This window comes from Nematostella vectensis, chromosome 5 (assembly GCF_932526225.1).
Source record: "Nematostella vectensis chromosome 5, jaNemVect1.1, whole genome shotgun sequence".
Classification (NCBI taxonomy): domain Eukaryota; kingdom Metazoa; phylum Cnidaria; class Anthozoa; order Actiniaria; family Edwardsiidae; genus Nematostella; species Nematostella vectensis.
Genome location: NC_064038.1, coordinates 6,948,185 through 7,233,840, shown reverse-complemented (window position 1 = coordinate 7,233,840; position 285,656 = coordinate 6,948,185). Strand labels below are relative to the sequence as shown.

At 40.8% G+C, this 285,656-nt stretch overlaps 20 protein-coding genes and 6 long non-coding RNA genes across 33 annotated transcripts in view; 11 read left to right on the top strand and 15 right to left on the bottom strand.

Moving 5' to 3' along the window:
• Positions 1-959: 959 nt before the first annotated feature.
• Positions 960-5,100, bottom strand: LOC5501967 (neuronal pentraxin-2). The gene is made up of 2 exons (XM_032370242.2): positions 4,862-5,100; positions 960-4,201 (listed from the first exon to the last, which is right to left on the bottom strand). The coding sequence occupies exons 1-2, from the start codon at positions 4,987-4,989 to the stop codon at positions 3,811-3,813; spliced, it is 519 nt and encodes a 172-aa protein (XP_032226133.1). The 5' UTR covers positions 4,990-5,100; the 3' UTR covers positions 960-3,810.
• A 7,739-nt stretch (positions 5,101-12,839) lies between these two features.
• Positions 12,840-13,571, top strand: LOC125563118 (keratin, type I cytoskeletal 9-like). The gene has a single exon (XM_048727946.1). It carries the CDS (start codon positions 12,840-12,842, stop codon positions 13,569-13,571), a length of 732 nt encoding a protein of 243 aa, XP_048583903.1.
• Positions 13,572-23,452: 9,881 nt separating this feature from the next.
• LOC125563074 lies at positions 23,453-24,893 on the top strand. Its single transcript, XR_007308105.1, has 2 exons — positions 23,453-23,872; positions 24,776-24,893. It is a non-coding gene; the product is annotated as an uncharacterized LOC125563074 (long non-coding RNA).
• Positions 24,894-41,107: 16,214 nt separating this feature from the next.
• LOC5501964 (sushi, von Willebrand factor type A, EGF and pentraxin domain-containing protein 1) lies at positions 41,108-65,701 on the bottom strand. The gene is made up of 7 exons (XM_048728130.1): positions 65,651-65,701; positions 51,727-51,941; positions 51,456-51,634; positions 49,199-49,324; positions 44,414-44,527; positions 43,357-43,600; positions 41,108-41,660 (listed from the first exon to the last, which is right to left on the bottom strand). The coding sequence occupies exons 1-7, from the start codon at positions 65,690-65,692 to the stop codon at positions 41,267-41,269; spliced, it is 1,314 nt and encodes a 437-aa protein (XP_048584087.1). The 5' UTR covers positions 65,693-65,701; the 3' UTR covers positions 41,108-41,266.
• A 13,196-nt stretch (positions 65,702-78,897) lies between these two features.
• On the bottom strand, positions 78,898-97,162 carry LOC5503427 (sushi, von Willebrand factor type A, EGF and pentraxin domain-containing protein 1). The gene is made up of 6 exons (XM_001624458.3): positions 96,997-97,162; positions 90,103-90,317; positions 89,833-90,011; positions 89,089-89,208; positions 83,014-83,248; positions 78,898-82,339 (listed from the first exon to the last, which is right to left on the bottom strand). The coding sequence occupies exons 1-6, from the start codon at positions 97,054-97,056 to the stop codon at positions 81,949-81,951; spliced, it is 1,200 nt and encodes a 399-aa protein (XP_001624508.2). The 5' UTR covers positions 97,057-97,162; the 3' UTR covers positions 78,898-81,948.
• A 1,518-nt stretch (positions 97,163-98,680) lies between these two features.
• Positions 98,681-102,355, bottom strand: LOC5503424 (alpha-endosulfine). Its single transcript, XM_032371785.2, has 4 exons — positions 102,200-102,355; positions 102,041-102,127; positions 101,815-101,959; positions 98,681-99,542 (listed from the first exon to the last, which is right to left on the bottom strand). The coding sequence occupies exons 1-4, from the start codon at positions 102,233-102,235 to the stop codon at positions 99,463-99,465; spliced, it is 348 nt and encodes a 115-aa protein (XP_032227676.1). The 5' UTR covers positions 102,236-102,355; the 3' UTR covers positions 98,681-99,462.
• A 2,858-nt stretch (positions 102,356-105,213) lies between these two features.
• LOC5503429 (polyubiquitin-C) lies at positions 105,214-107,004 on the top strand. The gene has a single exon (XM_001624453.3). The coding sequence runs from the start codon at positions 105,292-105,294 to the stop codon at positions 106,891-106,893; it is 1,602 nt and encodes a 533-aa protein (XP_001624503.2). The 5' UTR covers positions 105,214-105,291; the 3' UTR covers positions 106,894-107,004.
• Positions 107,005-108,252: 1,248 nt separating this feature from the next.
• On the bottom strand, positions 108,253-117,752 carry LOC5503430 (very-long-chain (3R)-3-hydroxyacyl-CoA dehydratase). Of its 2 annotated transcripts, none has more exons than XM_001624460.3 (11): positions 117,642-117,752; positions 117,515-117,557; positions 116,612-116,685; positions 116,313-116,513; positions 115,138-115,204; positions 113,899-114,009; positions 113,309-113,436; positions 112,994-113,106; positions 110,092-110,198; positions 109,258-109,389; positions 108,253-108,460 (listed from the first exon to the last, which is right to left on the bottom strand). In XM_001624460.3, exons 1-11 carry the CDS (start codon positions 117,723-117,725, stop codon positions 108,387-108,389), a joined length of 1,134 nt encoding a protein of 377 aa, XP_001624510.2. In that variant the 5' UTR covers positions 117,726-117,752; the 3' UTR covers positions 108,253-108,386. The 2 variants fall into 2 exon arrangements, with proteins under 2 accessions (XP_001624510.2, XP_048584215.1); XM_048728258.1 differs by having other exon boundaries at positions 108,409-108,703.
• Positions 117,753-118,220: 468 nt separating this feature from the next.
• On the top strand, positions 118,221-122,853 carry LOC116611450. The gene is made up of 3 exons (XR_004293491.2): positions 118,221-118,311; positions 119,188-119,262; positions 122,695-122,853. It is a non-coding gene; the product is annotated as an uncharacterized LOC116611450 (long non-coding RNA).
• LOC116611449 (G-protein coupled receptor 176) lies at positions 120,270-122,494 on the top strand. The gene has a single exon (XM_032371786.2). The coding sequence runs from the start codon at positions 120,512-120,514 to the stop codon at positions 121,781-121,783; it is 1,272 nt and encodes a 423-aa protein (XP_032227677.1). The 5' UTR covers positions 120,270-120,511; the 3' UTR covers positions 121,784-122,494.
• Positions 122,854-125,392: 2,539 nt separating the features above from the next.
• On the bottom strand, positions 125,393-144,757 carry LOC5503431 (ATP-dependent Clp protease ATP-binding subunit clpX-like, mitochondrial). 2 transcript variants are annotated; one of them, XM_032371787.2, is made up of 12 exons: positions 144,429-144,757; positions 142,369-142,626; positions 140,811-140,974; positions 139,580-139,760; positions 138,818-138,991; positions 138,342-138,472; positions 137,494-137,527; positions 136,829-136,917; positions 136,392-136,556; positions 133,262-133,561; positions 132,559-132,651; positions 125,393-126,556 (listed from the first exon to the last, which is right to left on the bottom strand). In XM_032371787.2, exons 1-12 carry the CDS (start codon positions 144,493-144,495, stop codon positions 126,350-126,352), a joined length of 1,863 nt encoding a protein of 620 aa, XP_032227678.2. In that variant the 5' UTR covers positions 144,496-144,757; the 3' UTR covers positions 125,393-126,349. The 2 variants fall into 2 exon arrangements, with proteins under 2 accessions (XP_032227678.2, XP_048583766.1); XM_048727809.1 differs by lacking the exon at positions 144,429-144,757 and adding an exon at positions 143,013-143,031.
• LOC125563075 lies at positions 135,527-136,713 on the top strand. Its single transcript, XR_007308106.1, has 2 exons — positions 135,527-136,107; positions 136,260-136,713. It is a non-coding gene; the product is annotated as an uncharacterized LOC125563075 (long non-coding RNA).
• A 626-nt stretch (positions 144,758-145,383) lies between the features above and the next one.
• Positions 145,384-148,738, top strand: LOC125563166. The gene is made up of 2 exons (XR_007308178.1): positions 145,384-145,530; positions 148,133-148,738. It is a non-coding gene; the product is annotated as an uncharacterized LOC125563166 (long non-coding RNA).
• A 9,198-nt stretch (positions 148,739-157,936) lies between these two features.
• Positions 157,937-161,092, bottom strand: LOC5503436 (RNA-binding protein MEX3B). The gene is made up of 2 exons (XM_001624464.3): positions 160,406-161,092; positions 157,937-160,283 (listed from the first exon to the last, which is right to left on the bottom strand). Exons 1-2 carry the CDS (start codon positions 160,629-160,631, stop codon positions 159,001-159,003), a joined length of 1,509 nt encoding a protein of 502 aa, XP_001624514.2. The 5' UTR covers positions 160,632-161,092; the 3' UTR covers positions 157,937-159,000.
• A 159-nt stretch (positions 161,093-161,251) lies between these two features.
• On the top strand, positions 161,252-169,915 carry LOC116611448. Its single transcript, XR_004293488.2, has 3 exons — positions 161,252-163,183; positions 165,532-165,736; positions 166,316-169,915. It is a non-coding gene; the product is annotated as an uncharacterized LOC116611448 (long non-coding RNA).
• A 275-nt stretch (positions 169,916-170,190) lies between these two features.
• Positions 170,191-195,283, bottom strand: LOC5503426 (conserved oligomeric Golgi complex subunit 1). Of its 4 annotated transcripts, none has more exons than XM_048727422.1 (28): positions 195,125-195,283; positions 194,961-195,045; positions 194,711-194,755; positions 194,524-194,590; positions 193,530-193,627; positions 193,212-193,284; positions 191,163-191,282; positions 190,843-190,908; positions 190,565-190,606; positions 190,335-190,458; positions 188,622-188,741; positions 188,476-188,553; positions 187,752-187,823; positions 187,085-187,166; positions 186,325-186,430; positions 185,876-185,998; positions 185,142-185,398; positions 184,673-184,921; positions 184,066-184,158; positions 183,687-183,837; positions 182,456-182,523; positions 176,970-177,063; positions 176,250-176,327; positions 174,776-174,852; positions 173,923-174,097; positions 173,397-173,531; positions 171,379-171,585; positions 170,191-170,572 (listed from the first exon to the last, which is right to left on the bottom strand). In XM_048727422.1, the coding sequence occupies exons 1-28, from the start codon at positions 195,195-195,197 to the stop codon at positions 170,459-170,461; spliced, it is 3,072 nt and encodes a 1,023-aa protein (XP_048583379.1). In that variant the 5' UTR covers positions 195,198-195,283; the 3' UTR covers positions 170,191-170,458. The 4 variants fall into 4 exon arrangements, with proteins under 4 accessions (XP_048583379.1, XP_048583380.1, XP_048583381.1 ...); XM_048727423.1 differs by having other exon boundaries at positions 173,397-173,528; XM_048727424.1 differs by having other exon boundaries at positions 173,397-173,528; positions 173,929-174,097.
• Positions 195,284-195,426: 143 nt separating this feature from the next.
• On the top strand, positions 195,427-201,703 carry LOC5503433. Of its 2 annotated transcripts, none has more exons than XM_048727426.1 (10): positions 195,427-195,633; positions 196,366-196,619; positions 196,966-197,108; positions 197,263-197,322; positions 197,494-197,557; positions 197,810-197,943; positions 198,365-198,412; positions 199,678-199,783; positions 200,633-200,677; positions 201,107-201,703. In XM_048727426.1, exons 1-10 carry the CDS (start codon positions 195,557-195,559, stop codon positions 201,202-201,204), a joined length of 1,029 nt encoding a protein of 342 aa, XP_048583383.1. In that variant the 5' UTR covers positions 195,427-195,556; the 3' UTR covers positions 201,205-201,703. The 2 variants fall into 2 exon arrangements, with proteins under 2 accessions (XP_048583383.1, XP_048583384.1); XM_048727427.1 differs by having other exon boundaries at positions 195,429-195,633; positions 196,455-196,619.
• LOC5501189 lies at positions 201,648-208,989 on the bottom strand. The gene is made up of 4 exons (XM_032369522.2): positions 208,736-208,989; positions 204,048-204,388; positions 203,498-203,701; positions 201,648-202,650 (listed from the first exon to the last, which is right to left on the bottom strand). Exons 1-4 carry the CDS (start codon positions 208,863-208,865, stop codon positions 202,321-202,323), a joined length of 1,005 nt encoding a protein of 334 aa, XP_032225413.1. The 5' UTR covers positions 208,866-208,989; the 3' UTR covers positions 201,648-202,320.
• Positions 208,990-212,620: 3,631 nt separating this feature from the next.
• LOC5501192 lies at positions 212,621-226,614 on the bottom strand. Its single transcript, XM_032369519.2, has 16 exons — positions 226,543-226,614; positions 226,429-226,476; positions 225,786-225,994; positions 224,190-224,441; positions 222,873-222,985; positions 222,163-222,393; positions 221,613-221,725; positions 220,470-220,774; positions 219,442-219,729; positions 219,133-219,344; positions 218,533-218,995; positions 217,596-217,829; positions 216,930-217,065; positions 216,024-216,146; positions 215,355-215,613; positions 212,621-213,166 (listed from the first exon to the last, which is right to left on the bottom strand). Exons 2-16 carry the CDS (start codon positions 226,469-226,471, stop codon positions 212,758-212,760), a joined length of 3,390 nt encoding a protein of 1,129 aa, XP_032225410.2. The 5' UTR covers positions 226,472-226,476; positions 226,543-226,614; the 3' UTR covers positions 212,621-212,757.
• Positions 226,615-228,919: 2,305 nt separating this feature from the next.
• Positions 228,920-229,743, bottom strand: LOC125562985. The gene is made up of 2 exons (XR_007308038.1): positions 229,217-229,743; positions 228,920-229,053 (listed from the first exon to the last, which is right to left on the bottom strand). It is a non-coding gene; the product is annotated as an uncharacterized LOC125562985 (long non-coding RNA).
• A 5,703-nt stretch (positions 229,744-235,446) lies between these two features.
• LOC5501193 (galanin receptor type 1) lies at positions 235,447-237,461 on the top strand. The gene has a single exon (XM_001622456.3). It carries the CDS (start codon positions 235,830-235,832, stop codon positions 236,946-236,948), a length of 1,119 nt encoding a protein of 372 aa, XP_001622506.3. The 5' UTR covers positions 235,447-235,829; the 3' UTR covers positions 236,949-237,461.
• A 2,067-nt stretch (positions 237,462-239,528) lies between these two features.
• LOC5501190 (NADH-quinone oxidoreductase subunit B 2) lies at positions 239,529-246,309 on the bottom strand. The gene is made up of 10 exons (XM_048727421.1): positions 246,255-246,309; positions 245,720-245,798; positions 244,847-244,917; positions 244,491-244,537; positions 243,895-243,965; positions 243,455-243,497; positions 242,708-242,773; positions 242,388-242,434; positions 241,148-241,342; positions 239,529-239,718 (listed from the first exon to the last, which is right to left on the bottom strand). Exons 1-9 carry the CDS (start codon positions 246,274-246,276, stop codon positions 241,153-241,155), a joined length of 636 nt encoding a protein of 211 aa, XP_048583378.1. The 5' UTR covers positions 246,277-246,309; the 3' UTR covers positions 239,529-239,718; positions 241,148-241,152.
• Positions 246,310-248,699: 2,390 nt separating this feature from the next.
• LOC116608286 (antileukoproteinase-like) lies at positions 248,700-253,151 on the top strand. Of its 2 annotated transcripts, XR_004292599.2 has the most exons (4): positions 248,700-249,006; positions 250,578-250,742; positions 251,189-251,820; positions 252,485-253,151. XR_004292599.2 is itself a non-coding variant. In XM_048727420.1 (3 exons), exons 1-3 carry the CDS (start codon positions 248,958-248,960, stop codon positions 251,263-251,265), a joined length of 291 nt encoding a protein of 96 aa, XP_048583377.1. In that variant the 5' UTR covers positions 248,719-248,957; the 3' UTR covers positions 251,266-251,733. The 2 variants fall into 2 exon arrangements, 1 of the variants encoding a protein (XP_048583377.1); XM_048727420.1 differs by lacking the exon at positions 252,485-253,151 and having other exon boundaries at positions 248,719-249,006; positions 251,189-251,733.
• Positions 253,152-253,363: 212 nt separating this feature from the next.
• Positions 253,364-270,109, bottom strand: LOC116608285 (protein sidekick-1). Its single transcript, XM_048727419.1, has 15 exons — positions 269,885-270,109; positions 269,482-269,557; positions 268,043-268,345; positions 267,026-267,364; positions 262,620-263,699; positions 261,347-261,634; positions 260,395-260,700; positions 259,902-260,043; positions 258,775-259,108; positions 257,919-258,013; positions 257,556-257,712; positions 256,274-256,340; positions 255,820-256,091; positions 254,978-255,143; positions 253,364-254,081 (listed from the first exon to the last, which is right to left on the bottom strand). Exons 3-15 carry the CDS (start codon positions 268,119-268,121, stop codon positions 253,891-253,893), a joined length of 3,516 nt encoding a protein of 1,171 aa, XP_048583376.1. The 5' UTR covers positions 268,122-268,345; positions 269,482-269,557; positions 269,885-270,109; the 3' UTR covers positions 253,364-253,890.
• A 425-nt stretch (positions 270,110-270,534) lies between these two features.
• On the bottom strand, positions 270,535-279,760 carry LOC125563117 (neogenin-like). The gene is made up of 5 exons (XM_048727944.1): positions 279,286-279,760; positions 278,185-278,502; positions 273,480-273,767; positions 271,821-272,132; positions 270,535-270,863 (listed from the first exon to the last, which is right to left on the bottom strand). Exons 2-5 carry the CDS (start codon positions 278,474-278,476, stop codon positions 270,535-270,537), a joined length of 1,221 nt encoding a protein of 406 aa, XP_048583901.1. The 5' UTR covers positions 278,477-278,502; positions 279,286-279,760.
• A 2,021-nt stretch (positions 279,761-281,781) lies between these two features.
• The window catches only part of LOC125556778, a 19,942-nt gene continuing 16,067 nt past the window's right edge, over positions 281,782-285,656 (bottom strand). The window contains exons 8-9 of the mRNA XM_048727416.1: positions 284,039-284,181; positions 281,782-282,288 (exon numbers count right to left, since the gene is read on the bottom strand). Coding sequence (XP_048583373.1) covers positions 281,981-282,288; positions 284,039-284,181 — 451 coding nt within the window. The 3' untranslated portion in view covers positions 281,782-281,980. The remainder of the gene's footprint in view (positions 282,289-284,038; positions 284,182-285,656) is intronic.

Sequence of the window (285,656 nt, the reverse complement as noted above, 5' to 3'; positions counted from 1 at the left end):
TGATTAGTGACACTGTTTCTATGACAAAAATGTATAACACCTGTTACGTCATTGATTGGCATGGAACCTTTAACATATCATAAGTTTGCAACTGGACTCTTAATTAAAGTAATAGTTTAAATATCTTTCCCAATAATTTTGTTTCTAATTTTTATTTAAAATAGAGGAATATAAAAAAGATTTTGCCAAATTAAGATGTTAGTTTAAAAAACAACAGCGATTTTCAGCTAATTATGTGACATCAGCATCCGCCATCTTGTATCCGCTATCTTGAATTTAATATATGCGAGTGTGGGTACCCTGTGGTACCCCCAAAACCCTTCCCATGCTCTTTTTTTCTAACAGATTTTTCACTAAATACAATAAAATGGACCTTTAAATGCAAGAATGTAATGTTTGGTTTACTTTTTTCTAAATATTGGTTCAGTTAAACCGACGTGGGTACCCTGTGTTTTTACTGGAATAAACAACCACGCCGTACGGCTACACCCAGAACTTTTTGAAGCGTAAACATTTATTTTTGGAATCACTATGGAAAAGGCTTTCAGAAGATATATGTCTCACAAAATCTCTGAGCTCTGAGGGGGGGGGAGGGTTTCATTTTCTGGCCCACGGACTAAACGATGTTGATTTCCCATTTGATAACATGTCAAACGGGTCCAGGGTCACACTTCACGAAACGGGGCGGGGAGTAGGGTTAGGGGCGCAGTTTTATGTTGTTAGAAGGGGCTTTTTTTAGAAAAATTTCAACGATTTGCAATAATTACTTAACTATTTTTTTTAAGTTTATAAAAACAAGAATGGCCATGTTGCATTGTTGTACTCAGGGATTTTTATTGTTATATCTTTTTAAGGGGGATACTTCTATTTCTAGCTACACCCTATCAAATGGGGTAAATAAGGCCCTCCACCCCCCTTTCCCCAAACCTTTTCATTTCAGTTATTACTCAACACAAAGACACTTTGCTTCTTCCTCTCCTTTATTTACACATTTACGCATAGGTACCAAGCTGATATTTATAGGCCTACATGTAAGTGAACTTGATTTTAAACTTACTGTTTAAGAAGTTTTTATGTTATTTATTTCCCTGATCTTTTCATATTACATTTGGCCAACTTGCTATGTGCCTAGCATAGTCCAGTACTTGGTCGTATTCCCAGGTATATACGGCCATGTACTCTTTACATCAAAGCGTTTTTTTTCTGTGCAAATGATAAATTGTATAGATATAGTAGATAAAACCAGGGCCTCATAAGTAGGAGGAATCAACTTCGCCACATTTTGGTATCAGTTAGGAACCACGGCGTTTCTCTGGATCAAACTATTTTTAGACGTGCGGATTAGCCAGTCAGATGACAGATACTGAAAATTTGACTTTTTCTAAAGGGATCCAAAATGTTGGCCTATAGAAGGGGGAAAACGATTTATTTTTATCTTTTAATTTATTAATCCTGGAGAAAAAAACATTTTCTTAATAGCTTTGAATTATTTTTTCTCCACAAGCGTTGTTACTAGGACATTTTTTCATGTCTTGCAAACGAAAATAGGTAATAATTGTTTCGATGTCGAATTTTTTTTTTCGCTTAGAGTCTAAATTATTATTAGGTTTTTTATATGGCCAGTAACTAACAGTAAGTTTAGTATTCGCTTAATCTCGCTATCTGATTGGTTAATTAACAGTAAGGTAAGAAGCAGCATATCGAATGTTGATGCTTTATTTTAAGTTATTTTATTAAAGAATTTAAAGTTCGAAAATTAATAAGATTTATAATCTGTCTGTGTACAGTATATATTTGACACTTTTAAGATACAGATGATTGCCCCAACTTATGAGCCCTGATATAACGGTACAAGTAGTATATACTATGATGATGCTTTAAATACAAAAAGCCCAAATAGTCGTGTTCGTGAACCAGAAGAATGAATACAATACATCAAAAACTAGAATTCGACTCTGCCAAAATTTCGTCTTTAACAAGACTTCTTCTGGCCCTGAAGAAGTCTTATTAAAGACGAAAATTTGGCAGAGTCCAGGAGGGAGGAGGTATCTCCAAGGGTTCTTTTGTCCCGTGATGATCGCTGCCAGTGACGTCATAGCTCGTTTGCAAAAGCATAGTCGAATAATGGCGGCCATCACAACCGCCTATCTTGAAATTCAACCTCTGCTTTCTTCGCAAAAAAACACGGTCCAAGGCACGAAAAAATGACTAAAAAGCTAGTGAATTATCTAAACATTGTTCTGCAACTGATTAATTTGTTTACCTTTTTATTTGATGCAGAGAGGTTTAGTCTAGATGTAAAAGAATTGTCTGATTCTAATTGTTAATAATATGCTAAAATTGTAAACAATATGCTAAAAAAACGCAAGAAATCTCTTTGAAATCCCAACATGGTAAAATAGATTCAAATGCGACGTCATCGCTCGGAGCCTTTTCACAGTTGAATTTTCTCCATAAGAATTTCGTTTGTGCACCCCGGTCCTTTAACCCCAAAGGCAAGTGATAAGATAAGTATCCTTACTAAATTGTGCTGAAAACTGCGCACGCGACAATCCACGTAAAAACCAGCACAAATGTAAAGTATTGCATGAATGTAAAACTATGGAAAGTTGACCTGTTGACATTTGTCACTGATTTCGCTTTGTGTACAGCCTTAAACCAGGAAAAAAACGCCTGCTCGTTTTCTAACAAAAAAGGCATGCAGAAAATGATACTACTATGCCTCTCCACTGGTTATAGTTATCCAAATTTTTTTCCCGAAAAAATACCGTCATTTTAAAACAAAAGAGCTGGTTTAATCGCATGGTATCGGATGAAATAGTGTTTTCCATCGTTGTCTACTAAATAATCTTGCCTAGTAGCAGCACATTCGAATTTCTCCTTTTATGACACTGTTCTTTACTCTGTATTATTCGGTTAATACTACGATAACGAGTGTAATAATAATGATAATAATCATGATTATGATGACGAATAGAATAAAACTACAAAACGAGAGATAACGTTTTCAGTGTATGAATACAACATGTATGATAAAAAAAATATGCACATTAGATGATACATGTTGGTCATATGTATACGAATGGCCGTGATGATGAAGTTGTCACGCAACTCAAGTCACGCAACTAGAGTTAGGGACACGTAATTCCACGAATACAAAAAATTTCCAAAGCATCAAAACCATTGCCGCGAACCATTTCCAACACCTTGTGATGAATGTGTGATTCTAATGAGTCTTGGAAAACCAGGTGCTCTTTTCTCATTTAAACTTTTTCCCTTTCTCACACCTAGCTAAGTAACGCTCAAAACGTATGAATAACTAAAGAGTCACGATAGTATATAAAGAGGCGATAACAATGTGATCAAGAAGAGGGAATAAGATTTCAGTTCAGAAGAGATCGGAGGAGAGAGAGAAGAGAGGAAAATAAGATTTCAGTTTAGAAGAGATCAGAAGAGAGAGAGAATCAGAGGCGATGTAAAGGGGTCAGAGTCACACTGAAGATGGCCTGACCGAGGTTTAGTCAGAGACAGAGAGCAGACGAACCGGAGGGAGTTCTACGAGGAAATAAAGCAAGCATCAAATCTATGCTGTCCTATCTTGTCCTATCTACGTTGTTATAAAACTCCTGCGACAAAGTTGATTATCACGTTCATGGTTGTGATGATGGCGATATGCGATGATTATGACGATGATGTTGGTGATGATGATGATGTTGACGAGTTGTTAAGCCTAATAAATATAATAATTAAGGCATAGATGTGGTGTCTTAAAAAGTAATAAGGCCTATCAAATTAATGGCTTGATATGTTTTAAGGGCATGTCATCGCGCATTGTGGTTGTATGTCGCCTGAGAGCGTTTCACCGGTAATAGTCTCCCATGACAAATCCGGGGAGCCTTGTACTGAGCCTTTACATCCTTGTTGGTGAGCTTTGCCCCTAGTATCATCATTAATTGCGTATAACCAGATATTCAGGTTCGCCATGTAGCCGTAGAACAGCTTTGAAGAGTCAAAATTTCCCCCAACTGACCCCTGGTATTGGCCAATTACCACGATACCGTTTGTGCTGGGTGCAGAGGTTCCTGAAACTGTTTTCTCCCCTTGTAAGACATTGTTCTTGTAAACTTGGAATTTCCCATTTATATGCATAAATGTTAGATGCTGCCATGTGTTGTTATGAGTGAAACCAGATGCGAGTGTACTGAAAATAACGACATAAGATAAGTCGACGCACAAACGCTCACAGACAAAGGGGAGTTTTGGCTTTGATCTAATGTTTCTAATAAATAGGGGCTAAATCAGCATACAATTTTCACTTCAGCAAGGACAACGAGAAAAAGCGATTGTGTGTGAGTGTTTGGGGGGGGAGGGGGGTGCCGTGACGCGAAACAAGCAATCCTAGAAGGAAAGAAAATGCCATGAATTCCTAATCAGTTGATAGTTCATAGTGCATGCTCCGTTCATTGTTTACTGGCCACTATCTGAGCCACTATTTGAACCCACAATGACTAGCGCATGCGTGAAGCCTATATCCGCTGCGGGATAATAAGCCAGCATTCAAAACGGCGTCCTCCGTAGAAATATCGTAGAAATATCACATTTCGAAGAGGAGAACTAACCGGAGTTTGATTCATAATTTACGGCAAAACCCATGTAAAGCATATTGACAGATTTGGCGCGATGGTACGGGTTTTGGCACGCTTTTAATGGAGGGGTCTGACAGCTGTCATGGGATCGCTTAGAAACGCTCACGCATGCGCAACGTTTCGACCCATGGCAGAGAGGTCTCTTTTCCTCGCAAACGCCAGCCAAGCGAAATACAGAGAAAAGAGGCCTCTGTGAACTGGGAAGGAAAACTCACACTTTTGATCCATCAAACGTAATCTCTGCGCTACCATTCCTGCTGATACCAATGGTCAGTGCATCCACTTTCGTGGGCGTTGCGTACGTCAGTATCATAGCGGGGTCTCCGTTGTCAACTGCGCCCATTTTCAGCCACACTGTTACTGTAAAGCTATAAAACCATGCAAGCGGCTGGCTGAGTTGGATAAAGTTGGATGTACTGTTTGTTGCAAAATGCAGCACGCATCCAACAACTGGAAGACAAAAAGATCATAGAGGTGGGTTCAAATATACAGACGTCAGTTTGTTTTTACACTTTATATCTAAGCTTAACGAATAAAATACAGTGTATCACCCATCAGTTAGGGGACTGTAAGGAGGTAAAACATTTCATAATGTTCAGAACTTTGTGACTTAGTAGACATTGTAAAATATGTTGCATTATAAGATGTATCTAAATATATGTAGAGTACTTGCATTATACGACTTGGTTTATAATAAACAGTGACTTTATTAAAGTAAATCATGTACAAATACGAAAAAGTGAAGCTTCAATAACGACGAATACGATATTCCCAGTGCATAACGAGTTACCTGCTGTACTGTCGAGTTGCCTGCTATATGTTTTTATTAAAGTAAATCACGTACAAATTCCAAAAAAGTAAAGCTTGAATGACGACGAATACGATATTCCCAGCGCATAACGAGTTAGCTGCTGTACTGTCGAGTTGCCTGCTATATGTTTTTTATTAAAGTAAATCACGTATAAATGCCAAAAAGTGAAGCTGTAACAACAACGAATACAATATTCCCAGTGTATAACGAGTTACCTGCTTGTCGAGTTGCCTGCTATATGTTTTTATTAAAGTAAATCACGTATAAATACCAAAAAGTGAACATTTAACAACGACGAATACGATATTCCCAGCGCATAACGAGTTACCTGCTGTACTGTCGAGTTGCCTGCTATATGTTTTTATTAAAGTAAATCACGTAAAAATTCCAAAAAAGTGAAGCTTTAATGACGACGAATACGATATTCCCAGCGCATAACGAGTTACCTGCTGTACTGTAGAGTTGCCTGCTATATGTTTTTATTAAAGTAAATCACGTATAAATACTAAAAAGTGAAGCTTAAACAACGGAGAATACAATATTACCAGTGCACAACGAGTTACCTGCTGTACTGTCAAGTTGCCTGCTATATGTTTTTATTAAAGTAAATCACGTACAAATTCCAAAAAAGTGAAGCTTGAATGACGACGAATACGATATTCCCAGCGCACAACGAGTTACCTGCTGTACTGTCAAGTTGCCTGCTATATGTTTTTATTAAAGTAAATCACGTACAAATTCCAAAAAAGTGAAGCTTGAATGACGACGAATACGATATTCCCAGCGCACAACGAGTTACCTGCTGTACTGTCGAGTTGCCTGCTATATGTTTTTATTAAAGTAAATCACGTACAAATACGAAAAAGTAAAGCTCCAATAACGACGGATACGAAATTCAAAGCGCATAACGAGTTACCTGCTGTACTGTCGAGTTGCCTGCTATATGTTTTTATTAAAGTAAATCACGTACAAATTCCAAAAAAAGTGAAGCTTGAATGACGACGAATACGATATTCCCAGTGCATAACGAGTTACCTGCTGTACTGTCGAGTTGCCTGCTATATGTTTTTATTAAAGTAAATCACGTACAAATTCCAAAAAAGTGAAGCTTGAATGACGACGAATACGATATTCCCAGCGCATAACGAGTTAGCTGCTGTACTATTGAGTTGCCTGCTATATGTTTTTTTATTAAAGTAAATCACGTATAAATGCCAAAAAGTGAAGCTGTAACAACAACGAATACAATATTCCCAGTGTATAACGAGTTACCTGCTGTACTGCTGAGTTGCCTGTTATATGTTTTTGTTCGAGTAAATTACGTACAAATGCCAAAAAGTGAACATTTAAATATGGTATTCGTACCGAGGCGGCTGTGTGGGGTTATAAAATGTATGGTGATAGACGTTAGTGCGTGGGTTAAAGTGTGCAATTATGGCTATTATATATGGTGTATTGTATTGGGGATGTTAGTTAAGAGTTGTGGCTATAAATGAAATGTAGAAAACGGGCTTGGAGTTAGGGCAGAACAGTGTATTTGACCTTGGAACGAGGGTGATAATTACCTGTTGATAATTTCCTGTGAGTGTTATGTGAGCTTGTGAAAAATCAAGTCAACAACAAGACCGGTGAGGAATAATATCTGAAAGCGTGCAGATAGGGGACAAATCAATGATGGCAAATAGAAGATAGATAGTGGTTATATAATTATTGGACAGTTGGCTTCTTGAGTATGGGTTTTTATATTGTGTCGTGTAGAGAGAGAGTTTGTTAGGATTCGCGCTCTAGGTTAGTGACTGATAATAGATGAGCTTAAGCGATGGCCCATATCGAGCGAAAATAATACGCGTAGATACGGCAGAGAAACGGTAGGAATTACAGTGCAGGTTAAGATGTGTAAATCACGTGCAAGTGCCAAAAGTGAACATTTAACAACGACGATTACGATATTTCCAGTATATGTTTCTATTCGAGTTAATCACTTACAAATGCCAAAAAAGTGAAGCTTTAATAACGACGAATACGATATTCCCAGTGCATCACGAGTTACCTGCTGTACTGTCAAGTTGTCTGCTAAAAGTTTTTATAAAAGTAAATCACGAAAACTTTCCAAAAAAGTTAGGCTTTAATAACGACATACATAATTTGTCGTATTTCGAAAGTTTTGCACTGTTATTTCAGTCAGAAGTCTTGATATCGACTTTTTTTCCCACGGTCACCTGATTGATGACGTCATATTTTAAAAGTTCATGATTGTAAAATCCCATGTACTATTTGTCATATTTCGAAAGTTTCGTAATGTTTTCTCAATAGGAACTCGAGAAAATGTTTTTCCCACGGTCACGTGATTGATGACGTCATGAGAATAACTAATACGGCGTTGTCTTCGTTATTACATTTGTACACTTAGGTTAAAGTTTGATGACTATCGGTAAAAAGGGGACGTAGATATCGCGACAATTGTGATGTAACGACTTGCCTGCTGGAACGTTCAACGTCACACAGTCACGTGATTAATAATATTTGATATCATACATGCATGAATATGTTTGTTGTACTTTTTGTACAATCGTGTCAAAATTTCGTGACAATCGGCCATATACCTGCCGAGATATTACACAAATCATCACATTTGAGTTGCCTGCTAACTTCACCGAGTTGCCTGCTGAGTTGCCTGCCAGCTTTACTATGGTAATATCAAGGACATTCTTTCAAACTTTAAGAGCGTTCTTCCGAATTTCTAGAGACGATCTGCCTCCCGAGCTTCAAGAGAACGATCTTCCGAATTTTAAGAGAGCGATCTTTCGAACTTTCCGAATTTTAGAGAACGATCTTCCGAACTTTAGAGCGTTTTTTTTTTTCCAATTTGAAGGGAACGAACTTTCGAATTTAAAAAACATTCTTTCGATTCTGCCCCGGGAACAAGATCGTTTATGAACGATATAACGAAGCAAGATCGTTCCCTCATTATTAACAAAATCGTTCCCTCATTATAGAAAAAACGTTCGTTGATCTTCCAGATTTGCCCTAAAACGTTTTTCGCTAGTGTACGTTTTCCCTTACCGGGTCACATTGTTAACAAACTTACGAAACGCCACTGGTAAGCCATTTCCACTTCCCCTCTACTACTTCTGGCTGTGCACCAAATTCTTTGTTTATTTCTTGCATGTATGCTTGCTGAATTAGCTCCAACACATTCTTGCTCTTATAATTGATGCTTTGGAATTTATCCGTACATAGCTACGAGTAGCATTGTTTCCAATGACTCCATGAATAACATTTCTAGACTGAACATTTCGTTTGCCAAGAGCAGGAATAAGTTTTTTAAATGACTGTAAGCAACATCAGCCAATGAGGGCTAGAGGGCCCCTTTCTATCAATGGTATCTGGGTCGACTGGTTGTCCCCAGGGAATCAATCAGATGGGCATAGACTTACCTGAAGCAGTTATTCCAACATCACAGTAGTACCATTTTTTACACTTGTCTAAGACAAAATACCCTATGTATCAATAAAACCACATAAAGCCAAGAAATTTATTGGTTTGGTCCATACTCTACATACCATTTTAACCTAAAGTGTTGTTAAAATGCACCAAAACAAAGCTTATGTCCCAAATTACCATTTTATTATCCACGAATCGGCAAAGGCCTTGCCTTTTGATTGCATAAAACGATTACTTACCTAATGTGTCAACGATCTTTCCTGCTCCATTTTCGCCTCAGACTGTTGAATCTAACGTTCACTGCGAATGAGCAAATAGACGAGGATTTCATTTCATTAATAACAAAGACCTATAAAGTTTTCCTAATAGAGGCAATTAATACCACCTTGACAAATAAACGCAAACACACCACATTTTACAGTCTGCTACAACTTACATACATTTGATTAATCGGATTGCTTCGAGTAGACAACTATTAAACTAAGCACTGCGTGAATTATTTTTTATATCAAAGTGTACACCATTTTCAACATCCCTATTTCGACCAATATGGCATAAATTGATGAGTTGCTCATATCGGAGGGGATTCGCACCATCTGGAAATGGGATACAATGGATTCTAATCATTGCTCCGTTGGATTTGAGCATCGCCTGAGGAGGTTGGACACGCAATTACATACAAATTCAATAGGATCGCTATTCGCGTGGGTTGTGTAATTCAAGTAACTCATCCACGGATGAAATTGTTTAGTTCCCTGTACTTCACTTTCGGCTAGCTTTGTTTACTTATAAACTGCTAGGTATTCATTTATGTTGTTCTCTTTTCCTTTTTGGTTTTTTTTTTTGGTAGTTGGTGTCTTTTTAAGTAAATCGAGATTTGACCTGAAAATTTTACTTTTTACTCATGTTTCGTGCGAAAGGGATAGATTATAGATGACTAACAAATGGATTTTTTTGTCACATCCGTGAGCAATGTTGAATCTAACGTTCACTGCGAATGAGCAAATAGACTAGGATTTCATTTCATTAATAACAAAGACCTATAAAGTTTTCCTAATAGAGGCAATTAATACCACCTTGACAAATAAATGCAAACACACCACATCTTACAGTCTGCTACAACAGACAACTATTAAACTAAGCACTGCGTGAATTATTTTTATATCAAAGTGTGCACCATTTTCAACATCCCTATTTCGACCAATATGGCATAAATTGATGAGTTGCTCATATTGGAGGGGATTCGCACCATCTGGAAATGGGATACAATGGATTCTAATCATTGCTCCGTTGGATTTGAGCATCGCCTGAGGAGGCTGGACACGCAATTACATATACAATTCAATACACGCAATTCAATAGGATCGCTATTCGCGTGGGTTGTGTAATTCAAGTAACTCATCCACGGATGAAATTGTTTAGTTTCCTGTACTTCACTTTCGGTTGGAACTAGACGGCTAGCTTTGTTAACTTATAAACTGCTAGGTATTCATTTATGTTGTTCTCTTTTCATTTTCGCTTTTTTTTTTTTGGTAGTTGGTGTCTTTTTAAGTAAATCGAGATTTGACCTGAATATTTTACTTTTTACTCATGTTTCGTGCGAAAGGGATAGATTATAGATGACTTACAAATGGATTTTTTTGTCACATCCGTGAGCAATGGACCATATTTTGATCACATTGCAATAAATAATATAATTCGTAAAACGCCTTAAACTCTTCTGCAATAAAACTGAGGTTTCTGTATGGATACTTCAAAAAGCACTCGTTAAGCTGTGCTAGTATATTCTGAAACGCTTGAATTATCACACATTTCTGTTTGCTTGTTTGTTCAAAAAGCCTTTTTTTACCTGACAAGGCCACCTATTCACTTTTTTCAAAACTAAATTTACTCAAAAGCAAGTCGTGTTTATCTAGCAGCCCGAAAGTTGTTATTGGGGGTGTGTTCATAACGTCTTAGGAAATTTATGCTAATTTTGTACTTACGCGAAAAGAAATTTTGTAAAGCAATAGAATCTGATGAAAAATTAGCAAACTTACATTAAAAACATGTTGCGCGAATAGTGGTAGCCTATCGATTCGAAATCGGTTGCAATCAATTTCTGTAAAACGATTACTTACCTAATGTGTCAACGATCTTTTCTGCTCCATTTTTTCCTCATACTGTTGAATCTAAAGTTCCCTGCGTTCACTGCAAATAGACAAGGATTTTATTTCATTAATTTTACCGAAGACCAATAACGTTTTCCTAATAAAGGCAATTAATATCACCTTGACGAATAAACGCAAACACACCACATTTTGCAGTCTGCTAGAACTTAGATACAATTGATTTATCGGATTGTTACGTGTTCCTCATTTTAAACTTTAGCACTGCGTGAATTTATTTTTTATTTTTATTGTTATTATTTTTGTTGTCAACATTTGGAAATGGGATACAATGGATTTCAATCATTGCTCAGTTGGATTTGGGCATCGCCTCATGAGGTTGGAAACGCAATTACAAACAAAATCGCTTAATGTCACGCAGGAATAAGTCACACATGTAGTGAGTGATATTTAGCATCTAGAAATTATACACTGATCGGCTGTCAGCTTATTGAAGTCCACGGAACAACTAAAAGCATTTTGTTTAGCTAACCTATTGCGTTTGACAGGAAAATCTAAAACGTTCACATAGAAATTGCTTAGCCAAGCAGTTCATATTTTTAGCAGATTGACCTTTTGCTCGGGAAACTTATGGGCGTACCGCGTCCCTTTTCAAGTGGTACTGGAGAACAGAGTTTTGAGCATTTGTTTTAGTCCTGTATCCGTTAACTACATAAGGAAAGTTAGGTCTGAGTTCACACAAGGTTTACCCTAAGTAAGCTCCAGACCTAGCCGTCGATGAAATTATGTTTCAGTACATTTTAAGATTTTGAGTGCAAAAATGATTGGAATCTTGTCAATCATTATATTCATGTGTGTATCTTGCCATGCGCACTAGCAGTGTGACAAGTTAGTGTGTGACAACCGTAGTCAGTAGCAACATGTAAACATTACGTAAGTCACGGTAGCCCAAGGGTAACAAACCGACACACCCATGGGGGGGTAGTTCGTTCCTCGGACGCCCATTGGCTGAAACCTTGTTAAAACAGAGCTAAAAGCTTTCCATGGCTGTCAGTGTCGGATTACTTAAGGGACGCCGTGGTAGGACCGTATAAAAAGGGGTGCGGTAGAAGCCGCAGTCAGATCTTGTAAAACTCCAGTTGGTAACAGCGAAGTAAAGCCCGGTACTGTACCGCCCCCAACTACAGTCTAATCTCGTTGTTACAAGTGGTGTTAGAACCCGGGCTTCGACCAAGCACAACAGGTCGGGGGAAGATCTAGAAGAAAGACCGCTATGACTCCCGTAAAAGTGAATTGAGAACACGGTCTCCGATCATCGCAAAAAGGATCATCGGAGGAAAATTTGAAAACCGCTTTGACTAGAACACTCGTCTAGTTGTTTGGAATACTACAGGGCAAGGAAGAAAAGCCGCCCTCTCTAAAGAAACCAAAACAATATTTGAAGGTTAGTGAGACACAAGCCATTGAACATTATAGATTAGCTAGGCAAGTTTCCTTGTTGGGCTAATTTTACCTTTTTTCCTTTACTCGTTATAGCGGAGCCAAGCGCGGACGCAGGCCGCGCGCGTAGCTCCATAGGCATAGAAATATGGTATAGGTATGCGACTTGGTTTTTGTGGTCATCACTCGCCAGCCAGCCAGCCAGCCAGTCAGTCAGCAGCGCGACTCCCAGGCCTCACTCGGCCCCGTAATGGCGACTAAATACAAGCACGGAGCAAGGGAAAAAGTTCTTGTCGATTGTGCGATGATTATTTATTTTGCCTCAAATTTTGTGACTTAAGGATAAAGTCAACTAGAGGAGATCTACTAACATTCATGGGGGGATCATGGATGGGGGATCATGGATGGAGGGGACCATGGATGGAGGGGATCATGGATGGAGGGATCATGGATGGGGGGATCATGGATGGAGGGGATCATGAATGGAGGGATCATGGATGGAGGGGATCATGGATGGGGGATCATGGGTGGGGGATCATGGATATTGGGGATCATGGATGGGGGGATCATGGATGTTGGGGATCATGGATGGGGGGATCATGGATAGAGGGGATCATGGATGGAGGGGATCATGGATGGAGGGATCATGGATGGAGGGATCATGGATGGAGGGGATCATGGATGGAGGGGATCATGGATGGGGGATCATGGAATGGGGGATCATGGATGGAGGGGATCATGGATGTAGGGGATCATGGATGGGGGGATCATGGATGGAGGGGATCATGGATGGAGGGGATCATGGATGGAGGGGATCATGGATGGAGGGATCATGGATGGATGGGTCATGAATGGAGGGGATCATGGATGGAGGGGATGATGGATGGAGGGATCATGGATGGAGGGGATCACGGATGGGGGGATCATGGATGGAGGGGATCATGGATGGGGGGATCATGGATGGAGGGGATCATGGATGGAGGGGATCATGGATGGAGGGGATCATGGATGGAGGGGATCATGGATGGAGGGATCATGGATGGAGGGGATCATGGATGGAGGGGATCATGGATGGAGGGGATCATGGATGGGGGGATCATGGATGGAGGGGTTCATGGATGAAGGGGATCATGGATGGAGGGGATCATGGATGGAGGGATCATGGATGGAGGGGCTCAATTACCAAAAAAAGAACATCGTGTTGATTTTGGTGAGTTTTAATATCTTCATGCGTTCTTGTGCTAGGATTGGCATTTATGATAAATATAATAAAAATACAACCTACGTATCGTTATTCCAACACCTTTGTTTTTACAAATCCTGCATTTATGGTATGCATCCATGTCATTCGATAATAACTTTAGAGTTGATCGCCTTTCTACAGCACAAAATAAGACATAAGTCGAAGCATGCACATAATTTACATGTATTCGGCATTCTATGTTGTTTTTCCTTAAAGCCCCCCTCTCCTTAAAGCACGTGGACCTGACTTGCTCGACACGTGGCTTGCGTGGCACGTGGCTTGCGTGACACGTGGCTTGCGTGACACGTGACTTGCGTGACACGTGGTTACGTAGGCAATGAATCCCGAAATGAATGAGATGTTCATTTCAGTTAGGAAATAAATCGGCTTGAATTATGGTAAAAATCAAAACCCGCTACCATGAAAATGCCTGGAGTCTATTTAATAAATAAAACAATGAAAACTTAAAGCCATGAGAGAATTCAAAGCAAAATTTAAACAACATTGTCACGCAAGTCTGATTAACTAATGCCTGGTGCACACTAGTGACATAATGACATAGGCGCGCGCACTCCTATGTTTATATGTTCAAGTGTGAATGGTTCGACATTTTGAAATAAGCCCAACATATAACGACATATGCCATTATGTCCATGTCGTTATGTCGGGCTTAAAAGAGTGCGCGCTCCTATGTGTGCACTAGGCGTAACTTTATGCTTGCTATTATTTAATGAACTTATCAAGCATGCTTACAAATTTTCTTCTCCAAAGAAATCATACAGTTTTGAGCTGCAACTTTACCAGGCTGGTAAGCCTCCGTCAATCCTTGTATTGACATAGGGGGGTGGGCTGAGGTGGCGCCAATTCCCCCCCCCCCCCCCCCCGCCACACACACACCCCGTGCTAGCTACCTCCCTGATTAGTGAGTCAGTAATGCTGGCGAAATGTTTGCCAACAGCTTCAACAAATGGCCAACATTTTTGCCTCAATTTTTTATTGCCAGCAATGCTGGTGCTGTTTTGAGTTCGTGTAATATATTGGAGCGAGATAATATACAATTGACGGTACCTTGTTACTATTATAATCGACTAAAACCCTTTTATATAGGGAATACATCCTATTAACACGAGTACGGGACCGGGATTAACCTGAGTTTTTTTACTGAGAATAACGAGCGAGCCAAATTCCCTAACCAGACAAACAAGCTGATACCGTGAATTCACGAAGACAGATGATGGATAATATTTTCACAAAAAGAACCAGCTTCCCCGTCAGATAATCAAATGTTTGGTGCCTAGAGGAGGAAATCGTGAACGCCAATTTCTCGTATGAGAACAGTGCATTGTCAATCAAACCGTTTTGACGTTTAAGGGCATGTTATCGCGCATTGTGGTTGTATGTTGCCCAAAAGAGTTTTACCGGTAATTGTCTCCCATTTCAAGTTTGCTGAAGATAGAGACCCTGCACATCCCTGTGTGTGCGCTTGCCCCCTTGCCCAGTCATCAATTGCGTATCCCCAGTAATTAAGGTTCGCCATGTAGCCGTAGAACAACTTCGAAGAGTCAAAGCTTCCTCCAAGAGATCCTTGATGTTGACCAATCACTAAGATACTACCTGCCGGGTCTGAGGCAGCGACACCTGAAACTACTTTCTCCTCTTGTAAGACATTGTTCTTGTAAACTTGGAACCTTCTATTTCCATACAAAAACACTAGATGCTGCCAAGTATTGTCATGGGTAAAGCCAGTTTCTAGTGTACTGAAAACAACAAAAATGAAGATAGAGAGATGTAGTAGATTATATCTACTAAACACACACAGCGCGATCTTGTAGCACGTTTTCCGTATTTTTACCATCGGGAGAGGATACTTAAAGTGATACAATAATCACCTCGGATTCTATTGTTTTTATGATGTAAGACCACTAGAAAAATTCCAAAACAAAAGGTGGTTCTCCTCTAAAACAAAAATGATCCTTTGTCCTTTTCGAAATTTCCAGTTAGAGAAAATCATGCGGGAAACTAAGAATCAAAATACTTGTCTTCTAGTTTCTGATAAGAAAATAATTAAATTTAGTGCATTCTCAGCACCGGAATTCAAACTGAATTTAACAACGTTAGACTAGATCCAATCTCGTCCCCAGAGCCACTGGCACAAAGTCACGTGGGCTCTGGGAACGGGATTGGAATAGATCCGTGTGGGTTATGTTTAATTTCTGTACTGTATGTTCTGGTTATTGGGAGATTTTTTAGTCACTGCACGTTGTAAGAAAGCGCCTGTCCAATAAGCGCCTTGACTGGGACATGTAATATTAAATAAATGCTGCGGCGCTTACTCGAAAAATTAAGGTATAAAGTAGATCATTTCTTTTACTCCGTTTATCTGCGTGCCCTCACGAAGCGTAGCGGCATTTGATACATCCTTTTCGGAATACAATGCCTCCCCTTTGACTTACTTGTCTTACGCATCTACCGTACTATTCCGTTAATCAAAGGTGCGATTGGCTTAGTTATCGAGGATATAGCAATTGTGTGAGCAAAAGTGTCATACAAAATAGGCGTCCGTTTGTCGCATTTGAAAACTGGCCGAGACAACTGCGAGACAACTCTTGCTTAACTTAAAAATATTTGTTGTTTGATCGTCGATACTTTATCTGGGGTGACCGTGTAGATGGTATAAACATGGCAATCCCCCTCCCCCCCCCCCCCTCCCCCCCTCGGACACAGAGCGAACCATTGGTGTATGTACTTACGCTCCTGCCCCACCAAACGCGATCTCCGCAGAACCATCCTTCTTTATTCCAATGGACAGTGCATCCAAGTTCGAGGCCGTTGAGTAAGAGAGTATTGTTGCGGGGTTTATATCGTCATCTGCGACCATTTTCAGCCAAACTGATACTGAAAAGACTTCTGTCCAACCAAACGGCTGGTCGAGTTGGATATAGTTGGATGTACTTTTGGTAGCGAAGTGCAATACGCATCCAACAGCAGACGGGACTGAAAAACAAAAGGAATAATATAGAGATATTTATAGAAACCTGCGTGATCCAAGAACCTTTTCAATGATTCTCAGGAGACACCGGGCTGACAATGGACAACGGAGCTGACAGGGAACAAGGGAACACTGCTTTTTCTACATATTGTTTTTCCTGGCAATTTTTCTATGAGCTGTTTTGGGGAACTTTCCGATTCATCAACAGAGAACAAAGGGCACTTTCCCCCTCCCCTCCAAACAGCCACGTCCGAGGAACGAACTACCCTGTCTGTTTGTTCCCCTTGGGCTACCGTGACCTACGTAATGTTTACAATGCTGCTACGGCTACCAATGTCACACACTAACTTGTTATACTGCTAGTGCGCATGACAAGCTACACGCGTGATTATAATGATTGACATGCTTTCAGTCGTTCCGTGGACTTCAATATGCTGACAGCCGAACAGTATATAATTTCTCACTGCATGTGTGACTTATTCCTGTGTGGCATAAACATTTACTGCCCCTTATCTAATGAACAAGGGACTTTTCAGCAAACGCATTTCACTGCGCGCTATGACGATCAAAATGGCGGATGTGGAATGTTATGACAAAAACTCGCACGGTTTCTCGACTTTAGATATATCTTCTTTGACCAGCAAATTCCCACAGAAGGCAAACAGAATGTTTGTATTTTGTTCGGCTCGAATCAGCGATCGCCGGATACCGTTGTGCGTTCAAAATATCACAACAAAGATGCCAAACAGTTAACCATTCACGGGAATCGATGGTGGCGTGTAATGATTCATCATGAAATTCGAGAATGATATCGCCATTATTTGAGGGCGACTGTACTGGAGCTATACTTGCACTATAGTTTATTGATTGGATATTATGATATTATGTGGCAGAAATTTCACTCAGCCCGTTGAACTCAGTCAAGGAACATATTCCTCAGAAAACTACATCGAAGCGTTGCCATTTACCATATATCACCAAAGAAATCAAATCACTTATCAGGTCAAAGAAAAAGCTCTATGACAAGGCTAAAAAGTCTAAAAATGAAAGTGACTGGTACAGGTTTAAGCAAACAAGGAAGCATGTAAAGGAAAAGGTGCAGGAAGCTCATGATAACTATATTAGAGACATCCTTGACATGACAATCTTGAAAGAACATGAACAACCAAAAGCTCCCATAGGCAAGAAATGCTGGTCATATATCAAAGCCCAAAAATGAGACACTGTGGGCATACCAGTACTAAAGGAAGATGCCAAGCAAATTAGAGACAGCTTGTCTAAGGCTGAAGCATTGAGTCGCCAGTACCAATCAGTGTTCACAAATGAAAACCTGGAAATAATGCCACCTATGGGAGGTCCCCCATGTCAGAGTATAGAACATCTCTATATTACAAATAATGGAGTCCAAGAGCTACTTACTTAAAACACTGAACATCAAGAAAGCAAGTGGTCCAGACCTAAACCCCTTAAGAGTTCTCAAAGAAGCAGCAGCCGAAATAGCGCCCATATCACATGTCATCTTCAACACTTCCCTACGACAAAGGTGTGTGCCATCGGATTGGCGCAAGGCAAACGTCGTCCCAGTATTTAAGAAGGGGGATCGCCATTGCCCTGCGAACTATCGCCCAGTCTCTGTGACTGCGGTTCCATGTAAGCTACATGAACATGTGATCTATAAGCACATTATCATGCACTGTGAGCAGTATGACATTCTGGTAGATATAAAATATGGTTTTAGGCAAGGGCGATCATGTGAGACCCAGATTATCACCGCACGCTAGAAAATCATAAGTTGGAGAGATACAGGCCATAATGTTGACATTTTAATTATGGACCTGAGTAAAGCATTTGACAGTGTTCCTCACCAGCGTCTCCCAATGAAACTCAAATATTATGGGGTGGGTGGGAACTTGTATAAATGTATAGATAACTGGCTCTCTTGCAGAACTCAATCAGTAACTGTTGATGTAAAGACCACACAACCGGTTCATGTAAATCAGGCGTTCCTCAGAGTACGGTCCTAGGGTCCTTAATGTTCCTACTCTACATTAATGACATTGCAAGTAACATCAAGCATTCAAGTGTTCGCCTTTTCGCAGATAATTGTATAGGGTTGTTGACAACAAGACCGAAGAAGCAAATCTCCAATTAGATCTGAATGAGTTGGGCTTATTGTCTGACAACTAGCAGCTTCATTTCAATGTTAAGAAGTGTCATCTATTTTGTGCCCGTAAAAAGGGCCAAGCCATTACTAGCGAGTATAGGCAAGGAGAGCATTGCACAGATTGGAACTATTTCATGACTGTATCAATGATAGATAAGCACTACATCTCCATGACTATCTTAACAACAAGGTTACTAGGCCGACACGTTCACTGGACTCCAGCTGCTTATTCAACCAAGCGTGAAAGGAAACTGCTACTTTTATAGCTTTTTCCCACGAACAATACGGGCTTGGAACGCTCTTCAAGTTGCCATCAGGAATGAAGCAAATTTTAATGACTTATTAAGGCAGCACCTTGCTGCCTAACATTTTTATTTAATGTTTACTATTTGTTGTTAATAATGTTTTGATGACAAGTGATGGTGTATACCCTTTGTCTGACAAATGATAGAAAATTTACCAGAAATCGGACACAAATTTTTTTGAGATATTGTCGCTAAATAAGTACTTAGATATCACTTCTCATGTATATTGAATATCTCATTATTATAGAAAATGTGTTGCACACTTATTGTTTTAGCTTTCGACCGCGTTTGTTATGAATACGGCCCGATAAAAATTTTTACGAATAGATTTACTTTGCTTAGCGAGCTAAATTTGGTCGACTTACGCTAGCAAAACACAGATGAAAACACGCAACAACAATTAACTTTGGTACCTCAGGTAAAAACAAAACGATTTTCGTCCGCGAAATTCAATTAATATTTTTGCTAATTATCTAAGAAGAATATTGATTTGAATTTAACGGCATAAAAAAATTGAAACGGCACTTTCTACCGATGCATTTTATACTCCGATTCGGAGTTCGCAGATAAACTTTTACAGTATTTCAGTGAAGGAATGACTCAGGGTGCTCAGAAAATCGCTCCGTAGAAATACCTTTTGCGCCTAATTCATCCCAAATTTCCCTCTATACGAAGTGTAATCAAGTCCTCACGTGTGGAAATGAATGATTTCACCATATCTTTTAGCTGTTTTGTAAAAAGGATTTTTCTCCAAGACGGCAATACAAACTCTCTTGTGAAATCGCTCTTTTGGCCCGAATGAGCCCAGTCTCTCACGGCATTTCTTAAACTCTGAACTGGCTTATCTTGTTATGCTCTGAGACACAGAGACATACTGACTCTTAATCGTAAGTTTATCACGTTATATTATTAGCCGATTGCATGTACTAGCCACTCATAGGTTCACATATCGATTTATATTCTAGAATCGTATCATCGTTTGTTATTAAAGACCATATACAATCTACAATCGAGGAGTTTTCTTCATGACACGATTGAGTCACCGCTATGGTTGTCTTCGAATGCACTTTACCCGACTGTGAGTCCAAGACCAACGACGCGTCTGAGGCTGTGGCGATTGCCCTATTGACAAACCACAACCTAGTCCACAGGAATGTTAGTCCTGGGCATTGACAGTATCCTGGAAAAGCCGATAAATCAAGTCACGGCGTAGTAGAGAGTAAGGAAATGACACGCAACGCCCTACCCTCCTCCTCTTCATTATCCGCCGTCTCATCCTTCCAGAGACAGAAAACAAACCCACCGCACCCAGCCCCAAGACCCCCTCAAGCGGATCACTCAAAGGAAGCAACATGCCCCGGATGTCAAAAGACATTCAAGCTATTTTCCGAAGGAGCTCGCGGATGGAACAAAAAACCGCACCAGCTGTGCATCGACTGTCATAGGGTGAACCGGCGATCAAGACGCCCACAGCGACAGCCTCAACAACGCTCGCCCCAGGCTCCGACGGTCCATGCCACTCAAGCAGAGCCGATCGCTCATATATCATCCCTCCACGGTGAGACGAAACAAGATACCCGCCCCACCACACACGCTACCACGGCCAAGCGGCCCGTACGTCTAAACCACCACATCTTCTCCAAGGGAGAGTGAAAGCGAGCCCGCTTCAGGGATCAGGAATCACAATCTCGCTCGGGGGAAAGGGCAGACATCGGAAGGAAACCGCCGACACCACGCCGCCGTGTCCGCCATAGCAGACACCGGAGCACAATCCGACCTATGGTCTCTGGCGGACTTCCTAGCATGTGGCTTCTCGAGAGAAGAGCTCCAACCCATCAGCCTTGGCCTAACGGCGGCTAATAACTCGCCCATATCCATAGAAGGGGCGTTCTTCGCCAAACTGAGCGCAACATCCCTAAGTAGACAATCCACGACGTCATTCTCCATGGTATACGTGAGCAGCTCGGTACGAGATATGTACCTGTCCTACGACTCGCTTCTGAACCCAGACCTCCTGTCGCACTGTTTCCCACGCCCTGATGACGTCACAGAGGCCCACAACGAGAGACTACCCGCCCCACAAAACGAAATCTGCCCCAATTACAACTTGCCAACCACCAATGCCGCTCGCATCGTCAACGAAGGGTGTACCGAACCTGCCGCTGAACATGTTCGTGCCCCCAGCGCGAGACAACCCCACCACGCCCTTCAGAGCTGCCGTTCCCCGGCATACCAGCAAACAACGCCAAGAGGAAAGCCTGGCTCCTCAACATTTAATACCTGCCCTCATCGAGCACTCCCTTGCATGGAGGGCCTCCTATAGAGATCCACGTGGACCCCACCGCCAAGCCTGCTGCCTGCCACACACCAACCAACATACCCCTCCATTGGCAGAAACGCGTGTAAGAAGGCCTACTCCGTGATGAAGCCCTTGGCGTGGTGGAGCGAGTCCCTTATGGCGAACCAGTCACGTGGTGCCACAGAATGGTAGCCACACGAAAGCACGATGGATCACCTCGCCGCACAGTGTACCTCTCGCCACTCAACAAGCACTGTCAACGCAAGACGTATGCGATGGAATCAATGTTTCAACTCGCTCGCCGCATTCCCAACGACACGTGGAAGACCGTGAACGACACATGGAACGGGTACCACAGGGTACCCTTACGCTCGTCAGACCGCTACCTGACCACCTTTATGACTCCATTTGGCCGCTGGCGCTACACACGGGTCGGTGCTATCCTAGCTGAATTCGAGCGTTCAGTGCACTATGTCCACGACCTGGAACAACACTGGTGAAAAACAATCAAATTCCTCACTCGCGACGGACAGGCTTCTCAATCCCGACAAATTTCAGTTCGCCGGGAGGAGCGTGAACTTTGCGGGATTCCACGTCTCAGACAACACCATCGAGCCACTACCCAAATACCTCGACGCTATCAAAGAATTCCCCACCCCAAATAGCACAATAGACATCAGAAGCTGGTTCGGCCTGGTGAACCAAGTGCCCAATTACGCGCAACTGCGCAATCTGATGGCACCCTTTAAGCCATTCCTTAGTCCCTGCTACAGGTTCTCATGGTCAACCGAGCTCGAAGAAGCATTTCAAGCCTCTAAAGAAGAAATTGTCAAAGCCATCCGCGAGGGAGTGGAGATTTTTGACATACAGAAGCGCACCAGCCTACGCCCCGACTGGTCCAAGCGAGGTATCGGATACTCCCGCTTCCTGTCGCCCCCCGAGCAACGCTACGCTGCCATCGAGGGAGAGGCCCTCGCCGTTGCTTGGGGCCTGGAACAGACTTGCTACTTTACACAAGGGTGCGACAACCTTGTGATCGTCACCGACCACAAACCGCTGGTAAAGACCTTCGGCGATCGTACGCTGGATCAGATCTCGAACTCGCGACTCTTCCTCCTTAAGCAGCGCACCTGGAAAGAGCAACTACGCAGCAGATGCCTCACATGGTCGAAAACAAAGGAACACCTATGCCAACAAAAGACTAAATGCACATGGTCTAGAACAAAGGAACCTCTAACAAAAGATGGTCGAGAAAAAAGACATACACAATGCGTGGCTTTCCAAATAAAGACACGATGCCTTTAAATAGAATGTAACAGGCAAACAGTAAATGTTAAACTGTTGATAGATAAATGCCAGATATTACACGAGTATAAAATATGCACTGCGAAGGCTAACCTTTGCCCTCAAGCACACTCTGCAGCGGCGCTATTGAAAACCAAGTACATTTCTGTTTACAACTTGATATAAGGTGTACCTAAAATCTAACAATAAATCATAAGAAAACCCTTTTCAATCTCAGCATCACATTACATGCCACATGATCTTGAAACACGAGTACGCTAACTAAAAGACAAAAAAATTCAGAGCTGAAGAATTTCAAAAATTCGCTTGGTTACAAATGACGAAAATTTTCATGACGTCATCAGGTGATGACGTCAAAACACGACGTCACATCACAAAAAAAATCTATAATCTTGGCTTACTGAAGTATCTGCAATGAAAGTTGTAGTTTTATAACATTATTTGTGACCGTGCCTACAAAGTTGCGTGTGCGCTTTGGATTCGGCCAAATAATAAAATTTTCACAGATTTTTAGCGGATCCAGCGGGGCCGCAGGCCGCGCGCGGAGCTCCATAGGTATAGAAATATGGTATAGCTATGCGACTTGGTTTTTGGTCATCGCGCGGGTACCCTGTGGTGTCACAATCAATCCAGTCAATCGTGCAACTTCCAGGCCCCCTCGGTCTTACGCTTTTACGTATTTTTATTCTTTTACCGCCTTCAAAGTTCGTATGTTCACAGCGAAAAAAAGGCAGATTGAAAATAGCATTTAATGAGAAAATATGCGGATTCAAATGGGCTGAAATCTTTGAGGAACAGTTTTGTCTGAAGTACGAGCCGATAGTAAAATCTACCCGAGTGTTCGTGAATCCCGTCCGTTGCAGCAGCAAAAAGAGGACTACTTAGAGGCTCTACACTACCATTCTAATAACATTCATTCACGTCTATATCTGTGGAGATCTATAAGGAGATCCTGAGAAAAAGGGCCTTGGATTGATGTATGTTTTCAGCTATAAAAATAATTCACTTGTGTCGACGAGTTTCTTGCTAGCAGAAAGTCGACAAGTTCACAGTTTACAACAAAAATCGAACACAACCACACAAGCGACAAACAGAAAGCGACAAAAAACACTGCCAAGGTGAGTTTTGAACGACGGTTAGTATTGAGAATATCACAGTTATTTTTCTTCTATTGTGGTGCTTTTATAATGCTCGTTTCTTCGTGTTTTTTTTCCAAAACCAATCGCTCAAGCTAAAACACCGTACCAGTTTGACGTCAAGATGTCATATCAAAGTCATCTATCCCTATTTTGATTGGCTAAAATACCATCTACTTGAATTCCGGTTGGCTTATAATTTTAGGGTGCACTTGAGTGGTTTCCATTACACTGGCAATCGCCATGAAAATGTTAAATTTGTAAATTCTTACACGTTCTATAAATTCAGGCATATATTCCTCACGGTAAGTAAGAATCTAACGACAGAAATACGTAGTAGTCTAGTTACTGTTTCAATGTCATTTAGCTTGTTCGATTTATACATTTGTTTATAGAGTTTGCTTTGAGAATTCGTGGTCTAAATCAAACAATTTGAGCATAACAACATCCTTTGATATTCTTCGTTCTCTTTATACTTTATTGACTGCGTTGAGATATTTAATAAAGGCTGACAAATATCATCCTGTCATTTATTGCTAAAGAAGACCTTTCTTGTCTTTATATTCTGTGTATTTAGTCTTCTCGAAGATACAGCAACTTTTTCAACATTATCATAACTAGAAATAACTTATATATACTATATATACTATTATATATTAACTTTACAGTTACAAGAGAATTTTCTTATCGAAAATAAAAACACAAAATGCAACCCCTATTACCTATATTCTTTTTGCTTAGCTTATTTTGTCTTCATCTTGCATACTATCTATTGTGTTTATTTATTTATTAATTTTGTGGAAAGTTAATAAGGTTATAAATGGCGTGATGAAAATGTTGTTTTGAAAGAAAAAAATACTTATAATTGTTTTCACTTTTCTTTAGGTAAAACCAACCAAGGACTACCCGAAGGTTATGATTTATGCTGAAGGCTGGGAGGCATGAGAATAGGCAAATGTCTTAAAGATAATAAAGTAGGGGATTTCTTACTTTGATACAGCAGTAAATGTGAAATAGGCTTTTTAAATTTTAAATTTTAAATTTTAAATTTTAAATCTGAAAACATTTTTTCTATCAACCTAAAGATAATGAGGAAAGGGGAAATGTTAGGAGAGTGCTCAACCAAGTTGTTTCATTACTGATGAGTTTTTTTTATCAAAGCTATAGTCCAATTTCTTCCTTTTCTCTCTCTTTCTTTCTCTCTCTTGACTATTGATATTATTTGCTGTTTCCTCTCTGCACCCTAAATAAATTAAAATAGGTAATAGGTTTGAAATTAGACATTTTCAATCAATTTGTTCTCCTCTATTGCATTTAATTTTGGAGTAGCATTAGCATATGTGGGTCCATGGTTTCTATAAAAAAAAAAAAAACAGCAGGCCGCCATCCTACAGGGGGTGCACCAATGTCTAATACATGACTGGAGGTATATTTGTGGATTTTAATTTTTTTGGTGATGGAGTATCACCAGTAATAAGTGATATATTAATCTTCCATATGGCACCTGAAGTGTATCATTATATCTTTGGAATGCTGTTGCATCAATCATTTGTTTCTTTGCAAGGGCAAAGCTGGTCAGAATGTAGCTTTGATACAAGTGTACATTAATGAAACTTCTATCAAGAGAAGGGGTTTTTATTAGAGCAAGGTCTGGAGGGGGGGGGAAAGGCTCTCCAGAAAGATAGACGGGGGTGCTCGACCTATCTTTTACGGTATAAAATTCTAACCAATTTCTATCTCTTAGGGTGTGTTTTAGGATTTTTCCGATTCTGCTATCTTTTAGGGGTTTTACGCATGGGGAGGAGGATTTTTCCGATTCTGTTATCTTTTAGGGTGTCTCACACTAAGTTGTGGCCCAATCGCTTGAAATTTTTTTTTTACAATAAACCACAAGTCAACTGATCAGTTAATACTTTCGACTTTATTGTCGGTAACATAACAATATAGGATCTGTCAGTAAATTAAAACCAGCATTGTTTTTTTTTAATAGAACAATAAAGAAAACTGTAAAGAAAACGGTTTTATATCAAACCCATAGGTATAGAGAAAAGGGAAAATGTTAGGAATATGCTCATTTAAGCTATTCAAATAGAGTCATTCATTTCTCCCTTTTTCTTCTCCCCATTGACTTTTTGTTATATTTATTTCTCTCTAACCCTAACATAGGTCATTGAACATAGTTTGGTTTGAAATTAGAAATTGGAATTATGCACTTTCAGTAATAATTTAGGATTTGCCTCTATTGCATTCATTTTTGATTAGCCAGTATGGGGGTTTCAAGGGTTGCTAAAACCAACAGGCCAATGGATGGGTGCACCAATATGTAATGCATGGCAGGAGGTATATTTGTGGAGTTTAGTTTCAACACATTCTTCTGAATAATCAGTTGTGGTACATGAAAACTACAGTAGTGGGTCTATGGGGGGGGGGGGGGGGGGGTAGGGGGTTTTAACCTCCCCTTGGTTTTTTTTTATTATTTTCAGTGTATCTTTTCATTCCAAAATCGTTATGAAGGTAAAATAATGACGAAAATTTTTGGGCCAAATCCCCCCTTGACAAAAAGCTAGATCCGCCCCTGATCTACAGTATGGCATCTAAATCTTTGGAATGCTGTTGCTTTCTTGATATATTATTCACAAGGTCAAAGCTTGTTAGAATGGTGTTTTGATAAAAATATACATAGTGGAACTTCTATAAAGGTAAATAATAATTGACCATTAGACTCTTGAAAAAAACATTCTCGTCAACTCAGATACCTTGAAATTTGACAGCCTTTTTCACACCAAGTTTTAGTATTTTGTTAACTTCCATACTGCATATTTAATATTATTGGATGATCGTTGCTTGGTCCATTTGGAGGGGCCAATACAATTCATAATTACATGGCAGTTAAATTTGACACATTTTTAATCTCATTAAAAATAAACATTCTAGAGACACCAAGATCCCCCCTAAAACTTCCCCTATCAGTCAGCACAAAATGGTGTTAAATGCTGGCTCCGCTTTTAGGCAGTGCCTAAATCTATATATTAATTTTTATTTGTTCAGTCTTATTTGATTTATTTCTTAAATCTTAAAATATCGGAAAATCGATACGTAGTTTTGTAGAGGGCTATTAGGTGAATATTTTCTGCCTAAAAAATCGCAACCCGTCTGTTCTTCGCAACGATTATAAATTTTGAAACGCAAACCGGAAGTAGAATTATTTACGCATGCGTAATTGAATACTGTGATAAAGCCTGGTTACTAATGCGAATGTTTCGATAGAATTTGGATATCAATATATCGACTTTTCTCTCGCTGTTTAACAGTGAAATACGTTTAGAAACAACTCTTTTCTTGCTCAACTCAGCACTTCAAGTCGCTAAGTAGGTGGAAAATCATGCTTGCCCATTTTTATTTTACGTTATTTGCTGTTTAATACTTGTTTCTCGCCAGTTTCGGGCGTTTGTTTTTTAAGCTAAAATGTCGCACGCGTATAAATTGTTTTCCCGCCTGAAAGTGTCGAGTTCCCGGATGATCACGCGCGCGCCTAACAAACGAATCGCCAAGTAACGAGACCCAACACCCTGATTATTGTCGTGACTGAATTCGATGCCAATTCACTCAGTCAACATATAGTTAACACGCAAATATAAGGTCATTTCTATTCGAAGGTATAATGATTCAGAAATTACATCTACATACATCCTTTTACAGCTTCGAAGGATCACCAGCACATTCGTGAATGTCTTTTAATGTAGAATCTTTTTCAAACATACTTTTTTTCAAGAATAATAATGACAATTTATCAAAAATATTGCTTACTAACCCGTCTCGCAGTTTGTGCCGGTGAACCCAGGATTGCATGAGCACGTGTAACTGTTAACGCCGTCATTGCACGCGGCTCCGTTCTGACAAGGATTGCTTGCGCACTCATCAATATCTGAACCACACATAAATGTAAGAGATAGGCCGCCAAAGTAGCCAAAATAGGTGATTATTATGTTCAATATGCTATTATTTGTGAAGCTCAGTATAACTAATGCTTACCAGTTTCGCACGTGCTTCCATTATAACCAGCGGGACATTTGCACGTGAAGCCATTGATTCCATCGGCACAAGTCCCTCCGTTTGCGCAAGGATCACCAGCGCATCCGTCAATGTCTGTTAAGTATTAGCAGATTTGATAGTTTTGAACGACATTCTATATACCATTACATTACATAAAAAGTTACTCTAAGTTAGCGTATCTCTTTGAAATCTAATCTAAACCGCGTAGTATTCATTACAACTCTACTCTCTATCTACAAAAAAAACCGTCGAAATTCTTACGATACATCCCCGGAACATGTTTAGCGGTCTTGTCCAACACCATAAAATTATATGGCTCGCTGGTCGCCTCTCGGTATATGCTCTCGGACCTTTTGTTGCTGATATTCTTACAATGGTCACTAGCAAGATTCTTAACATATTTATTGTCTAGCCCACCAGATAAGATGAAACATTTAGTATTCCTACGTATGTATTTTGGAACGTCATAGTAGCTACAGATACAATTACACTTTTTGTTTCTCGACAATGAGAAGTACTCCTTAATATTGTTCATATTCTTGTTATCGATCTTGATGTCATCGAAAACGACTATCTTGGTCTTATCATCATCTAAACCCTCAACAGGCGTAATATCTTCCGGATCACATAATTTAAAATTACATATCTCGTCCTCCTCTTATACCTCATTTTTGAGAATATCGTGAAACTCCTGGATCAGTTGATATTTGTCCTGCTGTGGGTTTAGCGAATATTTTTTGCAAGAATCATAATTCAACAATATCAATAGCATATTTGTGAGCATATATTGGCAGTCTGGTAGAAGGAAATGGTTTCGGCTCCTTGTCCACCCTCTCAACATCGTCGAAGTTAGCTATCTCCATATGTTTTATATAGATGTATTATATAAATGAGCTATTAAATGTTTGGCACAATAAGAGAGGGGGGCCTCACACCCACACCCGGACTATCAAGTACGGACGGCAAGGGCGGTAATGACGGCGGAGACGGCTTAGACGGTCAGAACTTCACAACTAAGATGTTCCACCAGACACAAGATCTAAACCTTTCAACCAACAGCACAGGTCAAACTCTCATAATCGATATAAGCAAAGCCCATCTAATCATTATAAGCTTCAGCATCAAAAGTAAAGGTATGAGCAAGCCATAACACAGCCAAAGTTGGAGTCACATATAGTGTCGACTTCTCTGACTCTATAGGAATAACTGTGATATGCCTAGACGACGGCATAACAAGAACCATTAACATTATCAAAAATAAAAACCTCAACCTACACCTCATCAAAATAAGCTCCTATCGCATACTAGGTCTCAAGGGGGCACAAGGCACTAGAGGCCCTAAGGGAGACACTGGAGCCGTCGGCCCTAAAGAGACCAAGGCGATAGTGGCCCTAAAGGGTACATAGGTGCCCAAGGCGCCAGAGGCCCCAAGGGAGACACTGGAGCCGTCGGCCCTAAAAGAGACCAAGGCGCCAGTGGCCCTAAGGGAGACCCTGGAACCGCCGGACCAGCAGGGCAAACAGGACCACGAACAGTGTCAGCCATAGCGACGCCAATCATCACAGGGAAAGCCGCTTTCTCCCTTTGGTGTGTTGGCGATTACGTTGACACTGCCTTGGATATGACCGCTTGCGACATGGTGAAATTCGAGTTTGAGTAAATCGCCAACAGGAAGACAAGCACATTCATACGCCTCGCCGCAGTAAAAACCATGGGACAAATACTCTCCTTCTACTCCAACATCAAGAAAGCTATCGGTTCGACCTCAAAGTGTTATCGAACTCCTACCTCGAAATTACCATGAACAACAGGGCTAGTGACAATAAACTTGTTGTTATCCAGGGGCTAAAGTTTGGCGGCTCCCATGTACCTCTCACTAGTCAACTCCTCGGATCACATGACTCCGACCCATGCCCGAACGCAGCAACTGAGTGCCTATGAGTGTGGTGCAGAGAGAATGGGATAAAGGCAAGACCAGCTAGGATTGACACCATCCCCTACCAGAAAAACATCAACTTCGTGGGGTATTTTGGTGAGTTCCGCTTGATAGACGCTGGCATTGAGATCGTATGGCTTCCAAGTGAGGGATTATGGAAGGTGTACAGAATCGACCAAATGACGTTTAAACAAGGTCTGAAAGGCGACCCTGGTAGAGACGGTAAGGATGGTAAAGTCGGCCCGCGAGGACCACAAGGCCTGAGGGGTGAGCCATTCACATATGGAGACTCTACCCCCGAACAAATAGATACCATCAAACCTAAGCAAAGATCGTACATCACACACAACGCACTATGGTTCCTAAACAACCAAAGCCTTTGGAGCTCATATAACAAAAGGGCTCTACCCTAAACACCAGGGCTTCTACCTAGTAGACGATATCCCAAATGGGGCACAAGAAACAATAGCCATCTCTCTACCTATCGATAGCACTACCTGACTGACAGCATCTAGAGGCTACACCATTTGAATTGAGTGCTACTGCATAGAACCAAATGTGATCCTTACGATGGGAACCATCAACATCCAAACGGCTGGGTGGGGCTTTCGTGAGGATAGCATTAAGAGAGGCGCCATAGATGGGAAGCCAGGCTCCCAATTCACTGAGGCTGTAATCGTGTAATCGACACAGGTAACCTCATTGGTTACCTATATCATATCACTTTCGCCGTCTCACATAACTCACCAAGCCCAAAAAATCCAAGTGTATGCCTTCGGCATCGAAGGCGAAACAGCCTTACCAAGTGAGTGAGTCAGTCGATGACGACACAGGAAATAGTGCCCGTTTAGCCTCATACAGAGCAAAACACATACACAAACCCCTTAGAGTGTTTGGCGATGGGGGTTGGAGGGAGGTGATTGGTCTTAGCATCAGTTTGGGGTTGAAGAATAGCCAAAACATAACTGCGAATTTAGTCCTATACTGCACGGAGATCGGTGGTGTGCCTATCGTCCAGAGGTTCTACTTCGCTTGGAAGCGGAGCGTGGGAGGTGGCCCCAAGCATTTATTAGGCAAAACATTCTAGCGTCTAGTAACCAAGTAGGTGCCTCTTGGGGTGTGATCATGCCGAAAAAACCACCTACACACAAGCACTGGTGTAGTATTTGACAACCCTAGACACTTTCATCTGTGGCATACCAGTTGTACGTATGGGGGCCAAACCTTACCATTCTCCACAACAACACCGAGACGGGCGCTAACTCAACGCTTTTCACTAGCAATGTAATGTGTGAGGAGCTATCCGGCGATGTTGAGTACATGTACGATAGCCAAAAACAAGAAACGTACATCGAGATAATCTAACCATATAATATAATGGACAACATGTACGAAGCAAAACCAAATGAGAGAGGCCAAATTTACCTAAACATCCCAACCGAGGAAGACATTGGTAAAAGTTTTAGACTACAAAAAATCTGTTCTATCAAGAACTCTATTAGCGCGAACCTCGAACACCACCAAAGAGTTAAGAAAAAGTACGCGAAGTCCCGGTCGATTATAAATAAAATAGCTATCGGGTCAGGTTCTCTCTAAGTACTGGGGACAGGGCTGACCGGGGTTGGTATCCCTGTGGTTGTACCTTTAGGAGTTCTGTTAGGTGTTAGTGCTATTTTTTCAACAGTGAAGGCATCAGTTTCTAAGAGACTATCAAAAAATGTACAGAAACACGCAGACATCGTGATGCTAGCCAAATCTAAGTTGAGTTCAATCGGTGATCTTATTAGTAAAGCTTTGACCGACAAACAAATATCCTCAGACGGATTCAATCTCATTATAAAAGAGGCTGAAAAATATAACGAAATGAGAGAGTCGATATTGGAATAGGTATATAAACGCTCACCTCAGTTGAGAGAAACAAAAAGCGAGGACCACTTCCGAGAACAGATCATGGTAGAAATGAGAGACAAACTAAACGAAACTTTAGCATAAGGTTTTATTATGATAAGACCCCATATGGGAAGCATATACATATCTCGGATCAATTGGACTTTAGGGCCACCAGGTATAAATAAAAGGTATCTGGTAAAGGTTATCAATACCCGATGAATTTGGAGTAGATTAAAAGCATAATAGAGTCCAGCTAAACGCAGACAAGTGTAAAGAACTCCGAATTTCTTTCGCCAGACAAGAGAGAGTTTTCACTCCGATAAGTATAGAAGGTAAAGAGATAGAGGTGGTCACCAGTGTAAAACTGCCGGGTCTTACGTTAACTTAACATGGAACGACCATGTTACTGAGGTCACGAAAAGGGCTAGTAAAAGGCTCTATTTTCTAACACAACTAAAAGAGCTGGAGTTCCCCAACATGAGCTAGTACTATTTTACACGTCATGCGTTAGATCCCTTATGGACTACGCCGCGCCATTATTCGGGTATTTATATTTTGTTTTACCCGATAACCTGATAACGCTTTACCGGGTATTTGTATTTTGTTTTACCCGATAACGCTTCATCGGGTATTTATATTTTGTTTTACCCGATAACGCTACATCGGGTATTTATATTTTCTTTTACCCGATAACGCTTCATCAGGTATTTATATTTTCTGTTACCCGACATCTATTACTTTTGCCCGATGAAATGTAACTGTTTTAATCTACACCAAATTCATCGGGTATACCAGATACCTTTTATTTATAATGCCAATACCTGGTGGCCCTAAAGTCCAATTGATCCCCTTTTATTTATAATGCCAATACCTGGTGGCCCTAAAGTCCAATTGATCCCATGTCTGTGTAACGATTACTTACCTTATGTTTCAACGATCTTTTCTGCTCCTTTTCGCCTCAGACTGCTAAATCTAACGTTCACTGCGAATGACCAAACAAGAGGATTTCATTTCATTAATACCGAAGACCAATAACGTTTTCCTAATACACACCACATTTTGCACTGCTACACCAACACACATTTGATTTATCGGATTGTTTCGTGTAGACAACTATACCTTATTTTAAACTAAGCGCTGTGAATAATTTGTATTTCAAAGTGTACACCGTTTTCACAATTCCTTATTTTGACCAATATGGCATAAATTGATGAGTTGCTCATATAGGAGGGGATTCGCACCATCTGAAAATGGGATACAATGAATTTTAATAATTGCTCCGTTGGATCATCGACTGATGAGGCTGGAAACGCAACACAAACAAAATTAAGGTTCGCACTTAATTCGGATGGATTGTGCAACTCAAGTAACTCATCCACAGATGAAATCGTTTAGGTCTCCCTACTTCACCTTCGGTTGGAACTAAACGGCTAGCTTTGTTAATTGGAATTGCAGAATTTGTTAACTACCCGCTATTTCGATTTTCCGATGTAGCATTTAAATCGCGCCCATCTTTCTTAGGAGCTCGTCAACCACGCAATTCTAGATTTAAAAATAAAGCTTTTATTGATCAAAATGTTATTGTGCAAATAGGATTTACCAGACTGTAAAGGCACATTTACTGCTACGAATACATTAATGTTGTTATCTTTTCGTTTTCGCTTTTTTGTAGAAGTTGATGTCTTTTTAATCGAGAATTGATCTGAAATTTTACACGATCCCTAACTATTTTGTTTTCCTTTTTCGCGAAAGGGATGGATTATAGATTACTTACAAATGGAATTTTTTGTCACATCCGTGAGCAATTGACCATATTCTGATCACATTGCAAAAAAATATAATACGTAGAATGCCTTAAATTCTTCTTCAATAAAACTGAGGTTTCTGTATGGATACTTTATAAAGCACTTGTTTAACTGTGCTAGGAGAATCTGAAATGCTTGAATTATCACACATTTTTGTTTGCTTGTTTGTTCAAAAAGCTTTTTTGCCTGCAAAGGCCACCTATTCACTTTTTTTAAAACTAAATTTACTCAAAAGCATGTCGTGTTTATCTAGCAGCCCGAAAGTTGTTATTGGGGGTGTGTTCATAACGTCTTAGGAAATTTACGCTAATTTTATACTTACACTAAAAGAACTTTGAGAATTGATATTTCCTCATAAAGCAATAGAATCTGATTAAAAATTAGCAAACTTACTTCAAAAATATGTTTCGCGAATAGTGGTAGCCTATCGACTCGAAATCGGGTTGCAATCCATTTTTGTAAAACGATAACTTACCTATAAATGTGTCAACGATCTTTCCTTCTCATTTTCGCCTCTGACTTTTTAATCTAATGTTCACTGCGAATGAGCAAGTTGACGACGATTTCATTTCATTAATACCGAAGGCCAATGACGTTTTCCTAATAGAGGCAATTAATACCACTTTGACGAATAAACGCAAACACACCACATTTTGCAGTCTTCTACAACTTAGATACATTTGATTTATCGGATTGTTTCGTGTAGAAAACTGTACCTTATTTTTAACGAAGCACTGTTTTTTTTTTTTATTCCGAATTGTGCACTGTTTTTCAACATCCCTTAAATTTCGACCAATATAGCATAAAATGAGTTCCCCATATCGAGAGGAGACGGTGATCGTCACCATCTGGAAATGGGATACAATGAATTTCAATCATTGCTCAGTTGGATTCGGACTTCGCCTCGTGAGGCTGGAAACGCAATTACAAACAAAATCAAGGTTCGCACTTAATTCGGATGGATTGTGCAACTCAAGTAACTCATCCACGTATAAAATCGTTTAGGTACCCCCTACTTCACCTTCGGTTGGAACTAAACGGCTAGCTTTGTTTATTGGAATTGCAGAATTTGTTAACTACCCGCTATTTCGCTTTTCCGATGTAGCATTTAAATCGCGCCCATCTTTCTTAGGAGCTCGTCAACCACGCAATTCTAGATTTAAAGATAAAGCTTTTATTGATCAAAATGTTATTGTCTAAATAGGATTTACCAGACTGTCAAGGCACATTTACTGCTACGAATACATTAATGTTGTTATCTTTTCGTTTTCGCTTTTTTGTAAAAGTTGATGTCTTTTTAAGTCAATCGAGAATTGACCTGAAATTTTACTCAATCACTAACTTTTATGTTTCCTTTTTCGCGAAAGGGATGGATTATAGATGACATACAAATGGAATTTTTTGTCACATCCGTGAGCAATTGACCATATTCTGATCACATTGCCATAAATATAATTAGTAAAATGCCTCAAACTCTTCTGCAATAAAACTGAGGTTTCTGTATGGATACTTCAAAAAGCACTTGTTTAGTTGTGCTAGGAGAATCTGAAATGCTTGAATTATCACAGATTTTTGTTTGCTTGTTTGTTCAAAAAGCTTTTTTGCCTGCAAAGGCCACCAATTCACTTTTTTTAAAACTAAATTTACTCAAAAGCAATGTGTGTTTATCTAGCAGCCCGAAAGTTGTTATTCGGGGGTGTGTTCATAACTTCTTAGTAAATTTACGCTAATTTTATACTTACACGAAAATAACTTTGAGAATTGAGATTTCCTCATAAAGCAATAGAATCTGATTAAAAATTAGCAAACTTACTTTAAAAATATGTTTAGCGAATAGTGGTAGCCTATCGATTCAAAATCGGGTTGCAATCCATTTCTGTAAAACGATAACTTACCTAATAAGTCAACGATCTTTCCTTCTCATTTTCGCCTCTGACTTTTTAATCTAATGTTCACTGCGAATGAGCAAATTGACGACGATTTCATTTCATTAATACCGAAGACCAATGACGTTTTCCTAATTGAGGCAATTAATACCACCTTGACGAATAAACGCAAACACACCACATTATTCGGACAATAATTCGGATGGATTGTGCAACTCAAGTTACTCATCCATGTATGAAATCGTTTAGGTACCCCCTATTTCACCTTCGATTGGAACTAGTCGGCTAGCTAAGTTTGAAAATAAGTGCTAAACTTTTTGATTTTGTTGCAGTCCTTAAGAAACTGCCATCGAGCACATCCATATTGTAATAGGATGATCCATTGTGTGAAATCCCCTAAAAAACAGCAGAATTGGAAGAATCGTTTAACTAAAGATAACATATAGATTTTGGCACTGCCTGAAGGCGGAGCCAGCATACATTCAATTTGAGCCATATTTTTTTTGCTTAATCGGGAAAAGAATTTTGGGTGTTTCAGAAAGTATAATCGAAGAATTGAAATTAAATGATAGATTCTTACAGAAAATGTGTGCTTTTTTATTTTCTTCAACATTTAAACCATTTGTGAATAAATTGCATGAGAGGAAAAAAGGTACATACTATATACTCATTTAATATGTGGGACTAATAATGAGAGTACAGCTAGATGTTGATATTTGAAAATATCATGGGAAGTGTGGCAAGGGGTGGGGGATTGAACAGTTAAACTGTTTCAAAACAGAACAAAGATCGTTTCGCTAAATAGTAGCTTATATCATTTTGTATATCATTTTCACATTTTAAAGCAAAGAAGAAACAAAATTATTTTTGATTGAGAAAACGGACAATCAATCGGACACTATTAACACATGCTTTTTCTATCCTTTTTTATGGGATAAAGGATGATTACCTAGCTGAATTACTACTGAGGTAGGTCGGTAAAGCATCCCCTCATGGCTTTAAATGTTTGAAGTTCATAAAAATTAGCTTACTTGAGGTCTAGAAAAATATCAACACAAGGAGTAGTTTTCAGACCAGCTCCGACGAAAAGCTAATGAAATTAAAGTCCTACTTACCTTCTTTTTTCAAACCCATCGTTTGTCCTCTTCCGTCAATCGTTTGAACCTCTTTATATTATTAAAAAGTGTATCGATTTTCTTTCTTGATTTTAAAAATGATGCAAAACACGGCCAACAATATATTCTCTGTGTCGGCCGCGAGTTGGAAGAGCGAAAACGCGCGAAAAATTAGACGCGCGTGTCCCGTGCTGTTTTGACAACTAAGAAGTTGAGGCTGTGCTATCATATCGCATGGATGATGGGAGTGACCGGGTCATTGCTTTTGTTTCCAGGACGCTAAACACAGCTGTAATGAAGTATTTACAGCTAGATAAAGAAGACTCAAGGAGTAAGTACGCAGCTGTTTTGTCTCCTATTATCTTTGTTCTTCGAAGGAGTTCTTTTGTCTCTATTCTTCTCGTTCTTTGTGTCGAGGTGCGGATATTGTTCATTTGCCCAGTCAAATTGCAGCTTGTAAGAGCTGCGTACCGACCCGACTCAAGTGTGATGTTCGTCTTAAAGAAGGTCCATAAGTACCTGAATAGACGTCACCTCACTCACAATTTTGACCATAAACCACTTTTTTTAGCGAAATAAAAAAGTGCCGAACACTGCATTACCAAGTGTACTTAGTTGGCCAGTGACCTTATTAGGTTATGGATATGACAACGTATACAAGTCAGGTAGTAGCCATGGTAATTCTGGCACATTAAGCCGGCTCTTCTACCCGTGCTTACCAAGGTGTCTGCAGAAGAAATCGTGTTTCTGCTGGACAAAGTCGATTCTTCGCCTGTTACCACAGCTGAGGTTCGTACTGGACACATGAAGACCCGGTCCTTACAAATGGTAATGAATATTTGCTGCGAGCGCGGGTGGTCAACAAGCTTAAAGACACTGAAGTCCTGAAGTGTACAAACCAAGGTAAGAAGAACGAAGTGTTCAAGATGGCCGCATACTTAAGTGCGCGGGTGATCAATAAGCTTAAAAACACTGAATACCTTCAGTGTACAAATCAAGGTAAGAAGAGCTAAATTGTTCAAGATGGCTGCATACTACGAGGAGCTAAAAGTGTTACCCCCATCTTCCCCGCCCCTACCAGGTTCGGCAACGCGTACTGGAAGAGTCTCATGAAACACACATCCTGTAAAACGTCGCATGAAGGCGCCAGCGATGTCTGGTTGCCCTCTATCGACAAAGAGAGTTCATGGTGAAAAGCCAGATCAAGCAGAAAGCCCCTGCATCAGCCACCTACCACCCCTGGGAGTGGCCGCACAAGCCCTGGGTGAGAGTCCACATAGATTACTGTGGGCCTTTCATGTGAAAGATACTACCAAAGGGATTGAATCTCACATAATGGCAAGTATCACCACGGGCAGTACTATCGAGTTTTTAATCTTTATGAGACAAAATGATATACACAAAACCACTGCTTCTTATCATCCTGCTTCCGATGGTCTAACTAAGGCAAGCAGTTGATCGGAAGTTGTTAATTGAAGGTGGCTAGACATACAATGGAAACTTTTTGCTTCCGTTATCGAGTGACACCCCACACAACCACAGGGAAGTCAAAAGAGGGAATGTTTAAGCGGCGCAAATCGAGCCCTCATTTTGATTTGCTACACCCCAAATTACAAAGGTTAATAAAAGAGCAACACAATGCTCTTTCCAATGTTGGACTTTTTAAGGTGATGATCCTGATCATTTTAGGAACTTTTGGTATGGTCCCAAGAGGTTGGCTTGAATAATCGAAATTATTACCAGCACAGAATCATGGATGGAGGGGATAATAGATAAAGAAAACCTTGGATGGAGGGCATAATAGATGGAGGGATAATGGATTAAGAAGACCTTGGATGGAGAGAATCATGGATCCTGAAATAAAAAATCATGACTGAGTTTACACAGTCAATACTATAGCAGATAGTGGATAATTTAAGGTATTTAAGCAAGGGGGAATGTTAGGCTATAGTGGTATGGGCCGAGGTGTGCTATGGGTGGCTGGTTGTACTTGGTAATAGACGAAGTAGTATGGTTGGTTGTCGGGTTGCTGGCTGGTAATAGACGAAGTAGTATAGCTGGTTGGCTGGTTGCTAGCAGGTAATAGATAGTAAGTAGTATGACTATAGATTTACAAAGAGTGGGATATTATAGACAACTTCATATTCTTTTTTGCACTCGTTACAAATCTATAATCAAACTAAAGGGCCCAAATCTATAATCAAACTAGAGAGCCCAAAACTACATACCCCATAACACCAAGGTTGAAAACTTTCAAACTATACCTGATCCTCAATTCCTAATCCTTTTTATACATTTTTACCAATTAACTCATTAGATACTAAAAACGAATTTTTGATAAATGAAATCCTTTTTCTTTTATCCATCTTTCATCTCTAGCAAACGTGCATATATTTTGATATCCTTTTCATACATTTTACCAATTAACTCATTATATACTAAAAACAAATTTTTAATAAATGAAATCCTTTTTCTCTTAATCCATATTTCATCTCTAGCAAACATCCATATAATTTTGAAATACAATATTCCAACCCCTTTCCCCTCTGTCATTACTACATATGAGTAGCTCTCTTGAACCATGCTCATGAATAAGTAAAGGCTAATCAGCCATGAATAGGGCCAAGCCATTGAACAAATGCATAGAACAATTTACAAGAAAAAAAAAACATCCTTTTATTTACCCCTAAGCTTACATGCATTTTTTTGTTTAAAGATACAGAATGAATATTTAAAAGGGTACTGGAACCTGAAAAAAGTTAAGGGAAAACGAGGACAGATGCCAGAAAAATAGGTACAATGTGCAGTAGGTCAGGACACACACACACACTAAGACTATCTACATTTGCTGATGACAGTTCATGCCAGCAATGTGTTGTTACCTATGCAAATCAATGCACATGAGAATAATACAATCAGTTTACTGGTTGGATTGGAAATTATGAGGGGGTGGGGGTTCAAACGCCCAGGAATTTCCAGGGTGGAGAGGGATAAAATGCCCTTTTTCCTTAACAGTTACTGTATTTAGTTTTTTCCAGGGGGTTGGAAATTCCACAGGGGTAGGGGGTCATACCTCCGCCCCCCTCAATAGGGGGTATGGATATTATCTGGAACTACACAATATGAATTTTTAATCTAATCTTTAATCTAATAATAAATCCTAGAGCTAATATAGCAGGGATGGCTGCATAATTGGTATACGGCTGCTTCTTACTATGGGAAAATACGATAAAATAAGGTTGTATCTTCTCTATGTTCTTTTGTCTGTATATATGTATTTTTGATAATTTGAATGGCTTATCATGTTAAATATATTGGATTCACACTAATGTAAAAGTCTTCAAATGGTAACAATAAACTAATCTGTCTGTCTGTCAATAATTTTGTTGACAGTTAAGGCTTTTATTCATTCAGATTTTAGGGGAATTATCAACACCGCAAGAGAATATTATGTTGGCTATAGGAAAGGAATGCGGGTTGATTGAATATAATTATACTAAACAATAAAAGAATATGAAAAACATTAATTTACATTTGCTTTCAGCTAGCCTACATAATGAATCTGGCTTAATTTCTTGCTCTATTTACCTGAGGAAAAAAAGATATCCTTGTCATTTCATATCTATACCTCAGCTATAAAGATATCCTTGCATTTCATAGCTATACCAGCTATATTATGTCATGTACCTAGTCAACCTTTTATCTAATAACAGCTTGGTATAAAAGAGACAAGAAAACAAAAACGAATTAACTTAATAGGTACCAAAGTATATTTCTATGCCTATGGGGCTCCGCGCGCGGCCGCGCTGGCTTCGCTAAAAAAAAAAAAAAAAAACGAGCACATCGTGTTGAGTTTGGTGAGTTTTAATATCTTCATGCCTTTCTGTGCTAGTATTGGCAATTATAATAAAAAATACAACATAAAGCGTTAAATACAACCCACGTGTCGTTATTCCAACACCTTTTTTTTTTACAAATCCTTCATTTTTCGCATGCATCCATGTCATTCGATGATGAGTTTAGAATTGATTCCCTTTCTACAGCACGAAAAAAGACATACGTCGAAGCATGCACATTATTTACATGTATTCGGCATTCTACGTTGTTTGTCCTTAAAGCCTCCCCGTCTTCTTAAAGACCGTCGACCTGACTTGCGTGACACGTGGCTTGCGTGACACGTGGTTACGTAGGCTATGAATCCCATGCAAATGTGATGTTCCTTTTTGTTATGAAATAAATCGGCTTGAATTATGGTGAAAATAAAAACTTGTTACGATAAAATGCCTGGATTCTATTTAATAAATAAAACAATGCAATCTTAAAGTCATAAAAGTATTCAAAGCAAAATTTAAACAACATTGTCACGCAAGTCGGATCAACTAATGCCTGGTGCACACTAGTGACATAATGACATAATGACATAAGCGCGTGCACCCTTATGTTCATATGTTCAAGTGTGAATGGTTCGACATTTTGCCAAAAGCCCAACATAACGACATGAAAATAACGACATAAGAAAAAAAAATGTTTTTTCTTTTATGTCATAATGTCCATGTCGTTATGTCGGGCTTAAAAGAGTGCGCGCGCCTATGTTGTTATGTCACTAGTGTGCACTAGGCAGGAGGAGGAAATCGTGAACGCCCATTTCTCGTATTGAGAACAGTGCATTGTCAATCAAACCGTTTTGACGTTTAAGGGCATGTTAGTGCGCATTGTGGTTGTATGTTGCCCAATAGCGTTTTACCGGTAATTGTCCCCCATGACAAGGCTGGGTTGCCGTCAACTGAGCCTGTACACCCTTGCTCGTACACTTTGCCCCTATTAAAATCATTTAGTACATTTGCCCAGATATTTAGGTTCGCCATGTAGCCGTAGAACAGCTTTGAAGGGTCAAAGTTTGCTCCAAGAGATCCCTGATGTTGGCCAATCACTAAGATACTACCTGCCGGGTCTAAGGAAGCCACACCTGAAACTTCTTTCTCCTCTTGTAAGACATTATTCTTGTAAACTTGGAACTTGCCATCTCTATAATAAAACACTAGATGCTGCCAAGTGTTGTCACGGGTAAAGCCCGATGCGAGTAACCTGAAAACAATTAAAAGAATATGGACATTCAACTGGTGGGCAGGCATGGGTTGGTAGTAAAAAGCGGAAATGTATTAGGCAGAACGTATTCCAAAAATTACATCCTGCACTTTTATCGCCATCCTAGTTGCAAAATGATTAATTACCAACTAATTAATCATTATTTCTAGCGAGTCATCACAAAGCGCAGCCGGTAGTTGTTTTGGTGATACATACTGTTCCGCGCTGCAAGTTGACAAAATAGCTTAGAAAACACATAGTACCTACTGAGCAGAGCACTGCTATCTGCCGGGTTTAAGGAAGCGATAACTGAAGCTGCTTTCCCCCCATGTAAGACATTGTTCTTGTAAACTTGGAACTTTTTATTTCCATACAAAAACACTAGATGCTGCCAAGTGTTGTCTAGGGTAAAGCCCGATGCGAGTGACCTGAAAGTAGCTTTTTTTACTTTATTGCTAATATAATTATCTGTATGCCCTAATGAAGAGAAGCGACCAGTTGGTATGCACAAGTTTCTTTTTTAGGGTAGCAATTTTTGGTCGTGCGGGGAGTATGAACAATGGACACGGAGATGTATGGAGGAATTGGAACAATAAGCTCGGAGGTGTATGGAGGAGTAAGAACAATAAGCTCGGAGGTGTATGGAGGAGTAAGAACAATAGACTCGGAGTTGTATGGAGGAGTAAGAACAATAGACTCGGAGTTGTATGGAGGAGTAAGAACAATAGACTCGGAGGTGTATGGAGGAGTAAGAACAATAGACTCGGAGGTGTATGGAGGAGTAAGAACAATAAACTCGGAGGTGTATGGAGGAGTGAGAACAATAGACTCGGAGGTGTATGGAGGAATAAGAACAATAGACTCGGAGGTGTATGGAGGAGTAAGAACAATAGACTCGGAGGTGTATGGAGGAGTAAGAACAATAAACTCGGAGGTGTATGGAGGAATAAGAACAATAGACTCGGAGGTGTATGGAGGAGTTAGAACAATAGACTCGGAGGTGTATGGAGGAGTGAGAACAATAGACTCGGAGGTGTATGGAGGAGTAAGAACAATAGACTCGGAGGTGTATGGAGGAGTAAGAACAATAAAGACTTGAATTGAGTTCACTCCTGCGAGATCATTCTTCCTACCCCTCCGATCTCCTCTCATTCCTTTGTTCCCCGGGGGTTGCCATGGCTATTGGCTTTTATCGGGATTCAATATTACCGAGGGATAATAGCCCTGGGTCTATTTTATTTTAGCAAAATGTAATCAATTTTCAGTAGCCATTTCGTTCAACCGATGTAAAACAAAAGCCTATTATCTTTATCTCTCGTCACTTTTTCTAAGCATTTCAAGGTATATGCGTTTTTTTTTTCATTTATTGATTACTCGACCATGCAGCGTAACCAAAACCCATTTTTGTAGAATATTTCTTCAACAGAGCCCTGTTAAACTGTGTAGCCAACGGCAGCAAGAAAAGGGAACAAGCGACAGCGTTTTGTTTAAGTGTCGTAAAAATTGGCCTCCGACTAATCAAAGTCCGTTTGCTCCATTTGCAAATCAACCCTTGCATGACGGAAACGTATTTGCAGTTTAAACTTCTCTAGACTTATCTTTGGGGACCGCGTCAACGGTATAAACATATGTTACATTAAACCCCTCCCCTCTATCCCCCTGACACAAAGTGCACCATTGGGGGGTGTGTACTTACGCTCCTGCTCCAGCAAACTTGATCTCCGCGACACCATCCTTCTTAATACCGATTAATAGTGCTTCCACGTTCGAGGCCGTTGCGTACGAGAGTATCATAGCGGGGTCAATATGGTCATCTGCATCCATTTTCAGCCACACTGATACTGAAAATTTACCAAACCAACGAAACGGCTGGTCGAGTTGGATATAGTTGGATGTACTTTTGGTTGTGAAGTGCAATACGCATCCAACACCAGATGTCACTTGAAAACAATAGGAATAATAGTGATTAGTGCAGTAAGAACCTCATTATATAAGAACCTTTTTAATTATTCTCAGGGGAAAGTGGCCCAGTAATGATTTTGTGTAACAAGGGAACAGTGATTGTTCACTTTTTGGCTTTGTTTTGATTGACAATTTTAATAAGGAATGTAAGAGATCCATTATTCAGTATTTTGGGTCCTTCCACCCTAATGTCTATCACCCATTCCTTTGTTATTGTTTATTATTAGCTGCTGTATTATTAATACAGCAGTTTATTCGCAAGGAAACTATGAAATATTAATCTACGAATGAAGTTTGATAAGTTATTGACGATATTTGAATTGAAAATATCTTGGTTATTTGCTTGAATTAGCCGATGGAAATGAATGCTTTGTGTGACTCGGCATTGAGCGGGAACATAAAATGGCGGCGTGATTGGCCTTCTTTAATATGACGATTTTTAAACCACGCTGAACAAAGGTGGCGGTCATGTTGCTTTCCGATTAATCAATGGGGAACAAAGAGTTAAAGTGTATCATTAACTTGGGATCAAGGGAACATACACCCTCCCACCCCCCAACATATGAGACTCGATGTAAATATGACTTCCAAGAAAAGTTCTAAAGGCATTGAACAATGTTTTGCAAAAATAAACAGCTAAGGAACGTTTGAAATCGCTAAAAAATAGCTCTTACTCGATAAAGAGCACCTCCACCGTCGAGTCAAGTCCAATCAATTAATAAAAGTTTTTATCAACATTTTTATCAACGCCCTGATAATCATAAAGACAAAGATAATAATAAAGATCTTACCTGCTGTTTCGCAGTTTGCCCCTGTGTATCCAGAGGCGCAGGTGCACCCGTAAAGACCACTACCCTTTTCAGCACAACTTCCACCATTCTGACAGGGACTTGAAGAACATGCCACTGGAAATAATAGTTGAAATAATGTTAAATTATTGTATTTATATTGAATAATGTTTGATGCTTTTTATATATTAATGGACAGTTTGTCGACAGTCTTACAGATTATGGAGTTGACTTCTTCTGTCACAGTGTTGTTTTGGCTTATTTTAATACTGAGAAATCTTATCAGTTGGAAATTAGTTATTATCCATAGAGCAATTTTTATGTTATATAGGCTGTAGTAGCTCCAGGAATTAATTCTTTCGGACCTGAGTCGTTGAAGGGGCATAAGGAACTCTTAGAAGAGATAGTGCATTAGAGGCTCGATATCCTTGACTGCTGGACGATAGGCTATTAATCAGATTGCAAAAAAAGAAAAAACCTTAAGGAAAGCGAGAATTAGTGAGCTATAACTTTATTTTGAATTGTAGACAAGATCATTAGTAGATCATAGGTCGGTATCAGGCGATTAATTGAACAAGGACCTACGATCTACCTTGTTATAATAAGAGCACCGTTAGGACCTGTCCTAAGAGGAACAGAGGAACCCCGTTGAAATGGACCTATAAAACCCTCCCTCATACAGTGGAATCTCGTTAACAAGGAATCGAAAGGAAACCGCTAAGACATAAGTAACTTCTAATGCCTAGTACACACTAGTGAAATATTGACATAACATAGGCGCGCGCACTCTTTTAAGCCCGACATAACGACATGGACATAATGACATAAAAAACATGTTTTTTTTTTCTCGAATGCCGTTGTGTTCATGTCGTTTTGTTGGACTTATGTCAAAATATCGAACCATTCACACTTGAACATGTGAACGTAAGGGTGCACGCGCTTATGTCATTATGTCGTTATGTCACTAGTGTGTACCAGGCATAAGATTGTCGTTATACAGTGAAACCCCGTAAGAAGCATACAGGTAGGGCAGAGGAACATACAGCAGATCAATTTTTCATATTGAAAACTAACTAGTCGCAAACTAGTTTATATATAAGCTACCTTGAACATTTGACTCCCTCCGCCATTTTAGCCTTTTTTTAATCAAATAAAAATATGAAAAGAGCCCTGCTTAGATTGTCCAAATCTGGTGTACCGGTACGGATATGGAACATGGAAAATGTTCAAACAAGACAAAAAGAGGATCAAGGTGTTCCACAACAAGTGTAGGGGTTGTCCGATCCACCGACACATTTATGCATGGCATCGTCTGAAACAATTACATAATTGTACAACAATTAATAGTTCTACTACAAATTGATTCAAAGTGCATCTCACTAACAGGACCCATAGTGATATTTGTGCCAATGGTCTCATCTCACACCGCCAACCAAACGCGTTCGGGGTAACCGTAGGGGTCCTTGTTCGGTCCACTGCTGTTCATTTCTTACATAAGCGACTTAGCTCGGGCTATAGGATAATTTAACTCCGAAATGAAGTCTAATGTCTTGTTAGTGTTGAATAAGCACGTATTTCTACTTTGACTTGATGTATTTGCCTTGGTTTCGCTCCTGCAGCGAGCTCTGTCCCTTCGCGCTTGCAACCTTCCAAACAACGCGCTGTGTACTGTGTAACATACAGTATCCATAAAAATAAAAATAACATATAGTATCACAAAATATTTATAACATATAGTTTCCACTTATCTATCCATAGGCTTTTTGTGAGTAATATAGACTTGGCTTGGTTCTAGTAGCGGAGCTAAGCGCGGCCGCAGGCCGCGCGCGTAGCCCCATAGGCATAGAAATATGGTATAGGTATGCGACTTGGTTTTTGTGGTCATCGCGCGGGTACCCTGTGGTGTCACTCGCCAGCCAGCCAGCCAGTCAGCCGCGCGACTCCCAGGCCCCACTCGGCCCCGAAATGGCGACTAAATACAAGCACTGAGCAAGGGAAAAAGTTCTTGTCGATTATGCGATGATTATTTATTTTGCCTCAAATTTTGTGACTTAAGGATAAAGTCAACTAGAGGAGATCTACTAACATTCATTCACGCCAAGATTTATCTGGTTTTAGCTAGTAAATTTAAGCAAGTAACAGTTCACATAAAAAAGCGAAAAGAACCACAAGAAAACGATCAAAAAAACAATGCAAGGTGAGTTTCGGACGACGATTTGTATTGTCTATTGAGAATATGACAGTTATTAGGCTTTTTGTTGTCCTTTTTGTATGCTTTGAGAATGCAATACAACAAAAACTGGAATTCGTCTTTAATAAGACTTCTTCAGGGCAGATTGATTGTGTTGAGATATTTCATAAAGGCTAACCAATATTGTGTTGCATTTGTCAAATACTGCTAAAGAAGACCGTTATTGTTTTTATATCCTGTGCTCTTAGTCCTAAGAAGATACATATCCTTAGAAGATACAACAGCTTTTTCAACTTACAAGAGAAATTTTCCTCACCGATGATAAAAAAACCCTATTTTCAATATGTATTGTTGTTATTGTCTGCATCTTGCATCTCATGTGTTTATTTTTTTCAAATAGTTGTGGAAAATTAGTTAGATTATAAATGGCTTGATAAAAAGAATGTTTTGAAAGAAATAATAAATAATTGTTTTCACTCTTTTATAAACCAGGAACTACCTGAGGGCCAAGATGAATTCTAAAGACTGGAAGACATGAGAATTAAAAATCATGTCTTGAGGAGAACAGTAGGATGTTCTTATTCACTAGTCATTTGATACCCCCACACCCATGGTCCCAGGGAAGGGTGGGGGATTAAACTTTAATAAAAGCCTGTTTCCAAGTTAAGAGTCAAAAACAGTCAATACCACCACCCCTCTTGACATATTCTGGTTAAAAAGTGGTCTAAAACCCCACATTAACCCCTGACTTCTGCGGGACCATAAGGGAGGGGGCGCAAATGACTAGTTCATTACTATGTGATTCAGCAGTACACACTCATAGTTTTTTTTTAGAACAAGATACTTATATAATATAAAACTAAAAACAAACTTTTGCTTTTCAAATAATAAATCTGTAAAGAAAACAGTTTTCTATCAACCTAAAGATAATGGGAAAGGGGATAGAAAAGTACTGAATATAATTATCACATTATTGTTATTATATTTTCTTTTCAAACATTTTAGGAAAAGTCATATTTCTTCCTTTTTCTTCTTCCTGTTGACTATTTTTATGCAATTGATGCTCTTTGCTATTTCCCCTCTACACCAAAAATAAATTAATGAACAGATTTGATTTTTAAATTAGAAATTTTCATTTATTACTTTCACTTATATTTTCTTTTTAGGATTTTCTTTCCATCTCTCTTGCCCATTACATTTATTTTAAATGTTTAGATTTATTTCATTGAAATAGTTAGATCCAGGGTTTCTCAAAACACCAAAATATAATGCATTACTGGATGTATATTTGTAGATATTAATACCCATGGGGATGGAAAATCACCACTTAAAATGGTACAATAAATCTTCAGCATTGCATCTTATCTAAAATTGTGTCTGACACTATATTCCATCTTTGAAATCCTGTTTTATCCATTGTTCTTCGCAAGAACAAAGCTTGTCAGAATGTAGCTTTACAAATGTACATTAATTGAACTTTTATTAAGGGGAAGGGTTTTTTAGGGCAAGATACTTAAACTTTATAACACTAGCAACAACCTTGTTCTTTTTCAATAATAGAATTCTGTTCACATAGCTTGGATAGCAAAGACATGGCCTCTTTAGAGGCCTGTGGTGGTGAAAGGGTTAAGATAATGGGAAAGGGGAAATGTCAAGAAATGCTCAATCAAACTATTTTCATTACTGTTATATTTTTTTCACCAAACCTTTCAAGTTGAGTCAATTCACTTTTTCTCTCCTCTCCCATCGATTATTTTTTAGTCATTTGATATTCTTTGATTCCTCTCTACCCCAAACATAGATCAATGAAAGGGTTTGGTTTGAAATTAGAAGTTAGCATTTTCAATCTGTTTTTTCTTCATTGCATTCATTTGGGAGTAGACCACCAACAACAAGGCCACTATATGGTAAAGTGGGTTGCACCAATATGTAATGCATGAAAGGAGATATATTTTTTGGATTTTAATTTCCAGACATTTTTCTGAATATTCGGTCCAATGAAGGAGAGAAACGCCACTAAATCAATACATAAAAATTACAGTATGGCGTCTAAACAGTCTAAACATATTATTTTAAATCTTTGGAATGCTGTTACATCCATGACATTTTCTGCACAAGGGCAAAGCTTGTGGGAGTATTGTTTTGATTAAAAAAAAGATATTCATAATGGAAATTCTATGATGGGACATAAGAATTTACCACTCTTGACAATTTTGACAGCCATATCCACACCAGGAATTGTGTTTGTTAACTTTGATGTACTGCATAATTTGAATTATTGAATAAGGCCTGGATCCATTTGGTTGGTACAATAAATAAATCTCAGTAGAGAGCAGGATCCTAGATCCCCCAATAATACCTTTGATCAGTCAACACAAAAGGTGTTTATGCTGGCTCCGCTTTTAGGCAGTGCCTAAATCTATATTACTATACTACACAAATGACCCCCATTGCCTTTTCCCATTTTACGAGAAATTCTTCTTTATTTTTCCTTACAAGTACCCTTTTCTGGGTTACTGCTTAGCCGCTACGTTGAACGTTTTGTTGTTCCACTATTAGTATGGCAAATATGACTCTTTGCTAGTGTTTTACTGTACCTTTATCGCTACAGGTGAAACCGTCCCCATTGAAACCGGGCTTGCACAAGCATTCGTATGAGCCCATGGTGTTTGTGCACGTGGCGTTCACATGGCAAGGATTTGAGGTCTCGCACTCATTCAAATCTAAAACAAAAGTCACGAGAATAAAGGTTCTCTCAATCACCGGTTTGAGGGCCGATTGAGAGCGCCGATTTTGGGGAGGGCCTCAATTATTAGAAAGAGTTAGGGGAGGGCCGAGCCTTCTAATAGTCTGAAATTTCGTAAACCCCTTAGAGTTAAAAAAACAAACAAGAAGTTAAGTGCTCGAGCTCATAGATTGGTTGGTCATTCAATTGCAAAGGTTAAATCTATTTTTTTTGTTTTTAGATTTGTGTGGGGCAGTTCACACATTTTTCATAAACCAGATTTATGCAAGACACCCTGTTCTTTGCATCCACTGTCTTGGCTGATCACTAACCCTTTGTTTCATAATTTCTCTGTTTGTTTTATAAAAGAAATAGAACAAAAACAAATTGCTTGTAGTCTTATTTTATTAAACAAAAGAGATTATTTTATTGAAGGCATTGTATGTCTAGAAAAGGAAAGGTGAAGTCTGATAACCATAACAAACAATCTGATTACCTGTGGAGGGGATGTGCAGTCATAGATATTATGGAGAGTAATTATATTTTAAAAGACTGCTTTTTTTTGGTGGTTGAGTGGGAGGGGCACAACCCGTGTGCCCACCCCGAGCTGCATGCCTGTACATACCAAGTAAGCCATTTGGGTCAAAGTGATGGCCATGATAATAGTTACTGAAAAGATTACTGCTCATGTTTTAAAATATAGTGCAGGGGCGATCGCAGCCTTTAGGCCTGCAGTCACTGGACTGTAGGATACCGGACCTCACGAGAGCCAATCAGAGCGCGCGATTTGATGGATACCGACCCCGAAGAAAATAAACTGCAGTATTCACTAGAGCCCACAGATTTCTAAAGAATCTCTGTGCAATCAATTTTGTTTTTACTTTTCTTGGGCAATCAATCATAGTAGTTCTGGACTGGACATTGCTGTGGAAAAATAGACTCAAAATATAAAACACTGCAAACCCAGTATAAAAAAAAAATACGTCTGATATTATTTCTTTATTATTATTTTACATTTCCGCTTATACACAAGTCTCATCAAATAACACAGAGATCTGAAATTAGGAATTTGGTTGGTTTGTCTTCCCTTCATTAAGTTATTTCGCTCAGTTGCATTTATAAACAAAGCATTACAGTACAATCGCCAGGCAATAAGATTTGTGCTGTTTGAATACCTTTTGCTTTGCCCTTATTCGGGGTGCTAGTTTGATTATCCGAGTTCTTTAATCATCAAATGACAAACTTCGAAAGCCATGATAAGCAGACCCCGTCATGGGATCATAAGTCGTCACACTTACCAAATAATTCTCTTTTACGCCATCGTATTCGCGGTATAAATCGGAAAAGTAGCTTTCAACATTATCGTAAACACAGGGCAAGTGCGAAAAATCATGGCCGCTTTGTATCGCTGACTGCCAAAGGTAACCCAAATCTTGGTTTCCACAGACAGAGTCCGTTCAAATCTAAGCTGGAAAGGCAACGCATAAACTACTAATTGCGCATCGGGGAAGGGGACGGGAGATTTCGTTTCCAAGATGGCGGTGGTTGTTCCACAGGAAACCCAAATCGATACGATAACCGAAATTAGAGTTGCTCTCGCTCGCTGCGCTCTCTCGAGTAATTATTATGAGGGACCTCTTGCCTTCCCTTTCATGACTTCCGTTTGGCTGGCGCTTCTATTTGTTTAATCTTTTGAAGTTTTTGTTTTTCGAATTACTATTCATGCCCCACTTACTTTTCAGATTGGTAGTACGAAAAGATATACAAATTCTGTTGGAAAGGAGCTCTAAAAATGAAAAACATTTCACGGGGAGTGTGCCCCCGGACCCCAAAACCAAATCTATGAAAAAAAAAAGGGAGACTTGATCAGTTGCCACGATGCGCACTTTTTCCACTAGTGAAATAAAAATAAAGATGCTTAGTTTATTCTTCAACTTTTCTAGACGCCTAGTATTCCTGTGGTTATTTCTGAAATATCTAAAAGTTATGTTACGTCAGATGGCATGCTTCTTCTTTGGAGGGTGGGAGATTTATTTACCAGCTCGTCATGTATCAAAAATTTATTCGACGCCCGGGTAGCTAGGGAACAAAATTATGACAGCATTTCCTTAATAACATGCAGTATTTACCTTCACACTTGTATGTCTCTCCGCCTTCTCGCATCTTGCACGTCATACCACTGCTACAGAACATGTTACTGCACTTGGTCACTGGTTTCACTATAGCGTAGTACGCGCCAGGTGCTCTGCCAGGAATGAAATGTTCAGGGAACGCAAAATGGGTATCGCTATTCAACTCACATTGCGACCTGAAAAAAGGTTAGAATTCAGATCAATTGGCGCGAAAAATGTCAGCATATTTGTCCGCTCGTCCGTCTCTCTGTTTATCAGTATAACTTACGTTTTACGGATGAAGTTGATCGAGTTACAAGCGCTGTTGCGCCTGCATATCGCTCGACAGTCTTTCTCGGTTGCTGTTATTGTCTCAATCACATGACCCTTCAGCATTGAATTCGGCATCTTGAAAAAGCCATCGCAAACATCTGCATTGACGTATCGCCATAGCAGCAGAATGATTGACAGTATAATCTTCGATGTAGCCATTGGTGATTTTAGCTGAAATATAATGATGGTGTTAAAAAGTTTTTATTTGTTACTGAGATGTCAAAAATGGTATTTCGTTAGTTTTTACCTTTGATTCTCTACTCGAACTTTCTAGGTTTTATACCAATTTTTTTGGTTTTTATTAATACATATATACTTTTTCTGATTGATTCTTTTTTAGAAGATGCGCGCTTGCGCTCAGATGTTGAAAAGGAATAATTTATTTAGGTTTTCAAATCATCTAAAAAATTACTCTCGAATTGACTATCTGGAATTTATTCTTGTGCAACACTGGTCCTCTTGTCCCTCTCACAGTTACCTTAGGGTTCGGACTTAGCAGGGGGAGTAAATTCGGGGATGGATCTTTGTAGGCAAGAGTGCATTTATTGTTTTTAAAGATTTCGAGGACAATTTTGGGGTAAAATAAAAATTCATCTATTTTGACAGGTCAGTTTTAAGCCAACAATTCGTGTTCTTCAAGATTGGAGTGTTGTTAGGTGTTACTCTGAATTTAGGAAAAAATAATCGAGCAGATTCAGATATTTTTATTTTGATATAAAAACATTGTTTCCATTTAACTTGAATGAAAAATAATTTAACTTGAATGGAAAATAATTTGATTTTCAAGAAGATTGAATCTAGCGGAATCTGATAAGGTATGGATGTATTGATACGAAAATACGAAAATTGCGCCGAAAATGAGTGTTCTATAGGAAACTTAGTATAAGCTGTCAAGCCAAAACAACCTCGGCGCGCCCCCTTAAACTAAATTCCGTTATATGATGAGACCATCTACGTTTCAATGACTTCCCATGGAATTTTCACTGGCCACGGAAACCTTGATTTAATTTTCGAAAAGATGTTCTTCCTTATAAAGGAAAAAATATTTAAAGGAAAAGATTAAAAAGAAAATTCTGAAAGACCCCAAAAAACATAATCGTGTTAAGTGCCCTAGTGATCTAAACTTTTGTTACTGTCTCATTTAAAATTTCAAACATTTTCTTGGTTCTTTTTACTTTTACTCTCAATTAATTAATTTTGAGCAACGGGGAAAAAAAAGCCAGGTATGCTCCATGGTCTAGTTTTTTACAAAGTTTAACCAAAACTACGTCATGATCAACCTTTATTCGTTTCTCTGATTTCCCTTAAGACAAACTCGTCGAGCTTTCACTGTCTACAAAAAACTTAGCAATTTTTTTAACAGCTCTTCTTCCTAATTAAGGAGAAATATTTAACAGAAAAATTTGAATGTTGGAATACGAACTTCATGTACAGACGCGTTTTTCGCAGGCCTGCTCTAGGATGTAGTTTCCTACATTCTCATTTTGAATATCATATTATCAAAGCACACTAAAAAATGATATGTTTTATACAGGCATGTACCCAGGATTGTCTGGGGGGGGGGGGGGGGGGGGTTACGCAATCATAGCAATCATAGGTATCAAACTTTTAAAACCCTTATTGATGATAAATATGTGAAATCCAAACCTAAAAAAGCTAAGAACCTTCTATTCTCTTGCTTTGTAGACTTTAATAGAGCCTTTGACTGTATTCCTAGAGGCAACCTGTTTAGCAAAGTCAAAAAAGTGGAAGAACATGGCAGTTTCTTGTCCGTTCTACAATCTATGTACTCCAATGATAAATCAGCTGTAAAACTTGATAACCTGAGCACACCCGCCTTCAGTTGTGACTCCGGGGTGAAACAAGGGTGCATGATATCGACTACACTTTTTAATTTGTACTTAAATGACCTACCAGAGGCACTTTTAAGTGAACAAAACTGAACAAAACAAAAACTGAACAAAACTGAACAAAACAACGCCTTAGAATTAAAAGGGGAAACATTAAATGCTTGCTGTACGCCGATGATCTAGTTTTAATCTCCGAATCGGCGCGTGTATTACCGCTTAATGTAACAACTGCAAGACAACCAAACTTAGGGTAAGTCGTCTAAGCGTCAAGGGGGTCTAACTGGGGGTGTCATTTAGCTTTGCGTCATCGATGACGTCATACCAAATACGAATATCAATATCTTGAGCTACGGGAGTTGTTGCACGACCAAACTTAGGCCAAGTTGTCTAGAGGTCAAGGGGGGGAAGGTCCAGCAAAATGGACACGTGACATAACGTCATTGATTACGTCATCATAACTAGGAAAATCATATCTTGAGCTACGAGAGTTGTGGAACGACCAAACTTAGGACAAGTTGTTTTGAGGTCAAGGGGGGTCAACAAATGGGACACGTGACATTACGTCATTAATGACGTCATCATAACTAGGAAAAATCATACCCTGAGCTACGAGAGTTGTGACACGACCAAACTTTGTCTTGAGGTCAATTGGGGTCCAATAAACTAGACACGTGACATGACGTTATTGATTACGGCATCATAACTAGGAAAAGTCATATCTTGAGCTACGGGAGTGGTGACACGACCAAACTTAGGGCACATTTTCTTGAGGTCAAAATATGCCGAAAATCCGTCGTCCCTTAGGGCCTTTAGAAACTGTTTACCGGCAAACTTAAACCCTCTTAAATTGAAAATGAATAACGTGATTGAGGTGTCTTAGAAGTCCTTTCATTTTGATCATCTCTAAAAATAACGCTAAACAGACGGGGTATTACATTCTAAGAACTCTTTGGGTTTTTGTCTTCTGCGAGCCGAGCATTTTGAACGGACATTTGACTACCCGGAAAGAACCAAGCACTCGAAGTAAACTAGCCAAGCATTTACGACCATTGCGAGTACTTGCGAGCAAGTCGATGAACGATTGCGATTCAAAAACTGCTACCCCTAAAATATACGACGAAATTAGATTTTTTTACCGACAAATGTCGCCTTTTTTGTCTTATGTTTAATTACACAGCGCGGGTAGAATAAAAAAAAACTCTTCCGAATCGTTCCTTGCTTGATTGTCATTCAAAACTCATTAATACCTGGGCGGAAACCTAACGATAGTTATCCCGAGATATTAGTATTTTCGTTTTAATGACGTCATAAATGACGTCACGCCTCACATGAATATTTATGCACCGCCCTTGACACCTACATGACATTCTCCAAGTGTCTTTTTCCGACGATGTTTCTATCCCGAGATATGAGTATTTTCGTTTTAATGACGTCATCGATGACGTCACACCTCACATGACTATTTATGCAACCCCGCCTTGACACCTACATGACATTCTCTAATGTGGTTGCCCGACGATGTTTCTATCACGAGATACGAGTATTTTCGTTTTAATGACGTCATCGATGACGTCGCACCTCACATGACTGTTTATGCACCCCGCCTTGACACCTACATGACATTCTCCAATTTTGGTTGTCCGATGATGTTTTAATCATGAGATATGAGTATTTTCGTCCTTAGTTAAATTAATGGTTACATTAAGCGTTTAAAATTTGTTACATTAAGCGTTAACTGTTTTATTACATTAAGCGTCGATTTTTTGTTACATTAAGCGTTAGTGTTACCTTAAGCGGCGATTTTTATTACATTAAGCGTTAGTGTTACATTAAGCGGCGATTTTTGTTACATTAAGCGGCAGTTGTTACACTAAGCGGTGATACAGGGTACGTGTGGAATGAAATCACACCAGTAGAGAAAAAGAAATACTCTATGTTGATGTTTGTAGACAAAGATTTGAGGACATTGACTTGCAACTTTGGCAGAATGAAGTTTTCAACGATAAAAGACATCAAACCACGCAACGCAATAAGCTTAGAACATATAGCGACCATAAGGATAACTATGAACTAGAGAACTACCTTGAGATTTCAAACCAAAACCACCGAAGGTGCCTCACCAAATTTCGCATTAGCAACCATGACCTCGAAATAGAGAAGGGGAGGTAACACAGACCTTATGAGCAAGTTCATGAACGGACGTGCCAATTCTGTCCGGACACGGTAGAGGACGAGTTCCACTGTGTCGTCCACTGCAGTTAAAGAGAACGTGACACGAAATTCTCTTTTGCTTATTTTGACAAATTGACTAGTTAGTATTATAGCGTAATATCCCAACAATAATTCCCCCAATTTTCGATACTTGATTTAAAGAAAAACCTGATTTTTGATCCTTTCAAAATGAGCAATTTTGGCAAATTTTCGCACGAAACCGGCGACATCCGAATATCTAATTTGCATATCACTTGTGACGTCAAGAGTTGGTGATAAACATTAGCCATTCCCATACAAAATAAGACGCTCTCACCCAAATTACACATATAATTGATATCGTTGAGCCCGAATCTTCCCCAGAAAATAGCTGAGTGTAACCTGAGCAAATTATTCAATTTGCAGCAATTGGAGCGGTGATTTTTAATAATATTTTTTATAAGCTTTTGAACACCATTTGCGCGCGAATCACCCAACTTTTCCCGTTTGGCAATTTGTTTTACTTTGAGGCTCAACAGTAAATCAGATTATTACAATTGCATGTGGTTCTTTCTACCTACATTTTCCAACCCGGGGTGCTGTTTGAAGGCGAACTGGTATTTTTGCGAGTTTACTAACTTTAGTGAAGTTGTTCGCCCCATCTTGGTTTTATGGCCGTTCGCATTTGTACGTGGAAGAAATCGTTTATCTACAACTCAGTTTGCGAATAAAAATGCATTGAAATGAAGTCCAATCCAATAGAACATATTCTAATAAAATTAACCATTCATCCTTACCGGTAAAAATGTAGCGTTGAAACTAACCGGTAAAAATGAACCGTTGAAACTCATTTGCTTGAATGAACGGATCGACTCGAACTGGTAAACACTCCAGAGATGTCTTTTCATTCCATTCACTTCAGGTTTCGATTAAACCCCTATCTTATTGATAGGAAAAAGTTATTCTTGGATCCATTGTTTGAACATTGTAATCATCTTTCTTTACCAAATCTTGAAAAGCTATGAAATATAAAAAAATACAAGAGATATGCTCGTTCTTAGACGAGCAAAATCTACAATGGCAAGCAAAGTTCCACTGGAACCCCATCAAGTGTGTACAACTCTTGGCGTCAGCCAATCAAAAAAAAAGTCGCCAAGACAAGACATTTTCAAAACACGATTACAAAATAACTGTTATCAATAAGCGCAGAGGCATTTTTAAAACCAAACATCGATAGCTATATTTTTTTATAAAAGCTTATGTATTTTTCGTGTCATGGTCTCTTTAAGAACTTTTTTTCTCTGATATTTAACCCTCCAACGAAAATAGCAAAGGAGGCGGAAAAGTATGTTTTCTCATGCTTTCAATTAGGAAACGAAAAATAGAAGGATAATGTTATTGGAGTTTACGTTTTTATAATTCGCTTTCAGTCAAAGCAATTTACTAAATATGTATACGGTGAAGTGAATAAATTGTATTGAACCCTGTGCACCCCCTGTTTACGCTCCTGTTATATGCTGTTCTGGCCAAATACTTGTTTTTATCATTGGTTCATTTCAAAATACAGAAAGTTTCAAGTGAAATAAAAATATCCTTTAATTGGCAATCATCAAGGTGATCTAATTTCTGAGTCAAATTAGTTTCTCTATTATCATTATGGCAGAATAACGGAAAGAAGTGTAAAATGGGTAAAACAGGGCCCTATGGTAAAAACAACCTCTTTTAATATAAATTATTGATTGTTATTAAAATAATTTAGTCAAAGTTTTCAACGCTCCCACTACAATGCATTGAAGTGTAGAACAACGCTTAGGAGTTTAACCTAATTCAATAATAGAATCAAACCCTTTACGTTTCTTTTGTTTCTCTAGAGTTTCTCTCTTTCAAATTCGAACTAAATTTACACTGAATGTGAAAAATTGAGCATTTTTTTTTTTAAATAGCTGATTTCGTCAGGGGGTAATCGTGTGAGGGAAAAAATTAAATCTTTCATTGGTTACAAAAACTTCGCGCAAATTTTCAAATAGCTCTTTTTCCAAAATAAAGGAGAAACATTTAAAGGACAGAATGAAAATATTGATTAACACCGAAATTCGTGCTAGTTGTTTTGTGGGTTACAGTGTTGAGATAATGATAAAGTTGTAAAGAGCCCTTGTCAGCCACACATTTGTTATTGTTCTCACTCAAGAATATCCGCTAAGAATTCGTTGTGTACTCTCAGAACCAAAATAGATAACGAAATTTAATACAAATTCTGAATACTAACAAGAAGATAGCCATCGCTCTGTGACAATCTGGCATAGCAAAAAAATAATACAATATAAAAAAGGCTGTTAATCAAAAGAAATTCTCACGAAGTCTTGAGAAAAAGAATGTCTTCAGTTATGCTGCTAAATAAACATGGTTTGGTCTTTTGTCACTTCTAAAACCTCCCTTAAGCTGCTTTTACAAAGTTTAATCAAACTCCGTCATCATCAAATCGTTTCGTTTCTCGGATCTCCCACAAGACTAATTCCAACTTTCATTTAGTTACAAAAACTTTGCGCAAATTTTCAATTATCTCTTCTTCCTGATAAAGGAGGAAGATGTAAAGGATAAAAAGAGATCTTTAAAAATTCCAAAGGTTGTGTTCAAGTCCAGGAATCTTATTGGTTAGTGGATTGAGAAAATTATACATTTTGTAAATGGGCACTTCTCAGCCACACCTATTGTTCTCAATTAATATTGAAAAACAAATAGGTGAAGAAATTTTGAAATAACTATTTAAAATCGAAGGTTACTGTTGATTTAGCAGATTATATCCAAAAAATTGTGAAATAATTTGTAAAATAGCCGATAGAAATGGCCCTTTCTCACACTAGTTATTTTGCTAGGATGATAGAAACTTTAAACAGCAAGAACACTAAAGACCAAAGACCTTTTAGTAGTACTGTAACTCTAGTTCAAACGGTTTTTTCCCCCCAAAAAAAAAGCTAAAGAAAAGCTCAGTTTTCTTTAAAAAATAATGGTTTTTGTGCTGTTCTACCCTCATCAATGTTTAATGTAAATGAATCCCAACCATCAGATAATATTCTAAAATGATAATTCATTGGTATATTTGGATCATTCGAAACACAAGATGTTATTTCATAATGCGTTTTTTTGAAGGTCCGTTAGATTAGCTTTCATTGAAATAAAAATTTCCCTGATTGGCAATCGTCAACTTAACCTTAAATCTAATTTTACGACTCGAACGAAGTGCTTTAAACCACAGCTCAGATCCATGTGGGATCTAGAGCTGCGACCGGGCTAGCGTAATGCCAATTGTGCGGATCACGCATGCGACCTTTGCTAGTCTAAAACTCCGTCGGATAGCCAAACTATCCTTGCGAGTATGTATACATAAATGTGAACTTTAGAAGCACACTAGCATACACACATTGGCACCAGTCGGGCCAAGACGGGACGCTAGCAGAGTCTATTACCCGTGCAGCTTTTAAAGTCCACATCTATGTATACATACTCGCAAGGATAATTTGGCTATCCGGCGGAGTTTTAGACTAGCAAAGGTCGCATGCGTGATCCGCACAATTGGCATCACGCTAGCCCGGTCGCAGCTCTAGATCCCACATGGATCTAAGCTGTGGTTTAAAGCACTTCGTCCGAGTCGAAGTCGCCCTGCAGTTTATTTTTTGCCGATGAAGTTTAACTGAGGCAAACCGGCTATGCCATGCTGACGAGTACTAATAAGGACGAAACAGCTGTCCATGGTTGCCGAACTGCACGGGTAATAGACTGTGCTAGCGTCCCGTCTTGGCCCGACTGGTGCCAATGTGTGTATGCTAGTGTGCTTTTAAAGTCCACATCTACGAACTTTAACCGAATTCCATAATAATCAAACCCTTTTTGTTGATTTTATTTCTCTCGAGACGAATTCGAATTAAATATCGACTGGCTATAAAACTGGAAAAACGTATTGTACGACGGTCAAGTGCTAAGTGACTTTATTATCTCAAAACCATGACGTCATACAACGTCACGCAATCATACATAATACAACATCCCCCTTTCAGTCTGCCCGACCTTCTAACTACTGCCTTAGATGGGCTAGGGGAGGGAGACGCAGCAGGTCCTGGCGATCCTTTTCCCCCTTCGCGTACTGGTAGTCGGTTGGAAGGGCTCGGCAGGGAGCTGGACTCTCCAGATGTCGCCACTGGTTCATGGACTAACGCTCTTCTGTTCCTTCTGATCCCTGAGCCATTTTCTGTTACCAGTTTGTAGGATTCCGGGCTTGCAAGTTTCTTCTCTATCTCTCCGTACCTTTGCTGGTCCCTTATGAACACCTTGTCTCCTTGGTGGAGTGTTGGGAGTTCCACAGCCCTGTGGCGAGAGTTGTAGTTACTGGAGTAGCGCTCTCGATATTCTTGTTCTCTCTTAAGCAGCTGTTCTTGGTCGATCTTTCGGGGTTTTAGGTTCTCGGGGACCGATGGCAAATTGTTACGCAGTTTCCGCCCCATCAGAATTTCACTAGGAGTTAGGCCGTTTGCCAGGGGGGGGGGGGGGGCAAAACGGTATGCTAGGAGACCAAGGTGTGGGTTTCTGTTCTTTCGCAGGATGTTCTTGGCAGGCTAAACCGCTCTCTCGACCTCACCATTTGCTTGTGGGTAGTGTGGAGAGGAGGTGATGTGGGTGTACCCCATGTCCTTGGCAAAGTTGGTAAATTCCTGGCTAACATACTGGGGTCCGTTATCCGAGACATCTTTGTCCGGTATTCCGTGCAGAGCAAAGATCTCGCACATGTGGCGCGTGACTGCAGCTGAGGTAGTTGATCCTAGTTTCCGGATTTCAAACCATCGGCTTGCGTAGTCGACAACGATAAGGTAGTCGGTCTGTTCTAGTTCAAAGAGATCTGTACCGACCCGGCTCCATGGTAGGTTTGGGAAAGACAGGTCTAAGTTTGGCGCAAGTTTGGCATCTGTTGACCATAGCTTCTATCTGCTTGGTTATGAGCGGCCACCACACCGAGGAGCTCGCGCGCCCTTGGCACTTGGTAATGCCAAGATGGCCTTCATGAATGGTCTCCAGCATCTCTAGTTGCATGCTTGAGGGGATAACTATCCTGTGATCATACATCAGGATTCCTCGGTTGACCGTCAAGTGTTGCTTCTTCTCCCAGTATGGCTTTAGGAGTGGTAGGGATGGCATAATGGGAGGCCATCCCTCTAAGCAGTAGGTCTTCTCCTGCTTGCATGTGGCGTCGCAGTCCTGGGCTTCCTGGATGTCTTTGAGGCGCCGTTCCGTTGCAGGTAGGGACTCTAGGACTGATTCGCTGTGTTCTTCTAATTCCTCGATTTGTTTTAAGTCCTGGGGAGTGGGACTGATTGTGGGTGCACGAGACAGGGCGTCCGCTGTGTTTTGGTGCACCCCTTGCACGTAAGTGACCTCTGGTGAATACTTGGCCATTCGGAGGCGAAACCTCAAAACCCTCGGGGGCAGCTTGGAGAGGTCTGTGCTTGAGAGAAGGGGTACCAGTGGGCGGTGGTCCGTTTCTAGGGTGAATGGTGTCCCAAGGATGTAGTCTGAGAACTTTTCACATGCCCACGTGGCGGCCAGCGCCTCCTTCTCGATGACTGCGTATCGCTTCTCCGTGTCGTTTAGAGAGCGTGAAGCGAAGGCGATTGGGCACCGTTTACCACTGCTGTCGCTTTGCAGTAAGACTGCTCCAAGCCCGTCCTGGCATGCATCGGCAGCGACGATGCTTCGTTTGTTTGAATCGTAGTGTGCCAGCACATCTGTAGAGGTCAGTTTCGTCTTGATCGCCCGAAAGGCCCTTTCCTGAGGCTGATCCCAAAGCCACTGCTGCTCTTTCTTAAGTAGCTGGCGTAGGGGCTCATTGATGGTTGCTAGGTCGGGTATAAATTTGGCCAGCTGGTTGACCATACCATTGAAACGCTGGAGCTCTGTCACAGTGGTAGGTCGGGGAAAATCTTGGATTGCTTTGGTTTTCTCCGGGTCTGCTTCTACCCCATCCTCCGAGATTACATGCCCGAGAAACTTCATGCGCTGTTTAGAAAACTCACATTTCTCGTTCAATGTGACTCCAGCGTCCTTGAGCCGCTGTAACACTTTTCGGACACGGCTGTCGTGAAGCTCCTGTGTCGGCCCATGTATGAGGATGTCATCCATGTGACAAACTGTGCCATCGAGGCCCTCTAGGATTCGAGACATGGTACGCTGAAATATCTCAGGGGCTGAGCTGATTCCAAATGGGAGGCGGTTGAAGCAGTACCTGCCAAATGGTGTGACAAAGGTGGTGAGCAACCGAGACTCCTCGTCAAGGGATATTTGCCAAAATCCAGAGTTGGCGTCTAGCTTGGTGAAGACTTTGCTGTCCTTAAGCTTTGCCAAGTTCTCGTCGACACTTGCCATAGGGTGGATCTCTCGTTTTACTGCCTTGTTCAGAGGTGTCAGGTCAACGCAGATCCTTACATCACCATTGCGCTTGGAAGCGATCACCATGCCCGAGCACCAGTCTGTGGGCTCACTTACTGGTGAGATTACCTTCTGACGAACCATGGCCAGTAGCTTCTCTTTGACCTTAGGGAGAAGTGGGTGCGGTACACGTCGGGGTGTGTATAGATAAACTGATACTGCGTCCGGTTTCAGAGGTATCTTGTACTTATTCCCATGAGGCCCCGCCCTTTGAATAACTCGGGGAATTCTGCCTTGAAATTAGGGGCGGTCTCCACATTGTGCACCGCTGCTGACGGTATTAACAGCTGGAGTGCCTGGATTGCTGACTTGGAAAGTAGATTCTTAGGTTGGTTCTCCATGACGTAAACATTTTCGCGGTGTGTCCTCCCTCCGACTGCAAATAAGGCGTCTGTTATCTGTCCTTTTATCAAGTGGGACAAGTTCACTCCACCGGGTCCTCTGAACATGCTTGTCGCCTTGTCCAGTCGCCGGTTTTCCAACCACGGTGCCTTGTCGAAAACCACTGTCACCTTTGACCCACTATCAAGTTTCAAGGTACAGGGGTTGTGGTTTATGAGCACTTCCGCTGACCAGAATTCATCGTTTGTGGTGCTCACTTCGCCCATGAAGTAGCAGTCGTCTAAATAGTAATCTTCCTGGTAGCTTCCTTTCTCTTCTCTATTTACTTCATGCACTTGTTTGTTTGACCGACAGACTACGGCGTAGTGGCCTGTTTTGCCGCAGTTACGGCACTTTGCATCCTTAGCAGGACAATCTTTCTTGACATGGTCTGCCTTTTTTCCACACCAGTGACAGGAGGTGGAGGAGTTATGGCTTTCCGGGGTTGGTGGTCTACGGTCTTGGGTTTGCCTTCTTTTGTTTCCGTTTGTTTTTTGTTGTCCACCGTTGTTACCGTTGTTACCCCGGCCCTTTCTTAGGTTGTTTCTTCTGATCGGCTGCCTCTTATCTGTATGGTGAATGGTTTCTGCCTGGCTCGAGTATGGTTTCCCGCTTATCACTTGTCGGTGAGTTCTTGAGATCTCGGCAGCTCGAAGGCTTTCCACCACCTTATCTAGGCTTGGCACCGGCCGTTCCCTTAAAAGGCGTTCACGTCCACTCTCATCGGTAGTACCTATGACTATCCGATCTCGGATGAGAGAGTCCTTCAAGTCACTGAACTCAAAAGAGTTGGCTAGATGACGCAGGCGGACGATATATTCGTCGACGGACTCGGAGGGCTTCTGTGTTGCAGAGTTGAAAACAAACCGTTCATACAGCACGTTGCGTTGGGGTACAAAGTATTTTTTAAGCTCTTCTATAATCCTCTTCGGGTCTTTCCTGTCGGCTTTGGTAAGGGTGGGTAATGAGTTCATTATCTTCTTGCTTTCAGGGCCCATTACCATGCAAAGTGTTGCGGCTACTATTTCCTTGCCTGGAGGGGATGTCAATTTCGACCTTAGATCGGTAGCAATGGTATAATAGTCCCATGAGGATTCGCGATATGCGCGAAAAACGTCGCAAAATCGCGAAAAAGATCGTACTAGAAAATTATAGCGTGCGCGGTATACCTGTGTTACGGTCCCAGGCCGCGCGCGGTCAAAACGTCGATGGCACGTTTTGTTTTCGTGAATGAAAACTCTCAAACTGAATAAGCCTGCCGAGTCCCCTTTGGAACGGCAAGAAAACCACGTTATGCTTACTTTAAACTGCCCTAACACTACTCTAGTTAAAACCACGTTATGCTTACTTTAAACTGCCCTAACACTACTCTAGTTAAAGTCTGTGCACGTCCGGAGTCGGTATAAATACCCGCTTGAGATGAAAGTCCTCCCAGAGTTGGAATTGATGTGAATCTGCCGGCTTGTCGTAGTTTATTTCTGATAACGGTAAGCTTGTCTTTGTAAGCTTATTTACGGAAAATACTCTTTGAATAAATCAACTCAGCTGTTAAGTCGACGTAGACTGTACTTCCTAGTGTGTGGTAGCTGTCTGTGGTTCTTGTGTTTCTTTCCAGCTCGGTGAATTGAAGTCGGCGGTATGTTGTCCCTTGACTTGAACTATACTCGCTGAGGTTAAGTTTTTGTGCAGAGTGTCGTTCGGATCGTGTCTCCCACAGTTTTTTCCCTGTTTTTCTTCGGTTTGTCCAACGAAATGTCCCAGATAAAACGCTGACTTGTTCACTTGGGTGTTAGGCTGCTAAAAACTGATTTTTAGCGGGTCCTCATGGCTGCCACCATATTGTACGACGGTCAAGTGCTAAGTGACTTTATTATCTCAAAACCATGACGTCATACATCGTCACGCAATCATACATAATACAACAAAACGTTTTAAATAAATTTTAAATGTCGTCAGGGGGCAATCGAGTGAAAAGGAAAGAAAAATATCCTGCAGTTTTGGGACCGTACTGCCTATGGCTAAGAATTTGTTGTAGTATCCAAAAACAAAAATAAATAACGAAATTTCAATACAAATTCTGACTACTAAAAAAAGATAGCCATCGCTCTGTGACAATCTTGCATTGCAAGAGAAAAAAACGATGTGAAAAAAATAATTAAAAGAATTTCTCCCGAAGTCTCGAGAAATAGGAGGTCGTTCTTGAATTATGCTGCTAGATAAATATGGTTTTGTCTTTTGTCGCTTCTAAAAACCTCCCTACATCTGCTTAACTCCGTCATCATCAAACAATTTTCATTTTTGGGATCCCCACATGACTTATTCGAACTTTCATTAATTGAAAAAAAAAACTTGCGCAAATTTTAAAATAGTTTTTCTTTTTGATAAAGAAGAAAAAAAACAAAGCAAAAGATTGGAAAGAGATCTTAAAAGATCCCAAAGGTCGTTTTTAAGTCAAGGAATTTTCTGGTAACTGAATTGAGATAATGATAAAGGTGTCAAGAACCCTTGTCAGCCGCACTCTTGTTATTGTTCTAATTGATACTCGGAAAACAAATAGGTGAACAAATCTTGAAATAACTATTTAAAAACTGAGGTTATTCTTGATTTAGCAAATTCCATCCAAACAATTGTGAAATCCTCTGTAAAATAATCGATTGAAATGGTGCTTTCTCGAACTAGGTATTTTGCTGTGGTGACAGAAACTTTAAACAGCAAGAACTTGAAAAACACTATAGACCGAAGACCCGTAACTTTTCTTTAAAAAAAAATGTTTTCTTGGTATGATCAAGACTAGCCAGCAGTGAACATTCTAAAATAATAATTTATTGGTATATTTGGATCATTCGAAACACAAGAAGTTTAGGCCCCGAATGCATTTTGTTTAAGGTCCGCGTAGATCGGCATTCATTGAGATGAAAAATGTTTCTTGATTGGCAATCGTGTCAACTTAATCTTAAATCTAAATTTACTAAAAACGTTTGCACTCACCGGCAAGGAGATCAATGTTGCTCTTATTTTCTCTATCATCATTATGGGAGAATGTCATTAAGACGTGTCAAATGAGTAAAAACAACCTCTTAATAATTTATGCGATTTTTTGAACGGGTGAAGTTATCCCACTACAATTTATTCAAGTGCAGGGACAACGCTGTGTAGTTTAACCGAATTTCACAATAATTAAACCCTTTCGGTTTTTTTTTCTCTCTCGAGACGAATTCGAACTTAAACATCTACTGGCTAAAAAATTTTGTCATTTTTTTAAAATTCTGATGTCATCGGGGGGCAATCGAGTTACGGAAAGAAGAATATCCTGCAGTTTTGGGACACATACCGCTAATAATTCTTGTGTACTCTTAAAACCAAAAATAGATAACTAAATTTCATACTGGATACTAATAACAAGATAGCCATCGCTCTGTGACAATCTGGCATAGCAATAAATAATACAATATAAAAAAAGGTTGTTAATCAAAAGAAATACTCACGAAGTCTTGAGAAGAAGGATGTCTTCAGTTATGCTGATAGATAAACATGGTTTTGTCTTTTTTCGCTTCTAAGAACCTCCCTAAAGCTGCTTTTACAAAGTTTATCATCAAACCATTTCGTTTCTCGGATCTCCCACAACCACAAGACTAACTCCAACTTTCATTTAGTTACAAAAACTTTGCCCAAATTTTAAAATAGTTATTCCTGATAAAGGAGAAAAGACTTAAAGAAAGAGATTGAAAAGGGATCTTAAAAGATCTCAAAGTTCGTGTTTAAGTCAAGGAATTTTCTGGTAACTGCATTGAGAAAATGATAGAGTTGTTGATTTAGCAGATTCCATCCAAATAATTGTGAAATCCTCTGTAAAATTGGGCTTACTTACACTAGTTTTTTTGCTAGGGTGACAGAAACTTTAAACAATAAGATCACTAGAGGCCAAAGACTTTTGGGTATCCTGCAGTTTTGGGACCGTACTCCCTACCGCTAAGAATTCGTTGTAGTACTCAATACCAAAAATATATAACGAAATCTCATTTAAAAATTCTGAAAACTAAAAAGAAGAAAGCCATCGCTCTGTGACAATCTTGCATTGCAAGAAATAAAACAATTATCAAAGAAATGATAATTAAAATATATTTTCCTGAAGTCTCGAAAAAAGGAGGTTCTTTTTCGAATAATGCTACTAGATAAACATAGCATTCTTTTGCCTTTTTTTTGCTTCTAAAAACATCCCTACAGCTGCTTTTACTGCTCCGTCATCATCAAACCATTTCGTTTCTCAGATCTCCCACAACCACAAGACTAACTCCAACTTTCATTTAGTTACAAAAACTTTGCCCAAATTTTAAAATAGTTATTCCTGATAAAGGAGAAAAGACTTAAAGAAAGAGATTGAAAAGGGATCTTAAAAGATCTCAAAGTTCGTGTTTAAGTCAAGGAATTTTCTGGTAACTGAATTGAGAAAATGATAGAGTTGTTGATTTAGCAGATTCCATCCAAATAATTGTGAAATCCTCTGTAAAATGGGGCTTACTTACACTAGTTTTTTTTTGCTAGGGTGACAGAAACTTTAAACAATAAGATCACTAGAGGCCAAAGACTTTTGGGTACTAACGTAACTCTCGTACAAACGTGTTTCTCGCAAGAAACTAACCCCGTTTCCAAACTTTGTTTTGCCTTTTTAATCTATGCTATCAAAGGAATTAATTTTGCGCAAATAGGTGAAAAAAGACTGGCGTGCTCCAGGATCTAGTTTTCTGCAATCTCATCTTGAATATTTTCTTAGAAAAGCTCAATTTTCTTAAAAATGATGTTCTATATTCTGTTCTGCCCACGTAATAGTCCAGTTTCGAGTTCCGTTGTGCCTGCTGGTCATAGGCACAGAGGACGCATAAACACAGTGCAAGCCTCGGTTTCAATTGAATCGATTGCAAATACCAGCGGGATCATGAAGTATTCACAGGTTTTTGCATTGTTTTATTCCAAGTTCCAGAGGATTCTCGCTGGTATGCGCATGAAATTTGCCTCAAGGCGAGGCTTACAATGTATTTATGCAAACTTAGTCTGTTAGTCCAGCGGTCATAGTGGAACTAGAAATTGGGCTATTATTTTTTTTACCAAGTGGCTATATGCCCTAAAGTCGGGACAGGTTTTGGATGGACTAAATGCCCGACAGTTTTCAATTTATTCAAATAACCCTGTAAATTATCTTCCTACTGAGTTCAAAGTATTCTATGTTTGTTGAGAACGGGTTCGAGCATGGCACGTCATGGCAATGGTTTGCCATACATTGCTATGGTGTTCATTGTGTCATTGCTAGCAATGGTCCACCAAAATATATTACCATACACTGCTATGATGTGTCATGGCTTGCCATACTTTAACTATGGCACGTCATGGCACTGTTTTGGCATACAGTCAGGGGTGGATCCAGACTGATTCAACTGATTCCAGTGAATCACTTAAAATACCAGAAAAAAGTTTTTTTTGTAGATCTGAATTTTAAAACGTTCAATAAAAAAGAAACATCCATCTGTACTGTTATTTAACCACTATTATAACTGCTTCCTGGGTTGTTCGCTGTTATTTCCTTAAGCTCTTAGACAGCATTTCCGGCCCCCCACGGGAAATATTGCTACTGATGGTGAGTGATAAATCTAGTTTGGGGAAGGGGACCCATTTAGAAATTTTGTGCGTGTATAAAAATTTTGCGCGTGTTCTGGAATCACTCAAGCTCTTCACCGATTGCTTACGGCCCACGCGGAATCACTGAAGCTCTGTTTTGATTGGTTGCTATTACGTGTGAATCCGTTTGGAATCAGTTGACAATAAAATCCCGACTCTACCCCTGAGGGAAAAGGCCTCTGTTCGTTGTAGCGTGTGATCTCTTGTACACTTCTTTTGAACCGAAATCTTGAAAATCGAAGCATGGCTTCACAAAATGCAGGCACGGCCAAAAACTATAAAGCATAAGCTAGATCACTCAGGTTTGTCATTAATCTATAAGTCAGACTTTTTTGTAGCCAAATCCGACAATAAACGTCCTGTCGAAATACTACGAAAAGGCATAAGAAAAATCCCTTTTTATTCTTTTGGGGATAGTCAGATTTTTGTCAGAGAACTCACTCCCCCTCCCCCTTCCCCTCGGATTTCGCACCTCACCTTCTGGGAACGGGCCTGAAATACAGACGTTTCACGTGTGCCCAAAGGAGGGCTGTTATCCTTTTGATTATGGTGTAGAATTTGATCGAATTCAGATCCCGAGAAGTTGCAATTAATGTTGAAAGTGTGGCGACCGGACGATAGCTCTTTCAAATTATCTATGACAATGAAAAAAGGTCGCCTTAGTAAGTGAAATACATAAAGTTTTTAGCATCGCCCCTAGGCAGTGTATTCTAAGTATATTAATGGCATTAATTTGTTTACCCTGTGTTTTATTTGGGGAGATTTTCGGCCGTTATTTTAGTAAGGTAAATAGGCTGGTAATATCAACTCTTGTCCTTTCGACATAAGCGTATGATCCCAGTGCCATGGTGTGCGATGATGTGCCGTGTTTTTAGTATACTCCCATGGACTGCCATGACTTGTTATTGACTACAACCCACATTAGTCACTCAAGGATGCGACCCCTATATTCGTGACGATTATCATTGACTTTCTACCGACAAGTTTAGTGGTCTTTCGGTCTCCCCATTCAGCGTCGAAAACAGCACTTCCTATTCGTAGTTCTGTACCAAATGCCACGGTTTTAATGCTTTCGCCATCCGTGCATTTTAACGGTGTTTTTATTATTATAATCTTTGGCTTTGTAACATGATTAGAAAACGACGAAAATGAAGAAAATTTAAAAATATTTTCCTGTACGCTCGCGTTCCCACTTTCGCGCTATTCAATTTTCGAACAATCAGAAAAGCTTTCAGTTTCAGTTTTAATGCTCGGTTAGGCTGAGTTGCATTACACCAAGATACGTGACTGTTCCATTTGAGATCATTTGAGAACTGCACACCGAGGTAGGGATGACTCTATCGCTCCTCCAGCTTGGACCCGTACAGGAAGTAATCTGCGTAGATGGTAGATCTTTTGTTTGTTATGCACAGAACACAGCACTTTGAAGGATTAAAGTCCATCTTCCAAGTTTTGGACCATGCGGCGAGTTTTTTCAAGTCTTGCTGAAGGTGGGAGGGAGATTCATCGGATGTCAGGTGGAGGTAGAGGGCACAGTCATCAGCGAAGAGTCTTATTTTGCCGTTAATTCCATCTGGAAGGTCGTTGATATATAGGAGGAATAACAACGGACCAACCACTGACCCTTGAGACACGCCTGAGGTTACAATGGCAGGCGAAGAGTGCTCCCCGTCAACAACAACTGATTGTGTCCTGTTCTTGAAGAAATCCTCCAGCCAGTAGTACACTTGACCAGAAATCCCATAGTGTTGAAGCTTTATTAAAAGACGCGAGTGTGAGACCGAGTCGAACGCTTTTGAGAAATCCAGAAGTAGAAGATCAGTTTGTTGTTTTTTATCCATAGCAAGGGCCAGATCGTTATAAGTGAGAAGCAGTTGAGTTTCACAGGAATGGCGTTCCCTGAAACCATGTTGGAAGGGAGAGAGAAGGCCGTTGGCTTCCAGATGATTCATCACATGACTTGCTGCAATGTGTTCCAGTAGCTTACAAGATATACATGTCAATGAGATAGGCCTGTAGTTTGCTGGAGCTGACCGAGAGCCCTTTTTATGTATTGGAGCGACATATGCATGTTTCCCGTCACTAGGCACCATGCCAGGGCTCAGAGATTGTTGGAAGATCTCCCTCAAGATTACTGCGGTTTCATCTGGAGCAAGCTTCAGAATTCGTGCAGACACCTGGTCCGGGCCACATGCTTTGTTGGGTTTCAGTCGACTTAAAAGCTTGACAATTCCATTTACAGTCACACAGATTTCGCCAAGAAGTGGTAAGTCCTTAGGAGCCAAGACAGGAAGGGGCTCGTTTGGGGCGTCCGTCTTAAAGACAGATTGAAAGTAACCATTTAAAGCTTCTGCCTTTTCCTTTGGAGCCGTTAGGGTGGTAGTATCATTCGGCCGCAGGGCAGGTATTCCAACAGAGTCTTGCCTCTTTGATTTAATATACTTCCAAAGTTTCTTTGGCTGGGACTTGTAGTTTTTATCTAGGAGGCCGCAAACGAAGTTGTCCCTGGCTGAATTTATGGCGTTGGTGGTAAATTTACGCTGGTGTCGATAGGCTCCCCATGCGGCTGCTGTATTGATTTATTTAGCCCTTTTAAATAAGCTATGTTTTTTACGACATGCACTTCTTTAATGCATTTATTTTTTTTATACCCGAAAGCACATTGGACGTAACCCAGTCTATAGATGGTAAGTTAAAGTCCCCTGTGAGAATGATGTGGCGATTTCCAGCTGATTGTACGACTTTGGACAAAGAAACCTCTAGAGCGTCTAGAGAATCCATGCCTTTAGATTCTTGGCGATAACAGGAGCCAAGTAGGATTGACTCTTTCTCCAAGAGCACTTCACACCATATAATTTCACAGTCCGAGTCTAGGTCTGGGCGAGGTATAGATACCAAGTTGTTGTTGACCGCAATCAGGACTCCACCCTTGGAAAGGGCGATCTTTGCGATAGACAAGAAAATTCTGAGGCAGGATCTCGCAGCTGTTTACATGAGATGATAGGTGAGTTTCGATTGCAAGTAAGATGTCAATTTTGTTCTCCTCCAGAAGACAGGAAAGCTCTGCAGATTTTGACCTTGCTCCCTCAATGCTGGACACCAGAAACTTTGGAGAAAAGCCTTTCTTAGTCTGACTGTCAATAGGGCGCATGGTGCAAGATCTCGACAAGCTCTCGAGTGATGGAGGACGAGGATGGCCTGCCTCGACCTGTAGTGGTGAAGAGATCGCGAGTGGGGTAGGGAAGAAGCTTGGAGAGAGCTCTAAGTTTTCAATAGGCGACTCAGATAATGGGCCAAATGAGTTACTGCATGAGAACATCGGTGATGACTTGAACAGCGAAGATGAGAAGTTTGGAAGCCCACAGGTGCAACATATCCATGACGTGTAAGAGTTGTTTAATCCTTGGTACACCTCAGTAGGCATGTCCATACAGCGAACATGGTACCACTTATCACATGAATCACACTGAACTCGCATTTGATTCGACTTCACTGGCTTGGAGCAGAAACCACAAGGACACTGGTCCAGGATTGAGCTCGACGGACCCACTGATAAACAGCAACAAAAGTGCAAGACAAAATGGTGGCCTACTGTAAATGGCCGATCGGCGAGTTGATGCAGAGAGACCTGGATAAAATGACTCCAGGCTTGCCGAAAATAGTAGTGTTTGCCCAGAAGACACCTTCGCTTGTTTATCCATCTCTCCAGGAGAATTTGGATACCAGAGGCTCAACGACACAGCAAGAAGAAACAAAACTGTGGGAGCTATGAATTTCATGGCCGCCATCTTGGAAGACCGCTGACCGCTCCTATGAATTTCATGGCCGCCATCTTGGAAGACCGCTGACCGAATTCAATATTCGAGCAATAAGAGACGTGAGGGGCAAGTGCACGGGAAGAGCACATACATCACATCTTGACCACGGGAACTTTATCATACAGCTATTTTCACCGATAGAACAGCTACAAGACACGGGGTCTGGACTCAACGCTTCGCCATCTAAGAGATGTTGGCCAAGCCTGCTTCCATTTCGATGCCCATTGTGCCATGGCAGCTCTGGAAAACCTAGTAGATGTGGCCAGAGAAAAATCGGCACCCCAAGCCTCTCGGTACTCGGTCATCTTACGACAAACGCGTCCTTTAGCTGGCAGTTCTTAATTACAGACTTTACTGTTAAAACTCCTTGGGTCTGAGGAAGAAGTGGCCATAGCTATGGAGATTCAGAAAGCGATTAAATCTGCGTCCTCTGCAACTCCTCGGCGCTTAGAGTCTGGCCCGTACTACCGAGACTCTTCTGTAATTTGTTATTTCTGTGGTCGCAGAGGACACATAAGCAGAAACTGTTATGCCAAACGAGGTGGTCGTGGCCAATGTCGCGGCTATTAATATGATCGAGTCATTTCAATTTCATGTTAATGTATTTCTCAATAAAGGGTTAATTACAGGTGTAGTTACTTCCTTCTTCCTGCTTCTCTGTGGAATATTTTTATTATACTTTATATCTTTACAGTTTACATACTCGTGGTTTTTATTATTATTAGTGAATGTATTCAATGGAAGCTATTTTGCATAGTTATACCGCTCTACCCGTAATTTTTCGTTTCCATTAATTTTGGCATATTTCGGCTTTTTATATTCCACTAACTTGTCGCGATCAGAGGGAAAATCTAAATCAACTCCCTATAGCTTGTCTTCGGACGGGCTTCTGGTCCGGCGCAGTTAGTGGAGTCTTTTCCTTCATTCACATCAGGAACTTTTTTATATGTATTTAATCGCGGCAACTAAATATGTATCCATCCCTTATAGATTTCCATTTTCTTTTCGTTTTAGACATTTTCGGAGTTATGTTGCCGTTATATGCAACTACAACCACACGAACCTGTACTCTGGTGTGGAATTGAAGGCAACCCTGCTAGCTGGGCCGGACCACTCCCGTCAGTTGAAAGTGTAGCTCAAGGATTGGTCCTTGCATTCTCGAACATGCTATTGTTTTGACATCCCGACCATTTTCGCGCTGGAAATCTCAGCTCTTGTTTAGATCAGTGGCGTCCAATCCTTCAAGATTTATTGCTTAGTAGTTTTCGTCCTTCCTTTCATTTCCGATGGTGTCAACGTTTATGATTACTTTACGTCCTTCAAGGAAATTTTCAAGGAAAGAGTTATAATAGCAATTTACCACCCCGCACGAGTTTTCCCAACTCTAAGTCATGCTCCTTGTTCGAGAGCTTTGTTACTGACACAATAAAGGAGAGAGTTTGTAATGGCTCTCTGAACGTCATCGGTCGGGTGGGGGACTGTAGATGCACCCCATTTAGTGCTGCCTATTACTATTGAGCCGAACAAGCCAAGGATGTGCCACGGTGAACGTTTTTTGAACTTGTCGATAAAGGACAGTCCTTTCACGTTGGATTACATTACAGATTTGCCTCTGTACGTAGACGCAAACCATTTCCAAACTACATTTGACGACAAGAGTGGCTACGACCACATCCGTCTCCACCCTGCCAGTTCCCCCTTTTTCTGATTGGAATGGGACGGATGGTATTTCACCTATACTACACTTCCTTTTGGGTGGAAAGCCAGCGCGTTTATCTACCACACTGTCGGCATGGCAGCTACCAACCACATAAGATCTCTAGGGGTTCCATGCTCCCAATACATAGATGATCGCCACGTTGGGCAGTTACGATTACCCTCCACCCAAACAAAGTGTCCTTTTTTCTTTTTCCAGCTGGCGGAAATGGCAGCTTTCATTGCGTGCTCAACCTTAATCTCCTTGGGCTACTTTATCGGTTTAAAGAAAAGTACTCTGGCTCCCAACACATCAGTCCGGTTCTTAGGGTACCTTTGTGATTCTGTGAAGCAAGCCTCCCGCAAGACAAACGAGAGAAATTTACCACTCTCAGAGAATCTATCCTGGATAACAAGTCTGTTTCAGCAAAAAGTCTGCAGAAGTTCGCTGGCAAGACTACATCTTTCTCTCTACTTGTCCCTGCGGCGAAGCTATAAACCAACACGGTTTTTCAAGCCATTACTAAGGCCTCTCAGATTCATTTCACTCAGTTTATGTTGTCCTTGGCGCTTCGCAAGGAGATCACCTTTTGGCGATTTTTAGACACGTGGTTGGATGTCTTATTATGGAAACCAGAGTTTCACCTCCAGGTCCGCATTTACTCCGACGCCTCGAACACGGGTTTGGGAGGCCAACTATATCAGCCAGGATAGTCTGCTGTAGAGACTCGGGGATACTGGGACACTAGCGAGAGCAAGAAACCCATCTCGACTAAAGAAGCTCTAGCTCTTCTGCGCACGTTGGAGAATATCCTTAACAACTGCTCCGACACTAGAATAGACTCGTTCATCGACAACCAAGCTCTTCAATTCAGTTGGCACAAACAAGTTTCAAAGTCGTCGGAAATATCTGACATTATGAAGGAAGTTTTCAAGTTCGTATTCGCGAGGAACCTATTACTCAGACTGCAGTATGTGCCATCTAAGAACAATCCAGCGGATTTCCCTTCGCGGGTTCTTAGTGATCTCGATTGTACGCTCAGTGAAGACGCATGGGAGCAAATGGATATTGCGTTTGTCCACACACGATCGATTTGATGGCCCTACCGTGTAACATCATGCACGACCTTTCGGGGCACCCCTTGAGATTTTTCTCGCAGTCGCCTTGCGCTCTAGCTGAGGGAACTAACGTGCTCTCTCAGTACCTCTCAGCCGATGAAAACGCGTACGTTTTCCCGCCATTCGTTCTGGCTGGACCTTTGCTTAAATATTTGTTCAGTCAAGATTGCTCGTTTTCCATCGTAATCCCCGACTTATGCCCTAGAAAGTACTGGTGGCCTCTCTTGCAAAGGAAAGCTGTTGCGGTGTTTAAGTTAGGTAGTCGTGGCTCAAAAACAGTTCTATTGTTTCCTGCAATGTCCGGTTGCTCTACATGGGAACCTCGGCCTCTTCAATGGGACCTGTGGGTGTTCCGCATTGTTGGCAAATTGTACTAAGCTCATGCCACTGCATGTATAAACCGTTTATTAAAATTGGCGAATTGTGTCATTTCTAAACTTACAACACTGTATGCGAAGATGCGCCCAAAACAGTTGAGATCGATTTAACCACTGTAGATAGGCGTTTAGATTCTTTAGCTGCCCGCAAGAATAACAAACCTTATCAGAAACAGAAATCGGGCCTTGCAAAAGAATTCGAAAGCTTTTTATACTCTCTACCTACGCCCAAGACCCTGCTGTCATCATCTCCCCGCGACATTACCAGATTTCTCGCCTGGAAGGACAAAGGGGGTCAAACTAAAATCTAAAAACCTAGTTGTAAGAAATTCGGATCCTCTGGTGCCGCTCACTGCAGTTGTCCAGTTAGACTAGCTGCGGGAACAGTACATAGTGTTATTGGGAAACTGCGGGCTATTTTCACCGATAGAATTGGCGCGAAATTCGAGCGTGCGTTATCAGATGAACTTGCCCCTCACTGGGGATATTAGCATGCAGCTTGTGAGTCGCCACGTCAGCTCACTAGAGTATTTAAGCAGCTCCATATATAAATTCGAGGCCTTTTCAGAAATCTACGCAAGCCGGTAACTCACGAAGGATTTTCGACCCTCCCACCTCCCCTTCGGCGACGTAGCACAGAACACACAGTCTTAGCACCTTTTGCTGCTCATTGCCTCGTTAAAATCGGTTTCCCATAACTTAATAACGCAGAGGCAATAAGCGGCAAGTATATCGGTGAAAATGGTTTACTATACCAATTTTCTATGACTAATGCCTCTCTACAGGGGCTCCTCTAATTTCCTTATAACTAGTCCGTGGGCCAGAAAGTAAAACCCTTCTCTCCTCGGAGATTTTGGGAGATATATATCATCTGAAAGCCCTTTCCATAGTGATTTCAAAAATATATGTTTACGCTTCAAAAAGCTCTGGTTGTGGCCGTACAGCGTGATTGTTTATTCCAGTTAAAAAACACAGGGTACCAACGTCGGATTTTTAATAATCGTTAAACTGAACCAATACCTAGAAAAAGTAAACCAAACATAACATTCTTGCATCCAAAGGTCTATTTTCTTTTATTTAGTGAAAAATCTGCTAAAGAAGGGAATGGTTTGGGGGTAATACAGGGTACCCACAATCTCAAATTTGGAAAATAATTAAAAACGGCTTGGAAATTGAAAGAGACACATGAGATGTTGTATTTTATATTTTTCCATCCATTCGGTTTCAAGGAATTTAAATCTGCAAGCTATTGACGTGGGAAATATCACCATTGAGCTGCATTGAATTCCAAGAAAGGCACAACAGAGCATGGCTTTACTTACCACATCCTATGTAAACACCAGCACTGTGGGTGGTAGCTACCAGAAAGTGCTGTCAAGTATGGTTCCTTTGTGTCCTCTGGTTTTGGATTTCTAAAAGGTAGTGAATGATTGGATCTCTGTTTAGTTTTCCTTATCCGAAAAGACCAAAAGAACACAGACAAAAAGAACATCATAACTGCGTTGGATCTCAGGATCCTTAAATACATGAATTTTGAAAAAACCTGGAGCTCTGAGCCAGGATTTGAGTTTTGATCATAACTGCAGTGGTATAGAGAGGCCAGCGCACTAGGAAACGACCACCTGTCCCGTAATCTGGTCAATAATTTTGTGATACAGCCCAAGCCATTAGTTCCCGTTCTTCTGAACAATGCCCAGAGGCGTTTCTGGGAGGTTTAGGAGTACACGATTGTGGAAAAACCTGTGACAAACTTTCTCGGAAAAAAAGCGCAAAAATTGGTCCTGCTAGCACAATGTTCTGTATGCCAAGAGCTCTACTAAAGTCGAATTATTTTAAAACTGGTATGCCTACAAGGGCGGACACAGGGGGGGGGGGGGGTGAATTGAGATATTCACCCCTCTTTTTAAGTGAAAGATCTGAGGTCTATGAACTACAAAGAGCTACTAGATCAGTTATAAGCTGTCTATCTGGCCATTATTCACCCCCCATTTTGAAATCATGTATCCGCCCCTGGCCAATATAATCCATCTGTTATTGTGGTGATTGCTGGGTTACTTAAACACCCTTAAAAAGAATAGATTGAAAAAGATAAGTACCCAACATTTGATGTGCTTATTTCTAAATCCGAAGCCGTTTTAACCCTATTCAGATCGGTATTTTTGGGGCTTTCTCTGACCGGGGGGGGTGACTCTTTCGGCCCCCCCCATCCGTAACTTTTGAACCATTGGAGCTATTATAACCGAATTTTCAAAGAATCATTATCTGACAAGGATGAACAAAATGATCTATTGTGTTGCCATAGCAAGGCAAGATGACGTCATTATGACGTCATTTAAGGACATGTGGTTATAAATAGCCTATCTTTCGAAACCTTTGCATAGAAGATCCAAAATCCAAATAAGCTATCATAATCAGTTCGTATTCTAAAGCGACCGATATTCTTTAAAAAAATTGTCTTTGTGACGTCACGATGACGTCACTTAAGTGAGCAGAAACGGGCAATATTTCTGTTTTTTTAGATGTGTATTTCTGTATTTTTTTTCGATAATCTTATTATCTTGCAGTAGACATATATGATTAGTGACACTGTTTCTATGACAAAAATGTATAACACCTGTTACGTCATTAATTGGCATGGTACCTTTAACATATCATAAGTTTGCAACTGGACTCTTAATTAAAGTAATAGTTTAAATATCTTTCCCAATAATTTTGTTTCTAATTTTTATTTAAAATAGAGGAATATAAAAAAGATTTTGCCAAATTAAGATGTTAGTTTAAAAAACAACAGCGATTTTCAGCTAATTATGTGACATCAGCATCCGCCATCTTGTATCCGCTATCTTGAATTTAATATATGCGAGTGTGGGTACCCTGTGGTACCCCCAAAACCCTTCCCATGCTCTTTTTTTCTAACAGATTTTTCACTAAATACAATAAAATGGACCTTTAAATGCAAGAATGTAATGTTTGGTTTACTTTTTTCTAAATATTGGTTCAGTTAAACCGACGTGGGTACCCTGTGTTCTTACTGGAATAAACAACCACGCCGTACGGCTACACCCAGAACTTTTTGAAGCGTAAACATTTATTTTTGGAATCACTATGGAAAAGGCTTTCAGAAGATATATGTCTCACAAAATCTCTGAGCTCTGGGGGGGGGGGGGGGGGGGGGGGGGGGGGAGGGTTTCATTTTCTGGCCCACGGACTAAACGATGTTGATTTCCCATTTGATAACATGTCAAACGGGTCCAGGGTCACACTTCTCGAAACGGGGCGGGGAGTAGGGTTAGGGGCGCAGTTTTATGTTGTTAGAAGGGGCTTTTTTTTAGAAAAATTTCAACGATTTGCAATAATTACTTAACTATTTTTTTTTAAGTTTATAAAAACAAGAATGGCCATGTTGCATTGTTGTACTCAGGGATTTTTATTGTTATATCTTTTTAAGGGGGATACTTCTATTTCTAGCTACACCCTATCAAATGGGGTAAATAAGGCCCTCCACCCCCCTTTCCCCAAACCTTTTCATTTCAGTGATTACTCAACACAAAGACACTTTGCTTCTTCCTCTCCTTTATTTACACATTTACGCATAGGTACCAAGCTGATATTTATAGGCCTACTTGTAAGTGAACTTGATTTTTAAAAACTTACTGTTTAAGAAGTTTTTATGTTATTTATTTCCCTGATCTTTTCATATTACATTTGGCCAACTTGCTATGTGCCTAGCATAGTCCAGTACTTGGTCGTATTCCCAGGTATATACGGCCATGTACTCTTTACATCAAAGCGTTTTTTTTCTGTGCAAATGATAAATTATATAGATATAGTAGATAAAACCAGGGCCTCATAAGTAGGAGGAATCAACTTCGCCACATTTTGGTATCAGTTAGGAACCACGGCGTTTCTCTGGATCAAACTATTTTTAGACGTGCGGATTAGCCAGTCAGATGACAGATACTGAAAATTTGACTTTTTCTAAAGGAATCCAAAATGTTGGCCTATAGAAGGGGGAAAACGATTTATTTTTATCTTTTAATTTATTAATCCTGGAGAAAAAAACATTTTCTTAATAGCCTTGAATTATTTTTTCTCCACAAGCGTTGTTACTAGGACATTTTTTCATGTCTTGCAAACGAAAATAGGTAATAATTGTTTCGATGTCGAATTTTTGTTTCGCTTAGAGTCTAAATTATTATAAGGTTTTTTATATGGCCAGTAACTAACAGTAAGTTTAGAATTCGCTTAATCTCGCTATCTGATTGGTTAATTAACAGTAAGGTAAGAAGTAGCACATCGAATGTTGATGCTTTATTTTAAGTTATTTTATTAAAGAATTTAAAGTTCGAAAATTAATACGATTTATAATCTGTCTGTACACAGTATATATTTGACACTTTTACAGTACAGATGATTGCCCCAACTTATGAGTCCCTGATATATAACGGTACAAGTAGTATATACTATGATGATGCTTTAAATACAAAAAGCCCAAATAGTCGTGTTCGTGAACCAGAAGAATGAATACAATACACCAAAAACTGGAATTCGACTCTGCCAAATTTTCGTCTTTAATAAGACTTCTTCTGGGCAGACTCTTTTACGATACAGATGATTCCCTCAACTTATGAGCCCCTGATATATAACGGTACAAGTAGTATATACTATGATGATGCTTTAAATACAAAAAGCCTAAATAGTCGTGTTCGTGAACCAGAAGAATGAATACAATACACCAAAAACTGGAATTCGACTCTGCCAAAATTTCGTCTTTAACAAGACTTCTTCTGGCCCTGAAGAAGTCTTATTAAAGACGAAAATTTGGCAGAGTCCAGGAGGGAGGAGGTATCTCCAAGGGTTCTTTTGTTCCCTGATGATCGCTGCCAGTGACGTCATAGCTCGTTTGCAAAAGCATGGTCGAATAATGGCGGCCATCACAACCGCCTATCTTGAAAATCAACCTCTGCTTTCTTCGCAAAAAAAACACGGTCCAAGGCACGAAAAAATGACTAAAAAGCTAGTGAATTATCTAAACATTGTTCTGCAACTGATTAATTTGTTTACCTTTTTATTTGATGCAGAGAGGTTTAGTCTAGATGTAAAAGAAGTCTGATTCTAATTGTTAATAATATGCTAAAATTGTAAACAATAGGCTAAAAAAACGCGAGAAATCTCTTTGAAATCCCAACATGGTAAAATAGATTCAAATGCGACGTCATCGCTCGGAGCCTTTTCACAGTTGAATTTTCTTCACAAGAATTTCGTTTGTGCACCCCGGTCCTTTAACCCCAAAGGCAAGTGATAAGATAAGTATCCTTACTAAATTGTGCTGAAAACTGCGCACGCGACAACCCACGTAAAAACCAGCACAAATGTAAAGTATTGCTTGAATGTAAAGCTATGGAAAGTTGACCTGTTGACATTTGTCACTGATTTCGCTTTGTGTACAGCCTTAAACCAGGAAAAAAACGCCTACTCGTTTTCTAACAATAAAAGCATGCAGAAAATGATACTACTATGCCTCTCCACTGGTTATAGTTATCCAAATTTTTTTCCCGAAAAAATACCGTCATTTTAAAACAAAAGAGCTGGTTTAATCGCATGGTATCGGATGGAATAGTGTTTTCCATCGCTGTCTACTAAATAATCTTGCCTAGTAGCAGCGCAATCGAATTTCTCATTTTATGACACTGTTCTATACTCTGTATTATTCGGTAAATACTACGATAACGAGTGTAATAATAATGATAATAATCGTGATTATGATGACGAATAGAATAAAACTACAAAACGAGAGATAACGTTTTCAGTGTATGAATACAACATGTATGATAAAAAATATGCACATTAGATGATACATGTTGGTCATATGTATACGAATGGCCGTGATGATGAAGTTGTCACGCAACTCAAGTCACGCAACTAGAGTAAGGGACACGTAATTCCACGAATACAAAAAATTTCCAAAGCATCAAAACCATTGCCGCGAACCATTTCCAACACCTTGTGATGAATGTGTGATTCTAATGAGTCTTGGAAAACCAGGTGCTCTTTTCTCATTTAAACTTTTTCCCTTTCTCACACCTAGCTAAGTAACGCTCAAAACGTATGAATAACTAAAGAGTCACGATAGTATATAAAGAGGCGATAACAATGTGATCAAGAAGAGGGAATAAGATTTCAGTTCAGAAGAGATCGGAGGAGAGAGAGAAGAGAGGAAAATAAGATTTCAGTTTAGAAGAGATCAGAAGAGAGAGAGAATCAGAGGCGATGTAAAGGGGTCAGAGTCACACTGAAGATGGCCTGACCGAGGTTTAGTCAGAGACAGAGAGCAGACGAACCGGAGGGAGTTCTACGAGGAAATAAAGCAAGCATCAAATCGATGCTGTCCTATCTTGTCCTATCTACGTTGTCATAAAACTCCTGTGACAAAGTTGATGATCACGTTCATGGTTGTGATGATGGCGATATGCGATGATTATGACGATGATGGTGGTGATGATGATGATGTTGACGAGTTGTTAAGCCTTATAAATATAATAATTAAGGCATAGATGTGGTGTCTTAAAAAGTAATAAGGCCTATCAAATTAATGGCTTGATATGTTTTAAGGGCATGTCATCGCGCATTGTGGTTGTATGTCGCCTGAGAGCGTTTCACCGGTAATAGTCTCCCATGACAAATTCGGGGAGCCTTGTACTGAGCCTTTACATCCTTGTTGGTGAGCTTTGCCCCTAGTATCATCATTAATTGCGTATAACCAGATATTCAGGTTCGCCATGTAGCCGTAGAACAGCTTGGAAGAGTCAAAATTTCCCCCAACTGACCCCTGGTATTGGCCAATTACCACGATACCGTTTGTGCTGGGTGCAGAGGTCCCTGAAACTGTTTTCTCCCCTTGTAAGACATTGTTCTTGTAAACTTGGAATTTCCCATTTATATGCATAAATGTTAGATGCTGCCATGTGTTGTTATGAGTGAAACCAGATGCGAGTGTACTGAAAATAACGACATAAGATAAGTCGACGCACAAACGCTCACAGACAAAGGGGAGTTTTGGCTTGGATCTAATGTTTCTAATAAATAGGGGCTAAATCAGCATACCATTCACTTCAGCAAGGACAACGAGAAAAAGCGATTGTGTGTGAGTGTGTGTGGGGGGGGGGGGGGGGGGGGGGGAGGGGGTGCCGTGACGCGAAACAAGCAATCCTAGAAGGAAAGAAAATGCTATGAATTCCTAATCAGTTGATAGTTCATAGTGCATGCTCCGTTCATTGTTTACTGGCCACTATCTGAGCCACTATTTGAACCCACAATGACTAGCGCATGCGTGAAGCCTATATTCGCTGCGGGATAATAAGCCAGCATTCAAAATGGCGTCCTCCGTAGAAATATCGTAGAAATATCACATTTCGAAGAGGAGAACTAACCGGAGTTTGATTCAGAATTTACGGCAAAACCCATGTAAAGCATATTGACAGATTTGGCGCGATGGTACGGGTTTTGGCACGCTTTTAATGGAGGGGTCTGACAGCTGTCATGGGATCGCTTAGAAACGCTCACGCATGCGCAACGTTTCGACCCATGGCAGAGAGGTCTCTTTTCCTCGCAAACGCCAGCCAAGCGAAATACAGAGAAAAGAGGCCTCTGTGAACTGGGAAGGAAAACTCACACTTTTGATCCATCAAACGTAATCTCTGCGCTACCATTCCTGCTGATACCAATGGTCAGTGCATCCACTTTCGCGGGCGTTGCGTACGTCAGTATCATAGCGGGGTCTCCGTTGTCAACTGCGCCCATTTTCAGCCACACTGTTACTGTAAAGCTATAAAACCATGCAAGCGGCTGGCTGAGTTGGATAAAGTTGGATGTACTGTTTGTTGCAAAATGCAGCACGCATCCAACAACTGGAAGACAAAAAGATCATAGAGGTGGGTTCAAATATACAGACGTCAGTTTGTTTTTACACTTTATATCTAAGCTTAACGAATAAAATACAGTGTATCACCCATCAGTTATGGGACTGTAAGGAGGTACTTTGTGACTTAGTAGAAAATGTTGCATTATAAGATGTATCTAAATATATGTAGAGTACTTGCATTATACGACTTGGTTTATAATAAACAGTGACTTTACTTTATCCGGGCCTAAATTTAAATTTAGAAAGGAGCGAAATTGGCCTTTTTTGAAAGGGCTAAATTCAAAGTGGGGCTGAATTGAATTGGAAGAGGGCAAAATTAACCTTTTAAAGAGGAGGGCTATATATAAGGAGGCTGAATTTTGACACCAAAATTCAGTTGAGTATTTGATTACAAATTTTGTCATTGTGATGTGGCCACTTGCGGCCTTGCTACCACCCGCAATACGTTTGCTCAACTTCAAACGCGCCGACGGTGTGCATCTCATTCAGTACAAAGGCAGTAAACATCGCAACCAGTGGTTTCACATCCGGGCCTTCGTACTCCCATACAACATCATACCACTGAATCGCATGCTGCGCTGGTTCCCGCGCAAGTAGGTGTGCCCGGAGGTGTGCACAGACGCTATGTACGCAAAAGCAGTCCCGCGAGAGGTAGAACGCCCACTTGTAGAGCAAAAATCGAGACACAACAAATGGCGCCATAAAAAGCCTGGGTTCAAACGCGACGCCGCGAAGCGGCTTATGGCCCGAAGACGTCGGAACGTTCAAGCACTGCTATATAACCCTACCATTGTTACCTCTGCCTACCACACGAAAAGCCGATAGAGGAGTGAAAACCTTCCGATTTGGGGCAGACTCAAACACCTTGCCGATGTGATCATTCTCGACAAGCACCACAGGGAAATTGCCCCGCCCGCTAGCAACCATTCACTTTGAGCCTGACCCTAGTATCGAGCATCGTTATCGGAAGCAAGGGCGGCCAGTAAAAGGTGAGGAAGTTGACGGGAATAAAGGCACGGTGTTCCAGGTTCCTCTCAACGCGGCCATTCACGGGCCGTGTAATACAAAACGTGCTGTCCGGGCTCTATGATCCTCTTTAGCATGGTGTAGGCCTAGCCGTCCACCAGGAATGCGTCGTTCGCCGTCAATCCTTGTACTGGAGACCTCTAAGAGAGCCTTTCTAACGGTGTTTTTCGTGTTTTTTTTTTTTTTTCAGTTTTTGCATGTCTCGCTATACCTATGTCACGTGTCCGGGTACTGTGTGTAATAAACTCAACATGGCGGCATTCACCATGCGGTCGTTTGTCTGACTCGTAAACAACTAAACATTAAATGGTACCAGGAGTGAAAATGAATAGCATACTGCCCCCACAACCTCTAAATCTGACTGGGAATCAGATGAAGCTCACAACAAATCAGACGAGCAGAAAATCGCACTGCTTTTGACGGTCACCGGGCCAGAGGTAATTGAATTTTTTCAATAATCTAACCTTCTCAGAGGAAGAGAAAGGTATAGTTGTTATTAAGAAATTAGAAGAATATTGCACACCTAAGAAGAACGGAACGTACGAAAAATTTTCCGTTCACAAATTCAGAAGGAAAGTAAAAGCTTTGAACAGTTTGTCATAGACCTCAAGACGAAAAATCAGTGCAATTTTGAAAAAACTTGAGAATTGCCTGATAAGAGATCAAATTGTGATTGGCATTTAGATAAGAAAATAAAAGAAAGGTTCCTAAGAGTAAATAATTTTGATCTAGGGAAAGCCATTCTGAAATTTTAAAAATGCAAATGAAAACCCATTACAATCAAGAAGGGGAGGAAGAGGTACATGCGGTAAATAAGCATAACATTAAACCCCAAGGAAAACAGTGAGAATAAGAATTGAAGCCCAGATATAAGTGTCATGACAACAAAAGAGACTCAAACCCATGTCAAAGGTGTGGAAAATTCCATGACCCAGGGAAATGTTTGGCATTCAATAAAACGTGCCAGAAATGCCACAAGGAGAATCACAATGATGAATCACAATCACAAGTATGTGTAACAGTAAACATGTAGGAACTTTGTTTGACGTTGCTCGACAGGAAAACAGAAAAGGACAGATATCTTTTTCTAGGTGCAATACACAACACACATGAAACCAACATGAGTGAGTGATTGGCTAATACAGACACAAGTAGAAGGCACAAAGATTAAATTGGATACAGGTGCCCAAGTAAACGTTTTACCCCTCAGTATAGGAGTTTAATCGGTTGACCGAGCTGGGAATTGTAAAAAAGATCGAAAGCCAATCGAGTGGGTAAATTCCCTTGTAATTGTAGTAAAGCCAAATGGTGACCCAAGGCTTTGCTTGAATCCAAAAGATCTAAACCAGTACATCATTAGAGAGCACTATCACATTTGAACACGAAGTGGAATCACAAACAACATCTCCGGAGCCAAATATTTCTCAAAACTTGAGGCCGTATTCAGGATTCTGGCAAACTCCCTTAGACGAAGAAACTTCTTAGCTCTGCACAATTAAAGCACCCAATGGCAGAAACTGCTTCTTAAATATGCCATTTGGAATTTCAAGCACTCCTGAAGTTTTCCATCGTACGATTGCTCAGTTGTTCGATATATTAGTATGGCGAAACACAGTAAGTGAGCATGATGATTGTGTAAGACCCCATCTAGAAGTTGGATTGAAACTAAATGTAAATAAGTGTCGTTTCAGAGTTAAAGAACTGACGTTCCTTGGTGACAAGATCATTGCAGAAGGAGTCCAACCCGATCCTGATAAGGTAAATGCTATACGAGACATGCCCCGCCCCATATGTATAGTCGAGCTACAGAGGTACTTCGCAATGGTCAACTACTTAGGCAATTTTCTACCAAATTTATTTGCCAAGATAATGAGCGAACTACAGACAGCGAACTACAAGATCAAGCATTTGAACTGTGGTTGGGAACAAGCAAGAGCCATTTTTCAAACAATACTATCACTTCCGTGGTGAGTTAAATGTAGTTGATGGTGTTATACTGAGTGATCGGATTCCCGAATTTGATGCTTTTGTGAAGTCATATGGAATTGTACATACTTTTTCTGATCTATATAACCCCAAATGAAATGGACAAGCAGAGAAAGGAGTTCAGATTGCACAAAACTTACTCAAAAGGTCAGTCAGAAAGCAAGGAGGATACATATTTGGCATTGTTAGCCTACCGAAACACACCCTTAGCTTGTGGAAAGTCTCCTGCTGAACTTATGATGAATCTCAAGTTGAGAACAAAGCTACCAAGTTCTTCACACTTTAAGTCACAAACAAGTCTTCGTGCAACACAAGAAAGACTTTGACAGAAAAGTTCTATGATGTTAAGTCTAAACCATTGAGACCCTTAGATAAAAATGAGACGATTAGAAATCGTATCCTTCTACTACAAATAAGTTTAAAGAGCTTCCAGTTACTGTTGATTGAGATACAAGTGCTCAGATGAGTGCAGAAAGCAAGACACAGGTGGTAAATGCACCACAGAAAGGTACTGTTGTTGATAAAGAACCAGACTCAAAAAAGAAATCTGTTTAATAGAACATGAACATTTCTGAACTATGAGTATTAGTTGTCGTATTAAATCCATTTGACTTCGTTACAGTTGTTGTTTAGTTTATGATATTTTTCTTAAAAGAAAAGAGATGTCAAGCTATACTTATGTCACGCGATTCTCATCCGAGTACTGTGTGTGAATTAAATTCAACGCGGCAGCGTTCACCATGCGGTCGTTTGTCTGACTCGTAAATAACTAAACGTTACAGTTTTCGTGTTTTTTTTTTCTGGCTTTGAGAGGCACGCACCTAAATGATATATCGCCAGTCATGTGCGTCGTCGTCGCGTTCATGTCCGTGATGACGATGGGCAGAGTAGTGACCACTTGGTGTTGCCGGAGGCGAGCTCCTTCGAGCTGCGCAAGAAATAGGTGCTGTGCCAACCAGCGATTGAAAGACTCGGCCAAAGCTTGGCTCCTGTTGTGTTCTAGCTCAGCCCGTCGGACCTCCAGCAGTGATCTGTTAGGAGCTTTGTGGTAGCACCCAGGTGAGGGGGTCTCCGCATAGATGGCAGCGAGCTTGCAGGAGACCACGGTAGCGTTCTTGGATTTTTATGGGCGGGCAGTTTTATATCATGGAGCGACGTCAACGACAGTCAGGCGTACTTGTACCCACGGCCGGCAGGCACGAAAAGTAAGGCGACTGATACATGCGGTTTGGTAACTGCTCCGAGAAATGAGCGAGGGTAGTTAGATGAGAGGGTTGTGTAGCCACTTGCGCACTTGGACTAGGGAGGCTGAGCCGTTGAGAGTTTAGCATGTAGGGCGGTGAACCCTGGAAGCCACATCTGGCGTAATATATAGCAAGAAGGAACGCATCGAGCTCTTCGTCGGACAGGCGTTTCGCCGCCATCATAACTCTATGTGGCGGCAATGTATAGCTTGTCTAACGGTCTCCAGATAGCGGTTATCGTTTGTACGGGTAGCGCCGGAAGTCTTCCTTAGGTCAGAAGCCCCTTGGAGGACAGCTTGGGCGAATCTTTTGACGCCGTGCTTCGCACACTTGTCTTCGGGCCACGACCTTGTGCATAGCACACCACATCTGATCTGCAATCATCTTATCGAAAAAAGTCACTTGGATCTAAATCACAGCAAGTCACCTAGATCTAAATCAGAGCACATTTTGTGGTACGTGTATTGCCCCGACGGCTAAAGCCACCAAACGAATGCAGTGTAGAAAAAGGTTTCCACACAATGTGCGGAGCTCGTTGTTGATATGTAGTTGGGCATGAGGTCTTTGTGGACATCATCCACATTGTGTATTGGCAGAGCTATGCCTACTGGCTTGGTCGTAAGCTTCTGGAAGATGTCTGCCAGGGCTAGCTAAAGCGGTCTCGTATCGCTTCTCGTGTTTCTTCCCTTCCTAGGCGCTCATGCGTTTGATGTCGTCGTGAGTCAGTGCCTAGCCCACAATCTCTTTTGACTTTCCCGAGGTTACGACAACTATGAGTTTTTTCCTCGCATCTGCTTGCTGGCTGCGTCAAGCAGTCCAACGACGCGACGGCGTCTGCAAACCCCCCTTTGATGTCGATGTCGTGTTTAGTTATACCCTACGTCTCGCATTTGTCTAAATGGAGTGAAAGCTGCTGGAAATGCACGGCGTGCTCCTTCCCCTGTGCGTCAAGGCTTCAAGTTTGCCCTACGCTCCCCGCAGGGCAAACACAACCGCGTTACCGACATAGTCCCTTTACCACATGTCTTGCACGGCACGGAAAGATTACTGCCCTGAATGATCTTTTGGAAGTGCACCTTTCTGTAGGTGTCCATGCACCTCTTGCCTCACATGTCCACATCGCCGATTTTCAGCCACCTTCAGTAATCTTTTTCGTACTTCATTCTCGCAGTATAACGTACGCCTCGCATCTGTCTAAGTGGAGTGAGAGTTGGACCCTGGAGGCCAGAGAGGCCTCCCAGTGGTCCCATACTGGTTTCTCGGCAATCCCCCAGCCCCCCCCCTTGACCCTGGGCTAGGCCAGTCAGTCTGCGTAAGCTTCACCAATCTAAAGTGCCTAAACTTTTAATTCTAGAGAAAACACACTTCAATATTATTCCGATTTTTCTTTTCGTAAAATGCAAGAAGAGATGTTGATGTATTTCATTTTGATAATTATTTGAACTTAAATCCCAGCTTCAGTCTCATTGCCGACGGAATTTCCAGGCGCTAATTTTGAATGTTTTATTGTCCCGCTATTGATGGAGCAAAGCAAAGTCTAGTCTTTGCTAGTGTTTTACTGTACACTTACCGGCACACTTAAGACCGTCCCCAACTAAACCGGGCTTGCACGAGCATTCGTATGAGCCCACGGTATTTGTGCACGTGGCGTTCACATGGCAAGGGTTTGAGGTGTCACACTCATTCACATCTACAAACAAAGTGATAATCATAAAGGATTGACATTAACAAATAACAAGTGGGTAAGTGATAACCATAAAGGATTGACAGTAACAAATAACAAGAGGGTAAGTGATAATCATAAAGGATTGACATTAACAAAAAACAAGAGGGTAAGTGATAATCATAAAGGATTGACATTAACAAATAACAAGAGGGCGAGGAAATTTGAAAACAAAAAGGTGCTCGAAACAAGGAGACGAAAATAAAACTATCTATAAATAATCTATAAAAAATGAAGACTTGGCAGTTGCCTTGTTTTATCCCTTTCTTGGCATTTTCCCCAGGCCGTGTTCTCCACCATACGACCTTTTTCCACTAGGGAAATGAAAATGAAGATGCTTAGTTAATTCTTCAATTTTTCCTGGGAAACGTCTAGTATTCTTATTGCATTTCTGCGATTTGCATAAGTAAAGTTACGTTAATAGTAGCTTCTCCTACTTTTTTCAACGTTTTGACTTGCTTATTCTTATTATCTGCTTTCGTGAGTTGGAGATTTATTTACCAGCTCGTGATATATCAAAAATTTATTCGACGCCCGGGTAGCTAGGGAACAAAATCAAGACAGCATTTCCTTATAAGATGTCGTATTTACCTTCACACTTGTATGTCTTTCCGCCTTCTCGCATCTTGCACGTCATACCACTGCTACAGAACATGTTACTGCACTTGGTCACTGGTTTCACAATAGCGTAGTACGCGTCAGGTGCTCTGCCAGGAATGAAATGTTCAGGGAACGCAAAATGGGTATCGCTATTCAACTCACATTGCGACCTGAAAAAAGGTCAGAATTCAGATCAATTGGCGCGAAAATGTCAGCATATTTGTCCGTTCGTCCGTCTCTCTGTTTATCAGTATAACTTACGTTTTACGGATGTAGTTGATTGAGTTACAAGCGCTGTTGCGCCTGCATATCGCTCGACAGTCTTTCTCGGTTGCTGTTATTGTCTCAATCACGTGACCCTTCAGCATGGATTTCGGCATCTTAAAAAAGCCATCGCAAACATCTGCATTGACGTATCGCCATAGCAGCAGAATGATTGACAGTATAATCTTCGATGTAGCCATTGGTGATTTTAGCTGAAATATAATGATGGTGTTTAAAATGTTTTTATTTGTTACTGAGATTTCAAAAATTGTATTTCGTTAGTTTTTACATTTGATATCCTACTCGAACTTAATAGATTTTATACCACGTTCCCTATAGAAGACTCATTTTGGTAATTTTCGTATTTTTTTTAGATTTTAATAATACATATATACTTGTTCAGATTGATTTTTTTTAGAAGATGTGCGGCTTGCGCTCGAATTAACTATCTTTGAATTTATTCTTGTGCAACACTGGTCCTCTTGTCCCTCTCACAGTTACCTTAGGGTTTGGACTTAGCATAGCAGGGGGCGTAAATTCGGGGATGGATCTTTGTAGGCAAGAGTGCATTTATTGTTTTCAAAGATTGCGAGGACAATTTTGGGGTAAAATAAAGATTCATCTATCGCGGATTTTGACTGGTCGGTTTTTAGCCAACAAATCGTGTTCTTCAAGATTGAAGTGTCGTTAGGTGTTACTCTGAATTTAGGAAAAAAATCATCGGGCAGATTCAGACATTTTTATTTTGATATAAAAATATTGCTTCCATTTAACTTGAATGAATGGAAAATAATTTGATTTTCAAGAAGATTGAATCTAGCGGAATCTGAAAAGTGAAAAGGAAAAAAAGAATATCCTGCAGTTTTGGGACCGTACTGCCTATCGCAACAAATTGGTTATAATACTCAAAACCAAAATTTTACAACGAAACTTCATACAAATTCTGACTACTAACAAGAAGATAGACACCGCTTTGTGACAATCTTGCATTGCAAGAAATAAAACAATGTAAAAAAGGTTAATTAAAAGAAATTATCCACGTCTCGCGAGAAAAAGGAAGTCCTTCTTGAATTATGCTGATAGATAAATATGGTTTTGTCTTTTTTCGCTTCAAAAACCTCGCTAAAGATGCTTTTACAAAGTTTATTTAAACTACGTCATTATCAAACCATTTTCGTTCAATCTCGGATCTCCCACAATACTTTCGAATTTTTATTTAATTACAAAAACTTTGCGCAAATTTTCAAATAGCTCTTATCCCTGGAGAAAGGAATAAAAAAGAAAGGAATAAAAAATATCCAACAGTTTTGGGTACGTACCTCCGACCGCTAAGAATTCGATGTAGTACTCAAAACCAAAAATATATAACGAAATCTCATTTACAAATTCTAAATACTAAGAAGAAGATAGCCATGCTCAGTGGCATCTTGCATCGCAAGAAATAAAACAATACAAAAGAAAATGATAATTAAAAGATATTTTTCCGAAGTCACGAAAAAAAGGAGATCCTTCTTGAATTATGCTGATAGATAAATATGGTTTTGTCTTTTGTCGCTTCGAAAACCTCGCTACAGCTGCTTTTACAAAGTTTATTCAAACTACGTAATTATCAAACCATTCTCGTTCAATCCCGGATCTCCCACAATACTATTCGAACTTTCATTTAGTTACAAATTTTTACGCAAATTTTCAAACAGTTCTTATCTCTGGAGAAAGATCTAAAGAAAAAGATTGAAAAAAGATCAAGACCGCAATAGTCATGTTTAAGTCAAGGAATTGTCTGGTATTTGATTTGAGAAAAAAATGAGAAAGATTTTTCCGAAGTCACGAAAAAAGAAGATCCTTATTGCATTATGCTGCTAGAAAAACATGGTTTTTGTCGTGTGTCGCTTCTAACCAACCTACAGCTGCTTTTACAAGAAAAAAACTGCTACAGCTGTTTTTAAGAGAAGAATATCCTGAACAAGATATCCATCGCTCTGTGACATCTTGCATCGCAAGAAATAAGACAACATATAAACGAAAATGATAAATTAAGACAGATTTTTCCTAAGTCACGAAAAAAGGAGATCGTTCTTGAATTATGTTGCTACGTAAACATGGTTTTGTCGTTTGCCGCATCGTTTGCCGCTTCTAAAAACCAACCTGCAGCTGCTTTCACAAAGTTTTTCCAAACTCCGTCATTATCAAACTATTTTGTTCGTTCAATCTCGGATCTCCCACAAGACTATTCGAATTTTCATTTAGTTACAAAAACTGATAAATGAGATCTTTAAAGATCCCAAAAGCCATGTTTAAACCAAGGAATTTTCTGGTAACTAAATTGATGAGATAATGATAAAGTTGTAAAATGCCCTTGTCAGCCACACATTTGTTATTGTTCTCAATTATTGGAAAACAAATAGGTGAAGAAATCTTGAAATAACTATTTAAAAAACAAAGGTTACTCTTGATTTGGCAGATTCCATCCAAACAATTGTACCCTCTGTAAAACAGTCGATGGGAATGGTGCTTTCTCACACTAGATATTTTGCTAGGAAGGGTGACAAAAACTTTAAACAGCAAGAACACTAAAGACCAAAGACCTTTGAGTACTACTTTGAATCTCGTAAAAACGTGTTTTTCGCAAGAAAACTGTTGAAGAAAGTTTAAAATAACTATTTAAAAACAAATGTTACTCTTAATTCAGCAGAGTCATCCAAGCAATTCTGAAGCCCTTTGCAAAACAGCCGATGGCATGGAAATGGTGCTTTCTCACACTAGGTATTTTTTCTGTGGTGACAGAAACTTTAAACAGCAAGATCACTAGAGACCGAAGACCTTTGAATACTACTGTGAATCTCGTACAAACGTGTTTTTCCCAAGAAACTAAAAAAAGCTCGTAAAAATGATGTTATAAGTACTGTTCTACCTTTGTCACCCTCTTTATATAAATCAACCTCAGTCGTCAGTGAATATTCTAAAATAATAATTCATTGGTTTATTTTGATTATTTGAAACACAAGAAGTTTCAGAATGCGTTTTGGTGAATGCCCGTTTAGATTAGCATTTATTGAAATAAAAATGTTCCTTGATTGGCAACAGTTTTAACTCAATCTTAAGTCTAATTTTACTAAAAAATAACGTTTGCACTTACCGGCAAAGAGAAAAATGTTGCTCTCAGATCTCTAATATAATTATGGGAGAATAATGCCATTAAGACGTGTTTAATTGGTAAAAACAACCTCTTAATAATTCATTCGAATTTTCAAATGGGCGAAGTTATCCCACTACAATATATTCAAGTATAAAGAGAATGCTACTAAAGTTTAACCGAATTCCATAATGATCAAAACCTTTTCGTCTCTTTTATTTCTCTCGAGAAAAATTCGAACTAAATTTCGACTTGCTATAAAATCTGGACAATTTTTTGAAAATACTGATGTCTTCAGGGGGTAATAGAGTAAAAAGGAAAGAAGAATATCCTGAGCAAGATATCCATCGCTCTGTGACATTTTGCATCGGAAGAAATAGGACAACATAAACGAAAATGATAAATTAAAACATATTTTTCCGAAGTCACGGAAAAAAGGAGATCCTTCTTGAATTATGCTGATAGATAAACATGGTTTTGTCGTTTGTCGCTTCTAAAAACCAACAGCTGCTTTTACAAAGTTTAACAAAACTCCGTCATTATCAAACTATTTTCGTTCAATCTCGGATCTCCCACAATAACTTTTCAAACTTTCATTTAGTTACAAAAACTTTGCGCAAATCTTCAAAGAGCTCTTCTACCTGATAAAGGAGAAAGGTCTAAAGAAAAATGTTGAAAAGAGATCTTTAAAGATCCCAAAAGTCATGTTTTAGCCAAGCAACTTTCTGGTAAGTGAATTGAGATAATGATAAATTTGTAAAGTGCTCTTGTCAGCCACACACTTGTTATTGTTCTCGATTTTGGAAAAGAAAAAGGTGAAGAAATCTTGAAAAAACACAAAGGTTACTCTTGATTTAGCAGATTCCATCCAAACAATTCTGAAACGCTTTGCAAAACAGCCGATTGAAATGGTGTTTTCTCACACTAGGTATTTTGCTAGCGTGACAGAAACTTTAAACAGCAAGAACACTAGAGACCAAAGACCGTTAAATACTACTATACTGTACCTCCCTTACAAACGTGTTTTTCCCAAGAAACTAGGAAACTTAAGAAAAGCTGACTTTTCTTAAAAAAATTATGTTTTATGTGCTGCTCTACCTTTGTCAATTTTTTTTATATAAATCAACCTCAGCCATCAGTGAATATTCTAAATAATAATTCATTGGTATTTTTTGATTATTTGAAACACAAGAAGTCTCAGAATGCGTTTTGTTGAAGGTCCGTATAGATTAGCATGACTTTTCTTAAAAAAATTATGTTTTATGTGCTGCTCTACCTTTGTCAATTTTTTTTATATAAATCAACCTCAGCCATCAGTGAATATTCTAAATAATAATTCATTGGTATTTTTTGATTATTTGAAACACAAGAAGTCTCAGAATGCGTTTTGTTGAAGGTCCGTATAGATTAGCATTCATTGAAATAAAAATGTTCCTTGAGTGGCAACCAATCGTCAAGCAACTTAATCTTAAATCTAATTTTACTAAAAACAACGCTTGCACTTACCGGCAAGGAGGTGATGTTGCTCTTAGCTTCTCTATCATCATTATGGGAGAATAATCTCATAAGACATGTTAAATGGGTGAAAACAATCTTCTTTTAATAATTCATACTACTTTTTAAACAGGCGAAGTTATCCCACTACAATTTTTCTAGAAACAACACTACTAAGATTAACCTAATTATTCCATAATAATCAAAACGTTTGCATTTGTTTTCTTTTGATTCAAATTCGAACCAAATTTTAACGTTTTAACTCAATCTTAAATCAAATTTTACTAAATATAACGTTTGCACTTACCGGCAAGGAGAAAAATGTTGCTCTCAGATCTCCATTATAATTATGGGAGGATTAATGTCATTAAGACGTGTTAAGAGGGTAAAAACAACCTCTTAATAATTCATTCGAATTTTCAAATAGGCGAAGTTTTCCCACTACAATATATTCAAGTATAAAGAGAATGCTACTAAAGTTTAACCGAATTCCATAATGATCAAAACCTTTTCGTTTCTTTTATTTCTCTCGAGAAAAATTCGAACTAAATTCCGACCTGCTATAAAATCTGGACAAATTTTTAAAATACCGATGTCGTCATGGGGTATTCGCGTAAAAAGGAATAAAAAATATCCGACAGTTTTGGGTACGTACCTCCGACCGCTAAGAATTCGATGTAGTACTCAAAACCGAAAATATATAACGAAATCTCATTTACAAATTCTAAATTCTTAGAAGAAGATAGCCATTCTCAGTGACATCTTGCATCGCAAGAAATAAAACAATACAAAAGAAAATGATAATTAAATGATATTTTTCCGAAGTCACGAAATAAAGGAGATCCTTCTTGAATTATGCTGACAGATAAATATGGTTTTGTCTTTTGTCGCTTCTAAAACCTCGCTACAACTGCTTTTACAAAGTTTATTCAAACTACGTCATTATCAAACCATTTTCGTTCAATCCCGGATCTCCCACAACTATTGGAACTTTGATTTAGTTACAAAAACTTTGCGCAAATTTTCAAATAGTTCTTATACCTGGAGCAAGATCTAAAGAAAAGATTGAAAAGAGATCTTTAAAGACCGCAATAGTCATGTTCAAGTCAAGGAATTGTCTGGTATTTGAATTGAGAAAAAAAAAATGATAAAGATTTTTCCTAAGTGACGAAAAAAAGATATCCTTCTTGAATTATGCTGCTAGAAAAAACATGGTTTTGTCGTTTGTCGATTCTAAAAACCAACCTACAGCTGCTTTTACAAGAAAAAAACAGCTAGAGCTGTTTTTAAGAGAAGAATATCATGAACAAGATATCCATCGCTCTGTGACATCTTGCATCGCAAGAAATAAGACAACATAAACGAAAATGATAAATTAAAACAGATTTTTCCGAAGTCACGGAAAAAAGGAGATCTTTCTTGAATTATGTTGCTACATAAACATGGTTTTGTCGTTTGCCGCTTCTAAAAACCAACCTCAGCTGCTTTTACAAAGTTTATACAAACTACGTCATTATCAAACTATTTTCGATCAATAACGGATCTCCAACAAGACTATTCGAATTTTCATTTAGTTAGAAAGACTTTGCGCAAATTTTTCTTCTCCCTGATGAAAGGATAGATCTAAAAAAGAGATCGAAAAGAGATCTTTAAAGATCCCAAAAGCCTCGTTTAAATCAAGGAATTTTCTGGTAACTGATGAGATAATGATAAAGTTGCAAAGTGCCCTTGTCAGCCACACATTTGTTATTGTTCTCAATTATTGGAAGACAAATAGGTGAAGAAATCTTGAAATAACTATTTAAAAAACAAAGGTTACTCTTGATTTGGCAGGTACCATCCAAGCAATTGTACCCTCTGTAAAACAGTCGATGGAAATGGTGCTTTCTCACACTAGATATTTTGCTAGGAAGGGTGACAAAAACTTTAAACAGCAAGAACACTAAAGACCAAAGACCTTTGAGTACTACTTTGAATCTCGTACAAACGTGTTTTTCGCAAGAAAACTGTTGAAGAAAGTTTAAAATAACTATTTAAAAACAAATGTTACTCTTAATTCAGCAGAGTCATCCAAGCAATTCTGAAGCCCTTTGCAAAACAGCCGATGGCATGGAAATGGTTCTTTCTCACACTAGGTATATTTCTAGGGTGACAGAAACTTTCAGAATGCGTTTTGTTGAGGGTCCGTATAGATTAGCACTCATTGAAATCGTCAAGCAACTTAATCTTAAATCTAATTTTACTAAAAACAACGCTTGCACTACCGGCAAGGAGGTGATGTTGCTCTTAGCTTCTCTATCATCATTATGGGAGAATAATCTCATAAGACATGTTAAATGGGTGAAAACAATCTTCTTTTAATAATTCATACTACTTTTTAAACAGGCGAAGTTATCCCACTACAATTTTTCTAGAAACAACACTACTAAGTTTAACCTAATTTTTCCATAATAATCAAAACGTTTGCATTTGTTTTCTTTTGATACAAATTCGAACGATTTCCCTGGCTATCAAACGTTTAGCCAAGTGTTTTTTTTTTAGAAATAGCTGATGTCATGGGGGGGTTTATTCGAAGGAAAAATTTCGGCTTTACATTGGTTACCCAAAACTCTGCGCAAATCTTCAAATTGCTCTTCTTCTTAATGAAGGAGAAAGATTTAAAGGGAGCAGTGAAATGAAAAACTTGAAAGAACCCAGAAATCGTGTTAGCACTAGCACTAAACACCTTTAGATTTAAGTAAAAAGGTACGTTAAGTAGAATTCATAATAATCTAAACCAGAAAACAGGGCCCGTTTTCGATTAAACTAGCGGATTTTCCACATGATTAGGTCACATTTCTTATTCTTGGCGCGATCGAGTTCTCACATTTTGAAGCGCAAGACCATACGAGCGAACGGACACAAGAAGCGCAGACGGAAATAACATGTTTTTATTACAGTAGAAATCCTAATTTCAGTGATATAGAATCTGAGGATTCTAAATTCAACTACATCCCTGGTATCGGTCTTTCTTACAGCGAGTTTTGCGCTATTTAGCCGATTTAGTCTGAGGACCTGTGCAATAATTATCAGGAAGGGGAGGGGGACGTGAAATATGAGTAATATTTACCTATGGTTTAACACAGGCCCAAAGACCTGTTATACGCCGTGGTTTGTTTCGTTTCATGTTTTTTTTTTTTTTTCCATCTAAAAGATACCTCCCCTTCATGCTTGACAAATCTTATCCTTTTGTCGTCTTGGTGTGGCCGCTAGAATGTGGATGCTTACGGGAGTCCGCTTTCTGAGTTTGATCTTAGGCGACTTGGGAACATCAATAGAAACAATGAGCTCATTTCGCCGATAAGGGTTGAGATATATATATAGAACAGAGCGGTCCTTAGAGACTGAAAAGAGGTTCTCAAAGTTTGCGTCGATTCTTTTTTTAGAAACAGAAAGGTGATATTTTTAGCTATTAGCCAGGATTTAGAACTAAAACGGGCCATGTAGAAGCTATCGGAAGATTTTACCACATTGGATTGGTTTGGATTGATGCAACACAGACAAAGAACGGGAATACAATAGAACAATGAGGGTAATCTAGCCAATCATGTTAGGCCTTACGAGTGTACTTCTACACTTCTCCTCAAAATAACCTTCTCCGAGCTATAGTCTTTTCAATTTCCCTAGTAACGGGCTTAGAGAAATACGTCCATGGGCCCATTACATAAGGAAAGCCCGTAGAAGGGTGGGGGGGCAAGTGCCTCCAATGCCCCACACCCTGCTACGGACCTGGTGTATTTAGCCAATAAATAAACCCCTTCTGGCTGCTGATATTGGCAGATAATGTCCAAGGATGAGAAATGGTACTAAAACTGTGAAACTTTTAGAACCATTTCCCTCCGCGGACAATGATCTAAACAAATAACTTGCTGTTTTTTATCAAGCCATTTAAGAGTAAAAGACATTTTATTCAGACAATCTTGAATAGCTTTTTATTATCGAATAATTTGACAACAGTTTATACATATAAAAATACATTTTAAATTAACGATCTGCCTGACAACAAACTCAAAGCCTGAAAAGTTTACTACATACATCCAACGGTACACTCAGCACTTCTGAAATAACACCACATTCACAGAGCACATACAGTTTTCTGTCACAAATAGCAGATACTGTATTAAACAAAGCAGCATTGACATTGTGATATAACATTTAATTATTACCGTTACAACATTAAAATCTGTAGAAAACATCAACTGTAGCATAGCATCTATTACAAACATGCCTTGTCCCTCCAATAAATACAATTAAAGGCACTACTCTATCTGTTGCACTGATCAAGAAACCTTGTTATCTGCAACAAGTATTTAAACAGTACCCACTTTCTGAGGAAGCTTTATCTCCAAATGATTCCAAATGTGAGGATTTACAGTATTTTTGTATTACAATGATTGAAATCATTGCTTTACGTTTTTCATCCGCACAATTTAGTCATGGCAATGTAATGGAAAGCCTCTACATTCTAATACACCCAAGTAAAGCTGGAATTATGTGAATATTGGTAGAACCAGGTATGATATTATGTATTAAGGGTAATGAAGTGTGTTCTGTGAAGGACAATAATCACTGCTCTGAGAACCAAATAGACAAGCCCACTCGACAGAAAAAAAAAAACTTGAAATACTTAGGTAACTTTGACAAGCAAGTCATCTTTGCTATAATTTACAAATCAGCTATTAAAATTAATATTAGTTCTCAACTTCAACATTGGTGTGGTGTGGCTGGTGGGGATGTGTCGGCACTGTCTGGGTGACGGGGTGCTCTGTCACTGAAAGGAGGAAATAGGGATTAGTATTATATTATTTTAAAGGATTACATAAAATGTAAGCTATTATCTTTCTCACTCTTGTTTGTCACATTACTAGAATTTCTATATTATTTGATTCCTTAAAGAGGCATTCAACATAAATAAACACTTATTTAAAACTTATTTCACACTGTTAAAACAAAAATATACTGTAGTGTATTAAGTTTCCATGCCATCTTGACAAGTAACTAAGCCTTTGGTTGGGGCACTGACCAGCTGTTAAACCATTGTTTATTGTGTAGCAAAAATCTTGGCAAATGTTTGTCTTCCTTCCATAGAAAGAAAATTACTTTTCAAAATTGTGGAGGGAAACATGAAAAGGATGATTATACTTTTTAAAAAAACAGGCTCTTACACTAAAAGAGAAATAAATCATGATAACACAGCCATCAAATCAGGGTTTGTGATGTCTGAATAATGAAACTCATTCAAAGATTCATAGTTGAGGCCAGAATTCTAGCTTGATAATTTTAGACATCACAAAAATCTAACCAAATGCCCAAAGGAGACACTATTTTAATACCACCAAACTATATTGTGATGGAGTATGTGTGTACAGTACATGATCTAGTAGATGCTAGATGTTTAGAGTACAAATGCAGGTTTATTTTCATGTTAATTTAGGATAGCACCATTTAGCAAATGTGTATGCTGGTATTAATAATGATCCTGATTTAACAAAATTAACAGTAGTCGGAGCAGAAGTAGTAAAGTACACAAGAATGGTTATAAATTACAGTAATAGAGACTCAGCCAAACACAAGCACCATAAAATAAACCCAGTTGTGCTCTTTGGCACTGACTACATTGCACTTGCATAATAATATCACCAGACTTTTAGGTTATAGTGAAACATTTTTGCCAAACTACTATTATACCAAGTGTTTCTATAAAATGGTTTATCAAGTTTTCATTGTATTGGTGTGTCAGTGATTGCCCACTTGGAGTATTCAGGGACACCTAAGATTAGACACAAGTTAAGCGTTGATTGAATAGAGATGAGAGTTGTTCAGTCAATGCGAGTTCCACTCTTTCTAGCGCTCATAGGGTTGATGTCAAATGGTCTTTGAGAGTTGATAAGAATAGTCATATTTTCATCCAAGAATCAGCACAGTTAATCATTTGGATTTAGGATTCATTTGAATCTGGAATTTCACTGGAATTTCTGTCAAATTTCACTTTTTGTAAAAACTGGTTGAAATTCTCTTTCCCACAATCAAATTGTGACAAATCTCATTATCTTTTATTTCAAATTTGAACATGTTCAAAGTGAATGAGAGTTGTCGAGAGTCAATGAGAGTGTGTGAGTGCAAGATCAAAAGGTCACAAGGGTTGGAACTCTCATAAACTCGTGTTTTTTATGTACTAAATTTTCTAAAAACAACTGTCCCTGTCTATTATCGGAATTTATTTTCTTCAAACATTAGCTCAGTTTAAAAAAAAAAAACTATACCAAATAAAACCAGAAACAGCCATTCGGTGTTGACAGAACAAGGTGGCAGAGATCAGACATTAAATCAGTACATTCTCCCTAATGCAAAAGCTTGCTGTTTGGTGTTTGTTTTAGTATAGGTCTATTAATACTTATTTTTACTTGAAATAATCAGTGATAAGTCTCTAAAACACACTATGAAAATCTTGTGGGTAGCTCACACCATAAAAATATTCATGCAGCAAAGTCGAACATGATTGGTAGAAATCAACTTTCATTGCGTTGGTCTGGCAGTTTGAACTGGCTACAAAAATATTAGCCCTAGAAAGCAAATATTACTATTGAACATATTACTATCCAGGGAGAAAAAGCAGCTTTGTTCAATTAATACTGAAAAAAAAATCATCAAAACCTTAAAAATAATGATTTCATAGTCTAAAAATAAAGAATACAGCAAAACTCTTTATGACGCTGAATTTGGCTTGTGTACATACAGTGTAAAATCTAAAACTGATCATCTATTTATTCCAATGTAACATTTTCGTTGTGTCGGGTCGGTAGCTGCCTTTTAAGACAAAATTAAGTAAGCATTACAGGACTAATGAGCAAAAATAAACTACGATAGCAACAAAAAACTATCATTTATCGACGTAAACCAGACTTTTGAGCCGAACGTCATCCTTTTAGAAGGAGAAAATGCGACATAATTTATAAACTGCAGAACAACTAGTGTCCTGCGACGTCCAACAATTTACGTAGACACTTCCAAGGAAGGGGAATCTTCATTCACTGCTAACTTACTAGGTACTGATGTTTTTCTGTGAGGGATTTTGTCCGGTGTAGGAATGCCTTTCCCGACTGCGAGGACTGCAGGGTTTACGGGTCCTCTTGGATTTTTGTCTCTACTTTTCGCCATCATATAATCGCCAGAATCGAAATACTTCACCTAGGAATACATCAACGTATACCAAGGACTTTAAATCAGACATATCGTATCAGAAAAATAAGATTTTCTACCAAAACTAACCCCTTTCTGCAGTCTCTTTCGCATGACATCGGTTGTCATCGGTTTTTTGTTGGGAAACTTTCGCTTGAATTTCTCCTCCTCTGAGAGCTGAAAATAAACGACATGAAAACATGAGGTTCTCGAATAACGGCACTTGTAGTGTAGCAGATTTTTATGTACCTCAGTAGCGTTTGTAGCGGGTTCTTCAGCGCTCATTTTGGCTGATTTGCGTTGATTACTCTGTATAATGGCGACTCACTCGTGTCGATTCGATCCGCCAAATTTACACAGCCTCGCTTCAGTGCAGGTGTAATTGACTGGCAGGGGAGGGCTGGGGAGACTTGATGCCTCTTTTTGGGGGGCAGGGGGAGGGCAGGTCTGCCGCAAAGGAAGCCCAAGGAAGGAATTTCTCCACAAATCGATGGCCCCCGGATAGTCTTTGGTGAGCACTTGCTAGCTTGCGAGCACCCCGTTTTTTGTATGCGAGACCGAGCATTTTTAGTTGTTGAATAAATCGAGCAGCGAGCACATCGAAAAATACAATGCGAGCACGGCGGAGAAAACAATTTGCGCGAGCATGCGAGCATTAGCCGAAAATTGCGATCATATAGAAATTTCGGGGGACAATTAGGGGGCCCTAATACACCGAACCACCTTATCTAATAAAAAAGCGGCAAGAAGCGGCAAGAAGGAAAAGGAGCACGCAAAGCATACCCAGGGTGAATATAAAGAGGGTTGCACGTGAGCAAAAGTTGGTTCTGTCTTTTAGATATCCTGGGTACCAGGGGCTCGAGCTCGAGTTGTCGGAGTGAAGCTCGAGCCTCTGGTACCCAGGGTGTCTTTTATAACGCATCAGGAATAAAATAGCTATATTTTTCTGCTATCTGAGCCTCGACTATTACATGTTTTTAAAATTTGGTAAAATCTATATGTAAAATTTATAGGATCTATTTACTAAAGTGCCAGGCATATTTTTCGGATGGGTAGACATAGGGTTAACTTAAATGTGACCTGGTCTTTTCATTTAGAAAGATAGCCATTTAAATAGGTGCTGTGTGGACAAAGAAAGGAAGGGGGGCTGGGGGCAAATAAATGAGACGAAGTTATTGCGAGAATTAAGAGGGTGATAATCCCATGCCCCCTGTACCGCAGCTACTGGACCTTTATGGCGTTAATCCTGATGAAGGCAGCATTGCCGAACGAAACGGCAAAAAAAAAAAAATACAACCCAGTGGCTCAAGAAATTGGTAATTAGCCCCTGGCTTTAAAAAAAAATGTCACCACTGCAAGTTTCTTAGTATACTTAAAGCCGCATTGTCACCAGTTCACTTCCGGAGGTCCGGACGCAAACCTCACCGTTAACTATTAGAATCCGAGATATTTAACATGCCATCCGCTCTAAATTATCAATCACATCCTCGAAGAAATCTGCAAAATACACACTGCTTTCAATATTTTGAAATATTTTTCGCGTTTTCTGTTAAAAAAGATCGGAGATTGTAGGCCAATCACGCCACCATTTTTATGCTCCTGCTCAATGCCGAGTCACACAAGCATCCATCATTTCCATCTTCTAATTCAAGCAAGTAACCGAGATATTTTCAATCAAATATCGTTCGTAAATAACGTATCAGATTGTTATTTTGAAGTTGCGAATATACCACTGCATTTTAAAACGCTTTAAAAGATTCCAGCAGTCCAGAAAAAGAAAAATATTTTGAAACCAGCTCGCTGTTGAATTACAGGTGAATTACCTTACCAGTCTGTCTACCAGGGCCGGATTCCTAGAAAGCAGATTAATGCTAACCCAGGGATGAATGCCCTTTTTATCCAATTAAATGGCTAACCTGCTTTCTGGGAACCGGCCCCAGATGGATAAGTAATCTTGTTCCACTAGCCATTGATCCAGCAGGCCCGTAGCTACGGATGGGTGTTAGCGGGTCGGCCTATCACCGCTGTGGCCCAGGTTCGAATCCTGGCTCAAATTGGGGATTTTTCCGGGTTCCTGCCTTGATTCGAATTTGTGTCACAAGTGAGTTGAAGTTATTCTCCCGTGTTTCCAGTCTTCTCGGATAAGGACACTAAACCAGAGGTCGCATCTCTTCAGGCTGCACTACACTAACCTGAACCGAAGGGACGCAAAAGAACCACTGGGGACGCAATAAACCCTCTGGCAGTGACCACCCCAGTGACAGTGCTTGCTAACCGAGGGCCATATGTTAAAAAACTCTATATTCGGTTAAATATGTTACCCTCGATAAACAAAGATTAAACTGAAACTGAAACCCCACTTGACTTGGAGGTCCGCTCTAATGAAGGAATTGAGTACCACTGCGAGCTAAGGCAAGCTATCTAAGAGAAAATGGTCCGCTAAATGGTAAACAACCCCTCCCGCTCAAAATCCTGGCTACGGGGCTGTCCAGTTGTTCGAGATATATCCTACTAGCAGAATAAGAGTCACGATATCCAATTTGCTTGTAACTTGGCCAACTCGAAATGGGAACCCTCTGCCTTGACAACCGCCGACTTATTATTTTTAGCGATTTCTATTTGAAATATGTGGATTGAAAATAGTCAATTTATTACTCAAGAAGTCATAGAGCAATATATCTGCATGCAAAAAAAATCAGGTTAAAAAAAAACTTCAATACTAAACTTGACCTTAAATAACGGCCATTACGTGCGGTAGATCAAAGGAGATTGTGCGATAACGCGGAAATCCAGCACATTCAGCAAATTGAGCTGTATAGAATTCGTAAACGCACGAGTGAGTTCAAAGTTCGCGGTGTTACTAAAAGAGGAAATCACGTGAACGACATGACACTGCATTTCCGGTTTTTTTTTCAGCCTTTCTGTTGTGTCATCATTCTTACCCACATAGCAGGTTTTATCATCAAAAGACAATTATGAACTGTTTTTAAGTAAAAAGATATTGACTATCTTCATAAGAAAGTAAAAAAAAAATAATTCTAATGCTTGAATAATAAGACAAAACTGCCAACGTTGCTATATTATATACACGCCACACGCGTAAACTGTCAATCAACAAAATCCCGCCTCTGCGGCTTGCTCACTGGAGTTTATTGTTCCGGGCTGTTTCTCATTGGTCAGCCTATTTATAACAGCCAATTAGCGCTTCATTTACGTCACTAAATAGTTGACAACTATGCTGATATAAATAGAGCCAGCGCATCGCTTTTCACAAACCTTTGTCTCTTGCGAAGTTAGACGAACTTTTGACGAAATTTTGCCCGATATTCCGCCTTTTCATAATGCAAATCTTTGTGAAAACACTCACTGGCAAGACTATCACCCTAGAAGTCGAGCCTAGCGATACGATCGAAAATGTGAAAGCTAAAATTCAAGACAAGGAAGGCATTCCCCCAGACCAACAGCGTTTAATTTTCGCTGGTAAACAACTCGAAGATGGCCGAACCCTGAGCGACTACAACATCCAGAAAGAGTCGACCCTTCACCTGGTTCTACGTCTCAGAGGAGGAATGCAAATCTTTGTGAAGACCCTGACCGGGAAAACCATCACTCTAGAAGTTGAACCAAGCGACACAATCGAGAATGTGAAAGCTAAAATTCAAGACAAGGAAGGCATTCCCCCAGACCAACAACGACTCATCTTCGCCGGAAAACAGCTAGAAGATGGCCGAACCCTTAGCGACTACAACATCCAGAAAGAGTCGACTCTTCACTTGGTTCTACGACTCAGAGGAGGAATGCAAATCTTTGTCAAAACCCTGACCGGGAAAACCATCACTCTAGAAGTTGAACCAAGCGACACAATCGAGAATGTGAAAGCTAAAATTCAAGACAAGGAAGGCATTCCCCCAGACCAACAGCGTTTAATTTTCGCTGGTAAACAACTCGAAGATGGCCGAACCCTGAGCGACTACAACATCCAGAAAGAGTCGACCCTTCACCTGGTTCTACGTCTCAGAGGAGGAATGCAAATCTTTGTGAAGACCCTGACCGGGAAAACCATCACTCTAGAAGTTGAACCAAGCGACACAATCGAGAATGTGAAAGCTAAAATTCAAGACAAGGAAGGCATTCCCCCAGACCAACAGCGACTCATCTTCGCCGGAAAACAGCTAGAAGATGGCCGAACCCTTAGCGACTACAACATCCAGAAAGAGTCGACTCTTCACTTGGTTCTACGACTCAGAGGAGGAATGCAAATCTTTGTCAAAACCCTGACCGGGAAAACCATCACTCTAGAAGTTGAACCAAGCGACACAATCGAGAATGTGAAAGCTAAAATTCAAGACAAGGAAGGCATTCCCCCAGACCAACAGCGACTCATCTTCGCCGGAAAACAGCTAGAAGATGGCCGAACCCTTAGCGACTACAACATCCAGAAAGAGTCGACTCTTCACTTGGTTCTACGACTCAGAGGAGGAATGCAAATCTTTGTCAAAACCCTGACCGGGAAAACCATCACTCTAGAAGTTGAACCAAGCGACACAATCGAGAATGTGAAAGCTAAAATTCAAGACAAGGAAGGCATTCCTCCAGACCAACAACGACTCATCTTCGCCGGAAAACAGCTAGAAGATGGCCGAACCCTTAGCGACTACAACATCCAGAAAGAGTCGACTCTTCACTTGGTTCTACGTCTCAGAGGAGGAATGCAAATCTTTGTCAAAACCCTGACCGGGAAAACCATCACTCTAGAAGTTGAACCAAGCGACACAATCGAGAATGTGAAAGCTAAAATTCAAGACAAGGAAGGCATTCCCCCAGACCAACAGCGTTTGATTTTCGCTGGTAAACAACTCGAAGATGGCCGAACCCTGAGCGACTACAACATTCAGAAAGAGTCGACTCTTCACTTGGTTCTACGTCTCAGAGGAGGAAACTAAACTAAAGAACCCTGTAATAATAGACTGGACTGACCGAATTATTGAGCACTCAAATGTATTTTGATTTTGTTTTTGTTACTTTTTCGGATCGAATAAAGCATTATAAATCTACAATGGTTTCTTCCTTGACATTGGAGGTTTAAAAAGGGTAAAGTTGAATGTTGTATCTTATTATAGGGACACAAGCACCCTACTCTTTCACTTTTTCTGGGACTAACCAGATATGTTGAGCTATTTCAGACCTTTTTGCAAAATGCTTGTGTTAAGAGTTTATAAAAAAAGATGAATAACCTTTTCTACCCTGGCTACTAGAGTTTCCTTATTCTCTTGTTTTATTCACTATCACTCAAAGCATCCCTGAACATGACAAGTTGAAGTATATCATGGGAGCTTGTTTTTAAATACAAGCATTGGTGTAAGATGGGTACCAGAGGATCCAGCTTCACTCGTTTACTGTTGCAAGTCTTGGCTGTGAGACCATCGTGACAGTAAACAAGTGAAGCTTGAGCCTCTGGTACCCAGGGCAGTATTTGTAATTTCTTGGAAATATATAAAAAAAAATGATGGCCTTAAGTTAACCATGGGTCAGGAAGCTTGGTCAATTTCCTCTGATGTACCATCATTTTTTTTCGCAATTTGTTAAAACTTTCTTGGTCTACATTACTGTATGTGCTATTTGCTTGGGACTAAAGAACAGCAGGTACAATGAAGTCAGGGTTGTGAATATATATCTTTTAAATTAGGTTGCACTTGGAGAATCCATGAGTCATAATCCGCAGTGCTTTATTGGTATCAAATAAAAACCCGGAACAAACTCAAGTGAGCAAGCTTAAGGGGCGGTTTTGTTGATTGACAGTTAACGCATGATATAAAATAAGCGTGAGTAGACGTTCCGAGACAAGGATTCAGCCATTTATACATTGCCCATGAATCACTAAGGGCTATGATACATTGATACGTGGGTGCAACTAATTGGAATAGATGTATTTTAGGGGGCATGGGTTCCACATTTCACTGTATTTTCCATTTCCAGAAGTCACTAGTCCTCATCCTAGCAGATAGGCAGGGATTCGCGAGAATCGAATTGCTTGCAAGGTGTTTTATTTGAAAGAAATCTGAATCAAATTTCCCTCAGGAAAGATATGAAGCAAGAAGAAGTCAGTGACCACCAGACATTAAAAATGGTTGGGTTCCATATAGTTCATCGAGGTAATTACAGTGATTGGTATCTGACACAGACTTTAAGCATTTGTAAAATAAAATGCCCCCCCCCCCCCCCCACACACACCAAATACTAAAAGGGGATGGGTAAAGCAGACTTCGGCCTCTTGACCAAAGGGTATCACCATAGAGCAGACATTTCATGGCTGGCAGTTTGTATTTCTGATATGTACAGAACAAAACCAAATACCAATTTCAACTTAAACATAGACTTTGCATTGCTTTTCAAAATACGAACAGATATATATATTAGTCCAGTCCATTTGTTCTTCTCACGCAACTTTTTTCTTCTTGCCATATCTCTTGCTCCTCAGCCTGTGCATATGGAGCAACATGTAGCTTCCCCCTGGAATAGAGAATGAACTTGAGCAAAGTTATATCATAACAACTGATTCAGGGGGAGGTGCCAGTATCATGTAGCTTCCCCCTGGAATAGAGAATGAACTTGAGCAAAGTTATATCATAACAACTGATTCAGGGGGAGGTGCCAGTATCATGTAGCTTCCCCCTGGAATAGAGAATGAACTTGAGCAAAGTTATATCATAACAACTGATTCAGGGGGAGGTGCCAGTATCATGTAGCTTCCCCCTGGAATTGGGAATAAACATGAGCAAAGTAATATTGTAAGAAACAGATCCAGGGGGAGGTGTGCCGCAACATGTAGCTTCTCCCTAGAACAGGGAATAAACATAAGAAAAATCAAATAAGAGATTTGAAGGGGGGGGGGGCTATATCAGATTGTACCACAGAAAGGTTTCAGGAAACGCTTATTATAACCATAGTTAGGCTATAGTATAGGCCATAGTTACACTTTATTCTAATCATAGTTAAAGGGGAAACATTAGAACCTAGAAATATCAATATGGGACTGACAAATTGCATCGTTATAAACAGAAAATAAAAAAAATCAAGGTTATTTCTCAAATATTTTACTGGTAGGGAGAATTTCCAACTGGTTGTAAAATTTCTAACTAGTTGAAAAATTTCCAACTGGTTGGTAAAAATTCCAACCAAAATGAATTTCCAACCACAACATTTACCCAGTGCTCAATATCCAAGATTGCTGCTATAAAAAACACTGAGTAAATGCCTTCACTGCAGGCAACCCACAAATAAGAGTCAAGCACTGTGTATTTCCTTACCATATATCATAAAGATGAGGTAAAACCTCAGGAACATTGCAAAACTGAAGCTGAAGTTGAATGCATTGGGAAGGATAATGGAGAACCTCTGAGTCTGGTCCAATAGAGGCAAGGCTTTCCAGATAAGAATGACTACAAAAAAATGTATATCAAGTGAAAAAGCGAACTTCATACACAAGGTCCTTTTCCTATCGTGTTACTTTGGTCAGACCTGGGTAAGAGGTTGTGAGAAGCTACCTACAGTATTTAAAAATGTAGCTGGCTTGCTGATTTTTTTTTTCTTTTATTAGCTGTTTAAATGGATTTCAGGTCTTAAAGCCGCATTGTCACCAGTTTACTTCCGGAGGTCCGACCGAATCCTCAACCGTTAAAAGACAAAAGAATCTATTAAAATCCGAGATATTAAACAGGCCATCCGCTCTTAATTATCAATCACATCCTCAAAGAAACTTCCAATAAATGCACTGTTTTCAATATTTTGAAATATTTTTCGCGTTTTCGGATATTGTTTGTATTGAACTGGTGACAATGCGGCTTAAAGAAACCAAAATTAAAGAAAAACAAAATAGGAAAACATTGAATAATCAAATTGTGTTGCTTGCTCTTACAGCTATTGTTAGGTGCACTACTGAGAGTTTATGCATGAGCTGATCCTTAGGGATTTAACTAAGAAATACAAATAAATTGGTCTTCCCCAGAAACCCCTTTTGTGTTCATACCAACAGGGTAGTGTGGTACCCCTTACCTTATGGGCATACCCCAGACATACCTTCTGTAATCATACCAACAGAGTAGTGTGGTACCCCTTCCCTTATGGGTATACCCCAGACATACCTTCTGTAATCATACCAACAGGGTAGAGTGGTATCCATGCTGTGTACCGCAACCAAATAAGGGGCTCAAATGGTATCCCTATGATCTGGACTATGTAGAAGGGGTATCTAAAACATCATTGCGAGAAGAGAAGTAATTTGTAAATGAAAATAAAAAAAAAAACAAGAAAATCATTGTACAGCAAAAATATTATACATATGATGATAATAAATAATAGAAATATATGATTTGAAAAATGGTAGTGGTGGTTATTATGGTGGTGGTGATAAAAAAAATAATGATGATAATAAATAATCATCGTTACTGTGAAATAGTAAGGTACGTTGAGTGCAGGCGTTCATATAACAGTGCTCAATACTTAAGTGTAGAGCGGGATATATCTTGGTTTGTAGGAAAAAACACGAGAACTACCGTTTCATCTCTACAAGCCTGTTTCGTGGCCCACTCATCAGGAGATTTATTAAGAATATATTACTACCATCACTTATATACTATCTATGTATAAAAAAACACATCAATACATCAACAAAAAACAAGACAGCATCCAACTTTATATGTTTCGACATAGTGGAATCCTACCCATCCATCAGCCAAGAACTCCTAAACAAAGCCCTCGACTTCGCCGCTGACTACGACTGCATCACCGCTGAAGAAAAAAACATCATAACCCACACCAAGAGCTCTATCCTAGTTCACAACCAAACACCCTGGCACAAAAAAGGCAACTCTACATTCGGCGTGACAATGGGAAGCTAAAACGGTGCTGAAACATGCAAACTTGTAGGCAACTTCCTCCTCTCACAACTCCAAGACCTTAACATCAACGTAGGACTCTACCGCAACGACGGACTAGCCATCACAAGCGCCACACCTAAAAACACAGAAAATATCAAGAAAGAACTATGCCGCATCTTCAACAACAACGGACTGCGAATCACCATAGAAGCCAACAAGCGAGAGTCAACTTCCTAGACGTCACATTCGACCTGAACCGCAACACCTACCAGCCTTTCACCAAACCGAACGCCCCACTACAGTACGTCCACCGTGAGAGCAACCACCCACCTACCATCACAAAGAATATCCCTGCCAGTATCAACAAACGCTTATCTACACTATCATCAGACAAAGAAACCTTCGACCAAGCCGCGCCGCCATACCAGAAAGCACTCGACGAAAGTGGATATAACTACACGCTGCACTACGAACCAAACACCACAAGCAAACGCAAGAACAGCCAGCGCAACAACATCATCTGGTACAACCACTTTCAGCAAGAACACAAGCACCAACATCGGCCACAGATTTCTCTCACTCATAGACAAGCACTTCCCTAAAGACCACAAACTCAGAAAAATCTTTAACCAGAACACAATCAAAATCAGTTATAGCTGCATGAGCAACAACAAGCAGATAATTGACAACCACAACAAGCACATAATCGCCTCATCAATAACAACCGAAGACGCCCCTACCTCCCTCGCCACCGCCAATAACAAAACATGCAACTGCAGACAAAAGAACGCGTGCCCCCTTGACGGAAACTGCCTCCAATCATCTGTTATCTACCAAGCTACTGTAACAAGAAAGGACAACAACACCTCCGAAACCTACGTAGGACTAACCGAGAACGAATTCAAGACAAGATATAGAAACCACACCGCCTTATTCCGACACGCTAAACACAGAAACTCAACCGAACTAAGCAAGTACATATGGAGCCTTAAAGACAACGACATAGAACACTTTATTTCATGGAAAATCCTGTCATCTCACTCCGCCTACAACAGCTATATATATATATATATATACTAGTGGTCAATTGTGATAATGAATTAGAATTATTTTAGTAATCTTTCATATAATATTTTAATTTATTTTGTTTTAACTCCAACACAAACTTCAACACAAAAGGCGTGGAAGGCTCACACAACACAGCATTGCTCCAAGTCAGTTAATTTAAAATTAAAAAAAAGGAAATAATACAATTAAAGCGGCATTGTCACCAGTTTACCCCCAGAGGGCCGACGGAAACCTCAACCGACAATAGATTAGAATCCAGATTTTAACAGGCCAACCACTCTAAATTATCAGTCAAAGATAGACACACTGCTATAACAATTTCGAAATATTTAAATTTTTTCCGTTAAAAATCATCAGAAGTTGTTACATACATAATCGACTGGAAGTAAGCTGGCGACAATGCTGCTTTAAGAAAAAAAATACATGTTGTTAGTTAGTGATCTGTCAACCTCCCTGGTAACGGAGCTAAGTGTTGTAGAGAGAGAGAGTAGTCAGAGCTGCATTTTTGGCAGATTTATTTTTACAAAGAAATGTTATCTTGAGAGAAAGTAGTATAGAGCCCATTTGTAGTACGGTGAAAACCTGCGTGAAAGAATATATAGTGATTTAAGAACCTAAAGTATAGGCAGGAATTTTGGATTTTAATAACCCAAAATATTAGAACCTACTAACCCTAAAAATTCAAAAGGGATTTATATGTTAGGTTACCCCATTGAAAATGAAACAAATTATTGGCTTTAAAATATAAATTTGCTGAACATTTTTTTTACTCTATAGTTCCATTAAAATAAGATTACAGATACAGCATACATACAGTAGGATATCTCTATAGGAAAATGGCTATGTATTCAGTCAAGTCACACTTCAGTATTATAAATCCTACTGTTGATTAAGCAACTTGGAAAAACCTACATATTTTTGCCTTAATTGTTAGTAAGTACCCCAAAATAAAAGAACCTGTTGTGCCAAACTTAAAAAAAAACCTAGGTTCTTACTGTACATGCAGGTTTTTAATGTAGTGGTCTCAGTAACAAGACTGACAGTGGTCTCACATCTTTGATGGGTGTTGATTATGGTGTTGGGATCTTGTATCTCCTACCTGATAATTTCTATAACAGACCAGGTGAAGAACAGAGCACTAACTACAGGGTCGGCATGAAGAGTGGGGTGGGGTACTACAACCATAAACAGCACTAAATTCCTCCCAAACACCTGTCAATGTAATAATAATAATCATCTACAGATTGGTTATTAAATATGCAGATTTGGTCACAATTTTAAATGGTTTCCTTTTTCAAGGATATGTGCCTTACTAACATTTTGTTTCTGCATTTTTGAGACATCAATGTTAATAATGTATCAAATTTCCCTAGTAATATCTGTATTACTTTTGCTAAAAAGCCACAGCTAATACCTGTGCAAATGGTGCGAAAACCCCAGTTTTTACTATGCCAATGGCAGGGTTCAAAACCTCTAGGAATGCTGCAAGCTGACAGGAGGCTATAATGTCACTCACAGCATCATAATTGCCAGCAAGGGAATCTACAAAAAAATGTGTTAAATGTAGCATTTAGACAAACAAAATAGGTAATTATTTCAGAATAACTAATCCCTGATCTAGTAAGGTGGCATATTTTCTACTGTATGAGCAAAACATAAAAAAAACTACTTTACAAGAAATCCCAAATCAGCATTATAATAAAAGCTTAACACGATTATTGAACAGGTTAGGTTATGAAAATTGCACTTAATTGCGTAATATGCATGTTTTGCTGCCAACTTTTACTCTTCTAAAATTATTATCACTTTTCAGATAAATAGCAAGAACATTGCAAGAAAAACATTGGCTTTGTCTGCATTGATTTGGACTAATTTTTTTTTCACAGATTTCATTGCATCTCAGCCAAAAGTGTAAAATCTTAGATGGTGTAACGCAACATAATTTGCTAGTGTAAACAGTACTATGGTAACTTCTCAGGTGTTTCTTATAGACAATAGACTAACCTTTTCCCTCCATGATAAACCTTGAGATAATCTTAGCCACAATGTAGAGGAAGAGGATGAATTGTATGCCATTATATGTAACAAGGTAAAACTTCTTCAGGAATCGAACAACTATGACATAAATACAGAGCCACTTTCAATACATTATTTGAACCGAGAAACAATTAAGTTTTTATTAGCTGTGACTTATCTTTTAAAGTCCTACAACGGCTAGTGTAAGGACGCACATCACACATCATTCTGTGATTAATTTGTGAAGAAATCCCTAATTTACGGATGTAACTTGAAAGGCATAAATCCTTGGAAGTGAGGAAGATGTAATTGTATGCGAATTTCTTGGCGTCCATAAAAATAACAGTGACATTCCCGTGCTGTGAGGGGAAACTAATTTCCTAGGTGCATTCAAACCGGCTATTCTTAGGTATTCAGGGATTGAATAGTGGAATTTCTTTCATTTTCATCTGAAGGAAATTCTCGCCAGGGTTGAATGGCATACTAGAACGGTTAGTGCGGCTCTATGACCATAGCCCATCAATCTTTAAATGCTGCCAAAAAATAAATCAGCGCGTAATTTATTGTGGATGCATTGGAGGGGGGGGGGGGGAGAGACGGAAATAGGATACATCCTGATATAAACATTGAAATTACTCTCTCTTCTAAACAGACACCTGCAGTATTTTAATTTTTCTGGGTCAACTACTGATATGTGTTTAAAAGAAAAACACCCAAAGCCCTATAGGACAAGAATAACCGTTATAATAATAATAATGAATAATCATTATAATTATTTATATAATATCATTAATCATTAATCAATCATCATTAATAATCATTATAATAATAATGAATAATCATTACAATTATTTACTATTACAATTGCTGTTGTATCACGATTCCGCATTTTCACTTTTGGGATTTTCTGTTCTGCCAGTCAAATTATTCTAAGCCAATCAGACACTTGCCATCTCTTGCCTAGTGCAGTTGCCTGGCTTTCTATCGCAACACTGTCTAGTTTTCGTCCAGGGGATAGCCAGGAAAGTGCACAAAGCAAGACTCTGATTGGTTCAGAATGGTTTTACTGACGGAACAGGAATCCTAAGCAAATCATGTTTTGAAAATGCAGGTCGCGATACAACAGATTCAACAGTAATCATCATTGCCCTTACTATTCATTATTAATAAATCCTACACTGGCTCTGTATAACATACTATACACACATCCCACAAACTTATACTAACCATCTTGTTTGACTCTGTCTCCATGCATATCATAGTCTCTCTTTAACCTCTGTTCAACAATAATATTCTAGAAGAATATAAAGGAGAATACAAATATGTAAGTTTCAGTAGTGGATCTCGGGGAGGGTTTAAGAAGTTTATCCCTCACCCCTTTGGGCAGGCAACATAAGTGCAAAAGATGCCATATGGAGCATTCCTTTATTGTGCATAATGGGTAGGAACCCATTTAGCTGCATCTTTTTCATTGAAGTGTCTATAGATTACAGAGCATAAAGTGGAGTATATTGCATTTACACAATGTATGTGTTAGGAAACACCCTAACTTGTGCAGATTCACTGCCTAGGTGTATTTGTATCGGTGAGAGTTGCAAAACCAAATGTAACAAAAATTATTGGCACTGACCTACCCCTACCTTTAGCAAGCAATCATGACCTAGAAATAGAAAAATGCCCCACAGAAAAGTTGAACAAAGGCTATGTGGTTTAATGCCTACCAAATGAGGACATCAACAAAGTGTATTTTGTATCCTTCTTTGCAATCAATACCAATAAACTGCACAACAATCTGTTTAATAATATTGTACACGGGACTACCATTTGGTCCGAGGCCCGAAAAGCACTGGTGAACCTTATGGTTTAAATTGTAATGCATTGTAAAAGTCACCATAGACCTTATCGGACTAAAATCAATGTAAACTGTCACAAAGTTACAATAAATAATCTACCTATCCGCTCCTGGATTTTATAGAAGACAAGGCAATCTCTAGACAAACAGCCAGACAAGAGAAAACAACCAAAAACATGTAGAGATACTGTGTACACAATGGACAGACAAATGGGTGGATGCATAGATTTACAATAAAACAGATCTCATTTTTACGTCTGTCTGTCCTCCAATTTTTTTCCAGAATGTCACCAAATGTGTCATACAAAAAATCATGGAGAGCTGCATGACTGCTGCTCTGGACATGCTATAAAATAACTAGGGTTATCAGAGGACAGATGCACAAAAAAAAGAAAACGGCATGCACTAATCACCAGCCCTTCTTGGCAAATAAGAGCTCACATTTTACTAGCATTACTTGAACAATGGAAAATATATAAAAGAAAAGACAGACAACAGACGGACAGACAGTCAGACAGATAATCATACAGCATTTATGTCTTTTACATACACTTATTTGCCGTTTTTGCTCCTCTTCTGCCTCTTGTTTCTCATCTTCAGTATCGTCTTCATTTTTCCAGCGATCAAAATTGATCTTCAACCAGTTTGGCCTTTTTTCACTATCAACCAGACGCTGCCAGAAGAATTCTCTACCTTTCTGCTTTGCGATGGAGAATTCCACATACCGCTCCATTACTTTGTGACTGCTTTCCTAGACAAAGACAATGACATTATCACAGCTGATGATGTTTAAAATGTGAAGGTGAAAACAGGGTAAACACGCAATAAAAAATATGATTGTATGCTTACCCCTGGGTTGATTGGCTCAAGGAAATTAACCTCCAATTCATAGTTGTCTTCTCCCTTAGCACCATGCCCATATCCTGGACAAATAAGACGAGGCAATATTAAATATCAGGTATTATACAACAACACTCATAAATGGTGCACTCTGATTGGTCAAAGATTCATGTGTTATTAGAGGACACATGCATGCTTGGCGTCAGCATGTGGGCACGCTCCCCAAAAACTAGATTATAAAGTGTCTCATTGCGTACTTTTTTGTTCATGACACGCTGTGATGTCATCAGTGCATCTATTAGAGGACAGACACATGCAAAAATGAGATCTATTTGTTAAATAATAGGTTGTAATCCTCTCTTGGGTACGGGGTCTATTTGACACAGTCCCAAAAAAAACAATAGGGGCGTGGCTGGTGTTGTGATCAAAGTTGGTAAATAAAATCCCAAGCCTTTCCTATTTATATTTAAACATAGGAACAACAACTCACTGTATAAGCATTCTATCTGGAAAAAAGGAAATAAAGGAAGACTCTACTTGTCTAAGTAAAGTTTAGTTAATAATATCCTTAGTAATGTCAATAAATACTTTTTTACCTAGAACAAAAAAACATATTTGTTCTAGGTATTCCCCAGGAGGATTGGGAGGACACATTTTAATAATAATTGCAGTATTTATAGAACATGCAATCTTTATATGTTTTACATATGGTGCTGTTTTGTGGGTGGTGGAACATGATGCATAATGAAAGTGCAGGGAAGGGGGGTTCTACACAAGTTTATGCTGGCTCCGCTTTCAGGCAGCGCCTAAATCTATGTATTAAATCCCTGTTAAATACAAAACGGCAGTTTAACTTCATCTTCAAACCAGGCCTCAGTTGGGTTCTCAGAAACTATAGAAAACACCACCTACCTTTGAAAAGAAGCCGCGATTCTGTCAAATCTATCGACGGGTACTACAGACAAAATACACAGAATCATAAAAAAAGTTTGCAGAAACGTATCAAATACAACTATTATCTCTCAAAAGTGTACAATACCTGGACATCTGACAGCTCTAGCGTTAAATAAAGCCGCTCTTTTGTCTGAGCCCATCTCACAATCGGTTTTAGTTTGGCCGCCATTTTGGATAGAAAGAGCTCACTTCCCGGCATGCACTGCCAAAAAAATTAGAACACAGGCCTCCTAAACATTCTACCTTTTCACTCGTGGGACGTTGGTTGCGGTATGCCGGTATTGGCCTTTTTGTACGCGATTATTGCGATAAGAGAGCATGCTGCGATGCGATATTTTGAAACAGTGAGATGAGAGATTTTACTTTTTAAACAGCGGTATTGCGTTAAAAATTAAAACGATTAGTCCTGCCATGAAGAGCATCATATCACGGGCTGTTGATAATTTGACTCCGAAAAGAAGTCTAATGTCTTGTTAGTGTTGAATAAGCACGTATTCCTACTTTGATTGGATGTATTTGCCATGGTTTCGCCGCTGCAGCGACGATTACACAGCGCGTCGTTTGAAAGATCGCAAGCGCGTAGGGACAGAGCTCGCTGTGGGGCGAAACCACGGCGAATCGAGTCGAAGTAGATATACGTGCTTTATTCGACACTAACAAGACATTAGACTTCGTTTCGGAGTCAAATTATTCTATAGCTCGTGATAAAAGATCTTATCCTCTCTTGGTCGTGCGGTGCGCGGGATTTACCCGAGGTAGGTGATGATCAAGCGGGAAACCTGGGTGTCGCGCATTCGCTTCAAAAACCTCGTCAATCTGGGCGGTATGCGTTGTTGCAGTATTTTCAAAATTGTGCGGTTTTGCGGTAATAAGACCTCTTCACTCCCACCCCCCCCCCCCCCCCCCCCTCTCCTCCCTCATCGTTCCTCGTTATTCAAAATCAAAGTACTGGTATCGTACGGGGAAAAGCATGCTCTCGTATTCTTGTAAGTTGTCGACAAGGACCATTTAACGACAGCTCTGGGGTCAAGTTACCCTAGAGGGGAGAGTCGCAGTCAAGTTACCCTAGAGGGGATAGTCGCAGTCAAGTTACCCTAGAGGGGAGAGTCGCAGTAGTTACCCTAGAGGGGAGAGTCGCAGTCAAGTTACCCTAGAGGGGAGAGTCGCAGTCAAGTTACCCTAGAGGGGAGAGTCGCAGTCAAGTTACCCTAGAGGGGAGAGTCGCAGTAGTTACCCTAGAGGGGAGAGTCGCAGTCAAGTTACCCTAGAGGGGAAAGTCGCAGTCAAGTTACCCTAGAGGGGAGAGTCGCAGTCAAGTTACCCTAGAGGGGAGAGTCGCAGTCAAGTTACCCTAGAGGGGAGAGTCGCAATCGCTTGGCCCCTGGGTAAAGTGTATTTTGGGGGTGCTTTTTGTGTTAACATTCAGACGGATCAAGAGACCATGATATAAGAGAACGAATCCCCGTGGCCCATGATAACGTCCATGAAAGCTATTTTTAGATTTCGCGAGCTTGTCAATCATAGCATCCATATATGGTTCATCGCGCCATATTTGGTTATGGGCACCTCGCTATAGTACATTTTCCCAATTTTTTTCCAAATTATTACCTAATGCATTTCTTCTCTAATAGTGAAAGGCGCACTCACATAAAATCCGAGATATTGCGCATATGGTGTCAGAAAGTGGGGAGTGGCAATTATGTCAGGTAGGTAGGGGGGGGGGGAGGGGGAGTGCCCCTCCCTAGAGGGAAAATATATTAACGGGAAAATAACTAGACATAACACATTCTAAGCTGTTGTGCCCTGGAAGCATTCTCTCCCTTTTCAGTTTTGTTTTTAAAAACAAGACTGTCATTTAAATAATTAAAATATTCCCTTGATATTAAAATAATCCTTTGATAGCTATAGGTTAAGAGTTAAGGTCACTTTCCTTTAAAAAAATACCGGATTTTTGCAATTTGAACGAATAAAATTGAAAATACTGAAATTTTGCATTTTGTTTTTTATTATATTGTGATAATTATTGTGATTAACATTTTCCGTACCCGTAATTAATTTACAGATGCTCTCTTCATAATTTTAATTTTATTTGGATTTGGTGTACAATGTATAGCAGTCATATGGTCATGAAATAGCTGAGTTAACATTAAGGGGACTAATTCAGATATTAAAAGTATTTATACAGCCAGAATTCAGCAAGTTCAACGTTTGACCAGACTTTTGCAAAGCTCGCCGACCATTTTAAGTGCGATTCATTAAAGCAGTTGGGGTGAATGTGGTCAGAAAGTCTTTACGCGTTATCTTTTAATCCAAGCTGAAAGCCTTGCCGTCTAAATGAGTTTTTGCAATGGCTGGGATTCTGTTTGCAATATCCACAGCTGAAGCAAGTAAAAAACATTTCAACGTGACCTTTTTGCTAAGATTGAGGGGTTTATTTTAAATGAAGATATCAAACGGCTTTGAAACTAGTAAATTGTGTATTTGTATGATACCACACTTTCGTCATTCATCGTACATAATCATCACTGATTCAAACCTCTCCATCCGCGAAACAATTCATTAGATTTTGCTGAAAGCGTTTGCTCCATTTCCTTCTCTTTAACGCGGTAATATTCTAATATACAGCACTTCGAATTGACAGTTTTCGACATAAGAGGAAGTTGCACCAAATACATAGTGTCAGGTGTTGTATGCGCATGCGTAGTCGCCTTATTTGCCTTGGAGAGATCCCTGTTGTATAGCCAGTAGTTGACCAGTTGACTGCAGAACGCGCGATAGGAAGAGATCCCCTGTAATGATGGCCAAGCTCTTAACCTAACACAAACTACAAAACCACAAGCTGTGAAGTAGATACCGAAAAACACGGCAACCGGTGCATTTAGCTTGCCGTTTGTTTTGATCTTTCTTTGAGGAAATGAGAGCTTGTTCATCGCTTCAAACCTTTCTCAAACCGTCATGGAAGAAAGTGTATGTAATAATTTTACATCGCTACAAGTATTGAGCGGGAACCTTTCGTCCTGGCCCAAGGACTGTTTTAACTCGTCTAATCACTCAAGTTCTATTTCTGACAACATTACTGAAGTTGTACCGGACATCGGTGGACTAGGCAAGTCGGCGTTGATGTTATTGGCGATTTTCATCGCGTTGATTGGGAACTTTTTTATCATTTTCTCCTTCTTCAGAAACTTCAAAATGCGGACAATAACTAACACACTAGTTGTGAATCTCAGCGCTGCAGACCTGCTTTCATCCATTTTCGACTTCCCATTTTGGCTGAGCATAATTCTAGGAGTACCGATATATAATAATAACATCCTCTGCCGAGTACTGCTCTCATTCGAGGACCTATTCCAGATCGTAGCGCTATTAACAATGTGTGGAATAGCTCTTGATCGCTTCGTAACCTTGGTCAAGGGACTAAGACGCTTAATGACCCATCAAAGAGCACGCTTTCTCATCCTGTGGTCGTGGGTACAAGCCGTCATTTCTGCTGCACCGTGGAACATGATCTCCCAAACGGAGTCAAGCCGCTGTCTTACTTTCCCGCACTTCTACGAACCCTCTCTAAAATTTCGCACGCTAAATGCGTTTTTTAAAATAGCAAGTATCGTTTTACCATTTCTTGTAACCTACTATGTGTTTTATCGTATCGTGAAAGCGGTAAGAGGGAGAGGAAAAGTGAACATTGACAATAACTATGTCTCGAGAAACTACAGCGCAGAGCGGTTTGCCGTCGACGCGTATAAACGCTCTTCCAAAACGGCGATTATTCTATTTCTGATGTTTTCACTATGCAGTTTTCCTTATCTTGGAGTTACCATTTGGACGATTGTTACCACTCAGCCCGTTAGTTTCGACGCTGGCCTAATCGTTTATTTTGTTTTTACTCTCAAGCGCTCCTTGTTTCCTGCAATTTACATTTTCAGAAACAGGGTTATTTGGAGTTTTATCCAAGAGACTGTAACTTGTGCGGGCTGCCGTACTTTAAGTAACTCTCACCAGCCTGACGCTTTAGCGTACATGACAGAATCGGGAAAAATATGTTTTCCGATATTTGGCCGCCAGCTATATCATTCTAGAAGAATTCACCCCTCAGTTTATGACGGCGAAAATAACTATTTCCCGACGAATCTGGAACTGTGTTTTGCGACAAATGGGAAGGATGTAAAAGCTCTCACGGATCACTTTACAGACATTACTCGAGCGGAGGGCGAAAAGCGAACATAATGAAAGAAAAGTAGTCGCTTTTAAATTCAAACAGACCCTGTTTACCAAAGCTGTTCTCATATCGTGTTTAACACAATGTTATGTTACCCATAATAATATTGCATAGGTGCATAGACACACAACGCGATTATGCAAATTAAAAATAGAAAAAGCAAAAAGCAAAAATATTGATAGCGAATCCTTTTCGACTTATATTCTATATAAGTCTAAAATGAATTTTTTATTATCGTCTTATAGGATGGAATAATATTATATCATATTGAATCTAAGAAAGGGACTAAATTTATCCAATAAAAGTAATCAGTAGATACGCAGAGAAAACCGGATCTGTGTTTAGTTTTGTGATAATTTTCCCATTGCAATAAAAGTACCATGATTACATGGTATCTAAAAATTTTAGTTTGTTTGTTTCCCAGGGCAGATTTTGTCGATAAGAGTGTTTTTTACACATTTTTTTTTTTGGCCGTTTAACAATAAACAGAGCAAGTGAAGAACCCTCTTTTGTCATCACGACAAACCAATTTCACCTGCCGGAAACATGACTTAATTTTTCATTTCTTTTTGACTGGACTCTAAAATAAATTTGATGAGTGACGACTCTGTTACTTAAAATGCTATTGATGATTAATAGAGTAATACTTTGGAATGAATTAGGCTGAATATGTATAGAATTAGGTTTAATTGCATAAAATAAACCTTTTTTTTAGGTTATGTTATCATGTAAGTAATAGTCGATAAAAAAGATGGCAGTATTTAAAGAAAGTTCACTACGACAATCCCATAGCTATCGTGACTAAAGCGTTAAAATTATTTGTAGCTTTATAAAAAATATCATGTTTTTGATTTAAGAAAAACATGCCGAGGATGACAAAAACACTCAAGCGTTTCTCTTCTCTCTGATTGGTCGGTAGATTGCATCATACCGTGGGTACCAGAGGCTACACGCTTCAATACAAAAGAGCCGTAAACCGGCGACAACGACTGAGTACCAAGGTAACCGAAACACCGAATTCATAATTTGCCGAATGCCGCAATTAAGGAGTTTTCGTCTGTTTGATTTAAGGGGAATATTAGGCCAAATATCGGGGATGGGAGGGGTGGGTGCAACCGCTGCCAGACAGAGGCAAATGAGATGCGAATATGGGAAAGAGGGAAGAAGGAAAAGGTGGTGTCGGGGGGCTAGGCTGATCTTTCAAGATTATTATAATTTTTTAAAATAATTAATTAAGTTGGCCTGCGCTTATTCAATTAAGTTGAACAGCGTCTATTCTTAACTCAGAATTTACGGTATTTATTTCAATAGCATTTGAAAGAATTAGAGAGATCGCGTAAATGATTATCGTATGGGAGCCCTTTGAAGATGGATGTTTTAAAGAACAGTCGTTTTGAGTAAAGGCGGGTCGCCTTAAGAGGTTGTTTTATCCACTGGTCCTTGGTGGGCTTGAAAACATTTGATCAACAGATTAAAACATGAGAAAACAGACTTCTGACAACAGAGTTATAAGCCAGCGTTGCTTGAAACTGCGAGAGCACATCATTTTGGGAAATGATTTGTGGCCATTACACTGTATAGTTTTACAACTAGTAATTTAGAAACATAACTCTACGTTTATCCTTATTCAAATCTTCCCTTCCGCATTAAAATGGACTGATTCCGATCCCTTGTGAAGAGTCGTTTTACTGATGAAGTACAATTTACGGCTTGTTGCCATTAGTCGCAGAAAACCACACAACTCTGCACAAGGCGTATGTTTTCACGCAATGTTCCACACAAAAAAATGAAATATAAAAACAACATTCGCGTGGCTCTATTATGCTAGCATCTTTCAAAATGATGGTCTTTCATAAGATCGGAAATTGATTTTACAAAACTGGGCCTTAATTTCTACCCAACGTAACGGCTTGTGCGTCATTAAGGCTGCGATTAGCCCCGATTGCCTTCGAGTGTGCGTAATAGTCACCGTTTACCCCGGTCTCTTTTCCGACACCGGAAATAGAAAACACTAACGCGCTATATCCTCTACATCTATTAAACGATTTCTAAAGAGCCCTTGCCAGCCAGCCCTTTGTTATTGTTCTCATCCAATATTGGATGAGAAATTTTTGAATGAAATTGCAAAACAACCGTTCAAAAGCAATTTTACCTTTTTTTAATGCAAAATTCAATCAAAAATTTCCAGTAGCTTTACAAATCAGCCGATGGAAATGGATGCTTTTTTAAGGATGAATAAATGGCGGAGACTCATGATTTACAAGACTAAAGTTTAACGATAGCGGATGCTGCGATCTGTTTACTTAAGAAATATATATTTTTCCAAATACACAAAACAACACGATTTCTTTAGATTCTTATTCTCCTGGCCCTACTACGTATGCATTTTAGTAAATGCACCATGCATGAATAAATTACATGCCTTGAAGAGTTTGAAGATCATTTGCTCCACTCCCGGAAAGATGTAGTATTCCTTGATTTACATAGTTTTAAATATCCAAATTCAAGGGGACTTAATTTAAGTTTTTGAAACCATTTTTTTTCTACATAAATACTCTACTTTCAAAATTTCAAGGCATATCGAGACATATTTATTCCAATGTGGTTTCTGTCTGGACCAGCACAAACACAAGCACCAAGGTATCTCTTCTAAATTTGAAATTTTTTAATGTTTTCACTGCTACGCCGGGTTTTTTTCTTCTGGAATTGATTCGGTCGGCTTTGGGCTGAAAAGACATATTAAAAAAAATTGGTTTTATTTGAAGTTTGTCAAAAAAAGGAAATCGAGCTTTTATTTAGTTAGCTGTACAGTTTTAGTTAGATGGACTATCGCCTGAGTATCTTGATATCGTTGTTTTTATGGCCGAAACAGGCCAGTTGAGGGATCAGTGGGTAAAAAATACGGTCTCTTATCTTCCTTTTTGACGATAACGTGCAAATATGCAAAGATTCCCCAACCCAATTTCCGGAAAATGCATGACTTTCAGGCCTGTAGCCAGAATCAAAATTTTACCGAGGTAAAGCTAGTTATTGGATGATAAATCCAACAAAAGCGGGTGTTTTATCTCATAATTTTCAATTGTGAAAAAAACATCAAAATTTTCCCGAGGCGAGTGCCTCACGTGCCTCATGCTGGATGCGGCCCTGTAACAGGCAATTCTTAGAATTCTTAGTGGCAAGAAAATTACGCTTAGTATATCCTCTTTTCGCAACTTGCAATGCAATTCTTTGCGCTGCTTCGCAACATTGCGAATAAAATTGTTCTGCGTACCATACCACTGCATTATTGCGAATTGCAGGGAAAAGGGAGGGGGGGAGGGGGAGGTTTCAGTCGTGCATTGGGTTTCCAATACCCTGCTAGCAGAGGCCCTTTTCTCTTGTTTTCTCTCTATTTGTGTTGTTGCTAGTGTTCGCGAATCGGCAAGTAAACTGCTAAGCGAGAGATACAGGAGAAAGCTCTGCTAGCAGGATAGGTTTCCAATGTCCTGTCATTCGCCATTTGACTTGGTGGATGTATGTGTGACCATATCATCAACTCGTGGGTGACTCGCGTTAAGTTAGGCGAGAAATTGCATCACTCGCAACTTGTGCTGTAACTCAAAATATCGAAAAAGGTCTTCGAACAGATATCACATTTAATTCAATATTATTGGTATTTTCATTTACAGTTCTAAAATATGACTCAAACCATGAAAAAAAAAACAATCTATACATACTCATTAGACGAGACATACAATAGAATATACAATGGTATGTACAGGGCTTTGTGGATAAAGCTGTGCGAGAAGGGTTCAAAGATTTAGGACAGTTGTACACATCTCAGATCGTGAAAAATATCCTAAACACATATTAAGGTTTTGTATGAGCAACCAACTACTGCGCCCCGAGTGGCACACGTTAAATGATATAAACAATACCGTTTGTACGGGATACAAACAATACTTAGCCTCCTCCGCAGGCATCTCTTTTTATCGGGAAAGAGTCTTCCTGTGGCGAATGGAGGACAAAAATGACGCAGGGGGAGGGGGACCCGCGTCCTAAAAATTACAAACACAGTAATCCCGAATCTGAATATCTGAAATATCTCCCTAACCCTATTTTCGGCCTGTAAAAAGCTTTCAACGCAATAAATTGATAATATCGATTCTTTTAACTGCAGTTTTAGGGTATGACGCTAGAGTGTTGATTAAAAATAACATCATATTTATTCGTTAAGTGCTTCGCAAAATTGTCGGGGTGGCCACGCTAGCGCGCATCGCACTATAAACAGTCATAGTACAGAAAACAAAAACATAGAGTGAAGGATTAAAAAAGAGTAAAGGAGTCCAGTAATACACTAGAGGTAAAAATAATATATGATAGTATGCATAATGTACAGAGTCATGAAAGATTAATTCTGAAGCTACAAAGTGCCATTAGAAATACGTTCATAGCTCTGCTTATTTTTTCGACGTAATCGTCGTTATCGGTTAACCCTTCAGGAGGCGTCCCCGACGTAAATGGCGTAATCGTCGTTATAGGTTACACCCTTAAGGAGGCGTCCCCGACGTAAAAGGCTTAATCGTCGTCATCGGTTAAACCCTTGAGGAGGCGTCGCCGGCGTAAAAGTCGTAATCGTCGTTGTAGACCTCGGTTGTCTCAGTGGTATCGGGCGTGGCGGTCTCAGGGGGTGCGTGCACGTACTCAGCGGGTTTCTCTCTTCGTACGACGTCCTCGGTGATACGCACGGTCACGATGTCTGAGCCAGGAGCATCGAACATCGGATCCAGCAGAAGGTTCTCCTGTGAAGGGAAATAACATAACGTGTAGAGCCTGTCAAGGGAGCTAACGGATAACATAACGTGTAGAGCCTGTTAAGGGAGCTAACGGATAACATAACGTGTAGAGCCTGTCAAGGGAGCTAACGGATAACATAACGTGTAGAGCCTGTGAAGGGAGCTAACGGATAACATAACGTGTAGAGCCTGTCAAGGGAGCTAACGGATAACATAACGTGTAGAGCCTGTCACGGGAGCTAACGGATAACATAACGTGTAGAGCCTGTCAAGGGAGCTAACGGATAACATAACGTGTAGAGCCTGTCACGGGAGCTAACGGATAACATAACGTGTAGAGCCTGTCAAGGGAGCTAACGGATAACATAACGTGTAGAGCCTGTCAAGGGAGCTGAGGGATAACATAACGTGTAGAGCCTGTTAAGGGAGCTAACGGATAACATAACGTGTAGAGCCTGTCAAGGGAGCTAACGGATAACATAACGTGTAGAGCCTGTCAAGGGAGCTAACGGATAACATAACGTGTAGAGCCTGTTAAGGGAGCTAACGGATAACATAACGGGTAGAGCCTGTCAAGGGAGCTAACGGATAACATAACGTGTAGAGCCTGTTAAGGGAGCTAACGGATAACATAACGTGTAGAGCCTGTCAAGGGAGCTGACAAATAACATAACGTGTAGAGCCTGTCAAGGGAGCTAACGGATAACATAACGTGTAGAGCCTGTCACGGGAGCTGACGGATAACATAACGTGTAGAGCCTGTCAAGGGAGCTAACGGATAACATAACGTGTAGAGCCTGTCAAGGGAGCTAACGGATAACATAACGTGTAGAGCCTGTCAAGGGAGCTAACGGATAACATAACGTGTAGAGCCTGTCAAGGGAGCTAACGGATAACATAACGTGTAGAGCCTGTCAAGGGAGCTAACGGATAACATAACGTGTAGAGCCTGTCAAGGGAGCTAACGGATAACATAACGTGTAGAGCCTGTCAAGGGAGCTAACGGATAACATAACGTGTAGAGCCTGTTAAGGGAGCTAACGGATAACATAACGTGTAGAGCCTGTCAAGGGAGCTAACGGATAACAAGGTGTAGAGCCTGTCAAGGGAGCTAACGGATAACATAACGTGTAGAGTCTGTTAAGGGAGCTAACGGATAACATAACGTGTAGAGCCTGTCAAGGGAGCTAACGGATAACATAACGTGTAGAGCCTGTCAAGGGAGCTAACGGATAACATAACGTGTAGAGCCTGTTAAGGGAGCTAACGGATAACATAACGTGTAGAGCCTGTCAAGGGAGCTAACGGATAACATAACGTGTAGAGCCTGTTAAGGGAGCTAACGGATAACATAACGTGTAGAGTCTGTTAAGGGAGCTAACGGATAACATAACGTGTAGAGTCTGTTAAGGGAGCTAACGGATAACATAACGTGTAGAGCCTGTTAAGGGAGCTAACGGATAACATAACGGGTAGAGCCTGTCAAGGGAGCTAACGGATAACATAACGTGTAGAGCCTGTCAAGGGAGCTGACGGATAACATAACGTGTAGAGCCTGTCAAGGGAGCTAACGGATAACATAACGTGTAGAGCATGTCAAGGGAGCTAACAAATAACATAACGTGTAGAGCCTGTCAAGGGAACTAACGGATAACATAACGTGTAGAGCCTGTCAAGGGAGCTAACGGATAACATAACGTGTAGAGCCTGTCAAGGGAGCTAACGGATAACATAACGTGTAGAGCCTGTCAAGGGAGCTGACAAATAACATAACGTGTAGAGCCTGTCAAGGGAGCTAACGGATAACATAACGTGTAGAGCCTGTCAAGGGAGCTAACGGATAACATAACGTGTAGAGCCTGTCAAGGGAGCTAACGGATAACATAACGTGTAGAGCCTGTCAAGGGAGCTAACGGATAACATAACGTGTAGAGCCTGTCAAGGGAGCTAACGGATAACATAACGTGTAGAGCCTGTTAAGGGAGCTAACGGATAACATAACGTGTAGAGCCTGTCAAGGGAGCCGACAAATAACATAACGGATAGAGCCTGTCAAGGGAGCTGACGGATAACATAACGTGTAGAGCCTGTCAAGGGAGCTGACGGATAACATACGTGTAGAGCCTGTTAAGGGAGCTAACGGATAACAACGTGTAGAGCCTGTTAAGGGAGCTAACGGATAACAACGTGTAGAGCCTGTCAAGGGAGCTAACGGATAACATAACGTGTAGAGCCTGTTAAGGGAGCTAACGGATAACAACGTGTAGAGCATGTCAAGGGAGCTAACAAATAACATAACGTGTAGAGCCTGTCAAGGGAACTAACGGATAACATAACGTGTAGAGCCTGTCAAGGGAGCTAACGGATAACATAACGTGTAGAGCCTGTTAAGGGAGCTAACGGATAACATAATGTGTAGAGCCTGTCAAGGGAGCTAACGGATAACATAACGGGTAGAGCCTGTCAAGGGAGCTGACAAATAACATAACGTGTAGAGCCTGTCAAGGGAGCTAAGGGCACAGTATGACAGTGTATTCACGCAGGAAGATAATCTTAATGTTCCCACTCTCGGCGCGTCCCCTCACCAAGACATCAAAGACATCTCCTTCTCTGTTAACGGCGTTAGAGTACAACTCGATAACATCCGTGTAGACAAGGCGTGTGGCCCAGATGCCGTCCCAGCCAGAGTCCTGAAGGAGGCTGCAACAGAACTCGCACCTATCCTTACATTACTGTTCGAGCAGTCGATGAAGGATGGCGTACTCCCTACTGTGTGGAAGGACGCGAACATATCAGCCATTTATAAGAAGGGTCTAAGATCTGACCCACAGAACTATCGCCCAGTATCTTTAACATCCTTGGTCTCCAAACTGATGGAACACATTGTCTCAAAACACATAATGTGTCACCTGTCCGCAAACAACATCATTACTCAGCTACAGCATGGTTTCCTGAAAGGCCTCTCTTGCTCCACCCAACTAATATCTGTTATTCATGATTGGTCGTCGGTCCTGAACGACCATGGGCAAGTTGACGTGGTATTTCTTGATTTCGCCAAGGCGTTCGATTCAGTCCCTCACGAACGCCTACTGATCAAGGCCGAGTTCTATGGAATCAGAGGAAGAATCTTACTGTGGTTAAGGCACTTTCTTACCAACAGAAGACAGCGAGTGGTCGTGAACGGGGCCTCTTCTACCTGGTCCCCTGTGCTATCAGGCGTGCCTCAGGGCACGGTCTTAGGACCGATATTATTCCTGCTCTTCATAAACGACCTGCCATCTGGCATCAAATCACACGTGAAACTGTTTGCCGACGACAGCGTCCTATACCGCCCAATTAAGAGCCTTGATGACCACCACGCCCTACAGCAAGATCTTTACCACCTTGAAAGATGGGCAGAACAGTGGCAGATGAAGTTTGCGCCCAAAAAATGTTACGTCATGACCATCACTTTAAAACGCGACAAGTCCCAGTTCCCATACCATTTGTGTGGAACCACACTGGAGGGGGTTAGCGTTCAAAAATACCTTGGAGTCCACATTTCTACATCTCTCAATTGGTCAAAGCACACGGAGGAAGTCAAGAAGAAGGCTAACGCAGTACTGGGTATCCTACAAAGAAATTTATCTTCCTGCCCAGCTGCGGTTAAAGAGCAAGCCTACAAGGCGCTGGTACGGCCACTGGTGGAGTACGGGACGGAAGCATGGAGCCCCCACACTAAGAAGGACATTCAAAAAGTTGAATCTGTACAACGCCGCGCTGCCAGATTTGTGTGCAACGACTACGGAAGGCATAGCAGCGTCACGAATATGCTGACACACCTAGGATGGCACCAGCTAGAACTTAGGCGAACAGTATTCGACTCTGTCATGTTTTATAAGATCCACCACGGGCTAGTAAAAATCGATTTCCCGAGTGATGTAATTCGCAAACCTGGTTCCTACGCAACCAGGTCAAGCGTCAGGAACACATGCCAACTTACACTCCCGCCTCCCAGTATAAACCAATTCAAATACTCCTTCTTTTCAAGAACTATCCCCGTTTGGAACTCTCTGCCCCAACAAATGCTAGACCTCAGCTCTGTCGATGAATTTAAGATAGCCGTCACTGGCGAGCTGGCCCGGCAATGATTTAGTTGCCATACTACCCATGTACATGTGTATTGTTATCTCATCACCTTATCGAATTGTTACGTTTATTTATTTATTTATTCATTCATTTATTGTTTCTTTTGTTTTATTTATTATTTATTTATTATCAACCGTAGTATGTGCATGGGTAGTTGGTACGCTGCCCCTCATTGCCGGATTAGCTCGCTAGTGGCAATTATTGTATTTAAAGGTTAAAGGTAAAGCTAACGGATAACATAACGTGTAGAGCCTGTCAAGGGAGCTAACGGATAACATAACGGATAGAGCCTGTCAAGGGAGCTAACGGATAACAAAACGTGTAGAGCCTGTCAAGGGAGCTGACAAATGACATAACGTGTAGAGCCTGTCAAGGGAGCTAACGGATAACATAACGTGTAGAGCCTGTCAAGGGAGCTAACGGATAACATAACGTGTAGAGCCTGTCAAGGGAGCTAACGGATAACATAACGTGTAGAGCCTGTCAAGGGAGCTAACGGATAACATAACGTGTAGAGCCTGTCAAGGGAGCTAACGGATAACATAACGTGTAGAGCCTGTCAAGGGAGCTAACGGATAACATAACGTGTAGAGCCTGTCAAGGGAGCTAACGGATAACATAACGTGTAGAGCCTGTTAAGGGAGCTAACGGATAACATAACGTGTAGAGCCTGTCAAGGGAGCCGACAAATAATATAACGTGTAGAGCCTGTCAAGGGAGCTGACGGATAACATAACGTGTAGAGCCTGTCAAGGGAGCTAACGGATAACATAACGTGTAGAGCCTGTCAAGGGAGCTAACGGATAACATAACGTGTAGAGCCTGTCAAGGGAGCTAACGGATAACAACGTGTAGAGCCTGTCAAGGGAGCTAACGGATAACATAACGTGTAGAGCCTGTCAAGGGAGCTAACGGATAACAACGTGTAGAGCCTGTCAAGGGAGCTAACGGATAACATAACGTGTAGAGCCTGTCAAGGGAGCTAACGGATAACATAACGTGTAGAGCCTGTTAAGGGAGCTAACGGATAACAAGGTGTAGAGCCTGTCAATGGAGCTAACGGATAACATAACGTGTAGAGCCTGTCAAGGGAGCTAACGGATAACATAACGTGTAGAGCCTGTCAAGGGAGCTAACTGATAACATCGTGTTAAGTGTCTGTCGAGGGAGCCGACAAATAACATAACGGTTAGAGCCTGTCAAGAGAGCTAACTGATAACATAACGTGTAGAGCCTGTCAAGGGAGCTGACAAATAACATCACGCTTAGTGCCTTCATAGAAGCTAATAAATAACATCACGCTTAGTGTCTGTCGAAGGAGCTAACAAACGACACCACGCTTAGTGTCTGTCGAGGGAGCTAACAAATAACATCACGCTTAGTGTATGTCGAGGGAGCTAACAAATAACATCACGCTTAGTGCCTGTCAAAGAAGCTAACAAATAACATCGTGTTAAGTGTCTGTCGAGGGAGCTGATAAATAACATCGTGTTTAGTGTCTGTCGAGGGAGCTAGAAAACAAATAACATCACGCTTAGTGTCTGCCGAAGGAGCTAACAAATAACATCACGCTTAGTGTCTGTCGAGGGAGCTAACAAATAACATCGCGTTTAGTGCCTGCCAAATGAGCTAACAAATAACATCGTGTTAAGTGTCTGTCGAGGGAGCTCATAAATAACATCGTGTTTAGTGTCTGTCGAGGGAGCTAACAAATAACATCACAACAAATGACATCGCGCTTAGGCACGCTAGCACGCTAGCACGCTAGCAGCCCACTTGGCCCAATATTTTTTTCCAACTTGGGGTGGGTGGGCTAAGGATGTACTGGTATGTTGGGGTGAGGGTTATTTAATCATTGAAAGTATTATCTTGTCACTTACCAGTATTGCGCGTAGCCCACGCGCCCCAGTCTTTTTCTCCAGGGCTTGTTGAGCAATCAACTGAAGAGCATCTGATTCGAGCTGTAAATCAACCTGGGGAACAAAACGTTGTATCAAAACGTTTATTTTCGTCAATAAGCTCCTTGGAGTTATAATACCCCCGAACCTACAGTGCCTGGTATTGCGGTACCACATATACAACAAGTAGATCTCACCTTGTCCAAGGCAAACAGTGCATGTTATCGCAGTACCATATATACAACAAGTAGATCTCACCTTGTACATGGCAAACAGTGCATGTTATTGCAGTACCATATATACAACAAGTAGATCTCACCTTGTACATGGCAAACAGTGCATGTTATCGCAGTACCATATATTTAACAAGTAGATGTCACCTTGTCCAAGGCAAACAGTGCCTGGTATTGCGGTACCATATATACAACAAGTAGATCTCACCTTGTCCAAGGCAAACAGTGCCTGGTATTGCGGTACCACATATACAACAAGTAGATCTCACCTTGTCCAAGGCAAAGAGTGCCTGGTATTGCAGTACCATATATACAACAAGTAGATCTCACCTTGTCCATGGCAAAGAGTGCCTGGTATTGCAGTACCACATGTACAACAAGTACTTCTCACCGTGTCCATGGCAAAGAGTGCCTGGTATTGCGGTACCACATATACAACAAGTAGATCTCACCTTGTCCATGGCAAAGAGTGCCTGGTATTGCGGTACCAGTGCGTTCCTGGGCTCCGTCAAAATCTTCACCAGAGTATCTTCATCCAGAGAGTGAAGAGATACCACAACCGGAAGTCGGCCGATAAACTCTGGAATCATCCCGAAATCGATCAGGTCCTTCGCCTCCACTGAGCGTAACAACGCATCACGCTCGGCGTTATCGTCTCTGACGTCACTCTTGACAGCCGAGAAGATATCGATTGGGGAGTCATGTGACGCTTTGTCCAAGTGATGGATGGCTGGTGCGCCAAACCCAAGAACCTGTCGAGGAGTACAGGAGCCATTGAGGCTTATAACTATCTGATAGTTTTATCACAGAAATCTAAATATAACAACGTGAACGATCTGCTTCGCACAAAGCTGGGTTCCAAAGAGCACATTCCAACATTTTGCTCTTACTAGTTGTGTTAGCGCGTCGGCTGCTCACCGCTGTGATCCAGGTTCGAATCCTGGCTTAAACTGGGATTTTTTTTCCTAGTTCCTGCCTTGATTCAAATTTGTGTCACAAGTGAGTTGAAGTTATTCTCCCGCGTTTCCAGTCTTCTCGGATAAGGACACTAAACCGGAGTTTCCATCTCTTCAAGCTGCACTACACTAACTTGAACCGAAGGGACGTAAAAGAACCACTGGGGACGCAATAAACCACCTGGCAGTGACCACCCTCAGGGACAGTGCTTACAATGCATACGAGGACCATATGTTAGAAAACTGTTAAGTCGGTTAATATGCTACCCTCGATAAACAAGGATTGTTGAATTGTATTGTAAATTAGGTAAAGCTCTTTGGATCAAGTGATCATTGCGTCACGTGATGTCTGCCCTGTCACGCCATGTTTGTCATATAATGTCACCTGATGCTTATTGGGTCACGCCATGTTTGTCATATAATGTCACATGATGCTTATTGGGTCACGCCATGTTTGTCATATAATGTCACCTGATGCTTATTGGGTCACGCCATGTTTGTCATATAATGTCACCTGATGCTTATTGGGTCACGCCATGTTTTCATATAATGTCACCTGATGCTTATTGGGTCACGCCATGTTTGTCATAATGTCACCTGATGCTTATTGGGTCACGCCATGTTTGTCATATAATGTCACCTGATGCTTATTGGGTCACGCCATGTTTTTCATATAATGTCACATGATGCTTATTGGGTCACGCCATGTTTGTCATATAATGTCACCTGATGCTTATTGGGTCACGCCATGTTTGTCATATAATGTCACATGATGCTTATTGGGTCACGCCATGTTTGTCATATAATGTCACCTGATGCTTATGGGGTCACGCCATGTTTGTCATATAATGTCACCTGATGCTTATTGGGTCACGCCATGTTTGTCATATAATGTCACCTGATGCTTATTGGGTCACGCCATGTTTTTCATATAATGTCACATGATGCTTATTGGGTCACGCCATGTTTGTCATATAATGTCACCTGATGCTTATTGGGTCACGCCATGTTTGTCATATAATGTCACCTGATGCTTATTGGGTCACGCCATGTTTGTCATATAATGTCACCTGATGCTTATTGGGTCACGCCATGTTTGTCATTTAATGTCACCTGATGCTTATTGGGTCACGCCATGTTTGTCATATAATGTCACCTGATGCTTATTGGGTCACGCCATGTTTGTCATATAAGGTCACCTGATGCTTATTGGGTCACGCCATGTTTGTCATACAATGTCACATGATGCTTATTGGGTCACGCCATGTTTGTCATATAATGTCACCTGATGCTTATTGGGTCACGCCATGTTTGTCATATAATGTCACCTGATGCTTATTGGGTCACGCCATGTTTGTCATATAATGTCACCTGATGCCTATTGGGTCACGCCATGTTTGTCATATAAGGTCACCTGATGCTTATTGGGTCACGCCATGTTTGTCATATAATGTCACCTGATGCTTATTGGGTCACACCATGTTTGTCATATAATGTCACCTGATGCTTATTGGGTCACGCCATGTTTGTCATATAATGTCACCTGATGCTTATTGGGTCACGCCATGTTTGTCATATAATGTCACCTGATGCTTATTGGGTCACGCCATGTTTGTCATATAAGGTCACATGATGCTTATTGGGTCACGCCATGTTTGTCATATAATGTCACCTGATAATTATTGGGTCACGCCATGTTTGTCATATAATGTCACCTGATAATTATTGGGTCACGCCATGTTTGTCATATAATGTCACCTGATGCTTATTGGGTCACGCCATGTTTGTCATATAATGTGACCTGATGCTTATTGGGTCACGCCATGTTTGTCATATAATGTCACCTGATGCTTATTGGGTCACGCCATGTTTGTCATATAATGTTTTCTGGATCAAGTGATTCTAATTATGCTAAGCGAAATTTGCCATGGTCAAAAGGTCACGTTATGCTCATAAAGGTCACGTTATGCTAAAAATTCCACGTTATGCTCAAAAGGTAACGTTATCATCATAAAGGTCACGTTATGCTCATAAAGGTCACGTTATGCTCATTAAAGTTACGCCATGCTAACAAAGGTCAAGTTATGATCAAAAGCTCACGTTATGCTCATAAGGTCATGTTATGCTCATAAGGTCACGTTATGCTCAAAAGGGCACGTTATGCTCATAAGGTCACGTTATGCTCAAAAGGGCACGTTATGCTCAAAAGGGCACGTTATGCTCATAAGGTTACGTTATGCTCATAAGGTCACGTTATGCTCATAAGGTCACGTTATGCTCATAAGGTTACGTTATGCTCATAAGGTTACGTGATTCACGTGAAGTCACGTTATGCTCATAAGGTCACGTTATGCTCAAAAGGGCACGTTATACTCATAAGGTTACGTTATGCTCATAAGGTCACGTTATGCTCATAAGGTCACGTTATGCTCATAAGGTTACGTTATGCTCATAAGGTTACGTGATTCACGTGAAGTCACGTTATGCTCATAAGGCATGCAATACTCATTGTGCATGTGACCTTTGTCATATGTCACGTTATGTTCATAAGGTGGCCCAATGCTCATTGTGTCACGCAACGCATGAATGTCATGCCACCGCGAGTATCCCTTGTGTGATTGGCTACCTTGTCCTGTTTTCTCCGTCTGATTATCTTGTCGAGTCCATTGAATGCGCCAGACGCTACAAACAGGATGTTTGAGGTATCCACCGCCACTGTGTCGCCTCTCATCTTACGCGAGTTGCGCTCAGGGACGTTCACAACAGTACCCTCTAGGATCTTCAGTAAGCCCTAAACACAGAACACATAACAAAGGATCTTCAGTAAGCCCTAAACTCAGAACACATAACAGAGGATCTTCATTAAGCCCTAAATACAAAACACATAACAGAGGATCTTCAATAAGCCCTAAATACACAACACATAACAGAGGATCTTCAATAAGCCCTAAATACACAACAAATAACAGAGGATCTTAAGTAAGCTCTGAATACAAAACAACAGCAGCAGCAACAACAACAAAAACTAGCAAGCTAGGAGTAAAGGGGTCACTTTGTTATTACCTGCTGTACACCTTCTCCGCCAACATCCCTCAGATTGTGAACGCCAGGAACAGCTCCAATCTTATCCACCTCGTCCAGGAATACAATACCTGGAAAAGAATGCACAAGTCAGCCTCCTCTGTATGCAGAATAGAATGAGCGGCAGCATAGGGCGAGGGAGAGAGGGGTTTGTTGGGAGGCTGACCCCAAAAAAGGTCACAAGCGGCAGCAACCATCAAAAAAATATGGCTTGGGTTAAAATAATAGTATGGGAATTTGCTCTTTATTATCGTAAGGTGTATATTTGGAGTAATGCTGGTGCTGCTATACTTGGCATTTTGCTGGTAATGCTGGTGCTGGCTGAGGTTAGCACACTTTGCATTTGGCATCAGCTACAGTTGTTTTAAACGCAAGCCAGGCAATTAAGAACTTAGTTGGAGGCAGCATCGTTAAAGAAGGGATGAGCCTTGATATAGCGCTTTAATTTTTTTTTAGTAGCTTGTGGTAAATGGCAGGGTAATAAATGATTTTTGCAGTAACTTCAATTAATTTTGGTCTTTTTAGAATACAACAATTAGCTGAGCATTTTCATCATTCACGTTTTAACATAATGATGGTTATGGATTATATTTTGCTGTGCTCCAGTTGAAGGGAAACCCGTTAAAAAAGAAACAATTGTAGTTCACCTTGTTGAGCTTTTTCCACATTACCACCAGCTTCCTGTAAGGAAAACATCATATTTACCATAAATACTTGCTTTAGTGCCCAGCTTGAAATAAGTACCCCATTTTGATTAAAGCCGCATTGTCACAAGTTTACTTCCGGTCGATTACAATCCCCAATGATTTTTAACGGACAACGCGAAAAAAAATTCAAAATATTGATAGCAGTGTGTCTGGAAGTTTTGAGGATGTGACTAATAATTTTGAGCGGATGGCCTGTTTAATATCTCGGATTCTAATAGCTTCTTTTGTTTTTTGACGGTTGAAGTTTCCGTCGGACCACCGGAAGTAAACTGGCGACAATGCAGCTTTAAGTGCTCCCAATAGGGTGCAAAATATAACGTAACCGTCCTCCTTCAAATAAGCTCGACCTTCTTGCAAAAACTGTAAGAGTGACCAAGGCTAGGCTTGTAGCACCCCGCTTCAAATTATCGCCCCGTGACTCAAAAGATGAGTAAAGCTCATGTGGTGCAAATACAAGCCCTTACAGTAATTCAAAATCGTGATAACTATCACATGTGAAGGACTGGGAATTGCGCTGTGTGCATCTTTTTAATTATCATTATTTTAAATTTTAAAATTTTATAGACTACTGTAAATCTTTTCCATCTGTCATTCTCAACACAGTGCCAGCCAGACACAAACCTTTCATTGACATATCTATAGTTAACAGATATTACTAGACTTTTGAAACTACAATCATATATTTTTAGTTCACTTTTCAAAATTTCAATAACATAATATTAAGCACAAACTAGAGAATTTTGGTTTAGTCAAATTTCTGATACAACATTACTTATATGGGATGATACCTGTAGCAGCTTGGCAATGACTGACTCAATATCCTCCCCAACGTAACCAGCTTGAGTCAAAGCGGTGCAGTCGCAAATTGCAAATGGGACATCAAGACATCGGGCTATGGTCTGAGCAAGGAGTGTTTTTCCTAGAAAATAATACAACACACGAGTAGTCAGTATACGATACACCAACAATTAGAGTGTACTATAGGTGACGCTGCATACAACACCAGGTTTGTTGTGAATATAGAGGGTAAAAACAGAATCTCACAGGAGTCAGTAATTGAAATATAAACAAATAAATATCATTTTTGGAGAGAGCATGACCAAAAGCCTGTGATAAGTTTTCTTTTAGACTCATCATGACTCAATTTGGTGGCCAATTGACCTGATACCATTCTCTCACTGATATACACAACCTCTACCTATTTTTTTCAAAAGTGTTCCAAAATAGCAGTTGATTCTCCATGATTAATTATAGGCAAACTCACCAGAGCCAGTTGGACCCAGCAAGAGAATATTACTTTTGTCAAGACGAATGGAATCTTGTTCAGCGTCCAGGACCTCACTGCCTGCAGTCTCCCGCACTGTGCTAGAGGACTGGACCCCACTCGCACCCAGTGGGGAGTTGATAGTCTGAGATTGGGCCATTATTAATTGAAGTTCTGCAGTTGAAAATTGAAAAAAAAAATAAGGATACAATAGATACTATAAGGTCTAGAAAAAAAATGCTCTATCCAAAAATTCAAAGCAGAATGTGGATTCTTAAACTTCCATTAAGATCCGTTATAATTATTATATATATATATATATATATATATTTTTTTTTTTTTTGGGGGGGGTGGAAATTTTCAGTCTTCTTTAATCAATATTAAAGAGTGTTGATCAACCACCATTGTTTATAATCGAAAACACAATGGTTTATTCCCTTTAAAACGAAACTTCAAAATAACAATCTAGGAAAGTAGTCCAATATGCTATTTACGATACTTATTTGAGCGAAAATAAAATGGTTCTTTGCTTGAAGTGGCTGAAGAAAATGAATGCTTTGTGTGACTCAACATTGAGTGGGAGAATAAAATGGCAGCGTGATTGGCCTTCTTAAATAGCAGTGCCATAGCACTTTTATCTAAATTATACCAAATTTTATTACCCAGTCCCTGTATCATGAATACACAATTCAACCCTAAAAAGTGTGATCAGTCAATGTTGTGTCAGATAAACCCAGAATGTGTTGAGTAGAATATATATACCTTGTGGCGTGGCAGGGTAAGGTCGTGTCAGGGGTATTGGCTTCACTTCAGCAGGCACAGAATTTTGAGAGGAGCTTTGAATATTGACTGAAAGACGTTTGTAGTGGTTGTATACCGCGACTGCTAGCACTTTCTTGGCATAGTCTTGGCCTATCACATATCTATCCAAGTAGTCAAAGATCTATGAAAAAATGACATTTAATTCTACTTATTAACTTCATCTAAATTAATATGAGACAACACACAAACTATGCAATGAAAAGCAATGATTTAAGGTGGCTTGACCCAGTATTTTCTCAATCACACCGTCAATCTTTGAAAACGCACTGCGCGAAGAAATGAATTCAGATTCCATATCCAATACACCAAATCAATAACATAAAAATAAAATATATTATGACGTATTAATTTTGTTGATCGAAATAAATGTCACATGAGTAAGACTCCTTTTATTCTAGGGCAAAATTCGTGCCCATATTGAATTTTTTTCCCAAGTCCTCTCCAGATATTCTGTAACACATGGCTGTCTAGTCTTGTGTGAATTTTTAGAGAGATCTGTAAGAGCGATTAAAAGCTAGATTCGTGAGCTTCAAAATAGGGCAAATTTATGCGAAAATTTAACAACAAAGTTGCAATGACTACTTACGGCTCAATTTAAAACATTATTCATGTTATGTGTCCTTACCTCTGCCACTATATCTTGGTTTTTATCTAAGAAGCTATTCAGATAATAGGGTGCACATGATTTCGAATAAAAAGTGCGTAAAGGTATAGTGGTAGCAATTGGATTTGTTTACTAATACTGATTTAAGAACAGTTTTTGCGAAAATCGTTCCTATTCTTAAAACCTTGATGGATTTTTTCCCTTTTTCTTCAGAGATGCCTTTGATAATTGTAGATAACTCTCTCGAAGCGTTTTATAGAAGCAAATCGACGCTTTGGAGGAAGTTTGTGCTCTGGGACTTCCTATTGTATCGCGTATGTCATAAGACGAAGTTTCCACGTGCATTCAGACCGCTTGGCTGCACCCGACAGATCTCCGATGTATGGTAATAGAAAATCCAACAACTGCGGTGGCAAAAGCCTTTCCAACATCATTGTCAGATGCTCTCCCATCCCCACCCCTAGGATACAGATTGTTCCCCCCCTGAGGATATAGGTACTGTATGTTACCATTCAGTATGACATTTTATTTATAATATATATGTAGCAAGATGTATCACAATTTCACCTTTCTTGGTGGTGGTGGAGGTTTTCTACTGGTCTTAGCAGCCTTTTCTGGACCATTATTAAGAGAGGCCTTACTGTCTTGTCGTATATGTCTTTTTGAATCTGAATCTGAGAGGACTAGGAAGAAATGGCTGCATTTCTCGCACTGCACGAATCTTGTGGATGCTAGAAAAAATAGGATATTTTATGAATTACTGTGGAGTAAATGCAAATCCAAAGCAAAAAACTTAAATGTATCATGTTTTGTGATAAAACTCTTTGGGATGCCTTTTCCTTTGCTTGATCTCCAGTAAATAAGTAAAAACGTTTAGCCTGGCTTACTTCTTAGAAGAGTGCAAAGGAACTAGTATCATGTGCTTAAGCTTCATAGCTGGAATTCATTATTGCATTTGACCATTGCGAATTCAAAGAAGAAAACCGTGAACACCGAAAATATGTATGGAATGTTTGTTTTCAACCAATCACTCAATCATGTGTCAACAAGTCTCAGTGTCTGAATTCTCGTGAGACAATAAAATATTTCACACATATTTTAGGTGTTCACGGTTTTACGGTTGCGCCCGTTAAGTCCATTTTCTGGGAAAAATCTGGAAATAGTGTGTGGTCCATTATACCACCGTGACCAATCCAATTTTCTTGTCGTGTGCAGTCAAATGGTTTATGTGACATGAAAGCCTTTGATTGGTTTAGACAGTTGATTGACTATGTGCTATACCCGAAGGAGACAAGGAATTCGGATTTGCAAGGTTGTGCAACAGCAAATTTGGGTAAAGGGGCGCTTTTAATAGCAAGTCAATAGTAAGGACTTTGAGTTGGCAGGGGTTGTTTAGCTGTTAAAAGGACCTCCTAAAGTCAGGGCTTCTGGAATTATGCGAAAAAAACTCAAAATTATGCCGGATTCTTTGCTAAATTACACGGAAAATCAATTATTACGCGCTAAATTACGTGGGATTTTGCAATACATTTTTCTTTAAAAAATCAAAATTTTGCAGGATTCTTTACAGAATTACGCGCTAGATTACACGGAATATCAACTGTTACGCCCAAACTACATTTTGTACCGAAGGAAAGCACGAAATAACTTGAAAAGGTTTATTTTGTTTGCGCGAAAATATCTTAGGCAAGTTTTCATTGGCTCCTAGCCACCAGCCAATTAAAAAAGGCATATTATTATTAGTTCTAGGCCGTCGCGGTTTAGCAAAGAATGCCTAGTCATTTTATTTGTTTTCGAAATTCAATTCGAAATATCGCACTCTTACGAAGAATATTGGTCTATTTTTTACGAGAAATAGGGGTAAAAACCTTAAAAGAACACATCAGCTGTGCACTTAAATGTTTTGTATTTCAAAATTTTGCCAAATTACGTGGGATTACGCGGAAATTTGTGGATTACACAAGCGCGCACAAGCGCGTAATTCCAGAAGCCCTGTAAAGTACCTCCTCCTAGCTTCCATTGTTTTTTTTTTCCATTTGAGCAGACCTCCTAGTTGATTGGGGTAATTCCTCCAAGCCTCCTGAACTGAATTTCCTCCTTGCTAGGAATCTTGAACAGAACTTACCTTCAACAGCACTGCATGGATTACCACACTTAGGACAGCTCCATGTACTATTCCCTCCTTTATCCTTGCCTCCCCCAGACACAGTCAGAGACCTTCTACTCTGCCCATTGACATTGCAAAGTCCAGTGGGGTGGTGTAATAACTGACAGCTTAGAGGGGAAGCATTTGCATGTCTTCTCGTTCCATCAACAGCGATGGCATGAATTTGTCTAACAGGAGTTGCTTCCTTTGTTGTATTCAATGCTGATGATACAAGTACTGAAAGAAACAGGAACAGATTGGTTAATTATCCCATGTCATGCTGGAAAAAGTTAATTTTTTAATCTACAACAAGTTAAAAAATTCCAGCTGTGTTTTCAAAATCTCCTAGCTTAAAAATTATTTTGACTTGCTTGCACAATCTAATTGTAAAGTTTAAAATATTGGTATTAGCATAAAGTTTAAAATATTGGTATTAGCATAAAATATTGGTATCTGAAACAAAAAATATACTATAAAAGCTCTAATAAAACCCAAGTCTTTTTGTCATTTAAGGAGAAAGGAGGGAATCCATTTATAGAAAGAGGGGGCTTATTTGAACAATAGAGCTTCTTATCCCCTTTTTTCGTCATTTGGCCATGATCAGGAGGGCAACTTCACAATACCTGCCCTCAAAGGGGGACTCCCATCAAAACAGAAGGGGTGATAGCACTTTGGGTGTGGTCAACAGCAATTCTTGCCTCTAAAAGAGGGGCCATTACCTGTGGTCAAAGCATTTTCTAACCTTTAGCACTAGCACATTTTCACAAATTTCGCTATCAACCAGTCAAAGGTCCACCTATTTATATCAATCGTCAAACTCTTTTGAATGGTAAATAGGGACTTCCCTGCCATCTATAGAAACATCTAATATTTGTCTATTGTTTCCTTTGGCCAATAACACAGCCTGCTCCGAAAACAGTCACATGGTTATTGGCCAAGATGTGTGATTCAAGACAATCAGTATATCAATTGGCGAGGAAAGCTGGCCAGAAATTATTTCTCTGTGATGACACTAGGGAATATCTTGAACAAAGCCAGGTTAAAATGAGAAGGTAAACCATATATCTTTGAATCCCTGAGTTATTTTTACCAAAGAATTGGTATTTCTGTTTTTTTCTGTTGTGTGAACTAAGTGTAGTTTTTGACGGCTGCCAGTTTACTCCCTTGCACTTCATTTATGAACAAGTAGCGGTATATCTAAATTGTTCAAACCCTCCCAAATCATTTGAAATCAACTCAGCGATACCAAATATTGAGACAATAAGGATTTTATTACATATATATTGCATCTTAACGAATATTTTTATGAACATTTTTTCAAAATTTCCTCATACAAACTCTGTATTACATTTCAGGTGATTTCACACGACAGTTGGTTGTCCCCATTGATCCACTAGCGTGAGACCCCAGTTAGTAGAACTTTATACCCTAAATGATGGGACAATCTCCCCTTTCTATTTTATGGAGAGTCCTTCCCCAGGGGGCCAGTAAATATAAGGAATATGTAAATCAGTGGACAGGTATCCTGAAGATTACCCAATTACATAATATGTAATCTGTACGTATTATCGTACTGTACAATGAGTTAGTGTTCAATAATGTATCAGGTATGTAACACGTTTTGCAATGCAAAAAACAAACTTGCTTCAAGATCACAATAAATATCAAACAGATAATTAAAAGGTTGATTGAAAAAGAAAATTAGCAACAGAAAATATGAGGGCATATCTTGAAAATGAAAGTAATCACAAATTATAAAACGTTACATAACGAAAAAGACAGACTGGTGAAGCATGGAACCGCATCACGACGATCAAAACAGTGCATCACATATAAACATATACAATACAATAAAACACCCTACTTCTTTCAGCTTAAGAGAATAACAACTTAAAATAGCGGTATTAAAATAACTTGATATAACAGGGTTGTGACCTCAGCGGGTGAAAGAATAGTCGATAAAACACAGTTTTAGAGCTCTTCCTGTGGCTAAAACACACATAATAGCAAGGGGGTATAAATTTATATGCGGTACTTACATTTAGTGAGGTTCTTGCGACCTTGCGGAGTCCTTATTGATCGAACTGGTGTGTAAATTCTAAACATGTTGGCCAAAGTCCAAACTTATTTTGAAAATAAAAGCAAAACACCAAAGAAAACTTATCCAAATAAATACTCTTTGGCTCTAAAAAAACACAATTGTTACACCACAAAAAAACACTAATACACGGAGTTTACTATATATGACAAAAAGTTACTGTAAAAAGGCATAAAACTCGTGTATTCGGTCGCGTATACTGCAAATAACCAATCTATGGACAGGCGGCCATTTTTGTTTCTATTCCACACGCATGAGCAGTACACATAATAATGACGTCGCGAGTTTGTTACGAAAAGAAACACATCTTGCGATTGCGTGACATGCCACAGGGTGACCAAAACTTATTGTCTCAAATTTTGAGCACTCTGGCGGCGCCAAACGCTACTACAACGGAAATTCCTCATTTCGTTCAATCCTATGCGAAAGACGAATCAGAACAACAGAGTTGATATATAGATTAGGCACTGCCTAAATCTAATAGTGGAGCCCGCGTTGGACTCTTTTTGTTTGACTGGTTGAGGTAGATTTAGGGAAGCTTGGGATCTAGGATCCTGCTCTCGTTATCTTTAGGATGGATTTTTTTTAATGAGGTTAAGTTCATTACAGCCAAATAACTACAAATTGTATTGGCCCCACAAAATGGATCCAGCCATCATTTAATAATATAAATTATGCAGTACATTAAATTTAACAAACCAAAGGTTAATTAATTAAGTTCCTTCATAGATGTTCCATTATGTATATTTTTAATACAAATAATATTCTTACAAGCTTTGTCCTCGTGAAGAATATGTCATGGATTTAACAGCATCCCAAAGATTCCAAAGAATATAGTGTAACACAACCAGTGACTGACATGTATTGCGTGACTTTCGCGCCATAGTTATCATTATGTTAATTTATGCATGTAGCTTTATACTTGTGTACAACTTGTACGACTCGCACGAGTATCATAATAAACCCTCCAGTTCACGAAACTTGACATGGCTGTCAGTAGGGGGATCTTCTAGAAGTCAAAGACTGAAAGGAGAAAGAAAAACGTGAGTTTTTTCCAATCGTTCTTTGGTTCAAGCCAGCGAAATGAGCGATCCGATCGGATTTGAAACTCCCAAAATAGACTGGACCACGAGCCCCGACATTGAATTGAAGTTCAAACGTTTTCGCCAGAAATGTGAATTATTATTTGACGGGCCGCTAAAACAGAGGTCGGAAGAACAGAAGTGTAGATATTTGGATCTCCCTCTGGACGGGAGATTATGGCCTTGACTTGTTTAATACATGGAATTTGAGCACAGAAGAGGCGAACAAATTGGCCGAATATTGGAAGCGTTTCGAAGAGCACGTGAAACCACAATCCAACCACTTATTAAATCGATTTTACCTAAGATCCCTGAAACAAAACAACAGGCCGCTAGACGAATTCCTTACTGAGGCAAAACTACTTATCCAGAATAGTGGTTTTCCCACCGACTTACACGATGAGCTAATGCGAGATTCTCTTGTTTTTGGAGCCGACTCCGACGCGGTACGAAAGAAGTGCATCGCCGAAGGAAATTCCCTCTCCTTCAAGAGAGCCAGGGAAATCGCCCACACTGAGGAGGCGACACGGCTACAAATGAACGCCATAAGCAACCCCCAGAATCAGAGAGAGGTAAACTCCATCCAGAACAACAATAAAGCTAGAAAGCAACGAAAAGGTAAAACCCACCCAGTAAATAGATCCAACAAGAAGCCTGGTGATGAAAAGGGCGCATCCGCTCAGCACCATACACCAGATAAATGTGGAAGATGTGGAAATACACCCCACAAAAAGGGCCAGAAATGCCCAGCTATTGATTCAGAGTGCTTTGCCTGCCACAAAACTGGACATTTTCAGCACATGTGCTTCACACCCCCAAAAAAATTTGTCCATTGACTTGATGATGAAAATTGTGATGAAAGAGTTTTCTTAGGAACTCTAGTGGCAGAAACCAGCACTAATGAAAATAGCCCAAGCGGAATTGAAAGCATCTTCCAGCTAGAAAACCGCAACCGTGTAACGACAGAATTGCAGTTCACTTCCAAACCACACCACAAGAATACCACCTCTATTGTATGTAGAATTGATACTGGCGCAGAACTCAATGTCATTGCAAAGAAGGACATTGAGTGCCTTTTCCCGAAAAAAAAAAGACAGCTAGAGAAACCTGGCTGCAAAATCATATCCTACGGTGGACATGAAATCTCGAACCTGGGGCAGTGTCAATTGTATGTGCACCACAAGGGTCAAGTTAAAGAAATAACATTCAATGTTACTGAAGTATCAGGTCCTGCCATAATTGGCTGCAAGACATGTGATGATCTCGAGCTAGTGAAGTACAACCTTAACCTTGACAAAGCCCCCAAGGCCCAATCCCATAGTCAACATGACAACATGCACACCCCACTCACTAAGGGAAACGTTTTGAGGGACTGGGAGCATTTAAAATGAGACCATATCACATCACCTTAGAGGAGGGTGCAGAACCTGTTATCCACCCACCCAGGTCGGTACCAGTCCACCTCCGTGAATTGTACAAGCAAGAAATCGACAAGATGCTTGAAGCAGGTATCATAGAACCTGTGGACACACCCACAGACTGGGTGAATAGCATTGTGTTGACAGAGACAACCAATGACAAGGGGGTGATCACAAAGACCCGAGTCTGCCTGGACCCCCGGGACTTGAATAGGTGGATCAAGAGAGAACACCACTACACCAAGACGGTTGATGAAGTGGTGACACAACTAAGTGACGCCAAGTACTTCACCCTGATCGATGCAAAAAAAGGGTGCTGGCACGTTCCCCTGGACAACGAAAGTTCATACCTCACAACGTTTGGAACACCATTTGGAAGGTTCAAGTTTTCCAGACTCCCATTTGGACTGGTAGTATTGCAGGATATTTTCCAACGACAACTTTATTCAGCCCTTGAAGGCCCGAATGGCGTGACCGGCATTGCCGATGACATATTCGTGTATGGGTCCACTGAAAAGGAGCATGACCGAAACCTGACAGACCTCATGGAGAGAGCCAAAGAGAAGGGGATTGTGTTCAATGCTGAAAAGCTTCAGTTCAAGTGCAATGAAGTTAGTTTTTTCGGACACACATGGAGTCCGGAAGGGGTCCCCCAGACAACAAGAAGGTGTCTGCGATCCTAGACATGGAAGCACCCAAAGACACTAAGAACCTTCAGAGCTTCTTAGGCTTAGTCAACTACCTCACAAGGTATTCAGGGCAACTCACCACCTTGACAGCACCCTTACGAGAGCTCACAAAGAAGGAAAGTGTATTCTTATGGGAACCCGAACATGATGAAACATTCAAGAAGGTGAAGGAAGAGATATCATCCCTAGGAGTACTTCGATATTTTGACCCCAAGGAAGAGACAGTCATACAGACAGACGCATCTCTGAAAGGTGTTGGCGCTGTCCTCCTACAAGGTGGACACAGAGTCTGAGCAGAACTATAGTAACATAGAGCGCAAGGCTCTCGGGGTAGTATGGGGACTAGAGAGGTTCCACTACTTCATTTATGGAAAGCAATGTACAGTTAACACTGACCATAAACCCCTTGAGTCCATTTTCAAAAAGAAACTAACCTCATGTCCTGCTTGTTTACAGAGGTTCGTATTGAGGGCACTCAAGTATGACGTCACTGTCAAGTACGTCAAAGGGTCTGATGTTCCAATTGCTGATGCATTATCCAGACTGTCACCTCAACCGGCACCGCCCAAGGGACAGCTACCCCAGTTAAGTATCCACCAGGTGACTGACACACTGCCAGCCTCACCAGCAAAATTGCAGCAAATCAGAGACCTGACCACTAGTGACCCAACCCTAAGCCAACTCAGAGACACCATCTGCAAAGGATGGCAAGAGTCTAGAGAAAAGTGTCCCAGTATGCTCTATGATTACTGAAATTTCAGAGAAGAATTGACAATAGAAGATGGCCTTGTCCTCAAGGGAGAGAGCATTGTTATACCACCTACCCTGAGACCAGAGATCTTGGATACCCTACACAAGGGACACCTGGGCCAGGAGAAGTGCCTCTTGAGAGCCCGCACCACTGTGTTTTGGCCAGGAATCACCAAGGATGTTGTAAACCTTGTGAAGACCTGCGAGGCATGTCAGAAGCACCAACGACACAACCAGAAGCAACCAATCTTACAGCCAGAACCACCGAGTTACCCCTGGCAGAAGGTGAGCTCTGACCTATTCGATTACAAAGGGAAAACAAACTTGCTTGTAGCAGACCAGTACAGTAAGTTCCCGATAATCAGAAAGTTAGGAAGTGCCGTGGGGAGCACCACCTCACTTGTTGTTATCAACCACTTGAAGAGCATATTCTCTTGACATATAGTTAAACAGATGCCATACTTGGCGTGAATAAATATTACCACAGGTAGCCCAGGCAATGGTTGCTTGTTCATAGCTCGGAATTCGGCTGTTCTGAGAGGGGACGAGTAAAGCGTTTTTTGTGTGTGAAATGTTGTCAATAAAATTGCCTTAGAACTTAAAACATGCCTTGTGGTTGTCAAATTCACGTGTAATACACGATTTTTTTTTTGGAGGGGGGGGGGGGGGTTCGGAATTTATTACTTCTCTCCCCCTACTAAGGAAAGAAACAAGGTTGGAGGCGCCATTTTCGGTAGCACTCAAATACCGTCGAAATTCGAGAGGAAAAAACAACAAACGGTTAGTCTGGTAAAATACAGTAATGTCATTTGCGGTTTTCCATCAAAATAACGAAAAAGGACTTCCTCAATATGCTATAAAATGTTAGAGGGGATTTGATAAGAATATACCGTGCTTTTGAGTGAATTATTATTTACAACTTTTGAATCAGCTAGATCCCATAAACAGAGCAACAAAATGTCAAAAAAGACAATAAATCATGCCTTTTTAATCTCCTTTTCCTTCCCATTCAAGCTAGATATCAATTGCACAGGTTTTGGAGAAGTCAATAAACCGCCATTTGCTTTCCCGCGTGTTTAAGGAAAATCCTCGGTTTGGCTTATCAGCAACCCTTTTCTTCATCACCATGCGAAGATAAGTTAATATCAAATTTCGGATTTCAACCGTTTGTTCCTACACTTTCTTGATTAAGTGGACTTTGATGGATTCCATCAAAGTTTTGTGAACTTTCAAAACGATTCATTCACGGCAAAACCCATCGAACGACTCTAAAATCCAACTCTGCAATTTCTCTTTTTCACAATTTTGACACAAGAGCTGCTGTTGTTGTTTACCAGAGTACTTCGTAGAAAATCTACTATGCTGGTTTTCTCCTCAAAATAAGCGGAAAGAAAATAAAAAAAGACGAGATAGAAAGTAAGAACAAAACTCCATGGCGTCATCACTAGGTATCTGTGACATCACCATGGCGTCATCACTAGTTTTATGTGAAATCACCATGGCGTCATTATTAGGTATCTGTGAAATCACCATGGCGTCATCACTAGGTATCTGTAACATCACCATGGCGTCATCACCAGTTTTATGTGAAATCACCATGGTGTCATCACTAGTTTTATGTGAAATCACCATGGCGTCATTACTAGGTATCTGTGAAATCACCATGGCGTCATCACTAGGTATCTGTAACATCACCATGGCGTCATCACCAGTTTTATGTGAAATCACCATGGTGTCATCACTAGTTTTATGTGAAATCACCATTGCCTCATTACTAGGTATCTGTAACATCACCATGGCGTCATCACTAGTTTTATGTGAAATCACCATGGCCTCATTACTAGGTATCTGTGAAATCACCATGGCGTCATCACTAGGTATTTGTGACATCACCATGGCGTCATCACTAGTTTTATTTGAAATCACCATGGCGTCATTATTAGGTATCTGTGAAATCACCATGGCGTCATCACTAGGTATCTGTAACATCACCATGGCGTCATCACCAGTTTTATGTGAAATCACCATGGTGTCATCACTAGTTTTATGTGAAATCACCATGGCGTCATTACTAGGTATCTGTGAAATCACCATGGCGTCATCACTAGGTATCTGTGACATCACCATGGCGTCATCACTAGGTATCTGTGACATCATGGCGTCATCACTAGGTATCTGTGAGGTATCTGTGACATCACCATGGCGTTATCACTATGTGAAATCACCATGGCGTCATCACTAGGTATCTGTAACATCACCATGGCGTCATCACTAGTTTTATGTGAAATCATAATGGCGTCATCACATCTTGTTTGACAACATGGTCTGGACCAAGTGCCATCACGAGGTATCCCAGTTGTCTTAACGAGTGTGCCATTTAGTTGTGTTGACAAAAGTAACGCCTTCGGCTCATTCAAAGATTTACCTTGAAGTATAACTGCCACATTTCTAGGCTGTTTTAACAAAATTTAGGTACCTGCTCTCTTGAGTCGCAATGGCTCACAATTCTTGCAACATTAATCTTGAGAGTGGAGTGAGACCCAGGCCCGAGAAGTGTAGAAGGCCGCTTGTAAGGCCCAATAGGATTGGTTGGGTAACCTTATTGTTTTATTGTATCCCCGTTCTATTGTTTTGCCTGTGGTGCATCAATCCAATGCGGTGAAATCTTTTGATAGCTACTACCCTAAAAACCTGGCTTTCTACACTGTGAATCCTCGTTTTTTCGGTTAAGACTTTAACTAGGACGAATGATGTATCACCGCTAAATCTACTACTAACACTTATAATAACACTTCGAGCGCCGAACTCCGGTATACAGTCGATTGACAAAAGGTTGTCGTCAACCGGCTCCGCGACAAGCCCGCATGTAAGTATGGGTAAAAATACAAAATGCATATATTAGCCACCTCTAAGCCTGAAGTTATGCGTTGGCTAATATATGCAGCTAGGCGTTTCAGTGGTTTTTACCCTTGCTTACATGCGGGCTTGTCGCGTAGTCGCGAAGCCGGTTGACGACAACATTTTCTGAATCGACTGTATAACTATGAGACGTAGTTTTTTGGTCATCGCGCGGGTACCCTGTCGTTGTAGTTTTTTGGTCATCGCGCGGGTACCCTGTCGTCGTAGTTTTTTGGTCATCGCGCGGGTACCCTGTCGTCGTAGTTTTTTGGTCATCGCGCGGGTACCCTGTCGTCGTAGTTTTTTGGTCATCGCGCGGGTACCCTGTCGTCGTAGTTTTTTGGTCATCGCGCGGGTACCCTGTGGTCGAATGCCAGCCTGCCCGCACACTTTACGATAATTTAGTAATACGTCTCCTTAGTAGAATAACAGTACATTAATATATAAATGTTATCTTTAGAAGTTTGGCTATCCGACGGAGTTTTAGACTAGCAAAGGTCGCATGCGTGATCCGCACAATTGGCATCACGCTAGCCCGGTCGCAGCTCTAGATCCCACATGGATCTTTGCTGTGGTTTAAAGCACTTCGTTCGGGTCGAAGTCGCCCTGCAGTTTTTTTTGCCGATAAAGTTTAACTGAGGCAAACCGGCTATGCCATGCTGACGAGTCCTAATAAGGACGAAACAGCTGTCCATGGTTGCCGAACTGCACGGGTAATAGACTGTGCTAGCGTCCCGTCTTGGCCCGACTGGTGCCAATGTGTGTATGCTAGTGTGCTTTTAAAGTCCACATTTATGTATACATACTCGCAAGGATAGTTTGGCTATCCGACGGAGTTTTAGACTAGCAAAGGTCGCATGCGTGATCCGCACAATTGGCATCACGATAGCCCGGTCGCAGCTCTAGATCCCACATGGATCTTTGCTGTGGTTTAAAGCACTTCGTTCGGGTCGAAGTCGCCCTGCAGTTTTTTTTTTGCCGATGAAGTTTAACTGAGGCAAACCGGCTATGCCATGCTGACGAGTCCTAATAAGGACGAAACAGCTGTCCATGGTTGCCGAACTGCACGGGTAATAGACTGTGCTAGCGTCCCGTCTTGGCCCGACTGGTGCCAATGTGTGTATGCTAGTGTGCTTTTAAAGTCCACATTTATGTATACATACTCGCAAGGATAGTTTGGCTATCCGACGGAGTTTTAGACTAGCAAAGGTCGCATGCGTGATCCGCACAATTGGCATCACGCTAGCCCGGTCGCAGCTCTAGATCCCACATGGATCTTTGCTGTGGTTTAAAGCACTTCATTCGGGTCGAAGTCGCCCTGCAGTTTTTTTTGCCGATGAAGTTTAACTGAGGCAAACCGGCTATGCCATGCTGACGAGTCCTAATAAGGACGAAACAGCTGTCCATGGTTGCCGAACTGCACGGGTAATAGACTGTGCTAGCGTCCCGTCTTGGCCCGACTGGTGCCAATGTGTGTATGCTAGTGTGCATTTAAAGTCCACATTTATGTATACATACTCGCAAGGATAGTTTGGCTATCCGACGGAGTTTTAGACTAGCAAAGGTCGCATGCGTGATCCGCACAATTGGCATCACGCTAGCCCGGTCGCAGCTCTAGATCCCACATGGATCTTTGCTGTGGTTTAAAGCACTTCGTTCGGGTCGAAGTCGCCCTGCAGTTTTTTTTTGCCGATGAAGTTTTGTAACTGAGGCAAACCGGCTATGCCATGCTGACGAGTCCTAATAAGGACGAAACAGCTGTCCATGGTTGCCGAACTGCACGGGTAATAGACTGTGCTAGCGTCCCGTCTTGGCCCGACTGGTGCCAATGTGTGTATGCTAGTGTGCTTTTAAAGTCCACATTTATGTATACATACTCGCAAGGATAGTTTGGCTATCCGACGGAGTTTTAGACTAGCAAAGGTCGCATGCGTGATCCGCACAATTGGCATCACGCTAGCCCGGTCGCAGCTCTAGATCCCACATGGATCTTTGCTGTGGTTTAAAGCACTTCGTTCGGGTCGAAGTCGCCCTGCAGTTTTTTTTGCCGATGAAGTTTAACTGAGGCAAACCGGCTATGCCATGCTGACGAGTCCTAATAAGGACGAAACAGCTGTCCATGGTTGCCGAACTGCACGGGTAATAGACTGTGCTAGCGTCCCGTCTTGGCCCGACTGGTGCCAATGTGTGTATGCTAGTGTGCTTTTAAAGTCCACATTTATGTATACATACTCGCAAGGATAGTTTGGCTATCCGACGGAGTTTTAGACTAGCAAAGGTCGCATGCGTGATCCGCACAATTGGCATCACGCTAGCCCGGTCGCAGCTCTAGATCCCACATGGATCTTTGCTGTGGTTTAAAGCACTTCATTCGGGTCGAAGTCGCCCTGCAGTTTTTTTTGCCGATGAAGTTTAACTGAGGCAAACCGGCTATGCCATGCTGACGAGTCCTAATAAGGACGAAACAGCTGTCCATGGTTGCCGAACTGCACGGGTAACTGTGCTAGCGTCCCGTCTTGGCCCGACTGGTGCCAATGTGTGTATGCTAGTGTGCTTTTAAAGTCCACATTAATATACTTTTGCACTGTCCGCGAATGCTACATTATTTTATAATAGCTTGCAAATTACCTTATTACACTTTATTTTCGCGTCACTTTAATTTCGCTAATTTCGCGATTTTGAAAAATTCGCGAAAATAAAGTGACGCGAAAATAATGTGTCGCGAAAATTGGGATGCGCGAAAGTTAAGTGAGTACACAAAAAGCTTTCGGCGAAATATTAACCGTGTAATAAGCTTTATAGCAACACCTTGTCTATTTAATCCTTTAATGTACATTTAATACAGTAAGTGGTTGAGATGGACAATTCTGAACTAAAATTTAGCCCACGCATGTTTATGTTACAGTTTTGTAACTAAATCACATTTTAATTTCACTTGTTTTGCTTGATTTTATTGTCCCCAAGTCGCAAAATCGCGAAAATAAAGTGACCTGCTTTTTACGAAAGTAGCGAAATCGCGGAAATAAAGTGTCGCGAAATATCGCCCTCTCGAAATTTTGACGTGGCGAAAATTAAGTGTAATAAGGTACAGTAAAACCTACAATAATTTGACTTTTGTGTTTTTATTTTGCACTCATCGCGCGCTTTTCGTTACTCCCTGTCCCTCGTAAACACAACTACGCTCAAAGCGATGTTAAGTGCTAAACCGACGTAAGGTGTGCAAAACTTTTATTCAATTTTCAGAAAGTTCGTTCCTTGCGTTGTTTTTAAAAGCGATGTATGGTAGCTAAAATTCACCAATTTGCTACCTCCCGGCATGTTTCGGGAAATTCAGGGTCCGCCCTGGAAAACGTAGAAGAAAGAAAAAATATCCACTCAAGATAATACAGTCAGTGCAATTTTTTATCGGTCGTACGCGAGTCGTGTGTTCAACTCGGGGGGCAAACCCTAGACGACTGTTACGACGCTTAGACTGTTACGCCTTTATGGAAACCAGAGTTTCGCTCTGCTCACTTCAAGCTTAATTTTTTTTAGTTATTCCAGTTTGTCTTATATTTGTCCTTATGTATGACCATATTTTTCATACATCTTGAATACGGCGAAGGGTTTACACGTGACAGCTAAGTCTAAGGCATTCGGTCTGGGCTCCCTGTCGTGGTTTGAAGTCGTGATGCCACAGGAACAGCTTGTCCGAGGCCCCAGGCTTTCTCGCGATTCATTATGACCACAGAAATCCCGGAAAAAGTTGCTTTTGGGATTAATCGTCCTTGAGGAAGTCAACGAATACCACACAGCCATTACCAAGCCACCCCTCCCCCCAATAATTCTATGACATGGAAGGTTTGGCCTTCAAAGACTCACCCAACCCACGAATTTGAAATAATTAGGATAAAGACGACAAGCCCCACACAAAGAAAATTTCAAAATCTAAAAAAAAAAAAAAAAAAAAAAAACAAGAAAAAAGTGTTGTGTTCTTTATTTTTATTTGTCTATCTTTTGACCGCATGCGCGGGCATCACAGGAGCTGAACGGCCCAAGAGCGGAGCTCACGGTCCATAGAACGATATTTCCATACGGCTCACGCACTCGGTCAATAAGGGGGTAGATATTATTTTTTTTTTTCATGCGCCCCGGTATGCTGAGTGCGGCTCCCGACAATGTCGGAAATATCAAAATAGAGATCATGTCTAGCTTCATTTCGTGAATCTATCTAAATTAATACTATACGACATGCAGTTCTTATTATGATAGATTCAAATAAACCCCGCCCAGAAAGCCATTAAAAACCAAACAAGTTGATAAATAGCGACGTACGGATGGGTTACGTGTTATCTCATCCTGATAGATCACTCCTACCTTGTTAAAAACATTTGCATTTTTATCAATTTGATTAAAAACTTATTTGCTTTAAAAACTTGAAGACCCGCGCCGTGTCGGCCGCTTTTCAAAGCAAATTCTAATACTACTGGATTACTCGCCTGACGTCACAAATACACCTACCACAGACATGAGTCTTAATTTAACTGTTGGCATTTTTCGTTATTGTTTACTAAGACTTAGGTAAAGAAATTGCGTCTGGTTAATGAGGTATTTTAGAGTTAAGGAACCCAATGAGAAACGTGAAACAGGCAATTAGGGAATGATTGGGAAGTGTGAATTTGACCGAAACAATGGTTAAGTTGATAACACTATTCCACAGACGCTTCCGACGTCGGAAAGGGAGCGCGCGACCTCAAGAGCGGTCACAGAGTGTAGACAGTTTCGGCGAGTACACAAGTCTTGAGCAAACATTTCCTGTCAATATTTACACAGGAGTTTTCCATAATTGTACAACACCGACAGTACATTTTAACACAAAGTTGGATGATGAATTTGAGTTGAGCGAAATTCTATAATATTCTCATGAGCTTCAACCATGCAGACACTTTGAAATCCCATTCTAACTTATAGTCTATTACTGGTGGTGAAAACGGGTAACTTTTTTCGTGGAAGATCAACAATATCATAAAACATTTTAAAGTCAGTTTATCTCTTTGAGTTCTTCAAGCAAGGCTGCCCTAAGTTGTTAAGTTGGTCTTACCGATTGCTAAAATAAGCACGTAATGTTATGACAAATTATTGGATTGTCGGATTGTCCAATATCTGTACCCTTAATCGTGCATTGCTTTAGTGATCATTGTAATGGATGGTTGCAGAACTTTAGGGTTATTATACAATGACATACTCCAAAGGAATGCACGATCTGAAGCGAGATTAGAGACAATACTATACAGCTTAAAAGATAAAATCTGGATTACACAAGCAATTGGTGGAGCTGTTGAGGTTCTGAGTGTTTTTGTTTTAATGCTTTCACAGCCATAAACCGAAGAGGCGTGATAAAAAATCTGTCAACAATCAGGGAATATGGAACGTAATTGCGGCATTGAACAATGGTAGTGCCACTCAAAACTAACCCAAACACTTGGAGATGGATTCTGGTTCGATTCTATGCAATAATAGGCATTATTACTTTCCCCCATGGAGTCTATAAAACTGCAATGGATAATTTTGACCATAACTTTCAAAGTAAAAACACCAAAATTATATCCAGGAGCTTTATGAAAAATGCATTAAAACGAAAACACCTTCAGACTTGGACTATTTTGGTACGTGACTAATGTTCACGGTGGCTGTTGGGGGCCGCCTAAACAATACAAAATGATCTTTGTTCAGATTTTCGCTCAAAACAAAGCTAGCACCACATCATCATAGTCTTGTCCTAATACAATTCATTTGACTCTTTGCCAAAACTATCCACATACAAACTTATCCCTGAAGGGCAATTTATGCAAAACAGCTGAGCTTCACAGAAGCGTAAATATTAAATCATTTATGAAGACTCTTAACCAATGAGAACACTGAAAATTCCCGCTTTCTTGTTGGCTGACGTTGGCAAAATTACTTCACTTTATAGTGTCTTTCTAATACCTCAGGGCGAAATCGATTTCAAATTCACGTTGGAAACGGGCTGTAATGTTCATTAATTAAACAAATCATTTCCAGTATAAACAGACGTAGCTATTTCAGCATTATTTGTGTATAATTTCGTGACTTTTCCAGCGGTATGAATTTACCTAACGGGTGAGGGAAAGACCGAGACAGCCTCCTTTTGGTTGAATGAGTAGATTGTTACAAGACGAATACGGAACGACCACCTTACTTTATGATGACCAAGGGGCAATCCTGCCTAGTAGTTTATAAACCTGGGTCATAGTTTTTGAATAAAAGAGCACGGGTCAAGTTTCAAGCAAAATAGTGATACGACTTTCCACCTTAGTTTGTTTACAGTAGTGATTAATATTTTAGTACAAATGATGGGCTTCGTTTAGTGTTTGATAAACACAGACCAAGAATACTAAAGTTTAAAAACAAAAATTCTATTCAAGGGTTGAAAGTTGAAAGGGAGGAGACCAGGAAAGATAATTTCAGAGGAATCTTCCATCCACTGATGACTAAGTTAAGATTCGAGAGTGTAATCGATTTATGCAAATTCCCATCACTAAGGCTTACACAAGATTTCTAAAATAAAAACATAACAACCAGTTCCTCGCACACGCAAAAACCGAGACACGGTTTATAAAACCATTGTTCGCTTTTATTAAAACAATCTGTAACACTATTTTCGTAAATACATGCAAAAATTCTGGTGCACTTGAAACGAGCTTGCACGACTTAGAGAATTACAAGAGCAATTCGTCGCTCTACACTCTATTTGCGTGGAAACCCTTTTCTGTATAACAATTTATGTGCCATCATTAATTTTACAAATCTACTAATGCGGCATTCACAGGAATATATATATATACTTCTTTAATAGCAAAAAATAAAATTTACAATTTAATTCCTCTGTATACGAACTTCAATATAGCAGTATGTAGGTGCATTAAAATAAAAAATACTTTAAATTCTGAATTCTCTTACAGCTCAGGGTCTGGAGAACTAAATATTTCCGTGTATTCTACTTATCCGGAATATAGAATATTTTAGCCATATTAAAATACTATAGGTCAATAAATCTATCCTTCAACTTCGTGCAACAGAATTAGAATATCATATAGAAATTATGCCTATTTATTGTACAAATACCATATATATATTCTTTTAGCATAGACTCCAAGTATGTATCAAAATGTTATCGATATTACATAAAATAGATCACATAAATATTGCTATGAAATGTGGCTGGAGTGGGACTCTGTAAAATTTTCGTTATTATGAGCCTTCATTTGGGCTACTACTTCACGGAATAATAAAGATAGAGATGCGCATCGAGATACTTCGATGAGTAATTTTTCCTAATTCAAGATGAACATTTATAACTAAGACATGCAAAATCATGTCGGAAATTTAAAGATAATTTTGTCACAAACCCCAGCTAAAGTTATTAACTTAAGATACTCTCGACTACATATTAAATTAGCAAAAACTTTGTCTAACTTTACATATTTCCTCATATTTATATAGTTGAACTCGGCGAGGAAATCGCGGATAATTCGCTGATTGCGAGTCCACTTGACAATTTTACAAACATAGACGTAGTTATCAATTCTACTTATACTATAATACGTTATCTCGTAAAGTACCTCCACTGGATCCAGTCCCGGAGCGGTACATGTTTATCTGGGTTATCCTTCGCTTTATGAAAATATACGCAGTACCTGAGTAACATGTTTCTGGCATACAGGGCAGACAGAGTGCTCGTCTCGGATGCGATCAGCACATTCCATACAGAACAAGTTGTGTCCGCACGGCACCAAGGCGGCGACGATCTCGTTCTCGTAGCACACAACACAATCCTTCTTCTTGTCTTTGGTAGTTTGGTTATTATTGGTCTCGGTAGTGAGAGACGGGCGTGTGCCGATTGCCTCCACCGGTGTGGTACTTCCAAGGACGCTTCCATTTGCAATCGTGGAATCGGATATGGTCGGACTCGTGGACGGTGCTGTGAATGGAGTGAAAGCCTGCAGCGCAGAGAAAGCTGAGCCAGGCAAAGCCTCGCTCTTCAGCCGCCGGATGGTGTCTCGCGGACTTGCAGGCCTGCCGATCGCACTTTGCAAACTTGAGCTGGTCACGCTGGAGCTGCGAGAGTACGGCAGCTCACGAGCGTTGCTCAAAGCGCTTGTCACTGGAGCCCAGATGGACGGCGATGGTGGCGTCGGCGCAGGGTCAAACCCTCCAGAACCGCTGGAATTCGCATCCGAGCCTACATCCCGATCCGTTGGTGATGGGAAATCACTAAAAAAGAACCCATTCGGGGAGAAGGGGCTATTGATCGGATTGAAACCCTCATTCTTGGTGGAGCCGTTCTGGTAGTAGAAGGAATCACTGGAGTGCGAACGGCTCTGACTCAGCGATGTGGAATCGCGAAGGCTGGAGAATCCAGACTGCGAGCCGCTACTGTAAATAGATCCCGGGCGAAAATCATTAAAGGAGTTGAGGTCGCCGTTATGAAACACGCTATCATCGTTAGCGTCGAGTAGTCCGCCGGTCCTGTTGGAAATGTGATTGAGAATCTCGTTGCGCGCACTCTCCACGTTTTCCCCCGATCCCGTTACTTCAAAAACAGGTTCCTTATCGCGAGACGGAGTCACGATGTAGGTATTCGTTTGCTGCTGAATCCGCTTGATCGTAGCACCCTTAGGACCGACAACAAGACCCACTACTCTGTACGGCACACGTACGAGAATCGTGCTCTGGCCAGGCACGCTCGGGGATGGGGGACCCGGAGCAAGTGAATTCAGGCTGTTATTTTTTCGCTGAGCTCGTATCTGAGAGAAGTGCTCTGCTGCAGAAATGATTTCTCTTTTAGCAAGTGTAACATCCTCTTTTCTTCCAGTCACGACAAACACAGGGTCCTCTCCTCTGACTGGAGTCTTGATATACGTATTGGTCTTCGCACGTAGCGCCTTAATCTTGCAGCCTAAAAATTCACAACATAAGAGAAGACATGTCAGAAACACGAGGTAGCTACTGAACAAGTGTACTGGGCTACGCTAATTCGATTACGACGAGGAGATCGCACGGAAGATTTTTCCAACATACCTTGGCGTCCTACAATCTCTGCGACGTGTTCGGAGCTGGGTACAGGAACACACTCTGTCATATTCATACTCTTCTTGGAGCGAAGATCGTCGAAGTTCGGGTTTGAGTCCTCGTCGTTGGTGAGGCCCAACATTGAGAGCTCTAGTGCGATTTGTAGCGCCCTCTGATCAGCCTCTAGCTGGCCCTGGCTCATGCTGTCCATATCGAGTACGAGAGAGCTCGGCATAAGGAAATCGAGCTCGCGACAGCTACAACTCTACGTCTCAACTTCACCGTGTTTAGCTCGGCTGAATCTAAGCCTACGATGCAACTCTTTTTCCCGCAACTAACAAGCCGGATAGACGTCATAGAATTTGACCGAAACACAACCCATAATGCTTAACTCATTTGCAACATCTAGCGGCACGTGACAGGCAAAGTGCACCCTGATTGGCCAGTCCCACCGGGAGGTTTTGTTAGCTTGTCATGGTGCGTACAGCCTTGTCATGGCTGCCGCGTAGCGCTGATTAGGAGAGTTTATATATTCACGCCCCTTAGTTTATGCCTCCAGACTATTTCCTCTTCAATTAACAAGCAATACTCATAAGAACAGCTCAGGGCAGCACCGCGCTTCGCGATCGCGGCGACAATACTTGCCCGATTCGTGTATATCCGTTCCGCGCAATGCGTAACTCGACCCCGATCAGATTTCGCTTCTCCCAAACGGTTTCCTGTTTGGCTCGTCTATGTATTCATCACACCCATATATATGCAAATTCTACGTTTTGTTTATAACTCGCTAGCTGCATCTGCTTAGTTATGCGGAAAACCATCACAAAGCGCGGCGCTCAATTCATTTACGGTCCCAGTGCGGACTCCAGATTTGAAATCAACTATACACTCTTTTGTCTTTTGCATAATACCTGGGGGAGTTTACTACAAAATATCTAACAGGATCGTGGAATATTCCGCGTATCTTTTATAAAAGCAGGTGCGATACGAGCAAAGTGATTTCAAGTACAAACACTGTTAGCATTTGTAAAGAGCCTAGTTGGGAGCCTTCCCCGCCGAGACCAGTGTTTTGTGTATTGCTTTGTTTTGGAGATGTATATCTCGGGCAATATTTGACAAGCATCTAGTTTGGATTTTTTGCACACATAGGAAACTGTATCCCTATCATCTTTTTTTAGACGACATTCTGAAAAACAAATAGGTTTAACAACTATTGGCATGCTACAGTGCGTGTGAATTCACGAGAACAACACGTCTTCCAACTAGCACTAATGAATGGAAATAGACAAAGATTGTTGGTTTCCGCTTAACTCGGACTCTACAAACCTGCGCAAATTCCAACTCGCAATTACAACCGCAGAGGAACAGTATTTACATTTAGTTCGTATAAGACTGATTACTTTTATTGGTCTTTTATAATTATCCGTCGGCCGATTGGGTCCTGTATCGATACGCAAATATCTCGCCTTTTCCATGGCTGATTTAAGGACTTTGCGGTCCTTTTCAAACTAGCCGAAGTTGTCAGAACTTCATAGTTCAGTGCAGTTTGTAAAAAGAGACTGTCAATGTGATCACTCTCTTCTTCGCTTGAGTTGCTCGTTTGTCATAGCTCTTACACAAAAGCTTTCCAATTGGTTAGCGATATCTGCATTTGAATGGGTCCCTCTGCCTCTCGTTCAAAGTCTAATATCGTAATACCTGCTCTACGCACACATAGAAAACACGTGGTCTAAGCAAACGAGCCTGAAACATCCACCAACTGGGTTCACCAAATGTCACTTAAACACACTGTACATTCATTACAAAAAAACGACCGGAAGTTCATTCTTTAGAACTTTACGCAACTTCTTGTTAACATGATCCGCAATAGGTGACTCTAAATCTCTGCGCTAATTTGCATCTGACGGACAAAGGGTTGCAAACTACAATAGCACTAAGAAACCCCATAGATCCCGTTAATAAGTTTAAGGATTATTCTCCAGGCACTTAGATTAACGAAGCCAGCTAAAAGACTGATGTGGAAGAAACTTATGGATAGTGACTTTGCGAGCGCAGGGGAATATAAGACCAAGCGTGTAAAGACAGCGTGTATTTGGATTTTTCTCGTTGGACAGAAACAGGTAGTTTTTTTTTCCCGGCGTGTCCTGATAGAAACGCCTAGAAGTTGCACACGGATGTTCTGTTTGAAACGCTATTTTTTACCGCACCGTATCCGCTACTATCACCAAATCCGATACATCGCTAGGAAAATCTACAAACATTCATAATTGCTTCCTCTAAACTGACAGGCATTTTTTTAGATTTGACAATCATAACAGCTAATAGAAAGGCTATTGTGTTTGAGTTGAGCTGGCTGGTAATGGGGCATAGCTGCTTTTGTTGCGCATCTGGCGAGCTGATTTCTCTAGGGGGTGGTCAGATCGTTCTTTGTCTATACAACAAGACCGTGATCATCGCTTTCAAAGATGAAGAGCATCACGGAGTGTTTTGTCTGCGGCTAAGCACACAAAAAATTGGCAAAATTTATTATTAGATGGAACACCAATGAAAAATTTATCGCCTGCAAAATTTTAATTCCGTGAAATGAATAAAAGTCTGAAAAAGCTACAGAATATTTTGGGGCTTCTCCCACAAAAATAGTTGTTATGTTTGGTAAAATGCCTTTGGCAAGGATATAAATGTCTCCCGAAGTCGTGGGTGGTTTTCAAGGAGCCACTTATCAAGAGGAAGTTAACAATGTGTAAGGCTAAGGATGCCGCAAGACTTGCGTACTAACCGAATGCAGAGGTAAAGGTTTGGTCTTACTCTGCCGGGGGAGGGGACGTTAGCGGGGAATGAGCGTCATTAAGCTTGCTTTTGTGAGAGTAGAGGAGCAATTTGTGGAAAGTTTTATTAAGCCTAAGCACACGTACAGAATAGGTGATTAATCAACGCTTTAAAGCATTTAAGTGAGTGTCTTGAAGAACGTTTGCAGACTAAACAGCCGATGACTTGGAAAGAAAACACGGCAGAGCGCCTTTGTGGTGCAACTAAAAAATGTAAAGAGTGGAAGAATATTTTTTCTCAGTAATAAGAGATTAAACAAAAGAGCTTTTATGCTTAAACGGTTGTTTGTACTCAGTGGTCAGAATATCTCTTATACAGTAATACTCGCAGCATTAAAATAATAGTGCACTTGATCAGGTCGCTTGGCCCGAGAGCGCCTTATCATGAATGATGTATATCTATGAGTCATTTCGAGGATATTATGTAAAAAGTATGCAGTACCCTTTTGTTTGTAAGAACGTCTAATTTTCGGTTGAGGTTGGGCTGTTCTTATTTTTTGAGAAAAAAAAGGCTAAACGATATTCTTGCCATTTTTGCTTATACAAAAATATCATACCGAATGAATTATTAGGAAGAGAATTACACAAATGATCTATAGCAATTCTTATGAAAACAATTCGAATCTGCCTTTAAGAACACAGCAGACTAACAAAGAAAATATTTTCCTGCTACCTGAGCCTCGGCATGTTCTTAGTATGTTCTTAGCATTTTGCGAAATCTCCTGCTGGACAGTCTTATAAAAAAGGTTCTTCAAAAAAGATAAATAAACTAAATAAACTACAAATAAACTATACTGATATCGTAAGATCATCCAACAGACACAATGCCCCCACCCCTCCTTCACCTTTGCTAAACATAGTACAATAGGGGACTTGCGCTAAGAGATCACGTGACTGTTGGGGTGGCCAACTAGCGCGCGCTCAGGCTTTTGGCGGCAAAATAACCGCAACAAAAAGCAAACTCATTCGGCATTTACGAAAAAATCCAGAATTCTTTTTTTTTTCCAGAAAGGGTTTAGTTTCATTTCAAGATTTCATTTTTACGTCGATCTCTGGTGTGACGGGCGCAGTCATTTCTGCTTCTTGTTTGATTATTTTGTTTTTAATTTGCCACTCAGAAACACGTGATCTCTTAGCGCAAGTCCCCTATTCGTGTAACCTCTTCCCCAGTTTAAAATAGCAGGTTTCTTGATATACTGCAGAAGCCACCGCGGGAGTATCCTGGGTAACAGATGCCAGTTGCATTTAGGCTTCTTAAAAAAGGCCGAGTGACAAGGCGCAACAATATCGACAAACAAACAATCTGTTAACAAACGAAATGGCCAACCCCGTCCCACCCCTCACCAATTCTAGTTTCGGCGATGCCAGAGCCTGTAGTTATCGGGGGAATCTCGTAATAACCTAACTGGTTAGCCTTGATTACACCTTTACACGCGCCGATTTGTCGGGCCTGATTTTGGTACGTTCATTTGGTGTCGGCCCGGCTTCTTCAAATCTGTAGCTTACCTATCAGATTTTGGGCACGAACTCCACAAATCATAGCTTGTTTAATGCTCTTGCCGTCAACCGGACACACACACACCGCTGACTGTGACTCCGATTTCGTGGCTAGCGTATCTCAATTAGTAAGCTGAATATACAGTAAGTGAATATTACCCAGCAAAGATATGGTAACAAAACCTCTTGTAACAAATGGATGCAAAAGATAGGGTACGTAACGATTATATCCAAAAAACATAAAATCGAGATACCTAATAGAGTTGTCATCTTAACATCAAAATTAATAAATCCTAAGCTTAATCTTTGACAGAAAAAGGTACTCTAAAATAAGTAAAATTTAGTCTTTCCGCTAGATAAATGCCAATAAACTAAAACCAGCTCGCACAATTGGGCAATAACTGTGTTATTAGTTTGCCGCCATATAGGTCACATTTGGAAATAGATACTCTCTAAAAAATAAAAAAATAAAAAAATAAAATGGTTTCTTATAGAATTAGTACTAATTTGGAAAAACTGGTACATCTCGTAAATCATTAATTCCAAAATGCTTTAAATTCACACTTGGCTTTAAATTAACAGCAACACCTGAAATAGGAGCAGTAACAAAAAAAACTCAACCTCACCGGCAGACAACAAAGAGAGTAATATCAAAAACAATATTTGAAGGCGCATTATTTGATGAAATCTCAAAATAACTATCTAATGACAAAGTTGTATACTTCAGTGACAAAATGCATTAAAAAATATCACAATAGATTCCGAAATCAGCCGCTGGGAATGGATACTTTCTCACACTTGGTATTTTGCTAGGATGACGAAATGGCGGTTGACAGCGACAAAGAAACACTATCAATATGAGTGTTTAGAGTATCAGCGGCAACACTAACCATGGCAATAACAAAATAATCACAACAAGAACCGCAAGTCGAAAATAACAACGCCAACAATAATAAGCAAATGCCCAGACGGAGCGGCCCTCTGTACCTGTGCTCATACCAGTCCTTGTCAACTCGAGGTATTTATAGCACGTGCTGAACCTGTAGGTAACACGAGTTTTATTCAAAGAAACTCAATCAATTTTAGCACTAAAAAACAAAACAGATATTTCTTAATACATAAAGAAATCCTGTTCTCTAGAGGATTTAGCAGCGCTTACTGACTGTAGGGCGCAAGCTACAAATTCAAAATAAACACTATTTTTTCCTGTAGTGTTGTGTTATGGAGTGGAGGCGAAATGAAGTGAAGTTATCGGGTAAATGAATCAGGGGAAAAGAAAAAATTCACCAAATAACCAACTTCGGAATAAAAACACTTATATTTGTCGTTTTGTGTAGTTTGAATAGGTACTGGCCCTCCGCATAATTTAGTTGTAGTTGTAATGGCCGAATAAACGATTATGAATTTGAACTCAATTTTTCAGATTCCATTTAAACTATAATTTTCTGATAAATATAATCATTATGATATTCTTCTTAAAAATTGCTCTCTCGGCTTAATCGACACAAATGAGACAATTAGACATTAGAAAAGGAAAAATTATTTTAGTCACTGAGAACAAAATCGTTTTGAATAACAAAATGTGCTTTTACTACAGGTCTGCTGCCACCAACAAAACCAGTAAAAAACAGTAGATGACATGACAACAAGGAGGTAATAATAACACAGCACCATTGAATAAAAAAGAGAAACAAGCAATACATAGAGAAACTAATTAAACTAGATAAGATCGTTGTGAAGCCGCCGATTTGCCTAGTAGAATACCTGACAAAGCAGCCAATTTTTTGGGCAGGATTAGGGAATATAGCGCATTCTCGATTCAATTTGCTAAATGAAGTATAAACTTTGTTTTTAGATAATTATTTCGCGGTTTCATGACAAAATCGAAGAAAACAATAACAAACGTGCGGCTTAAAAAATGCTCTTTAATTTCTACAGCACCGGGTCAATGAGAATCTTTTGCGAGAAGTCCATAGAGATTTTATGACAGTTTTTATTCCAGTATTTTAAACAATGAAAAGATGGAGCTGTTTGAGAAGTTTTTTTGTCTGGAACCCGCCAAGAACAGTGTGCGGCTCACACTCCTTGCGGTGACTAAAACTCCTAATGCTTGTGACTTCCTCAATTCTACTATTCCTTTTCATTATTCACTATTTCTTTCCACTATTCATTTTCACTTTTTTGCACAAAACTTTGTGATAAAACAACTCTTTTGTCAAATTTCGCAAAGCCATATTACTATACAAAGACATTAAGGAAGATAGGAAGACTTTTCTAATGAAAAAAAAACTTATTAACATTCAAATCTTGCATTCACAGATCGCGTTTGTTTTGAAAACTTCTTTATGGGAAATTAAAAAAAGGATGTCAATAAATACCGAAAGTAATTGTCGTAGGCATGTTATTGCAATACTTCCTATTTTCTAATTGTGGTAATTATATTTTTCTAAAGAATTTGCATGCGTAAGACATAGATCAGAAAACCTGTGTATCGGTACCAAGGTAAAATACAGATAAAACAGCAAGAAATACCAGAAAAGACAAGGGAGGTGGTTTTGGGGTGTTCTTAACTAATTTGTTTAGCCGAGCCTCTGTCTGTTCATTTATTCCCTGATTTCGTTTTTCTATCTCGGTATTTTTTTAAGAAAATAAAAGCTTATAGCCCAGTCTTTTTAGCAGCCGTTCGTGTCACGCAACGCCCCCGCCCCCATACAACATGACAAATAGCCAGCCTAGACACTGAGAAAACTCATTCATAAGACCACAATTGACTCGCCTGACCGCACGGTTTAAAAATATACACCTGGATTTCACCTCTCGGAATTGACTTAGAGATTACCGCCGAATAGCCCACATACTCTGTCATGTCAGTGTAAGAGAGCATCACTTACAAAGAAAATTGGCTAAACACTCGGAATTGACTCAGAAATCACCGCCTTATAGCCAGAACAAGAGGCTGTAGTTTCAATGTTCTAGTCTAGCTACAGGGAGAGGGAACATGTCATCCCAACGCCATTTGGTTTACTGCGCGGGTCAAAAGTGTACAAATGAATCGTTGAGTTTCAATCGCCAGTAACCAGCAGTTCGGAAATGACAATAGGGTGTCGGCATAAAGACGAACGCTCGCTTTGCCGGTTGAGCATATTGAAACAGTCTTTGACAGCCGCCATTTTGTCGTCCTAGTAAAGTACCAAGTGCGAAAAAGCATCCATTTCCGATATATTCGATTAAATTCGAGAATAAAGGATTAACTTTTTTTCAGATGATTATTTCGAGATTGTAGTACATTATCTGCCTTCTATTATTAAATAAAAACAATAACAAAGGTGTGGCTGACTAGGGCTCGTTAATTTTCTGATTCACCCAACACTCCAGTGCGAGCAACATACGGCTTACTTCCACACCTTAAATAATTGTTTCATTTATAGCTTCAGGGGGAATCAAACAGCTCTGTGAGCCAAATAGTGATTAGAAAGCGAAATTAATAAAACCGAGTAATAGTGATTAGAAATCGAAAGGTAATAAAACCGAGTAATAGAATCGTGACTTAAGCAGACTGTTTAATCAGATTTTATTTTTCTGTCATTCTGTTTTCATTATTCTTTCTTTCTTTCTTTGAAATCGATCTTCAAAGACACTAAACCTTTACTAAAATGTCATTGTTATTTAGTCGTAAGAGGGCTAGTTCTTAAACATGGCTTGAAACCCTAGTGTTCCAAAGATACTTAGCAACCAGAAAAACCCATCGTGAACACGAATGGCTATTATCCTGGGTGCTATGGCTCTCCTAGAGCGTTTGTAAAACACGTTTTATGACACGTCATGGTGTTAAATGTCAAATAGCCTTCAAGAAATCCATGTCATTTCTGTAAAAAAGGTTCTTCAAAAGCCCGGTCGCTAGTAAAGGGGCAACCTCTTGCAAACAAGCGTGAGATGTGTCTGAATAAAACCGGCTGAGTAGTTTCACCCTGTCTAATCCGGACACACGCTTTGTCTAGTTTTCGTAAGGACAACGCTTCCCACCTTGGTGACGACATCATATGAATTGACAGAAGAGGACTAATAAAGACTATAATGGAAGCCATATTGTTTCGCACCATAAAAAATGCACAGCAGTTTTAAGAAAGGGAGATATAAAAGAACCGATTGGACACGATTCAAACACACTTCAATAAATCTTAATCGAATTTTTTCGTGGTTAATATTTAAATCAATCCACTGTAAACGGTCCAATCTCTCAAAATGGAGTTGATTGTGACTGTAAAAAAACGGTTCTCCTCATGATTAAACTACGGATAAAACCGATCAATATGTACTGCCTGCGATAATTGTTTTCCCGACGCTCGTGAGTGATCCAATAGCATTCTTGCATGATAAGACGATCTCTTAGGACACCGACACGATCCGCTCATAATAAGCTAACGGGAAAAGCTTTTGAACTTCTTCTCATTTAAACAGATAAGTTATAAATGAACAAATGGCTTTTATGAGTTGACGGATCATAAGAAAGCGAAATGAAAAGGCCCTCAAAGAAATTAAGACACTAAAACTACTCATTTTCACTTAGACGGATAAGTAAGATGAGTTTTTTATGAGTGGTTGTTTTAACACGTAACAATGCATAGCCAGGGAGTTAATGGGCTATTGATAATAACAAAAAGTCGTTTGCACAGCCGTAGGTGCTGTTTCAAGAGGCAATGACAGAATGTATAATATCAGACAATGATATCAGACGATTTCCGAAAGCTGTTTCAGAAGACGATGAGAGGGAGCGCATGATCTCCCATAAGCGTCTAATGGTCACGCGTTACATTAAATGCATCATATGTTTCATAAGAGAATAAATGATATTTTATAAACGACACGCGATGTTTTCAAAACTGCAAAGCAACGCATAAAATTGCGTTACATTTTCGATGAGTAAAAAGAAATGATAACTTCTGTTAAACTGTCACGCATTGCAAAAAAACGATAATGTTCAATGAGAGGTAATAAATGATATCTCATAGACGTCACGCGAAGTCTGTAAAAATGTCACGCATTACTTAAATTACATGTTCGATGAGTGTAATTGTCACGTATAACACGAGAACGTTACATGTTCAAAGAAAGGCATTTGTAAGTGTCACACAATGCATGTCACGTAAGTCGTGTATAGAATGTAACCCTATTTCAGTCACGTTGTCAAGCTAAGCTCCAAATAATTAAAATGTTAATAAAAAATGTTAAATAAACATTTGCTCTTTTTAAGACAGCATGTAATGGCAAGAAGAGTTATAACTTTTTCCACGAAGAAATACGAGAATGGAAGAAGGAGCTCTTATTTCGCGAGACTTATTTTCAGAAGAGTATACTGTAGGGATTCAATAAATGAGTCGTTCACCAAATCCATCTTAACAACAGTCCCCCTCACACAACAAGGTTACGGCGAGATTTTCATTTTTCTAACAAAAACATTAACAACAAATCCCCTTTTAAGATTTTAGCGTTTTTTATTCAATTCCTTTATTTACTCTTATCCCTTTCCCAACCGCAGACCAACAATGCCTTGAAAATTGCTGGTGATCTATAGACCATCTTAGCAAAACACTGGACAAAATAGTCATACCATGTCTCTCAAGTTATAAAATTTATCTATGACGTCACTTCCTATACGCCTTCAAGTGTGACGTGCAAGCCGCTGACGTCACGTTGTTATGGTTACCGGACTGACGTCAAGTTGCCATGGTGGCCGGAGTTGTCAGGACGCCTGTAGCTCTTGCAGTCGTCTCTGTTCGGAGTTGAAGAATTGATGGTGACGATGGAAGGCGGTGAGACCCACTAAGGGCGTGGTGGGTTTGTAGACATCGGAGGTCTGAGGACACGCGTAAATGGAGATTTAATTTTTTGTAGACTTAGAAGTATAGAAGTGAGGTTGTCTGGCGGAGATAAATTTTCTTAGAAAGGTTTCCAGTTTACTCTCGCAAACTAGCTTGTAAGAATGGTACCGAAAAGTTTCATAACGGTTCCTCCAGTTTGTACGCTCTATCCTTGTAACTTATAGTTAATGTATGTTAGTGTGTAAGTTCTGAGTGTGGTAACACAGAGCCAATGTCCTCAGTGGTTCTATGTGTCTTAGTCTGTAAGTACTGCCACTGAGGATGGTACCACAGGGCCAGCGTCCTCAGTGGTTCTATGTGTGTTGGTCTGTTAGTACTGGCACTGAGAATGGTACCACAGGGCCAGTGTCCTCAGTGGTTCTATGTGTGTTAGTCTGTAAGTACTGTCACTGAAAATGGTACCACAGGGCCAGTGTCCTCAGTGGTTCTATGTGTGTTGGTCTGTTAGTGCTGTCACTGAGGATGGTACCACAGGGCCAGCGTATTCAATGGTTCTGTGTGTGTTAGTCTGTAAGTAATGTCACTGAAGATGGTCCTCAATGGTTCTATATGTGCGTTAGTCTGTAAAGTACTTTCACTAAGGATAGTACCACAGGGCCAGCGTCCTCATTGGTTCTATGTCTGTAAAGTACTTTCGCTGAGGATGGTCCTCAGTTAAGTAGCAAAATAATGCTATTCAGTCCACATCAGGAACACGATGGAATACTCCTAATTGGCCCACTCTCTTCAAACTATGTATTGGTGGTTCTATGTGTTTTGGTTTATAAAGTTTCTTCCAAACCTTTTTTCTAATGTCATAGCTATCCTCTGCCGACGAATACGTTGAGCCTCCATGGTGCGAGGTCAGCGGTAACAGGGAGAACCGGGGAGGATTGGGCGCCAGAGGCATGATGTTGTGCTGATCTTGAGACCCGGATGTGGATCGTGAGGTCACGCCAAAGGAATGATTTGTATGCTTGTCTAAAGTGACCAGGATGCCGAAAAGAACCTGAAAAAAAACAAACGAAAGATCATGTCATTGGATATAAAATAAGAGTAAAATAAACTCGCTCGCGAAAACCAACGAACACTTTTGGGAAGCGTTGGAAAAATGCGCTGGATTGCGAAACATGGAATAAATATAGATTTTAATCATACTTTTGTAATTTTAGCACCTTTTCGGCGCTTGCATGTTATCTGATAGTAAAGTTGTAGGGTTTCTAGGTATACTTTCAAGTATTTTCATTTAGAAAGACACAGTTTGTCTCAACTCGCTTCCGTAACCCGGACAAAAAGACATATCGAGAATAACAAATAATTCTTGTTGAAGAAAGCATTGAATAATGAATACTAAGGGAAGCAGTAATTGTATTTTGACAACAGACATTAGTTATATTTGCTATCGGCGGGGTGGACGGCTGACCACGGGGGGCTTTGTAACAAGCCTTTTTTTCCCAAATCAACACTCCAAGTTTTGTGTGCTCTTAATGTTTTACGGTTTTTGCAGGTTTATTTTAGTTTTTTCTATATTTTCGGGTGTTTGGTTGGCAAATCACCTAGTCATAAATGTCGCGCGCGTAACTTTATTTCCCGTCAATTAATTTTCCCGCCTTAAAGTGTTAAACTTCAAGATGCTGGCGCTTGCGCTTATCAACCGAATCACCAAGAGGAGAGATATATCGCAACAAATACTACTACTAAAGGAACTAGGGGAGAGCCAATGATTTTGATAGATAGCATCAACACTAGATAATGAATTCTGTGGGAAGCTGTAATTCTATTTTGACAACAATCATCTGTGGTTATATTTGGTAGCGGTGGGGTGGACGGCTGGAGATGGGCACTCAGCTGGAGGCGTTTATTACGCGACGGGGAGTTGTAGCGGAACAAGCGTACAGTCATAACAATCAAGGATCTTCTCACGAAACCTCGAGCTTCTTTTAACATATAGTACATAATTCCAAATTATTATTTCTCAGGTCGCTATCATAGCAATATGTTTTTTTTCCAAAATAAGCGCTCAGTTCGTACGGGTCGAAAGGAAAACTAGCCTTTAATGGCGTAGCCTTCTATGCAGTTATTCTGAGCTCACCTTAAAGCTCGCATTGCGTGACCGAGCTCAGGCGCATTGCGTGACAGAGGTCAAGGACATTGCGTGACCGAGCTCAGGCGCATTGCGTGACAGAGGTCAAGGACATTGCGTGACCGAGCTCAGGCGCATTGCGTGACAGAAGTCAAGGACATTGCGTGACCGAGCTCAGGCGCATTGCGTGACAGAGGTCAAGGGCATTGCGTGACCGAGCTCAGGCGCATTGCGTGACAGAGGTCAGAAAAACTGCGTAGGACACTATTGAGTGCGCGGAGCAGGCTGGTCCCCGAGGCGTGTGGGAGATGCACGGGAAGGAGGCCGGCTTAATCCAGAGTTGAAGTCATAAGCTGACCTGGATTCACAATAATACGGGGTTCGACTGCTTAAACTGTGCTGCCACGCAATTAACAGATAAAATTAACATATAATAATTAACAAACATATTAACATAAAATAAAATACCCCTTTGGTTTTGCGGCCAGGACACTACAGACGGCCTCCGCCTTATATTACAGGTAAGTTTACGAGACTTGTATTCTGCTTGTCGCCATGGTGACCTTAGCGAGATGCTGTGTGCACAGCAGCCATTGTAAATTTAGTGAGATTATTATGCTATAGGTACGGTAGCCATGGTAACCTTATCGATATTTGTTTGCTATGGGCGCGGTAGCCATGGTAACCTTATCGATTTTGTTTGCTATGGGCGCGGTTGTCATGGTTACCCTACTTACCCCGCATCGCTGCAGCTGTCTCGTCAGGTTTCTAGTGATGTGTGGCGAGAACACGTCCAAATCAAACGGGTCCACGAATCCCTCAAGGGTGTCGACAACAGTTTGAAGGCGGTCCGAGAAATTAGGCGTGACCTGCTGACATGAGAACAGGGTCAGGAGAGTAGGACAGTAAAACGGATAATAACCACATTTTTCCAAGACATATTCTACTTTATATCATAATCTTCAGAGTGCATTCAAGCTCCCCGATAAACGGTGGATACATAGGTACGTAGTTAAACTATAACTTGACTAGACTGGTAAACACCCACACACACACACGCGAGAACAAAACTTTCAACATTTTACATTTTTAAAGTTGTTAGAGTTAGAGTTGTTGTTGTGGTTGTTGTTATTATTAATATCATGGGGCGGCAGCTGATTTTTTTTTCTTGATAATATGTCCGCGGCCAGTTTGGCTACACTATTATTTCTTTCTCTGGGCTATGGCTGTTGAGTTTGTTTTTGCTGATTTTCATAGATTTACCCGCACTTTTTCGTCTTCTGTCCGGCCTGCAAGAATCGACGTGACAAACTTTACGTCAAAGATGGCCTGGAGCGCTCGGTTCTGCGCTAGGCTTGTTCGGTGCTTCTCCGTGAAGCGCTCGTAAAGCCGAAGCACACGTTCGGACAGAATATTCACAAGCTCCTGCAGTAGCCGCCTGGAAAACAACGGGAAACAAGTAAAATAACTTAGAAAGGAATGCAAGGAGGGGGCAGTAAAGGTATTTATTATACACCTGGAGAATCTCTTAGGCTTAAATCGGTTGCTGATTTGTTGTGTCTGTACGAGTAACATTTAATAAAAAAAAAACAAGACGAGTTATTCGTATTTTTCTAACGTTTTAAAGCCGCATTGTCACCAGCTAACTTCCGGTCGATAACGTAACAATCTCCGATGATTTTTAACGGAAAACGCGAAAAATATTTCAAAATATTGAAAGCAGTGTGTTTATTGGAATTTTCTTTGAGGAAGTGATTGATAATTTAGAGCGGATGGCATGTTTAATATCTCGGATTTTAATAAATTCTTTTGTCTTTGAACGGTTGAGGTTTCCGTCGGATCTCCGGAAGTAAACTGGTGACAATGCGGCTTTAAGATGAATACAAAGCGCAAAAGCATAAATACCGGACCATATAAGATTAGCTGTTGCTATATGTAGTTGGTTTTCAACCTCGCGAAAATAAAAGCGCCCAAAAATAGAGAAAATTCCCAAAAAAAGAAGCGTTTAAGAGTATTGTAAGACATAAAACATATTTCTAAAGGCGAATTTAAAGTGGTGTATTTTCTGAATCGCGAATTAAGATAACGCGAAAATTTCGTTTGATAAGGTACATACCGATCTAACGCATGCGCACCGATGCGATTTAGCTCTTGGCACAGACTGAAGAGTAGAGACGTGATGTAAGTTGAGACCTAGGGCATAACAGTATATCTTATTAGCATTCCATATATGGACGCCATGAACTACCACATAGCATCACGGAATACCACGTCACGTCAGAAAAACGTGAGCTACACGGCTCATACACACGCAACACGGCTCATGCACACACAGCTCGGCTCATTAACACGCAACACGGCTCATGTACACGCTACACGTCTCATGTACACGCTACACAGCTCGTGTACACGCAACAAGGCTCATGTACACGCAACACGGCTTATGTACACGCTACACGGCTCATGTACACGCAGCACGGCTCATGTACACGCAACGCAACTCATGTACACGCAACACGGCTAATACACACGCAACACGGGTCATGCACACGCAACACGGGTCATGCACACGCAACACGGCTCATGCACACGCAACGCGGCCTATGTACACGCTACACGGCTCATGTACACGTTATACGGCTCATGTACACGCAACACGGCTCATGTACACGCAAAACGGCTCATGTACACGCAACACGGTTCATGTACACGCAACACGGCTCATGTACACGCAACACGGCTCATGTACACGCAACACGGCTCATGTAGACGTTACACGGCTCATGTACACGCAACACGGCGCATGTACACGCAAAACGGCTAATACACACGTAACACGGCTCTTGCACACGCAACACGGCTCATGTACACGCAACACGGCTCATGTAGACGCTACACGGCTTATGTACACGCTACACGGCTCATGTACACGCAACACGGCTCATGTACACGCAACACGGTTCATGTACACGCAACACGGCTCATGTACACGCAACACGGCTCATGTACACGCAACACGGCCTCATGTACACGTTACACGGCTCATGTACACGCAACACGGCTCATGTACACGCAACACGGCTCATGTACACGCAACACGGCTCATGTACACGTTACACAGCTCATGTACATGCAACACGGCTCATGTACACGCAAAACGGCTAATACACACGCAACACGGCTCATGCACACGCAACACGGCTCATGTACACGCAACACGGCTCATGTACACGCAACACGGCTCATGTACACGTTATACGGCTCATGTACACGCAACACGGCTCATGTACACGCTACACGGCTCATGTACACGCAACACGGCTCATGTACACGCAACACGGCTCATGTAAACGCAACACGGCTCATACACATGCAACACGGCTCATGCAACGCGCCCAACGCACGCACATACACAATACAACACGCCCAACGCACGCACATACACAATACAACACGCCCAACACACGCACACTCACAATGAAACACGCCCAACGCACGCACATACACAATGCAACACGCCCAACGCACGCACATACACAATGCGACACGTCCAACGCACGCACACGCATCACGTTCGAAACACGGCTCACCTGCATAGGAACACGGATAGTGGACTGCACTTGTTGACCAGACTCAGATTCTTCTTCGATTTTCAGCTCTTCCCAACTCTATCAAATAGACGTGGTTTGGGTCAATACCTTTGTGTTTATAAAGCCTGGTTTCCATATATGCGCCACCAGTCGCCAAGGTAAAACACTGATTTATATAGGCGATTGGTGGCGATCGTAAAGCCTGGTCTCCATACAGTCGTTTGACAAAAGGTTGTCATCAACCGGCTTTGCGACTACGCGACAAGCCCGCATGTAAGCATGGGTAAAACCACTGAAGCGCCTAGCTGCATATATTAGCCACCGTTACACCGTCTAAGTCTGAAGTTATGCAGTGGCTAATATATGCAGCTAAGCGCGATTACATGCTTACATGAGGGCTTGTCGCCTAGTCGCAAAGCCGGTTGATGACAACCTTTTGTCAAACGACTGTATATTCGCACCCGATTGCCATCAATCGCCGAGAAAGATCAGTGTTTAGTGTCGATTATACGGAACCCTGGGGTTTCCAATCTCCATCGGTCAACGTTGGTTCTTAGAGCTGACTAGTGAAAGTTTAACCTGTATTTCTAAGAAAATACTCGATGGTGCCACGGTTTTATCCTCACAAGTATACCCCAGTGCGAGCCTAATATTCTATTAACTCTTCACCCATGTGATCTGCACGAGACTCCTTTCAGAAAACATCGCTCTAAGTCTTACCGTGATGGAGTAGAGCGCAGACACGGCATCGCCATGCAGCAAAGACTCCTCGTAGGAGGAGAGGAATACATCGCTCGCCCATCCGATCCAGATGCTAGTACAAGTCACCAAAACGTTAGGGAACAACGCCGTGACCCAACAAAGGGTATAACAAGAACGGTTTTTAAGCTTCACGAACCGCATAGCCCGATTATCAGGCAGTTTTATTTTTCAAAAGTCGGAGAGGAAAAATCGGTATATACTTCATAGGGAACGATAAAAAGGCCTGACACTCGGGCTACAAACCGCATGAACAATTTTCTAACATTTAAATTTCAATTGTATTGAATAATATTCGTGTCCTAACGGGCTAACGGGCCCAGTAATCCAGCCTTTGGCTGCAAAAGGGTTTAATAAAGCATTGTTTGATTGATTTGATAGAATGATTCACTCGTCTCAATAAACTCACAAATTCTCTTCTAAGCTTGTTGATGATGTCTGTACCAGGCTTCTTCATAACCAGGGGTATTTTTCACTAACGTTTCGCTCGCGAAAATCATAATAAAAATAATTGTTGTTTTTTTCTTGCGGGTGAAACGTGAGAGGAAAATACCCCTGGGATTGCTAATAGTCCGGCAGTTATCGACTGCTAGAAAAAATGCGTTTATTTTCATGAAAGACTTTAGAATATATCAAAGCAAACCTATTTTGATGTTTTGGCAAGCTTTCATGTAATTATATTCTCCATATAATTAGAATTCTGCATTTAAGAAATGATTTGTGGGTACCCTGTGGTGTAATACTATTTATACAGAGCCTTCAAAATTGCGTTTTAACACAAAATACATGACATTTTTTTTTGGCAAGAACAACATTTCCTTTGTTATCAGCACTCTTTATTAGCTATCCCTTAATATCATTTTTCAATTTGGATGCTGGAGATAGGATTAAAAAGTAATCCCTAGTTAAGCTATGAAGAAAAAATGTGCTCTCATAGAAAAAAGGAGATACTTCACTATTGAAAGAAAAATAAAAATATAATAAAGTAATAATATTCTGTCTTTGCTTAAAAAGAATAATAGTAGGGCCCAGTTCTCTCTCGGCTTTTAAAATGGCGGCTTTCATTGGGACTTACAGCTAAAGCAGGTAAGAAGCGTTTTGATAAACGAGATATCTATTTAAGCATTTTTCAATTTTAATATAAAAGAGCTTTGTACCTTTGATTGATTATTTTGAGCGTAGATTATTAACATGAAATACGATACGAGCCAGCATTCTTTGCCTCGTTAACACGAAGATTCTGCCGATTATTTCCCTCCTGCAATCTACATCTCTACTCATGTCTTTGAGACTAGCGCATGTATTTGATTCTTTTCTTTGTTATGGCATGTTGTAGATTATGAATTGGAAGCTATGTATCATCTACCAGACAAAAACCCACGAGAATTTGCAATGCCCCGCCAAATCCAGAAGGAAAGGCTATACTTCCTTCGCAAACATTATTAGAGAGTACAAAGATCTTGGAGTTCAGGTTATTTGCAGAGAGATACTCTTAGAAGATATTGAAGGGCGTACGTTAGAGCAACTTCTTCGGGAGCAAGAAGCTAGTTGGCATAAGTCATGTAGGGATCGTTATAATTCTACTAAGCTCAACCGTGCAAAGAAGCGAAAAAAGGCAGAAATGGTAGATGTTGTAGATAAAGAGGAGGAAACAGCAGTGGATGGCCCGGCGCTTTTTATGTCGTCAGTTCGACCCGCGGAGTCGATGCTTCTTATGAGAGGAGACAGGTACATTAGAACTACATTGTGTTACCACTATACAGAACTTAACAAGAAAGTAAAAGATGCCGCCAACTTACTGAAAGATATTAAACTTCTTGCTAAACTGGCCACTGCCGGTGACTTGATGGCATTAGAGGCAAAGTACAACGCAAAATGCTTGACTGGCCTTTATAACCGAGAGCGGTCTTTTAAGTTGCGTGCTAACCGCTAGTCAGATGAGCCATGTGATCCAAGTGACTTAGCATTTGCGCAACTCATAGTCTACATAGAGGAGCAGCTAGAGGCAGAAGAGCCTGTACTTTTAATTCTCTCCGACTTAGTCAAATTTTTTATGTGTAAGCTGAAGGAATTGGCGGGTGAAGAAGTTGAGACTGTAAATTCAACACGCCTCAAAGAGGGAATCCTGGATGTCTTCCCTGGTCTAGCAGCGCATACTAAAAACCGCAATAAAGTACACATTGTGTTAGAGGATGAAATTGGAGGTATGTTGTCCAGCCTCGAGAATAACACTGACTCTGATGCATGTTGTCTGGCGCGAGCTGCGCGCATTTTGAGGCGAGATATTTTGAATGTTAAGAACTCCTTAAATGGGGAATTCCAGGCAGACGCGCAGAAGAACTGTGTACCTCCCTCGTTACTGGCGATGCTAGGAATGGTCATGAAAGGCCCTACTAGCCAATTGGACCATTCTGAAAATCAGGCTTGCTTATCTATACCACAACTTATTGTATACAACAGTGTGGGCAGAGCACGTCCACACTGCCTGATGCTACTGGCGCCACACATTATGTGCGGTCAAGAGAGTGTCCGCTCCCGATTTATATGGCAGTAAAAGTCCATGGTGCAACACGGGACAAATCTCTAATAGATGCATTCTACAACCTTGGGCTCTCTATATCGTATGACAGGATAATGACCATATCGACACAGGTAACCAACAGTGTTATCGAGCGTTACGAACGCGAGCAAGTCGTGTGTCCCTCAAAGTTACGTTCGGGGCTATTCACAACAGCAGCCGTTGATAACATCGACCATAACCCGAGCTCCACCACCTCGCAGTGGTCTTTCCACGGCACTGCTATTTCACTCGTTCAACACCCGGATGCTGACGAACAAGGAACAAGGAGAGATCCTGATCTCCATGATGCTACAGGACATAACTCGAAGACTCTGACTTAATTACCGTCTTTTTATTGTAATGTAGAGCCTGTCTCGCTTCCAGTAAGTGATCTCCGTCCTCCAGAGATAGCTCCCGAGCTGCTTGCGCCTAATCAAGATAACGACACTCAGAGAAGTTCTCAGGAAGATAATTGGCTGCACCACACCAAGAAACTCTCCGGTAAAGAATAACTTGAAGCTAAGGACCTTATGTCATGGGCAGCGTACCGGGCTTCAAAAGCATCTCTCTTAAGTCGATCTCCCGCAATAATTTCCCTCATGCCGATGTTTGCAGAAAACGCACACTCCTTTGCCATGATCCTGCATAGGATTAAGGTCATCACCTTAGCTGTGAAAATCATCGACCCAACCCAGACTCCTGTTGTGGCACTAGACCAGCCGTTGTTTGCAATAGCAAAGCAGATCCAGTGGGCTATTCCAGAGCTGAATGAGAAGAGCTTCATCCCGATGTTTGGTGGAATCCATATCGAACTGGCATGTTTCAAAATGGAAAGTGGTTGGCTGGCAGCGGATGGGTAGAAGTCTTGGTGAACGGTGGAATGGCAACGCAAGGTGTGGCTGAGTCATTCGTTGTGGCAAGCCACATAACACGTACACGACGTGCGCACCAAGTTACTTCTGCCAGTTTATCCATCCTGATGGAAAAGGCATACACAGCCTACAAAGAGAGAGATGGCGATGCACCGTTGATGCCCTTTGATGAATGGAAGGTAATGGCTGTGAAGTTTCCCCAGTTTGCATATTGGTCTTCCGTACTTGATTTGGAAGTCATGTGCCTAAGTCTTGTCAGAGCATTTAGAGAAGCCAATTTCGATTTGTACGTAAAGACCCTGGATGACATTCTACCGTAAATGTTCGCGATGGATCGCATTAACTATGCTAGATGGCTGTCTGTCCACCACCGAGACATGTGCATCCTTCCATCAAGTCACCCTGAAGTCTTCAAACGCTTCAAACAAGGCTGCTTTACAGTCAAAAAAAGCAACAGTTGCTTTTCTAGTATTGCACTTGATCAAGCACACTAGCAATGTAACGCGCAAGTGAAAGGGGAAGGCGGAGCTGTCGGCCTGACAGGGAATCCTGGTGCTCTCAGGCGTTGGATGGTGGCGGGCCCAGAGGTATGCCGGATTGTGGAAGAGTTTGAGAGCTGTAGATGTTCGCTAGAAGAAACTAGCCACCATGAGCAGAAGCCAAGTGTACAGACCGCGTTTCACAAGGATGTCAAGAACACAGTGAAGTCGTTCGAAGAGTTTGGAAACTCATTCATAGAGAAAGGAAAGGAGCTAATGGCTATACACACGAAGGACGTACTAGATCCTGCATTGTTCTTGTTGTGTCTATAGTGAACGCCCTTCCACCAGTTGAGCTTTGAGTCACCTACGGCACTGGTAAAAACGTGACTGACAGTGCTGCCCACCACGTCGCATCATCCCTGGGTCGCAGTAAGTCTTTGGTTCTACCAGTATTTCATACCATGACAGGGTGTGATACTGTTTCATTCTTCGGAGGAAGAAGAAAGAAAACGTTTATCCTGAATGAACGCTTTCCCTGACGCCGGGTCTGTAAAGTGATTGTTCTCTTTGACTCTTGTGACCTTCCATTTACACTAAACATGGTATGCTTTTCTTCAGTTCGCTGTGGCTGCAAAACGATGCAGCAAAGCAAACCTGTCGTGCACTGCATTATGTAAATGTGGCGGAGACTGCGAGGACGAATAGTCAAAGCCAGTATAAAGTCTTAAAACAGAGTACCTAATTCACCACAGGTACCCTAAGATATTGAAATGTTATTATGGGATAGCTAATAAAGATAGCACAGGAAATGTTGTTCTTGCCAAAAACAAAAACAAAATGTTATGTATTTTGTGTTAAAAAGCAATTTTGAAGGCTCTGTCTGTATAATAGTATTACACCACAGGGTACCCACAAATCATAACAAAAATGCAGAATTCTAATTATGTGGAGAATATAATTGCATGAAAGCTGGCAAAAACATCCAAATAGGTTTGCTTTGATATATTCTAAAGTCTTTCATGAAAATAAACGCATTTTTTTCTAGTTTAAGAGTGTTTTAAATTTCCAGCCTCGTTTCCATGCTGACCGATTTTGGACACGTCCGATTCTCAGCCCCAGGACATAATTTGGCTTGGCCCTATATCAGAAATTATTACCCATCCGACCAATAGTATTTCTGCTGATTTTCATGCTTTTATCACAAATCCGAAAGCTAAAGGGCATTTTTGGTCAATAACTGCTAGACTATAAGACGGCTTCACCAAAATAACACCACAAAATCTAAGCTTGCTGAATTATTTTTTATAACAGGATACATAGTTTACTACGCGCCTTCTATGTAAACCTTTTCCACCGTCGAGTGACGGTGGAAAATTCTTCTGTCTACTATGGTAATTGTCTGTACATACTAAGGTATACAGCTTAGTAAGTTTGGTACACTTTATTACGTTTTTTATCCATGCCTCTCAAACAATAATGAACTCTAATAAACAACAATAAACTTCGATGAAATAAAACAAACAAACAACTCACCGGAATGCCCCGAGATAGCGGTTCAGCAACAGCTCCGAAAGCTCTGACATCTTACCAGGAACTTCCAGCTGAAAGATTTGATTCACTCATAAGTGAGGGCTAGTCTCCTGCAGGTAAACATCTAGGGTTGTCGGCGATCTGGTTTTTAAGCGAACAAACTGCAATCCCTCATGCGCAGCCGTCCTAAATGTGAGTCTCGAATCCCTACTAAGGATGGCTGCACAGGAGACTGATAGACATAGATACTACGCATTCTATTCGAATCCGATCCGATCCAATAGGTCACCTATACACAAGTTGCATCCATGCGAATCTGGCTCCCGATCATTTCCAAGGGACCAGAAGAAATGGGAGTTGCAAGAGAAGGATAAGAAGGGATGAGATGGACAAGAAAGGTGAAAAAAGGGATGGTAGGGGCATGAGAGGGTCAAGAAGGGATGGGAGGGGCATAAGAGGGGCAAGAATGGATGGGATGGGCATGAGAGGGGCAAGAAGGGATGGGAGGGGCATAAGAGGGGCAAGAATGGATGGGAGGGGCATGAGAGGGGCAAGAAGGGATGGTAGAGTTATGAGAGGGACAAGAAGGGATAGGAGGGGTATGAGAGGGGCAAGAAGGGATGGGAGGGGCATGAGAGGGGCAAGAAGGGATGGGAGGGGCAAGAAGGGATGGGAGGGGTATGAGAGGGACAAGAAGGGATGGGAGGGGCATGAGAGGGACAAGAAGGGATGGGAGGGGCATGAGAGGGGCAAGAAGGGATGGGAGGGGTATGAGAGGGACAAGAAGGGATGGGAGGGGCATGAGAGGGACAAGAAGGGATGGGAGGGGCATGAGAGGGGCAAGAAGGGATTGGAGGGGCATGAGAGGGGCAAGAAGGGATGGGAGGGGCATGAGAGGGGCAAGAAGGGATGGGAGGGGAAAGAAAGGGACAAGAAAGGATGGGAGGGGCATGAGAGGGGCAAGAAGGGATGGGAGGGGCATGAGAGGGGCAAGAAGGGATGGGAGGGGCATGAGAGGGACAAGAAGGGATTGGAGGGGCATGAGAGGGGCAAGAATGGATGGGAGGGGCATGAGAGGGACAAGAAGGGGTGGGAGGGGCATGAGAGGGACAAGAATGGATGGGAGGGGTATGAGAGGGGCAAGAATGGATGGGAGGAGTATGAGAGGGGCAAGAAGGGATGGGAGGGGCAAGAAGGGATGGGAGGGGTATGAGAGGGGAGGGGCATCGCTCACCTTCCGTCTGGCGACACTTGATGAGCGTGTGAGCCTGGGCGTGCCTCGGGAGGGGGTACTCTCTGTCTGAGTGACCACGCCCTGCATGACATGCTTGAGGTGGGTACACTGTGTTGGCACAGCACGGCACAGGCGGCCCATGAAGAGCACCCTGTAACGCAATCAAACGGCGAGTAATGCAATACATTCACAACGTGCTTTAGTACATACACGAGTGTAAAATATCATAGCCTTTAATTTCCATTATTTTTAATTATGCCTCGCCAATAATTTCCACTATTTTTAATTCATCAAACTTCAATCATGAAGCAATATTATAAAAATGAGATGGGAACATTGTTTAATCAATATCTACATTTTATATGCAAGGTTGACTCACCTATCGATGCACGTAGTGTCATAACACAGGGAGGTGTCAGATTCCAATTTGCTTTTGTGCTCAGTGAATAATTGATCAATAAACGCCAACAGTCTAAAACAAGTACAGCATGAATAGATCTGATTTTCGTTTGTGTCTAATCACTAATGATACCAAACAAAATATCAAATCAACTTTTGGCAAAGTGCAATAAAATTCAGCTACTGCAGAGTCGTTTCAAATAAGTGGTGAAGGCCCCCAAATCGAATGTACAATGTATCTGCTTGCAGCCTTAAGTTTGAAAAAACGTCATCCTCTCCTAAAAGTGGAGAAGAGGCACGCTGTCCCCCCACATTCTAAATTGGAGGGGCTAGCAACCCCCTGCCCCTCCCCATCGCCATTGTAACTTGCAGTTGTCTGGCATTCATAAATAGCGCGCAAATTATCTTAGAACATTAATTCGAAGAGCCAAAATGTTGGAAGTATGGAACAAAGCCCTTGTTATTAAAATTTAAAATAGAGAATTTGACTACCCTTGTAGCAAATCGAGACAGTTAAGTCTCTTGGCAGTGCACATCTGCAAGGCTGTTCCGTCATGTCGGTAATAGACGTCCAATAAAACACTTACTCATTGAATGCAGTAAAACAAGCGTCCTGTAGGAAAGTCTGTATTTTACTGCTGTCTTTATAACGATCAAAGGGCGACTGGTGTCCTGCCTCATTCTGGGCAAAACTTGACTGTCTGGGGGTACCAGGGGGAACAAAAATCGACTGTTTAGGGGTAGCAGGGGATGCATTGTCTGGCTTGGGATCAGCAATCAGGTATTGAGCATCTTCTAAAATCACCGAGAGCTTGTCGTTTATGCTGGAACACAGACTGTTAATAAAGGAAAATAAATAATCAACAACTGGTTTAATTTTTATGTTGACCACCTTAATGACAACAAAGCAGTTTCACTTTGTTTCGAGTGTTTACCATCAGATGAAAGAGAATAAACTGCAAATGCTCGTTTTAGCACCCTTGGAAGGGATATGGTTCTTAAAAAACAAAGTTTATCCCTGAAGATGGCAGCCATCTCTTTTACTACACTACTAACCTTACAATTGAAGGGGTACACGCCAAAGATTTCAATGTAAGCCCTCCGCCATCCTTGTCTTTTGTAGCATTATTACCCACCGATAGGATGCTGAGAGGGCCATCATTTGCACTCTCGTGCCACACATAGCCAGCAAGGTCCCTGTCCCAGCGTACCATCGGGTCAGTGTGGTGGTAGTCAGAGAGATCATCCATGGACTTGGTGACCATGTTTTTGGAAGATGAAACAGTTGCATTGAAAAGACCACGGAGAATAGTCTGGGAAGCAGATTCACAATAAAATAGTTGAATATATTATTTCAAGATTCAGTCTTCCGTAACTACCGTGTCGCAGTGCGCCTATCGACTATAGCATGCACCTATCTATCGACTGCAAAACATTTTTGCTGAGTTAGAGGACAAAACCCACCATACTATATTCTTTAGCGTAAATGATCGATATCAAAATGTGAATCGAAATGAACAAAATTTTTCCGGTAATTTCACACCTAATAACATCATGCTTCAGTCAAATTAACTTTAATTTTTTTTCAGTATCTGGGATACTGGCCTAAACAAATCGAGAATCAAAAACCGAAAACAAAGACACTTCTCGAGCCAATGTGAAACGTAAGCTCAGAACATAATATAAATAAATACTATATAAATATAATATAAAAAAATAAATTTTTTATTTATATTGCAAATTATGTATAAATCTTCCTGTAAGTACAGATAATAAGCCACGCTGCATACCTTAGCTCTTTCTGAGAAAAGTGGTCTAAGAAACGTGTCCCACAGACACATGTCTTTATTGAGAACTGTCCTGCAAAGGTCTTCCCAGGTCAGCCCATCTGAAGAGGCTTGAGCAGCTGCTGCCTGTGACAAACATCACGCAGCTATGAAGTATTGTGGTGAAAAATAAACCCAGTTTGTTATACTAGCCCAATACTCTGGCAAATGTATGCATGGCATTGTTTCCTCCTGGCATTCTTTTACCTTGTTTTCTAATATGCTCCAGTGGCCTCGATTGTTTCAGACTACATCACGCAAAAATTTGTCGATGTATCGGACAACCCTCTAGTTTGCACCTTTCATTGAAACAGACAAGAGCGCCCCACGATAAAAGGGGAAGCTCCGCGTTGTCGAGCCACAAGCGCGATCTAATTGACTAATTTGTTCTACTTTAAATTGAGGTACAATACCTCTTTTAAGAGATTCCAGATAGCATCCCTGATGGTAGCCAGGCCCTTTAGGGTACCGATATACTTAAGGAGTTTGGCCACACCACTGGAGACATCACGCAAGCACCTACAAATCAACAAACCACCCACTCAATGAGTCTTATTATACAATGACACAATCTAGACTACCACACCACTAAATACAGGCTACACCACTGTGTGCTTATTTAAAGAGGGGTGCAATTTCACAATTCAGCATTACATATATATTTTTTTATTTCAAGTATTTTATATAAGAAAAGCTCAATCATTGGAAAATATGGGTTCAACCAGCATGCTTGATAATCAACTCTGCTCGATCATAAAAAACAGAGTGGTTTTTAAAAACCCATGAAATACTTTTTAGTTTATTTAGTACTAATACACTGTAACGTCTTTGTTCTTTTTTGTTATGGCTTGACTATTACACTTTAACAATTACATTTTGTTGCACAGGATTTTGAAAACTACTCTATAACTTGTATGTTGTATAAATTGATGCTGTTATTCTTATTTTCTTTATCTGTGGTGAGATATTGATTCAATATTCTGTTCGTTTGGGGAAGCACTTATTTAAAGGTTGGTGCTAATTGGATGCTGGGAGCTTACTGGAGTTGTTAGGGAATTTTAAAAAATTCACAAAGTTTTGGGGGCCCGTCTGGGCCTGGACATGTGGAGTAGTTCTTCTTTTGGTAGTCCTAGTCTCTAAAACATGACCACCAAATATGGATAAAACACATACATGTTAATCCATTCCTCACAGTTTGCCTGGATGTTGCGCAATGGAATGGTTGCTGGGAATGATCGCATGTGTGGTCTGTACCCTGTTAAACACAAGGCAAAGGATACCATTAGAATCAATGGCTCTGACTCATTAAAAAAGACTCCAAAACAGTGCATATAATTAGCAGCAGTTTTACTATCAAAAGGCCTACACTGGACCAACTAGATAAATACAAAGCATATACTGTAAAAGCAGCATGCCTAATGTTGTACCTCACCCAATCGAAATACAACTATTTCAAATAACGCTGCCTTCGGAAATAAACCCACAGTTAATCATGGGTAGCATATTAATGCCTGAACTGAAAATCATATGAATGTTCATAAGATCATGAACAATAATTCTGCAGCTTTTCAAGCCTGGATTTTTTTATCTACGCTTATTTGCTTATTTATTTGAAACCCATTAACCACTGCGGGTTATGATACATAGATTCTCCGAGTGCAACTCTATTTGAAAAGGTTTAATCCATCCATTGGTTCAACCACACAAACACATGAATAAAAGGAAGATCATCAACATTCACAAAAAAGGGTTACAACTTTAAAATATCAATCAACAAAATTATACCCAACTTGTGAAACATGTTTGTCTTAATTTCCTGCATGAATTAAACACAACTAACCAAGAACAGTCTTGGGGAGATATCTTGCGCTTGTTACCAGGTCGAAATCAGGGCCAAATAAGCCTTCAAGAGCTGCAGAAATCATAGCAAGTAGAGGTGCTTAGTAAAGGTTAACCTTTTCTCCATTAACAGTACCGCCTCTCCATCAACCATAAACAGTCAACACTCCTCCAAACTCCGTGGGTGTGGTCAGGCAAAAATCAGGGTCAACATAGAATTTTGTGAGGGCAGGAAGGGAGAATCTCGAAGGTTTTTTCGGTACACCATGGCTCACTAAATGGGCAGACGGGAGACAGCCTGAAGATTCCAACAAGTATCAATTGCTCTTATGGTTATTGGCTTGATACATTGAACGAACCATAAAAGCATTATAAAAGCATGTATCTCTAACATATATGAGTAAAGGGATAAGGTGATGGCATCAAGCTTGGGAAATTTTTATTTGACAGGGAGGCAGCGCTAGCTTTCTTGTAAAACTCTTTCCTTGGTCTCAGCTATACATAGACACTTTAGGGGGAAGTTGGAGAGGGCACAAATCCCCCCAAAAAATAAAGCAACTGAAATACCCACTAAAAGCAATTGGGCCAGCTAAAAACAAACACAGCTGCTAATGAAAAAAATCCATCAAAACAATTGAGCACCCCCCACCCTAAAATAAATTATGATGGGAGATTAAAGTATGCAGAGCCCCTAGCATAGGTGAATAGCATAGTCTGGACTTTACCTTCCTCATCGCTGTTTGGATCTGAGCGCTCACGTCTAGTTACCTTGTAGAGAACTTGAAATAAAAGAGATGGATTATCTAGGAAAAGGGAAAAGTGAATGAATGAGTTTAAAGGCTACTTTGAGAGCAAAGGATGTTGTACAAACCTTTGATCTCATGGATTTCAGAGTTACCATCCAGTCCATACATGAATAGGGTGTAAATCTGATAAAGACTGGTTCTGATCACACGGACGACTTCACAGATTTGAGACTTTATACTTGTGGCTGAAAATTCATAACATCTATCAAAATAAACCATTCCAAACACATCATTAGAAGAGAAAGCCTGTCAACGGCAATGAGAACAGTGACAACTATTCACCAATACTGTTTTCATGAGTCTGAGGAGAATGATTGTTTTGACATATTCTTTACAGGGACAGAGCTACATAAACAACAACAACAAAAAACCTATGGTCGCAGAAAGTAAGTTACAGAATATTTTCAATAACTCTTAATCAGAATCCAGTTTCTGTGGAGACAGAGAAAAACTTGCATTGAAATGAATCTGCCTCGCAGGGTTTCTAGAATTACGTGGAAAAAACAAAAAATTATGCGGGATTCTTTCCTAAATTGCGCGTTAAATTATGCGGAAAATCAATCATTACACACTAAATTATGCAAGATTTTTGCGATACATTTTTCTTAAAAAATCAATATTTTGCGTCATTCTTTACTGAATTAGGCACTAAATTACACGGAATATCAACTGTTACGCCCAAACTACATTTTGAACCACCTTGGCGGTTTAGCAAAGAAGGCCTAGTCATTTTATCGCACTCTTACAAAGAATGTATGTCTTTTTTTACGAGAAATAGAGGTAAGAACCCTAATAGAATACATCAGCCGTGCACTTAAATGTTTTGTCTTTCAAAATTTAGCCAAATTACGCAGGATTACGTGGAAATTTGTGGATTAAGCGGATTACGCAGAGAAAGCCAAATTACGTGCATACGCACAAGCGCGTAATCCCAGAAGCCCTGCCCTCGCTAGCTTTCATACACCTATTGATTATGTTTCATTTGTGGATACTGTCTAATATTTTAAAAATAAAACCATTCAGAGCAAGTGTTCTATTCTCAAAGTTTCCATAAAAACAACATTCTAGCTTGTCTCCAATGCTGTAAAGTGTGTGTTACAAATGTAACAATACATACAAAACTGTATTCTTCTGGGTTAGGGCGGTTCCTTGGGATGGGGTACTTCCAACACTACACTAAAGTGTGCGTTACAAATGTAACAATACATACAAAACTGTATTCTTCTGGGTTAGGGCAGTTCCTTGGGATGGGGTACTTCCAACACTACACTAAAGTGTGTGTTACAAATGTAACAATACATACAAAACTGTATTCTTCTGGGTTAGGGCAGTTCCTTGGGATGGGGTACTTCCAACACTACACTAAAGTGTGCGTTACAAATGTAACAATACATACTAAACTGTATTCTTCTGGGTTAGGGCGGTTCCTTGGGATGGGGTACTTCCAACACTACACTAAAGTGTGCGTTACAAATGTAACAATACATACTAAACTGTATTCTTCTGGGTTAGGGCGGTTCCTTGGGATTGGGTACTTCCAACACTACATTAAGTGTGTGTTACAAATGTAACAATACATACTAAACTGTATTCTTTTGGGTTAGGGCGGTTCCTTGGGATGGGGTACTTCCAACACTACACTAAAGTGTGCGTTACAAATGTAACAATACATACTAAACTGTATTCTTCTGGGTTAGGGCGGTTCCTTGGGATAAGGTACTTCCAATACTATAACTTGAAAAGGTCGCAAACAATAAATGGTGACAAGAATATCTTACCATGCTGGCTGGGATGGAAGATCTCTTGCAGAGCTGACTTCCTTGCAAGGAGGAATTCCGAGAAGACTTGTCGGGGTGAGCTCTCTTCCAAAAGTAATATGGAACACAGGGCATCTGCAGTAGCCTGTAAAAACAACATAATTTTGCAGTGTGAAAATATAAACGTAACAGTAAAATATAATGTGAATATCTAGTTTTGAAATTAAACTGTAGTCCATACACATACACACCTCATCTGTCTGTGTGGCATCTTTCAACAAAGCTCTGCTCCCCTGCACATAAGAAATACATATATAAATAGATAAATAAACAGTCAAAGACTGACACAGACTCCCCTGCAAACTCTCTTGTAAGAAAAACCTTGATGAAAAAAGTTAAAGTTTCAGTTACACGAGGTTATCCGCTCAATGAGGCTCAAGTCAAAGATGATGATGGTGGTTATGGCAACACAAAGATGGTAACAATGATTTAACAGTAGTTCAATATGATTTCTGTTCATAATACCAACCTGTAGAATTGACTCCTTGAAGTGGCTGATGGCGGCCCACTGTCTTTGAAGGATAGGAAAGGAGGACTGTGGATAAACATACACAGTAAGTTCCAGCAAGAGTAAGCTTTGATTCCCTGTGATCTGAACACCATGGACAGATGATTATAACAACAGCAGGTAATACAGTATACACTTAGTATACACTTTTATAGCATAGGACAGCTTTGAGATAAAATAATAAACCATAGCCATAGGATGCTAAACAGAGCTTTTACGGTAATAATAACATTAAAAATAATAAAATGTATACTGTATGATGCGCAGAATGTCAATATTACCAGGACTTTGGGTGCTGCCTTGGACCCAGTTTCCAGGTGAAGTATGCTGACGATGTGATGGGAGAGCAGGTAGAGCTGCGTGGCTTTCATGTACTGCTGACGCTCCAGTGCACTCCACACCTACAACAACACCACCATTTACAATCAGTAATACCACACCTACAACCACATTATTCACTATCAGTAACATCACATCTACAACCACACCATTCACTATCAGTAACACCACATCTACAACCACACCATTCACTATCAGTATTACCACATCTACAACCACACCATTCGCTATCAGTAACACCACACCTACAACCACACCATTCACTATCAGTAACACCACATCTACAACCACACCATTCACTATCAGTAATACCACATCTACAACCACATCTTCACTATCAGTAACACCACACCTACAACCACACCATTCACTATCAGTAATATCACATCTACAACCACACCATTCACTATCAGTAACACCACATCTACAACCACACCATTCACTATCAGTAACACCACATCTACAACCACACCATTCACTATCAGTAACACCACACCTACAACCACACCATTCACTATCAGTAACACCACATCTACAACCACACCATTCACTATCAGTAATACCACATCTACAACCACATCTTCACTATCAGTAACACCACACCTACAACCACACCATTCACTATCAGTAATATCACATCTACAACCACACCATTCGCTATCAGTAACACCACGTCTACAACCACACCATTCACTATCAGTAACACCACATCTACAACCACACCATTCACTATCAGTAACACCACATCTACAACCACACCATTCACTATCAGTAATACCACATCTACAACCACACCATTCACTATCAGTAATACCACACCTACAACCACACCATTCACTATCAGTAATACCACATCTACAACCACACCATTCACTATCAGTGACACCACATCTACAACCACACCATTCACTATCAGTAACACCACATCTACAACCACACCATTCACTATCAGTAACACCACATCTACAACCACACCATTCACTATCAGTAATACCACATCTACAGTACTGACAGGGAGTAATGCAACAGAAAACTGACGAATTTTGCTGAGAATTTGTCGTTCTAATCTGAAATTTCAGGTATCTTCGCCGAAAATTCGGCTATAGCTTTTTTTGCAGTTTGTGCCATCCATAATTTCGGCGAAGTTAAGGGTTATTGTTTTCAACTTTAGTTGTAAATGAGCTCTTATTCTGTACACTGTACTTTCTCAGAACTGACACAGAATTATCGAAGCTCTATGTTATTATGGCACAGACAACGCGCGATCAGCGAACAACACATGTGACATCTATGTTCACAATTGGTTCATGACCAGTAATTCTAAACTCACGAAAGATAAACGATAGGGTAAGCAAATTATGAAAATAAAATGTGTTCCCATTAAAAGAATACACTTCATTTGTAAGCAAATTGTTTGACGTTTCACTTGCCTAACTTTCGCTTTGCTTACTTACCTACACGGTTCTTGTTGCAACTTCGATAAGCAATGTAAATTTAATAAACATGATAGAGAGTCTAAAAAATATATTTTATACGCAGAAAAACAGTTGTATCTCAAATTAATGTATATATTCTTTTGGTCTCTTTTCCAAACAGTTATTTTAAACTAAAACTCGGTACGCAAAGCCACTGATTATAAAAGTTTTTGTGGCCTGTGGAAAGCATGTCGCTGTAGCGTGATCCAGGACATGAAATGTTAAGCATCTCTAGATTCAACTTGCTTTTCTAAAACTTCTTGATAACAATCATGGTATCTTATTCTGAAATATTTTGCTTTTCCTTTGCCTGATAGTTCTCTTATGCAGCTCGATCATACATTAACAACCTACAACCGCATCATTCACTATCAGTTATACCACGCATGCCACACCAACTTTTGTTTCCTGCATGGTATAGGTCAAATCACACTATCTATCAGTATTCCACTTCATAAATTAATATACAGCCCTGCAATATAGCAGAAGTTGCTGGGCCAAGGCATCATTCAATACCTTTTCTGGCGTGTCAACCAGTAGTTTCATTTGTGATGCAAGAGAGTAGAATCCTGACTTTGACTGTGTAGGTCTACAGAAACAAAACCAGCCCACAGGTAAGTCATACAGTGTAACAGGATATCAAAATGGAAAGGGGGGCTTTGATGTTGCTGTTTGAAGCTCATTGTGGTCATAACGCTTAAATCAAATTATGATAATTCAAAGAGCAGACTTTTGCACAACCATGCGAAGGTCTTAAAGTGGAATTATTGTGAAGTTCTAAAGGAGGTCAGAATAACTGTAATTTTAGTCTACTTGTCTATATGCATTCCATACCCTTTCGTTGGTTGGGTGACTCCTCCCACTCCATGACAGCGGTGAGACTGGTACAAGTCCTTGTATTGTTTTTGAATGTCATCTATTGTATCATTTACCTGAAGTCATTGAAAATGTGTCTATTGTAAGATGTTCAAATGTGTTTTACAAAGAAGTTAAGGGGCTGAAAATATAAAAATACTATTACAAAAGCTTAAATGTTTTCATGCTACAGTCAGGAAATTCATGTAACAGCAATATTATAATAATATTGGGGCCGTGTGTGCATTATATACACCATTTAGTATAAAAAGTTTTGTATATTTACCCTGTCTAGGATAGGGAAGGTCTTCAAATATTCTACCCAGTTCAGTGCCACGTCCTGTATAGCAAATATGTGACCCCGCATAATAATGACTTTCCGTTTTTCGACCAAAGCCGTTTAATGAGCGTTTAAACACATCAAAAAGTTGTTTAAACGTGTCAAAAAGATGTCTCATTATGTATAAACTCACATGACTCACATGAAAACCGACCTGAGAGAAATTTCGTTCCATGAGCTAACCCCAATGTGGGCACTAGGTTTATGTTTATGAGCCGTGAGCATTCTGTGATACAGACGGGAGCTTTCTGTTACTGGCCATGAGCGTTCCGTGACACGGGCGTGAGTTTGGCCAAATAACAGAAAACTCTAAGGTTGGTTTTCACATGCGAAGACACATATAGGGCATACACGTCACCTCTACCCCCCCTGTATGGGCAGTTATTCTATTGATGTTAAATTGTGAGCAGGATTATAGGAAACTTTGGCACATTGTCTGTCTAGGGGGCGGCATATAAAATGCTACTTGTCAAGGGTAGCAGCACTTGCCTTAAGGGTATGTATATAGTGTGTGTGTGATGGAAGGACAGAAGTCTCTAGAACTTTTATGGAATAAGACCATTAGAAGTATACACAAATCCAGACCTATTTACAACTGTTAACGTAAGCATGCCAAATGTTTAGATTTAGTACCTTTTGTGCACAATATTTCATTTCTGTGATAGTATCTGCAGCATCAATAAGATCTCTGTATCTCTCTCTATTAAAAAAAATGTGTAATTGCAGTCAAAAATGCTTTACAAAAAAGAAACTTCAAACAACAATTAAAATTGCCCATAAAAAGCACTGAAAATCTTGAGTACAATACATAATTTCTTACCCAACCATCAAGCGCAATTCTTCTTTTTTATTCTCAATATCGCTTCTGCAATAAAAAAAAGTAAACAATAAAGTAAGTAAGTTATAAGTAAGTTTTAATAAAGCAGACATGGATGTTACTTAACATACCGCTTCATTTATTTAAGCTTATTGTCTTGCAGTATCTAGAGTAATGACCTTGTTTATCCAATGTTAATTTCTTAATTAACAAAAGAATAAATAAAAGAGAATACAAAGAATAACAAGCAAACCTTGTTTTGTTTTCAAGAGCTCGAATCTCATCAATCGTATGCGAGGAAAACAACGCATCAGAGTCGATTTCCGCATCCCAAGGGACTTCAAACAAACAAAGAACACATGTTATTGATCACATTAATTGTTGTCAATGCAACAAGTGTTGTCTGTGTTTTCGTACCCGTCTTTTGGTGTGTTTGACGTGGCGAGGTCGGAGAAGAAGGACTTCGTGGACTGTTTCGCGGCGTCGCCATCTTGGATTATCAGCGGATTGTAGCGCGGGCTCGAATTCTTTAAAATAAGACGATACAAAATTATATTTCCCTTGCCCTTTCTTAGCTTCTTTTTGGGGTTTCACTTCAAATTCTTGCTAATTGCATAGTCAATAAATCAGTTTTTATATTTTCCGTGGTTGTTTTATTCTACAAATATGGATGGTGGGCTCCCTGTTGGTTCTCAGCGGTAAAATATCGTGGGCTCTATGACGTAATTTACAAAACGCAGCTCAATGTGAACATGAAGTGGATGATGTAAATACAGGAGAAACCATCGATTTTTCTCGTCTTCGGGCGCTAGACAATGAACTATTTAATTGACGATTAGTATACCAAGTATGGGAAGGTTGAATGAATTTATTAGATCTATATTTGGGTTCCCGAATGATCGCCTGGGACCGAATGATCTTCCGAGGTGAGATTCTATGTAACTTAATGTGTAGTAATTAAGCTTATTATGATGGTATTCAAGTTGCGACTTGCAAGTGACACATTATCCTATTTAAAAAAGTCTATATATGTTGAATAAACTACTTATTAACCGAGAGTGAGGTCATGCCAAAAATATCAAACTGACGCTTTGGCGTATCAAAGGGGGCTTTGATCATTATATATCATTTTTATATCACTTAACGCGGCGAGAGCGGGTGAAGAGGTCCAAAATCTTGAGACTACCGCCTTACGGTGGTGTTACACGGGATAACATGCAACAAAAACATTTTGCGATACATTGTATTGTAGAAAGTTTTTGACAGTGTAACATATCGCGCAACACAACTTTCCACAAATCATTTCACTCGGCAAAATTTTGCATGTTTTTGAACCTGATTCAGAATGACGAATATCTGGAAAGTTATTCTGTGTAACATTTGTTTGGCAACATGTCAGAATGGATACGATACAATGTATCATGAATAGTTTTTGTTGCATGTTATCCTGTGTAACACCACCTTTATGCGGGGGAATTGACAGGTATGCCTCTGAGGCAATACAGCAATGTCATGACAACTAATTAGCCAATCACAGTGTGCATATAGTCATTGCCATACAATAAATCATTGTATCATTCAGGGCATTCAAAACAATATATTAGGTTATTATATTATTCAGGGGTATTCACCATTATATAAATCATTGTATCATTCAGGGATATTTATCATGATTTCCAACAAGAGTTTGGACACAACTTTGGACATGACCATCAAAGTTCTGGACATTTTTTCAATCACCCTCCAGGTGGTGACTGGTTCCCACCCCAAGACCAGCAAATGCCAGACGAGTTCATAATTTTCCAGGGAGGCCCTGAAGATATGCCAGATATGTTTGCAGAGATGGAAGAGATGTTTAATAATTTTTTCCAGGGGTTTGGTCCTAATGGTGGATTAACTCCTCCTGAATTCTGTAAGTACTGAAGTGTACTATACAGCCTTGCAGATCTATGAATGTGCCCCCCTATTTTCAGATATTTGGCCTAAAAATAAAAAGAAATACTGTATAAGGAAATCCATGGAAGAACAATGAATCCAGCTCCCATTTCTTGAAAACCTTGCTTCACCCCCTTTTAATAACTCCTGGATCCACCCCTGTATGTCAATAACGATCAGTGTGGTCAAGGCAATCCTTGCTAATTTAGGATGCATGCAAGTCTGTTCTGGTTAACACAGAAAAAAAATCGCTCATTGTACCTGCCAGCAGGTAATTCATGGACTGCAATTGTACTCATCTGTGATTCCCTTATTGTCTACAGTCTCTGGTCCTGGAATTGGAGGGATGATATCCCCCCCTGGAGATGGACATTCTGGTGAAACAGAGTCAATAACACAGGGGGAGTCACTGAGAGATCGGATGCTTAAACATCCCCAGCAGGGTTCCGGTTCACATGAAAACCAGGTTGGTGGTTGAGAAAATTGGATTTAAGGATTAAAGTCCAGAGTGAATTTGAAAACTTGAAGGTTTGATTGGTGATTGGTGAGTTTGCAACTCATGCATGCTGCCAGTGTTTTGTGAACTAAATTTGTAAATAAATTTTGCCTCTTGCTTTCAGTCACCCAGTCCAAACAAAGAAACAGAAAAACCTCCAGGATCTGGCCTGCCTCACTCATGGGTAAATATAAATGTCAACTGTTTTGTAACATTATTGCTACTAAAGTATTGGCTGTAACCGCTGTTTTGGTACAACTATTACATGTCTCCTTTTGTGTTAAGAAAAATATAACTTTTCATAGATAACAAGGGAATACTTGTGCTAGCAAATATGTGATTGTTATTTTTCAAGTTTGGTGATTTCTGGAATCTACCATTTGGTGGTACCTCACAACCACAAGATAACATTGACAAAGGTAAATCCATCTTTTAGAACCATTTCGAGAATGTCAATCAGTCAATCACTTTTCTAATTGCAAAAAAACTTCCAAATAAACATGAAAGTATCTCTTGCTTGAATTAGTCAATGGCTTACAGTATCAGGCTCCCATGAGACCTTTATTGCAAGACTACATCTACTAATGCCTCAAACTCAGATTCATCATTAGGATAGGTTCTCAAGGATAGGCTTACAGGTATATTATATTCTAAGGTATATTTTTCTTCAGACTTTGACAGTGAACTAGAAAAAGGAGAGCAGACATTGGATGATATACTAAAACCTGGGCACAGACCAAAGCTGCAGAGTCCTTTAAGATCGTTCTCATCATCGTCTAGTATCACTTCTTTCAACTCCAATGGGGTAAGCTTCATTGCAACATCAATACTACCTACGTGGGATGCCTGGGGCATTTTTTAGGCATTGTATGTGGGGCACCATTTCAAAGACAGGAACCCCATGCCAAAGTGAGGGCATCAAATATAAATAAAATTCAAAACCAATTGCTTTTAGTTTTAAAATCCTAATAAATATTGAGAAGGTCCATGCTGGTACCTAGGGACACAAGTATCTGGTATGCCCACATATGTTCAATAAGTCAAATCTAGGGCTGAAAAGTTGGAATCAAACATTTTTTAGCAGAGTTGACACACAGAGCCAGCTGTGATATCTAATTATGCTCTACATTTATTTAGTCAGGGGGGGGGACTGGATTCCACTCCCCTCCTCTAAGTAAACCACTGAATACTGAAAATAATATTTTGTTTGTTTGTTTTTGTTTAAGAAATCAGAAAGCAAGGTCACTCGAAGGGATTCTAGAGGAAATGAGGAGGTAAACTTGACCAGGGAGGTTGAGGAGGAGGTAAACTTGACCAGGGAGGTGTGAGGAGACTTGACCAGGGAGGTGTGAGGAGGTAAACTTGACCAGGGAGGTTGAGGAGGAGGTAAACTTGACCAGGGAGGTGTGAGGAAGTAAACTTGACCAGGGAGGTGTGAGGAGGGGGTAAACTTAACATTGGAGGTGTGAGGAGGTAAACTTGACCAGGGAGGTGTGGAGGGTAAACTTGACCAAGGAGGTGTGAGGAGGTAAACTTGACTAGGTAGGTTTAAGGAGGTAATCTTGACCAGGGAGGTATGAGGAGGTAAACTTGACCAGGGAGGTTAAGGAAGAGGTAAACTTGACCAGGGATATGTGAGGAGATAAACTTGAGCAGGGAGGTGTGAGGAGATAAAATTGACCAGGGAGATGTGAGGAGGTAAACTTGACCAGAGAGGTGTGGGGTGGTAAACTTGACCAGGGAAGTGTGAGGAAAACTTGACCAGGGAGGTGTAGGGTGGTAAACTTGACCAGGGAAGTGTGAGGAGGTAAACTTGACCAGGGAGGTGTGGGTTGGTAAACTTGACCAGGGAAGTGTGAGGAGGAAAACTTGACCAGGGAGGTGTGGGGTGGTAAACTTTACCAGGGAAGTGTGAGTTGGTAAACTTGACCAGGGAGGTGTGGGGTGGTAAACTTGACCAGGGAAGTGTGAGGAGGAAAACTTGACCAGAGTGGAGTGAGAAGATAAACTTGACCAGGGAGGTGTGAGGAGGTAAACTTGACCAGGGAGATGTGAGGAGGTAAACTTGACCAGGGAGGTGTGGGGTGGTAAACTTGACCAGAGAGGTATGAGAAGGTAAACTTGACTAGGGAGGTGTGGGGTGGTGAACTTGACCAGGAAAGTGTGAGGAGGAAAACTTGACCAGAGTGGAGTGAGAAGGTAAACTTGAATAGGGAGGTGTGAGGAGGTAAACTTGACCAGGGAGGTTGAGGAGGAGGTAAACTTGACCAGGGAGGAGTGAGAAGGTAAACATGACCAGGGAGATGTGAGGAGGTAAACTTGATCAGGGAGGGGTGAGAAGAAGGTAAACTAGACCAGGGAGGTGTGAGGAGGTTAACTTGACCAGGGAGGTGTGAGGAGGTAAACTTGACCAAGAGAGAGCCAGGTTTTTACACCTAAATAAGATCCCAAGTTGACCTGACCTGGGTTGTATCCCTGGTCCTCTTTCTTGCAAGGCAAAGCCCATACCACTGAGCTATCACGCAACTCTCTCTTGCAGGTTATAATAACTCGTCAGCTTGGTGACAGAAAGCATATAATCAGACACTTCGTAGATGAGACAGGGTCCAGGCAAATCGAGGAAAACTTTGTGAACATGAACTCAGGTACGGAGTAATTTCCGCAGTTGTTTAGGGGGGCATTTGTTAGACAGGAGGCGTTATTTAGATAGAAGGACTAAAGGGTATGGAAAGATGTACTTTTTCCTAAGTGCGGTTTTTCGTTTTTTTTTGTGTGTGTGTGTGCGATTTTGCAGTAAAGAGTTTTTTTCCCGGTTTTTCGCAAAACTCTGATGCGGTTTTGCGTCTTTTTGCGTTTTTTCATGGCCCCCTCACACTCCCCTCTCCCTGAAAACAAGAGGTTTCGAGTATTAGTACTTCGCATTCTAGAGGATCTATAGTCCAGTCAATCTATGTTTAACCTAAATGTAATTGCAACACAAATAATTTTGGTCTTAAATGACAGAGTAGCATGTCCTTAATTACTTCCCAAAAGTTCTCTTGGGGAACATCTTTAAATTCAACAATAAACAATTTATTTTGTAACTAATCTTGTATTTTAGTCGGCGAGATCGCTCTGCCAATGTGCTCATGAATAACAAAAGAATCCAAGATGGCCGACAAAAGAAATTGTTTATTGTTAAATTTCGAGATGTTTGGAACTTTGGAGAACTTTTGGGATGTTGTTTAGAATATCTTTTCTTATCATTTAACTATAGAATTGTTTGTGTTGCAATTACTTTTATGTTTGGCTATAAATTTTCGTAGATCGACTGGACTACTAGCGCCTTCTTTCTTCCGCTACGCCGAGTCATTTAAGGCGCCCGTAAAGGCTGCTGGATCTCCAAGCATGTAGTCCTTCGTCGCCAGTGCCTTAATTTTTGCTCCGAGCTACATTCAATGATCACCATGTTTGATGTTGCCTTGATTCATGAATATTTTACTTTTCTTTCTTAGACAACTTCCAGGAATTCGAAGATTCTTGGAATAAAGGTCCAACAGGTAGGGTTACCAAGCCAATCCATAGACCATTTTAACGGCTGATATTAAGAACCTAACAACCTAAATAATAACAAAAAAGTGGTTGGCCGACAGTCTTTAAAAAGAAGATTTAATTTTTATGACAATTCAATAAGCAACTGGAGACTAAGAAATTAGGTGGGTGGCGAAAAATTTCGCGCCCTCCGGCTTTTGGCGGCAAAATAACAACAACGCTTAAAAATCAGCGTAAATTTTCTATGTCAGAAAGAGCTTATTTCCTTTGTTCGATTTTTTTTTGTTGCCCTCTGATGTAGAGGCCGCAGAGACTTCGGTGTTTATTTTGGCATGATTTTTTTTACTCAAAAAGTCACATGATTTCTTAGTCGTCGATTTTAACGTTAAACATTGCATCACACACAAAAAAATAATAATTCTGTGTTTTCTCTCCAGTTCAACCTTTCCCACCGTCGCTTCCCGGTCGCGGTGAAGGCTCATCGCATTCCCTCTATGACAGCGTGCTTGAGCGATTCTTCCCCTGGCGAAAGTGATGTCCCTTTTCTAGTGCAAGCCCAAGAACGGCGAAAACCTTGGAACGAATCTCTGGGGCTTATACCTAAAACTTGATCGCTGACCAATAGAAATCTCTTTCCCAGAGCCCACGTATCTGTATCAGCGGCTTGTACCGTGTATCATGCGCTGACACAAAGGTTGATGGGCATTTGGAATTGGTATGCTCGCTGAATGCTTAGTGTTTCGACAGTATGCATCGTACAGACAGGCATCATAGAATATGGATTCAGATTTAAATGCTGTATTTAGATGAGAACCGAGACATATTTAGTATGTCACGTGCTTTGAGTATGTCACGAACTTTAAGTATGTCACTTAAAAATAGGCCAAGCTTTCATTGAATCATTTGTACAAACATTTCAATTCCTTTATAAATGTAATCTCACACCACAACCCCCCCTTTACTAATAGACGTTTGGGAAACAATTATTATAATTTATTTTAAATAAGAAAAAATAATAAACGAACTTTGTGCTTGTTTTTGTCGATGCTGTAAATACTATTGTAGTAGTATTAGGCTTGATTGTCTTTGTGCTGTTGTAAATTTTGACTTTTTGTTGTTGTTGTTGCTGTTTATATTACTATTGTCGTCGGTTTTCATTGTTTGCTTATGCCATTGAAGATGCTGCTGCTGCATTAATCGATACTTTTCAGCCACTTTCAATATTGTTTTTAAGTTTTTTTTTCCTTCTGTCATACATTTATTTGTAGAGAGACCGCGACCAAGATCACTGTTCTCAGAAAGGAGGCTCGCCTAAAGGATTAATTTAGGGAGAAAACATATATTGTTGAGTGTCAACGAAGCATAAGCTAAGTCTCTCTCCAGGCGACGAGATCACAATCTTTCACCATCAGTTTATTCTCTAAGGCTAAGTTCCAATTTGTATTATCCATGAGCCGTATTCAATGCAAATGAATCGAGTCGATTGTTTTATCTTCATTTGTATGCATTTGCATTTAATACGGCTGATGGATAATACGACGTTTAAACTGAGCCTCCCATCACTTCATTCTCTAAGATTCTCCCCCCACCACCCCAACCCCCACAATCACATCCTTTTATAAGATTCTTTGTTCTACCATCAACACATTCTCTAAGACGTAAAGGTGAAATTTTTCAGGAAGGCAAATCTCTTCAAAGTCGAAAGAGTCCGTCGTATCTGAGTGTCCGTCCACACTACACTATACCTCGTCCTGGAAGGCCTTTTGTAGACAATCTTTGCACAGTCATCCAAGTATTTCTTACTGCAGGTCAGGTTTAGAAAGCTGCAGACGCGACGTAGTGTTTCCCGTGGTTTGCTGATAAGGTCTGTGCTTTGGATCTCATGGAGGTTGTGTTTGTACTTGCGGATGAGGATTTGGTTCCGCGCCACCAGGTCGAAATAGCGCACAATCTCGCGCTCCAAGGCGGATGTGTCATTTAACTACATGGAAAGAAAAGTGGGTCAGTACGCAGCTCTTACAAGCTTCAATTTGATTGGGCAAATGAACAGTATCCGCACCTCGACACAAAGAACGAGAAGAGTAGAGACAAAAGAACTCCTTTGTATAGCAAAAAAAAATAGGAGACAAAGCAGCTGCTTACTCACTCAGAAAAGTCAGATATAAGCCTCCTTCGCAGGCAACTCCGCATTGTAAAGAAAAGGAAGAAAAGAACGGGTTACCTGTAGGATTAATTGCAGAGGAGGAGAACTAAGGAGAATACGAGGGAATGGTGCTTTTCGCTCCCTTTTCTCCTCTTCCGTTTTTTTTCTTTTTGACACAGGGAACCCAAATTATTTTACTCTTTTTTGTTTATTCTGCTCTGCTTTTATCTGCTCTTTGAGATGCCCGCGGGGGAGGCTGAGTTCGATACATCCTGAAGCACATAAAATGTTCACTTGCGACAAGACGACATCTACTCATTTCCATGGACCTTAAGGGCGCAGGTATTTGCCTATCAAGCCAGGGGTGTGAAGTCAATGAAAACGAAATCGAAAGCTGGCGATTTCAATAAAAAACAACAGTTGTTCTCTCAAATAATTGATAATTACGGTTCGCGTTGCTTCTTAGGTGAGGCCTTTGAGGTTTCCGTCATATTCCAAAGCGCACCGCAGAAGCATTTCTTTTGCTACATTAGTTGGATAATGAGGGTCATGTCAATGAGACAGTACGCCCTAAAACTGTCAAGGTGGTCACGGTAGCGCGCGTCGCATGGTAATTGGCTTACTTCACAAAACTGTGAAGGTGGCCACGGTAGCGCGCGTCGTACTGTAATGGTATTCTACGTACCTTTTTGGACTGATTCTTTTTGACGGCGTAACGCAGTTTCTTGGACCTCAGTAGCATGGTGGCGATGTTATCGAACGGATTTCTGACCACGTGGAGAAACTTGAATTCGACTCCTACCGTCTTCATGATCTGGTCCATGACGTCAGCCTGCTTTTGTTTTGTCAGCTGTTTCGTCAATTTCCCGCCCTTCTTGGCGCCAATCACCTTAATGTATTTAAAGTAACACGTGAGCTTACCGTCATCAATTCATGACGTGCGATGTTTGGACGAGGTTGCCCTTCTCATATAGAACACACTTTTTCTGACCCCTTCCCAGTAACGCGGGGCCGTATGGCAAATCGTGTGCTATTTGTTGATAGGCGTTCTTTGCGTCCTGACCGGGTTCCCTGTGATGGTAGGAGTCTGGTGAGCTAGGTAAGTTGGACCCAGGCTCCACTTTTCTCACAGTCTATCTACAAGCACAGGAAACCCGGCGTAAATATGTAAGGGATTAGGTAATCGACGCAGACTTTGCATCCCACTCTAGGACACTGGAAACCCACTCACTCACCTTCAGACTCCCTTTAAACTTTCCTTGAAACTGCCCTTTCACGGAATAATTAAACATGTGTTTCACGGAGGAACGCAGCCCTGTCTTAGCTTCCGTTCGGGAATTCTTGTACAACTGGTCAAACAGGAAATACTTGTTTCTCTGTTCATCGTTCCAGGCGAGCCAGTTCCCGATAATGTCGAACTCGTTAGCGATGATAGCATGAGGATGCGCGTCAATCAAAGAGCTGACAAGGGTGTGGCCACTACGGGGATAGCCAATGAAAACCACGAACGTATTCACGTGATCATACACCTTAGCGATCGAACTGCCAAATATGGACTTTCTAGCCTGGATCAACGCTGAAGAGAGATAAAAAATATTTAACTATGGATTTCTCTCTAGACTTGCCATTTTAGCTGAGCACTTCTTAACCAGGGATGACAAACTTTGCGGGAAAAGTTAAAACCTAAGATAAGCGCAAGCTGGTTTTTTTTTTAACGGCATTGTCACAAGTTTACTTCCGGTCTATTACGTAACAATTTCCGATTATTTTTAACGAAAAAACGCGAAACATAATTCAAAATTGTAAAAGTCGTATGTCTATTGGAAGTTTCTTTGGGTTTGTGACTGATAATTTAGAGCAGATGGCCTGTTAAATATCGCGGATTCTAATAAGATTCTATTGTCTCTTGCCGGATGAAGTTTCCGTTTGCTCTCTGAATGTAACCTGGTGACAATGCGGCTTTAAAGAAGTATTCAAGTTTGTACGTGTACCACGGATTATTCAACAGTCCACCGTTAGGGGAGATATGCTTTCATGAGCAAAGTCGACATGAAGGTGCGTTGTTTCGCGTGGCATACGATGTTCATGGACAGAGAAGATATAAGCAGCTGAGACATTCCCTCACCAAAGACTTTCGATATCCTCCGTAACAAGAGGCGGGAAGGTCCACGCGTTTGTTGATAATACGCAACCTAGACCCCCCCCCCCTCCCAGGGGGGCCAAAAGGCCCTTTCAAGGGCACTTTTTCCTGTATTTCAATTAATGTTTTATATATTTACTGTATTTTTGGCTGCTAGAAGGGGGGGGCTCCCCTGGCTACGCCTCTGCCCCCATCCTACCAGGCATTCCATATCCTCCGTTACCAGAGACATATGTCATGTATCCATGTATCATATATCATGTATTTGGTAAACCTGTGCAAGGACGCGACCATTTAAATAAAAGGGAAGCAATAGCACATGCTCCTTAAATTTTTTCGCTTGGTTGGTTTTCCCTAAATTCTTTCGAAGAGATTCACCCGTTCCACAGACCTAAGGATTCTATCTTTTTGAAAAATTGTGAAATGAAGAGTATAATTTAAAAAAAAGTCCTGAGAAAATATGATTTTAGGAATATTGATAGAAGCTACCTTCTGAAAGCAGCATTGACGAGAGCATCGCGTATCTTGACTGTGGTTTGGACAATTAGACATCTTGGCGGGAGGGAGGGAAAGATTTCAGTCTGTTCTGATGATAAGTAGGTATGAGTCATGATACGATGCATACTTAAACACGAGCCGATGAATTATTGATGCCAACTAAAGCGAGCCGATTAATTATTGATGTCGTCCAGAGTTACGCGATTGGGTGCCCGTTTGAACATGCAATACGAATGTCAAGTATGGGCTCACGTGCAATTACAAAGTGCAACGTTGAACGATGCTAAAATAAGCTCGAAGTAGAAATTCTGTGTTTCATAGTTCTATATTAAAAAAAAAGACTTTATATTTAATGTTCCACTTCAACAAAGGTCTGACCGCAAAACCACAGCAAAAATATAACTTTACTATGCGGAAACCTCAGAGAGAATTAGTGAACATTAGCGCATAAATGATGAACATTTCAATCAAACCGCCCGTTTGGTGTAAAATAACGTCCGAATCAAATAACAGATCGGTTGTGTTTAACAGTCAGAATTGTATATAAAAAATGTCCTAGTCAGGTGTATTAAGGCTGACCTGAGACTTGGTGGGGATTATACGCTGACAAAATCTGTTTTTGCTAATATCTCCCAAACAGAAACAGCTATGATCACCAAACTTGGCAGCTACAACATTGATGTCAGTCCGAAGACTATTTTATTGTATGTTGCCATGGCAACCAATTTAAGGAGGTTTAAGACTCAATTTACTATTTTTGCATTCAAGCAAAAATGGGGATTACACAACGACAATAGAAAAAGCCTTAAATGGTATAATTATGATCGCCATGAAATTCCCCACATCATGCTGTCTTTTAATCGTGTCCAGCGTCACGTGACCGAGAACCGTTGCCATGGAAACATAGTTTTGTTTGTATTTCAGCTAATGCTGTAGGTGGACAGCCTTAAAAGACAGCACGAAAAGAAGACTACTATAGGGATTGAAAATATGCATTTAAATTTGAAATCCACTATGTTTCTGTATTCCCCCATTTTCCATTGAATGTAGAAAGCGAAAAATTACGCTCGAGCCACCTTAAATCGGTTGCCATAGTAACAAAATTTATCAAAATGTTGAGATCCATGTGAATAAAGTGCTTGCCAATTTTGGTTTCATTAGCACCTTGTGTCCCCGAGATATTGATGAAAATGTGTTTTTCAACGTATAAGCCTGTAAGTCATACCTTCGAGGTATTTTGGTGAAATTTGAGTTCGAAAGCGACAAAGAAAGAGATGCACAAGAGAGTACCAAAGGCATCATCCTGGGCCCACTTTTACCGATAGTCTTCTTTACACGAGGAGCGATGCACGGCTTAACTCGCTAGAGTACCAAAGGCATCACCCTGGGCCCACTTTTACCGATAGTCTTCTTTACACGAGCAGCGATGCACGGCTTAACTCGCTAGAGTACCAAAGGCATCACCCTGGGCCCACTTTTACCGATAGTCTTCTTTACACGAGGAGCGATGCACGGCTTAACTCGCTAGAGTACCAAAGGCATCACCCTGGGCCCACTTTTACCGATAGTCTTCTTTACACGAGGAGCGATGCACGGCTTAACTCGCTAGAGTACCTAAGGCATCACCCTGGGCCCACTTTTACCGATAGTCTTCTTTACACGAGGAGCGATGCACGGCTTAACTCGCTAGCTTTCCCAATCAACTCCTCTTATAACCGAGTGCACAAACCGGAAGTGAACTTATGGTTCCGAGAATTTTCCCAACGTTTTATGGACAAAAAGTGAGTCTTGCATTAAACGATGGAATAACTTCTTGTACAGCTACAGCCCAAGCAAACGAGCTCAAAAAGATATTCATTATACTGTGTTTTGGAGAGCTTTTACAACGTAATAAATTCCAGTGCCGTAGCAGGCCTCCAAATACTGGGGGGCCACAATATAGAAACATGAAGAAAGATATCGAGGGACACAGCCACGCCCCTAATGGTCATTTCCTTATAATTTTTTTAACAATATTGGGGGGGGGGGGGGGGGGGGTTGAGGGGGAGCACGTACCCCCAGTGCCCCACCCCCTTCTATGGCCCTGCATTCTTTCTGAGAGGGCCGCTGGGGAGGGTGCGACCGGCTTATCAACCAATGAGAGTTCGCGTAGATATACAATAAGGTTCCTTGGTCTACGGCGTGTTGTTGCTTAGTGCAGGACAAAGTAATTTATTAAATAGTAGGGGTGAGTACATATCTGAGGCCTGTGTCTTATATTGGTAAATCATTTGTTGCTCTCAATTTCCCCAATTATATTATACCTATTTACTGTAGGTTATATATTTAGCCAGCCCTTTGTACCCCCAACAACGAACACACAACACACACACAAATCTAGAGACATCTAATCCAAACTCTAACATTCAAGACTAAGTAAATAACTTCAGGCGCGTACACATGGGGTTGCGTAGCGTGCGCGGCCAAAAAGTGGGTTATTTCTTATTAAGGAATTTTCGAATACTATGCTTTTTCCATATGATGCCCATAACTGCACACCAACCCCAACCCCCCCCCCCCCCCCCCCCCCCCAACACCACCACCCACCCTCCCCTCAGCCAATCCTGGGTACGATCCTGAACTTCTTTATAATAGTGGCGATCAAAGAAACCCCTTTTTTATACAAAATGCGTATCTATATCTGAAATTTTAGCGTTAGCAGCTTCAGCAAAGAACAGGAAATGGTGACACGGTGTAGAGTTACCGCAATCCAGCAATATGGCCGACCTTTGGACGTGAAAGCACGCGAATACAGCAAATTACGAAGTAATTTTTCTCGTGCTATACAATAACGTCGGCTAAAGCTAAATGCTTCTAGATCCAACTAACCTGACTACAGAATGGTAAACGAAACCTTGAGCAAGTGCGTTGAATCTGTTTCATCTTCCATAAAAATCGCAATATTTTTGGAAGTGAACTGAAAGACGAATTCGGGTTGCTTTATTGGGCTTGCAAATAACCTCTCTTTGGTATTTATAATCAACAGGAACGCTTGCCATAAGAAGTACTGGTATAAGATTTGTTTGAGTACAGAACAAATGTTTGTGCTCGCTAATTAGAGCTAATTTCTCGCACAAACGAATTTTCTGTCAGGAGTATGATTACTTGTTCTTGCGGTCAAGCATCTAATGGACATACAAAAAAACACTTTGTCCTCTCAGATAAAAACGCTATTCCTTTTACCAAACATACAGTACGCTAGAATTGTTTTTTGACTGAAAATGGCAGATGCCGTAATGGCCTTACCTTTGGATTTGGGGGATTTCGATTTTTGTGTGTAGTTGATTTTTCGCACAGTCCCTGTTTCGTGCCATAACATGAGACCAGTCAATATAACAACAGCCAAGGCACACATGTAACAAAGTCTTCGAACCATCTCGCGGTAAGTTAACGAGGCTATTACAAACACTAGGAGGTTTTAAGGGTTCCTTTTCACAACGCTGCCATGTAGTGTGGATGCTCGCTTTGTCAGTAGGTCACGCACGACAAACAGTATCAGATTTCAGTGAACACAGGAAAACCACCACCTAAATGGATAATGGAAGAACGTTGTACGCAATCAGCATTAAAGTCGAGTCTTATAACCCGTGCTATTCGAGAGAACTTTAAAAAAAATTCGACACAACGAAGAAGGTTGTTTTTATATACTCCGTCATAAAAGGTTTGTCAGCGCAAACGGTGAATATTATATGTAAAAAATGGTGGCAATTAAACTCAAGGGAAATCAGAACCATATATTAAATAAATCTAATGGATAGTTGTATGTTTTATTTATATTTTCCATGGTCGTAGATCTGCCATTTGTCAATCGCCGCTTGCGGTTCCCACTGACAAGTCACGTGGGAGGGGGGACTCTCCCCCCCCCCCCCTTATTTAGGGTAAAAACCATTACGATCAACTGTTATCCCTTAGCGTTGAAGGATTTTTCCAATTCTGCTAGGGGTGTGTGAGGATTAGAATGGAGAACCAAAACAGAGTATTCCTTAGGTTTAAAATTTACTTTGACAACACCCAATTTGCTATTTCTTAGGGGTAAGAATTTCTGTTGACCACACCCAATTGCTAAGTGCTATCCCCTAGTGTCATAATTGATTTTCTGGACGATCATCCGGTCTGTTTTTATCGGAGTCCTCCTCCCTAACTCAGGGACAAAGTTATTTTTTTAAATAGGCAATCCAATACCTGCCTTCCGCAGGTTAAAATAAATATTATAAAAATGGCTATAGCAGGGATGAAACGGGGCGAGTGAAGCCTCCACGGTTCAATAGTACCGGCGCGAGCTGTAAGAGTGGCCATCTAAGTGTGAACTCCCTAATTTTAGAGTCTCAGTTACTAACCTTTTTATGGGTATAAATTCAGTGTTAATTCAGTAATACTTAGTTTTATAAAAGTGTTAGGTGTAGAACGATTTATAGTTTCTCCTACGATCCACCTTTCCTAAGCCTAACCGCTTCCCCCCCCCCCCCCCACACACACACACACAACGCACACCTACAAACAAACTTTTCTGAGCGATGTGTACATAATGTACCTAATTATGTTAATTATCTAGAAAAACAAATAATAGCTATACTAGCGTGTGCGCATTTGCTACTGGACTAAAAACAGTTTGGATACTATTTTGAATGCCTCGTTCGAGAAAGCCTTTCAGAGCATGTCCTATTTCTTTCCGGACGAAAAAACAACAACAACAACGACGACTAAAATAATCACATACTGTTATACAATGTGTGTTTTGAATGTAAAGAGTTCTCACAAAATAAGCGGGCAAAATATGCGGGCAAAATAAGCGTGTGTTAGTACCACAGGCTTCCCACCCGCGTCAGTGAAGGATTTCTAAGAGCACACAAATTCACGCAAATAATTATTTATAAGTATCTTCATGCTCTATTTCATAACATAAAATTAGTTAGGATGTAAATGTATCCGTCTGTAGAGTTTTTCCTTCCCTAGAAGCTCATTTTTACGAGTTAATATGTTTGTCTAGCATTCTGTGTCGATACTAAAATGTTAATTTTGACGACTACCTCAGCTTCAGCGCGATTTCCTGCCAGATTCCTGGAAGTAAGAAAGCACTGGCACCGGTACATGATGGGCGATGGATGGGACTATCTTCGAATAGATTAAAAAAAAACAGTGAGAAATGATTTTTTGAACGTCAAATTTAGCTTTCTGTCGATGATAGGGAAATAGCAGCTGATCAAATGGCATCTTTGGAATGTAATTCTCTACCCAAGACCCCTCTTATCATTCTCCAACCCTCTTCTAGATCAACAGGTCGCAAACGTCGACAGTCCGCATGTACTCCCCTTAGCTCTACCAGTTACGTTTTACACAACAGCTCTCAATTTGAATGTTATTGCGGAAACTGTAAAAAAAAAAGGTTATTGTGTTTCTCGCGCTTTTAGCACAAATACAAACGAAAGCGAAAACTCAGAGACACGGATCAGCAGGTGATGGTCTCAAACAAAGAAAAAGAAAATCTGCTAGCATTTTACTTTATTTGTTTTTAAACTAAAAACTCGAATTGAACAGTAGATCGACACAAATGCAATACGCACGCTCAACCCATATGGGAGACTTTTCTGATAAACCTTAGGTCATATTATACTTTACGGCTTCATAGCGGTCACATCACAGGTTGTTCACTCGGTCACAGGCTGATCACGAAATATTTGTTGAAAGAAATATAGGACCCTCCCCTAAGAGATTGAGAACAAAAAAATAGAACAATAGTACAATCCCCAAAATTTTAATATTGTGCCTGTAAATAGGGTACAGGTTTGACTTGGCCCAATAGGGTGGAAGTTTGACTTGGCCCAATAGGGTAGAGGATTGACTTGGCCCAATAGGGTGGAAGTTTGACTTGGCCCAATAGGGTAGAGGTTTGACTTGGCCCAATAGGGTGGAAGTTTGACTTGGCCCAATAGGGTGGAAGTTTGACTTGGCCCAATAGGGTAGAGGATTGACTTGGCCCAATAGGGTGGAAGTTTGACTTGGCCCAATAGGGTAGAGGTTTGACTTAGCCCAATAGGGTGGAAGTTTGACTTGGCCCAATAGGGTAGAGGTTTTACTTGCCCCAATAGGGTGGAAGTTTGACTTGGCCCAATAGGGTAGAGGATTGACTTGGCCCAATAGGGTGGAAGTTTGACTTGGCCCAATAGGGTAGAGGTTTGACTTGGCCCAATAGGGTGGAAGTTTGACTTGGCCCAATAGGGTAGAGGTTTGACTTGGCCCAATAGGGTGGAAGTTTGACTTGGCCCAATAGGATGGAAGTTTGACTTGGCCCAATAGGGTAGAGGATTGACTTGGCCCAATAGGGTGGAAGTTTGACTTGGCCCAATAGGGTAGAGGTTTGACTTGGCCCAATAGGGTGGAAGTTTGACTTGGCCCAATAGGGTGGAAGTTTGACTTGGCCCAATAGGGTAGAGGATTGACTTGGCCCAATAGGGTGGAAGTTTGACTTGGTCCAATAGGGTGGAGGTTTGACTTGGACCAATAAAGTAGAGGTTCGACTTGGCCCAATAGGGTAGAGGTTTTACTTGCCCCAATAGGGTAGAGGTTTGACTTGGCCCAATAGGGTAGAGGTTCGACTTGGCCCAATAGGGTGAAAGTTTGACTTGGCCCAATAGGGTGGAAGTTTGACTTGGCCCAATAGGGTGGAAGTTTGACTTGGCCCAATAGGGTGGAAGTTTGACTTGGTCCAATAGGGTAGAGGTCTGACTTGGCCCAAAAGGGTAGAGGTTTGACTTGTCCAATAGCGTAGAGGTTAGACTTGGCCCAATAGGGTCAAGTGTTTTTTTTTATCAAAGTAAAAACATTTCCATCCAGGGCTTGTGTTGCAGCCCACATGGATCATTAACTTGAATCTCTTGGATATATATTTAGCGAGGGCTATAACAGTATCGAGACCACGTGACCGGTTGGCCTCTTATACTTGGGAAGAAGTACCGCTTAACTGGAATCTACAAATCATCGTCCAACACGTTCAAGTGACACAGAGATGTCCCTCCAATTCACGAATTGAAAACTACAGTCTATAAAAGATAGCGAATTTGATGTATAGTGGGGATGGAGGTGTCTGACTTGGAGCGAATGAAACAAACCGCTTTACAGTATAGATTAGAGACATTTTGTTATTACATTTTATTATGTTATCATTATTTTATATCTCTAATGGAAACTCTAGTGGTAATTTAAGAGTCCCTTGTGTTAAGCTTATACAAGGATAACTAAAACTGATAGTTCATAATAATTCTGTGTCTTCTTTACACGGCCTTACACGTTGACGTCTTCTTTAGAGACGACTTTTTCATCTCAACAACTCTCTCCAGAACTTTATTCCAGCTGACCAAATTTCCCTCAGGCGGAGCACAACTACTCGCGTGTTCGGTGATCTCGGCAATAGTAAGGATTCGATCCCACATGTTTACGGCAGTGATGCTACCAACGAATGCCTGACTAGCATCGAAGCCCCCTCCGATTGAATCTTGCTCCTGTGCTATCACAAATTCACCTCCGCCGTTTAGCTTCTGGCCAGACTTGAATGTTCTTGTATTGATGTCTTTCATGATGTCTTTATAGTCAACATAAATTTTCCATTCGCCCGTTTTACCCTGCCAGGTGAATGTGAAATGGTGCCATTTACCAACTGAGAGGGCATTCTGCATCTTTGCCCTGTAATGTAAAACAAAAACATAAGCATACCTGTCAACTCTCGCGCATTAGGCGGGAGTCTCAAGATTTTGGACCCCTTCTCCCGCTCTCCCGCGTTGAGCACCAAACCTCCAGCTTTTTAGCGATTTTTCTCGCTTCCGAAAAATTATTCAATAAAAAATCGGCATTTTGCCTATTTTCTATTAAGATATTCGAAACAATAATTCCCTTGCGTAGCACAATTTATCTAACACCCTCGTGAGATCTATAAGTGGATTTGTTCGTGGAGCTTTCTATACGGCAAACGCCTGCAAGGTTAAACCCACCGCTCCTCCCCCAAAAAATGAATATACCCCACCCCTCCCCCAAAAAATTCTCAAGCCTTGAGATTTTTGGAGGTTGGCATAAGTCATATAGCTGAATTCGAAGTTTCGATAGTGCCGACTCCTCGAGGAAGCGTTCATTGACAAATCTTCAATTGAGCAATTTTGTGAGAATGGTTCTGAATTTACACCTATTTTCAAATGTATGTGGAATCCTGGGTTTCCGATTCTGCCATTCGACATAATCAGATAATCATTCGACAAGGCTAGCACTTCGTGGATGTCATAACCGTTCTCAAATTTGAGACGATCTCTCAATCGAGTTCCTAACATCACACTGCATGAAGTATATTGCTATACTCTTCTCTTGACATGAACCATACGTTTAAAACATTTTTGCGAAGATATGCGCTGGAGAGTAATTTTCCATCAATATTTACAAGCCTCATCTGTTGAAGACACTTGCAGAGCACTTGTCTGTTGTTGCCAACCGATGCTGATAACTGTATATTGATATATGTTAGAAACCAAACCTGAGTTATATCTCGATGATTACGCCTTTCTATTAGACCGCCTAGGATTCTTGTGTCTCCGTGCACGGCTCTAGGGGTATCATGGGTAAATCCGAGGGCTTGCCGAGGCACCGAGACCCGCGTTTTAGAATATCTGAGCCCGAGACTTTCCGTCAAATTTCGTAATCCGAGCCCGAGCTTTTCCGGTCTCTTAAAAACCGAGCCCGAGCTTGTTTTGGGGTAACTTGCTCGAGGTATGTCATAAACATCAGTTGAAAAAAGAATCAGTATAGTAACAATACAATCTTGCTACAGTAGCTTAAAGCCGCATTATCACCAGTTCACTTCCGGAGGTCCGACGGAAACCTCGACCGTTAAAAGACAAAAGAATCTATTAGAATCCGAGATATTTAACATGCCATCCGCTCTAAATTATCAATCACATCCCCGAAGAAACTTGCAATAGACGCACTGCTTTCAATATTTTGAAATATTTTTCGCGTTTTCCGTTAAAAATCATCGGAGATTGTTACGTGATCGACCGGAAGTAAACTGGTGACAATGCAGCTTTAAGTTTCTGTTTAGAGCGGAGGCTCAAGAATCGAGACTTGAAAATGAAGGGGAAACCCGTAGAATGGTAACAACATAATACAGCCCGCGTTTAACAAAATCAGAGACTCCAAGATCGAGCTTAAAAACCCTTAAAAATCTCTTAGACCCTGGTAGAAAAAAACGAGGCTCTGAGACCACTTAAATTTGAAAAAAAAAAAAAACGAGACTTCGAGACTTTGCGAAATTTTTGCGCGACTTTCGAAATTTCGAGGTACCCATCGCAACCCCTGGCTCTTGACGTCCCTGTGTTCAGATGGCGTTTTATGGAACGTATGCGAATGATTTCCCAACACAGAGTGCCCTGTAATGTGTCTTCAACAGATAAGTCTGTTAAATATCGATGGAAAATTACTCCCCAGCGCAGATCGTCGCTAAACGCTTTCATGTTTCAGCGGCTAGCTGGATAAGTCGAGAAAAGAGTTAAGTAATATACTTCATGTAGTTTGACTTTAGGAACTCGATTGGGAGATCGTCTCTAACATGAGAATGCTTATGACACCCACGAAGTACTAGGCTTGTCGAATGATAGAACATTAGAAACCCAGGATTCCGCATACATTTGAAAATAGGTGTAAGCATTTGTTTAAATATATCGGTCAAAAATCAAGGTTGGTATTTTATCAACAGAGTCAATTCTATCTTATTGGTGATATTAGTTTGCATTTCTGATATTTTGGAGTTGGCCCTATATTTCATGGGCTTCCTGGGTGTATATAGGAATGGATTTGTGTAAATGTTATTATTATAATACTTGTTACTTGCCTCGCAGTAAAATCTTTGTATGCATCCCCTTTCACTGAAAATACGTGATCATCATCACCCTTGAAAGAGCCAAGGATCATTTCGTTTGTTGCTAACGACCCAGATGTCTGTGATACAGCATAGCTGATAACACTCTCACTGCGAGGACAATTCTTTTTAATCCAGTAGGACACAGTGACGTCTTCAAACACTCCTTGTTTGATGCTAACGCTGACATAATCTGTAGTGCCTCTGGTTGGAAACACGAGGTCGTAAAGTACTACAAGAAAATACGCAAACGTACGTAAAATAACAATACGTTTTTTTAACGAATAATTTCTACTGACTATGGCCTGTTAAATAATTATCGGAGGTGAATGGGGGGTGGGGGTGGTTTATCGCATACTGATTAACATTACTTTTTAAAAGACAGAGTGTTTGTTGTATAATTTTCATTTTAAATTGAGTAATGTGGCAGTTGTTTTCAAATCAAATCTTCAAGTTTAATGTAAATAGTAAATGTGGAAAATATTTTTTTGCAACAAAATAACGTTCTAGCTGGATTATCACGGTGAGCAATGTTCTAATGGGTCAACAAGGAGGTTTTGGAGTTGGGGTGTATATATACACGTGTGGTGTGAGGTAGAATTGTTGGATTCAGTCCGCCCTTCAGTACATAAGAAATTTTACCGACACACTCCCTCTCCGTCCCCGAAGGTGCTTGACCAGCGTCACAGGTAGAAACACATGTATCTCCCTTTTTTGCATGGCGGCATCGCCCACATTTTGACGGCTTATTTGATTCCGTGCAACCTGTAAAGAAAAGCAACACACCTTTTAAAGAGCTCTACTCAGCCACATCTTTTGTATTGTTTACACTAAATATAGGAAGACAAATCATTTATGAAATTACAAAATAACGATCTAAGATGTTTTATACTCTATTTACAATATTCAATCGAGAATATCAAAATAGGATATCGATGGAAATCGATGCTTTTTTCACACTTAATATTTCGCTGTGATAATGGTAGTTTAGAAAAATTTATAAAAGCTTCAATGAAATGGGACAACCGGTTGGCCAGCATGAAAAACAGTTCCAGCTTGTTATAACTGATCTTCAGTATATGAGAGGATGATAGCAAGGAGATAAACGTTCAAGGAGATAAACTTTAAAGCAGCATTGTTGCTGTGCTACGGCGAATCTACAATCCTCGTCTCGTTTTGGAATAGCGCGTAATCAATCAGCCGTCTAAAGCAATCGATGGCTTTCGTGTTTTCACTGTCGCGTCATAAACCATTTGACTGCATACAGCAGGGGAATTGACTGGTACGCGTTATTTCTAGACGAGGAATGGCTGGATTTCGCGGCTGGCGCGCAACAACGAATGAAGCTGGATATTACAATAAATCGAAACAAAGAAACTCTTTTCTTTGTTTCTTTGTTTCGATTTATTGTAATATCCAGCTTCATTCGTTGTTGCGCGCCAGCCGCGAAATCCAGCCATTCCTCGTCTAGAAATAACGCGTACCAGTCAATTCCCCTGCTGTATGCAGTCAAATGGTTGTATCTCACAAGACATGACCTGCTCTTACCCATGATGGGGTCACATAGCAAGTGGCAAGATTTGGAAATGCAAAAAGGACTCTTCCCTTCGGGGTCTTTGTGCGTAATCCCTTTACATTTTGCCTGCAGCAAGGCGCGCTTCTCAACCACATTGACGTTGCTAACCTACATGTGAAAAGACACTAAGGTTAGACGGTACAAATTTCGTGTCGGTCCGTCCGTCCGTCCGTCCGTCCGTCCGTCCGTCTGTCTGTCTGTCTGTTTGTCTGTCTGTCTGTCTGTCTGCGAGAGTGGCGAGGTAGCTCAGTGGTATGGGCTTTGTCTTTCATGCAAGGGGTCCAACGTTCGAAACCAAGTCAGGTTATGATTTTTTAAGAGGTGTAAGAACCTTTCTCTATACATTGGGCATTGTAAATACATCCGTCTTTTCTGAAAGGGACGATACATCTGAGGTCCCCGTCTCTCTGTTAAATACCTGTATTGGGAAACGTAAAAGAAACACTGGGGACGTGGTCGGTGCTACAATCTTCAGTGACAAAGATTACTCTGCTTGACGCAGTCCGTATCTACCCACTGACGACTAAAGTCAGTCACATGTGAAGCGCATTTGATCATGTCTTGCGATTGTATTTTGCGCTATAGATTTACTTTCTTTAATTTCTGCCTTACTAGTCAGTTTTTTCTCGGGTTCTTACGTGTAGCATCCTTTCCCCATTCCCAAAAGCATAGAATGCAACCTCGACGGGATTTTTCGTGTCCACCAGTGATAAATACACGTCCCCTCTGTCTGTGCTGCCGTAGGATTTCCCGTACTCGATAACCGTGCTACCCTCGCCCTCCTTCAGACACACGAAGTACGACTGGAACAGAGCCGCGTCCCCAAGCCCAAGGGCGTTCTTGTGGGTTGTTCCAGTTTTTGCAACACCTTTCTGTAAAAGAATAAAGAAAACAATAAATAAACTCTGCAAGTTCTAGATACTGTGGCATGATACTGTAGTATCAAAGAGTGTGATTATCTATTAAGGAAAGTAGTATTCCACCATACTTTGGAGACTACTTCTAGATAAATACACGCCCTACAATTTAAAAACTACAAAAAATAATGTAAAATAGTCAAAAACAGTGATAATAACAAAACCGTTCAAATTCCATGCTAACAAAAGTCGCACATATAGATGTGGAATACGATCACTTTACTGTATGCAGGGCGCCCAGAAAATCGCTTAAGCAAGAGGTGTTTGCATTGCAAATTGCAGTACCATGACGGTATCATGTGATGCCCTCTAAAACACAGAATATCTATCAGCAGATAATTGACAGCAATACCGTATCTGCGAATTTTGATTGGTTGCTTTGTTAAAAAGAAATGGATCGTTTTGATTTTTTTTTGGCCTCTCCTCCTTTCCAGCTCGCGCGCGGCCAGAACATAACAAGATGGCGTCTTCGGTATGGCCTGTGCAACTTCTTATATAAAGAAAAAACCTTTATTCCAATCTGTTATTGGGGGAAAACACCGTTATTTCACGTTACCCTGCATGCATGAATCAAGTCGAATGTTTCATGTTCATTGGCAAATATTTGCAGTTGGAACAGCACAAGCAAAAAACGCTGTTCTCCCTAAGAGCTCCTTACCTTGAAGATGATCACATCTTTGGGGCCAATTCTCACGTGGTACCACGTGTTCTTGTTGCTCGGGTTCAATGAGAACACGACGTAGATCGGTCCTTCACTCGATGCTGCGAAATGTATACACGACCCTTGGGGCGTCCTTTTGATCATGTTCTCGTTCAGCCATTGTACGTTGCAGGGCCACAGTGGGTCCTCTTTCCTAGTCACGGCGTCTTTCTTCTTTTTCGTGTCATCAGCAACATCACCTGCAGTCTCATCACTCTGTTTTCCCTTTCTTGGCCATCGCAACATTGCTATTGGGCTGTCTTTGTCTTCCTTCTTGAGTAGACCAGTGTTCTGATTGTAAACAAGCTCCATACCAAGTACGTTTATTACGTTCTTGTCTTCTGTATTTGAAGTGGGGCTAGGATAGGCGTTGTACAAAACAAATCTTCCAGTTTCATCACTCGTATACCATTTATTATTCCTGGAAATTAAAGAGGAGGATAAATTTCTATTTTCTTGCATGGACTACGTATGGTCATTCCCACAAACAAGAGCTAACATTGTACATCATTGCTAGATCTGATTCTGACTTATCATGACAATAATACCCAACAGTACCTGAATTTAATCAGCCTTTTCGCGTCCTTTGCAATAGGCGCGTGGTTCCCGTAAAGAGGCTCGCGCATGTCAAACTCGAGCTCCGCGATGGTTGTTCCGTCAGTAAGTTGTGTCCATGTGGGATGCGTTTTCACTTCAGTAGGACCACCAAGACCGAGCTCGCATGCCGGGGGACCGGGACCGACAGTGATATCGGAAGTTAAACTAGGGCCCTATGGAATGAAATAACAAAAATAGACAGCAAATTAGACTTTTTTCAGGAATTTAATAGAAAAAGGGAAAAGATAAATCAAGGAAAAACGTAGAGACCTCATCCATATAGACATCAATTGCTCGCTCCAGACTTTTTCTTTTTCTTCTAAGCTTTTCTTCCAGCTCTTTGCGACTCTTGAAGTCACAGTAAATCTTCTCTTTTCCGTTCTTACCGTCTTTTTCGTAAAAGACCTTCTCACCCTCCATACTCAAAAAGGCCTTATCGCATCCTTCTGTGTACTCCTCGGGGAACAACTCGCCAGCGCGGAAATTAACAAGCTCTGTGATGCTCCCTAAACGGAACTTGTAAGCTTTGGGATATTTGGGGATACTGGCTAACCATGCCTAAAAATGGAGAAAATAAGGTAGGATGATGTTAAGGGTAAGGCGAGAGTAAAAAATTAGGTGAGAGTAAAGGTGAGGTTGAAGGTGACAGTAAAAGTGAGGGTTAAGGTGATGATTAAAGGTAAACCAGAGTTTGTAGGTGATGATAAACTTTAATGTGAGGGTGAGATGAGGGTAAAGGTAATGGGATAAGGGTGAAGATGAGGTTGCAGTTGAGGATTAAGTTGAGGTTTAAGGGTGTGGGTTGAGGTGGTGGTAAAGCAGAGTTTGTAGTGATGGTAAACTTTAATTTGAGGGTGAGATGAGGGTAAAGGTAATGGGATAAGGGTAAAGATGAGGTTGCAGGTGAGGGTTAAGTTGAGGTTTGAAGTTGAGGCTTGAGGTGGAGGTAAAGCAGAGTTTGTAGGTGAGGATAAGTGTAAGGGTAAGGGTAGGAGAGTAACGGTCGGGATGAAGTGAGGGTAATAAAGATGGTGAGGGTAGGTTGTGTTGAATGTTAGGTTGAAGGTCAGGGTAAAAGTAAGGATAAGTTATGGGTAAAGTTGAGGTTTCACGTGAGGCTTAAGGTGGAGGTAAAGTATAGTTTGTAGGGTAGGATAAAGAAAAGGGTGAGGTGAGAAATAAGGTCAGGGTGAGGTCAGGCTAATGATGATGGTAAGGTTAGGTTATGTTAAATGTTAGATTGAAGGTTGGGGTGAGGTAAGCGAAAGTAGGGTAACTGAGTCAGATCTTTAATTCACCTTCAGCTCATTCTTGAACGCTGGCGTGCCCTCATCTGACAGAATCGCGGCGATTTCTTGACTTCCACCCTTGACAGCAATGGACGATGCGGAGTATTTATGCTCTGACTTTTTGTCCTCCCCTTCTTTAGATGAGTACTTAGCACCAGCGCTCATAAACAGGCCTTTGTACTCCGCTTCCATTACAACCGACGCAGCCTGCTTTGATGCTATTGAGGTGCCTTGGAGAGTCTTCCTGAACTCGAGCTGCCCACCGAACTTTGCAGACTTGACATAGTGAGTCCCCCAGCGAAGAATGAAGTCCTCTGCAATGTGTAAGCAACAAACTTAAAGTAGCAGTGTCATGGAAAGAGCTTTGCAATAGCTCTCCGGCCAGGACACAATGAATTTCAGTCAAATTTTAATATTGACCTATGAGACTTTGGTATATGTGTGAGACTTGAATTCAAAGGAAGTGACCACAAACTGTCAATAAACAAAGTTTTCAATACAATATTGTATCTTATTTTAACAAGGCATGGATATCTTAAAGTTCAACTGTTTGTAGACAATTAAAATCCTGATTCCAGACATGCGCAGTACCACGACGCTGTCCCTTTAAAGTAGCAGACTCAATTGCACTTTATTGTTTTTAAAGGGAGCGGTTTAAAATCTACGGCTCTAGAAGTTATTTGGTAAAAATTTGCCAATGCAGTTTTAACTAAACTTGGGTTTATCAGACCGTCAAATTTTCTCATGATTCTCAAGATGTGCATTATAAAGGTTTGTACATCGGCGTAGCCAGGATTATTAACAGGAGGGGGCGTAAAAGGCCGTTTCAAGGCATTTTTTCCTGTATTTAAGATATCGTATTATACATTTACTGCAGAATTACATGCAGTCCCATGTTTCATTAGTCCATTTCAGCTTTAAGCTTGCGCGCGCATTACTATAGAAACATACTTAAACTACCAGAATGCAGTGCGCGCACTGCACCAAATGAAGTTCGCGCTGCATGACGGTAGTTTTCAATTAATTTTGCTTCTAGCTGTAGTGGCCTTTTGAACCCAAGCAGTCGCGGTTGTGGCGTTTCAAGTGGCGACAGCTTGAAGTCTTATATTTCAACTCACTTATAGACTTTTGTTAATACGTAGTAATACTCACGAAATGCCCTAGCTGCACCAGGATGGAAATAGGATTCGGGCAGATGCAAAAATTCGTGTAGAAAGGCCTGGCTGAGGTCTGCGGGCTTGACTTCGTCTTTGAAAATCTCATATCTGAAAGAGAATAAAGGCAGACAAAAATGATCAAGGCAGACAAAAACGATCAAGGCATTCTTTGAAAAATATTGAGGAAGTTATGTTTTCTTGTTGTCTGATTTTTCTGTGTGCCAAACAGAGCAAGTAGCAACAAGCCTAGGATCTCATTTCAACGGATACAATCTCGAGCAAACGAGCATATTCCTGTGTCGGAGGCGAGTTTTTAATTGCCAGCACAGACGATTTAGAACTTGTCATCAGACTATAGCTGGCCGAGAAATATACGGCGGGGAGGAGGACGGGGGGGGGGGGTTGGGTAAGCACGATACACAAACTCCCCCCTGCTACGTGCCCCTCCCCACCTCCCTTACGGTGTTCATCATCGTGATGATATTAATCATGATGACGATAATGTTGTTGATTATGATAGTAATGGCGATGTTAATGATGAATACCTTGTAACATCGATGTCAAACACGGACAGATATTGCTGTGTATTGGAGCTCGTCGAACTGCCCCAGGCTTTCTTGACTCCTGCGTAAAATCCAAAGAAAGACCCCGACACTCCAGCTTCCTTCTGCAGGTAACTCTGATACTCGGATCGTGATGAGAACGTGTACATATGGGCGGACGTGTCGTAGATACCGTGGACGTTCATCGTATCTGGCACCTGGTCGTCATCGTAGCTGGAAAGGGGAAAATCAATGAACGAACGAACGGACAGATTATGATTGAAAGAAGCCCGATCGCAATTATTGGGAAAGATGTATTTTTAAAGCAAACAGACAACCTTTCTGTGACATGTATGTTGATAGATAAAAAAGACGCCCCCCCCCCTTTGAAAAAAGAAATTTGTGTTATCTGTCAGGTGCAAAAGTCTACGATACTCCCCTCTTATTTACATTATGGCCATCCCCGTTTGAGCCAAAAGCTAGATCCGCTCATGTTGTAACTCACTAGGAATGTCTTTACAGCTCCTTTATATAATACTTATCTTTTTTGACTTGAACACCTTCCCACCACAACCAACCTGGGTCCAAGGGGGGGGGGGGGGGGAAGGGTTTTTTTTTTTGCTACATATGGCTTTCTGGCAGCCCAAGAGGGGGTGGGGGGGTGGGGCAAACCCCTAAACCCTCTCCCTAGATCCGCTCCTGGTGTTACTTACTAGGAATGTCCTCCACAACTCCTCTGTATGATGCTCATCTTCCTGGACTCAGGGCTGAACTCCCCTTTGCCGTCAAACCCAACACCGATAAACGCAGCCCCGTCAATCATATCCTATGTGCAACATATTGGTACTTAAATACCATAGATATAATTGTTTTAAATGCCAGTCCGTGATAATTGCGTAGTGTTCCTGATAATATTGCAGGAAACTTTCTCTAGATCCCACAATCTGCAGTATCTCTTCACAGCACTCCAAATCGGGACAGGTATTATATGGCATTTGACTTTAATTAAACGCGGGAGGGCTTTTTGTTTCTTGTTGAAGTTCTTAAAACCTTTCACTTATATCAATCTTGCCAAAACAAAGCATAGATAAACTTTCAAATTCTGAAAAGGGAATTGAATCTTTGAAAATTTTCCTGGCCGCGCAAAAGGAGATTGAATCGAGTGAATAATTCCAAGTTTTGGCGGGAAAATCTGAAACAACGTATTTTCCTTAAATCCTTTAAAATTCAGAGACGGCAATACCACAGAATATTGGCGAATTGTTTTCTATTGCAATGCTACCAACAATAATGCGAAGAATAATTTAAAGTCGAGAATTGTATGCGAGAAAAGAAAATATCGTTTTGTTGTAGGTTTCAAAAACAGCGCGAGATTGCGAACGCAGCGCGCGAGTACAATTCAAAAACAATTCAAAGACTAAAAAATATCTGCTAAATTTAGCAGATTTGTTTTCTGAAGTTAAGTAATCATTTGACTACCAGGTTGAGATATAAAGATGACGCTAGAAGTTGTAACCACACAACGTTCATCAGCAATAACTAAGAAGACATGAAGATGGGAACCGGTTTAGCGTGCGCATATGTTTACTCGTGTAATTTGGTGGTTGACATCTCGATCTACGTCACAAATGACTAGACCCGGGCCTTTCAGTTCACGGCCTTTTTTCCGAAGGTTGACCAAAATACCTCAATATTACAGATTTGAGTTATTCGCGCGAACGCGTGTTTTATAGGGTCCATACGAACCACATACCATTTGGAAGATGCAAATATAAAGAATTGACAGAGTCTATCAACTCTGAAAGGTTATATGGACTTTAAAACCTCAAAACACAAAGACTCTCCCATAGGCTCAGAAAAATAAAATGGTCTCTGGATAATTCATATTACCAGAATCATCATTCAAGCTATGGGGGGGGGGGGGGGGGGGGGGGGCTTCTCAGGAAAAGGGACGAAGACATATATCGTGAGCAAATATTTCTTGTTAAATATATCGTTTAAAACCTCTGTAAGTCATCTTTCATACTTACCCGACATTGTTTCGTAGTTTCTTTGGCAGTGTAACACGGATCTCCAGGTTTATAACCGCTTCCGAAGCACCCATTCATGAGAGCGGGTCCAACAAAGCCGTTAGCGTAAGTGTATGGGGGCTGGTCCACTTTTTCTGAGTCTCCACTCTTATCGTCATCATCACTCGAAAGGCCAATCCCATAATGCACTCCGGGTGGGGCGAACATGTCATCGTTCTTCCAGCCCATACCGGGTTTAATGTCCAATGATATCTATGGTAAAAGTTTTAGTCATTTTTAATTTTTACAAATAAAACTATATTCTTCATTTATTCATTACGCGAAAAAAAGGCTTCTGCGAAAACTGTTACTTGACAGTTTGAGAATTATTCGCGAAGACGCATCTGCTTTTTTTCTAAAAGCCAAAATTACGATAGATCGCAAATCTAGCTGTCTTATAAATGTTTGGTATTTTTGTGTGCTTACAGCACCGTTTGTTTCTTTTAATCAAATGAGCGTTGTAGTTAAAACAATAGCTTGCTATTGTGGCTATATACCCGAAACCGACAGTCGGGAAAGGTTCCCGATAGACTAAATGCCCGACAGTTTTCAATGCATTCAAGTAGCCCTGTAAATTGTCAGCCTGGTGAGTTCAATTATTCTATATTTGTCGAGAAAGGGCAAGTCAATCTGTATTGAGTTTTGTTGTCGGTATTTGATGTTCTCTGTTGTCTATGTTCTATGTTGTCTACGTTCATTTCCGTTCATTTACAAGCACGGGAGACTATGGATGACAACAGATTACATATCAAAGGTTTATGGTAAATGTCTCGAAATTTGCAAATGGCCTCCTACTCATCCGTCCTTTTAGTGTCGGGTATAGGAGGCTATACCTTATGTATCAGGAAGTGCACAGGGAGCCCAAAAGCGTAAGAGGCTATACCTTATGTATAAGGAAGTGCACAGGGAGCCCAAAAGCATAAGAGGCTATACCTTTTGTTTATTTCAAAAACGGCACAGGAAGCCCAAAAGCATAGGAGGCTATACCTTTTATTTCAGGAAGTGCACAGGGAGCCCAAAAACGTAGGAGGCTATACCTTTTGTTTATTTAAAAAACGGCACAGGTAGCCCAAAAGCATAGGAGGCTATACTTTTTATTTCAGGAAGTGCACAGGGAGCCCAAAAGCATAAGAGGCTATACCTTTTGTTTATTTCAAAAACGGCACAGGAAGCCCAAAAGCATAGGAGGCTATACCTTTTATTTCAGGAAGTGCACAGGGAGCCCAAAAGCGTAGGAGGCTATACCTTTCGTTTATTTCGAAAACGGCACAGGAAGCCCAAAAGCATAGGAGGCTATACTTTTTATTTCAGGAAGTGCACAGGGAGCCCAAAAGCATAAGAGGCTATACCTTTTGTTTATTTCAAAAACGGCACAGGAAGCCCAAAAGCATAGGAGGCTATACCTTTTATTTCAGGAAGTGCACAGGGAGCCCAAAAGCGTAGGAGGCTATACCTTTTGTTTATTTCAAAAACGGCACTGGAAGCCCAAAAGCATAGGAGGCAATACCTTTTATTTCAGGAAGTGCACAGGGAGCCCAAAAGCTCAGGAGGCTATACCTTTTGTTTCAGGAAATTCTCAGCCCTTTTTTGCTGCTCATCAACGATTTTCAGTTGATTGTCGATAGCCTCTGAAAGTACTTCCTTGGCTTTTTCTGCCCCTGCAGCCCCGACCTGTGCCATTACCGCGCCACGCCTAGCGCCAGCGGTATTCCTCAAAAGTGGCTTCAGTCCGAGATCTTTACGGGCGAGGTTAGAGCTGGCGTTTTCTGGAAACAGCACAGATTAAAAAAATCAAGGTGACTGAAGCGTTAGAGTCCGGAAGCTGGATGGGTCCTGAAAAAAAAAACTGACTAACGGTCCGGCAGTCCGAAATAATCAATTTTACTCGCTAAATTCATGTTATATCCATTCAAAAACAAAAGAAATAAAGAAACATAAAAAGAATCCAAGCGCTTTATTTCGAATAATCGAAATTTGATAAAGGCTTTACATGGCCAGGAGATTAGTTGAAAACTGTTTTACTATGAAGCTGATGAACAAGAGAAAAGTAAAAAAGTAAAAAAGAAGTGCGCGTCAAAGTTTAAAAACTACACCAACCATTTGTTGCAATAAATGAATGTAAATTTTAATTTCTTTTCACATTCTGGATCGCGATAATTATTAACAAAACAAAACAGTTCACGCACAAATATTTACTTACTTGTCACGAAAAGGGCAACATAAACCACAAGGAGGACTCGCATTTTTCCTGTTAAAGATGGAATTATAGTCATTATTTTTCAAGGAATGTTATTCAAATATGATCTACCCTTACCTCTGTCAGCTAACTGACAAAAGTGCAGTCACTTCAAGATAACTAATCACTTTTTTTTATTTTTCAATAACATACCTGTTGTATTAAAACATTGATGGCAAAAATATCATATACGTAAGCAGGTGGAGTATTTTCAGCTGTTAATGGTTCAAGGATTACCGCTGTTGGTATTCTTGTAATATTTGTCTAACACTTGTCTGTCTAGACTATAGTAACTTTTATTTATACAGTTATTTGATAACAGTGATACTAAATGTGAGACTTTACGCCAAAATGCCGGAAAAAGGCCGCGGCAGCATAAATTGCACTTCTCTTTCACATTTGAATAAGCAATTGCTCTTTCACCACCTTCATACTACCCGTATACTCCCGTGGCGCGCCCCTCAACTAATCAAGCGTAGGGAACCCTTCCAGATACCAGAGCGTCTAATGGCGAATACCAAGTAAATCCATTCCACTTGAAGTTTCATACAAGGTTGTAAACCCAAATACTTTTTATCATGTGAAATGCTTGGATTAAAAAAGTGGAAATTTGATTTGAAAATAGACGTAAATGTACAGCTACAGCATTGAATTTTATTTTTTATTACCATTGAGGACGTGTGATTATCTAGCGGGGGAAGGGCTCTGATTTTTTGTGGGAGGGTCCTAGTATTTTTCCTATGTCCAGGGGGGTGGTGTCTGATGTTTTAACATCTCTTTGGGGAGGTTCTTATATATTGATATATTTTTTTTGCCAGTCAAATTGCCGTTTAAAAGATAACTAATCACTTTTTATCATTTTTCAATAACATACCTGTTGTATTAAAACATTGATGGCAAAAATATATACGTAAGCAGGTGGAGTATTTTCAGCTGTTAATGGTTCAAGGATTACCGCTGTTGGTATTCTGGTAATATTTGTCTAACACTTGTCTGTCTAGACTATAGTAACTTTTATTTATACAGTTATTTGATAACAGTGATACTAAATGTGAGACTTTACGCCAAAATGCCGGAAAGAGGCCGCGGCAGCATAAATTGCACTTCTCTTTCACATTTGAATAAGCAATTGCTCTTTCACCACCTTCATACTACCCGTATACTCCCGTGGCGCGCCCCTCAACTAATCAAGCGTAGGGAACCCTCCCAGATACCAGCGCGTGTAAAAATGCAGTACCGTTGCATCGCGTTAACTAATGGCGAATACCAAGTAAATCCATTCCACTTGAAGTTTCATACAAGGTTGTAAACCCAAATACTTTTTATCATGTGAAATGCTTGGATTAAAAAAGTGGAAATTTGATTTGAAAATAGACGTAAATGTACAGCTACAGCATTGAATTTTATTTTTTTATTACCATTGAGGACGTGTGATTATCTAGCGGGGGAAGGGCTCTGATTTTTTGTGGGAGGGTCCTAGTATTTTTCCCATGTCCGGGGGAGTGGTGTCTGATGTTTTCACATCTCTTGGGGGAGGTTCTTATATATTTATATATTTTTTGCCAGTCAAATTGCCGTTTGAAAGTGAGAATTTAAAGGATATATCTGTCACGAACTTGTACTTACAAGCTGGGAATATTGGCTCGAGTGTATTTGATTTTAAAAAAAGGCTACAATGCCAGCAGCGTTTTTGAGCAAATTGTCGAGGATCTGCACTAATTCTCATTAAGATGTAACGGAGCGAAATCAAAGTAGAAGAAAAGCTTTAGTCATGCCAAGATCTCCGAACACGCCAGTAGTTGTGCCCCGCCTGAGGGAAACTTGGTCTGCGGATGGGATGAACAAACAGCATCTTAAAAAAAATCGACGTGTGCGGACGTGTAGAGAAATTATTATGAATTATTAGTGCACCAGTCCATTAGATTCAACTGAGGAGTTCCAAATAAGAAATTTCAAAATCGCTCAAAATTGGTTTAAAGTTAGCCCCTGGTTCTCTTATCATGTTTAAAAAGTTTTAGTTACATACAATAAATATTTTTCGAGAAATTCCGAATTTACGATTTTGCCTATAAAATCGCCGATTTGGGGGCATTTTTCACCTTTCGTAAAAAATCGCAAAATATTCTTTAAATATACGCGGAATTAAAAATAGCGATACAGATCCTTAAAAAGGAGTTGATAAGGTATAAATCGAGTGGTTTCTTTACTTTTTCCGGCAAAAAAAAGTATATTTTATTGCTGTCTAAACATGTCCATAAAAAATATCGACTTGAATAATAGCTTAAATTAGGGGCTTATAAAACCGATGGTACATGGATTTTCGCAGAAATTTTGCACTTTGAGCAAACATTGGTGTTATTTCTTTCGATTCAGCAAATAAAAAATTGGGGGAATCAAATTCCCGAATTATAATGAAGCCGAACGCAACCCCATGTCGAGCTCAAATAACACGCGATTTTCTTGACAGCCGTCTTTATTAGATACACATACCTGTTTGTACAGGAGAAAAATCACAGAAAATAAACTCTACCCTTGCTGTATACTAATCTCAGATGCTGTATAATTGTCTTGGTTCATCCTTGGAAGTTACTGGAAGTCAATAAAGACATTACAATGAAAAATATTTGCTATTTTGTACAGAATTCAGTTCAGAACGCCTGCCGGAATGGCAAACTTTGAAGGATTTGTTTGGGTTTTAAAGTTTCTTTACGCTCAATTGAAGTAAAAGGTATTCAAGCACGTCAGTTCTTACCTTCTGCCAAGAGGTTTCTAGGGAAAAAGCCGATTTGTAAGATTAATTTCAATGCAAAGGTCAAGTACTACAACACGAGTCTGGTTTCAGATGACAACAACTGATCAGCGGTCTGCCAGATGAAAATGCGTGACTTTCCACAGGTATCCTAATCCCGATAAGAACATACCGTTTTGAGTCCTAGTCTTTCTTTATTAGAAAATCATATTTTAAAAAAGGCGATGTCATGTCTTGTTTGTCTATTTTCAAAAACATCTGATGATTTGGTAAAGAACTTAGGCGTAAGAGTAAAAATTGTATACGTTACGTTTATCTGCATATTAGTTGTGTGCGCATGAGCACTGCTTGATTACTGCAGAAATTTTTATCAATAATGGGATCGGGTCTTTGTAAAATGAAGACAGGACCTACGCGGACCAGACCTCGGCGGACCGGGTTATTTTTATTTTATTTTTTTTTAATACACAAACATATGTGAAGAAACCGTTTAGCTACTTTGTAATCCACACCACCCTATTTACCATCTTCCATAAGTCACCCCTTACTCAATTACTATTTTTACCTTTTGTTAGTTAATCATCAATGAACTTTGTACATATACTAGCTGTAACATGCCATTGTAACTCATTTATAACCTGAAGCCTAAGAAGGCAGGTATTGGCCAGCCGAAATATCGTTCTAAAAAACATAAATCTGCGTTGTTGTCGACTTTTTCTTTTAAAGGTTTTACCTTTTGCGTGGGAGTCCCTAGGGTAAATGTGCCGTTGTTGCTGGTCGCCGGTGGGACGGAGTTTCTTTTTCATTACTGACTTGCTCCAGGTGACTGAAGTAGTTTGAAAAATCGGTAGCTGGAAAATCGGCGACTACCGTGAGAATAGTGACTTTAAATGGGCTGCTTCGCTACTTTGTAGCAAGAGAAAACAAATATCACTCTGTCCAACCACTGATGAGCTGTCAGTTAACTCAATGTAAACTGTTGATTGCCGTTAGAACAATAACCCTCTATGGGCTACTTCCCTTCTGCACAAGCACAATCGTAGATTGCCGTGAGAACATTAACTCGTTATTGGCTACTTTGCTTGATATAACAAGAACAACAACTGTGCAATGCCAACAAGACTGCCTGGAAAAGGGTTACAAAATCAGTTGGAGCTTGCGACAGATTGAATGAACATGTCTATGATTCCGATACAGACGACGATCTACTCCCCGTGTTTGAGGGGTAAAATAATAGTTTCGCTAAACGAAAGATATAATGCTGATCGACATTGTTTTAATGCGAGGGATGTTTTAGCCTGTGAGCTAGTCTGTATTTTTGCGCAAAGTCCGTAATGAAAAATCAATCTCCGTCGCATATCCCCCCCCCCCACCCCCCCACATACACACACACACACACACACACACACAAACATCGGAACACACATAAACTAATATAAGGAAAGCAGAGGTGCGCGGTAAATAAGTCGAGTCTACGAAACGGGAAGTTGAGTTGAAATAGGGACTCCCCAAAATATGCCCGGGGGGGGGGGGGGGGGGGGGGGGGGGGGGGGGGGGGGGGGAAGGGGGATGCAGGGTGTGCGCCCACAGCGGCCGAGGGTCCACTTTCGGTTCCCAATTGACGTGCTATTTGTAGACAAAACTATAAAGCATAAGCTAGATAACCCTGGTACGTAGCCAAATCCGACAATAAAAGTCCCTGAAGATACTGCAAAGGCATAAAAAAATCCCTCTTTGTTCTTTCGGGGGTAGTCAGATTTCTATTAGAGAACTCATTTCACTCGTCGTCGCCTTACTCGTCCCCTCTCAGAACAGCCGAATTCCGAGCTACGGACAAGCAACCATTGCCTGGGCTACCTGTGATTACATTTGCGTTTCAAGAGTCACCTACGCGCGCGCTTAACAAATACTCCGGTCGTTAAATCATGATTCACTTACCAGCTCTAGCAAGAAGAAGTTCAAACTCAGTTTAAAGTTTAAGAACGCACTTTGAATTGCTCGAGCAATCGACACTAGGGCCACAAGGACCACCCACGCAAACAGCGTAATCACAGGTAGTCATGATCAAGAAAAATATCAAGCATCATCTGAATTACAATTTTATGCTTGCCTGATTTTATAAGAAGCAGCCTCATGTGATCTCTTTGTGTTGCCCTAAAGCCTTTTGTGGCTAACGGAGGTGTTACTGTAACAGGATGCAGCTTTGAGGGAGTGTGACAATTCTTTTAGCTTATGCCCTTATGTCAACGAAGCATGTTTGCTTGTGGTATTTGTGTTTTATTCTTCGATTGGTGTTTCCTACGGTATCTTTTTAAAATAATTTTGGCATCATTAATATGTTTTTTTATAGAATGAAGAACATAAAATAAGAAATAATCTAGAATAAAAACTGCAAGCCGACTAGTTGAACTATTCTTTATATCGGGTTTCCTTTGCAAATTCATGCATTCTCATCTGGTAGACCGCTGATCAGTTGTCATCTGAAACCAGACTCGTGTCCAAGTACTTGACCTTTCATTGAAATTTTAATTTTGTAAGATTAAAATCTTACAAATCGGCTTTTCTCCCAGAAACCTCTTGGCAGAAGGTAAGAACTGACGTGTTTGAATATCTTTTACTTCAATTGAGCGTAAAGAAACTTTAAAACCCAAACAAATCCTTCAAAGTTTGCCATTCCGGCAGGTGTTCTGAACTGAAGTCTGTACAAAATAGCAAATATTTTTCATTGTAATGTCTTTATTGACTTCCAGCTATATTGACTTCCAACTAATCACTTTTTATCATTTTTCAATAACATACCTGTTGTATTAAAACATTGATGGCGAAAATATCATATACGTAAGCGGGTGGAGTATTTTCAGCTGTTAATGGTTCAAGGATTACCGCTGTTGGTATTCTGGTAATATTTGTCTAACACTTGTCTGTCTAGACTATAGTAACTTTTATTTATACAGTTATTTGATAACAGTGATACTAAATGTGAGACTTTACGCCAAAATGCCGGAAAGAGGCCGCGGCAGCATAAATTGCACTTCTCTTTCACATTTGAATAAGCAATTGCTCTTTCACCACCTTCATACTACCCGTATACTCCCGTGGCGCGCCCCTCAACTAATCAAGCGTAGGGAACCCTCCCAGATACCAGCGCGTGTAAAAATGCAGTACCGTTGCATCGCGTTAACTAATGGCGAATACCAAGTAAATCCATTCCACTTGAAGTTTCATACAAGGTTGTAAACCCAAATACTTTTTATCATGTGAAATGCTTGGATTAAAAAAGTGGAAATTTGATTTGAAAATAGACGTAAATGTACAGCTACAGCATTGAATTTTATTTTTTTTAACCATTGAGGACGTGTGATTATCTAGCGGGGGAAGGGCTCTGATTTTTTGTGGGAGGGTCCTAGTATTTTTCCCATGTCCGGGGGAGTGGTGTCTGATGTTTTAACATTTCTTTGGGAAGGTTCTTATATATTGATATATTTTTTTGCCAGTCAAATTGCCGTTTGAAAGTGAGAATTTAAAGGATATATCTGTCACGAACTTGTACTTACAAGCTGGGAATATTGGCTCGAGTGTATTTGATTTTAAAGAAAGGCTACAATGCCAGCAGCGTTTTTGAGCAAATTGTCGAGGATCTGCACTAATTCTCATTAAGATGTAACGGAGCGAAATCAAAGTAGAAGAAAAGCTTTAGTCATGCCAAGATCTCCGAACACGCCAGTAGTTGTGCCCCGCCTGAGGGAAACTTGGTCAGCGGATGAGATGAACAAACAGCATCTTAAAAAAATCGACGTGTGCGGACGTGTAGAGAAATTATTATGAATTATTAATTATAGTTATCCTTGTATTAGCCTTACACGACAGACTTTTAAATAACTAGTAGCCTCTTAGATTACTATTAGAAATTGTAGTAAGATAATGATATAATAAAATATAATATATAATTTATATAATATATAGTTTATACTGTAAAGCTTGTTTGTATCGTTCGCTCCAAGCCACACCTCCCTTCCCCTCCTCACTATTTATCAAAATCGCTATCTTTAAATGGCTGTAGTTTTCAATTCGGGTGTTGAAGGGACGTCTCTGTGTCACTCGAACGCCGAATCGGTCATCCATAAGTTTCCGTTAATAGTGAAATTTTTTAGTATAAAAGGTCAACCTGTCACGTGATCTCAATGCTGTTATAGCCCTCGCTAATTTTAGTGGATGGTGAATGGCCTCTACCCTATTGGGCCAAGTCAAACCTCAACTCTATTTTGCCAAGGCAAACCTCTACCCAATTGGACAAAGTCAAACCTCTATCCTATTGGGCCAATTAAAACCTCTACCATCTTTGGCCAAGTCAAACCTCTACCAAATTGGAGAAAGTCGAACCTCTACCCTATTGGGCCAAATCTGACCTCTACTATATTGGGCCAAGTCAAAACTCTACCCTATTGGCCAAGTCAAACTCTACCCTATTGGACTAAGTCTAACCTCTACCCTATTGGACCATGTCGGACCTCTACCCTGTTGGGCCAAATCAACACCCTATTGGCAAGCCAATCTTTACCATATTTGGCCAAGTCGAACCTCTAACCTGTTAGGCCAAGGCAAACCTCTACCCTATTGGGCCAAGTCAAACCTCTACCCTATTATGCCTTGCAAACCTCTGACCTTTTGGGCCAGGGCAAACCTATTCCCTATTGGAACAACTTAAACATCCACCCTATTGTACCAATTCAAACCTCTACCCTATTGGGCCAAGTCAAACCTCTACCCTATTGCGCCAAGTCAAACCTCTACCCTATTGGGCCAAGTCAAACCTCTACTTTATTGGGCCAAGTCAAACCTCTACCCTATTGGGCCAAGTCAAACCTCTACCCTATTGGGCCAAGTCAAACCTCTACTTTATTGGGCCAAGTCAATCCTGTACTTTATTGGGCCATGTCAAACCTCTACCCTCTTGGGCCAAGTCAAACCTCTACCCTATTGGAGCAAGCCGAATCTCTACCCTATTGGGCCAAGTTGATCCTCTACCCTATTGGGCCAAGTCGATCCTCTACCCTATTGGGCCAAGTCGATCCTCTACCCTATTGGGCCAAGTCGATCCTCTACCCTATAGGACCAAGTCGATCCTCTACCCTATTGGGCCAAGTCGATCCTCTACCCTATTGGGCAAAGTCGAACCTCCACCTTGTTGGGGCAAGTCAAACCTCTACTTTATTGGGCCAAGCAAACCTCTACTTTATTGGGCCAAGCAAACCTCTACCCTATTGGTTCAAGTCAAATCTCTACTTTATTGGGCCAAGTCAAACCTGGATGTCAGAGTAAGAGAGTGACCGTAACAGGCCCGTACACCAAGGGGGGGGGGGGGGTGCAGGGGGTTAGAGCGCACCCCCCCCCCCCCCCCCACAACGACCGAAAGTCCACTTCGGTTCTCAATAGACGTGCTATTTCTAGACTAAACTTATAAAGCATAAGGTTGTATGTCATCAAACCATAGGTCGGACAAATCCGACGAAGACGGCGTAAGGCAAAGGAAATGAATAAAAAATCACTCTTTATTCTTTTGGGGGTGGTCAGATTTTTTATCAGAAAAATCCACTTTTTCGTATATCGCACCCCTCCCCCCAAGAAAAATCCTGGGTATACGGGCCTGATGCAGTAATGAACCCTGGGACTAAAAAAACGCAAAAATGAACCTTCTCCACTCGCTGTGAGCCTGGTCTACCAGACCGACTTGATTCTTGTGCCAATTAGGAGTATTTCCATCGTCTTTTGATATGGACTGATTAGCAACGAACCGCAAATAAACCGCAGGGCAAGAATATAAAATCTGTTTGCATTTGCCTTCATTTCGAACAAGTCGAGGTACGAACTCGATGAACGCGTCGATTAGATTAAACTGTTGATAGGCAGATCGTTTAATACTAGCGGGCGGTAGGACTTATCATACCCAGGGGTATTTGTTAATGACAAAATTATGCTTTGGTAAACAGTAACCTCAATGAAGGAATATATTGATGCGTTTAATTGAAAGCATTTTCTGGCTTCCATCAAAGCAATTACAGTTTTCCTCCACTACCGCACATTTTGCGACATCCTGAGTGATTGTCAAGCTAAATGTCAACGGTATTCCCCAACCGACCAATCAAAATTCAGCAGGAGCACATTGATGAGTTAGTGACATCCAGCGATCTGCAAATGGGGATGGAGAAATTTGGAATTGTAATGATAAAAAAGAAAAGCATACAAGTCTTGTTAGACAAAGCATCGCAGGATCTGCAGATGAAAGCCAGATGCCGGCGGAGGCAAAGCGCAGAAAACAATGTAAGAAAACGATTTTATTGTAACCTGCGGAAATTTAAACCGCTGTTGCGGTTAAATGTTAATTTTTGGAAAACGAAGAAACCTTTTACGGGGTAATTAAAGAACCTGGGTTTTTATGCTTTTGATAGTAACTCGTTAGGGAATAGTTACTAAGACAAAAGTTGAAGTGGTTGGAAAGAGGCAGTTAAAAGTCGAGAAGACCTCAAATTGACTTGAAGCATTTTCTGGAGAGCCTTTAATAGCCTCAGTCGTGAGTAGAACACTGTGAAATTCCCACCGACAGTTTACCCTGTCTTTGATGATTGAGAGACTAGGCATGAATTTCACATCGAATGCGACTGATTTTGGTGCGGAGTGTAGCTTACCTCAACATAGTGACGTGATTCAGGCGGTCAAGGTGACATCTTACTCACTCATCCTCGTCTTCTCTGCCCTCGGAAACATCCTTGTAATTGTTGTGGTTCTGCGAACTCGTCAAATGAGACGAACGATCAACTACTTCATCGTGAATATAAGTGTTTCCGATCTCATCGTGCCCGTGTTTGTGCTACCTCGAATTTTGATCGAAGAGACACGCACTAGCTTCTGGCTGCTTCAAGGCGTGCTCGGGGAAGCCACGTGCAAACTCGTGTACTTTTTCTCAGATGCCTCTCCTGTCGTGTCTATACTGAGTCTAATTGCTATGACTGTGGATAGATTCTGCGCCGTGGTATTCCCCCTACATGCTGGCACGCTCATCACTTCTCGTCGTCGCTACTTACTCATCGCCGCCACGTGGGTAATCGCCTTCTTCAACGCCTCCCCTCTACTCTATACCATGACTCTCGACAACAACAACTTATGCCAGCTCGATTGGTCTCCCCTCGATCACTTCTCCGCACAAAAGGCGTACAGCAGCACTTCATCCATTCTGTTCATCCTTCTACCCTTCATCATTCTTACCACTCTGTACACCGTCATCCTGGTCAAGATTCGCGCGCAGGGGGGGCTCAACCGGCACCGCTCTGAGGCAGGGCGCCGAGCGGAACACCAGTCGTCGCGCCGGCTCACCCTCATGGCCCTTGTCATCGTCCTTGCGTTCGGAGTCTGCTGGGGCCCCCTTAACATCCTCTTCTTCCTTCTCGTATTCGTGTGGGAGTTTCGCCCGCAGTTCTGCGGGTTTGGCTCCCTCCTGATGGCTGTGCAATTCATGTCGTTTGCAAACGCCGCCATCAACCCGTGTATTTATTTCTTGTTGATGAGAAACTTTCGTGATGGGCTAAGAGGTATGTTCACACGCCGAAAGCGCAAGGATGCGTTGCTTACTTCGTCAAGATTAACCTCCGAGAGTAGTGTCAGCAGGCTTAGATCTCGGTGCGCAGATAACACTAAGGCTAAAATTCCCGCTAACAAAAAAAGTAAACTGACTGTTGTATAAGTATGCGTACTTTTTACAGTGACAAAATTACACACTGATGTAAAGTGTAAACGCGGCTTATTTATTACCTGTTTATACAGTCTTGCTCAGGGTTTTATCAAACGCCTAATAACACATAAACATCGTAGTGCACAAGACTTAAGCGAGGAGACCCAACCGAGAAACAAGTATCACTAAAACGATATCATTCAAACTCTTTGATATCACACTCCGTTGAGATCAGCTTGGAGACACCAAAATGGGTGACTGTTATCATTTAAAGGGTAAAAAATGTCTACATTTTCGACGGTAGCCTTTTGAACGTAAAGCGGATGTAGCAGACATATTTAGCTAACATATACATTGTACACATCCTTGAAAAACGCAAAAGAGGGATATTGTAAATAGTCACCTCCTGCTATAACGATGAAAAGAAGGAGTCTAGCTATAATTCTCCGTCATGTTCTTGAATTCTAAATTAGATAATGCCTTGTAAAAAATCTTAATTGAATAGTTTACGTAAAAGTTAAAATGCAAAAAAAAAAAAAAAAAATTAAACTGTGATGATGGGAGGAGCCAGTTTTCTCAGTACTAGATGGATGGAGCCCAAGTCGTGTTAGCAGATTTCAAGAAACGTTCATTATACAATGCTTATAAAACCACAAAGATTCTTATAAAAGCAGCATTCTTATGAAACACTGATAGATTTGTTATCTGGATGCCAAAAAAGTTAAGCTTTTATTTGATTCCTAAAGATATCCACGTAATACAATCGCGCTCAACCATCACTAAAGTCAGAGACATTTTTACTTTTTCTCTATTGGCTATTCTGAATTTTATCCTAATCTTAACATATATCATGTTTTAGTGGTTTCGCTCATATGGCTTCTTAACCAATCTTGTATATCTAAAGCTCTTCGTAAAAGGTAAAGCTTATGACACCAATGTCAATAAAAAAAGATCTAGACATCATTAAGTTTTTTATATTCTAAATCTTTTTATAGCTATGCCCCGATTTATCGTTGTTTCGAAAGTTTTATTCCCATTGAGGCTCGTTGCCAAGATGTATCGTGATATGTTTTGGGCAATTTCACTTAGCCCGGGCTATTATGGTTTTGTGGGAAATGAGCCCTTCTCGGGAGGAGCATTTTAGCGTCTATTAGAAAAGCTCAAGATTACTTCCCAGTTGGACTGGATAATTAAGAAGAAAAAACGCTTCATTCTTTGTAGATGCGGCGTAAAGTTAAACTCTTAAGTATCACTCTACACAAATTGGAATTGAAAAGCGGGGAGCTATTATTTTTTTGGTTAAAAACAAGTAATTTGATACCAAAATAAAACAAAGTATCCATGTTCAACATGCTATTTTTCAACTGTGTGAGAATCGCTATACGTGTTAGATGATACTTTTTTCGGTATTTGAAGACAGAACAAACACTTTTATCACGATATATGAAAACGGGAGTGATGTTTATTTTCATAGGGATGTTATTGTATTGGTTTCAGCAAAATCCGCTTTCGCTTCCTCTACTTTCTTCTTTACTAACAAATACAGAGCAATTAACGTTATACTGAATGGGCGTCCACCTCCGATTGTACAATGAACCAAAAACATAAAGACAACGGACGCGCATTTGATATACTCCTTTTACAACATATCGAATTTTATTAAAAGTCCTCAAATTTGTACGCTTAAAAAAAAAGATCTATCTTGATGAGGACGAGCTGCGCTCAAACTGCAAATTGTCATCCTTTTGTTTGCTCAGCTTTTTAAAATGTTCATAAGTCTTGTGAAAACAACAGCAGGGTCTCCTTACCAGAAAAAATATATTTTACTTATTTTTTATAAATAAACTCTAATATAAATACTTGACCTTTTTTCGGAATGAAGAAAAAGAAAAGCTTTCTGAAGATTATTATCTAAAAAACTAAATTGGTTAGTGTGCCGATCTTGTTTATTTTCGCTATCGCTAATAACATAAAATGTAAACCCTCCTATTTTTATAACATTGGATTATAATTTTAGCGGACACTCCTGAATAGCATAAAGGGCTATTGCTAAATGCAAACCCTTGTTTTCCTTTCTATTTTCATAATATTGGCTGTTGATTAAATTTTAAGTCACTCGCTGGAATAACCTGAGGGGGTATAGCTAAATGCAAAGGGCCATAGCTAACAGATGCGTAGCCTTGACAATTAAATCATATAGGAAACAAAAATACCATGTTGAACATTTACTGCAATTTTTAACGTTCCGCAAACTGTCGTTAATAATTTCCAACGGCTAAGCCGCTTTTTGGCTTTCGTAAGTCGAACATTAGCGCTTTTTCATAAAAAGACGCTTCAAAAATTTGATTTAGCGCGCAAGGGGTTCTAGGGGTGACGAAGGTTTTTCTTTCTTTTTTTTGCTTGTGCACAATGCTTCTTGGAAAGGACAGTGTTAGGAATTTAGCTAATTCATGATCGCCATAATTCTTTGCGAATCGACTACATTTGTTAGCGACTAGGATGTAGAAACAACATAAAAGCCTTGGAAAGACCGCAAACGGTTAGATACCGTTTAGATGGGGTAGGAGTTGACCTTAACAAACCAGAAGCGGCTTTAGTTTATCAGATAAAACAATTTATTGCAAGAATGAGTAGACATTTCAAGACACGACAGGATACATTTACAAAGAAACCAATCACACAGCTCTTTCAAAGTAAAGATCCTAGTAATATAATAAAATAATAAGCCACATCAGATTTTACAAAACAAGTCGATCGCAATCCGATGCAAGTCAGTAGATATCTGAAAGACAAAAACACACCGGGTTAATCTTACATTAAAGTATAGCAGGAAAACACTCAAATCTAGTGTTCCATTGCATTTTGGTTTAATGAAGTCGCCCAGACAGTGCTGAATAACGTATGCGCATGCGAGTGCTCTGGCGAAAACAAGCACAATCGTAGTGTTGAATCGTTCGAGTAAAGGTACGAAAGGCTGACTTCAGTTGCTGTTTTGACTTACTGTACAGCATTAAAACCATACTGTACAAAAGATATAGCCTTATGTTTGGTCTAGTTTTCTTAGCATTCGCCAAAATGTGACAGTTCGCCGGTAAAAAGCCGCAATTTTAAAACAAAAAGGCTGGTTTAACCGCGCGGTACTGGAACTAGTCTTGCGTTTTTCAGCACTGGCGGTACTGGAACTAGTCTTGCGTTTTTCAGCACTGGCGGTCGCCCAGTCTGTTACTGAGGATCTATGTATGTGTGTTATGATGTATTCACACCGAAACCATGTTTAGTTAAACAAGGTTATTCTTTGCCTTATAACTTGCCAAGTTTCTCATTGTGTTGGATTCTCACTAGCTAAATGATCACTTAGTAACATGTACAGCAGTCTATTCAGCTTTGTTCTTGGTTCTGTCCACTCTTGGGAGATATTTAAACTAGTTTAATTAAACCTCTTTAAACTGGTTTAAGTGCTGGTGTGAATGCGGTGTTAGTCTGTAAGTACTGTCACTGGGAATGGTACCACAGGGTCATTGTCCTCAGGGGTTCTATGTGTTAGTCTGTAAGTCATGTCACTGAGAATGGTACCACAGGGCCAGCGTCCTCAATGGTTCTATGTGTGTTAGTCTGTTAGTACTGTCACTGTGAATGGTACCACATGGCCAGCGTCATCTGTGGTTCTATGTGTGTTAGTCTGTAAGTACTGTCACTGAGAATGTTACCACAGGGCCAGTGTCCTCAGTGGTTCTATGTGTGTTAGTCTGTAAGTACTTTCACTGTGAATGCTCTCACATGGCCAGTGTCCTCTGTGGTTCTATGTGTGTTAGTCTGTTATTACTGTCACTGAGAATGGTACCACAGGGTCAGCATCCTCGATGGTTCTATGTGTGTTGGTCTGTAAGTACTTTCACTGTGAATGGTACCACAGGGTCAGCGTCCTCAGTGGTTCTATGTGTGTTAGTCTGTTAGTACTGCCACTGAGAATGTTACCACAGGGCCAGTGTCCTCAGTGGTTCTATGTGTGTTATTCTGTAAGTACTGTCACTGTGAATGGTACCACAAGGCCAGCATTGTCTTATGTGTGTTTGTCTGTAATTACTGTAACTGAGTACTGTATGTTACCACAGTCACCAGAGAGAATCTAGGGACCATGTCATAAGGTCAGTGTCTTTTTTGTGTCACCAAAATCTAGCAGTGGAAAAGGAGAGTGAAATACCAGGACTTACTGTTTTCACTTGCGATACCACATGGTGATGGGATGATGCTTGAGACGGACTTTCTTCTGTAGCTGCAGCACTCCATATAACAGTGCTTCGGCGGTGGGCGGGCACCCGGGTACGTAGATATCAACAGGTATCACCCTGTCACACCCTCGTACCACGGAGTAGGAATAGTGGTAGTAGCCGCCACCATTGGCACAGCTGCAAGTGGGAAACATATGTTTATACAATAACACTTATAAATCACATGCTCTGATTGGTCAAGGGTCCCTGTGTTAATAGGGAACACATGCCGCTTGGCGCCAACATGCGCACGCTCTCCCCAAAACTACAGTAGATACGATAGTCAGACAAATAGATCTCATTTTTTTGTATGTCTGTCCTCTAATAAATGCACAGAAGACACCACAGTATGTCAAGAACAGTCACACAACTCGATGGCATCTCGTTGCGTACTTTTTTGTTCCTGACATGCTGTGACATCATCTGCGCATCTATGAGAGGACAGACACACGCAAAAATGGGATCTGTTTGTTACAGGTGCATATCAGTTTCAGAGTACGGTAACAAGAATATTATAACAGCTCTATTTATGTCCAAAATAAAAACAAAATCAGAGGTTGAAAACACAGTACTTACATATAAATACTTGAATCATACAGTATACAAGTTGGAAATATACAGTAAACACTGTTTAGTACTGTATGTAGTTGTCATTCTTTTCTTTCCTTTTTTTCTTTTCTTTTTTCCTTAACTTGCATTTCTTTTCTTTCAATTATACAGTATTATTGAGCCCTAATAACTACAAACCATGTGTTATCTTGAAAAAAGTTCTAAGGGATATTTTGTGTTGGCAATAGTGAGTATTGTCTCTAACACAGGGTTTGTCTTGGCCAAACCTTACCTGCCCATGGATATGAGTATTGTCTCTAACACAGGGTTTGTCTTGGCCAAACCTTACCTGCCCATAGATATGAGTATTGTCTCTAACACAGGGTTTGTCATGGCCAAACCTTACCTGCCCATGGATATGAGTATTGTCTCTAACACAGGGTTTGTCTTGGCCAAATCTTACCTGCCCATGGATATGAGTATTGTCTTTAACACAGGGTTTGTCTTGGCCAAATCTTACCTGCCCATGGATATGAGTATTGTCTCTAACACAGGGTTTGTCTTGGCCAAATCTTACCTGCCCATGGATATGAGTATTGTCTCTAACACAGGGTTTGTCTTGGCCAAATCTTACCTGCCCATGGATATGACCCATCTAGGCTCAGGCATTTGATCGTAGACCTGCAATTAAACAGTGTGGAATAATTGTATGAAAACCACAGTACAGACGTGCTGTAGAATAAATACTGTAGGTGGTCAGTGCAGGTTGAAATCAGAGAAATAAATCAGCACATAGATGAAAAGGTACGTTTTATGCCTCTGTAAATACAGAGTAGTCTTGATGATGTTTGGAGCACAAGAATTTCCTCAAAGCCAACGATATGTCAAAAATAAAAATTCAACCTGTCACAAACGAAAATGTATTTGAAGTGTTCCTTCTAGTAGTGTAGATACCTTTCTGAGAGCAGGAGCCATTTTGTTTGTGAGAGTGCCAGCAACTATCATCACATCAGCTTGTCGCTGGAATAAAGAAAGTAAAGAACTAAGCCCTGTATAGTATATTGTTTCCATGGTTTTAATTCCAACAAATAAATGTGATACACTGCTACTCTACCCAGGCTAGAAGGCTAGAGGGGTGCAGAAGCCACCTATTTTGCTGATTTTTTAGGTGTGTATCAAAGGAAATTAAAAAAAAATTCTTGACAACTAAAGCCAAGACAAGTGCAACTTGAGAAGACCCAGTACGGCTTAATGGAATAGTGACTTCTATTTCCTACAGTTCATAGTTGGACTTTAATTGGATATAATAAAAACGCACCCCCCCCCCCCTTCCCAGCTTCCTAGTCCCAGCTTATGGGCCTGCTATGTATATCTCAGTCATATGTTACCCTATGTTCTGTACTAAACTGCCAGCAATAATTGTGGATTCTTTTGTTTTTCATGAGCTTGCTTAGCCACTGTAGCCATACATTTATCAGAACTTAACTTAACTTTACTTAAGAACAGCCTGTCCAATATGGAAAATCATTTAAGGATGGATTGATGTACTGCATCCCATTTTTGTTGTCCAAGGAATAATAAAAAGCTCCCTTTGTTGAGTATAGTTACCAATTAAAGCTCCACTCTCTTTTCTTTTTTGTGGCCCAGACAACATAACTCATACATAACTAAGACAAGAAAACATGACAATACACTACTTACAGGGCTTGCTCTGAACACAACACCAAACCTGTCCATGTCATATCTGAGAGCAAACCATAGGCATGTTCAACATCTGCTCTTGCTGGGTGCACAAGATATTAGAAGTTTGGAAAAATCAATTTTTTTTCACCAATCTAATAAGCCAAAGCAAGAGGTTGATCCTCTAAACATATTTAAATTTTAGTTGAAAACTTAGTAAAATAGGCCAAATTGGCCTCCATTTTATACTCCCGCACAATTCCAGAGTCAAAGACAATTGTTTTAATTAGATATTGCTACTCAAGTATTCTTTATTAATATTTTTTGCAACTGTTATATATGTTAACATTATTAATCCCTTTGATCCCTTAGTAGCCCTAGGAAACAACAGAGTCAAGTCTAGGAAGGAATGGAGGCAAAACTCTTTGACATGGTAATATCTCATCATGAAGGGACCTCACCTTGGGGCTGCAAAGTGCATCATCTCAACAGCACAGCAAGCCAAACCAAACGTCATGGGCCAAAGGGAGCCCTGAATGAGAAAAAGAGTAAGTTAAGATGCCCTAAGTACACTTGGGAGGTGCCCAAGTTTGAGATGAAGATAGGTGGGGATATGGTGGGTGTAAAGGGTGGGTGGGTGTGAAGGGTGGGCATGGAGGGTGATGGGTGAGAAAGGTGAGTGTGAAGGGTGGTGGATATTAAGGGTGGTGGGTGTGAAGGGTGGTGGGCATGAAGGGTGGGTGTGAAGGTTGGTGGGTGTAAAGGGTGGTGTGCATGAAGGGTGGTTCGTGTGAAGGCTGGTGGGTGTAAAGGGTGGTGTGCATGAAGGGTGGGTGAGAAGGCTGGTGGGTGTGATGGGTGGTGGGTGAGAAGGCTGGTGGGTGTGATGGGTGGTGGGTGTGAAGGATGCATAGGAAGGTGGGTGAGTGAAAGAGGGTTAGAACCCCCTTAAACCTCTCCTTAGATCCATTATTCACTAAAAAAAACACAAGGAATGGCCACAAATACAAAGCCTACTGATTGAAAACAATTAAATTGACAGCAGCTTGGTACTTACCCTTCTTCCCCAGTTTACAAGATCATCGATTTTGGTCACAACAAATTCTACAATGAGACATTTTTAAAAGATTAATTTTCTTGTTATTTTTGATTGTCTAAAAAGTATTAGAAAACGAAAATATTTGCTTAGTGAGAACTATACAAATGCTGTAGAATCTGAACACATGGTGATGACAGTATCATGTTTGGCTAGAAATAGGGGGACAGTAATTTTGTGGTCACCTTAACTCTTCCAAAAATACAAGTATTTAAATACCCATTAAGATGGTTATTATCGTGCTTGGCTATAAAACTTTTCTGTAATCCAGGTTCAATCTGGCAAGTCAGTAATTAAGTGATGTATCTATGTATCACCTGCAGCAGAATCTATCTTCCCACGAGGCTTGGCAACAGCAGCAGTGCTCTGGTGACGTTCTCCCAGACAGCTAGGAAATAATTGCACCAAAGTAACGTACTTAAATGCCAGGCTGTAGCAGGGAGTGTGGTACATGGAAAGTAGGGGCATGGCTGTGCTGCCAATATTTTCTCTATGGTACTGTACCATGCCAACCCCCCACCCCCAAAGGTTTCAATGCCTATTACAGCCCTGAATGCAGTATTTGCATTGTTACTATTGTGGCAAACCCTAAGCAGACACAAAGCTGCACCCTGTCAACCTCCTAAAATCTCAAGGCTTGAGAATTTTTTTGGGGGAGTATTCATTTTTGGAGGGAGGGGTGGGTATAATCTCGCAGGCATTTGCCGTACGGAAAGCTCTCGCGAACAAATCCACTTATAGGTCTAACGAGGGTGTAAATAAATTGCGCTGCACAAGGGAACTATTGTTTTAAATATATTAATAGAAAATATGTTAACTGCAATCTGCTATCTATACTTCTATGGGAAGTCAGCCTGAAATTACTATACAGGGGATGCGCCACTATATAGGGTAGTGCTTTTCACCTTCTCTGTCCTAGTGTACACCAGTTATATATGTCAAGACTTTTGTCCTTAACAGGGTTCTCTAGCTATTATTTTGCTTTCATATAATTTGTACAGTAGAATATCCAGCCTTTTTATCTCAAGACATCAATGAGGCTTAAACAAGGTTTCAGCAATCTGCAATGTCTTAAAAAGGGTATACATTTATTATGTTCTAAACAGAGTATGCCATTCAGATATTAAAAAAAAAACATTTTCATAACTAGACATTACTCAGGCATTTTATTATTGCAAACTTCATAGTACCTCTGTATTGCTGCTCTTGCAGCAAGAGAATTAGTCAGAGCCCTCTGAGGACCTAGCAATCCTCTGGAACAACTGCGACCTGGGAACATATAATGACATATTACATACCCATAAAATGGAATAACACTTTTATTTTTCTGGAAAATTGGACACTGAGTTAGATTTGCAAAGCATATAGATCGATATTTTGTCTTCTACAACTTAGTGAACCAAATGTAATCGGGTCAGTTAAAAGATTATTATTTCCATAAAAATTATTATGATATCAGAATAAACCATCAGATATCAGAATAAACCATACAACGTTGTCAACAGAAGAATGAGTCCAGACTTCGATTTGGAAAGCTAAACGGAAGGGCCAGAACAACAACACAACACTCGGCCCGTAAATATCGCAAAATAAGACATGGATGAGCAGTTTCTTTGATCGTACCAGGCGTAGATTATAATGCATTGTGAACTTAATGGAAAGGACTAGGTATATTTGAATTATCTCTTGAATTACGTGTTTTATAGTGAATTTTGTCCGGCTTACCTAACCACACGGCGGTCGCCATCTTGAATTGGCATGGATGTGCTCGTGAAGGATTATTGGAGACATATTAACCACAGGTAGCCCAATTTTTTTCTTGTTTCAAACAACGAGGCCATATCATCATATACCCCACATGCCAGCCCCTTACGAAACACATAGGGGATCCCGAGAGAACCAAAAAGACCAAAATATTTTCCCGAGCTGTGCGTGGCGTAACCGACTAAAGACCAGGGACCTGGTATTATGGGGCCCTTGTACTGTGCTGTTCGTTTAGACACACTCTTTTTTTTTTGTAAGAATTTAGCCAAAAATTGTCGTTTTTTCCAAACGCGGTCACTTCCATATAAGGAAAATAATATATTCCTTATTTGGAAAAACTGCACAATTCTTGTCAGTTTTAAGGTTGCCGTACCGCGGTTGCTTCGTAAACTTTATGAATTGTAATCAGAAGAGATAAACAGTGACTGTAACCGTCCTTGGTCAATGGAGAAAGTATCTGAAAAAAGAAACTAAGATTCCTTGGTACCAGTCCCTCAAAACGACAACGTTTTCTTCGTATGTATACAAAAGAGTCTAATTCTTAGTTGAGGCTGGGCCGTTTTATTTTTTAGACTTTTCAAGGCTGAAAATGTTCTTAACGATGTTCTTAAAATTTAGTGTATAGAAATATATAATACCCAATTAATTATTAGGAAGGGAATTACACTAATGATCAATAGCAATAATAAGGTTGTTACTATGAGCATAATTTGATTCTGCATTTTATAACGCATCAGGACTGTAACAAATCTGCTATCTGAGCCTCGGAATGTTCTTAAAATTTGGTGATATTTCAGGCTGGACGTTCTTATAAAAAGGGTTCTTATAAAAGAGTGTCGTGGTGCTGGAAAAGAAATCTGGTTCGGTCATCGATCACAAACAAAACATTAGCACTATGCTTATTTCTCTTTGGCGCTTAAAGCATCTCCCTCCCCTATCCCGTAAGAAAACGACCACAGGAAACTTGTGGTTATTTAAAACGTTAGCGTCATGACCTCTCCTCTCCTTCAAGATGGTGGCTAGCAATATCGTAGTAGACACCAAGTTTACCTGTTCTTTCTTAACCTACACTGATTTGAGAGGTGAAAATGAAAAAAAAGCGATTAAATTCCCCAATACGGTATGGCAGCGTTGTAGCCAGGATTTTTAACAGGAGGGGGGCCAAATGAAGGGGCCAAAAGGAATTTCTCCTGTATTTTAGATAATGTCTCAAACATTTACTGTATTTTTGGCTGCTAGGGGATGGCGCGTTCTCAGGGTCAAAATTAATGTTGCGTGTCACGCATGAAATTACTTACGAATTAAAACGCATTATTTGATATTCGAATGAAAACTTTTCGCACTATTTGAATAACCTATTGAAACTTTTCGAATTTTTTGATAATCGAACTAAAACGCGCCATAGAAGGGGGCCCTGGGCCACCCCCACCCCCACCCCCTGGCTACGCCCATGTATACAATCTGCTAACAATGCATTGGCCAGGCTAGCGCTAAAAACTAGAGGTTTTCAATGATATGCTCTCCCCACCCTCCTCACGGCACCTTCTCTGAGACCTTCTGGCTTGGAATGCGAGAGTATATTTGCCGTTTTCAACAAGTATGATAGAAACGTGCCTCGCGGCTGCTAGCGGGTCTGATAAAACCCCAATAGTTGCATTGAATCAAAATGATTTTTTTGATTTAAAGCTTTTCAAGAAATGTTCCTTTTATTAGTCCTGTGGCCCTAGTAATCTCATAATCGTAATAATCATCACCGCAAAAATGCTAATGGACTCTCTGTGTTTGACGCATTGCAGTATACGATTAGTAGGATGACGGATAAACTTTTAGACAAGCCTTAGAATTTTTAGAAAACCACAATTTGAGATAGCCCAGCTCGGAGGACCCAGCGGTATTTTTTGGCGCCCCCCAAACAGCTAGAGCATGGAAATGACCATGATATAGCATTTTAGTGAGCATCAAATATTATGTGGCCCTGTATAGAGTCCACTAAATGAGGTTGACCTCTAAACACTCCAAAATTATTAAACCAAGTGTTACAAGGCGTCCATTTTTTATAAGAAGTTTTTTTTTGTTTATCCTAAACCAAACAAAATAAATAGAGTATAATTTTTTTCTCTCTTTATCAAAACTCTGCATTGGTCTTTTTTTGTATCTTGCCGCGCGCCTGAATCTTGTTTATGTAATTTAGACCTCCAGTGCGTGTAAGTAATACTTCTTAATCATTTACAGTTAATCGGATTATTATCATCATAGTTACATAGCGCGCCTGGCGCAATGGTGCCCAAAGGCTTGCATTTTAATACCCACGCTAAATACTATAGACCCACCCTATGAATAAAGATATTGAATACGCCATTAAAGCATTTATCACCACTTGATCGATAAGAGGCAATTCCATAGAGTACTCGAGTTCATTGAGGCGCCAGCCTGATATATCTGTAAACACATACAATGATGGCTTTGTAAGCACAGCTATATATTTAGCGGTTTGGAATCACGTGAAGACCGCTATCTTTTGTCCGTTGTATACTGTCATGGCAATCAGCGGCGGATTTAACGTCTAGTATCGCCTCTGCAGTCTAGTAGGCCAGTCTGTGTCTTGCAGCGAAGCCGAGAGGATCCACACTTAGGCGTGGCGGAGAGAAAACGAGCGCGCATATCATGGCATCGTTTCTCTCGGTCTTCGTGCTCCTTTTGGCGGTAGCGAAAGGTGAGTAAAGGATTTATTGGTATAGGCAAGAGTGACGGAGGCTGAAGATTTGATAGACAGAGCGCAAATTGAGCTCATTAATTGTGATTTCTGTTTAAGTTTTATTGGCTCTAATAATCCTTTTCAAATTACACGACATGGTAATAGAACGAGAGTTTTATCGAACGCGCGCTTTATAAAGTGGACGAACGAACCTTGCACAAATATGTATGATTAACGTTGCTGATGAGTCTCACCAATATTTGAGCATTTTCAGTTTCTTTGTTTGCATGCATATGAGGTGATGATGTGAATGATGTATCTATTCTCTAGATTTCGTTCACTGTAAGAGTGAGGCATCTAAAATATGGGAGTCAAATATTCAATATATAGAGAATACTACATGGAAAAAGCGCGTACGGTTTTTATTCACGAGTTGTACTGTATCAAAAAACGAATGAGTGAGCGCAGCGAACGAGTGAATAAAAACTGTATAAAGTACTTTCCATGCTGTATTTTGTTTGTTATATACATACTGAGAAATTTATAATACTTATTACAAAACATTTTATTAGACTTGGCTACAGAGGCTCCAAAGTTTGTGCTGTTCGACGGTTCAGTTGAAGACAGACAGAAACTTACATTGAAATAAATCTGTCTCGCTAATGTCACGCACGAGACTGTGATGTTAGATAGCGTTTTAACAGCCTTACATCTCGCTCGTTTTTTCCCTTTGTATTCTTGTTTTCAAACTTCATTCTCTCGCTCAATGGAGCTCAATGAACAAAAGTGACATGCAAAGCTACCCGTCTCCCCGCGTTGGGTTTGAAGCCATTCAAGTGCAGTGAAAAAATATCATTCGTCCAATCAGAACCGCGAACGACTTTTCTTCACGGTGAAAAAACATCGTTCGCGCCTCTGATTTGCTGAGACCAGTGAACGAACGAAAATGTACTGAATATGTTATGTTTTCAATGAGTATTTCTCAGTATGTATATAATAAAGCAGTTTACAGATTTATAGAGTGATATTGATAAAAATAATACTCTATGATTTTTAAAACAGAGATATAGTTGTTGAGAAATAGTTGGAAAAGTGTTAATGTTCGTATTTTTTTCGCGGAGTGGGGTTCGCACTGATTCTGGTCTTTGCTATGCGCGTGTGATGTCTTTATTAAGAGATCAAACTTCACGAATCACCCGATAGTTTCCATTGGAAATATCTGAAGATTTTTATTGATGATAATCCGAGGGGTTATGGAATGTCAACATGCTTCCAGCGATAACATGTCTACTTTCCGGCGAGTGACAAGAACGCCTAGTAGGGCAAGACACGGTAGAGAAATTGTGATCTCTTTTCAGTGGCGGATCTAGGATTTAGAAATGGGGATGACATTTTCGACATAATTCATTCCCTGTTTCGCCTAGTGCAGTGGCCTGGCTTTCTGTCGCGAACATTGTCTGGTTCTCGTCCAGTAAATAGCATTATGGTTCATTGAATTCGGTCAGGGCAAGACCTCGAAAAAGAGCTGTAGTCTTTTTGTCTAGTTTTTCGGGCAAGTCCGTAGAGGAGCTGTAACCTCTTTTGTCTAGTTTCAGGACAAAATCCCGTAGGGGGTATATGTCCGAGCTTTCCCGTCCCAGAGGAATGTCCCCCGGAACCTGACAACCAATGCGAGAATGATAACCAGTGCTCTCAACAGTTCCCTGGGCTGGGACTCAAGTGTTGCAAGGACGGTTGCGACCTTCGCTGCGTGCGTGAGTATATCCACCATAATCCCTATGTTCGCCATACACGCAACACACCATGCAATTCACTTGCAACACACAATGCAACTAGCTGGCAACACACAATGCAAATAACTCGCAACACACCATACAAATAAACTACAACCTTCATGCAACATTTTGTTCAAGCCTTATAGTAAAAAGAATTGAAATATTGGAGAGTTTTTGCTCCTCAAATCAAAACAACATTGTGCGAAAAGGTTCGTTAGAAAAATCATGGATTATTATTACCACCATCATTATATTCATCATCATTATCGTATAATCATCATCATCAACAACAACATCACCATTATATCATAATTATAATTATTTTACTATCATTGTTATCATCATCATCATCATCATTATCATCATTATCATCATCATCATTAATGATTATTGTTGGTTTTATATTATCATTATATTTTTTTCAGCACCAATCCCCCCACCGACACCAGAACCGCAAAGGGTATCGTATAACACACGCATATCCACCACAATTACAATCTAACCCTAACCATAATGCATCACTGTAATCTAACTTCGTGATAACATTGCCTACCCCGTCAACCAATCACGTGCCCTCGCCATTTGCTGCACGAGTTGGGCCTGGGACCGGGGGTTCTTGGTTTGTGACGAAAAACACGTGTAAATGCCTGCATGCGAAGGATTAATAATTACCTCACATGTCGCCTATGCCTCTGGAAAAATTACTCTTACAATTGTTGCATCCAGCCAACAATTGTTTGATGGAAAATCCTAGCAAAATCCTTCTGTTCAGTAGAACAGTTATGCCCTCTCTCCTAGTACTTCTATTCATGGATGAATAAAGGTGCAACTCGGGTTGGGAACATGGATATTTAGAGCTGCCAAAATAAGAATACAAACACAACCATGGCAAGGGTAAGTATAGGGACATGGTGAGTATGGAGGTGATGATGGCAGCAGCGAAAGAGGATGCGATGATGGGGGCATTAACGAAAGAAGATGTTATGATCAAGACAGCAATCGCTGAGATGTTCAAGGACTCGCTCGTGGACACAGGGATACCATATCTGATAAAACGGTAAGAAAAATCTGATAATTTGTGTTTTGAGGGCCATTAGTTAGAAACTTGAAACGGTTATAATGTTACCCTGTTTAAATAAAGAAATTTGTATTGTAATGTAATATAAAATTTCTCTCCCATACTCAGAAGTAATGACGGCACGGTAACGGTACAGTAACTATTATTGGCAACTCCCCCCCCCCCCCCCCAGGGGCTTGAACATGAGATAAGGTATTCCCTTGCCCCTGTCTTTCTCAGGGGCTTTGACATTACGTAACTACCTAACAAACCCACCCCCCCCCAATCCTTATCTACCCTCCACAAAATCCTTATCAACCCTCCACAAAATCCTTATCTACCCTCCACAAAATCCTTATCAACCCTCCACAAAATCCTTATCTACCCTCCACAAAATCCTTATCTACCCTCCACAAAATCCTTACTACCCTCCACAAAATCCTTATCTACCCTCCACAAAATCCTTATCTACCCTCCACAAAATCCGTAACCCCCCTTTCTTCAACCTTATCTACCCTCCTCCCCCCCATCCTTATCTTTTGCATTTTTATTTCGTCGTGATTCATAATGCAGCTTATGGCGAAATGCAATCTGAGATAAATCAAACATTAATACAATATTTCCATGCTAACTTTTTTATTGTCGTTTTGATTCTGTTTGACAGATAACGCCTAATCATGCAGGCGCCGTGACGTAACGAGTAGTCGGAGGAGTTTGAGTGGCACACCTTTATCTACGAGACGACGATAGTGCTCCGACTAACTTGGACAAAACGTCTCATCTACGCACGAGACATTTCTACGAGACTAAGTGGTACAGTCTAAACCATACAAGCTACGGCTCGACCAGGCACGAAGTAGCTAGATTAGTAGTTAGTAGTTAGATTGTTCCTTACTGGAACTTCGTCACAATGTGCGCTTTGATAAATTGAAATCTCTTTATAACTGTTTGTTATCTACGAGTGCCCGGAGTAGCTTGAATAACAAAACTTATCTATGCGCTACCTGCTGAAAGCTGTTAACCACCGATTATCCGCTGGGTTGTTGTTAGTTTTTTTTTTTCATCAAAAACACGTAGGTAAACCAAGATGTTTTTCTCTCTCCTTTTCACCATTTGCAAAGAGCGATGAATACAAACAGCACTTCCTTATGAAAAAAGGCGAATAAGAAAGTAACCAACACTTCCGATAGCAGAAACCGTAATTGTCCACGTACCAAGCAAGGTATTTCGTTTTATCCCTAGATAAAATTGCCTTTTTACAACGTACAGACAGTACAAATCCTCACAGAGCCATATATCAAGTCTCAATGATAAAATGTTTTGGCAAGTTTGGTATCTGTTGTCGTTGCTTCTCTCCCCTACACCCTCCCTCTTTTCTCTTATCCCCAACAGCCTCCCCCCTCCCCTTTATCGGATGCAGCAATAAAGCACGTTTATGCAAGGCGCTTATAAGTGGACAGCATGCTGGGGCTCTTTTAGGCGACGCAAATTATGATGTTGTGAATTTGGCTACCGAACATATTCCGGGAGCAGAATTCCAAAACCAAAACCTACCATTTTTTTTAGCTTTCATTTAGTAACACATCAACATGTTTACGATGTCATTATGAACTGCGCCGTATGATTCGAATAAAAAGAGGGAAGTCATTACTCTCTTTTATAAAAACCTTTTTTTTATAAGAACGTCTAGGCTGGGATTTCGCCAAAATTTAAGAATATGCTAAAAACATGCCGAGGCTCAGATAGCAGCAAAATATTTTTTTCATCAGAGTGATCGCTCTAAAATGAAGAAACTGCTCCTGTTTTTACTCAGCTGGTGTGTATGATTTCAGTTAACAGAAATTTAAGAACATCGATAAGAGCCTTAAAATGCTCCAAAAATAAGAACGGCTCAGCCTCAACTGAAAATAAGACGTTCTTATAAAAAAGAGTGTATGCTTAAATATTTCTCTCGGCGCATTTCTATCTTTCGTGTAAAAGTATTTGATGCTCGAAAGAGCTGTAACCACTTTTAACCCCTAAGAAAGTAAGAAAGAGAAGTGCAGAAGTATATGAATAGTTTCAAAAGGTTTATGTGAATGACTCCATGTTGTTGTAGGTCACGACAGACTTCTCTTGATTGCGTACCAAGGCCAGCTGTTCACGCAAATGCTGTTGTTTCATAGCAGATAAACTAACAGTAAGCTCGGTGCAAAAGGCGTTTACGAAATCTCGAATTTCAACCTCCATTTCTTTCCTTTTGGCTTGGTGAGCGTCGAAGTCTGTAAGAAAAAAAAAACAATGTGAAACTCTGCGTACAGCGGCAGAGCTAACACTAGCGCATGCGCGTGCTTTAAATATAAGGAACAAACAACAGCAGCCAAATGGAAGTGTTATAGTGCGACGGGCGCTGCCGTGGCCACCAAGTTCACAGGGTAATACTTTCTGGGTAATACTCAATATTGCGTCTAGCAGCCAGACTTCATATGAGTAAGCACGCAGCTGCTTTGTCTCCTATTATCTTTGTTCTACAAAGGAGTTCTTTTATCTCTATTCTCGTTCTTTGTGTCGAGGTGCGGATATTGTTCCTTTGCCCAATCAAATTGCAGCTTGTAAGAGCAGCGTACTGACCCCTCATATCGAAAATTACCCAGAAGACCCTGGGGACGAGGTTGGTATTAAATTCGTGTCAAATCCACCAGTGCTGAAAAACGCAAGACTAGTTCCAGTACCGCGTGGTTAAACCGGCCTTTCTGAGCCGGTGAACTGTCACATTTTGGCGAATGCTAAGAAAACTAGACCAAACTCAAGGCCATAATATTCTTTATGACTCCCTCATTATCAGAAAAATCTGTCATCTTTGTACAGTATGGTTTTAATCCAGTACAATAAGCCAAAACAACGATTGAAGTCAGCCTTTCGTACCTTTACTCGAACGATTCAGCACTACTGTTGTGTTTGTTTTCGCCTGAACACGCGCATGCGTTATTCAGCACTGTCTGTCAAGTCACTTTGATTAATACCGAGAGGACACTGGTAATGAGGTAGGCACAAAACGAGTAGAACAGTCCTGCAGAGGACCCACGGAACCCGAACCAAAAGAGCTTCTCGTGTCGGAAACTGCAGAATATCGAAGGGAAACTTGAGAACTTGCATTGGATCCGATAACCCGACTTACCTGAAAATTTCCGCTTTTTACCCAAGCGATACACCTCCCAGAGAAGTGCAAAAGACGTCAGCACAGCAATGAGTGCTAGGGTGTACATCATGACTTGCTTGAACACTTCGGACTCTTTATCAAACAAGCCAGTCGATAATTCCACAAGTTCGTTGAAATCCTCTGCCTTTAAGAGAATATAATGAACAAACCATCGGTTAGAATAAGTCTGACGCCCCCGCCATCCTTCTGTCCGTCAATCAGTTAGCCAGTCTATCAGGCCGTTTGATTCTTTGCTTGCCTGTTTGTTTGCTTGATTGTTTGTTTTCTGGTTTCATGTATGTCTGCTTGTTTGTTTGCTTGATTGGTTGTTTATTTGTTTGTTTGTTTGCATGATTGCTTGTTTGTTTTTTTGCTTGCTTGCCTGTTTGTTTTCTTGCTTGTTTGTTTGTTTTCTTACTTGCTTGTTTGTTAGTTTGTCTGTTTCATGCATGTTTCCTTGTTCGTTTGTTTGCTTTCTTGACTTTTTGTTTCTGTTTGCTTGTTTGTTTGCTTGATTGGTTGTTTATTTGTTTGTTTGTTTGCATGATTGCTTGTTTGTTTTTTGCTTGCTTGCCTGTTTGTTTTCTTGCTTGTTTGTTTGTTTTCTTACTTGCTTGTTTGTTAGTTTGTCTGTTTCATGCATGTTTCCTTGTTCGTTTGTTTGCTTTCTTGACTGTTTGTTTCCTTGTTTTATGCATGTTTGCTTGTTTGTTTTCTTGCTTGACCGTTTGTTTGCTTATTTTTCTGAATGATTGCTTGTTTGCTTGCGTGTGTGCGTGCGTGCGTGCTTCCTTGCTTGCTTGTAACAAGGCACCCCTCACCTCAACAACAAGGACAAACTTCTCGATGTGTGCGAACATCTCGGCCTTGTGTGCAGTCATATAATTACGAGAACACTGATGAAGCCGGACAGATGGTCCGGACAAGACAACTCCGTATGTGGAGAGCCGGTCGTAAACCCTTTGGATCCGGATCCCAGTTCCAGCTAGATCGATTCTCTTGTATCCTGCTTCGTAAGCATCGATCAGGATTCCATGCACCGAGGAACTTGTAAGTGCTTGGACCACATCCGTGAAACGGGAGTAATTCCGATCTATAGACGTTGATAAACAGCTGTTTATTGAGGGTGTATATTTATAGTGATGATGATGGTGGTAGTGGTGGCGTTATAGGTTTTGATGACGGCGGTGGGGATGGCGATGGCGATGATGGTGATGATGGTGGTGGCGATGGAGGTGGCAATGGCGATGCAGTGATAATAATTGATGTACTTACCTGTGTTTACCATGGCTTGCATGCGGACACCAAAGTGATATTCGGGTGTGTTTGACAACGCCGCGACCTGTAACAATAGATGAGGGTTCAGCTACTACTTATCACAAACCCTACTTACATCTCCACTACCGACATTTCGGTTTATATTCGTTTACCGCCCTACAAAACGGCGCTCACTCTCCTTTAAAACACCCCTCCTCTTGCCTTTCCGACCAAATTTCACCCACATCAACTTGGTTCTGCACAGCTAGCGGTGGATGTAAGTGTTAGACAGGAGCAAAAAATGGCAAAATTAAAATTGTAAGGTTGTGATAGCTTACTTTTGTTTATATTGCATAATATAAAACAAAATAAGCTTTAGTATTTTTTGGTAGATGATCCGTTCTTGAGATATGACAGCGGCGTAGTCAGGATTTTTAACAGGAGGGGGCCCAAAAGGCCCAGTGAAGGCATTTTCTCCTGTATTTCAAATAATGACTCATACATTTACTGTATTGTGGCCCGTGCCCCCTGGGCCACCCCCCTGGTTACGCCCCTGTATGATAGAGCAAAGTTGCCATAGATCATGAAAAAAGTAGCAATTTCGCCCAAATTGGGCAATTTCAGACAAATCACAATTTTGCATAATTTGCTACAATTAACTATATATCAAGAACGGATTCTCTACCAAAAAATACTAAAGCTTATTTTGGTTTATATTACACAAAGAACATCTATGCAAAACATCAAGCGAATATAAGCTAACACGACCTTAAAATTTTAATTTAACTTTGCTATTTTTTATTCCTACTCCAGGGGCGGATCTAGCTTTTCGCTAAAGGGGGGGGGCTGGCTCATTGACAAAGGGGGGGGGGGGTAATTGTTTTGTTACATATGGTTTTCTGGCAGCCCAAGGGGGGTTTAAACCCCTAAACCCTACCCCTAGACCGCTACTGTACTCCTTTCAGACACCACCCCCACCCCTTTCACCTTATGTCATAATTGTTATCAATGACTATTATTCTATTAATACCGAAATCACGTGACAACTGTATATAACTTCGGAGATTGTTATTTATAATCAGTTACTACATGATCAAAGAATAAAGAGACATCACTATCATCGTTGTCCCGAACTTCATCTACAACACCTCAGTGTGGTACGCCCTAGTGGTGAATGTGAATATGTAGACATGAAGACAGATGTCAATAGCCTTTACCCTACCCTTTATTTCGGTTTTCAGGCACCAAACCACACCACCCACCCCCAAGTCCCTTGCCTTTCCGAACCCATCTCCTTCACCTTAGTGTTGTACAGCCCGGTGGTAGACGTGAATACAATAGACGTGAAGGCAGATGTTAATGAGCCGTTGAGAATTCCAAAGATGACAAGTCCAACGAGAATCCAGACAATAGCAAACACTTTGGCCTTGTTTGTCTTGGGGACACGGTCTCCGTACCTTTCAATTAGAAAGCACTGAAAATTATTATTTTACTAAAATCATTAGGAAATCTTACACCATGGAATTTCTCTTATCGCAAAGGTTGAGATAGCTGTGTTAACCTTGCTTCCCATCCGTTCACCTATTTGTTTTCTGTTGATTTGTTTTGGCTGATTGAAACGTACCCTTGCGGTAAAGCTTCCAAGGAATAACACGTCACTCACCCTAAGGTTGTCATGGTGATGAAAGCCCACCACCAGCCGTTCCAGAGGCCAGATGCTACAGATGATGGGAAATGTTCTGGGTTTGCTGTGGTGTCCTGAGCACAATAATGAATAAGTAACATTTACAAATACCGATTTTGTCAATTAGCCTGCTTTGCAGGCGTTAATCGGGCGTTTTTTGCTATGTTATCCAGTGTTTTCGCTATGTTTACCCGGTGTTGTTCGCTTTGTTTACCCGATTTTTTCGCTGTTTACCCGGTGTTTTTCGCTATGTTTACCCGGTGTTGTTCGTTACGTTTACCCGATGTTTTTCGCTATGTTTACCCAGTGCTTTTTGCTATGTTTACCTGGTGTTTTTAAGCTATGTCTACCAGGTGTTTTTCGCTATGTTCACCCAGTGTTTTCAACATTCACCCGGGGGTTTCGCTATGTTCACCCGGTGTTTTTCCCTATGTTAACCTATGTTTTTAGCTATTGTTTCCCAGGTGTTTTTCGCTATGTTTGTTTTCCGCTGTGTTTTTTTTGTAGGCGCTGTGTCTTGGCCACGCATGCAACTCTCAATAGACTAAATTCGTGCCTTAGTACTTTTGAAGTGCGGAAATATAATAATATATTTGTGGTTATTTAAGCCACTCAATGAAGCCATTAGATTTTTCAGTGTTACAGTTCATTAAGCATTTACAGTTAAGAGAGTGCTACGGTGGCCACCAGAAACAATCAGTCAATCAGCGCGGAAGAAATGCTTCACTGCCCTACCAAATATGGAGCATACATGACGAGATCATGCTACTCGCATCCTGATTGGCTTATCATCTCGAATTTCAATTGGTGGCCACAAGAGTGAGCGTTGACTTACCAAAACCCATATCATAACGCCCGCTAGTAAGGCCATCAGCACCGTCACTGCTACAATTGGCCACATGTCCATGATAGAAATAAGAATCCTCCGTAGTACACTTCCCATCTCAGGCGACTTGACAAGAAAGGCGAAACCCGGGGACTCGACAAGGGGGATAAACGGATATTCTCCATCGAAGAAATTCTGATCTTTCCATCCATAGACTGGAAAGCTAAGTTCGTTCCTACTGTCAATTAAATCCCTGACGTCATTACTGTTGAGCTGGTAGGAGGGGTCACCGTGACCATTTGTGAAAAAGTCAACGTATGATTTCCCATGTTGGAAACATGTCCTAAAAGAAAAATATAGTGGAATCTTGTTAATAAGGGCAACTTTTCGACCAAAGCGGGTTGAGATATACGTTTGAGCCTTGTTACAAAGGGCAACTTTTCGACCAGAGTGGGTTGAGATATACATTAGAACCACGTTAATAAGGGCAACTTTTCGACCAGAGTGTGTTGATATTATTCATTAGAACCCCGTTAATAAGGGCAACTTTAGGACCAAAGCGTGTTGAGAAGTACAGAAGAACCTCGTACATAAGACCACTTGGCCCCCGAGCATGTCGTAAAATAAATGCCACTAGCAATGACTCAACTCGCTCGGTGAGTTATTTCAATTGTACCCTAATATCGCGACAACAAGGCCATCAAAGCATATGAAATATAACATAACATTACTGAAAAAAAAACGAGACAGCAGGTTTATAAAGGTTAATGTTTTCCTTTTATAACGTTTTTTATCCAGTTCTCTTGTAAAGATGACTATAAAAGGAAACACAAATCAAGTCAAATAAGCAAGAGAATCGAGTTAGCGGAATGGAAGTAGAGCAACTGCATAAAGAAAATCCAAGGGAATTTCATTTTGGTACGCGTCCAGTGGAAATTAACGATAGCTCGAGTTATCGTAGATAGCTGTTTTTCAATTAAAGGGGAGTTCGAGTTATCCAAGTTCGAGTCAAAAAGATCTTATAAGAGTATTTGGTCTTCAAAGAGAAACTATCCAATTATCAAGGACTTCGGGATCATGCCAAGAGTTCGGCTTATCCGAGTCCAAGTTAAGAAGATTATGTAAGAGCCTCTGACCTGCAGCAAGACACGGTCAGGTTATCAAGGATCTCTGGAATCATGCCGGACATGTTGACGGAGGCGTCGCCGACTGTCGCGATGACGTAAGGCGGGAAGACACGATAGTTCGCCGCGATGCGCTTGTGGCAGCGACAGGTTTCTGGAATAGAGAACACGTGCGCAAGCATTGGTATAAAAGCCAAAAAAGGAGAAGTAAATAAAGGAAAAGATGTGTGGGCGTACTGTTGGCGGGAGGGGAGGAGGGGAGGGGGGGGGGAGGGAAGGGAAGGGATATAGACTTATGGACGAATAGATGGATAGTCAAAAAACAGGACAGACATCGGAGCAATTATTCCGTCAGTCAGGCAGGGTGACGGACGGACGGCCAGGCACACTTGATGAGGAGGGAGGAGGCTATACGGTGACAGTGAACAGACGGACAGACTGACAACACATTCGCAAAATCGGGCTCAAATTTATATTCTTATACAGGACTTTGTTTAAATAATACCTCCATGATCCGAGTCTGATGGTCCATCGCCGCCCCTGGTAAACCCCGCCACGTTTATCTCGTAGCGCGCGTAGTTCAGTAGTCCCCGGATAATGTACTTCGTGGGACTGTCTTTACGCACTGTTGCATTTTCCCAGGGTGCATTTCGAACCTCTACGTCGCCCAGGCTGACAGGCCGCCAAGATATGCGGTACCCCATCAGCTTTTCGTTAATTTCCGGCTCGTCGAGTGGCATCCAGTAGACTGGGACGGTGGATGGGGTGACCCAGTTCTCTGCGGTCAAGTTAATTGGCGAGGTCTTCGGGCCTGTTCGGTAATTTATAATATTATAGCAAATACAGGGTGCACTCTTAAAGAACGACTAGTTACCCGTACCTAGTCTCTCTGTAGTCGAAACCGTAGCGAGAAGCAAAAGAACAAGAAATCTAAGAGGCCTATATGTGTGTATTTCGTTTTTTTTTTTTTTTTTTAACGCAAGGGAGTTAGAGCGAGGCCACTTATTCCCGTCATTCCCAAGCAGCCGCGTCTCAAGGGTCTTTTCGGAAAATTTTCAATATTTTCCATTATTTCCTTGGGACGAATTTTGCATGAGCACAGGATGCCCACGATTTTTATATTATTCGTTCTTTTGATGTCTACCGAGTTTGAGTTATATTTTTATATCACTTTTCTCTATACTTTTTTTTGATCGATTGATTGATTGAAATAAAATAATTACTGTTCTCCTAACAGGGTGTTTTATGAAAGTTGAGGATGGGGGTGTATTTTTTGTTTCTTTTTGTCTATATTGAGTCACACTGACACAAATTCCTATTCTATAGGCAGTTTCATTAATAAATTGTGCATCAATTTGGGAGTTTGCATCCCTAAAAAGGGAATTATGTATTGTTCTATACTCAAGATGGGGTTCAAACGTTTTTATCCAACTCTAGATCCGCCTCTGTACTCTCACCAAATGAATCTGATGCGATGAAGTCATACGAGGAGTTGCCTTCTCCAGACCTAGTAAAGGCAGACATGAAAATCGTGTAGTTCGCCACTCTGTCCAGGTCTGTGAGGATGGCACTGTACTGATCAGCGGTTAGGTTTACAATAATAATGCGCATCTCCGTTTGGTATCGCAGACGGTATCCCTGTATGATGCCGTTACGGTGGTGGACTGGAACGGGTTTCCATCGCACGATGATGGACGATGGCGAGAGGACATCGTATGTGACGTCATCAGGAGGCGAGCTAGGGACTGGGACGAGATGGCGTTGGGTGTTATAGTGTGTTATATGGGGCTGTATGGCATTGTATTGTATTTAATATTGTGTTTTATTATACACATACTGAGAAATTCTCACTGAAAACATATTCAGTAAATTTTCGTTCGTTCACTGGTATCAGCAAATTAGAGGCGCGAACGATGTTTTTTCACCGTGAAGAAAAGTCGTTCGCGGTTCTGATTGGACGAACGATATTTTTTCACTGCACTTGAATGGCTTCAAGCCCAACGCGGGGAGACGGGTAGCTTTGCATGTCACTTTTGTTTATTGAGCTGCATTAAGCGAGAGAATGAAATTTTACTTTGAAAATTGAATACAAAGCGTTCAAAATGCTCTCAATGACACTGTAGAGGATTATAGAAAGTCTTGAAAACAAGAATCAAAGTGAAAAATCGAGCGAGATGTAAGGCTCTTAAAACGCTATCTAACATCATTCCCGTGCGTGACATTAGCGAGACAGATCCATTTCAATGTAATACGTTTCTGTCTGTCTTTAACTGAACCGTCGGAGCCTCTGTAGCCAAGTCTAATAAAATGTTATGTAATAAATTTAAAATTTCTCAGTATGTATATAATAAACAAAATACAGCATGGAAAGTGCTTTGTACAGCTTTTATTCACTCGTTGTTTTGTATCAAAATAACTGCACAACTCGTGAATAAAAACCGTACGCGCGCACTTTCCATGAAGTATTCTCTATAAATGGGGATGTGTAGTTTTATTTTGCATTTAAGATATTTTATTGATGGTATTGAATGTACACATTATGTCGGTGAAGGCTTATAATTGCTTATCATAGTGGTGGCCTAAGAAATGTGATTCATAAAATCTTGTCGTTGCAGTTATAGAACATTTCCATGATTGTGTTCACTCAGTTTAGTGATTCGACGCTTTTGAATGAATTACTAAGCTCAAGGTGATATTCTCTCCTGGCATTCTCCCGTCACATCTACTTACCGCCCATGTCTGTAGACGCGTTCATTTCTGGCGACCTTGGCCCTTCACCTATAGTAAACCCATTAATTCGCACGGTATAGTCCGTCCATATCTTGAGTCCGGTCAGCTCCCAGCTATATGTGGGCGTGGCCACAGAACGGCGCCGTCGTCCGAAACTTATCTCAGGAGGTTTTGTAGTGGGTGTCTCACTAGAAGGTCTTGTAGTGGGTGTCTCACTAGACGGTCTTGTAGCGGGTGTCTTTTTAGAGGTTTTAGTGGGTGTCTCATTAGAGGTTGTAGTGGGTGTCTCACTAGAGGTTGTAGTGGGTGTCTCACTTGAGGTTTTAGTGGGTGTCTCACTAGAGGTTTTAGTGGGTGTCTCACTTGAGGTTTTAGTGGGTGTCTCACTAAAGGTTGTAGTGGGTGTCTCACTAGAGGTTGTAGTGGGTGTTTCACTAGAGGTTGTAGTGGGTGTCTCACTTGAGGTTTTAGTGGGTGTCTCACTAGAGGTTGTAGTGGGTGTTTCACTTGAGGTTTTAGTGGGTGTCTCACTAGAGGTTGTAGTGGGTGTCTCACTAAAAGGTCTTGTAGTGGGTGTCTCACTAGAGGTTGTAGTGGGTGTCTCACTAGAGGTTGTAGTTGGTGTTTCACTAGAGGTTGTAGTGGGTGTCTCACTTGAGGTTTTAGTGGGTGTCTCACTAGAGGTTGTAGTGGGTGTCTCACTTGAGGTTTCAGTGGGTGTCTCACTAGAGGTTGTAGTGCGTGTCTCACTAAAAGGTCTTGTAGTGGGTGTCTCACTAGAGGTTTTAGTGGGTGTCTCACTAGAGGTTGAAGTGGGTGTCTCACTAGACGGTCTTGTAGTGGGTGTCTCACTTGAGGTTGTAATGTTGTGTTCCTGCGTAACGGTGGCAGTACCGAGTGCCTGTTCGGGGGTTATACTAATGTTCGTGATCGTGTTCGGATCGTTTGTTGGCCAGTACGTAATGTTGAATGCTCGCAGGACGCCGTTGAGGTGTCCACTGGGTATTTCTCCCCATTGGAGTTTCAGGCTTGTGGTACTTGTGTTGAAAACCATGACATTTTCAGGAGGCAAAGTGGGGACTGTAGATATATGAAAAGGTTACGAAAAGTTAGACAAGGCTAGAAGAAAGAGAGGGCAATGGTGCTACAGGGTAAGATATGACACGACAAGGTGCGACAGGGTAAGATATGACACGACAGGGTAAGATATGACACGACAAGGTGCGACAGGGTAAGATATGACACGACAGGGTAAGATATGACACGACAAGGTGCGACAGGGTAAGATATGACACGACAGGGTAAGATATGACACGACAAGGTGCGACAGGGTAAGATATGACACGACAGGGTAAGATATGACACGACAAGGTGCGACAGGGTAAGATATGACACGACAGGGTAAGATATGACACGACAAGGTGCGACAGGGTAAGATATGACACGACAGGGTAAGATATGACACGACAAGGTGCGACAGGGTAAGATATGACACGACAGGGTAAGATATGACACGACAAGGTGCGACAGGGTAAGATATGACACGACAGGGTAAGATATGACACGACAAGGTGCGACAGGGAAAGATATAGAAAGACAGGGTAAGATATGCCATGACAAGGTGCGACAGGGTAAGATACAGCACGACAGGGAAAGATATAGCACGACAGGGTAAGATATGACACGACAAGGTGCGACAGGGAAAGATATAGCACGACAGGGTAAGATATGCCACGACAAGGTGCGACAGGGTAAGATACAGCAGGACAAGGTGCGACGGGGTAAGATATGACACGACAAGGTGCGACAGGAAAAGATATAGCACGACAGGGTAAGATATGACACGACAAGGTGCGACAGGGTAAGATATAGCACGACAAGGTGCGACAGGGTAAGATATGACACGAAAAGGTGCGACAGGGTAAGATATGACACGACAGGGTAAGATATGACACGACAAGGTGCGACAGGGAAAGATATAGCACGACAGGGTATAAGATATGACACGACAAGGTGCGACAGGGTAAGATATGAAACGACAGGGTAAGATATGACACGACAAGGTGCGACAGGGTAAGATATGACACGACAGGGTAAGATATGACACGACAAGGTGCGACAGGGTAAGATATGACACGACAGGGTAAGATATGACACGCAAGGTGCGACAGGGTAAGATACAGCACGACAGGGTAAGATATGCCCCGACAAGGTGCGACAGGGAAAGATATGACACGACAGGGTAAGATATGACACGACAATATGCGACAGGGTAAGATATAGCACGACAGGGTAAGATATGACACGACAAGGTGCGACAGGGTAAGATATAGCACGACAGGGTATAAGATATGACACGACAAGGTGCGACAGGAAAAGATATAGCACGACAGGGTAAGATATGACACGACAAGGTGCGACAGGGTAAGATATAGCACGACAAGGTGCGACAGGGTAAGATATGACACGAAAAGGTGCGGTAGGGTAAGATATGACACGACAGGGTAAGATGTGACACGACAAGGTGCGACAGGGTAAGATATGACACGACAGGGTAAGATATGACACGACAAGGTGCGACAGGGAAAGATATAGCACGACAGGGTATAAGATATGACACGACAAGGTGCGACAGGGTAAGATATGAAACGACAGGGTAAGATATGACACGACAAGGTGCGACAGGGTAAGATATGACACGACAAGGTGCGACAGGGTAAGATATGACACGACAGGGTAAGATATGACACGACAAGGTGCGACAGGGTAAGATATGACACGACAGGGTAAGATATGACACGACAAGGTGCGACAGGGTAAGATATGACACGACAGGGTAAGATATGACACGACAAGGTGCGACAGGGTAAGATATGACACGACAGGGTAAGATATGACACGACAAGGTGCGACAGGGTAAGATATGAAACGACAGGGTAAGATATGACACGACAAGGTGCGACAGGGTAAGATATGACACGACAAGGTGCGACAGGGTAAGATATAGCACGACAGGGTAAGATATGACACGACAAGGTGCGACAGGGAAAGATATAGCACGACAGGGTAAGATATGCCACGACAAGGTGCGACAGGGTAAGATAAAGCACGACAGGGTAAGATATGACACGACAATGTGCGACAGGGTAAGAATAGCACGACAAGGTGCGGTAGGGTAAGAAATGACACAAAAAGGTGCGACAGGGTAAGATACAGCACGACAGGGTAAGATATGACACGACAAGGTGCGACAGGGAAAGATATAGCACGACAGGGTAAAATATGACACGACAAGGTGCGACAGGGTAAAATACAGCACGACAGGGTAAGATATGCCACGACAAGGTGCGGTAGGGTAAGAAATGACACGACAAGGTGCGATAGGGTAAGATATGACACGACCTACTACGGTTCGACATGGTATGCCATGGTGCGACAGAGATATTTTAAGACAATGAAAGAACAGTAACCCATGGTATGAGACGGAACCACAAGGTGGGACAAGAAAGGACACTGTTTCGGACACTATTTTGATCAAATGTTCCGCCTGCGTTCTAATGAACCATAACTGGGTCTTAACCGCACTTTGCTATGCCAAGGGGACCATGCTAGTCGCGGATGTCAGCAGAAAGAAGTGGAGATGAGATCTTTTTCGAATGGGATACTAAAGGCACAGTTGGCAAAGCTTCAATCTTTTTAGTGCCTGTGCTCTCATCACTGGGTTCCGAGTTTTATTCCCATTTCAGACGTGAGAAAATAAGGTTTTCGCCTTAGCGTCAAGGAGTTTTCTCATACTTCTCAAGTTTTCGTCCCTCCACAAAAACCAACAATTTCGATCTTAAGTGTGGTCCATGGTCATGCATGAGTTGTATAGTGGTTGTCTGAAGTTCCTTCGTATGCCTAGACTAGGTTGTATCTGCAGTCTTGATGAATGTATCTTACGAGTGTGATATTCTACCCTGAGCTTGACAAATGTATGTTTGTATCTGCACTCTCGATGAATGTATCTTACGAGTGTGTATATTATACCGTGAGCTTGACAAATGCATGTCTTTTAGACAGAGCAAAAAATAGCAAGTTTTCCCAAAATAAGGTCTGGTTAACTTCGGTAAGCTTGAGTTTTTGCATAGAGGTTCCTAATGTTATGTAAACCAAAATATCAAAAAGTGTTTTTTCTAAGGGATTTTAAATGTTCAAAGTATGAATTCTCCTCGTTTTTAGGGAGAAGTCGGGCTCTGATCAGAAATTAAGCCAACTTTGCTCGCTAGTATCTAAATTTCATATTTTCTAAATTTCTTTAAAATTTGGGTTTAAGCTTTTGGTCAGAGGAACTTCGTGTATGCGGAATCTTGAGCTTATATATTGAGAATTGGTAAATTTCATGCCATTATTTTGTATTTACTCACCATCTTCATCGGTGGTGATGGTAATGGGGTCGCTGTATACCCCATCCTTGATTGTGTGTCCATGTACTTGTATTACGTACTCAGTGTGTGGTTTAAGACCAGTTAAAGCCTTCGAGTACATATCAAACGCCACTTCTCTCCTTCTCCTGGTCCCTTTTGCGGTATTATTCACCTGAATGCACTGCATGAAGGTGATACCAAGCTCCTTCTCGTAAACACAGATGCGATAGTACTGGACGATCCCGTTCTCGTCTTGGGAGGGAATCTTGCCAAATGAGATGATTATCGCGTTGGGGCTTGTGACTGTTGCAGTCACGTTTTGTGGAGGCGCGCTAGGCCCTGTGGGATACAGCGAGAAACATGCCACTTAATTGGCAAGGGTTACACACATAATAAAAAAGAAACAAAACACTCTTTAAATAAAAAATATTCCGTGCTATTCGCCGGTTTTTTTTATATTCCTTGGTCACAGTTTGTTCCATACCTAGTAATTTTGCTATTGAAAAAAAACATTGTTTTTAACTTTTCGGGGCCGAAACCCTGCGTGTAAGAATCAAGTCTAGTTAGAGTCCTGATGATTGGCCGAGTTTAAATACGCGACGCCGTTCAGTATACGTTCGTCGCGCCATCGGAATTTCGGATGTGTACGGATCCTCTGATAATAGGCGGAGTAGAAATTCTCGACGCTGTTCGGCATTCGTTTGATGTGCCATCGGAGTTTCGGTAGTGTACGATCCTCTGATTCGTTCGTCGCGGTATCGGAATTTCGGTGGTGCCTAATCCTCTGATAATAGGCCGAATAGAAATGCGCGACGCCGTTCGGTATTCGTTCGTGGCGCCATCGGATTTTTGGTGATGTTCTATCCTTTGATAATAGGCCGAATAGAAATGCGCGACGCCGTTTGGCATTCATTCGTCGCGTCATCGGAGTTGCGGTGATGAGCAGAAATGAGCGACGCCGTTCGGCACTCGTTCGTCGCGCCATCGGAATTAAAAAAAACCCCATATACAACTCACCGTCCTGCTTAGTCGTACACGTCAGTACTTCGCTTAGATTCCCTTGGCCGCCCAAGTTAAAGAGCGACACACGGATCATGTACTCCGTGTATTCCTCAAGCCCGGTTAAGTCATAACTCGTGTTAAGACTCTCCACTCTGAACTGCTGCCACGCGCTGGCGTTAGAATCCGCGCGGCGCCAGTAGATGTTGTAGCCATCCAGACCTCTCTCCTCGCCGGGGTCTAGTATCCAAGTGATTGCGCATGATCTCGAGGTTGTTGCTGTCTTCGTCTCAGTAATATCTGTTGGGACGACCTTTGGCGCTAGAATGGTTAATCAAATGGAAACATTATTGTCAAAAATGCAGCAAGGCGTTTTTGACACATTTAAAATGCCATGTAACAGCCAAATGGTGTTTGGAAATTTGGGTGTGCTCGCAGACTTCCAGGTTCTCGCCATTTTAATAAAGGTTGTCAGCGCAAATGGCGAATGGCATTTCTACGACCGCAAGGTGCACATACGTATTGATGTTACCTAAAAATGAAGGTGGTAAATAAACTCAAGCGATGGCAGAACCATATTTCCATTACTTTCAATGGATAATCTTAGGTTTGATTTATATTTTTCTGAATTTGGAACAATATTTTTGGATCCTTTCGGTTTCATTCGTCAATCGCCATTTTCCGTTTGCACTGACAACGTTTTTTGCAATACCGTAAATGACCAAACAAACGAGAGAGGGCATTAGTTCTCACTTGGACGTAAGCACAAGCACAGCATGCGTTATTTTCCGATTCTACCTGGAACTCAAGCGCAACTGCTTGATTTTCTTAAGCTTGCGCTTATGTTTGACCGATTCTCACTGGTGTTGCACTTGCGTCTAAGTGAGAACCAGCCTTTAAGGTTGGTTCTCACTTGGACGTAAGCGCAAGCGCAGCACGCGTTATTTTCCGAGTCTTACTCGAACGCAAGCGCAAGAGGAAGTGTTAGAGAACGCAACTGCTTGATTTTCTTGCGCTTTCGCTTATGGTTGACCGATTTACACTTGTGTTGCGCTTCCGTTTGCGGTTAAGCTTGCGCTTTAGTCCTAGTGAGAACCATCCTTTAGAGAAGGGCGTTCATTATAAACTGTGAAATAAACAGGGTCATGTTCAATTATAGCCTGCTTGACAAGTGTTTATTGACATTGAGCAAAACGCTACACGCGTAGATTAAGCAAGAAGGCAATAGGGTTCGATTTATATTGCCGGAATTCTTTCCTTTGGTTTTAAGCATGAAGGGAGAGGAGCGGGACAGGGTAGGGGGAGGGCGTTTAATAGAGAGAGTGTTTGTTAAGAGGTTTGTTTAAAACAAATTTGTAAGCATAGGGGGGGGGCGTTCATCAGATAGGAGGCGTTCTTTAGATAGAGAACGTTTAATAGATGATTTACGGTAGGTGTATAAAAAGAACTGTACATACGCGGAGGCGGTCCATCGGTGAATACAAATATAGGTGCACTCTTGGGGCCGTAACCACCACCGGTGAACGCAGAAACCTGAAAAAAATTGATTCAATAACACGTCAAATAAAGAAGAGGAAAATTCAGTCCCCTACAGATGATGTATTGGGAAGAATATAATGATTTTTCGTCGTAGAACTCTGATAGCCTGAGTAAAGCACCCCCCTTATCCCAATATTCTATATGGAAATGACAGGAGGGGCGTGGTTTTGTGCGTGGCTGAACCCCCTGAATTATAAGGAAATGTTCAGTAGGGGCGTGGCTGTGCCCCCAATATTATCTTAAAGTTTCTGTATTGTGTCCCCACCCAATCTAGGGTGGCCTGCTACGCCTCTGCAGTACACCCATGTCTATTGAACTTACCTCTATGCGATACTCAGTAGAGGGCTGTAGATCAGTGATAACGGAAGTGTTGCGATCTATCGTCACGTTGACGTGCAATGTGGTGTCATTGCCAGCGCCCCTGACTCGGTAGAAAAGAGAATACCCGCGAAGGATGCCGTCAATAATCTCATTCAAGGGAGACCACGTGACATTGATGGATGTAGCGCTAATGTTATGACCGCTGACCAGGAGTGGCGCAGTAGCCGGAACTGAGAAGCGTATAAGAAGGCAAGTAAACAATAAAGCGCCGAAGACTTCGTTACTATGGGAAAATTTCACTAATCGCTGTTGTTAGGTATAAGCCTAAGGTAGAATTACCTAACTGATAATTATCTTGATTTTTATTGCAAATAAAACAAATCGTTGTAAAATAATAAAAATATATTTTATTTTTTGCTTTATAACTACCAAACATATACAAAGAGAATTGGTTTGGCAAAATATAATAAAAACTGTTTACGTAGCCTTTTTCGTGACGTAACCTTGTCAGCCAGTATCAGTATCTGATGAAGACTTTGAAAAAAAAACGAAGCTTCATACTTCATTTACCGAATTCAATCGAAAATATCTAAAATACCTTCCCAAATCATCCGTTAGAAATTGATACCTTCCCGCACTTGATGCTTTGTTTAGGATGGTAAAATGGCGGCTGTTAGACTATTGCGGCACTTACCGCCTTCGTTCGTCGTACATAGGATTTCCTCGCTGAAGTTTCCCCTAAACAATGTCGTGGCAGCCACCCTGACGGTGTAATTCGTATAAACCTTAAGGCCATGGACATCATACTGGCTCGCCCAAAGGGCTTCTTTGTTTAGAACTTGGCCCATGCCTTCTTGGTGAACTTCTACAAGGATGCCCCGTATTATCCCGTTTCGCAGGGACATGGGGATAGTTTCGATCAGAATTCTTATGGAGTCACTTCCGATTGCTTGACATGAAATGTTTGGAGGATGAGGACCTGTGAAAGGGAGAAAGAATCATTATTATTAGTATACCATTGTAGTCATCGCTATAATCATTATCGTCATATCATCAATGACCTCCTTTTAGTCATTTTTATCAATGTCATCATAATCATCTATATTATTGTCATCAATGTCATCATCATCAACATCATTGGCATCAATGCCATCATCATCAACATTATTGGCATCAATAACATCATCATCAACAACATTGTCATCAATGTTATCATCATCAACATCATTGGCATCAATGTCATCATCATCAACATCATTGGCATCAATGTCATCATCATCAACATCATTGTCATCAATGTCATCATCATCAACATCATTGTCATCAATGTCATCATCATCAACATCATTGTCATCAATGTCATCATCATCAACATCATTGGCATCAATGTCATCATCCTCAACATCATTGTCATCAATTTCATCATCATCAACATCATTGGCATCAATGTCATCAATCATCAACATCATTGTCATCAATGTCATCATCATCAACATCATTGGCATCAATGTCATCATCATCAACATCATTGTCATCAATGTCATCATCATCAACATTATTTTCATCGATGTCATCATCGTCAACATCATTGTCGTCAATGTCATCATCGTCAACATCATTGTCATGGAAGTCATCATCATCAACATCATTGTCATCAATGTCATCATCATCAACATTATAGTCATCGATGTCATCATCGTCAACATCATTGTCGTCAATGTCATCATCGTCAACATCATTGTCATGGAAGTCATCATCGTCAACATTATTGTCGTCAATGTCATCATCGTCAACATCATTGTCATGGAAGTCATCATCGTCAACATCATTGTCATCGAAGTCATCATCAACAACATCATTGTCAATTTTAACTGAAAGTCTCTCCGTAACGGACTTTCCGATAAATTGAGGTTTCACTATTATGATCACAACTTACGAGCTTCCCCCGTAAGACAGGACACAGATTGGCTAAATTCCCCATACTCCGTGGTGAACGCTGATATCGAGATGTTGTACATGTGGAAAGGCGATAGGTCTGTTAAGTTGTACGTAGTTTTGCTGACGCATAAGGCGATGAGCTGTTCTGCTGGATTTGTCGCATTGGTATTATAGACTCGGATGGCGTAACCTCTCATGGTGCCCGCTATGGATGATGTCACGGGACTCCATTCCAGCTCACATGAATCGCTTGGACGGTACTCCCATTCTGTGGACAGTACTGCAAGGTCTCGTGGGATCTCTGGAGGTGCTGGGTGAGACACAAAGACCAAGTCAAGATCATTAATTCAATCATTAATTCAAGTGAAAAAATACTACAATAACGTCACAGATGAGTTAGTTTGTTCTTTCCTTTGCACCAAAGGGTATTTCTCTAGGCTTCTGGTTTTCGTCCTCCTACAAAAAACATCTGGATCCGAAAAGTGTTTCATGGTCAGGCGCTTTCGTATGCCTTCAAGTGATGTATATCTGCGATCATCTTGACAAATGAATGTAAGGTACTGGATTTTAATATCACTATCACATATTTCATTGAATCATTCCCTTTTATGTATATTTTAGTTCCACGTGCTTCCTGAGTGTAGATTAACATTGATTCAACTCTTACTTTGCGACAACATTGTATCCGCTTGACCCAAACCCATCCACACCGCAGGCGACGCACACTAGGGCGCCCACCCCCCCCCCCCCCCCCCCCACCCCATAAAAAAATAATGTGTATGTATATCATTATATGTAGCTCAGTCTCTTTATGGATGGCTCATTTTGGTTAGAATTATATTAAAGAAAACATAGCGCACACGGTCCCATCCTCGCTAGACTGTGAAACCCGCCCTCGCTAGACCGTTTTCACGTTGTAGCTTGGAGGACAACGGTTGAAATATATCAGACAGAATCCATTTCAAAGTGTTCAAGAAAACGCAGCAAATGATCCAATGGGAGTTTTGCAATAAACGGCAGCAAGTTATGTACCACTGAAACAGGTCTAAGCCACGTTCTTTGAAGGTATTGAAGCAAAATTAAACTGCAATGTCACCAGTTTACTTCCGGTCGATTACACAATCTCCAATTATATTTAACGGACAACGCAAAAAATATTTCAAAATTATAAAAGCATTGTGGCCTTTTAAAATTTCTTTGAGGATGTGACTGATAATTTAGAGCGGATGGGTAGATAAATAGCGCGGATTCTGATAAAATATTTTGTCTCTTGTCGGTGGAGGTATCCGTCAGCCCTTCGGAAGTAAAGTGATAACAATGCCGCTTTATAGCCAAATTCGTTGTTGCGCGACCGTCTAGAATCCAAAATTCCTTTCTTCGTTTGGGAATAGCGCGTAGTCAATCAAACCAAACAATCAAAACCAGACCAACCGCCCCCAAAGCTTGTGTCTGACTACGCGCTATTCCCAAACGACATGGGCGCGGGCACTATGTTTAGCCCGACATAACGATATGCACATAATGTCGTTATGTCCATGTCGTTATGTCGAAGATTAGAGTGCGCGCGCCCATGTCGTTATGTCGATATGTCGCTAGTGTGCACCAGGCATAAGCCACATGATAGATTTATCACGGTAGAGCGAGATGGCATTTTTACCTCCTTCACCAGTACGACACGCGGTCGAGCTCGCATTGTTCCCCAGTCCATATTTATTGAACGCCCTCACGGTAAACACATACTGCGTGAACACGTCTAGACCGCTGACCACTGCGCTTAAGGTATTGCTGTCAACCACCATATTTGTGACGTCACTTCCGTTATAAGTGATGTTGTAACCAAGGATTTGTCCATAACGCAGAGCTTCGTCCACAGGGCCCCAGCCAATCAGGCAACTGTGCTTGGAATGGGTGGAGCTTGTCAAAATAGTCACGTGACCAGTGGGTGCTACAAAAAAAATTAGGAAGACGGAGTGAGACTTCATTCATTTTTTTAAAATGTTTTTAGTTTAGTTTATTGGCTTTGTCACACAAAAAATACTACGGTTTACAACAGAAAATAAACAAAATAAAGAAAATAAGAAACAATGTTACGGGAGAAGAAAACAGGGCGTAAGCCCCAATTGAAATTCTTTCCCAACAAATTACAAACAATAAAAATTCTAAAACGAAAATAAAAATTAAATTACCAAAAATTTAAGCTCTATGAAATTATGGAGGTTGGTAAGAAGCAAGTTTCTCTAAATAGTGAGTTGTCAGATGATTGCTGAAAAAAGAAAGCGTAGTGCAAGATTTCATGAGTGAAGGAAGACTATTCCAAAGTTTGACAGTTCTAGGGAAATACGAATTCCTGTAATAATTTTGGTTGTGAGCGGAAAAAGGCGGTAATTGTTAGGATGGTAATTTCGAGTATTTTAACGGGACGTGGCTGGAGAAAGAAGGCTAGCTAAACTAATGCTCACATCACAATTTTTTATTTTAAATAACAGAACTAGATCGGTTATGTCTCTTCGATATTCTAATGGCAGGAGCTTAAGAGTTGTCAGCCTTTCTGTGTATGAAACATCGGCAGGATAGTTCAAAATAAACTTGGATGCTCGACGCTGGATGTTCTCAATCAGAGCTTTGTGCTTGCCTGTCGAAGGCGACCAAATGCAAGAAGCATACTCCAGGTGGGGCCTAACAAGGGTGCAGTACAGCAGCTGTCTTGTAGTTGGGTCGAGGATGTCAGAACAGACCCGCTTCACTAGTCCAAGCACCCTGTTTGCTTTTGCGCACATAGGCTCGATGTGAGGACCCCAAGACAGATCTTTGGTAATTGTAACGCCGAGGTCAGTCACCTGCGCTACTGGATCCAGGGTGCGACCGCATAGTTGGTAAGGGTACGGAGGACGCTTGGTGGAACGCTTCTTTGACATGTGCACCACTTTACACTTAGATGCACTAAACTCCATGCCGTGCTCTAGACTCCAGCTGTACAGGGAGTCAAGGTCAGCCTGCAACGAGGTTGAAGAACTTGCAGTGTCTATAGAGCGGTAGAGCTTAGAATCAACAGCATAAAGAGCGATGTTTGAGCCTTGCTGCACGTAGTTAGGCATATCGTTAGCATATACTAGGAACAACAGGGGCCCAAGGATAGATCCTTGTGGGACCCCTGAGGTCACTGGCAGCCAAGAGGAGGACACACCATCGAGGACAACGCTGCCGCCTTCCCGTTAGGTAGGACACAAACCATTTCATCAGAGAACCCGTGACTCCATACTGCTGCAGCTTGGAAATAAGCAGATGATGAGGGACCTTGTCAAAGGCCTTGGAAAGGTCTAGGTGAATGACATCAATGTCCCCCCCCCTGCTAGTCTGTTTACGATGTCATGATAGACTTCGACGAGTTGCGTCACGGTGGATTTTCCCTTAAGGAATCCGTGTTGAAGCTGGTAAATATGGGGGGAAATGAAGTTGAAGCAGCGCTTGAAGACGCAGCGTTCAAGGACTTTTGACAGAATACACAGAAGGGAGAAAGGCCTGTTGTTTTCTGCCAGGGTAGGGCCATCCTTCTTGAACACAGGTGTGACATTTGCGTCCTTCCAAAGCGCGGGAATGGATCCAAGAGACAGCGACAGATTAAACAACCGACATAACGATGAGGCGATTTGATGAGCGGTGTTTTTCAGCAGAATACCAGGATCCGTTCCACAGGCTTTATGGGAGTCTGGATTTCTTAAGACATCCAGTACTTAAGGGACGTTGAGTTTGATAGAGCCCAGACACAACACAGGCTCACGGTTGGTAGTGTGGGCAAATTTCTCGCTGGCGGATGGGCTGAATATGGAGTGGAAATATCTGTTTAACAGGTTAGCCATGTTCTTGGTATCTGTAACGAAGGCGTGGCCATCGCGAAAAAAATTCGGCGAAGGCTTGTTGGTTGTACATGATTTTACGTATGTCCAGAAACGCTTTGGGTTGTCGGATAGTTAGTTTTTCGTCGTGCTCTTTTTTCTTTTTTGAAAGCATTTGTTTCGCAGCGCGTCGAAGCTCATTGTATTTTCTTTCAGCAGCCAGCGATCCGGTTTTGTTTGCTTTTTTTACGCTGCGCATCCTTTTTTTTAGCAAAGAACGCAGTTCGTGATCTATCCACGGGTAATTGTTCACATTCCTTGGTCCCAAGGGATGTTCTTCAGCGACTCATTAAGTCCCGTCCAGTCTGAACGCTTGAAGTTGTACACAACGCGTTTGGTCTTTGTTTTTTTTTTAGAGATTTTCAAGTCTAGTTAGAAACTAATCAACTTGTGGTCGGTAGAAATAATGTCATCGAATCCGTGTGTGTTAAAATTTAGATGGGATACTCGTCAAAATTAAATATAGAATGTTCCTTCCCCTTGTTGGGAAATCAATAAGCTGCCATAATTATGACCCTATGGTGTCCTTAATAAAGGGGTTCCACTGTATGAGGACTGTTCTATTTGTTTCCATAGTGTCCTTATTAAAGGGGTTCAACTCTATGAGGACTGTTCTATGTGTTTCCATAGTGTCCTTATTAAAGGGGTTCCACTCTATGAGGACTGTTCTATGTGTTTCCATAGTGTCCTTATTAAAGGGGTTCCACTCTATGAGGACAGTCTTGTGACCCTATGGTGTCCTTATTAAAGGGGTTCCACTCTATGAGGACTGTTCTATGTGTTTCAATAGTGTCCTTCTTTAAGGGGTTCCACTCTATGAGGACAGTCTTGTGACCCTATGGTGTCCTTATTAAAGGGGTTCCACTCTATGAGGACAGTCTTGTGTCCCTATGGTGTCCTTATTAAAGGGGTTCCACTCCTTGAGGACTGTTCTACGTGTTTCCATAGCGTCCTTCTTTAAGGGGTTCCACTCTATGAGGACAGTCTTGTGTCCCTATGGTGTCCTTATTAAAGGGGTTCCACTCTATGAGGACTGTTCTATATGTTTCCATAGTGTCCTTCTTTAAGGGGTTCCACTCTATAAGGACAGTCTTGTGTCCTTATGGTGTCCTTATTAAAGGAGTTCCACTCTATGAGGACTGTTCTATGTGTTTCCATAGTGTCCTTATTAAAGGGGTTCCACTCTATGAGGACTGTTCTATGTGTTCCCATAGTGTCCTTCTTTAAGGGGTTCCACTCTATGAGGACAGTCTTGTGTCCCTATGGTGTCCTTATTAAAGGGGTTCCACTCTAGGAGGACTGTTCTATGTGTTTTCATAGTGTCCTTCTTTAAGGGGTTCCACTGTATGAGGACAGTCTTGTGACCCTATGGTGTCCTTATTAAAGGGGTTCCACTCTATGAGGACAGTCTTGTGTCCCTATGGTGTCCTTATTAAAGGGGTTCCACTCTATGAGGACTGTTCTATGTGTTTCAATAGTGTCCTTCTTTAAGGGGTTCCACTCTATGAGGACAGTCTTGTGACCCTATGGTGTCCTTATTAAAGGGGTTCCACTCTATGAGGACAGTCTTGTGTCCCTATGGTGTCCTTATTAAAGGGGTTCCACTCTATGAGGACAGTCTTGTGTCCCTATGGTGTCCTTATTAAAGGGGTTCCACTCTATGAGGACTGTTCTACGTGTTTCCATAGCGTCCTTCTTTAAGGGGTTCCACTCTATGAGGACAGTCTTGTGACCCTATGGTGTCCTTATTAATGGGGTTCCACTCTATGAGGACTGTTCTATGTGTTTCCATAGTGTCCTTCTTTAAGGGGTTCCACTCTATGAGGACAGTCTTGTGACACTATGGTGTCCTTATTAAAGGGGTTCCACTCTATGAGGACAGTCTTGTGTCCCTATGGTGTCCTTATTAAAGGGGTTCCACTATATGAGGACAGCCTTGTGTCCCTATGGTGTCCTTATTAAAGGGGTTCCACTCTATGAGGACAGTCTTGTGACCCTATGGTGTCCTTATTAATGGGGTTCCCTATGAGGACTGTTCTATGTGTTCCCATAGTGTCCTTCTTTAAGGGGTTCCACTCTATGAGGACAGTCTTGTGACCCTATGGTGTCCTTATTAATGGGGTTCCACTCTATGAGGACTGTTCTATGTGTTCCCATAGTGTCCTTCTTTAAGGGGTTCCACTCTATATGGATAGTCTTGTGTCCCTATGGTGTCCTTATTAAAGGGGTTCCACTCTATGAGGACAGTCTTGTGACCCTATGATGTCCTTATTAAAGGGGTTCCGCTGTATGAGGACAGTCTTGTGTCCCTATGGTGTCCTTATTAAAGGGGTTCCACTCTATGAGGACAGCCTTGTGACCCTATGGTGTCCTTATTAAAGGGGTTCTGCTGTATGAGGACAGTGTTCTGTGTGTTCACATAGTTTCCTTATTATTAAGGTTCCTCTCACTTGGTTTCAAAGTCCTTACCTAAACCGTCGGTGTAGCAATAAACTGGATCACTAGCCACACCATACCCCGAGCTTGTCAATCCGGCCACCGTCACAATGTAAGTGGAATACATCTCGAGACCTTCGATCACCACGCTGTTATTACAACTCGGCACGGTCGTGTCAACTGTATAGACCCTCTCGTCTCTGGTGGCCAGGCGATATGTTACGACGTAACTCAGCAGAGTTCCTCTTTGGGCATGCGCGGGCACATCTTCCCATGTGATAAAGCAGGTGTGCTTGGGATTCTGGGAAGTGCCGTTGTGTGACATGACGTTGGATGGTGGCTCAATAGGGACTGGGGAGAGTTGTTAATAATAAGGACGAGGTATCGTGCAAACATTACAACATTTTTAATAGATAATAACATACAAAATATAGGTCGGGCGTTGAAAACAATTTCTGCCATGTCCTTCTAAACGCAAGAGAGCACATGATTCCATCATTTTCCAAAATATCATCTGATAATTTTTTCCGCACAAGAAAACGCACAGGTGTCTGAGACAGACAGAAACACCAATTCAAATGCGTCACCCTCGTTAACATCTAGATCTATAAAAGCTAAGATGACAAATCGTTAAAATATTTTTTTACAAATTCGACATGGAGGCTTGTCGGGTCGCGTAATCGGTCTGCGACAACACAATGGCGGCCCATTCTATGTGTGAAGACATTTTCCAACCCAAACAAGCAAAAACAAAATATGTTTGTCTGAAATTGGCTAGGAAGTAGCGGCTGTCAGTTGAAGTACATTAATAGTAGGGACGTGTCTAAATAAAAACTATGGGGTCCATAGTAGTATATCACTGACCACAGATCGATTAAGTTGAAATCGGTATCCTTAGGTCTGGTAATAGATCACTAAGTCCGTCTAGAAACTTTTTCTATCCAAATAGAGACGTGAAATTAACAGCCTTCTTAACTACCAACAAAGGGGTCAACTGGAGTCGAGTTTATCTCGTCACATGACCAGGGTGGGGTCCGGACCCAACGGACCCCTTTCTGGACTCGCGCCTGGATAGTCTAAAGAAAGCATGTTTAAAATGCCCCTCTGGGTGATTTGTACACATAGAAATCTTACCTCCACTGGCCAGTGCTGATACCGGATCGCTGAACGGCCCGTAGTCTACAGTGAAAGCTGTTATCTTAAAACTGTACACTCTTTCGGACTGAAGCCCACGTATAAGCTCAGTATACGAGCCCTTTTCTCGTGGGTCAACAGAAACGGTGATGTTGGTGACGTCTACATTCGACACAGGGGCGTGGCCTGATAGCCAGTAGGAGATGAGGTATTTACTGTAAATGCCAGTGACGCGCCCCGGAGGCTTCTTCCACTTCAACTTTATACAAGTCTGGTTAAATCCTTCGGCCGCAAATTCATCGGGCGGGTTGAGGGGAGCTGGATAATCCGAGCGTTGTTTTAATCAATATTGACTTTTGTATATCAATGCAACTCTGACTAGATCAAACGTAATAATCGCAAAATAATGATGACTATGATTGATGATGATGTTGATGATGACGATAATGATGATGATGATAACGATGGTGATGATGATGATGATGTTGGTGATGATGATGACGACGACGACGACGACGATGATGATAATTATGATAATAATGATGATGATGATTATGACTATGATTGATGATGTTGATGATGACGACGACGATAATGATGTTGATGATGATGGCTATGTTTGATGATGATGATGACTATGATGATGATAATGATGATGATGATGACTATTATTGATGATGATGATGATGATGATGATGATGATGATGATGATGATGATGATGATGATGACTATGATGATGATGATGATGATGATGATGATGATGATGATGATGATGATGATGATGACTATGATTGATGATGATGACTATGATGATGATGACTATGATGATGATGATGATGATGATGATGATGACGATGACGATGATGGTCATTATGAAGATTATAATGATGGTGATGTTTATCAAGATGATCGCGACCATTACGATGATGAAGATGAGGATGATGTTTATGATTTCCACCAAAACCTACAGCAACAAAGCTAATCCTGCCCTGAACAACAAACAGCAAACCTGCACAAGATCCATCATAATCCAACCCCGCCTAGTTCAACAATCTTAACACTATTAAACTCATCCCGCACCAGCCAAATCCATACCATCCCATGCAGGGCAAAGATCTCATCAAACAGCTAAACCCTACTACTAGGGTTTTAGAATAGATCATATTATTAAACATAATGAAATCCACAAATCACTTATCTAGCAAAGAGCCCTTAATAAGCCATAGATAGCCAAGCCCTTTCAAGCTACTACTCTGACCAGTTATCAACCCACCTAATCTAACTTGAAATTTTATCAACCCCGCAACCTAACCCGGCCAGTAATCAACTAACCCAATCTAACCCGACCTGTTATCAACCCACCCAATCTAACCCGACCAGTTATTAACTAATACAATCCAACCCGACCAGTAATCAACTAACCCAATCTAACCCGACCACTTATCAACCCACCCATTCTAACCCGACCTGTTATCAACCCACCCAATCAAACCCGACCTGTTATCAACCCACCCATTCTAACCCGACCTGTTATCAACCCACCCAATCTAACCCGACCAGTAATCAACTAACCCAATCCTACCCGACCAGTTATCAACCCACCCAATGTAACCCGACCTGTCAATCAACCCACCCAATCTATCCCGACCCTGTATCAACCCACCCAATCTAACCCGACCAGTAATCAACCCAACCCAATCCAGAGGCCCGTACCCAAGAGGGGGGGGTTGCAGGGGGTGCGAACGCACTTCTCACCCCCCTTTCCACAACGGCCGAAAGTCCACTTTCGTTTCTCAATAGACGTGATATTTGTAGACAAAACTCCTGTGGTATGTCATTAATCCATAAGTCAGAATTATATTTGTAGCCAAATCTGACAATAAACGTCCCGTGGAGATACTGCAAAGGCTAAAAAAATCCCTTTTTGTTCCTCCGGGGGTAGCCAGAGGTTTTTATCAGAAAACTCACTCCCTCCTTCCCCCTCCCCCAGAAAAATTAGGTCCACTTCTTTCGGATTTCGCATCCCCCAAAAACAATTCCTTGGTACGGGCCTGCAATCTAACCCGACCAGTTATTAACCCACCCAATCTAACCCGACCAGTTATTAACCCACCCAATCTAACCCGACCAGTTATTAAGCCACCCAATCTAACCCGACCAGTTATTAACCCACCCAATCTAACCCGACCTGTTATTAACCCACCCAATCTAACCCGACCAGTTATTAACCCACCCAATCTAACCCGACCTGTTATTAATCCGCCCAATCTAACCCGAACTGTTATTAAACCACCCAATCTAACCCGACGAGTAATCAACTAACCCAATCCAACCCGACCCTTTATTAACCCACCAAATCTAACCCGACCCTTTATCAACCCACCCAATCTAAGCCGACCAGTAATCAACTAACCCAGTCTAACACGACCAGTTATCAACCCACCCAATCTACCCGACCCTTTATTAACATTCCCAATCTTCACAATCTAACCCGACCAGTAATCTAATATCCCAATCTAACCCGTCCCTTAATCAACCCACCCAATCTAACCCGACCAGTAATCTACTAACCCAACTAACCAGACCTGTTATCAACCCATCCAATCATACCCGACCCTTTATCAACCCACCCAATCTAACCCGACCAGTTATCAACCCATGTGGGTAGTACACTGGTACCCAAGCCCAGCAATATCAGAAAACGTCTTTACCTATCATACCAGTCTTGACATTCAGATAGTTTACAACCCCTTGTCCTTCTAGGGTGAGGACGAAAAATTTGATGTAGTGGGTGGTGTACCATTCAAGGTTACTAAGAGTGAAGTTATTGATATAACGATACACCATCTCTGTAGTTACACTGTATCTGAGCTCATGCGTGTAGGATATCTTGAAACCCTGAAGAATTCCATTTAGCAGAGCCTCTGGCAAGTTGGTCCATTGAATCAGAATGGATGAGTTGCCCAGGGCGACGCCTTCTAATTTCACCAGCTTACTAGGGACTAAATAAAAGATTTAAATGTTGATACATCCAAGAAAGATGGAAGGATATGTGGAGCAGAGAAATAATCTAATAAGTTAATATTTCCAGATGCCGCAAGGTTTGCGCGGCAATTTATTCAAGATTTCATAATCTAGACTACTGTTGGATTATAATCTCGCTTTATGCTTATGGTCCCTACTGCTGGAGTATCGTCCTTACTCTAGGCGTATGGCCTTTACTGCTTAAGTATGGTCCCTAATTCTTGGATATGGTCCTTACAGTTGAAGTATGGCTCCTATTGTTGCAGTATGGTCCCTACTGTTAGAGTATGGCACCTACTGTTGGAGTATGGCTCCCTTCTGTTTTAGAATGGTCCCTACTGTTGGCGCATGGTCTTTACTGTTGGAGTATGGATCCTAATGCTTGGGTAGGATCCCTACTGTTGGAGTATGGATCCTACTGCTTGGGTGGGGTCCCTACTGTTGGAGTATGGATCCTAATGCTTGGGTAGGGTCCCTACTGTTGGAGTATGGATCCTACTGCTTGGGTAGGGTCCCTACTGTTGGAGTATGGATCCTAATGCTTGGGTAGGGTCCCTACTGTTGGAGTATGGATTCTAATGCTTGGGTAGGGTCCCTACTGTTGGAGTATGGATTCTAATGCTTGGGTACGGTCACTAATGTTGGAGTATGGTCCCTACTTTTGGCGCATGGTCCTTATTGTTAGAGTATGGATCCTGTTGATTGGGTAGGGTCCCTAATGTTGGAGTATGGTCCCTACTGTTGGCGCATGGTCTTTACTGTTGGAGTATGGATTCTAATGCTTGGGTAGGCACCCTATTGTTGCAGTATGGTCCCTACTGTTAGAGTATGGCACCTACTGTTGGAGTATGGCTCCCTTCTGTTTTAGAATGGTCCCTACTGTTGGCGCATGGTCTTTACTGTTGGAGTATGGATTCTAATGCTTGGGTAGGCACCCTACTGTTGAAGTATGGTCCCTACTGTTGGCGCATGGTCCTTACTGTTGGAGTATGGATCCTAATGCTTGGGTAGGGTCCCTACTGTTGGAGTATGGATCCTGTTGATTGGGTACGGTCCCTACTGTTGGAGTATGGATCCTAATGCTTGGGTACGGTCCCTAATGTTGGAGTATGGATTCTAATGCTTGGGTAGGGTCCCCAATGTTGGAGTATGTATTCTAATGCTTGGGTAGGGTCCCTAATTTTAAGGTATGGTACCTTCTTTTGGCGCATGGTCTTTACTGTTGGAGTATGGATCCTAATGCTTGGGTAGGGTTCCTACTGTTGGAGTATGGTCCCTACTGTTGGAGTATGGTCCCTACTTTTGGCGCATGGTCTTTACTGTTGGAGTATGGATCCTAATGCTTGGGTAGGCACCCTACTGTTGGAGTATGGTCCCTACTGTTGGCGCATGGTCCTTACTGTTAGAGTATGGATCCTAATGCTTGGGTAGGCACCCTACTGTTGAAGTATGGTCCCTACTGTTGGCGCATGGTCCTTACTGTTGGAGTATGGATCCTAATGCTTGGGTAGGGTCCCTACTGTTGGAGTATGGATCCTAATGCTTGGGTAGGCACCCTACTGTTGGAGTATGGTCCCTACTGTTGGCGCATGGTCCTTACTGTTGGAGTATGGATCCTAATGCTTGGGTAGGCACCCTACTGTTGGAGTATGGTCCTTACATTTTATAGTATGGCTTGGCAGACTTAGATTAGGTTGACTGTTTTGTACTCCCTGATAATATACTTACCATCGTTATTTGCAAACGTAGAAATTTCAGCACTAAAGTTCAGCCAGTTCCATTTTATTGCACTATTCAGAATATATATGGAATTGAAATCGGTACTCATCAGCGTCACTCCGATATCACAGCTTACACGCCCCATCATGTTTCTAGAAATAAAGTCGTAAGCATTAATCCTATTCAGACCGGGCTTTTTGGGGCTTCCTCTCACCTGGGGGAGGCTCTTTCGGCCCTACATCAGTAACTTTTTAACAATTGGAGCTATTATGACCAAATATTCAAAGAATCATTATCTGACAAAATGATATATTGTGTTGCAATAGCAACACAATATGACGTCATTCAAGGACACATGGTTATAAATAGCCTATCTTTCGAAACCTTTGCAAAGAACATCCAAAATCCAGATAAGTAATCATAATCAGTTCGTATTCAAAAAGCTACCGATATTCTTAAAAAAACTTGTCTTTGTCACGATGACGTCATTTCAGTTAGCAGAAACGGGCAATATTTCTGGGGTTTTTTCGATATTATCTTCAAGTAGACATACATTATTAGCGACAGTGTTTCTATGACAACAATATATGACATCTGTGACGTCATTGTATGGCATGGCACCTTTAATATAGCATAAGTTTGCGAATGGACTCTTAATTAAAGTAATAATTTAAATATCTTTCCCAAAAATGTTTTTTCCTACTTTTTATTTAAAACATAGGAATATAAAAGGATTTTGTCAAATTTAGATCTCTCAAAACTTTGTTGCTATGGTTACCAGGGTACATATATTAACATTTTGTTTACACCAAACTGATCCCAGATAAATTTAAGGAAAAGTCATCAAATTTCAATGCTCTAGCCCTACTAGTTCAAAAATTATTACAGATCAAAGGTGCTGGGGGCCTCAAAAGCCCCCCACCCCCCCGGTCTGAATATCACTATACGCATGTGGGACAGAAGCGTATTTGGGTTACCTTTGTTCTTGTCACATGATGTGTTTCACGAGTTTCAAAAATCGGAAATCACGTTTCAATATTTTTTAAAGAGCATAGAACACGATTCACGTTGATCAAATTTCGTCATTAACGAATCACGGCGAAGGAAGCAATCACGGATCACAGTCTTTGTGTGCTTTGAGCATGCCTCTGTCAGAGAACCCGTTCTGCCTGTCTGCATGCCTGCCTGTATGAACTTTTATGGTCTTTCTGTTCTTTTCGCAACACAGTAATCATTGAATTATCTTTAAACTTCCGGTGTGGTAACTTCCGGTTAAAGGTAGGAAATATAAAACGCTTTCTGTCGTCCAGTGACCTATATACTCAACGTAAATCCGAAAAATTAGCATGTTTCTGCAAGAAAGTCTTTCATGTGGGTTGTGCGTTGTGCGCATGCGCATTGTCTTAGTATCTGTTATCTATTACGCGCCCTTGGTTTCAAAATTATCAACATACTCTTTGTAAGATTGAAAAGAGATTGTCTGATTGTGAAGCAGTTTGTGCATTTTAAAGAAACCGAGACTGCGTTTGAACATTCTCTTGGTTTGAAGCAATTGGCGCTTTTTCTAGAGAGCCCTATACTAAGTTTGAAGCAATTTGTATTTTTGAAGAAATGCTAGACTGAGTTT

What these genes read in the sequence shown, in the direction of transcription:
- LOC5501193 (XM_001622456.3), top strand. Translation starts at nt 235,830, where the DNA reads ATGATTGAGAGACTAGGCATGAATTTCACATCGAATGCGACTGATTTT.
- LOC5501192 (XM_032369519.2), bottom strand. Translation starts at nt 226,471, where the DNA reads ATGCGAGTCCTCCTTGTGGTTTATGTTGCCCTTTTCGTGACAA. An exon ending in AAAAGGCTGATTAAATTCAG is followed by an intron (nt 218,996 to 219,132) that starts GTACTGTTGGGT and finishes TTTAATTTCCAG; the next exon opens with GAATAATAAATGGTATACGA. An exon ending in GCTATGTGACCCCATCATGG is followed by an intron (nt 216,147 to 216,929) that starts GTAAGAGCAGGT and finishes TTTTCTTTACAG; the next exon opens with GTTGCACGGAATCAAATAAG.
- LOC5501189 (XM_032369522.2), bottom strand. Translation starts at nt 208,865, where the DNA reads ATGGTTCGAAGACTTTGTTACATGTGTGCCTTGGCTGTTGTTATATTG. An exon ending in GAAATCCCCCAAATCCAAAG is followed by an intron (nt 204,389 to 208,735) that starts GTAAGGCCATTA and finishes ATCTCTCTTCAG; the next exon opens with CGTTGATCCAGGCTAGAAAG. An exon ending in AAAAGAATCAGTCCAAAAAG is followed by an intron (nt 202,651 to 203,497) that starts GTACGTAGAATA and finishes CTTTCCATGTAG; the next exon opens with TTAAATGACACATCCGCCTT.
- LOC116608286 (XM_048727420.1), top strand. Translation starts at nt 248,958, where the DNA reads ATGGCATCGTTTCTCTCGGTCTTCGTGCTCCTTTTGGCGGTAGCGAAA. An exon ending in CCTTTTGGCGGTAGCGAAAG is followed by an intron (nt 249,007 to 250,577) that starts GTGAGTAAAGGA and finishes TCTTTTGTCTAG; the next exon opens with TTTCAGGACAAAATCCCGTA. An exon ending in TTGCGACCTTCGCTGCGTGC is followed by an intron (nt 250,743 to 251,188) that starts GTGAGTATATCC and finishes TATTTTTTTCAG; the next exon opens with CACCAATCCCCCCACCGACA.
- LOC5503430 (XM_001624460.3), bottom strand. Translation starts at nt 117,725, where the DNA reads ATGGCGGCCAAACTAAAACCGATTGTGAGATGGGCTCAGACAAAAGAG. An exon ending in TAGAGCTGTCAGATGTCCAG is followed by an intron (nt 117,558 to 117,641) that starts GTATTGTACACT and finishes TTTTGTCTGTAG; the next exon opens with TACCCGTCGATAGATTTGAC. An exon ending in TGTTGGTATGATTACAGAAG is followed by an intron (nt 109,390 to 110,091) that starts GTATGTCTGGGG and finishes ATTTTTTTGTAG; the next exon opens with TCATTCTTATCTGGAAAGCC.
- LOC5503436 (XM_001624464.3), bottom strand. Translation starts at nt 160,631, where the DNA reads ATGCCGAGCTCTCTCGTACTCGATATGGACAGCATGAGCCAGGGCCAG. An exon ending in AGAGATTGTAGGACGCCAAG is followed by an intron (nt 160,284 to 160,405) that starts GTATGTTGGAAA and finishes GTGAATTTTTAG; the next exon opens with GCTGCAAGATTAAGGCGCTA.
- LOC116611449 (XM_032371786.2), top strand. Translation starts at nt 120,512, where the DNA reads ATGGAAGAAAGTGTATGTAATAATTTTACATCGCTACAAGTATTGAGC.
- LOC5503424 (XM_032371785.2), bottom strand. Translation starts at nt 102,235, where the DNA reads ATGAGCGCTGAAGAACCCGCTACAAACGCTACTGAG. An exon ending in CCGCTACAAACGCTACTGAG is followed by an intron (nt 102,128 to 102,199) that starts GTACATAAAAAT and finishes GTTTATTTTCAG; the next exon opens with CTCTCAGAGGAGGAGAAATT. An exon ending in CAGAAAAACATCAGTACCTA is followed by an intron (nt 99,543 to 101,814) that starts GTAAGTTAGCAG and finishes TCCTCCTTTCAG; the next exon opens with TGACAGAGCACCCCGTCACC.
- LOC5503426 (XM_048727422.1), bottom strand. Translation starts at nt 195,197, where the DNA reads ATGGCGACGCCGCGAAACAGTCCACGAAGTCCTTCTTCTCCGACCTCG. An exon ending in CTTCCATCCCAGCCAGCATG is followed by an intron (nt 188,742 to 190,334) that starts GTAAGATATTCT and finishes ATGAATTTTCAG; the next exon opens with CCACAAGTATAAAGTCTCAA. An exon ending in CAGAAGACGAAAAAGTGCGG is followed by an intron (nt 173,532 to 173,922) that starts GTAAATCTATGA and finishes TTCTCATGTCAG; the next exon opens with CAGGTCACGCCTAATTTCTC.
- LOC5501190 (XM_048727421.1), bottom strand. Translation starts at nt 246,276, where the DNA reads ATGGCGACCGCCGTGTGGTTAG. An exon ending in TTGTAAACTGGGGAAGAAGG is followed by an intron (nt 243,966 to 244,490) that starts GTAAGTACCAAG and finishes TTTCTCATTCAG; the next exon opens with GGCTCCCTTTGGCCCATGAC. An exon ending in ATGCACTTTGCAGCCCCAAG is followed by an intron (nt 243,498 to 243,894) that starts GTGAGGTCCCTT and finishes GTTTGCTCTCAG; the next exon opens with ATATGACATGGACAGGTTTG.
- LOC5503427 (XM_001624458.3), bottom strand. Translation starts at nt 97,056, where the DNA reads ATGAGATTATTCTCCCATAATGATGATAGAGAAGCTAAGAGCAACATC. An exon ending in AAAGACATACAAGTGTGAAG is followed by an intron (nt 89,209 to 89,832) that starts GTAAATACGACA and finishes CTTTGTTTGTAG; the next exon opens with ATGTGAATGAGTGTGACACC. An exon ending in ACGTTTGATGGATCAAAAGT is followed by an intron (nt 82,340 to 83,013) that starts GTGAGTTTTCCT and finishes CGTTATTTTCAG; the next exon opens with TACACTCGCATCTGGTTTCA.
- LOC116608285 (XM_048727419.1), bottom strand. Translation starts at nt 268,121, where the DNA reads ATGATCCGTGTGTCGCTCTTTAACTTGGGCGGCCAAGGGAATCTAAGC. An exon ending in GCGTTATGATATGGGTTTTG is followed by an intron (nt 258,014 to 258,774) that starts GTAAGTCAACGC and finishes TATTGTGCTCAG; the next exon opens with GACACCACAGCAAACCCAGA. An exon ending in GCAAGCCATGGTAAACACAG is followed by an intron (nt 256,092 to 256,273) that starts GTAAGTACATCA and finishes CAACGTCTATAG; the next exon opens with ATCGGAATTACTCCCGTTTC.
- LOC5503433 (XM_048727426.1), top strand. Translation starts at nt 195,557, where the DNA reads ATGGGAAGGTTGAATGAATTTATTAGATCTATATTTGGGTTCCCGAAT. An exon ending in CCGGTTCACATGAAAACCAG is followed by an intron (nt 197,109 to 197,262) that starts GTTGGTGGTTGA and finishes TCTTGCTTTCAG; the next exon opens with TCACCCAGTCCAAACAAAGA. An exon ending in CTTCTTTCAACTCCAATGGG is followed by an intron (nt 197,944 to 198,364) that starts GTAAGCTTCATT and finishes TTTTTGTTTAAG; the next exon opens with AAATCAGAAAGCAAGGTCAC.
- LOC125563117 (XM_048727944.1), bottom strand. Translation starts at nt 278,476, where the DNA reads ATGTCACACAACGGCACTTCCCAGAATCCCAAGCACACCTGCTTTATC. An exon ending in TTGCTACACCGACGGTTTAG is followed by an intron (nt 273,768 to 278,184) that starts GTAAGGACTTTG and finishes TTTTTTTTGTAG; the next exon opens with CACCCACTGGTCACGTGACT. An exon ending in CTGTCTTACGGGGGAAGCTC is followed by an intron (nt 270,864 to 271,820) that starts GTAAGTTGTGAT and finishes TCCCTTTCACAG; the next exon opens with GTCCTCATCCTCCAAACATT.
- LOC125563118 (XM_048727946.1), top strand. Translation starts at nt 12,840, where the DNA reads ATGGGGGATCATGGATGGAGGGGACCATGGATGGAGGGGATCATGGAT.
- LOC5503431 (XM_032371787.2), bottom strand. Translation starts at nt 144,495, where the DNA reads ATGTTTAGAATTTACACACCAGTTCGATCAATAAGGACTCCGCAAGGT. An exon ending in TCGCAAGAACCTCACTAAAT is followed by an intron (nt 142,627 to 144,428) that starts GTAAGTACCGCA and finishes TGTTTCTTTCAG; the next exon opens with TACTTGTATCATCAGCATTG. An exon ending in GACGGAGAAAACAGGACAAG is followed by an intron (nt 133,562 to 136,391) that starts GTAGCCAATCAC and finishes ACTCCTCGACAG; the next exon opens with GTTCTTGGGTTTGGCGCACC.
- LOC5503429 (XM_001624453.3), top strand. Translation starts at nt 105,292, where the DNA reads ATGCAAATCTTTGTGAAAACACTCACTGGCAAGACTATCACCCTAGAA.
- LOC5501964 (XM_048728130.1), bottom strand. Translation starts at nt 65,692, where the DNA reads ATGATGATAGAGAAAATAAGAGCAACATTGATCTCCTTGCCG. An exon ending in ATCAACTTCATCCGTAAAAC is followed by an intron (nt 51,635 to 51,726) that starts GTAAGTTATACT and finishes ACCTTTTTTCAG; the next exon opens with GTCGCAATGTGAGTTGAATA. An exon ending in AGAGACATACAAGTGTGAAG is followed by an intron (nt 49,325 to 51,455) that starts GTAAATACTGCA and finishes CTTTTGTTTTAG; the next exon opens with ATTTGAATGAGTGCGAGACC.
- LOC5501967 (XM_032370242.2), bottom strand. Translation starts at nt 4,989, where the DNA reads ATGGGCGCAGTTGACAACGGAGACCCCGCTATGATACTGACGTACGCA. An exon ending in ACGTTTGATGGATCAAAAGT is followed by an intron (nt 4,202 to 4,861) that starts GTGAGTTTTCCT and finishes CGTTATTTTCAG; the next exon opens with TACACTCGCATCTGGTTTCA.